This window comes from Lissotriton helveticus, chromosome 6 (assembly GCF_964261635.1).
Source record: "Lissotriton helveticus chromosome 6, aLisHel1.1, whole genome shotgun sequence".
In the NCBI taxonomy this organism is placed as follows: Eukaryota; Metazoa; Chordata; class Amphibia; order Caudata; family Salamandridae; genus Lissotriton; species Lissotriton helveticus.
In genome coordinates, this window is record NC_136067.1 from 786,460,379 (window position 1) to 786,748,736 (window position 288,358).

The window sequence follows — 288,358 nt, forward strand, 5'->3', positions numbered from 1 at the left end:
TAGTAGTAAATATCTTTATTCGATTTTGCATCAAAACAATTAAAGCACATCATATACAATTCATGAAAGAGAGGGGAAAAGCATTTTGAGAATAACAATTGGTTGAGGAAACCAAGACTATCTGTCTTAAAGGTCTGGGTTAAATTGCTGAAATGCATATGGTGACTATCAGCTAAGTCATGGCAGTAAATCATGGGGGGCATCGCCAAGCATCTATTTTTTAAGATAAACCAGGACCAAATCATTTCACTACAATGACAACCATAAATATATTGAACTTTGGTAAAATTCATAAAAATGATACCATTTAAAATCAGGGATAACATTTATGCTTAAGATATTTACAAGTATAAAAACAAGTTAATTTGTAGCATATTGCAATGACAGCTTGACCTTTACATGCCATACGCTTATAAGCAGTTTGTGTTACACCTCTAGCCCATTTAGTCAAGTTAATGATTCCATCAAGTATAAAACATGTAAGATGTCTTCTACATATTGTCTTCATCTTCCTTTCGCTATAGATCCTGTAGCCTGGCCTAATTGGTTTTATTCGTGATTTTTACTGTCCTGCTTCTTATGGTCCATACAAGGAGCAGGTATCTAGATAGGGTGAAGACCAAGCATTCAGAAGTATCACTTTTCAGGATTCTAGTAATCTCATTTAAGCGGGTTGCTGCTAGAATCCGGCAAATCGGGATTAGCCGTGTTATTCTTCTCTCTTGGTACATGGGACCGAATTACAAAAAATCTATTTCTGACTCGAGTGCTGAATCACACACAGGGCAACTGGGTGAAATATCAACCCCATTCCAGTTGCTAACAAAACAATTAATTAGTAGAATACCATACCTAAATTTTAGGTATAATATTTTAGCAAGCGACGGCTCTATTCGATTAAAAAATTCCTCTTGTTGCATATTATCTTTGAAATTGAGGAACCTATCTGTCAATTTACCAGCAGAACTCTTATTGGCCAGCTATCCATGATGTGATCCCAATCATTGTTTTTAAGGTGATTTACGGATCTTTTTTCAATTTTGCTGGGTGTAAGCCACAGATCAAACATGCAAAGTTTATTCAACCATGTCTTGATGTGGTTGAACCACTTGATACTCCATTGACTTGGCTTGACTTTTTAAACTCTTTTGCATAGGGCCGATCCCACATGTTGTAGTGAGAATTGCCTTTTTGGTATTTGGGGTGACCATGATAGTGTGTTAAAAAACCTCACCCCCAGATAGTCGAATCGTTTAACTTCCTCTAGCACACTCGAGCCCAGTTTTATACTTCGGTTAACAGATTCATGATGATTAACAACCATGAATTTTATTTTTAGGTGATTGATTTACAGCCCCTGTTCTTCACAGCCCCTCCCAAATTGGTCCACTAAGTTTTGGAACCCCATTGGGGACCTCGAAATAAGCAGGGTGTCGTCTGCAAAGAGTAGTGCAGGCACCTCACTTCCTGCAAGCTTGAGGGGATTGCCACTGCAATCCCGTTGCTGATCAATCAGGCCATTTATATAAAGCGTAAATAGTGTTGGTGCCAAAACGCATCCTTCCCTTACTCCTCGGCTCACCCCTAACTGGTTAGTTAATCCTCTGTTGTTACCCTATCTTATTTGGGCATAGTTGATTGTGCGGAGACCAATAAGGATCTGAAAGAGGTTTGAAGGCATCCCAAGGTTAGTCAAAGCTGTCCAGAGTTTTCCCCGTGTTACTAAATCAAACGCGGCCCTAAGATCCTCAAACACCACGTATAGAGAGCCTTTACCTATTTTTGAATATTTCCACAGGATCAAGAGGAAGTGAAGCAACTGATCAACAGTGCTTGTCTTCTCTCGAAATCCTGCCTGCAGGGGTGATAATAAATCCCCCTCACTGATCCATTCATTAATTCTCTTCAGCAATTGCAGACAGAATATTTTCTGTGCTATATCGGTAAGACTAATCGGCCTGTAATGTATCTCCTTTTTGTGGATGGGGTTGACTTCCACACCCAGCCATGTATCTGGTAACTCTGCTCCTCTCAGTATGGCATTGAAAGTGTAATTTAAGATCATACTCCATATTTGGGGTTCAGAGAGATAAAGGTCGCCCGGTATTAGATCCAGGCCTGGGGCTTTCCCCCACTTCATAGTCATGATTGCCTCATGTGTTTCATCTACTGAAAATGAAAAACAGGTAGAGTCAGCTGCCTGAATAAAAGATTCCCTGGGGTGCTGCCTCACTTTTCTCTGGTCCTGCATATAGTCTCCAAAAGTGGTCCTCCCAAACCTGTGGTAGGATGTAAAAACTGTCTTCCACAACTAAGCTTTTTGTCCCTTTTGCAATTAGGTGCCAGAAATCTGAATAATTTCTAGTTTGACCAGAAGCAAGTAGGTCTTCCCACTGCCCTTTATGGCAATTCCTGTGTGCCTCGTGTTGGGCCTTTTTGTAGGCTCGTCTATAAGTAATAACGGGTTCTCTTTGGCCAGGCTTTATTGCATCCATCAAGTAACTGGCATGCTGATTTACAATCACCATTAAACCACACATTTGATTTAGACCTTGTGGTTTTAATATTACTAAAGGTCTTTATAAAAAAATATACTGATGTTTTCAATAAAATCCTGAAAGCATCTACAGTCACTAGCAACTCCATGTTATAAGGCCCTAAGGACAACAAGAAGTTTGCAACAATGGTGTACATTTTTGACAGGGACTCAGCATTGTTCTTTATTTGTGGCCTTTTATTCCTTTTTTTGTTGTTCCTAGTAATAATATAATTCGGGGGATTTGGCTCCCCTGATGGACAATGGGAGCAAAATACCTTTTTAATTCTAGAGAGAGGGCATTGTGATTACTATCATCCCTCTCTAGAACCCGCATATCAACAAGACTTGGCCATAGTTATATGTCCATCAGGAAGTAATCTATTCCTGTGTTAGAATTCACCCGCTTGTAAATATGGTGTAGTTCACTATTTCCTCCGCCATATTCTTGGGAGGAGCGGCAGATGGAGACTGTGTCACTCGACTTACTTCCTGGTGCTCTTGGATGTTTGTGTCACTGGTAGGTGCTTGGCATGTTACAATATCCTTTGGTAATGGACCAGATTGTGTGACCATCCTCTTAGAATTCTTATGTGAAAAGGAAGATGCCATTTGGTTTGTTTTGGCCACTTAACAGGCTCTCTACTTCCTCAATTAAAGAGTCTATACCGTCTACTACACAGTTAGCAGCATCGCTTTCTGGTAGTCTCCTAGCCTGCTTTATTGCTCCTTTTGGACTTCCTTTGTCCTTGCATTTCACCATACTGCCATGCTCTCCCCACTTATCGGTGCATACACTTCCAGTTCATTGACAGAAAGAATAATAACACAGAGTACCTGGATGGTGTCACAGTGCTCATTTTCCTTGTTACAACTCATGAACGACAGCTCAGAGGGGTTGCCCACCCCTGCCTCTTCCTAGCTTTGACGGGCGTGGACGGGCCCGCCCTTGCGCTGCGAGACTCCTGGCAATTATTTTTGCGCCTCCTGGGTGCTGTGTTGGTGTTTGGCAGCGCAACTGCCGCGATGGACCCTGGGGCCTGTGGTTCCCCCTGCAGCAGACGCAGTAAGGTTCTCCCCTATAGGTATACACCTATGAGAGGTCAGTCAGTATTCAGGAATTACCATACACCTTGAGAGTCGCTTAACTTATGCTTCAGTTACTACTTTCCCCCATTATATTGTACTTAGGTACTTATGTTTGTCACAGTGGGCCAAAACAAAAAATTGCGGGAATTTAGAAGAGGCAGTAATAAGTAGTAGTAAAAGTAGTACAATGCTATCTGGCGTGTGGCCCTCTGGCCCAACAATCACAGCTCATAGAACATTTGTTTTCCTTCAAAATGCTCCTTTTTCTTTTCCGGCGATTCAGGGTTTCTTGTAAACAATTTAACAGGCAGTCTAGTCAGTTTAGCCCAGCAGTTATGACACTTATTTGGCTTATTTGTTCCGAGAAGCACCTCTCTTCTGTAGCTTCCAGCCATATACAAGCATATACTCTCCTTATGGAAAGTGGCTTGAGATCAATTACACAACTATCTCTCACTTAGTTGTCAGAGCTGGCATTATTCAGTACCGTCTGCCACGTCTATATCTTTCCTGCCCTCACCTTGCCTCTGGACCACAGTGGAGAAAGTGCAGAGAAAAGAGCACAGTGCTATCCGCCTCGGCCTCAGAACAGGCCCCAAACAGGAACGGAAATGCAGATCTGAGCTGGAGTCACCCTCACCATCAGAGGCAGCGCTGCAAGGATTCCACATAGCTGACTCGATGTGCCCAAACAGCCATGTAGGGGGAAAACTGCAACACGCCCAGTCAACGTGAGGCCAGTGTAACCATCACTCACCTGCCGTCTGCCGTCCCAATCAGCTGTATGACGGTAGCAGTATTTCAATAGCTTTCCTTCCAGGCCGGAGCCGGTGCCGGTGCCATGCAGGGGCAGTAATCGTCCATCGTCGGCGTTTGGCGTTAGAGAAGCCGGAAGCAGGAATCTGGTGATGTGCTGTTTTAAGGAAGCCTCTATCCAGGGCCAGTTGCAACGTGCCAGTAGAGTAGAGGAATGTTGTCTTTATATTTGGATTTAACTCTAACTTAGGCTCTTCCATCACCCCTGTTTCAAGTGGAGAATGGACGATCAACATGCATGATCTGGACATAAAACAGGTTTTGTTGCATAGCCCTTTAGAGCTCTATTTTTTCCTATTCCTTCTCTGGTATGTTTTAAAATTCCTTGAATATATCTATAGATAACCGAGGCGCCTCAAGGATTTGTATGAAAAACAAGGTATCCAAATGGTATGTACAGAGACTGAGGTGCAGAATGCTTTCCATTGATGCTAAACCTACAAGAGTATGTTAAACCTATCATCCTTACTGTGTTCTTTCCCACAAACTTTATGCCTACTTACCTCCTATTTTTTCTTAAATTAATTTTTGGTGACTTTTAGGACTCTGGGCACTTTATCACTGTTAACCAGTCCTAAAGTGCATGTGCTCCCTCCTCTAAACATGGTAAAATTGGTTTACACCAAATTGGCATATTTAATTTACTAATAAGTCCCTAGTCAAATGGTACTACATGTACCCAGGGCCTGTAAATTAAATGCCACTACTGGGCCTGCAGAACTTATTGTGCTACCCACTTTAGCCCATTTTAAACATGTCTCAGGCCTGCCATTGTAGCCAGGCTGTGCAGACAAGCTGCCATTTTGACCCAGCAAAATAAACCTTTTGCAAGGCCTAAACTGCCTTTTTAATACAGATAAGGCACCTCTAGGGTAGGCCTTCAACATCCAATGGGACCAGGTGCAGTGTACTTAAAATGTTGGATATATACTTTTGAGTTTTACATGTCCTGGCAGTGCATACCCACACATTTGTCTTTTACTGCTGTGAGGCCTACCTGTCCCAAAGGATAGCGTTGGCAACCTTATTATATTTAATCAGTATACAGTTTGCTTTGGATCAGGTAGGAATATCATGCCTGGTTTCCAAAGAATTGTACTTTAAAATCTTCTTTAATGATAAAGATGGATTCTCAATTCTGAAAACACCATTTTTTATAAAGTTGACATTATCATGACCTAACCATCTGGTGCCTGCAGCCTTTTCCTGGGTCACATGACTAGGTGTGAGTGTCAGTAGGTCTTTGTGTGTTCCTCCCCAACAGGCACACAATAGAGGGGAATATGGGTGGGGGCAGTATGGGCCACTCTTGCAGGATGGGGCTGGGTGGATCTGTGCACAGTCCTAATTGCACTTCAAAGACAGTGCCTAGGCACATACACAATGAACTTCACACTAGGTCTTTGTGTCTCTGGACAACCTGAGACCAGGTCAAGGAGGAAGGCCATTTGATACACTTCTGAAAGGGGAAACCTCCAGAAGCTTCTCCTAATCCAAAGGGGGCACCAGGAATTAAAATAGGACCATCAGACCCACTCTGCAGTTCACTTCTAGACCTAGGGAGGATTCTCTGAGGTCTGCCCTGTTGCCTGTTTTCTGTAGCCTATTGTGTACTTCAAAGGACTGTCTGGCTGCACCCAGAGGACTGCCTGGCTGTCTTAAGCCTGTCCCTTTATCTCAGAGGACTGCCCTGCTGCTGGAGATCTGCATTTCTTCTTGAACCCAGGCCTTCCAGAGTGACTCCAAGAGCTAGTTGACTGGCCTCATGATCAGGACCTCAGGGACATAAAAGGCTCCCACCATCCTGAACCACAGCTAGACCAGTCTTAGGGAGTCCTGATCCTCCAAATGGTGCCTTTATAGTCCAGAATGCCTGGTTGGCATAAGGGGGCACTTTTCCTAGACAGAGCAACAACTTATTTGATGTTGACCAACACCGACATCAGTCCCGCTCAATGCTCCCCAACGCCAAACCTTGCATTACAGTTCCTGTTCAATGGCTTTGACAGCACCGACTCAGCTTGATGCACCTCGGTGTCAACCAATCTTGATGCAAGTCCTTGAATTGACAGCCCCTGACTGGTGGCTCCAGCAGCCTTAATGCAGTATGATGCCTCCTGTCAACCACAATCACAGCTCCTGATTTGGAAGCCTCAACGCCACTGGCCCAGCACGTTGCATCTGTTCGAAGGCTCCTCAGTGCAGCATGATGCAAGCTAGCGCTGATTTCACCCCACCACCCCAAGGACACAAATTACTCTAAAAAGCAGATTGAACTAAGTCCTGTACCCTGCCTGGGCTCCATCGTAGTCAGCCAGAACTTGTGACTTTGTCCCGGTTTAGCACAACAAGATAACCACAGGTGGTGCTTTGTATTTTTTGGTTCCTGTTTTCGCTTTCAACTTTAGAAATTCATAACTCCGGTTCTATGGATTTTTGTTGTTTTGGTGTCAGATAATTTAATATAATTTACTCTATTTTTCTAAATTGGTGTGAGATTTTTCTTGAGTTGGGTTTTCACTTTATTGCTGTTTGAGTATTGCATAAATACTTTACTCATTGCCTCGAAGTTGAGTCGGACTTCTTTTATGCAAAAAGGTTAAGCACAGGTTAATTTAGTGAATTGTGTAGTTCACCCTGACAGGCATTATGGCTGTTGCTTGAGAAGTGCCCACACCCTATTACCCAACAACTCAATTTTCCACAATGGAAATCAGAGCTTCCAAATTGTTAGTTTGGAAAGAAAACACCTAAAAATGTTTTGAGTAGAGAAACAGGCCATCTGATTGCTCTTTATTAGACAAGCCCGTTAAGAGCCCGTATTTAGGGACTGTCTATGACATGTTGAGCCAGGAGAAATTAAGCTTTATGAGTGAAGAGTAGAACAGAAGGTCTCCATTGGTACTGTGCTGTGTGCCCACAAAAGCTTCAGCAACCCACTGGATGTGGAGAAAATGTGCACACTGTGCCAGTGGTTTTACCACAATCAATGGCATGACTACAGCCTGGCAAGGACATCGAAGCAGAGCGACCACGATCCTTTTTCTATGCCATTTCCTCTAGCTGCCATAGCAGAAAATGATGTCCTCAAAATCGCCACTGCGGGCGTGAAGTGCTGGCATCTCTAGGTTAATTCACAACCATTTGGTGTTTGAATGAAAACATGCATGCATGGGCTTCAGGTATTTCCTTTTGTTGACCTGAACCCTGATCATCACCGTAATTTATAATCCAAACAATTGCAGGGGGGAGGAGGGTGAATGGGGGAAGTCGTTTCCTTCCTTGCACCAGAGCCCATGACTGACAACACTAATGAAAGGCAGAAGCCATCAGCTGTGAACTCCGATGCCCTGGTGCCCTCGGATCCCTTGTAACGGTCTGGGATCCCATTACATGCTGCATGCTAATATTTGCTTAAAGCATCCAATCATATAGGTAGCCATCCAGTAAATGATGGCTCAGTACATACATCTCACACCCCCAGAAGATGTCATCCAAGCAAATCAACCTACCTAAATGCCTATTGTTTCTGATTGTTAGAGATGAAGGACGGGGTAAAGTGAGCTGCTTCATTCTCCACCCTGCATTACCCTTTGAAACCAGATTCGGGTGAAATCAGACTGGCTGGCACTGCAGTTCTCACATGCAAGAGTTAATATATATATCTTGCTGAAAGAAATCACATTTCATTAATATCTTGTGGTAAGAACCGTCTAAGCTGCTGGAAGTTAGTGCTATATTTTAATTACTTTAATTCACTTCATGAATGGGTCGTCAAGTGATGACTTATTGTTCGCACGTTTGATTTCAAATCGGTGATTTTTCATTAGTTTGAAGATGATTAATCATTAGGGGATGAATAGAAATGGGATACCGTCTTGGTGGATGACAAAGAATTCGGAAAAGTCCTGAAAATAATTATCTTCAGTCCTCGTGTCATTGTTCGTGGTTGCTATACTTTTGTGAAAGGGGCTATCTATATATGTAAAAAATATTTGATTTCCATGCACAGTTATTTATATATGAATGAGCCCGATGCAGCACACTGCACATGTAAGGGTTTAGCAATAATATCATTATGGTACCTTACCAGCTGGTATACCTTTGGAAACAATTCGCTAGTCCTTCCAGACAACTAGGTGACATATTTATTAAGGGTTTGCATTGCATTTGCACTATGCAACGTGATACATGCACAACGCAAAACCTAAAATGTGATTTATCAAGCCCACTTTGCATGGTCCTGAATGGCTGGATAAATCAGGAATAACGCAACACAGCACAAATTCTGCGGTGTGTTACTCTGCCACATGGAGGCAATGCATAGGTGTTGCATGTTTGTTCCCACGCAACTCCCATGGATTTTAACAAATTCCAAGATTTACCATTAATAGTAGATCTGGGAATGCCCCAAAATGCAATGACTTCTCAGGGGGGCATAACAAGGAGAAATATGTTTATTTCTCCTCATTATTTCCTCTTTTTATGTGTGCTGCATTCTGCCTCGGGGATTGTTTTTGTGAAAGAAGATGCCCCTTCCTGCATAAAAATAATCCTGCATGCAACGTCGGCACTGTTACACCATGGTGCAAGGGTGCCTCCTTTGGGTCCAGGCAGCCCATTGTGCACCACCACTGGCCAAAAGGCAGGAATATGCCGAATTGTGTTAAATACGGCACATTCCTTCCCTTTCTCTGTAACGCATAGTAGTGCAGCAAGGTGACTTGCAGCCTTACTTTCTGATAAATAGGCCCCTGGATGTTTTGCTAGACTGGCACTGTGAATTATTTCAACAAGGACATGCTAAACCTAGTCACACTTCTCTAGATGCATTGAAATGAAAATGTCCATGCAACCTGTACTTTTTCACTTTATTTTTGAGTCTCTCTGAAGAATGTGGAAGTCAAAGTGCATTACATTATGTATTTGGATGAGAAGAAAGGTGCATACACTCTGTATCTGATTCAGGTGGAAGTATTTAACATAATGTACAAAGTAAAGTAAAGGTAGGAAGTGGATGAAGAAGTAAACATGTGAGGGGTGAAATCCCAAGTACCTTTCAAACTAAGCATTAAAAAAAAAATCCAGTAGTAGATTAGAATGATACCATCAGAAAGTAGAAAAACACATGGACCTCATTGCATAACAAACACAACCTGTGGTATTTTATCTGGTCTAAAGACAGCTTTACCTGTCTTGCTTGCAAGTCTCATGTGATCAAACAATCAATTACAAAATACATGCAAATATAAATGTTCTCATAAAAAAAAGTTGACGCACCCCTCTTCATCCATTGATCTTGTCAATTCGCATCATATTTTGCTCTCGGCCACCATAGTATACATAATGGGCAATGGGTCACAACCTTTTTCATCCACTGGCTATATTGCATTGTGAGTGTCGACGTTTTGCCTGATGACAAGTGCACATCGGCTTAGAAGAAGTGTAAGTGCGTCGATAGTATAGTTGGCAGAGTTTTTTTCTTTACATTTTTTTATACCCTTGGGTGTTTAAACTATTCATTCAGGTTACAGCAATTCAAAGCTAATATTATCTTTCGTTTTCTTTGGAGAAATTGGATTCACACTTACCAGTAATTCACATTAAAATTAAAAGTGGTTCTGCACCTGCCTATTGGGAAGCACCCATTGAGTTCTTTTTAACTTACATACAATTACTGTTTTCTCTTTAAATTGTAACTTTGTATTGCAAACATGTGGCCAACTATCGCTCCCGCTTTCCCAAGCAAGACTTTTTGGCCAGTGATGCCCAGAAAGTAAGGACAGTCTGATCAGCCAGGCAGAAAAAAGGGCAGAGTGGGCAATTTCCCCACAGACTCGTCTAGTTCTCTCTGCTGGCCAATCAGTTCCATTTTTGAAGATGACAACGAACTCTGGAATGCCCCCACATTACCGTGAGCCTATGCTAGTGCTACTGCGCGCACCACTCAAATTTGGGAAAGCAAAATGCAAGGGACGAAAGTGGACTTGAATTGATTGGCTAGAGAAAACATGAAACTGTGCCTGCACTCTTCTGCCCACCAGCAGTGTTGCGACATTTATTAGGAGTAGATTTATTATTTATTACCGTGCCAGCTGCATAGACAAGTGCGACCCAACAAAGTGCTCAACATATGGAAACATTTTTATTTTGTTAGAAATATTTAATTGACCATCAATATGAATACCGAGGGTTGGTTCTGGAAAGCCATATGTATTCTTTTCAAGAGTCTATGTGTTCATTGCCTAGTACTGGAAATTGTGTTCATCTAAAAACTACAGGCGTTAATGTTGAATACAATGAAGTTAGACTTAGGACGAGGAGCTGTCTCATTGGCAAGAAAGGGATAATTTTCTTAATTAATCTAACATCCAAAATGAACAAGGTATTTCACTATGGATTAGCTAGCAATAATCTAGCCAAAATCCCTTCTTTCAATGGACTTTGGGGTGAAAGACGTTTTGTTTTGTTGTCTCAGTACAGAAAAACTCAGCTGTCACAGAAAAACAATATTACATAGTTTTGGCTTTGGGTCAGTCCCCTTGCTCAAAATGAGATGCTTTCTTGTCTGCATCATTACCCTGCTCGTTATTGTATGGCTTTCCTCACTAATCGTTTGTTTGTCACAGTTTTGGGGCATTTACCTTTACCCTCACCTTTGATTTGCTTACTGGTATCCTTCCACTCTTGAGTCATGGAGAATTTTGTTATTTTTTTATTTCTCAATAAGGTTTCCATAGGAGTGCATGTGCTGCTTGCTCTTCTAACTCTTTCTGGACACGAAGTGTGCTCTTTTTCTTTTTCTGGCTTTCCAGGCACCTGCATCACATTCTTCTTGCCTTCTGGCCCTCAAAGTGACTGACATCACTACTTTGGCTCAGAACCGCCACAGTGTGATGCATCTCCATGTAGCAATATTGGAACCGCCGTAGCGCGATGCATCCCTGATGCCGGACTTCATATTGCGAGAAAACAGCACTGGGTGTGGGCTTCCCACAGTAAGGCCAAGCCTCCTTATCGATAAGCAACAACACAAAAGCCATTTAATTTAAGAAAGGAATTACTCTACACAAAGAACTAAACTGAGTGCGAGTGTGGACAGGTTTGACAGGATTAAATCTTATTTATTATTCACCAATTTTTTCAACGTATTTGTTGGTTAGGGTTCACCAAACAATTGACAACAATTTATCAAAAGACAGACACTACAACATACAAATTGTATAAAAAATGACATTTACAAAAACAAGTGCACATTAGTGAGAAATTAGCAAACAACCATAGTTGATCAACTGTATCGGTGATCAATAGCTCGAATATCCTGGATATGTCTCCGTCGGTGTCTGGTTTGTATCGGCGATCAATAGCTCGAATATCCTGGATCGCCGATACAAACCAGACACCGACGGAGTCAGGACGCCCTGGAGCGCAAGATCCCAGATTGATTTGCGCCTAATCTAAAGTGTTCTTCCTGCCTGAACCTTATTCAAAATTCTAGTTCAGAGACCACGCTCAAGTAAATTGTGTCATCGTCCGGTTTTCTCCTTTCCAAATCTCAATGGTGCACACTCATACCATAGTTATGAGGTCCTGATGAGAACCCCCGCATTCAATAGGGGTTCGAAACGCGTAGACCGCCTATGCACACCATAAGGATGCTATTCATCAGATAGCTTATCTTGAATAGATAAAATATTACAAATTGACCAAACAGATCACTTTGGTGTTTCTGAAAAATTATTTTGTGACATTTTTGAAATTGTAAATATTTCTTCACGTATGTATGGTTTGTGAAAGAGAGTGAGATTCGAATGTGGAAGTTGGTCAACTATGGTTGTTTGCTAATTTCTCACTAATGTGCACTTGTTTTTGTAAATGTAATTTTTTATACAATTTGTATTTTGTAGTGTCTGTCTTTTGATAAATTGTTGTCAATTGTTTGGTGAACCCTAACCAACAAATACGTTGAAAAACTTGGTGAATAATAAATAAGATTTATTCCTGACAAACCTGTCCACACTCGCACTCAGTTTTAATTCTTTGTGTAGAGTAATTCCTTTCTTAAATTAGAAGTTGCAGTATTGGCTTTTGAGTTGTTGCTTAAGGACTTCATATTGCAGCCCACAGTCTCTCAGTACCACCACTGCATGATGCACCCTCGATGCAGGCTTTCGCATCACAAGTCTCTTGTCGACAGCATCCTAGATGATGATGCAATACTTCACATCGCAGCCTTGCTGCTTTTCAGAACTGTCACTGCACGACGCATCCTCAATGCGGGCTCTTGCAATGTTCTTCAACCAGGATTTAACATACTCTTGTTCAGTGGGTATAACATGGTCCCTGTATCTGGCCCATGCTCCAGTGTGGTCTGCCTGAACTTGTGACTTTGTCTTGGTCCAGCGCAACCAGTCAACCACAGTTACCAATTGAGCTTCTATGGACAATTTTTAATTAAAACTTTGAAATTGCATATCTCAGGTCCTACTGATTGGATTTGTGTTGTATTGCTATCAAATAATTTATTCAATTGTAATTTACGTTTCTAAATTGGTTTGGGAATTTCCTTCTGTTGTAATTTCACATTACTACTATTTGAACTGCTGCATAAATTCTTTACACATTGCTTCTACGTTAAGTCTGACAGCTGTTGTGCCAAGCTACTAGAAAGTTCAAGCACAGGTTCCTTTGGGGTTATCTTGTGACTTCACCCTGACAAGAACAGTGGTTACTGCTTGGGAAGGGTTTCACACCCCTCAAGTGATAACCTAATTTCCAACCTTTGGGGTTCAGCTGTGAGATTTAGATTTGAGTTTGTGCAGTGCCATACTGTGATTTAGTGTTACACTAAAACTTCATATAAATGATTTAATTCCAATTCAAGTTTTTAAATTCTTCTTGATTGGAAATGAGGAGAATTATCTAGGTGAGCAAAGCAGGGCCTGGATGACAGCCCAAAGATGCTGCACGCAGCGTAAGGGGATGACTCATCTCCTGAGCTGGAACTCCTTGCCAGAGCTGGAAGCAGTGTATCTTTGCATGGCCTGTCCACAGAGGAGCTGGTGGACAAGAAATCAGAAAAGGCTGAGACTGATGGAGCCTTGGAGGAACAGAGACTAACCATGGAGGACAGGAGAATAACCCACGAGCTAAGTCTCAGAGAGCTGAACCAGCAGCATAGCCACATTGTCTGAGGGGGACACAAACGTTCACATGCCTTAAGTTATGGTGCCCGAATATGTGATAGGGGATGGCATAGACAAGTTGTTTTCTTCTTATGAGGTGGCCCTTAAGATGCACAGGGTCCCAGAAGAGTTTTGGTGGGCATTATTCTGGAAACGCATGCCTACAGTGGGGAGGGACATCTTGCTTACTCTGTTGGTAAGGGACTAGATGAAGTGCATAAAAAATGAAAAACATCCTTGTCATCAAGTTTGGACTCACACCAAGAAGTACTACATTAACTTTAGTGATAAAGAAAAGATGCATAACCTGTCTCGAGTGGATTTAATTAATTACGCCAACAAAACACTGAACCGTTGGGTATGGGGCAGCAAAGTTGATGATTTTACTGGGTTGTTTAATCTAATACTAAGAGAGCACATATTCAATATCTGTTTTACAGAGATGTACCAGCACCTTGTTGATAGAAAGCTCACTGTCCCTAGGGAGCTTGCTAAAGGGGCCGGCCTCTTGTCATCACCACAGTGTTCAAAAAGGCATCTGAAGGTGGAGTGGTCACCAGAAGGGTGGTTAGTGTTCCCATCAGCAGAAAGAGGGAGGAGGAAAACGTAATAATAAGTTCTATAAAGGGCCACCAAATAATTTCCAAGGGAACCATAGTAGCCAGTCCCAATCTGATCCAAAGAAAAAGGGGTTCTTTGCCTAGCAGACAGAGAGGTTCATCCCCCAGTGTACTGAGTGGTACAAGTATGGGCACTTCACGGGAGACACCAGATGTCCTACACGGGGGTAGCCACCCATGGGTGGACAGATACCTGGTCTGATGAGTGCAGAGCTTGGGGAGGAGGAGGCCCTAGTTATCTAGGTGGAGAGGATAGATAATACCTTAGTGTTCCTAGGGGATGGAAAGATGGTGCCCATATGCCTTCAAATAGTACTAAGTATAAGCAATGGGTCACCTTTAATGGGCAAAGGGGGAGGCCCTGAGAGACACAGGAGCCAGTATGACTAATATGAAGTTTTATCTGGTCGCCTTAGAGCAGTTCATCTCTAATACATTCCACCAGGTCATAGTCGCGGACAACTATGAGAGCCACTACCAAGGGGTTAGGGTTCCATTTGAGTGGGGGCGATTTCAGGTTCTCCCTATGTAGCTGTGTGCCATGCCTGTAGACAACGACTACTGTGTTGAAGGAAGTGGAGCTGAGTTCACACTTGGAGATGTTAGGCTTGCCTGGATTGGTCTGTATGACCACAAGGCCATGACTGCCAAGAGGGGAATCAAGGGAGCCTGTAGCCTGGAAAAATGGCCCAGGCGGCTGCAAAAAAGAGAAGATGGGCAAGGGGCATGGGAAACCAGCCCCTGAAGTTCCCACGGTCCAGATGATGGAGCGCCTGAGAAAGCTGCCCCTAAGCATCCTCAGAGTACATCACTGCCCTGGGAGACCTGCCTGAGCGTACTAACAGCCAGATTCATGAAAGCCAAATCAGCTCACAAAGGGCCAGATTCTGAGAATCTGGCCCTTTGCGAGCGTTATTTTTGCATTTGGGATTCATCATCCCAAATGCAAAAATCGCAATTCTAGAAATCGCAAAATTGCGATTAGTTGCATTTAAGGAATCTCAATTTGAGATTCCTTAAATGCAATTCATGAACCATTTTAAAATTGCGAATTCGCAATCTGGGGCCGCTATTTACCGCGAAGTCTAACTACCTAGTAAATAGCAAAAACTTAGAAAAATGCACTTTAGTGCATTTTTCTAAGTTGTATGTTACACACACACATGTCCTTTGGACATGTGTGTGCGCAACACCAGTGTACATTACCATTTCAGGGGTGCAACAGGGTGTCCTTTGGACACCCTGGCACCCTTGAAATTGCTTCCTTATTTGCTATTCGCTAATTGCTTATCGCAAAGGAATGAATGGGAAAGCCAATCCTTATTTGCGATTAGCAATTAGCGAATCGCAAATAAGGAAGCAGTAGAAATCGCTAAAAATATTGCGATTTCTACATGAATCCCGTTTTGCGAGTCTTTAATAGCGATTCCTTAAAAATCGCTATTAAGGGGTCGCAAAAAATGACCATGATGAATCTGGGGGTACGTGGCAAGTTGAGGGTGCACCTAGCAGGGAGGAATTTTGTAAGGCACAGAAAGAGTGCACCACTCTAGAGGGATTGAGGCCACAAGCTGAGGCCCAGGCAGTAGGTAATATCTGTGGAGATCACCATGGTGACGGAGCACTTTGTTACAGGTTAGGACTCTCTAGAGCTGCGCCATCATTCCAGCCCAGGAGTTGGATCTCTGCGGTCTGTGTAGCCTCTGCTGGGTATTAAGGTAATATTCTTAATATTCTTTTACCTTCTTGCCTATGATAACATTTCATGTACTGACCTGATTTAGTGAACCTTGGGCTACTGGAGAAGCACAGATTTGGAGTTGGCTCTTTCATGCAGAGTAGCATGAAGTCATCAGAGAGGCCATAACGAAGCAAGAAAGACTCCAATCGCCTAGCATGCATGCATGGGCCTACTGTGATTGCTAAATAAGGAAGTGCTTGATAGACTTAGAATGGACTGCTACAGATACAGCGCAAACTGCCCTTGTGATACTGTTGCATTCTTAATAACTCCTGTTATTTAGTGAGGTAACTAAGATTAACACCAACAATATAATCATACGTCATAGCTGTTTACAGTCATAGATAACTGGAGAAGATACATCCTTCTTGAAAGTGAATTCTGAAGTGAGTGTTTATATTTTGTTGTATTTATGGTGTTTCTGTTTGTAATAACATGGCACTAATTGTGTGATGATTATGTTGGCAAGTCGGGGGCTTTAGGTGTCTCTTTTTTTGCAGCAGGCATCAGTATAGATACGTTCCAGTGAGGGAGGAGGCAGACCTAGGCCTAAAGCCATCCTCTAGAAGAGAACGCAGAATGCATTATAGTTAGATACAGACAATATATATACCTGCACTGTTTAATCATACCTCCCCACTCTACACAGATAATTAATTCAGAATAGTTTATTTCCAAGTCTCTATCCCCGCTGTTCCTTCCCCCACAACCCATTCCCTCATTTGATCACCTCAAACGTCTGTGCGTTCATGGTATTCGGAATTGAGGATATCCAAAGGTGCACCCTTTTGAGCATCGCACTGATCCTGAGGAGCAACACCTACATGGTGATGGTGACACAGGAGCCACGCTCAGCTTTTGCTTCAACCTCAGCCTCTCCTCTTTTCAACTCGACTTGGAGTCCACAACTGGGGAGGCTTTGAGAAGTTGCAATGCACCCTCAATGCTCACCCCAGCACTACCTGCGCTCACCAGTTGTGTGCTGTATGCTGGTAGGCAATCCAGTCACTTCAACTCCTTTTTCGACACCCTCTTTCAGCCGAGTCCCCACAGTGGTGATCGGCATCCTCGTCTCTGTGCCCTTGCCTCTGCACCCTAGCATTGCCTCATGGAATCTCTGCGTCCCATCAACACGTTATGCAACGCAAGTGCTCCTAGGTGCTGTGGAAATCTCAGCTACAACCAGAGACTTCATATTCCAGATATTCCAAAAGCATGGTTGCAGTTAATGCATACCATTGCTTATGTCATATATGCAGAATGATAAGTAATGTACACATACACAGCCAACCATTTTGTATTTGGAATAGAAAAGTATTCACACTGATCATGATGATGGGGATTTATACCGCGCAACTTAGCCCAAGGGCATCAGGGCAGACAAACTAAACAGATCGTCTCAAATTCACCGAGTACATATCTAAGAATACGCCTGACAGAAAAACCAAGTTTTCAATTCTTTGCGAAAACGCGCCAGAGAGGGTAATCCCACCAATTCAGGTGGGAGAGAGTTCCAAAGCTTAGGAACTATGGTGACAAAGGCTTTCCCTCTCCATCTTGCTTTGGTAAATCTAGGGACTAATAGGAGATTTTTAGAAGATGACCGGAGGGTCCTGCAGGGAGAATAGGGATGAAGGAGGGACCTAATACTCTCTGAACCAGAGCCATAAACAGCCCCATGAGCAAGGCAAAGAAGCTTAAATGTGATCCTGGACTCGACAGGGAGCCAATGAAGAGATTTTCCTGGCCAGAGTTGCAGAAGAGAGCCTAGGAAGATTGAGCACCATCCTGGCCGCAACATTCTGCACCATCTGTAAGCGATGGACAAGGCTCTTATTCATGCCCACATACAGAGCATTACAGTAGTCCAGTCTCGAGGAGACCAGAGCCCCTGTAGCCTGTTTTCGGGCATCCGGAGAGAGGTAGGATGCGATCTTTCTGAGGATCCTGATGATACCACAACAGGTGGAGACCGTCCTGCTGACCTGACGGTCAAAGGAGAGAGATGTATCAATCAGGACCCCCAGATTCTTGGCGGAATCACAATCACACACACCAGGCAACAATAACAATATGAAGCAGATATATACAACCTAACCCAGTGCCCTACCCGTTTACCCATGTGCTGCACATTGCAGATATACAAGGCAGTTTGCTTCAATACCACTGAAGAGGCATATCATCCTGCTCAAGAGCAAAAGTAACATTTCTTAGAAGGAGGTGGACATTGTGGTCAACATGTAGTTGACCACTATGGTGAACTTCATGTTTGGTCCCCACGCACCTTCACTGGATCTGAGACGAAGGTCACATGGTAGGACATCACCAATAGGGTAAATGCATTAGGAATCAAGATGTGCACAGTGAGGAGAGAAAGAAAAAGTGTCAGACTAGTTTGGGTTGCGTGTGTTTCTGTTCAGAAGGGACCTGGACTGGCAGTTCATACTGAAATGTTCATAATGGAGCAGAACCAAAGCTGATTTGCCTCTGGTTTGTTCCTGCCAAAGGTGGCATGGTGGGCAAAAACAATGGAATGGGATCAGGACCGGACTGGTGATTCCGGGCACTGGGCAATCCCCCGGTAAGCCGGATGGTGTGGGGGCTGGTTTTATCAGAGGGGGCTGGTTTTGCTGGGGCCGATTTTCGGGCCTTGACTCCATGAGTCAGTGGCCTTACTGCGGGGTAAAAAGCACAATTGGCAGCATTTCTTTGACCAAGCCCAGGCCCGATCATTGATCAGGCCTGTGATCCTGGCATTATATGGCAGGTCAGGTCACTCAGTGATATATTAATGTGCTGGTGCGCAGCGTGCAGATGCCTCCGCGTCAGCGTCTGCGTGCGCGGTCTTTAGGGTGGGGCTGGAGCTGCATGGTGACCCTGTGTGTCATGCACATTGAGGGCGATCCTGAGGGCTAGGCTCGCCCAATTTTTAGTTTGCTTTTGGCTTGCCCACCACGCACACCACGCAGGCTAGTTCTGCTCTCCTCTGCCGGCTGCCCGCAGGTGAGTGTCTGGTCACTCAGTCCTGGTGTCTCGTTCGTGTAGTGCCGTCAATCACGAACAGTGACGGTCCACTCGGGTGGTTGGTGGTCATTATGGGCTGCGGCTGGGGCTCGGCACAGTCAGGTTGGGGCAGGCTGCAAATATAACTATTATAGGACCCGGCCCAGTTCTGCCTGGATGGGATTGCATACATTTATTTGCTCCTCCAGTTTGTGAGAGGCTGTTCCCACTTCTGAGTGTCCTCAGCTCAGCGGAGCCAGGTGGCTTGCGCACCGCATGGGCCAAGGTGGTGGATGATATTCAAAAATTGTAATCATGATGATTGTCACTGTGATCGTGACAATCATGATTAAAATGTTTAATTTATTGCAGCAACGCGACCGCGATGGTGCGAGCAGTGCAACAGTTACAGCCGCGGCCCGCAAGTGCATGATGACATGGGGCAGGCCTGATGATGGGGCTGGCTGCTGCCGCGTCGGGGGCCGGTAGAAGACGGTCGTCTACTCTCCACTGCTGCACAGCAGTGCGCACTGTTCTGTGCTGTGCACAGCGCAGAACCGGGCCCTGGGCTTGTATTCATTTATAAATTACTTTTTGGGGCCTAGACAGTACTTTGTAAATTTATACAGGCCAGAGCCTGGTTATGCAACCATGATTGCCACTCCAGGCCAGTTTGTGAATGTGAGAGCCTGAGGAGCGCTTAGCAAGGGGGCAGACTGAAGTTTTGTTACACTGTCCTGTCCACTGGCACATGCCCCGCCTCCTCACCACCATGATCAACCCCTACCTAGGGCGCAGCCACAGTCACCCTACCTGGAGTCCCTGCTGACTGTGCACTCACTATTAAATTACTGGGCAGGGCAGGCAGGCATGTTCACTTGTGGCACCACCTGGCCACAACAACAACGCATGACCCACTGACCCCACCAGGCCCGATCGATGAGTCGTGTCACCCGAGAGACCCTGTGATGATCATGGGGGTACAATGATGCAGGCAAATCACTATAAATACATTTTTATGTCTGGGCGGGAAAGGCTGGTATTACCGTTTAAAAAAAAACTATTATTTCATACCACTGCCGGAAAGAGACCCAAAGGAGTAAGCGTGATTGGGTGACAGTTGACAGAACTGTTAAAACTGATAGACAAACATAAAATAATCACACCCTGCAGGGAAATATCACATCCTGGGATCTTTTCAATGTGAAAACATCCCTAAAAGGCTTTGCACGATGTATCTCTCTCAAACAGAATAACGAATAACTCCTTCACTTTACAAAACTTTAGAAAATGAAAGTATTTACCCTTACACATATAACTGACCGAATCTGATATTACGATCTGAAGTGTTAAAGATGTCAAACCATCCCTCTCATACCGGGCATCAGATTGTTGTCCGCGCACTCGCATATTTAATGCAGCATAACAATGAAATTGATGTGCACCGCAAGAACCTGTTGTTCACATCAATTGCATTGTTATGCTGCATTAAATATATGAGTGCGACCGGCTATGCTCATCATCTGGGGATTCATTTGCTTTCCCTTTCTGCTGTTAGGTGCAATTACCAGACAATCAGGTAGGTACCAACCTCTTGGGGGAGGACTGACTGGTGCAGCCGCACCTGATGCTGACCTGGGGGGAGCAGCGCTATGTAAAGAAATATCCTATGGGTTTAATAGCACCTGCTGAAAAGTACCTTGTGTGTAGTGTGTCCAGCAGTTTTCAGGCAACAATCAAAATGGCAAGTTAACTCCTGTGGTTAATGTTCCTGCTGGAGAGAAATCAGAGTTTGGGCTAGTAACAGTTTTGACTCATCATAAAGTAGCACAAAGGGTTAATATGTCTGCTGGAAACAACATATACCGTGCAAATCACATAACTGTATTTTATGTGCATAGCTCATTGGGTTACTGCTTTTGCCACAGAGATGTTTTTGTAACCAGCAGTTCCTAAATTACAATCGTAATATAGCGCAATGACCAATAAACTGTCATCAAAGAGCTGCAGGCAAACTGCATGCTATAGGTTAGAACATTATTTTTCCCCAGTTTTTCATTATCCAAATGCTGGTTTGTTTGGGTTGAAATATATTCTTAAGAGTAAAGCCAACCCCAACCACTGAGGTACATTTTTAATCCTGAGTTTGTGCTTCTCCAGAACACACATTCTTAAAAGGTACTGCCTACCAGTATGGATGATATGTGATTCCTACACCCTGCAATTCACATTGTCTTATGTGTTATTTCCTATAGACTGATTTTACACATGTATAATTCATTGTCTCCATGTATAATGATTGTGTTGTAAAGTGTTCACACAACCTACACTGCCTGGTATGAGTAGCGCTATAAAACAAATTAAATACATGTGAGAGGGGCTATTTAGAGAAGAAGGGCACTGTTGGAGGGTGTTGGCAAGGGATTCTATGGAGAAGGAGATGATGGGGTGTGCCAAAAAAGACTGTTGCCCCTGGCGCCACCAGCGCTAAAGCCGGCTCTGCCTTCTTCAGTCAGAGTTTGCTATTGGTGCTCCTTTTCAAAGGGATTAAGTACTGAGCCCCTGGAATTCAAACCCTTGACCCACTTAGGTGCTTATTTACAGGTCACCACTAGCGCATGTACTGTCCATAAGGCAGGGTGCAGTATGCAGAGTGCAGTGTATTTAAATGGTTTGACATATACTTTTAGGTTTTCTATCTATGTCCCGGAATAGGCGAGACTCAATTGCTACCCTTGTTCTTTGTGTGATTCTTGAATTTTTCACAATCCCATGACTTCAGTGATGTACAGGCTACATTGATGGCAGCACCCACACTCTGAAAAGTGTCCTAGTGCCACTCGCCTGGGTGCCTTTGTGTGAATTGTTCATGCTTTCGGGCCTGGGTGCTTATGTCTAATATTTCCATGCTTTCTGGCCTGGGTGCTTATGTGTGCTCTTTCCATAGTTTCCTCAGTGACCTGGAGGCTCATGTGTGACATTCCCATGCTTACTGGCCTGGGTGCTTATGTGTAAAGTTTCCATGCTTTCTGGCCTGGTGTGACCAGACCTCAGTGTGACGTTTTCATAGTTTCTGGCCTCTGTCCCCAAGGCGTTAGTTATCAGATGCTTATGTGTGACACTTCCACAGTTTCTGCCGTCAGTGGCCTGGGTGCTTATGTGTGGCATTTCCACAGTTTCTGGCCTCAGTGGCCTGTGTGCTCATGTGTGACATCACATCACACAGTCTTAAAAAAAAGCCTAGAACGCATAGCACTTCAGTTGAAAAGACAAGAGTGGCCCGAAGGGTGTTGTGATCATCACTGTATGGCCCCTTAAGGAGTCCTGGGCAGAAATGTATGCCAATTCACTCTCTCTTACACCTACCGTACCTAAAGAGTAATCTCTAGGTTATGAGGATTTCACTCAGTGCTGTGCTATCTCTGAGCATGTCCTAGGGAGTGGTCTCTTCAGTTGTGATCTTATTCTGTTTCACACCATGCCTCAGTCTGACTCTGGCCAATGAAGCAGTTTCTCCTTCTGTTGCGATTTTAGCTTCTATAGAGTTTCTCTGAGTCTGTACTGGGAAACACTGTCTTGAAGAGTTATGATCACTCAACATTGTGCAGTCTGTTTGTGAACATGATCACACACTGTAGTATGCTATTTCTTAAACTGCACTGGAGAGAAGCCTCTTACTCTCTCTTGGACACCACGTCTCCCTTGCGATCTCACATGACCATGTGCAGTCTCCCAACAAATTCTGAGAAGAACTGAGAAAAATATTTTCAGGCTATGTTGACACTTTTGGGGACCACGGGCATTTGCAGATAGACTGATAGAAATAAGAAAACCAAAGGCACTGACATCATTATTAATGATGACACGCAAAAAAAGTAATCATAGTGTTAATGGGAATAATTCCCAATGAATACGTGCATGACTGAAAGGGAGCCAATTATTGAGAATTCTTGAGTTGGAATTATTTACATGTTTGAAATTCATAACATGTGTCTGCAAGAGAATGGGTGATCCTATATTTACCACGTTATAGCTACCTGAATCTGTGGGATTCCCTGTTTAGGAAATGAAAATGTGCAAAGCATGCTCTACGCACACCTGGTGACACAACAGCTTCTGTATACCATATGGCCAAGCCCCATGCATTAGGTGTGGGATGTCTTGTTTGAAATTTGTTAACAGTTTGCATCAGCTTTGAAAACCCTCATGTCTATCACTAGATTTTCACAATGGATATTAAAGGTGCTGGGAAGAGAAAATCACACAAGAAAGGAGGAGCTGAGAAAGAATGTGAAAAAAAAGAAAACAAATGCAAGAGAAAGAAGCAAGCCAGTACCAAAAAAGTGTCTGATATTTTTACTGCCAAAAAAGATTTGATTTCTTTTGAAGGTGGCAGCACATCCACCAGCCTCAGTACTGAAGGTGCTGAACAAACTGCAGAAGGCCACAGAATTGAAATAGGCAGTGAAGGTACTGTAACTGAGGCAGCTCCCAAGTATATAGAAGTTTACATTGAATGAGAAAGTGATGTAGATTCCGAAGAGAAGTGTCAAGAGGACCCTGTAGTTGAGAAATCAGCATGTGCTGATGTGACTTTAGCTTATGGAGCTTTTGGAAAGAGGTAGGTGCACAAGAAAGGAGGAGCTGAGAAAGAACGTGAAAAGAAGAAATAAATACAAGAGAAAGAAGAAAGCCGTTACCAAAAATTCAGTGATATTTTTAGAGCCAAAAAAGATTTGTTTTCTCTCGAAGGTAACATCACGTCTACCAGCTTCAGAAGTGAAGCTATTGAACAAACAGCTGAAGGCCAGAGGACTGAAATGAGTAGTGATTCCACAGTAAAGGAGGCAGCTCCCAAGTGTTTACAAGGTTACATTGAAATAGAAAGTGGGGAAGATTCCAAATAGAAGTGTCAAGAAGACACCTTAGTTGAGAAATCAGCATATGCTGATGTAACTTCGATTGATCCTGCGGAGGACCAATGGTTTTTGAGAACAACATCGGAAAATTTTAATGCCTTCTTTAAGTTTCATCCCTGTCAACCTGATGGTCTAACCGAAACCTTTTGTGCGGTATGTCTAGCTTTTAGCAAACAGACAGATAAAAGTGCTTTCATTAATAGCTGCTCTGATGAAAGGCATATGTATCAAAGAATCGATGAGCACTAAGACAGCATCTTTCATCACTGTACTTCAGAATCCTTCATGATGCGATCACGAAACATAGATATATTTAGCCATCTTTTCAAAAAGCACACAACTGCAAAACATGAAGAAGTCAAGTGACAACGTTCCATTTTAGAAAGAGTAGTGGAAACAATAAAACTGATTGGCAAAAGAGGTCTGAGCTATCGAGCAACTACAGAAGCTACCTACACCTTAGAAGATGAAACATTTAATCATGGACATTTTTTGGAACTTCTTCAGTATCTTAAAAAATGTGATCCGTTATTGAAAAAACATCTTGAGGATGTCATTAAAAAGAGTAGAAACATCATGAGGTACAGAGACTGGTAAAGGGCGTGGCAATCTGGTTACCCTGATTTAAAAAACAACAATAAACTCTATCAAAGATATTATTTCCTCATTACTAAAAGAAGGTATTGCTGGAGAAATCAGGGAAGCCGAAATGTTCTCAATACAGCTGGATACAACACAGGACATAAATGTTGCAGACCAGTGCTCTATTATAGTGAGGTTACGTAGTTTCTGGCCCCGCTTCGCTACAGCCGCCATTTTGTGTTTAGCCGCCATTTTATGTTGCCTCACTCAGGCAGCACGGCTAACGCAGTGAAATGGTCTTTTCTGTCTTTTCAGCTGCTCCATGTCTTTCCCGTTAAAGAATAACCCTTGTCCTTGTGTGCGGCACTGATGTCAGGGTCTGGCCGAGTTCGCAAATCCATGTCTAGACTGATTAATCCATGTCTTACTCCACTGTTTGGGTCCCACCATTATTCTCATCTTCTATCTTGTTTAACTGGCCTTCACTATTCTCTCCGTGTGTTCTCTTGTTACATAGCCCTTCTTTTGAAGCATTCTACACGTGTTTGCCACCTGCAAATTGAATTACGGGCACTAGTGTTGATTAACCTGAGGGGAGGAGAGCACACGGGGTCTGAAAGGAGGGTGTGTTTTAGACATCCGATAGCTTGTTTTCGAACTATTCCTATTTGTCAGTTTTGTGTATATTGGGAGTTGTCATTGTAAACTTGTTCTGTATAATAGACTGTGCGCCACGGATTGAAGTGTCAGTCTCTTGAGAACCTACCTGTGTGGTACTTCTTAGATAACTGTACTTAGCTGCAGCTAATAAATCTACTTTTCTACACCTAACAGAGTGTCGCGTGTCTCTGTCGGTCGAGGCAGGTGAACCTGGAGATCTTAGGCGTGCCCTGCGCCGCCTGGCCCATAAGGTCAGGTTCTCCAATAGTCAGATATGTGACCGAAGTTTTCCACAAATGTCTCGTGTCTGTTGTTAATTGTACAATGACAACTGGAAAGACATTGTGTGAGCTAGTTTACACTGCACTTGAATCCATGAACATTAACGTTGGAAATTGAGTTGGTAACTCAACAGATAGAGCCTCCAATATGCAGGGACAGTATAACGGGTTCACAGCATGGCTGAGTAAAAACACACCTGATCAGATTCATGTGTGGGGCTTCGCACATGTACTTAACCTTGTTATAACTCATTGTCAATAAAATCTCTGTATCTGCAGTATCACTGATTGGGCTGTTAAATTCTTGTTCCATATTTCTCAGAGATTCATACCTTCGAATGAACGTGTGGCAAAACAAAAGTATTGGAGCATGTTTTCGGTCCATCTCTATAATTGGAGAAAAAATATGGTGGGCCAAAGATGTAGCACTGAAAAAAATCTTTGGTCTTTACAATGACCAAAGCAAATCTGTGTACATTGAGGTTCTTCAAACTATGGCAGAGATATCCACATAACATAACTTTAATGATGAGATCAGATACAAAGCCACTGCATTTCTAAAGTCACTAATTACATTTGACACCATTTTAAATGCACAGATGTAGCCATTTATTTTTCAAAATACCACTCCTTTATCTCTGTATTTGCAAACACAAGGTATTGACGTACTGCAGGCATTTCGAATGGTAGCTAAAAACATTGACTCCCTACAGTAACAGGGTCAGGATTTCAGTTCCATAATGGATGCTACAAATAAATCCCTTAATTGGGCAAAAGAAAACATGTGATCAGTGTGATAGCAAAATTTTGATCCAAGGTGAATTCCCAGAGGTTCGAGTACGCAGAAGGATGATGCCTGGCAAAACTGAGACTGATGAACCCATCAGGTCAGCTACTGATAGATACATGATAGAAGTTTATAATGCTGCAATGGAAAAAGTGGTTACCAGCATGCAAAGTCGATTCACAGCTCATGGCCAGTTGTTTGCAGATTTGGCATGCCTGGACCCCAGAAACTTTGAAGACATCCTCCAGAACTTTCCCCAAAATGCTCTTCAATGACAAAGTGGGTTGTTAACTAGAATTGATCCGAAAGCATCTGTTGAAAAACTGCAGTATGAGTTGTTTGATTTTGCATCTAAGTGGAGCAGACTAAGTATTGAGGAAGAGTACAGTATCATCCAAGAAGTTCAAGATGAGCACTACGTAGACACCCGTTATCTCAACTTTGAGGATGAGATGGTACAGAACGCCAAAGGTGGGCAAAAAAAATCTAAGTGTAAGACTTGCAAGGACTGTATTGCTTGCTGCTATAGTTTATAGTTGTATTATAACCTGTACAGTACAGCCTACTCTTCTCTCTTTAATGCCTATAAGTTGGCAATTACTCTTTCCTCCTCTCAGGTGGCTTGTGAAAGAGCTTTTTCTAAGCTCAAGTACATCTTGAACAGGCTGCGTAATTCTCTCTCTCAGTCACGTTTGGAAGACTTTATGCTTATGTCTGTGGAAAAAGATGCTTTAATGTGAGTAAGCAATGAGAAAATCATTAATCTTTTTGCCTCCAAAAGCAAATTGATGCAAGGGATGTCAACACTTTAAAATGTGAGCTCAAGTTGCCACATTTCTAAGCTGAGCACTTCTAATAAAATATTTTATTTGAAAGTTGTATTCTGGACATGAAAATTCGTTACTGTCAACATTTTGAGGGCCATTTACAAATAACAAACACCGCAGTGCAATATCCAGAGTTGATCTCCTTGTGTTGGCTCTCTTTGAGCCTGCTTTGCACCATGCACACACCTTTTTACCATATTAAAGGCTATGAGCATTATGTCTAGCATAGGTTTCGCACTGAAACAACAGGTAATATCCATCCACTACAAAATCCTATGCTTAGGCGAACTTCAAAATGTTTACTGTACTGTATTTATGCTGTACTGTAGAGCATACATGCATTCTTGGACAACCTCAAGAAGGTGTCAGCTTTTGTCTGAAATCTAGGTCTACCTTTTGCAAAGAAGTGTGAAGTAGGATTGAATATAACACTTGTTTGAGATGAAGTACGTTATTATGTTTTTACAGTATTTCATATGAAGGATTTGCTGCAGGCAGGCAGGTCATGTTAACTGTTTAAAATGTCAAAATGCCCACAATCATAATGTTGTGCACTGTTGCACTTTGCTTAAGATGCTTTATTTTAGTACTGTTTACAAAACTGCGGATATAAAAATCATGTAATGTTTGCACATTGCACAATTGTTTGAAGTTAAGTGCGTTTTTAAACGTCTTTATACTTTTTTATATTAAGAATAAATTGGTTATATTGAAATTCATGTTTCGTGCTCGATATTTCATTTTTTAGTGTTCTCTGTAGGAATGTATTTGATTTATGACTGGGTATCCTGGTGCTCCATCATTTACTATGCTTTAAAAGTTAATACAATCTAATATGTAATAAAAAATGTGTTGAAAAATGCACTGTTTTGGCCTTTCTGTCTCCAAAATGTTCTTGGGGTGAAAACCCCCCAAAGTCCCCCTAGTAGTAGTTGCTCACTGCGCTTGCCCGCTACACACCATATGGGGGCTGGTGTCACTTTTAATTTGTTCTCTCTGATTCACTACTCGTGTCTATTTGTGGTGCTTTCTGTAAGAATGTCTGTGGGTACACATATGACTGGGTGGGTTACCTGGTGCTCTTTAAGGTCATCATCTACTTTTTATAATTAAATATGTAATGAAAAATGTACTGTAAAATGCACCATTTTGGTCTGTCTGTTTCCAAAATGTTCTTAGGGGGAGAACCCCTCAAAACCCCCTGAGTAGTGGTCGGGCTCGCTCGCTCGCAACGTGCCGGACGGGGGCTGGTCTGGCAAAATTTGCCAGGGCTGCTTTCAGTTTCCAGTCCGGCCCTGAATGGGATGCAGCCCCAAGTAATTACTGATGGCTAAAATTAATTCAAGCATTCCACAGATAAATTGTATGTTTTCCTCAGTCTCTTAAAAGTCATAATTGCTAATATCACATTATATACTGTAAATATCTGGTGAATATATGCAAATAACAAGCGTATAACCATCATGGCTTGAGGTGTGATTGTACTTGCAAGCTTCATAGCAGCAAATGTGGCACTATGTCCTACCATATCCCGTTAAGTAAGAAACTGTCACAGGCAGGACAGAACATTATATAGGCACATGGCCTATCTCCTTGCATAATAACACTTCCATCTTCAGTATTTGCCATTTACCATTTATTTGTAGCAAAATGTGTTTCTTCAGAACTGTAGTTTCTCAACATTCCCTGGACACGTCATTGCCACATATTGGCAAGCAGCACATCAGCCTTTTGTTATCTGTCAGTCATATAAGTCGGTAGCCCCAGGGCCTCAATAGCACTGTGTGACCTAATTCAGGACAATGTGAACTCACACAAAATAACACATGTATGTTGCTGTTATGTGTTGAACAAAGCTTTGGTATTAACATTGTCTATGTGCCAGGACCCATGTCTCATATCACTCCCACAAATGACAAGGTGAAAGCTTGTTCTGTGGCTTTTAACTTTCATGTTTATCTCTTTCAACAGCAGCTGCCTCTTCCAAGTTCATATTCCTCCAACCCTATTCTTGCGCTGTGGTAGAGCAGCAGACATTACAGGGTTTATCTACACACAGTCCACCCATGCCACTGGCAGGCAAGACTTGTTAATCTAAAAAAAAAACAAGGCGCCATTACAAATGAATATGTCAATCTAGCTGGGAATTTTCTATGTCACTACCTCATAAGAACTATCGAAGTCACATGATATTGATTTTGTCTGTATGACTTAGTTCACCCTGCATGAATCCATTAACTAACAAATTACCTAAGGGGGAAGAGCTTGAGGATGATGCTCCATCTACTACCAGGGACCAACCAGCAGTCCTGGCAAGAGCCTCAAACTTGCGAAGGCCTCTATCTTGGCTGCACACAACATCAGAGAGGACGAGGAGATTGTTGGGCCAGCACAGGATGACACGCTTACCACCACATCACTGCGGATTGAAAATGGTCCCACTAGCATTGGTATCTTTCAGATTGCAACTCCATATATAAACCACAGCCTTGGGGCAATCGCCCACCATGATGTCCAGAGGTATCACAGAAATCCCCCAGTGTCTCAGAGACTGGAATTCCAAAGTGAACAATGGGCTTCTCACATCCCACATCACCCACAACACACTCCCTGAAGCTACCCCTCCACCTTTTACCTAACCTGCTAGCCAAGTGAGATGATCGCACATCCATGGTGATATGGAAAGAATGAGGAGGCTAGACTCTGAGAAAGGTTTTTGTTGATTAATATAAAAATGTTGTAAACATTCATAATAATTCACAATAATTCAGTAGAGATGTGAAATGATGATATGGGCTGTAGGTTCATGGTGGTCTTCTTTTATTTCAATCTTTTATTGGTAGTACATAGAGGTAACAGCCAACATGTGTTTTGCCCTCTTGTGTCAAGCAGGCCTGGGCTTTTTCAAGGCTGTAATATAGTGTTTACTGTTAGGTATTAGGAAAGTACAAAATAACAACATGTAAAAGTTGAAAAAATATGAAGAAGTGTATATATAGAGCATGTTTAGCAAGGTGTAAATGAGCATGCTTTGATGAGAAGGAAAATACCATAAGGCGGTCATCATAATCGTCTAAAGGGGGAGAGTCTAATGCACAACAAATGATGACAACCATGGCAAACTATGAAGAATACTGCAACGTGATTATTCACTCAAACAATGTTGTAATAAGCAACTGTGTGAGAGTCCTTTCTGGTTGCAAGGTCAGTGCCTCCTATGGCTTTGTTGGTCAACTTTCAGAACTTGGTGCATTGTCAAACTAGCGAGGTCAAAAGTGTCAGAAACACATTGTAAAAGGTTATTGAAGGCAGTGTTGGTTGTATGAGTTTTACCTTTCACAGTAGGAGAAGGTGAAATATTCAGAAATATGTAGTTCTTTCTGAGGGTGTAAAGGAAGAAGGAAACATTCCTAATTTAGGACGACTCCTGTTGTTTTTGGAGGAACATGGTTTTCCAAAGAAAAATGGTGTTTCCAAAGGGGGAAAATGTTTTTTAAGAAGTGGGAGCGACCAACACGTATTCACGGATCTATAGCTCATATCATTATTTCTCATTGCTACTGAATTATTGAAAATTATTGTGAGTATTTACAACACTTTGATATTAATCGGCAAAAACGTTTCTCAAGCGCTAACACCCCCATTCTTTCCTTATATTGAACTGTGGGTTGGGGGCCATACCCATGGGTAGCCTAAGGGCACCTAACACTTTGATTTTCCTACTTAAGGCAATTCCTAGAATCCCTGAGCTCAGAGACCCCAATCTGCACCACACACATGCACTGTGAGTTGGCTTGTTGAAGGATCAGCTCTGTGGGACAAGCACTTCTTTGCCCAATATGACTCCATGTTTTGTCTTTAATCCAACATACAGGGTTCATGTGCTCTATGACGAACTAATGGGGGACCAGGAAAGAGCAGTCAAAATTAACTTATGGGGAGCTACTGGACCCTTTGTGCTTATGTTGTTGAGGTCAAAACATTGCCTAGTTTTGGGCTGTATGTGGATCAGTCCATAAGTGGGATGGGAGGGGCAAGAATTGGCATCCGTTTGATTCTTTAAATTTTTGACAGGTGATGTACATTGTTTCAGATGTGCTAGATCTGTTGCTGCTCATTTCAGTCACCTGAGCACTGTGTTGTCACTTGTCCTCATTTATAGCACCCTACTATATCATTCTTCTTTAATTGCCTAATAATAAACATAACAATTGACTTAATATACATTTATGAATTGATTGTTTGCTACCACTGTGTCCTTTATAGTTGAAAGTGTTGACTATTCACAAACATCTTCTAAAGAGTGCAGTTGTATTGGGTATAATTAATGTATTCCCTAAAAATTGAGGTTGTGAATTAATTACCTCAAAAGAACAATTATATATCAGTGTACCCACTAAGGAGGAATGTGCATATGTGGAAGATCACATGGCATTGCAGACAAATGGAACATTGATGTAGTGTGAGCAGGGTAAATTTCAATAATGATGTGCCGTCTTTTGGGCAGGTTGAAATGCCAAATGTGCGCAGATGACGGTTCCTAGGACAAACCGGAAAATAGCAATGGCATAGAATTTCCATTCCCACATGCCCTGTATTGCTCCTTGGCCTAGATTGCAGGAACCTAGATTAAAATGCCTAAAGGACTGTAGTCATGGCCACAATGTATATATATAAAGAACCAGTGGCCAGAAACTCGGGTGCTGTTAGTATCATGATATCAGCAGAAGTGGTGTCATTGCAGCAGTTGGTGATGTTAGATATGGTGGCAGACTGGGGATAGCAGCTAAGATAACATCTGAAGGAAAGTGCTATCTAACCAATACCTCTTCCTCAAACACACCAAACAGAGTGAATCTATGACTATCATCTCTCTTTTCCCAATAACTGTTCATGGCATGAGAAGAAGTACAATAAATACTGAATCCTATGTTGTAAAAAGTTGTTGTGGCTGGCTTATTTATCACGCTAGCATGTATGTGATTTGTTGGTGGGTTGATGAGAAACATCTGAATAGGGGTGTTGTGCAATGTGTGTATATGAGCCTACTAACCTTTGATTGTGAAATCTTCATATACATTTAGCAGTATTTTGCATGTGGGTTCCTGTAAGTTTTTAGTTTTGCGCATTTGGAAAGTCAGCCACCTTTGTATCATTTTGTTATTTATGAACATTATATTTTTGTTGTTGATGTGTTATTCCATAGCAGTTTTTGATATTACATTTTTTGTCCTACATTGACCTACTGTTGTTTGTATGCTCTATTTGTGCTGAATGTGGGTGTGTGCATATTATTGTATTGTATTGTATTGTAATTGCATTTATATAGCGCTTACTACCCTTGACGAGGCGTCGAAGCGCTTTTTCGGCGAGTAGCACGCTACTCCGGGACCCATAGAGGATTAGTGTTGAATTAGTATAGTGAAACATGCAAGTACATTTTAAGTGGTGGATAGGTTAGTCAGTTATTTGGATTTGGAATGATAGCAGCAGGATAGAGGAGGACAAAGGTTTGTATTTATATAGCGCTTGTTGATGCACGCTATTCAGGAAGCCTACAAAGAATTAGTGGTGAATTAATATGGTGAAATATGAAGTAATTTCAGTAGTGGATATTAGTCAGTTACTTGGAGTGAGAAGGATAGCGGAGGGATAAAAGGGAAAGAAAGATTTGCATTCATATAGCACTTGTTAACCCTGATGGGTGTTGAATCGCTTTTCTGGCGAGTAGCACGCTACTCCGGAACCCATAAAGGATTACTGTTGAAAATTAGTATTGTAAAAAAAATATGAAGTAATTTGAGTTGTGGATATGTTATTCAGTTATTTGGGTACTATATTAGTGAAGTTTAATATGGAATTTGAGAAGTGAACATGTTAGAGTGAAAGATTTAAAACATTTTTTTTTTTAGGTCTTAACAATAGGAGGAGGCTTTTGGATGAGTAAAAAGGAGTTTTGGAGGGGTTGATTGGCGTTGTGTTAGTGATGAGTGTATTGGTTAGTGGTATAGGATAGAGTTGTGTACTGTTTGTAGGTGATGGTGGATATGTGTGGTAGTTAGGATAATAGGATGTGTAGATGTGGTTTGTTTGGGTTTGTAGTGCAGGCTGGTACACTAATCTGTGCATATTGTTGTGCGTGGTGTACATTTGGTGTGAGTGTGTTGCTCTGTTTGTGGATGTGTTTGTGTTTCTTGCACCTGTCATTATTCCCTGCCTCGATTGGTATCTCTGTGATTTCATTGCAGTTCCAAAGAGTGGCAAACATATGAGTTGAGACTATATTCAAGATTCAGGCGATTAGCTTTGAGCTTAGTTGGCCTTTTGTACTTGTTGAATAATTTTAGATTTTATTTCTATAATTTTCTGATCTGAAGTAAGGCGCAATTGTAAAAGGAGACAATTTCTTAAGAAGGAGACTCATAAGAGAATGATCGTCTTGATTTATTTATTTTTATTTTCCTAAAGTTTTCTATAGCACTGGCCAGACGCGAGGGTATCGGAGCGCTTTACAGCAGGATGTGGAGAAGTCAAATACAGAGTAAGAGAGCAAAATACATGCAATCATAAGTGTTCAGAGAGCACACATGAGTTGAGCGGCTGAGGTGTGACGTTGAGGTAGAGGGATCAAGGGATCAGAAGTCACCATTGAGGTAGAGCGGTCAGGGTGTATTCTTGCTGACGCGCCAAAGTTTTATCCTGAGAATTTCTCCTAGTGGTGATGACCCCATGGGATAGGATGGGGAAAGGGAATGAGGTAGGGTGAGGGTGCGTGAAGTCCGGTGACTGTCAGGTGAGAGCTTGTGAGTCACGTAATTGAGTTCGGGAAGGAACAGTTGAGGTAGAGGACTTTTAGGTGGCTTTTGAACTTTAGAAAGGTGGGGGTAGTTCTGATGTCCACGGGGATGGCGTTCCAGATTTTAGGAGCGTTGCCTGCAAAAGAGCGGGCTGCGGTTTCTTGTTTGTGTGTTTTCAGGGGGATGAGTAGGAGGGAGTTGAAACTCCTGAGACTTCTAGACTGACCGGGTTTCTTGAGTTTAGAAGCTCAGTTTCCCTGTGTGCATGGCTTTGTGTGTCAGGCAGGCAGTTCTGAAGCTGGCCCGCATTTCCACTGGGAGCCATTTTAGATCTCTGAGTGCGGGAGATAAGTGGTCGAATTTATTTACTTCGGAGACCATTCTGGCAGCTGCATTGAGGGTGGTTTTTAGGGGTGCTAGGTGGGAGAGAGCTGTACCGGAGAGGATTGTGTTCCCATAGTCCAGTCCTGAAAACACCAGAGATTGGGTGGCTTGTTTGAGGTCCGTAGGTGGAATGTGGGGTTTGATTTTATTGAGGAGCTTCCGATTGAGGAAGGCGCTCTTAGCGAAGTTCTTGATGTGGTTAGTCATGGATAATTTGTGGTCAAGGGTGATTCCCAGTGATTTTACAGAGTTTGTCAGGATGAGATTCCCGTTGAGTGCATCGATAGCTTTCAGCCAATCTGTCATGTGCGGGTTTTCTTCCTTGTTGGAGATGAGGAGGATCTTGGTTTTTCCTTGATTGAGTTTAAGGTGGTTTCATGATAGCCACTCTTGGACTTCTTTCAGAGTATTGTTGAGTCTAAGAATGTCGTTGAGGGAGGAGGATTCCAGGTATATCTGGGTGTCATCTGCGTATAGATGGAAAGGGATGTTGGCTTTTTTCAGAATGGTGGTGAGGGGTACCATGTATATGTTGAACAGATGAGGGGAGAGAACGGATCCTTGGGGGACACCTCTGTTCACGGGAAGAAGGTCAGATGTAAAGGATTTAATTTTGACTCCCTGGGAGCAATTTTGGAAGAAGGAGGAGAACCATTGAAGAACCAGTTCGTCTGCACCTACCCGCTCTTTGAGAACCTTGATGAAAAGACTATGATCTACCGTGTAGAAGGCTGCTGACAAGTCAAGGAGGATGAGCAGACAGCAATGGTCTGAATCAAGGGAGTTGCAGATGTCATCCATGAAGTTGCGGTTTCAGTGCTGCAACCTTTTCTAAATCCTGATTGGTGCTGGTCTAGTAAATTGTTAGTGTCAATATGTTTGTTCAGTTGCCGGAGAACGCATTTTTACAGAATTTTGGCCAGGAAGTGAAGATTGGAGACCGGTCTGAAGTTATTCATGTAGTTAGTGTCTAGGCCTGGTTTCTTCAGGAGAGGTGTGACTTGTCCGACCTTGAGGCAATCGGGTATGGTGCCTGTTTTTAGTGAACTGTTTATGATTTCGCACCAGAGTGGTGCAAGGGTGAGTTTCAGATCTTTGGCCATTTGGCAGGGTATGGGATCCAAGTTGGTGGATGAGGGCCTGGAGGAGGAGATTAAACTGAGGATCTCAGCTTCCGGGATGGGGTCGATGGAGGACCAGGTAATTGCGGGTCACCTACTAGAGATGGTTTCGATTGCTGGAGTGTAGGTATTGCCAGGAGGATGGGGGTTGATATCGAGGGAAAGTTCGATCCTGGAGATTTTTTCGTTGAAGAAGTTGGCTAAGTTGTTGCATAAGGCTTTAGAGGGCTGGACACGGGTAGTCGACAGCTTGGATGTTTGTTTTTTGATGATGTCAAAGAGTTCTCTTGGTCTGTTTTTTGCCTTAACCAGCGCAATACAGAAGAAATAGTTTTTTTCGTCATTGATATGTTTTTTGTACTTTCTTCTTGCTGATTTGAGCTCTTTGCAATGGCTGGAGGAGGGGTTCTTTCTCTAGAGACGTTCTGTGGCTCTGAGTTGCCTTCTTTCCTCGTTGATGTCCTTGTTGAACCAGGTTCGGGAGGGGATGCTCCTGTTTTTTTTCAGTTTCACGGGAGCAAGTTGGTCTAAAATGGAGGACATCGTTGTGTTGTAGTGTGATGTGGGTTCTGCAGTTGAAAGGCTTTTTGGGGAGATGGGCAGGAGGGAGGATACTCTTTCTTCTAAGTGAGCAGTGTTGATCTGCATTAGGTTCCTAGACCAAGTAGGGGGGTCCTTGATGGAGGGTAGACACATGATCGGTTGAGAGAGGTGGATTAGGATTAGGTCTGACCAGTCGACTGGAAGGATGTGGTCTATAGTAATTGCGTCCTGTTGGGCGATGATGGTGTCCAGGATTGCCCCTTTGTTGTGGGTTTCTTTTGAGCAGTGCTGGGTAAGGTTGTTGGAGTGTAATAGTTCGTTCAGGACTTGTACTGGAGCACTCTTCTCATGATTCCAGTGGAGGTTGAGGTCACCTAAAATGAGGTTGTTGGTGCTTTGGAGAGAGCAGTGAGCAATCAGGTCTGACAGGTGCTCCGTGAACGTGACGGTGTTGCCATTGATGTTGGCGGTTCTGATGTTGGCGGTTAGGCATTCAAAGGAGTTGTGGTTAAAGTTATCGATTTCTGAAACTGATAAGTTGTCGTTGTGGATAATTGGCAAGCCTCCGCCTTTTTGGTCTTTCCTATCTTGGTTAATGATAGAGAAGCCCGGGGGTATGAGCATATCCAGGATAGGAGGCGCGGAGTCATTTAGCCAAGTCTCGGTGATGAAGGCTATTTCTATGACATGTGTGAGTATGGTTTCTGCCAGCTCTGTGGCATGTTTTGTGGCGGATCTGCAGTTTATAAGCATGCTGTTAGTGTGGGATCTTTCTTTTTTTGGTTCAATAGGGATGTTGATGAGAAGGCTGGGGGTGTAGGGGTTTTCAGGAAGGGCTTGATCACTTCTGAAACCGGTGATTGTGAATTACCTGAATTGTGGATTGCACGACGCGAGGGATGGTGTATGAGGAGGCCAACTCGAGCGCTTCCTCCGAGGACATGGTTCCCGCGGTTCTACTTGTTCTCGTGGCATGGGACGTAGAGGGGCAGGGTGCCTGGCTAGGGGGCAGGGGCTTGGTAGGCCTAGGGTTTGTGGGGGGGGGAGGTGGGGGTGGTAGGGTTTGTGGGGGCGGAGAGGTGGGGGTGGAGTGGGTGTTTAGGGGGTGTTGTGTAGCGTCGAGAGGTTAGATAGGATGCGATTCAATCCCTGTATTATAATAGCAACTTGGCTTTCGATATGGGTGAGGCGGCAATCCATCTATTCTTGAGTGGGGGAGGGTTGCTTCTGAATGGGGTCACTTCGGCCGGTTGGGGCGTTAATGGAGTTGTGTTGTCTTTTGGTGTTAATTATGTTATCTGTTAGGGTACTGTCGGGATGTGGCGGTCGTTTAGTTTTAGAGGAGGGTAGAAGCCGGGGGTTGGGAGCCATGTGGGGTATATTGCAGTCGTCTGGAGCTGATTAGGGGATGTTAAACAAAGGGGGTAGTTCTGGAGGATGGAGTAGATCAGGGGGCAGAGCCGTGTCCTTGGAGCTGCAGGGAGTGGGGAGGGTAGCCAGTGTAAATGGTTTAGGTGTTAAAAGTCCAGCTCCCCATGCACCCCAACAAAACCTGTACAGCTATTATTCTTAGAAAAGCTGAAGCTTTTGAATCTTTTTATTTTGGAAGAAAAATAAAAAGAGAATTGCTGTAGTCCAGTAGTGATCTGATGAAGGTTCGATTGAATGTGAACCTTTGATCAACAGAAACCAAGCCATCTCATTTATAATCAACTATGAAGCCCAGATTAAGCTGTGAGTTTGATGGGGTAAGACATTTCCCTAATGATGAAAGCTACAAAGAATGGGACTAAAGGGAAGACGATTCTCACAGATTCAAGACCTCAGAATGTTCTGAATTAAGTTTCAAGAAACTGATACTCATCCAAGAGGCTACCGATTTAAGACAGTCATGAAAACTGGACTGAGGAGTGACAGTATCTCCATGCATTCAGATAATGTTCTGAGTATCATCGTCATATGTCATTGCGTCTAGGATGTATGTTCTTACATGACAAGCCATGGGAGCCACCTATATATTAAACAGTATTCTGATTAAAATTAGTCTATAGGTAATCCACAATCTAAATTCTGATAAGGTGAAATATGAGGAGTAATCAATATGCTCTGAAAATGCATTTTAGCCAAGCAAGTGCTAATTTCTTACACTGATTTCCAGAAGTCAGGTAAATAAAATGGAATGTGACACTGCAACAAACACTGTGGAAAAATCCAGGAGAATAAGTGACACCACTCCTCCTTCATCCTGGATCATCTGCAATTTATCTTTGTCAAACACAGGTTGGCTTACTATTCATAGGTATGTCAGTGAATTAGCATTGGTTGTTGTGTTTCTCAATGAATTGCCTCTTTCCACATTCACTTTAGAGGAGATATCCCCATTTTTCAGTACATCACATGTTCACTCACATATTTATACCTTGGTAATGCAGTTATTTGTTGTAGTTTTCCTCACAAGTGACAGACTTTTATGAGCATGTATCTCAGGCAAATACTGTGGGTACGTATGCAAGATATCTCCATTTTTCAGTCCATCACATGTTCACTCACATATTTATACCTTGGTGATGCAGGTTTTTGGTGTAGTTTTCCTCACAAGTGACAGACTTTTACGAGCATGTATCTCAGGCAAATACTGTGGGTACATATGCAAACTGGTTTCTATGAATAACCAATGGACATACAGTGGACATGCGCACCAGGCATACTATTCTTCATGGTCACAAATAGATTTGTGAATTGGGTTCTAACTGTTTTCTGCAAAATAAATGTCATTTATATCATACTATTAGCATTAAATAATGATAAGTGAAAAATAAATGAGTGCAAAACTAATGATTTTCAAATTGAAGTGGAATAGGCCAAAACTGTGTAGCCAGTTCGAAGATTTAAAGGTTTTATAGACTTCTATAATAAAGTTTACAAAAAGAATGCAAAAATCGCTTACTCATAGAACACTGACCAGGGCTCCACAAGACCTGCAGACAGTAAGAAAATTGGCACTTACATACTCGAGACCTATATGGGATATGGGTTATGTGCGAAGCTGAGCATGCACTCTCCTCTGACACCCTTGAATCAAGTGCCTTTGTGTGCACGTGTGTGTGCTATGTTCATCTGTGAGAGAGTACGTGGATTCTCATTTTTGTATTTTAATTTGAGTGCATTTTCTGTGTGTGGGAGTAAAGAGTTTAGAGAGTGTGATTTTTTAAAAATTGTTCAAAAATTGAAAAGGTGATGTTTGATATACTACATTTCTTTTTTTATTAATGTGACTTTAATGCCAGATTAACCTTGTCTTTATAGAACAGTTACACATTGACTGAGAACAACACATTGGGGTCGATTCCGATCCTGGAAAAAAACTGCCCGTACGAATCGTACACATCCCATACGACCTGGTGAGTACGATCCAGACCGGGCTACCAGGACGCGATTTGTATGGAAAAGCGCACAATCACATATGAACCGTACGGTGCGTACACCCCAAGATCGCATGGGTTCACACCGTACCCCTGCGATCATGCGGTGTACGCACCGTACACCGCGATCGCAGGGTGTACGCACCGTACACCCAGCGAACATGGGGTACGGTGCGTACACCCCAAGATCGCGGGGTACGGTGCGTACACTGCATGATCGTAGGGGTACGGTGCGTACCCCTGCAATCATGGGGTGTACGTACCGTTCTCAGGGGGGCGTTCCGTACCTGCTTCGAGGCGAACTCTGCTTTTACGGATGTTTTTGGCCCCCTTAAAAAAAGCGTTTTACGGTGCATACCCGACACGAATCGTACTTGCCGGGTCGGGAATACCAGCCACGAAGCATCCGGATGTCGCGTCCGTGGGAGAATCGTAAGGGGATTCCAGTCGTACGGTCTCTGTACGATTCGAACGGAGTTCAGCTCCTGGTACGAATTGTACTTCATCATTCGTACGGGGACGTTGAAGGTGTACAATTCGTACGGGAAAAAGGCTCCGTACGGCTATACGGAGCGGTTTTTCCCGAATCGGAATCGGCCCCTTAGGGTTATACGACTCTGCTCATCCCGTCCAAATAGAAGATCCGATAAAAGGGGATGCTGGTTGCTGGAATTTTTTGCCAAAACTAATTTGACAAATGTTAATCAATGATATAATGAATTAAGGAAATTACCAACTTGGAAATGTGGCATTTGGTCTGTAAAAATCGATATTATTTTGCATCCTTTTCTTATGCTATATCTCTAGATGTTAGTAATTAAGGTTTTAGAGGTAACCATTTCTGTTACAAATATAATTAAAGTGTAAATTTAATTTTGACTAAAATATCAAATTATAGTCATTTGGAAACAACATTAAATTTGACTTTTAATAGCCATCTTAAGCACTATTTTAACTCTTTGTAATTTTTATTAGGATCTCTTACTTCAATAAGAATCCAAATTGGTTTTGTAAATTCTTAGGGGCACATTAGGATGGTGGGCGGACCTGTCGTAACAAGGGACCGCCTGCCATAAGGGCGGAGGTCCCGTATGTGCCATTAGGATGCGTCCACCACAGTGGCGGGTGCATCCTGCATCCCTAACATTGTGGCGGGCGGTGCACTCAGCACCGCCCGCCACAATGCCAGGGAGGCATGCTGTGCACTTCCATGCACAACATGGCAGGCACCGCGCGGTGCCTGTCATGTTGTGCATGGAACTTCAGGGGGGTACCCCCCATGTGCACTCCCCACCCCCCCGGAGTCCCTGGGGGCCCGCAATGGGCTCCCCAAGCAGAATACGCATGCCTGTCTGTGGCGACAAAGGCATCTTTTAAGACACATTCTAAGATGGCTGGCGGTGTCTATCAGACACCGCCACCATATAGAACCCTTTTCCGCCCAGTCGACATGTCGACCGGGCGGAAAAACGGAGGATGGTCTTTCCATCCGCCGTGGACCCCCCAGCCATAATATTATGGCGGGGGTATTTTTTACAGGGATGGCGGGTTGATTGCCCCCGCTGGGCTGGCGGCGGTGGCAATCTGACCGCCATCCTAATGGGGCCCTTAGAGTGGGCAACAGTATTGATCAGTAAACCCCATGTATTGCAGGCTTTCATCTATCCTACCATTAGCAGATTATTTTTTAATCTATAAATGGAAAGCACCAGAATAATCTTGTTATTAAAAGTGTCATTTTTTAAGAAATTCGATTAACATGATGCTAATTATGCTTCTCAAAGTGTTAAAATTCAACATTGAAAGACTTTCAAATTTGCCCAGTAAAACAAAATATTAAGAATAGTCTCTGGTGTATGGTTACCTTGCTTCGAATAAGAAAAATTAGACAACGTTTTGGGTCATTTTTTCAGGTTTGGTGAGCTATACAGCAATGAATACATCACTTATGATCAAGTTTAAAGAATAGGAATCTCATTTGAAGTATCTTTATCAACCACGTAATTATAATTGTATAGAGGGTATTATTACAATTATTATCGAAAATGCACTTGAAGAACATAGAATGCGCATTTTCCAAACTGAAGAAATAGCAACAGTTATAAAAACAATGTAATTCATTTTGACCGCAAAGTCCAGATGGTCTGATTGTCACCAATATTAAATCTAGTCTGGAAGCATATGCAAACCTATTTCAGCAATGGTTTCATACTCCCCGACCAGCTATGTTAGCCTGGAAAGGTGACAGGCATGTTTTTTTTCAACTTGTGCATGCCTGCACTGCTGTACTGCTTCTGCAAGACGTTCACAAAATTATTGTTAGAGAACTTGTACCTATTACTGTCTGAACCCAGTAGAGCAGATATGTTTTAGGACGTTAGCAAGCACAACTGACAACTGTAGGGTACTCAATCTCATATTATATATGGGCTAAAGCACCTACTGCCATATATATATATAGATATAGCAAGTCACTGAGAAGTTCCTTGAATAATTAAAGGACCAAGGTCAAAGGCTAAGTTGCTTTATAAGGTCATGGAACTCTGAGGTGACTTGCAAATATCCCTATCATGTACAGCAGAGGTTACTTTATTCCTTGTGAGTCATGGTCACAACATGTTAAATACTTGGTGGGTAATCTTTCATATGAAAGAAATTCGATATTTGCAGACTCAGCTTAATAGTGGTTGGATTAAAACATGCTGTGTCTCTGAATATAGAAACAGGCAGAGATTCTATCTTTCCAGTGAAGCCCTATAGCTTGTAAAAAAATAAATATAAGGCCATATGTCTCCCCTTTCTTTAGATCACTGTTCACACAGAAAAACAGGTATGAAGATGGAAAAGTTGGGTTTCGTTTTCGTTGTTTAAGCTGCGGTTCCAATTATGCTTTGGGGCCTGTCTTTCACTTTGGCTCCTGACTCTGGCAGCAGGATTCATAACTCCATAACGTATTACAGTTCGGCAGCTATGACCTTTCATTATCACAGGTGATTAGAGATGTCACAGCTCAACTGAAATAAGGAAATTAGAGATGGATTTTTATACAGTAATTGCAGGCTCCGATGTTCTGTATAACTACTTGTTAGTAGGTGTCAGAAATTGTATGGCACATTTACAGATCAAAGTGGGGCCTTTGAGAAGGTGGACAAGGTTATTTTGTAGATTTAACTGAATAATTGGGTTCTAGAGACCAAGGGGCATATGAACAAGAAATTGCGATAATGCTCGCAAAGCGCGCCTATCGGCGTTTTTCCTATCGCTGGATTTCATCACCGAGTCAGTGCGGTATTAACAACACGTTTCCCAAAGGTGATAAGAAATCCAGCTATAGCGGTGATAAGCACCAGTATTGCGAGAAATACAGTGATAATTCGTGAGCGCAAGAAAAAAGCTTGTTAATATGGGAGTGTGGACTTAACATGTCAATTCACCTCCCAAATTAAACATTCTTAAGTCATGTTTGGAGCAGACGTTAGGATCCAGCGAAAAGGGCGGTTAGCAGGAGTTTTGATATCGCTCCTCAAGTACAGGGCCGCCTTGAAAATACAGCGCTGTTGTGGTAGCGCCCTCTTCCATGTTGTATTTTCCTAGGAACGCCTACTTTGCCACTGAGAACGCCTACTTTGCATGTCATTGGAGATGCGAGGCGAGGCGTTAGGAATTTGGCTGCTAACATGGGCTAATGCATGTTAGCACCGCCTAGTAAATAGGGCGATGTCATTTTCGCAGATTTTTTGGCTTTTAAAGCCAAAAAAGCGGCAAATTGGCCCTTGATAATTTGCCCCCAAAATGTTTAATATTCTTATAGAACTCCAAAATGAGACATCTACTTAATTCGCAGGATTTAATTCAAAACATGTTTATATCGCTAACAGCATAAAACAACTATGCATCCTCTCACTGCAGCTTTACTCATTATATTCAGCAAAGCTCTCCCAAGTTCTTGGCAGTGTAATTTCTTGTCCCCTAACTTTAGTAAGTTTTAGGGCATATGTACAAGCCCCTATCGCCACGGAAACATAACTTTTTGTGATGTTCCCGTGGCAATAGGGGCCTTGCCTTATGTACAAGGATGCATTAAACCACTTAACATGGCTTAATGTTGCCTTGTACATAAGTCACCCTTTCACACTATGTTTAGCGTGAAAAGGGCATGCAGTGGGCGTTCCACGGCAACACCCATTGTATTTGACGCTGCCCCTATATACAAGGGCGGCGTACATAGTAGGCAGCACCAAAAGTAAGGGTGAAACAAGGAGAAATGCATTATTTCTCCTTGTTTTTGCTTTTTCCATAGCTGCTGCCTTGTGCAGCACACGTGGAAAAAGCAAAATGCCATGGTTTGTTTATATACATGAAAGTGTCCTTCCTGTACATAAACAAACCTTTTAAAAATGCCATTTTATAACTTTCATGTGTGCGTAATAAAGCAGCACACATGAAAGTTACAAAATGGCATTTTAGGATTGTGTATGTGCAGGAAGGGACCACTTCCTACAAATAACCAATCCTCCCTGCACACAGACACCCATGCACTCCGGTGCAAGGGTGCCTGCGTTGGCACTAAGTTGTGAAACTTAGCGCCATCACACGGGGAAATGCAAGGCTGCACCACATTCTTGTAAATATGGTGCAGCCTTGCGTTTCCGAACTGGCGGAGCATGTCGTTAAGCCCAGGAGGCTAACAACACACTCCGCCACTTCATCGAACATATGGCCCTTTGTTTTTCATTTCTCCTTTATGCTGACTGCTTCATGCTTTTGGAATGACCCTAACTGGTCTCCAATGAAGACTGGAGATTGGAACCCACAAACAAAACCTTACAGTAAATTAATTAAAGTATATTCAAGAGTAAACTCGTGTTATATTTTCAAACCTAAGAAACAGTGATATTTAGCAGGGAACATGCTTGAAAATTTTAAATGAGATTGTTTTTTAGCTGTCCTAGGTTCGTGCAATTTATTTTGGAACCCGAATGTAAAAAAATCTGAAAAATAAGGGCACCTTATAATTCATGGGATGGTATATAGACACTTACATTTATGGATCAGCAGAGAATTGCTTGTGTCAAAAAAGTTTAGGGAGTAAACATGTATCTGCTCCATCTGTGCGGGGTGGAATGCAACTATTTAAAGTTCTTAATATATTAATATGATTAAAGGAGTTTTCTAAAGACATCTTTAAGTATGATTCAGTGCCTGTCGACTGAAGTGATTATATTCGAACTTGGAATCGCCGTGCTCAAATTTATAATTATAAGACTTTTAGGGATCACTGACAGAATATTGAGGAGAAGAATATCAAGTTACCACAATATCGAGGTGAAAATATCGAGTGACAGAATATTGACTTCCTATCTACAAACAGGTAAGTACAAAAATATTGAATCCTAAATATCGTTGTTAATATTATAGTTTGCTAAAATATCAACTTTTTTAAATGTATTAAAAGTAATATAAAATGATTGAAATAATAAATATAATTAAGTAAATATACTTAAAAATAATGTAAAAAGATTGAAATTACTAAATAATGAATGTAATGTACAACGAAAAAGTAAACATGCATATATTTTTTAATATATATTAACCTACTAATACTAAAGAATAATCAATATGTTCAATTAAAAAACTATTAAAAACATAATGTAATATATAATAACATATTTATCTATATATATATAATTGAACCTGTAATATAAATATACAAATAAATTATATATTATAAGTTAAAACATTAACATAAATATATATTTTTTAAATAATATTTTACACTACATTAAATATAACAATAGTGCAAAGGTTGCATAGCGTAGGGGATACAATTACTATTCCCACTCCAGCGAGTGGTAAAGTAGGAAAAGTGTTGGATAGTGGGTGGATAAAAATTACTATTCCCACTCCAGCGAGTGCAACAGTAGGGAAAGTGCTAGATAGCGGGAGGGTACAAATTACTATTCCCACTCCAGTTAGTGCATCAGTAGAAAAAGTGATGGATAGCGGGAGGGTAAAAATTGCTATTCCCACTCCAGGGAGTGCAACAGTAGGAAAAGTGTTGGATAGCGGGAGGGAAAAATTACTATTCCCACTCCAGAGAGTGCAACAGTAGGGAACGTGTTGGATAGCAGGTGGGTAAAAATTACTATGTTCACTCCAGGGAGTGCAACAGTAGGGAAAGTGTTGGATAACGGGAGGGTAAAAATTACTATTCCCACTCCAGTGAGTGCAACAGTAGGCAAAGTGTTGGATAGTGGGTGGGTACAAATTACTATTCCCACTCCTTTGAGTGCAACAGTAGGGAAAGTGTTGGAGAGCGGGTGGGTTAAAATAACTATTCCCACTCCAGAGAGTGCAACAGTAGGGAACGTGTTGGACAGCGAAATGGTAAAAATGACTATTCCCTCTCCAGCAAGTCCAACAGTAGGGAAAGTGTTGGATAGCAGGTGGGTAAAAATTACTATTCCCACTCCTGTGAGTGCAACAGTAGAAAAAGTGTTGGATAGCGGGAGGGAAAAATTACTATTCCCACTCCAGAGAGTGGAACAGTAGGGAACGTGTTGGATAGCGGGAGGGTAAAAATTACAATTCCCACCTCTGTGAGTGCAACAGTAGTTAAAGTGTTGGATAGCGGGAGGGTAAAAATTACTTTTCCCACTCCAGAGAGTGCAACAGTAGGGAAAGTGTTGGATAGCTGGAGGGTAAAAATTCCTATTACGACTACAGCGAGTGCAACAGTAGGAAAAAGTGTTGGATAGTGGGTGGGTAAAAATTACTATTCCCACTCCAGGGAGTGCAACAGTAAGGAAAGTGTTGGATAGCGGGAGGGTAAAAATTACTATTCCCACTACAGCGATTGCAACAGTAGCGAAAGTGTTGGATAGCGGGTGGGTAAAAATTACTATTCCCACTCCAGGGAGTGGAGCAGTAGGGAAAGAGTTGGATAGCGGGAGGGTAAAAATTACTATTACCACTCCAGTGAGTACAACAGTAGGGAAAGTGTTGGATACCGGGTGGGTAAAAATTACTATTCCCACTCCAGCGAGTGCAACAGTAGGGAAAGTGTTGGATAGAGGGTGGGTAAAAATTACTATTCTCACTCCAGTGAGTGCAAAAGTAGGGAAAGTGTTGGCTAGTGGGTGGGAATTTTTCCACATTCATTTACCTCCCACCATTTTCCCCGATAAACGTCACTTACAATATTGTAAAATATTAGTAAATTAACATATTTATTTAACAATTAATAATTAACTTATACTAATTAACAATAAAATTAGTATCCATCAAATCTAAATTAATTCACACAATTAACACTTTAAAATTACTTTTAATAAATATTATTTAAAAAATATAAACAATTACAGTAAAATGTAATTACTTCCCACCCTACTCCCCTATCAACCCAAACCCACTCATAAAAAGTACACAATTAACTTATTTACACAATAATTGATATTTAACATCTAATTCATTACTAATTAATCAAAATAAATTATCACAATTAACATAATTAACCAATTAATTATTAATTGTTATTGATAAATTTATAATTAATTAATGATAACTTATTAACAATATACATTATTAAATACTAAATTATTTATTAATAATGTAATTAATAATTAATTTCGATTTAATTACTATTCCTATATAAACTGACAACCCGCTAGAGAATTAAATTACGCGAAAAGTAATTAACATATAATTAATTAATTCTAAATAGTTCTTGAAAAGTATACTATAATTAAATTACTTTCCACCCTGTTCTCCTATAAACCCACAACCCGCTACGGAATTAAATTACGCAAAAATTAATTAACAAAAATGTCATTACTTACAAAATATATAGATACTTTTAACACAAGTACTAACATACAATCACTAAAACAAATAGATATTATTAACAATATTTTGACATTCCATATTTCTTACCTGCATGTCGATATCCTTAACCATTTTATTTTTGCAAGTCAATATCTTGTTCACTCGATATTGAAAACTCGATATTTTTCTCTATTCAATATTTTTTCTCTCGATATTATGACTAGTTACCACTGTCACCACTGTGGAGTACTTTACTCCCTCGATGGCGAGTGTAATCTGCCTGTTAAAATGAAAGATGTCTGCTGGCCCGGCCGACATATTTTTAAATTACAGAAACTGCTGTCATGGCGTTCCTGTAAATGCATTGAAAGTTTGACATATGCTTCCGTCAGCATCATGGAGCAGGACGTCAAGCTTTCAATATTTTATTTATTTTAAAAAGGAAAATCCAAAAGCAGGATTTTTTTTTCAATAAGGAAAAACAGTGATCAGCCTCACCTTGGGAGATTTCTCACAGGCGTAGGGGTCATTTTGTTGTTTTCACTGCCCCTTACTGCCAGGTTTTACCTGCCAGTGAAGTACAGTGATGCTTGCCATGTGTTTGCGCACCCTAAATAAGACGGATGAAAATATGGCCAAACCGCTGACGACACTTACTCCGTTGGGCCACCCAAGTGCATGTAGATGCCATACACTGACTAGTCGATGCCATCTAGATATTGAACACCCAACTATGAATGAGACGGGCTGAACTTTGCTTTTGCAGAGAGGGTACTCTGCCTCCATTGGTAAGGAGTACCCTCACTGCCTTTGTCTCAATAAGGCCCTTATATATTATCAGAAAGAAAAAGTGATCATAAGTCCTGAAAATAGATCACAGAAGAAGGGTTTTTGAATTAAATGGTTAAACTTCTTAGATTTACTGAAGACACTCTCTTGTGCTGCTAATCAACAAACATTATGAAAGCCTATGCACGAAATCATTCGATCTGTAAACTTTCATAATGATCAAAGTAATTGTTTACTTTAAAAAATCCTAAATAGATAATCTAAAGTTATTCACATTATTTATGGTGTGTGCTGGATCCATCACCATGCGGATTTTCTTAATTTTTAAAAAGTGAATTTACTCATTCAAGATGATAGGATCTATCCACCTTATGAACACAACTGTTCTTTATGTTATAAGCAGCTGACTAAAATTAACATATTTTGTTTGATTGTCCAGCTTTAAAAACCCCGGAGAGAAATCCAGTAAAGACAGGGGCAAAGCTTTCGTTGGGCAGCAAGTGCAGTGGCACCAGGGCCAAGGGGCCAGAGTGTCCAACTGAACCGGGATTATTTCTGTATATTATAATTCAAACAGCAGCCAAGAGGCCAGTTTCCTTTCTTTTACCAAGGGCCTTGACACCCAGCTATGCCAATGGGTAAAAGACGTAATGATGTGATTGTGCAATGCTTTGATGAATCTTTGGTAACTTTTACTTTATTTTTAATATATCTTTAGCTAAATAACAGTGATGTATTTAGTGTAAATTTTTTGGGGAAGGCTGCTATTACTTTATCACTAAAATGCAATAGTATTGGCAATACAGTGAAGAACAAAATCACATGCAGGGCTGGATCGAAAAATAGTTTCTTCTCTTTGTATTACGTGTCATTAGCAGTCGATGGCACAGTGTCTTAACACTGTATAGGCCTGTATCATGTAAATTTAGTTTCTGGTAAGCACTGTCGGGCTTGGATTATGCACAACCACTCGTTGGAGACTGTTTGAAATGCAAAACAGGCACCTTTTTAAAACCTTTGGAATGAAATGCAGAATGGTCCCTGCAGAAATTCGAACTCGTGACCTGCAGGTCACAGCAAAAGTCAATGGGGAGCCATTTAAGTGGCTGAGCCATGTAAGCACTGTTCTGTATAAAACTTGCAATTATCATAATCATTGTTTCTTACTTTTCACTTGCTTCTGGAAAAAGGAATAACACCCATTATTGAATATTGCAAATGGCTATGGTTATGCAATTATGTACTGCCAGCTTTAGAAAGAATGTTTTTTAAAAAGGCTTTGATAGTCTCATCTTGCTCACAAATCTATGAAGAAAGGTGACGAGCAAATGAAATGCATGTGTACACCTGTGGCATTTGTTTTAACTGGGTATTTTTATATTCACAAATTAATGCAATACATTTGGAACAATTAATGGAAAGTATGGGCCAGATTGGATAACATTTCACGCAGCAAAGTAAGGCAACGTTTCTATAGGTGAAAGGGAGGCAGCAGAAATGCAACATATTTACAGATATGGTACATTTCTGCTGTCTCCTTGCACTGGTGCAAGGGTGCCTGCGTTACAGACTGTTTTTGTGCTGAAAGGGACACCTTCCTGAACAAAAACAATCCATAAAGGCTGCATCACACATAGAAAAAGGAAGTAACAAGGAGAAATAAAGATACTTCTTGTTACGCCAGGGTCTGGGCAGTGTATCATTTTGATGCTTTCCCAGGTTTGCTAATGTTTGTGTATCTAGGAATGCACCAAAATCCATGGGTGGATATGTGGGAAGACTCATACTCCACAGATGGAGCGCCTTCCTGCCACAAGGTAAGGCAATGCCATGCCTTGCGTTATTTTGGATTTACTAACCCAAGCAGAGCCATGCAAGGTGGCTTTCCCCTGCTTAGTAAATCCCACTAAAGGGCTTGCATTGCCTTGTGACCACTTGCGTCACTCAAGGGCAACGCAAGTCGTTTGTAAATCTGCCCCAAAACGTTTAATAAGATCAGTGGGCATATTTAACAATATTATATTTTTAATTAGCATCTATTGATGCAGTGCTGCTGTGTACCAGTTATGTAAAGATGAGGCTCTCAGTTTTTTATGAAGTAATGGCTCTCAACATTGACCGGAGAAAAATAAAAAGCTCAGTCAACCGTTCTATGCTTCCAAATAGATATCTTCAGGACAGTCCTTATTTCAAAGGATAGCACGTAAATGATGTAACTGTTGGAGGGTGATGTGTGACATCTCCAGCCCGTTATGACTTTTTTGTCCAGCTTCACTTTTCAAAAACAATGTTTCTTTAATTATACATTGATTGTTACAGGTGAGACTGTCCCAGAATGGAACATGCTGCTGGTGACTAAAGAGCTGTTGGCTTAAGGTGTCACACATTACATAAGGCCCCCTAGCAGCTATAGAGGCAGTCTTTTGCTGAGCACTAATTAACAGTACATTGCAACACATCTATGCACTGTATCTAAGTATAATGATTAAATAACGTCCACCAAGATGTCTTTAAAGGCTACTGGTGCTGGCCACTGAGAGAATTGGCTGCTTCAGACTGAGCTCCCTTTATCGATCTGTTTCACTTTAGTGTCTGCGGTTGGAGGGCACTATACAAGTGATGTGAGCTTGGAGGCAGTTGTGGAACATTTGAAATGAGATTCAGAAATGTCTTCCTCACAAATGAGTCCCAGAGCAGAGCTGGCACAACCCCAGAAAATCCATTGCCTCTACCACTGTTACATATGTTTTATATGTGTGAGCGTGGTTTCCACGAGCACTATTCTGTATGTGCTCGTGGAGATCACGCTCTCTTCACAATAATCTGTTGAGCGGTCTCGCTCTATTATGGTTTTTGATTTTCTAATGTGGGGTTCTGGGGAATAGTGAGGGTTGATCTGTTGGGCATTATTGAATTGCTGACGGACTGAAGAAGACTGATTAAAATGACTTCCTTCCGAAAACGTTTTTTTCTCTTTATTTACTGGAATATATACTTTTCCTACTACCACCTTTTGTGAACCCAAAACACAGTCTCCATAAATCAAAAAGCAACACACAAAACCAAGACCTGGAAAAGTCTGACATCCCGAGTAAGGTTAACACAGCTTGTTTTCTCCCAGCACCTAATCCACGAGTTCTCACAGAGACTTCTGATCCAACTTGCAGTACAGCTCATGTTCTCGTGGGAGCAGTGGCCATCTAGATGGGTCGGATTATAAAGGCCCTGCTTTCCAACAATTCTGAAAGAACTAAGAACTCTTACCTTGTTCCTTTTTAGAATACTATCAATGCTGTTTAGCAGAACTAGTTGGGAGATCCTGCAGAATTCAACAGCAGCAGTCATGAGTCTACTGGTGATCAGGTAATTCTATTTTAATTTCAGAGCACCAAACAGAAAGACACCCAATGGCCTCAAGAAGAGACCAGAATTTTGGGTAGTCTGTAAAGCATCACTCTAGCAGCTGAGACATAATTTCTTTAATATAGTAGATCCAAGTAGAAGACCATCACAGTAATCAGAGTAACCATACTTATGCTGTTTATTGTTAATAGGTGTTGAATATTGCATTCATGTACTTGCTCTAATATTTTGAAGAGAAAATAAAGGAACAGTATCAGAAAGAATATTTTGAAGTAACAACCACTCTATTCTGAAGAAACAACACAAGAGACATAAGGCAAATATGGATGGAAGTTATCTGTTGGTAAACGACTTGGTATGCCTATGCTTAGTTTAAGGGCTTTCAAGCTCCATTGTTTTTTACAGGTACCCACCTTCTAATCATCATCCTAAAGAGATTTGCGGGCATATGTATGAACAAACCGTTTTGCGGGTCCTTAATAGTGATTTTTAGTGAATCACTATTAAGGACTCGCAAAATGGAATGTATGTAGGAATTGCAGTTATAATTGTTATTCCTTAATATTCCTTAATTGCAAATTGTGATTCGCAATTAAGGAATAACTTCCCATCCATTCAATGGGCCCATAGGAATGAATTGGAAAACATTCGCAATTTGCGAGTACCCATTAGGTACTCGCAAATTGCGAATGCAATGTCAAGGGTGCAAGGGTGACCAAAGGATACCCTGTTGCACCTCTGAAATATGTTTGTGTGCATATGTGGTGCACATACATGCTACTTTGAAAAATGCAAAATAGTGCATTTCTCAAAGACATCACAAATTAACACCAAATTGAAGTTGCTGGTAATTTGCTATTACTTAGGGCAAAATTGCACAACTTGGGTGCTTCCTGCATTGCATTTAGGAAATCGCAATTTGCAATTCCTTTAAATGCATTCGCAAAATAGGGAACTGCAAATTTTGCAATTCCCTATATTGCGAGGGCCTTTTGGGATGGTACAGGCATTTTCCCGTTCGCAATCGGGCCGATTCTGAGAATCGGCCCATTTGCGAACGAGAAAAAGGCTTCATACATAAGCCCCATAGGCCCTTATTTAGAATTTTGTGGATGGGATAAACTGTCAAAACATGATGGCTATCAGGTTTGCCATGCTACAAGTGCCATTGACTAGAATTCACTTGGAATACGGCAGATGGGACAGCCACCACATTTGTGATGGAATAGCCTGCCATCCAAACTTCAAAAAAGGCCCATAGTCTGAGTTAAGATTAAGTAAGGTCACAGTAAGTTTAAGAAGATAGAATATGAAAACCAATATTGTGTGTTGCTATTAAAACTCTTGTTTGCTTCTCTTTCAGGGTCTATCCAGCAGGGTGTAGCTAAAACAAATACTTCCCTGACTTTAACGGGGTGCCTGGCGAAAGTACCTTGTTGGCCAGTTATGAACAGCAGCAGGAGTTATGATGCCCCTACTGTGGGCAGCAGGTACACAATCATTTCCATGACAGGGCTTGAAACCAAGCACTGGGGGTTGCAGGGCTCTCCCAACAGAGATGAACCAATGGTGTAAGGCTGGATACCTTTGGGAATATAGCAGGCAAATTTAGCAGTGACCTATTGGTGGACATGTTTGGAAAGTGTATCACTTCTGCTGAAGCCTAGAGATTGGAGGTGATGGCCTTTGCATAGACAACATTGCAGGTGCTAGATGGAGAAAATTTGTTAGACCAGGCCACTCTAGATAGGAGAGGCATCTGGAGTACTCCAAGAGGTTTTCAACCCTGCAGTAGCTCGTAACTAAGCACCCTGAAACTCTGGTATACTTCATATGCTTTTGATAGTATTACATTAACTTGGGACCATGAGCATGCATTACCACCGTGGATCAGTTGGTAATTGAGGGTGAGGAAGAGGGAATGCATTCTTTGATGGAACACTCCATTACATATGGTCCCTGCAAGAGACTTGTTATTAAGTGACAGCAGTGTGGTGAGCAGTGGACTAATACAGGCATTTAAAACAGGATTTCTTCCTGCCACATATGAGGAAATGGCAAAGGACATATGAAGGGGAGAATATAGTTTTGCAATTGCTCTATTTCAGAGACAAAACAAAATGATGGGAGCTTGGGACACAATTCCAAGAAAAAAACTGTACAAAGGGAAGGAATCTTGGAGTGGAGAAAGGTATAATAGCGGTTGAGATAGGAATCAAACAAATGGAAGGAAGGGTTGAAAGGAATGGAGACTACAATCTCCACAGTGATGTTAAAACTGGTGAGAGAAGAGGAACACCTAGTGGAAGTTCAATGAGATACACACGATTTGTTGGCATTCTAGCAGCGAGCAACTTATGCCATGATGATGGTAGAGCTAAAGCTTGAACTGGTTCTCAATAAGACCTTTATGCAATAACAAGTATACACAGTCCAGCAGCTCCAGCATGCCAAAAGATCAGAAAGACTTGTTAAAGACAAAGCTGCAAAGACAATCATGGGTAACGAAGACCAACAACGAAGATTGGTGTAGCACTTTGAAGAACCGGTGAAGCAGCCTGTGCTGCAGTCTCCACCAGACATTCAGCCAGCTGACAAGGACTTGCTAATCAACTGCAGCAGACCAACCAAATGAGAAATACGACAAGCCATCAAACATCTGAGATATGGGAAGGTAGCAGGACCTAACAACATTCATGCAGAGGCAATGAAGGCAGACATTGAAACATCAGTAGACATGATCTATGCCATGTTTGGATGGATATGGGAAGAGGAAAAGGTGCCATCTGACTGAAAGAAGGGATATCTCATCAAGATCCACAAGGAAGGAAACCTGTGTAATTGCACAAACTACAGAGGAAAAACTCTTCTATTAACCCCAGCCAAAGTGTTCAGCAGAGTCATCCTGACCAGAATAAAGGAACACATTGATCTTCAGTTGTGAGACCAGCAAGCTGGCTTATGAAAAGATAGATCCTGCACAGACCAGATTGCAACACAGCGTTATCATTGAGCAGTTGATGGAATGAACACTCCACTCTATGTCAACTTCATCGACTATGAGAAGGCATTCGACAGCATGGACAGAGAGGCCCTTTGGAAGCTCCTCTGCCACTATGGTGTGCCAGGTAAATTCATAAGAATCATAAGGAACTCTTACCAGGGAATCACCTGCAAGATAGTCCATGGAGGACAACTCATGGAAGCCTGCCAAGTAAGGACTTGAGTTCACCAGGGTTGTTTGCTCTTGCCTTTTCTCTTCCTTCTGGCCATAGACTGGATCATGAAGATCATGAAGGCATCCACAGCAAGTAGAAGAAATGGAATCCCGTGGACACCTTGGACACAGCTTGACAACCTGGACTTTGTATATGACCTGACCTAACTCCCCCATTCCCATCAGCAGATGCAAGAGAAGACTGACAGTGTAGCATCTGCAAAACATGGCCTCAACATCAACAGGGAAAAAATCAAGATCCTGAAGGCTAACACAACCAGCACAAATGCTGTTACTCTTGCAGGTGATGCACCAGAGGAGGATGAGGGCTTCAACTACCTTAGCAGTGTCTTAGACAAGCAGGGCGGTACAGACACCATTGTCAAGTCAAGAATAGGCAAAACAAGGGCTTCCTTAATACAGCTAAAGAAGATCTGGAGCTCCAAGGACCTAACGTTGCAAATCAAGATCAGGTTTTTTAACTCCAACGTAAAATCGGTCCTTCATATATGTAGCAGAATCTTGGAAGACACCAGTGACCACCACCAACAAAATACAGACCTTCATCAACATCTGTCTGAGGAAAATCCTCCAAATATGGTGGCCAAACACAAATCAGCAACAACGACCTATCTTACTGCTTATGAAGAAATCATTTTAAAGACTCTGGGGCTGGATAAGTCACACCCTCTGCAAGGCCACATCAAACACCACCAGGTGAGCTCTGACCTGGAACCCTCAAGGGAAAAGGAAAATAGGAAGGCCAAGAAACACCTGGCACCAAGGCCTCAAGGCTGGCTGCAAGGTAATGGGTTAAACTGGAGTCAAATGGAAAGATATTCGAAGAGTCCTGGTTGATGGCCTATAACCCAGAAGGGCTAGTAAACATAAGTAAGTAAGTACTGGTTCCCGATAATTTTGGTTTCAATGTAGAATTAGCTAAGGTGATACATGTGTTTCTATTTAAGTTTTCTCTTTGTCTACAGCTCCATTGCAACTGTAAATTGTTGACTGATAGTGTGTGTTTTTTTGTAAAAATGTAACTATTCCTATGCGGAATTGTTTTTTTTCCTTATTTTTTCTTGATGTTCTCACTTCTGTCTCTTAGTTTCACCTCCTTTCCTTCTTTCGTCCTTTCACTCTCCTTGCCCTGAGTTTCCTGCACCTGCAATATGACAGAGTTTAGTCCGAATGGGTTAATGTCTATTTTAAAAAAAACTGGATCACAACAAATAAGGGATACTGTACTGAGAAGATGTTTACATGAGGTAGTTTTGTTCTTGGTTGTGGCCCAAATGCGTTCTGATTCAGGGTTGGTGCATCATTTGATTTTTGATAATATTAATACTAACATTTACACCATATGATACTGTTGCATTTCAATTGCATTTCCAGCAGGACCCACAGCCAGGTGTCTGGGTGCATGCACATTATCACATTATTACCTTTGGGCTAATTAGCAGTAACTTTGCAACTTTTACAAACAAGACATTTGAAAATAAGAGGTGAGGAGCCTAGAGGCCAGTGATTAGAGTGAAAGTGAATATATATCCATGGCAATTGTGTTTAAATGCTGGTGTTCCAGCGCTTGAAGTAGTTAAGACACCTAGTGCCAGATTAGCAGTTTGATGTTCTGTCGACCCCCAAACTCAAGGTGGCACAGCAGTGGCAGTCTGGCCACCACTGCACTGGACGGTCTGACTGCCGGACTACATCTTGGGCGCTCTGACCACCATAGCACTGCCACAGCCACCAGGGATCAGACAGGGCTGCAATATGCTTGGTGGTGCACTGCGGCACCGCCAAGCATATTACGACTGCCATCAGTCTCATGAAGGTTCTTACTCCATGAAACTACTGGCAGTGAGGAAGGAAATGGGGCCCCCTGTTGCCTCTGTGCACTGGTCTGCGTGCAGGGGGCCCCAAGTTGGGCCCCCCTGTGTAAATTCACCCCATTCCTGCACAGCATGGACATGAGCTAATAAACTGCACGGCCATTGGACCACCGAGCCGCCTGCCTGATCAGTATTTTACTTATAATCTGGAGGGCGGGCGACAGTGAGGATGTCAGAGCTGTGTACCTGTACCTAGCTTCCACAGGATCAGAAGAACGTTTCCCAACTCCCCAACTCCACTGCAAACCGATAATGGAATCTGCTCAAAGTAAAGAGGGGGAAAGGGGAATGGGAGAAAAAAGAGAGTCTGCCACTGCGGTGTCTCTTCCAACGAGATTCCCTGACTTGGGTCCTGTTAACACGTTTAAACATAAAGCACAAAATTACTACTTAACACTGCCCCTCCCTCTCCTGTTATCTTCCTTTTATACTTTCTACACCTCTGTGATTCTAAACCAATCTATTACCTGAATTAACTATTGAATTTGCTTCTCTCTATATAGTTCAACATAAGTAACCTCTTTACACATTCCTGTATCTTTGTTCATGTTGGTTCTTCCTGTCTTCATAATCTCTTTTTCTTTCTAATAGATGCTGCTGCAATTTTCATGAAGAGAATTCGAGATTAGAGATGGGAAGTACAAATCCATACATTTATATTTACTTATTAAAATTGCAGAGAAGACTAGTACTGGTAGTAGTATGCAGAATATTAGTTGTGCAGTTAGATGCAGAAGTTCAGTACTGAGTGCAAATAAATCTTTATATGATTGCACCTTACACTCATCGTTATTTTCAGAAAAGTGGTTCTTTCGCTACTACTTCTCTGAAGAACTATGGAAGGTTTAGACTGCAACACTTAGTCTTGAACGCCTGGGTTAAGCGCCTGTTTCAACTCAAAGTTCAAGCTCCTGCACATGGACTGAGGGTTGACAAGGGCTACTCGAAATTTCTCCTTACTGAAGAGAAATACTTAGTTTCCAAGAAATACCTGAAGTTTCCTGAGAGGCTTCAAAGTTCAAATTCATCAGGATACCGACCTCAGTATCAGCAACTAAGACAGGGAGAGAAAATCTGAACAAAAGCAAAACCTCACAGAATGTCCTGTCTTAATGAAGTGCTGAAGGCTGACACTGCTTCTCCTTATAAAAAGACATTTGAAGTGTGCAGCGCGCTGGAGGCGCAAGCGCGATAACGGCAACACTTCCACCTTTCTAAAAAACAACTCGAACGTTAACTACAGTGCAATATGGCAGCCGCCATATTGGAATTACGCCGGTGGTAGTAAAAAGTAAATCAATGAATCTACCGCTGAAAACTCTGTGCCACTAGTTGATTCCAGGTGAGCGATGATTTGTTCAAACATCTCTGATAACTAACCTTGGAACAAGGCTAAACTTGAAACAGCATTGTCCAATCCTGACAGAGGTTTGGCGGTGCAGGAGCGGGGCGGTGGCATGACACCCACTACCGTACCAATGCAAAAACAACAATTGATTGACAGAATGCAGAACAATGTCATACATTCACCCCAGTACAGAGATCTGGCCCTAAATCCATCTTTTTTTGCACTCCACACCACCCCAGGTCAGACATGGCCATATGCAAATCAGCCTTGACCCTGTGCCTCATGGGAACAGTCCAGCCCGAACTGTCAAGCCATGTCTTTCCTGGACCGGAATCAAGCATCCAAGGACCGGTTTCTGGCTATCAGCCTTCATCAGCCTGGATAGCTTGACTCCAGTGGTGTGGAGAGCATGGGACTCACGCCTGAGCATACCCATCCCACTTGGGGTGACAAATGTAAAAACAACAGTTGATGGACAGAATGCAGAACAATGTCATACATTCACCCCAGTACAGAGATCTGGGCCTAAATCCATCGTTTTTTTGCACTCCACACCACCCCAGGTCAGACATGGCCATATGCAAATCAGCCTTGACCCTGTGCCTCATGGGAACAGTCCAGCCCGAACTGCCAAGCCATGTCTTTCCTGGACCGGAATCAAGCATCCAAGGACCGGTTTCTGGCTATCAGCCTTCATCAGCCTGGATAGCTTGACTCCAGTGGTGTGGAGAGCATAGGACTCACGTCTGAGCATACCCATCCCACTCGGGGTGACAAATGCAAAAACAACAATTGATGGACAGAATGCAGAACAATGTCATACATTCACCCCAGTACAGAGATCTGGGCCTAAATCCATCTTTTTTTTGCACTCCACACCACCCCAGGTAAGACATGGCCATATTCAAATCAGCCTTGACCCTGTGCCTCATGGGAACAGTCCAGCCCGAACTGCCAAGCCATGTCTTTCCTGGACCGGAATCAAGCATCCAAGGACCGGTTTCTGGCTATCAGCCTTCATCAGCCTGGATAGCTTGACCACAGTGGTGTGGAGAGCATGGGACTCACGTCTGAGCATACCCCTCCCACTCGGGTTGACAAATGCAAAAACAACAATTGATGGACAGAATGCAGAACAATGTCATACATTCACCCCAGTACAGAAATCTGGGCCTAAATTCATCGTTTTTTTGCACTCCACACCACCCCAGGTCAGACATGGCCAAATGCAAATCAGCCTTGACCCTGTGCCTCATGGCAACAGTCCAGCCCGAACTGCCGAGCCATGTCTTTCCTGGACTGGAATCAAGCAACCAAGGACCGGTTTCTGGCTATCAGCCTTCATCAGCCTGGATAGCTTGACTCCAGTGGTGTGGAGAGCATGGGACTCACGTCTAAGCATACCCATTCTACTCAGGGTGACAAATGCAAAAACAACAATTGATGCACAGAATGCAGAACAATGTCATACATTCACCCCAGTACAGAGATCTGGGCCTAAATCCATCGTTTTTTTGCACTCCACACCACCCCAGGTCAGACATGGCTATATGCAAATCAGCCTTGACCCTGTGCCTCATGGGAACAGTCCAGCCCGAACTGCCAAACCATGTCTTTCCTGGACCGGAATCAAGCATCCAAGGACCGGTTTCTGGCTATCAGCCTTCATCAGCCTGGATAGCTTGACTCCAGTGGTGTGGAGAGCATGGGACTCATGTCTGAGCATACCCATCCCACTCGGGGTGACAAATGCAAAAACAACAATTGATGGACAGAATGCAGAATAATGTCATTCATTCACCCCAGTACAGAGATCTGGGCCTAAATCCATCGTTTTATTGCACTCCACACCACCCCAGGTCAGACATGGCCATATGCAAATCAGCCTTGACCCTGTGCCTCATGGGAACAGTCCAGCCCGAACTGCCAAGCCATGTCTTTCCTGGACCGGAATCAAGCATCCAAGGACCGGTTTCTGGCTATCAGCCTTCATCAGCCTGGATAGCTTGACTCCAGTGGTGTGGAGAGCATGGGACTCACGTCTGAGCATACCCAACCCACTTCCCTACCACCATAACTCGTAATCAGGCCTTAATTAGCTTAATTCTGTGGCAGAAATGAAACCTTCGATTATGAACTTTCCACACTCACTTTATGTGATCTATTCGGAAATTGACCAAACTAAGTTAATTAAAAAGAAAAAAGTTACAAAGTGAAGAAATTCAGATATAAGTTTTGTGGGAAATGCAGCGTCAAGTTGATCCAGGCAGTGAAGGCGATGCACCAAAGTGGTCATGCAAGAGGGCCGATGTACTGGCTCTAAACCACGTAACTGCACTGATGCACCGGTTCAAGCGAGGATACATTCGCTTGGCTGAAGCAAGCTCCTTAGGTCCACTTCCAAGGGTCCAAGGACTAGGGTGGTACCACTTGTTAAGGCAGACTCACGGATGGCAGAATCCAGGGGCAGAAGCAGGATAGCTGGAGGTCTTTTATGTTCCTGGGTCTTCAAATATGGAGGCAATACACTAACCCTTGGAGAAACTCTGAGTTCTAGGTGTCAAATGATGTAGGTCCAGTCCTCACCCAGACCAGGATGGCAGCAGGTCAGCACAGCAAGAAAGCAATTCTTCCAGAGCAGCATTCCAGCAGAGTGGCAGTCCATCAGCAGCACAGCAATAGTTTTTCCTAGCAGAGTATCAACAGGCCAAGAAGTGTACTGAAGATGTAGTGTCTGAGGTCTAGTTGTTATGCACACAATGGTGCCTTTGAAGTGGGGGAGACTTCAAATAAGTGCCTTAGAAGTGCACAGAGGTGTTCCCTTCCTGTCTTAGCTCCATATTCTCTACAGGGTGGTATGCAGCCCTATGTGTGGGGACAGGACAAAGCCTATTCAGGTGTAAGTGTGAGGCTGTGCCCAGCTCCTCCATCCCATCTCCCCAGGATGGCCTATCAAGTAACATGTAAACTCCCATTGTGTGTGGCTATATAGGGGGAATACACAAAATCCAGCTGTCATCTTACCCAGGCATGTATCGGAAACAGCCTGCAAATAAACATGGCTAAGGGCAGAAAAATGCCAACTTTCTAGAATTGTCATTTTCAAAATTGTAATGATAAATTTGACTTTGTCATTAAAGAGGATTTATCATTACAATTCTATAGGTACTAAACATGATAGATCTACCTCCTCTCAATTCGGAATTACAGCTTAATAAATGAAATAAGGAATCCCCAATGTTATCCTATGAGAGAGGTAAACATCACAGTAACAAAAAACTAATTTGGGAGTTTTTCACTACCAGCACATGTAAAACTTAAAAGTACATGTCGTAGCTTTTACTTACACAACACCCTGCATTATTAGCTATCTAGGGTCTACGTTAGGGGTGATTATATGTAACAAAAAGGGAGTTTAATTTTTGACAATGGGTTTTAAATGCCAAGTCGACATGGCTGTGGTACACTGACTTAAGGCTGCAATGCCTGGCCTGTGACAAGTTTTAGAGAGCTACTTAGGTGGATGGCACAACAAGTGCTGTGGGCCCACTGGTAGGATTTCATTTACAGGCCCTGGGTATATGGTAAACCACTCCATAAGTATAAGTAAATATGTCAATTAGGCATATGTCAATCAATTATGTTTAGGTTAGTAAGACAAAGTACCTTATCACTGGTTAGCAGTGGTTCAGCAAAATTTGAAGCAAGTAGGCAAAAGGTTTTGATGAAGACGACACTACTGCTGACAGGTTTAACAGGTATCAGCATTAAGAAAGAAAACATAAAATACCCCACAGAAAACCCTTAGACAAATGTGTGGAATGTTATTCCAGAGGAACTGTATGCGAAAAATGTAGAATAAATGACAGGGTCCTAGGTACCTTATATGACCACCATGTGAAAATATGCAGTTGGGTGAAGGAAGTTAATGATATTTCCCACTTAAAGTCTCAGAGTGAAATTAAAGAGGCATATTTTCAAGGAACTATCGCCGAGTTAAAGGCACTTTATGGCAGCCAAAGTCGCGATACATCTATCGCCCCATTCACAAGCTGGTGCAAACAGCCCATATCACCAGTTTACCGGCAATAGCAGCCGCACAAAACATCGCCACAGATGACCCCCACAACTATGGCTAATGAGATGCAGAGTGGGCGTTCCTGTGCCAAAAGCCGCACAACACCACTCTGAACATTCCCAACGGCCAGCCAGATAGGCGATAAGATTTCAAAAAATGCGGTAAGGTACGTTAACAGCAGGAAATTAACACCTGCTCTGAACTGATGTAAAGTCAGATGACAGCCTGCACCACAAAAGGGAGCCCACCCCAAAGCCACACCTGAAGGGCAACAGATGCTTAATTTGTAAAATATGAAGTCCAGGTGCTCAAATGTTTGTCCGAGGGCACACCCACTTTTCTCAGCTCCACCCACTTCCTCCACTGGCTCCAACCACTATTCTATTGACTCTACCTACATTCTCAACTGGTCCTGCTGAAAAGCCAGATGTAATACCCGATCTGAATTTCATCATGGGAGCCTTCCTCAAGTAAGGTTTTTATATGAAGTCCCCATGCCCCGCAAACATTTTGAAAAAGATGAAATCAAAAGTGCATTTAAAGCACAACTTTGGAATAAATTAGCTAAAATGACTATAGCATTGAAAAGGGACATTTGAAATATTCCAGTGCTCAATGTGCCGATGTAGGGAAAGGACAATACTGAGGTATGTGCCAAGATGCTTTGTGGTGTCATTTTTAGCAGATTATAATTTTGCGTCACGAGTTCAAAGACACAACTTTTATATAGGATGTTTGCAAATAGGAGTCTGGCCAAGTGTCTGGATGGTTTGTGAAAGGAGATGCTGCTATTCACCTAGGAAGGGCCAATTATGTGTGATGCTCTCTGGCACAACCTATCGTCTTGAAGCCCCCGGCAAGCTTCCAGTCTTCAGAACTAGGCACCAAATGTATTATTAGTAGGCAGCATTGTAGTAGCACTGTATTGTGACCGGTCTGGTTCTTTGTGCTATCCTCGGAGCAGGGTGCAAAGAGACTGGTCCCTAGGACTTTGAAAATCCCTTATCCTCAGTGTTAATGAGAGAATCCTTGCAAATGACCTTGAATTCAGAGACACAGACATACCTGTAATTTTAATTCAGAAAGTCTGATAAATGCAACTTCCCTGCAGGAACTTGTTCTCATTTACCTTATCCTGACTGGTTTTTTCACAAAGTAATAGCTGCTCTCCACAGCCAGTGTCCTCTGCAGTGCACAAGCCGTTGCTTCCATAGGTGCAGCAGGAGCAGGGTCCACTGGACCCAGAGACCTGATTGCAATATTGCAGCCATTGGCCCATTTCCTTCTTTGCATGGAGCCCATGGCACACTAGCTGTGCTACTACTTCTCTGTCAGAATTTTTTACAATGGACAAGGCCATCCAGTGACCTTTCAGGGCTCTGCACCCCACCACATAAGCGCCCTGCAAGCAATGATTAGTTTCCTTGCAAAAATAGAAGGATGAAGTAAACATCTTTTTTCTCAACCCTTTTTCCCAATGCAATGTTATGTTATGTTATGTTGTCATGTAAAGCGCATGGCTACCCCAGCAATGGGGCGTCCCAGCGCTGTAGACCACTGGGGAACCCGTCCTGGCTTTCCCTGTGAGATGATCCCTGCTGGGTATCTCCAAGGTGAAACCAGGCATCCCCGGTGTATGTGGGGGGCCGTTGTGGAGATGAGGCAAGCTAATGCCCAGAGTTGCCGAGTGTGATTCCTGGTTAGAGTAGGCACCAAAGTGGGAATTATCATGTCCGCTGACCCTGGTCCACGACCCTGCCGCGTTGGGAATTGAACCCTGGTCCCGGGCCGTCCTCTGCTTCCGGGTCTGCCGCCTCTAACCAGTGAGCCACACCACTCCAATCACAAATAATTGTGGCATTGCAAGTCTCAAACGCTTGCGCATCTCTCAGTGCCATTTTAACACATTGTGACTTGGATTTTCACCCTCACCAGACACAAACTTTGCACTTCATTTTATCCCCATCAGGAGACATCAGTGGGAAGAAAGGTCGGTAGTGAAGTAGATTCCTGAGTCACTCTGCACACAGCAGTAGGGAAGAGGTGTGGTGCAGCAGCCAGGGCGGCTGACTCCGGAACACGGGGGCTCACGGTTCGATCACTGGTACCAGCGGCAGGTTAGCCCAGCACCATGTGACTCTGGGCAATAGCTCGCTTAATCTTCCCGATGCCCCGAGCACTGGGACACCTCTCCTGAGGTAGCTGCAAACTTTACAAATGCTGGTTATTATTAATATTATTATCACTGTGTCCATTTTTACTGGGTATTTAAAAAAAAGCCAGACTGTCTAGGCAGTGCCGAAATATGCAGTGATTGCACCAAAGGCAGGAGATAAATTGCTTTTTCTCTAAAGGACAGCCCCAAAAAAGGGAAATCACCTTTGTTACAAACAACACAGCTCAAATAGGCCAGGACTCCCAGGACTGCCCTCCTCAACAAACATGCACCACACAAACTTCCAACCAACAGAACCCTCCATGGACATCCAACAGCAGATACTCGATTCTGACTTCATGCCATTCCCAATCAGATCTACCACAAATATGGCACAGAACCAAAGACTGCTTACTACTTTAGCCTCTCAGAGACATCCCCCCAAAATTACACAGAACATCACTCATGCAAACATTCAGTAGACACTGACACCAACTGCATGATGGAGCCATCGCAATCATGATCCATAACGCACAGCATAGAACAAATTAAAATGTGGGCATGGATTTTGTACTGATGCATATTCGGTCAAAGAGCCATTTAACCATATTATCTGGCTTGATTTATATATTTAAGATGTGTGGGATAGCACCTCTCTCCATTCAAGATTTACACAAAAGATTAATTAAATTCTAATGTAGTTTAGTGTGCTGCGCCCTCCTGTGTCTGCCTGACACGTATTATAAGCTAAACTGAGGGCCTAGCTGATGGGTATAGCTGGGACAAGGCGTACACAGCTGTACAAATTATTATATGTGCCTAATATCACTCTATATACAAATGGATTCATCAACAGACAACCATTGATAGTTCAAAATCTTATATCTATTTGCAAAAACGAATTTTCCAATTCAATATTATCATCCAAAAATGAACAAAAGTAAATAGACATTACAGCACAAATACTATTTTTAATCATTCTTCTTAACAATACAGATTATGATGTCCCATGAATTATCATGTCAAATAATATTCGTTTTGCCCAATGCATTTCGGGACATAAGTCCCTTCCTCAAGGGCAGATCTAAAAAAGCAGAAGAAGAAAGATAGTGGTAATCCAGCTTTGAACAATTGTGTCCGAGTGGTTCGATCGACCCTGAGATTAACCATAGTGAGGTCAGGCTGCAAATCATGCAAGTGTTCCACAATCTTTACGTTGTGAACGTAATTGTTACCCTTTTTGAATACAGATCATGCATGATAATCTAAATAAATATATCATTATCGTTAGTGACCGTGAAATGTGTCATGCAAGAATTGGGAAAGTGCTTCAAATCAATGTGCTATTCCCTATAAACAGGAAACTTCCGAAGACCACAAATGCACCAAAAGCACCTCGTGATGTAAACAAATGATACCTTAATAAATGACGTGAATACACAGGTATCAAAAGAATATCTGTAACTTGAAGTGCACATTTATAATCAATAAATTAGATGGTAACCGACCAACCCATTATTTTGAATTCAGTCTCTAATTGATATGATATGATCTAAAGGCTTTTATAACGCGCTCTATTACTAAGAAAGAATCCTGGCGCGAAAGGTGAGGTTGTACAGAAAGCGAGAAAGTGTTAACAGTTATAGGGTAATACTAAACAGATGAGTTTTCAGCCCTTTCTTAAAAGCCATGATGGTCGGGGCAGCCCTAAGATGGAAAGGGAGAGCATTCCAAGCCATAGAGGCCCTAACCGAAATAGACTGGCCTCCTAGTCGGGAGTACTTAAATCTAGGCACAATCATTTGACGCTGGTTAGCCGAGGCAGCGATTCGGAATATACAAAGCAAACCTTTTCCTCAAGTACACAGGACCAATCTGATGGAGCGCACGGAACGAGAGAACAAGTGTTTTAAACATAATCCGGTGGGCGACCGGAAGCCAATGGAGGCTGCGTAGGAAGGGGGGGACGCTAGATCTCCTGGGCAATTTGAACAGAAGTCTTGCGGCCGCGTTTTGGATGACCAGAAGAAATTGGATCAGATAAGCCGGTAGGCCACTAAACAGACCGTTAGCGTAGTCAAGTCTGGAGAGTATTAGAGCACGCTACACCGTCTCTTTAGCCTCTCTCAGAAGGAAGGGGAAAAAACTATGTAAGGCTTTGGGAGTGGCAAAACATACTCCCGTAAGTTTTTTAATATGGTCCTCAAACTTAAGGTCATTCCCAAACCAAACCCCAAGGTTCTTTGCTGGGCCACCCATGGATTTAGGACTTGGCAGATCACGTGGCCATAAGAGGTTGCTGAATTTATCAGGAAAGGAGCCATAGAAAAGAACCTCGGACTTGTCTTCATTACACTTAAGCTGGGCAAGTGCTAGCCAGCGAAAGACCGATGAGAGGCAGAGTTGGACCGCCGACGTGTCCAAATTGTCCTTTGGCCAGGTGAACAAAAGTTGGGTATCGTCGGCATAGGCCATTATTTTGGCCCCCAGATGTTCCGCCTAATAAATTAAAGGAGTTAAATAAACATTAAAAAGCAGGGGTCTCAAAGTAGACCCCTGTGGAACTCCTGTGGTGAGTTTCTCAGGTAGAGAGGCGTGTGGAGGCATCCAGACCTGTTGCGTCCTGTTGTCCAGAAATGACGTCAGCCAGTCTAGTGCTAGTCCAGAGATGCCAACAGCAGCTAGTCTAGTGAGAAGTAGGGTATGGGGCACCGTATCGAAGGCGGCAGAGAGGTCTAGTAAAATCAGAACCGCTCTGCCACCTCGATCAAGGCACTCCCGGATTGCCTCCGACATCTCGACTAGCGCCGTTTCGGTGCTGTAAGCAGCCCGGAACCCTGACTGAGCTGGGTGCAGAGCCTGGGATGATTCGATAAAATTATCCAACTGTCTAAAAGCAATCTTCTCACAGACTTTTGCCAAGGCTGGCAGCAGTGAAATGGGCCGGTAGTTGGAAGGAACAGCCGGATCCAGCCCGGTCTTTTTTAGAAGCGGCAGCAATTTGGCTTGCTTCCAACAAAGCGGGACAGTTGCAGAGGAAAAGGAAAGATTAACAATCTGGGTAACCTCTTTGCCTACTGTATCAGCCACCCCCCCACCCCCGAGAACCCTGGCTGGGCAAGGGTCAGAGGGAGACCCGACTTCAAGGCCTCAAGTACTGCAAGAATGTCAGACTCAGAAGATGGAGAAAGAATAACAAACTGCTCAGCTGACTTAGGCACAGGGAAGGGGGGTAGTGCTGAGGAGGGCATGAAACCGTCACAGACGGCGCGCAAGTCCTCTCGGATCTTGGCAATTTTGTCTACAGAGAAAGAGGAGAGCTCTTCGCACCAATGATCGGATGAGGGCAACATAGGTTGCGCAGCACATGGTGATAGAAAGCTCTTAACAATTGAAAAGATTTCCTTGCTGTTATTGTTTGCTTTTTCAATTCTCCCTGCATAGTAACTGCTCTTGGCAGTTCTGATAGCAGCATAGTAGTCTTTTTGAGCCGCACGTAGATCACTCTTTGCTTCGGGCAGGTAGGCTTGTCTCAGCACCCGTTTGAGTTTCTTGCATCCCAGTTTCAATTCCCGTAGGGTGTGGGAAAACCATGGTTTGGAGGGGGTAGACCACATCCTACGGATACAACCTTTATTAATGGAGGCAGCAGACCCAAGTTCTACCCATGTGTTAAAAGTACTAACCGCCACTTCCACCTTCGAGGTCAATATTGGACGGGTTCGAGACAAAGATTCAGTCAGGGTGACTAAGTTGATCCTCTGTGAATGAGCAAGTGGGGGGGTACTCTCAGTCTCCGTAGCTCTATCTAGAGACCAGTAGAACCTGATCAACTCATGGTCCGACCATGTCACGCTCCGAGAGCGGGCCATGGCAATATCGAAATTAGAGCAGACCAGGTCTAGAAGGTGGCCCCCCACGTGGGTTGGAGTGTCAACTCATTGTTTGAGGTGGGCCATAGATAAGGCTTCACCTAGGCGAGTGGCCTCAATGGAGTCTAAGACATCAACATGGATGTTAAAATCCCCCAGAAGGAGATACCTTGAAAATCTTAAGGCACGCGGTATTATAACCTCTTCCAGTGCCCCCACAAAATTCCCAACATATCGCGGAGGCCTATGCACCAGTGTACCTCCTAAGGTGAAATGTGAGTTAAGCACCAGGGAGAAATGGAGCACCTCCGCATCCCCCAGCTCGTCTTGGGGCTCACAGGAGAAGACCCAATGGTCCCTATAGATCACGGCGACGCCGCCCCCTCTACCGAGTGGGCGGTCCACCCTCGTGATTTTAAAGCCCCGTGGAATAGCTAACTCCACCACCGGGGCACACGAGTGGTTTAACCAGGTCTCAGTGATAAAAAAGAGATCAAATTGCTTCTCCGCCAAAAGTTCAAAGATGTTGGCAGCATGCTTGACGAGAGACCTGGCATTAATTAACCCCGCTCTAATCAGCAAGGGGTCTGTGCTTACTCGAACAGGGCAGCTCAATGTGGGATGGAAATGAAAGTTACATACAGGGCACACCGGAGATGAACTGTCAGCCACCCCCCAAGGATTTCCTTCCCCAAAACTCATGACATTCAACGCAATGGGATCTTCGTGTGAATACCTTAAAGTGGTAGGCTGTAGTTTCCTATGTAAACAGGCAGGGGGTCTGGCACTAAGCACATCCGGAGCACGGAGGGGCACAGACAGGCCCTCCTTTGGTGCTCCTTCGGCGCGCAGACGGCGCGCCCGCTGCGCGTGGCCGCTGCGCGTTCTAAAGTGCATCGCTGTTTATGACCCAAGCCCCTCCCTCAGCTGGACCGCTAACTCGGGTCCCACAGGGGTCCGGGCCTCACACAAGATGGTGCCCGACCTAGCCCTCCACAACAATCGGCACCAAGAAGCCGCGGTGGAACGGGGCACAGGGAGACCGGGTAACAGTGCTCAGGAGGATTAAAAAGGTACAATTAATAACATGAACACACAACACAATTTTTAAAATCAATTGTTTTTTTTTTTAAAAGGTAACTGCGAAATATAGCGGGGTACAAGTTAGAGCAGAGGAGAGTCCCTCGCAATCTGCTCGCCTTCGAAAACGAAATATCAAGGTGCTGCCACCACCCTGAGCAATCGCCCAGGCCCCCGGACACGGGATCTATTTATGACCCAAGCCCTTCCCTCAGCTGGACCGCTAACTCGGGTCCCGCAGGGGTCCGGTCCTCACACAAGATGGCGCCGACCTAGCCCTCCACAATAATCGGCACCAAGAAGCCGCGGTGGAACGGGGCACAGGGAGACCTGGTAACAGTGTTCAGGAGATTTAAAAAGGTACAATTAATAACATGAACACACAACACAATTTTTAAAATCAATTGTTTGTTTTTTTAAAAGGTAACTGCGAAATACAGCAGGGTACAAGTTAGAGCAGAGGAGAGTCCCTCGCAATCGGCTCGACTTCGAAAACGAAATATCAAGGTGCTGCCACCACCCTGAGCAATCGCCCAGGCCCCCGGACACGGGATCTATTTATGACCCATGCCCCTCCCTCAGCTGGACCGCTAACTCGGGTACCGCAGGGGTCCGGGCCTCACACAAGATGGAGCCCGACCTAGCCCTCCACAACAATCGGCACCAAGAAGCCGCGGTGGAACGGGGCACAGGGAGACCGGGTAACAGTGCTGAGGAGATTTAAAAAGGTACAATTAATAACATGAACACACAACACAATTTTTAAAATCAATTGTTTGTTTTTTAAAAGGTAACTGCGAAATACAGCGGGGTACAAGTTAGAGCAGAGGAGAGTCCCTCGCAATCTGCTCGCCTTCGAAAACGAAATATCAAGGTGCTGCCACCACCCTGAGCAATCGCCCAGGCCCCCGGACATGGGATCTATTTATGACCCAAACCCCTCCCTCAGCAGGACCGCTATCTTGTTGTGAAGAGTCGTACTTATTATTTTTTTGTCACGAACGCTGTGCGGTCCAGACCTGGCCCTGATAAAGATGTTCCAGTGTTAAGCACCGGCACAAATTGAGCACTGAAGCCACTGATCATGCATGCCGGATACCCAAGACGGCCACAACACCCACCGCCACCACCCCCAGGACCCCGCCCTCCCGGCACCCTCCCCTCCGGGCAAAGACAGGTCACAGCTCCACAAAATCATTGACCAAAAAATCAGAATGATATCGCACAATCACATGCAACATGCATGTGTCGTCACAAAAAGGAGCATCACACATTCACCTTCGAAATAACTGAAAAAAATGTATTCAAGATAACACAAAAGAACAGCAATGAAAACTTATGGCGGCTCTCCTCAGGACAATCTGTAGGAAACAGCCTGCAAGAAAAAAATCCAGTTGAGAAGGTGTGTCATGCGGCCATTAAAGGACAGAGAGAGAGTGAAGGAGAGAGAGAGATACAGAGAGAGAGAGGAAAATGGAAAGAGAGGGTGAGAACGAGGAAGACGGAAAGAGAGCGAGAGAGAGGAAGACGGAAAGAGAGGGTGAGAGAGAGGAAAATGGAAGGAGAGGGAGAGAGAGAGGAAGACGGAAAGAGAGGGTGAGAGAAAGGAAGACAGAAGGAGAGGGAGAGAGAGAGGAAGACGATAAGAGAGGGAGAGAGAGTAATACGGAAAGAGAGGGTGAGAAAGAGGAAGACAGAAAGAGAGCGAGAGAGAGACACAGAGAAAAGAATAGAGGGACAGGGAGAGAGAGTGCAGACACTGCGCACCCAGGCCTCACTGCTCACCTGCTGCCACCTGAGGGTCTCCAACCACATGCCGGTATGTTGTGCAGTTCACCAATTCCCTCATCTGTAACAGATCCCTCATTTGAAACAGAGTCCAGATACAAGAATGGCAAAGTACATACAATTGAACATCTCCTGTCTGCCCCAGTGCACCCAGGCAGCTGCACCTCAGCCCCTCCCGCCGCACAGTGGTGCATGCCCGCCCCTGCATACCCAGGCAGCTGCACCCCAGCCCCTCCCACCGTACTGCGGTGTATGCCCACCCCTGCACACACAGGCCTTACTGTTCACCTTCCACCACGGTCATTGGGCAATGAGGAGCCACCATGTGCCGGTGCAAGCCCCAAGCCTGGGGCCCGCGGACATGGCATCCTCCACATCATACAGCCCTGGTCCTTGGCCGCCAGGTCTCACATATGATTCTGGGTCTTGATTTCGCCATGGCAGAGGACATACCAGTGTACCCCGCATCATCACAGGCTGCACACCTTCTCAGTCCTTGAGGTGCCACTAACTCTGTGAACCGGAAGGCGATGCCATGTGGTGGCAGGCCCGCGCTGCCCCCTGGTTCTGCCCTTCATGGCGTCCCAGCAGGGCACACAAATCCTGAGCAGTCCAGACCACCAGGACGGGGCATCATTGCAGGCTGCACACCCGCACAGCACTTAAGGTGCCCCTACCTCAGTGCACCGAAAGTCACTGTCCCTTGGCGGTGTGCCTGTGCTGGCTGCAGTGTTATCCAGTGCCACCAAGTCTGTGCCCCGCAAGTCATAGACCCTGTATGATTGAGTATTGTGGTGCCGACGACAGCATGTCACCTCGGGCTGGGGATGTGATGTAGCAGGGCCCTGGACCCTCCTGCCTACATGAACACCACATGGATACACCCAGATAGAGAATGGATGTGGCGTGGAGCACGTGCGCCCGGATCTCTTTATTGGCAGGGTAACATGTCCTGTGACGTGTGTGCTGGATGGGTGTGGTGTGGGTGTACACCAGCCATGAGGGAGTGGCTGTGGCATGCTCAAAACTAGACCTGTGACCAGCAGATCACTACAGGGAAGACCTGGGACATGTAGCATTGTTGTCCCCCTTTGAGCATTAGCAGAGTAGTCTGGCTTGGCTTATGCGAGTCCAGCGTAAGGGTGTGAACAATGAACCTGGGGCTCTAGGCGTGGTTCGGTACTGGAGTGGACAAGGAAATAACTAATGCGTGCGTCCCTGTTGTAGTGTGGGCGCACCCGGACCACAATTGGCAATGTGTCACCCTGTGACCCAAGTCCCACAATATGAGCAACATGGACGTAAGGGGGAATCACTGGGCCTACATACATCCATACTTCCACACTTGAAAGACCATAGACATGACACATCTGTGTGATTAGGAATGTTTAATGCACATTCAGCGGAATGTTGCATCTGGAGCAGTACAGGGCCATGCAAAACCCACATTACAATGTTGGCCCGTGGAGTGCCAGCCAGAGTCCTTCAGGGAATGACAAGTCCAAAGGAAGAGGAAGTGTTCAGTCCGCAGTCTGATTGCTGTGTCATTGGCGAACAAACAGTATATGGCAGTCCATGTCGAGGTCCACGGTGAGAGCCGCAGAGTGTATCAGGGGACAGTAGAATGTGATGATGCAAGGCCAGGACCAAGCAGAAACAGGCCATATGGAGGAGGTGAATGCTACTGCGTCCTTCTTATCACGAAGGCAGGTTCCACTGCTGTTTCATGTGCCTCACGTGTGGGTGGTGTTGGCCTTTCTCCAGCACTGTGTCACAGTGACAACTCAGGGGCCAGAGGTGGAATGTCTGCTGCACTGTGTGGCACTAACACTTCAGGAGCCGGAGATGTGGATGTAGTGGTAGCAGCAACATGCATCAGCGCCAGGCCTTGTGGCAGCAGTGCCATGAGGATGGTCTTGAGGTAATTGAGGGACCCAGCTACAACTCGCTGGTGTGCAGCCGTGGCAGTCACTCTTCCTGCCTGTGTCCGCTCCATGGTCTCTATTAACCTCCACATGTGTCCCAAATTCCGTATGACATCGGTGGAGTCACTCTGACTGGACAGTTGTTCTAGTCTCTGAGTCAGGGCTCCAGCGATGTCAGCCCTGGTCCATTGGAGAGCATGGAGCGGACTGTGGGTGTCCGTTAGGCACAGTGAGTGGTCCCTGATGGGGCTTAGACACCCATGTATGGCATCTAGTTTTTGCTGCCATGCGGTCGAAGCCCACCCGCACCTGTTCAGCCAGCTTCTCATGGCACCCAACACACGGTGTTGGAAGGCCATGTGTTCTTCGTGGGGGTCCTGGGAGGCAGCCGTGGTGGTTGGTGCTGCCTGCTGTATGGTCTGTGCAGGGGGTGAGGTCTCATTGATGCAGCTGGGCTGCCCTGCTCCTGGAGGTGGGGTGCGGAGGCTGTCAATGAACTCTTGGAGGACATCGGAGTCGAAGCTGTGGTGGTCCTCTTCGTCATCAGAGAAGAGAGGTTCGGGTTGCTATGCAAGAGGTGCTGATTATCCCTCTGCAAAGTGAAGGGGAGATGCAGTTTAACAATGTTATGTTATTTACTTTTATAAGGCGCACAGCTACCCAAGGGTTTCCCGGCGCATTGTGTTCACATGTATGTTGTCGCATTGTGCATGTTTTCATACATAATAGATGGGTATGATTATGACTTAGTAAATAGGGAAGACACAAACCTTCGCCAAGATGGTTGCCAAGGTCGATATTAAAATAAAGGAATCTGCGCAGGCGCGGGAGCAAAATATGCGGGCGAGGCAGGTAAAGCAGTTAAAAATTATTATTAAACAAGCAGTCATGAGCGTATATTATATATCAAAGAACCCATAAGTGAGAGAGAGCAACCGGGAATGAAAGAACGGCAAATTTGAAAACAAAAAAGAAACACTCGGCAATATTGGAGATCTTATACTGCTGGGTACAACTAAATAGAAAGGATATAACCCCTCTCATAAATGGCCGCTAAGATCGAAACTAAAGTGAATACAACACGCATGCGCAAGAATATAGCGTGCAGTAAAGACAAGAAGGCACAGCGGATTCATATGAAGCTGGAACCGTTTAAATAGACCCGAGATGGAGGCACGGTTAACATTGCATTAACGGCTAACACAAGGCAGAGACGAACGCACTTCGGCGGAAGGTAAGAGAGGGAAATGGAGATTAGAAAGTATCAAGGCGGGGGTGTGGTTTGAGACAGAGTTGTACAAAAAGCCAGTGAAAAAGGTTACGCTGCTCTTAAATAATAATGGGTGATAGTCGGGAAGGACCCCAGTAGAGAAATGGGCAGAGTAAGCTAGAAATGTTTTGTGGATAAAAACTATCGTATATAAAACGGACTACTATAGTGAGTGAAACCACTGTGATTGACAAGTAGTATCTACATGGCATTGAAGATAATGCAATGCTAAGGGGGCTTACCGCAGAACAAATCCTTGAACGCGAGATTATATGATATTTTTGTTCCCCAAATAAATGAGGGCGAGAGATAGTTACCTGGGTAAATCTTGAGATAGTAAAGCATAAGAAACAAAACCTCCCAATAAGACCAATGAATGAGTAAATAAAGGAATGTTATTTTCAATTATAGAACATATCCAGTTCTGCAACGCTGGGAATGCGTAAAACAGTCATCCTCTGTAGCCAGTGAAAAGTGTGGGAAAAACACCCCGTGTTTTATAGAAGGTAAGGTGACTAATTAAACTGGAGAGACATTGGGGCATCAAAACACAGGAAGAATGAAAACTAAGATAAATGTGTATTCCTTTAGTGACAGATACCCGCACAGATAACATTCGTGGACACCAGTGGGAGAAAAGGGCACCACTAATATAACGATAAAATGAAGAGAAGAATTGATATGCTTAAACTATAATAAAAGGTAAGAAAAAATTAGGTTTAAAACTTGATAATAAGTAGGGAAACACCAAGGAAATGGAGGATAGGTCCCTAATAGACGTGTTTAATAAATATCTTTAATAGAGTGGAAAAAGAAGACTATCAAAACTTCGACGCAAAGGCGCTACTTCCCGAAATCTGAGAACCTGGTTGCTGAGGACATTCAGAACTCATGACCACATCATATTGACAAGATCTCTTAAGGTCAGTAGTATATAAAATAGATTAGAACTGAAAGACGAGTTAAAAAAAACTTCCCTAGAAAATAGCCATCTATGAAGGTACTGATGAAATCTTTGGCTATAATTTCCCTAGATTACTGAATTTGAACTCTATGGAGAGGCACTATATGACTGCCTGCGACACTGATATAACACCATCAAGTTTTTAGTATTTAGGTGGGTAGTCTTCTAAATAATGAGATACGGTCCAGGTGATATGCACGCTGATGTCTATGAGGCCAACGATTAAAGTGTAATGGAGGGCCCGGGGCTAGTTTAAAGAGGAATGACCCTGAGTATATTTTAAAAGGAGGAATAAAATACATGGACAATTGCAGAAGTGAAAGATATGAAATTGGATTTTATTGACTTTCTAGAATGATCATGATATCAAACAAATGAATGACTGAGGCCCAAGAAAGGGATTATAGGGGGTGAAATATTTAGTTCGCCTCAAAGTGAGATGCTAACATGATAAATGTAGTTGCCAATGAGACTGTAAAATTGTCAGAAACTGTGTGATATATAAATACAGTGCTCTGTACTGATAGATGTCTTTCTAATATACAGAAGCATACCACTCACATGAAAGTGAGGACCCCGCTATTAATTGTCCTGATGAAGGTGTGACCATATCTAAGGTACTAACACCGAAACGCGTCGACGCACAGAAAGAATTGAGAATCCAAGCAAAGCCTAGAAGATACCAACCATATGTACATTTAACACCTGTGGTATGAATACATGAAGTGTGTAAGGCTATTGGATCCCACTTAATTGGTAGAAACATCATTTGAGCCATTCGAGTTCTAGGGGTGTCTTTTATGTTCTGTACACTTAGCATTATTGGTTATTTCTGGATTGTCTGATATATGTACTGTAGTAGGTTTTCCATGTAACATTTTTTAGAATAGAAAATGTTATTCTTTGCATTTCAATTTTTAAATATATGAGTTGTTCTTTTATATTGTATGCTTTCGGAATAATTGATTGTTCTGAAATTTTAACTCTGTGATAACTTGTATTTATTTTTAATTAAAAGATTGTGAACGTTACACTTTGGTCCTTGGCCTTCCCTTGACAAAACGTATTTTGGTTGAGGGGGTCTTTTTCATTATACATATTGTTGTGTTTATAATTACTCCAGGGATATTCTATAGACTTGCATGTTTTCATACAGACTGCATGACTGTGTACATTGTGGCTGTTTGGGAGGAGCTTCTTATTTGATGGGGGACAGTGGACTTTTCAACAACATAACAGATGTTTATTTGTACTTGTACGTTATCAAATCACATTTCTCTACTATGCCAAATGTGAATTGCCAGTTTCTACACACAGTATTAAAAAACAGTGGTCCACGACCTCTATACTTTGAAAGGCTGAATTAATCAGTAAACAATCATCACTTATACAAATTTAAGAGCATGTACACATCAGTCAGCTCTATCCAATATATGCATATATTCATAAAGAAACATAAAAAGGCAACAGCATCAACATAGGACCAAGAGCAATATTTTTAATCCATTGTCCTAGGGTCAAACAAGCCACACAATTCCTGGCTATAGATCAATACGAGTCATATTGGTTGCCCCTAACGGAGCGTGCAACATAGCAAAGGGGTGCAGTAAGACGTGTGTAGTGATTAGAGAGAAAAAAGAAATTCAAAAAGTAGTGACATAAAATATTCACAATAGCTATACAAGGCAGTCACGGATCCGCATTCATCCGTCCTGTACAACCTGGCCGCTGGATTAATTAATAAAACAAACTTTCTCATAAATTTCACAAGAAAAATATGTATCATTAATATTTTCACATCAATATAGAAAGCAGGGGGGTCCAGGTTTTTTATATACAGAGCGTCGACGTTTCGACTCGTCTTAGGGCCTTGCGGTCATTTATGCCTGGGCCATGCGAGTCTTCATCAGGACAATAGAACCGGGGCAACCAGGGATTATAGATGACCCCTCTGGGGAGTAGAGGTGGTAATAGTTCCCACGTAAACCGAATAATTTCCAATCCTTGCGTTCTCATATAGGAGTAAGGGCATCAATGTCCTGTTGTTAAAGAGTATATATCTGTTTTTTCAGTCCAAAAATTAAGGAAGTATCCTCTTCTTCAATACAAGTGGCTCATCATACTGAGTATTGGTGAATCCATGTTCCAAGACTCAAGCAGTGTTTTCGTCCCCTTGCATTCAGTCCACAGTAATCCAGATTAAAGACCTTAAACTGGTCTTTAAATGGAAGCTGTTAATCCAATCAACCAGGTTTCCAATGAGGCACAGAATAAAAATATAAAATTGCGACCCAACCAACTGCAGAGGGTAAGTAGGAGGTGCAGAAAAAATTGATGGTGCCTCCTTGTTGTATCATGCCGGCAACTGACCCAATACTAAACAGTTTGTGAGCTGTGCTGTGGCTTCAAACAGCAGCCATTCTCCTTACCTTTGCTGTGACTGTGTCACATCTGCTTGCTGACCTAAATCCCATTAGAGTCTGAGCTGCACTTTGAATCCATTGCATGACGTGACCATCCCCAATGCAGTGAGGCACCAGACCAAACAACAACCACTCACTCTCTTAAGACTTCTGTCCCAGGCCACCAAAACAACGACCCAACCTCAATCAGACCTGAGAAAGTTTAACCCCTTGCATGCTGATGACGGCCCCCGTCCGTCATGCATCACAGTGCTCGTGTGCTGATGACGGCTGGGGGCCGTCATGAACCCGCTCACTCTTCATAACGGCAGCACAGGCGCAGAATCGTGGCCGCGCCCAAGGGGTTAAGAAAGAAAAACAAAAACAACAAAATAAATAAATACAAACATATATTTATTAGATTATGCCATGGTAGTGCAATGTCCGCCGAAACAGACACAAAAATAAGCTGTTTAGAGGATTATGGGATCTTTAAGGCCAAGAATGGGTGGGTCAAGGGATAGAGAGGGAGGAGTCAACTGTTTTGCCTAAGTCAAGTGATGTCTGAGGAAGGTGTGACACGCTACATTTTGTAAGAAATGTGGCGTGGTAGGGTTGAGGATATAATGATAAGAATATCATAAATAGCAACTTACTATTTGTATATAGTTATTTGTAAATTCTGCATACTCAGGACTGTGTACAGGAATGGCCCGTCATGAGTAGATAAAGTAGTTAGAAAAAGGAGGGTCAATTTTTAAATGTCATTTGTTGATGAAGAAGATAAATTACCAGGATGAATGGGGCAATATATTTATAATGGCTTTATCATTTCACAGAAACCGATTTAAGTGTTAATCTCTGCATTAATTTATAAATAATAACCTAATACATTTATAAAGAATGCTCCACATTAAAGATTCTTCTGACTACATAAAGATTGATGTCCTAGTTTAGTAAACAAATTCTCTATGCCTCTGTTAACTAATATGCAATGATTCTGGAGGGAAAAACATCTGTTTGGCATGCAATTAAAGAGTGAGCAAAGAACATAAAACTGTAATTGCAAAGTATAAAACCCGGACGAAATAATGAATGCATGCTAGCGAGTGAAAACAACAAAGGCTGCTTCTTAAATATCTAAAGCAATTACTATCAGCCAATAGTGGCGTTTCAGAAATGCACAAACAATAAAATTGATCTTATTTTTCAAATATATTAGCCCATCAGTCAACGTAATTCGTACACTAATGAGTTACATTGTTTCACACTTTTTGAAATGATCTATTAGAACCGTGTATGTTTAAACATGAGCCAGTGGACAGCAACAGTAAATGAAAATATAGTGAAAGAGACATGCAGATTATATTTCCTGCAGACTGAATTTAATGATTGTTTTCGCAGTTAGGAACACAATGTTCTCGAGACATCCTGCCATTCTTTGTTAATAAGTTCAATCCTTTCAACACTTTTTTCAAAGTCTATGTGCTCAACTTGATGAGAATTTCCAGAGATAAGATTAAATCTAATCATTATTAAACATAGCAGACTTAAATGTGAGGGCCAATTCATTTATCCGACTTCCGCCTCAGCTCCACAACCAGTACCTGATTGCATATTAATATGGTACATTAATTTACAAAGAGCTGTCAAAATTAATTTTTAGATTATACCTCTGTGGGCTGCACAGGAAACCAAGTTTAATCTGTCCAGTAAGCAGGTCTTCACACATTTTGAGCGCCATGAAGCAGAATTCTCAGATTCAGAAATTCCAACTGTTGAATACATTGCTTCCTGGCATATCTGTTCTATTAGGGATGTACGGGTACTTATAAAGTAAACTGCAGGGGTGCATTCACTTCATGGCTTGACCAATAGAGCAAATGGAGTTGGTAGGATCCATGTCCTCTGGAGGTGAGGCAGCCAGAGTTTCATTTAAAGAGTAGAGCCAGAGTCAAGCCAGCGGTCTAGTTAAGCTCTAAAGGCCAGATATACAAAGGTGTTTTTCATTTGCAAATGGTCAGATTCAAAGAATCGAGCTGATTGAGAACATAAAAAGGTATTTTCCAATGTACAAAGGCCCAATTTGTGCTTCGGTGACATGTAACCGAATCACAAATGGGGTTTGCAATTCGGTAATAAGGAGCGCGTTTAGGGCGTTCCTAATACCAAATCGCAGTGGTATGTGTGAATGTTTTGTGACTGAAATGCGGTTGAAAAATGTTATGGGCCTCATTTATGAGGTTTTGGCGTAAGGCAGTGCCACATGGAATCTTGCTGTGCTGCCCTACGTCAAAACAGAAGGGTAGGAATGTGCCATATACGGCGCATTCCTGTCCTTTTCCCCTGCACTGGGGTTCAATTGGTTGCCATGCGCCAATGCAGTCACCTTTGCACCATGGTGCAAGGGTGCCTGAATTATAGGGATGATTGATTTTGTACAGGAAGGGACACCTTCCTGCACAAAATCAATCTCAAGAGGCGATTTCCTGTTTCTATGTATGTTGCAGAATTCAGCACACATAGAAAAGGTAAAATGAGGAGAAATGAAAACATTTCTCCACGCTGCACCTCCCAAACGCCACCCCTGGGGTGGCGTTAGGTTCTAACGCATTCCCAAGTTTACGATGCCTCTGGGAATGCTTCAAGTTCCATGGGTGTTGCGTGGAAACACCCACAGAAACACCCAAGGAATGCCCCTTTCACTCAGTTTTTTGCATGAAACAGGCACATATTTATAAGGCCATGAAAATCCACGTAAAGTGGCTTTACGTGGCCTTGTAAATATACCAGGGCACATTGCGTCACCAGGATGTCAAAAAAGTGTTTTTTGTGGCGGCGCAAACATGCTGGTAGGGCCTCATAAATGAGGCCCTCAAATTTTACTACCGACTCCAAGTCTGTGTTCACCCATTTGCAAATTCACAAAGGTGTCCTCAAGGAATCCCTTTGTGAACGTTTGTAAAAACATTTTTTTCAGAGCAGGCAGTTGTTCCAGGGACCACTGCCTACTCTCGAAAAATTAAAAGAAAACTTTTCATTTTTCTTTTTGAAAAACATCCCATTTTCCTATAAGGAAAATGGGCTGCATTTCTTTTTAAAAAGTGCTTTATTGAAAAGCATTCAGACATGGTGTTCTGGTGACCCCAGTATGCCACCATCCCTGTGATTTTTGTGATTCCCAATGAGTTGCAAATTAAAAAATATATCATTAATATGAATAGAGTACATCTAGTTGCAACCCAATGGGAATCCCAAAATGTGTTAAACTCACATTGGTACATGGGTGTTTGTGGTTACCAAATAGTGAATGGCCAAAAATTAGCTTTTTGGTAATTGCAAACGATTCACTGCATACGTCTGGCCCTAGGAGGAGTGACCACTAAGTGCCTTCTGATGAGTTTCTGAAAACACTTGCAAAATCTTTTTGTAAGGTCACTTTTTCTGAATCACAAAATATCAACAGCCAAATAAAGAACAATAAATACGATGCTGCACAGACCAGAGTGGCTCAGTTATGTGGAGCTTTTTATGACAACCTGTCCTCTCAATTTTAAATAGTTTGCATTAGGAGGGAATACAGACATTAGTGTTCCTTTTCGAAGCCTAGGATTTAAACCATAGTTATGCAATTTATCTTCAGTACTGGATACAACACCATTTCTATACTATTCTGTTATTTCCCTTCCAGTGATGTTTTATTCAAGGGAAATATATGGTAGACATCGAGGATCCAATGTTTTTGTCTCATCTTCTCCATTTCTTCTCCGATGACTGTGAAGGAATGTATGACATTTGTGACCATAGGCTCCGTAAGAAGGGGTGCTGCAGAAGGTCACAGATGCCTTTAACTTCTGTCTTTATCTTGCCAATTTTGCTGTGCATTCTAAAAGAGAATTTGAAAGCCTTGCTACTGATGCCTTTAATATGGAGATTGGTGTTTACTTTTCATTCTCTGAACACAAAGTGAAAGAATTTTGTAAAATTAATTATGTGACTATCTTGCTGGAGAAAAATGAGCGTGAAAGGAAAGGCAGTAGGATGTTTGCAATTTGTTTCTAAAACAGCAACATTTAAAAACCTTCAAATGGAGAACGCCAATGTTTCAAAATATATCAGCAGTTAAGAAAGCACAAATGGAGAATATTTTGTTAATTCTGAAGTGTGATAGCAACAAACAACTTTAATAGGCTCAAAACAATACAAGACACTTTACTTAGTGATGTGCAAATGATTATTCACTGAGACCTGAATTCCACACATTGTTGTTTGTGTGCTAAATCATTTTACTAGCAAATTTAGTAGTAATTTCAAAGAAAAATGTGTTTCCCATAAATTACATCACACTACAACTCCATGCTTTAGGATAGATTATGTTTATTATATTTAGTATCTAATATTATATATAATATTTAGTATATTTATTATATTTAGTTTATTATATTTAGTATAGATTTATGGCAGTGTGCTCCAAAATTCACACCAGCTGGCTACATACCACACCTTCGCCTCTCACCTGCTTAGGTGACTTGGTTGATGTTACATTGATGGCAGCACTCACACTCTGAAAATTGTTCCATCAACATTGATTATGACTTCCTTGTTAGAAGTCGCAGATGCATGTTTCAGTGTCCTGAAGATACCTGTTGTGCTCCTACTCTGACAGTAGTGAGGACATGAGTTGTCTGCTCCACCTGCAACCACATAAACTGTCATACCTTTGTGAGATGGCAGCCATATTGGGGCTTAGACCATGGACACTATGAAGGTATTGTGAAAGCAGAAACCCTATGGGACATTCAGTCAAGAGTACAGACACTGTCATGTCCTTGTGAGATTATGAATAACCTGCGGGAAGGCAGTCAGGGACCACATAGATTGGAATACCTTTGTGATGGCACATGCCATATGGGGCATGCTTTCAGGGTCCACAGAGATGTGGTATATACTGTGGGTCAGATTAAGGTATGGGCGACCTGGCAACAGGCCTAAAACACTTAAAGCTCTATTTATGGGGAAGTCATGCTGCACTATATGTCAGGGAAAGGGCAGGAATGTGCCATATTTAAGGCAGTGTGGTGCATTCCTATCCTTTCCTCAGCACCTTGAGACCCTCACGGGTGAGTAGCGTGCTTACAATTACCGTGATTGATTGATTGCCCTTGCGCTGGTGCTCTTTTGGCTGCCTAGCGCCAATCCAGAGTTCATTGCACTATGGTGAAAGGGTGCCTACGTTGAATGCAGTTTTGTTTTTGTGCAGGAAGGGTCACCTTTCTGCACAAAATCAATCCTGGGAGGCAAATTCCTCTTTCTATGTGTGCTGCAGGATGCTGCACACATAGAAAGAGGAAGAAAGGAAGAGAAATGTCCCCACATTACGCCACCCCTGGGAAGGTGTAAGATGTTGCAGCATTGCCAGGTTTACTAGTTGTTGTAAATCTGGATATGTGGCAAAAAACATGGGAGTAGCCTGGGAACACCGAGTAGCGCCCATGGAACACTTTTCTAGGAAAGAGTAACGCAAAGAAGCAATTTTCACTGTGTTTAATCCCAGCCCCCTGATAAACCTCCATAAAAAAACTGCTGTTTGGAGATTTTAATTTTTGATTTGAGTTTTTGGATCATAAGAGAAGTAATTTAGCTTGCGTAGACATTGCTGATTCAGACCGAATTTTTCTGGACAATATTTTTAAAGATGGCGGGTGTGTGGCAATGATGATGTAATCTTTCAGGAACCATGAGACTTATATACCTCATTTTGGTGCAAAAAAATAGGATTTAGGTGTCAAGTAGTCTAATTGCGACAGAAAATAACTCCCTCAGTGCAACCCTTTAGCCATTTTCCAAAATGACGACCAAATTAAATGAAAAAGAAGCATATAAAGAATGAAACAAATAATAATGTTTTTTTTATCATTTTATGTATACAGCAAGCAAAGTTTTTGATCTGAATATGAAAAAAATAATGTTTACCACTCCACTTTTAGACAAATTTTCATAGTTCACTTTGTTTATTTGTTTTGGCAATCGCTCATAGTACATGTGTAGAATGTTGAACATTTGAGATGAGCATATTGACAAGGACATCTTTTTGTAGCACAGGTTTTGAAAGTACATGTACATGTAAGTTCTGTGGGTAGAGGCTTTAGAAATTTCAAAGGTTTTAGCACCCCATCAATATCTTCCCAACTAAATTCACACAGATCTTTCTCTCCATATGCATGATCCAAAACATTTTACACATCTTCTGATCAAGTAGAACGCTCTTTAAATGTGTCCACTCACAAAGATAATGTAGGGCACTTAGTGGGACAGATCTCTTGAACTCACTGTACCAAAGATCATCAGATGTGTGATAGCAAGAACTCCTTTTCCACACACGCACAAGTTATTTTTCTACGTCTTAAAGTCTCATTCTTCTGTTTTAGCAAATCTTTTTAAAAACTTCACAAGTTTAGCAGTTAAAGCTCCAAGCTTTGTTCAAATTTTGCTCAGAGTCAACACTAGTAAGAAGATGTGCCTTGATAAGAACGGTGCAGAGCAGGAATATCGACGAATAAATATTGTGGGACATTAATATCACCGCAAAAATATCGTGGTGAAGAAATATCGGCAACAAAAATATAGTTGACAAGAATATCAACTGACAGGTAAGTAATATCGATTACAAAAATATTGTTGTAATAAATATCATTTACAAAAATATAGTTGACAAAAATATCTATTTATTAATAATGTTATATTTTTTAGTGTTTTTAATGAGGATTGTCTGTCATTTTATTTATTTATTTATTTTTTAGTCCTCATCAAGCAACATTTTTTAGATTATGGAGGAGTCAGAGGCCCCGTTGTTTGGATTGAACCTATTCCACTATGACCACTTTTGTCCTTCTAGAGGTGCCGTTTGCCTTGTCCTCTGGGGCCTCTTTTTGTCCATATCTAGGTACACGATTTTCGGAGGAGGGGGAGCTAGTCATGTTGACTACTCAGTTCAAGACCGGGCTTGAAATCGTTGTTACCATTGCCTTAAACATTGGACACCCTAGATGTTGTAGTGTTGTATTTTTCCCAGATACTCCAGAACCTATTTTTCTTTCTTTACCTCCCCTGTTTATCCAGCTTACATACCCTTAATACTGAGTTAAGCCAGTCTGGGTATTGTGGTGGTGTTTGATTTATCCAATTTACACAGATTTCCCTCCTGGCTAATAGAATTAGTAGGAAAAGAATGCTTTCTTGGCCCTTAGACAGTGCAGTGGCGTGTGTGTTATAGCCAACCCCAAAGATAATCAATTCAATGCTTACCTCTATGTGTTGTTCTAATACCTCGGATAATGTCTTACCAATCTGGTCCCAGTATTCCTCGAGTATCACGCTCTCTCGAAACATGTGGAGGTTGTCCGCTCTTTCTGTCCCACATTTGGGGCACTTTTTTGCTGTATTATTTTTGATCTTTGACAGCTTTTTAGGGGTCCAGTATGCTCTGTGTATCGTAAATAGGTGTTTTTTTTTCAGTGGAGCCGATTTTAATACCCGGCCAGCTATATTATTGGAGGCTTTACAGTATTTTTTAATATCGAGGTCTGGCATTGTTTTCCCCCAGATGTCATGGGGGGTTTTGTATTCCTCCTCACCAGCTCTTATAAATGCCCAGTACGAGTACGATATTTCTTTTTTAAATGGCTCTGGGTTTAAAAGTATTTGTTCGATGGTACAGTCCCCTTGTAGGTTTTCTTTTACTCCTTTAATCCAGCTATTTAATTGATAATATTTGAATCTGGATATTGGCCCCTGGGTTTCTCCATACAGGATCTCCCAGTCTGTGATCTTGTTGTTTTTAATTAACTGGCCCCAGTAGTTTATATTGGCTTCCCTTAAAGGGGTTACTAAACCGTCTTTTAAACAATCCGGGGTATCGGGGGATTCCAAAATTGGTGAAAATGTACTGTAGTAAGTTATTGCCAGGGTAGATCTTATATCATACCAGGTTCTTGCCGCTGATTTTACCATCTTTAGTTTGATCTTCTTGAAAAACATGGGGTGTCCGAATTTATATAAATAATGATCTCCTCCAGGGCCGATTAGTGCTTTCCAGTGCATAGGCCACACTTCCCTTATGCTTAACAGTATTCTTATATTCTTGAACTGAAAAGCCCTGTAGTACTCCAATAAGTCTGGACTAGCAATGCCGCCTTGTGCCTTGCTTCTTCTTAATTTCTTCCAACCTATCCTTATTCCCTTGGAAGCCCAAATAAAGCTAGATATCTCTACTTGCAGCTTTTTAATCTGCCCTTTATCGAAGTCCAGGGGGAGGGAATTAAATAGATATGTGCATTTTGGTAGTACTGTCATTTTTATTAAGTTTGACTTCCATAAGAACGAAAGGTGCAGACCAGACCAGGACTTTAGAAGTATTCTTATATCTTTGTATACTCTCTTGAAATTTAGACTGGCTATCCCTTCAATATTTTTGATGTATTCTATACCTAGATATTTAATTTTATCTTTCACTAGTGAATTTTCGGACAAGTCGTTCCATTCCATTATTTCTGATTTCAGTTGGTTCACCTGGTAGCCTGAAAATGCCCCATACTGGCCTATAATTTCTTCTATCTTTGGAAGTGAGCTGTTTAGATTTGCTGTGAATATCATCAAGTCATCTGCATCTCGTCCTTATCAAAAATGAGTGTTCCCACTATCAAACGGGCAAGAGTAGGAGGACGGTCTTTTCGGCACTTAGCCCCTCATGCATGGAATGATCTTCCAATCTCTTTAAGACAGACTTCCAGTCTTCTGTCTTTCCGCAAGGCCCTTAAGACTTGGCTCTTCCCGTAATCTTTGAGGCTGTTTTTATGTCTGTACGCTCTTTTGGTGTTATGTTTTTTTTTTTCTCCCCATCTTCGGTTGGGAGTCTTCGTCAAAGCGCCGGGATACTCCAGTGGAGTGGCCGTGCACTATAGAAGTGTACAAATAACATAACATAACATAACAAATAAGGAGACTTTCTTCTCCCAGCCTTGGTAGGTGAGAGGTATAATCCCCTCTTCTTTTCTTAATAGGCATGCTAAGGGCTCTATATAAAAATTAAAAAATAGGGGAGACAGGGGACATCCCTGTCTAGTCCCTCTTTCTATCTGTACACTATCCGTAAGTTCCTCATTGACCAATACCTTAGCTGTGGGGCTTTTGTATATGTTTTTTAGTTTTTTATAGCATCCTCGAACTTCTTTCCAAGATTAAATTTAGCCAGAGCTGTGCTCGGGAAGGGCCAACTGACCCTGTCAAAAGCTTTAGCAGCATCAAATGTTATGACTGCCAAAGGTTTATGGTATTGGGTCGCGATGCCAATAGTGGAAATAAATTTGTGCGATAGTTCAGATATCTGCCTCTCTTTGATGAATCCCTTTTGATTTGGATGGATCAGGGACCCAGCCACTGCCCCTAATCTTTTTGCCAGGATCTGTGTGTATATTTTGTAATCACAGTTTAGAAGGGAGATGGGCCTGTATGACTCGCATTTAGATGGGCCCTTGCCTGGCTTTAGCAGAATACTTACTATTGCTTCTTTCCATTAATTAGGGAGTTTACCGTTGTTTAGGAATATTTCGTTGAAAAGCTCAGTAAGTGGAGCTAGAACAGTTTCCTGAAGCACCAAGTATGTTTCATTTGGTAGGGAATCTGGGCCTGCCCCCTTTTAAAGGTCTTTATTGCATCTAGAACCTCTTTCTTAGATATTTCCCGGTTAAGGTCTGCCTTCTGTTCCGAGGAGGCCATAGGCATTTCTATCTTGTCCAGAAAGCCTTGCATTTGGTTACTGGAGCATGCCGATTCTTCTATGTTCAGTTTCGTGAAGAACTCTGCAAATTCTTGTCTAATTTCATGACTTTCTGAGCATTGCCCAAGTTGGCCATCTTTCTGTATTTTCGTGACCCTATTCCGGGTTCTTTCAGTTCTTGCTTTCCATGCTAGTATCCTTCCGCATCCTTCTCCATATTCATATTGTGAGAGATTGCTGGTTTCCCATCTTTCCCTAACTGTTGTTTCCAAGTAATCACTCATTTCCGTTTTCTTATTTTTAAATGTTTCCCTCTATTCCTTGCTTTACTGAGTAGTCTTTGCTCTTTTTAATTCCATATTTAGACCCATAAGATCTTTTTCAATATTTTCTATAAAGATTCTTTTCTCTCTATTTTTGTGAGCCATTATGCTCATGATTTTCCCCCCCGTGCAGGCTTTATAAGCATCCCAAGCTATTTGCTTTGTCGTTACTGTTGTGTCTCATCTGCTAATTTGTCAATGCATGATTGATCCAGGAAAATCTTTTTATCCACTGTCCTTCTTTGAGAGATGGGGGAATTTGTTAACACCAAATTGAGTTTTACTGCAGAGTGATCTGAGATGTGTTCTGGGATGTGTTCAACTTTTCTTGTACGCTCAGCTAAGCTCCTACTAATTAGAAAGAAATCGATTCTGGAGTCATGCCCTAGTCTTTTGTTTTTAAAAGTGAATTTGTGTTGTTTGTTCCCTTTTTCTTTCCAGATATCCACTATCTCAAGGTCCTTTATACAGATTCTAACCCACTCTCTCATTCTCGGCGTTGTGAATTATTTTCCTGTCGGGTATCGATCTTCTTTGGGATTTAATAGAATATTGAAATCTCCTCCCATTATTATGGGTGAATCGGTTGCCAGGAGATGCGAGTATAAGTTTTGAAGTGGTTCAGGGTCCTCTACGTTTGGGCCATAGTAGCCCACCACTGTGTATAAGTTGTTATATATTCTTGCTGTCACACTGACCCATCTTCCCTTCTTATCTGTTACTGATGTCTCGATTACTGCTTTTAGAGACTTCTTGAATATGACCGCCACTCCTTTTACATTACAATTTTGACTGGTGCAGATGCAATGCTCTATCCAGCTTTGGCTTTTGCATATAGGCTCCCATTCTTCCTTGGTTAAGTGAAATTCTTGGATTATTATTATTTCACAGTCCCTATTTTTTAGATATTACAGAATTTTTCATCTACGTTTTCTTATTCAGAGCCCATTTACGTTCATTGTTAAGACATTGAGCTTCTTTTCTTTCCCTCTTATGTCTGTGTTAGTCATCCTTGATTGGTTTCCAACATTTTGCTTGTCGGCCACCAAACTCCTCTTGGCTTGCTTTTAGGACTTTCTTATTTTTTTTATTTTTTCCCCATTTTTCTCCCCACCCTGTGACATAAATTTTTTCTTTTTACAAAAAAATTTTTAGTGAGCAATTTTGTAGCCTATGTCCCCCCCCCCCTTTTCTTCATTCTTTTGGGTATGAATGTGCCCATTTTTGAGCTCCCTGCCTTTTGGTTTAATTTATTTTTCTTTTTCTTTCCCACCTTTATGATTCCGTTATGGAATAGCGGGTTTTATTAGGTTACTAGGAGTGGGAGTGAGAGTGGGAGCGATCTTCCTGTTGTGTCTTAATTTGCTCCATGAGCTTTTCCACTTCCTCTGGATGTCTTATATTGAACATTTTGTTGTTCCACATGCTCCTTAGTGAGGCAGGAAATCGCATCTGGACATTTGCCCCAAGTGCCCTCAGCTGTGGCATTTGTTGACCCAACTCCCACTGCCTATCCTGGGTAGTTTTGGATATATCCGATCTGATCCTGCATGTCCACCCATCTTTCAAGAATGACACTGCTTTTAGTCCCTCGCTCAGAATCCTCTCCTTTAAAGAGTACATCATAAAGTTGGTTAGTATTTTTCTGGGATTATTCCTTTGTTTGCCTTTCCTGAAGGGATCACGGTGTATCCTTTGGATGTCCTCAGCAGGGTTGATTGATTTGGTCCAGGGGATTAGTTCTTCCAAGAGCTGGATTGTAAAACTCTTTATGACTTCCCCCTCCAATCCTTCCGGTATGTTTAAAATTTTGAGGTTGTTCCTCCTAGCATGGTTTTCTAGAGACTCCATTCTCTCGCTGATCTCAGATTCTCTAGTTTTGAGTTTGTCAATTTCTCTGTGGTTTGCTTCTGTTTTTTTGTTCAGGATTTCTATTTCACCTTCCACATGTGTGACCCTGTCTATAAGAGTGTTTATTTTTTGATCAAGTGTCTCACAGGTTTCTTGAATCTTAATCTGGTTCCTTTCAGAGATTGCAAACTTATCTCTTAGTTCTTTCATCATCTCTCCCATCTCTCCCAGGATTTTTTCTGCCTGTGACCCACTAGAGCTGACAGAGTTAATACTAGTACTAGTATTGTTGCTGTTACTGTAAGTTGTTTCTAGACAGGAGTCTGTTCTGTCTGTTCTGAGGGATGGTGCCTTTCATGAAGGGATCACGGTGTATCCTTTGGATGTCTTCAGCAGGGTTGATTGATTTGGTCCAGGGGATTAGTTCTTCCAAGAGCTGGATTGTAAAACTCTTTATGACTTCCCCCTCCAATCCTTCCGGTATGTTTACAATTTTGAGGTTGTTCCTCCTTCTATTGCTGACAGAGTTAATACTAGTACTAGTATTGTTGCTGTTACTGTAAGTTGTTTCTAGACAGGAGTCTGTTCTGTCTGTTCTGTCTGTTCTGAGGGATGGTGCTGGGTCCTGCGTATTTTCTGGTTGACTTGCGTTTGCTGCGGCCTCGCCACCGCTCTCTATTTCTTGGGTTGCGAGAACCTGGTATTTATTGCTTGTTGGTACTCCAAAACCTCCTTCTTTTAATTTGTCTGCCATGTTTATGCCCTTTGATGTGGTAGATGTAGATGTTGATGTAGTAGATGTAGTAGATAAGCATGGGCGTAAAATCCGTTCCGCTCGCGGATTTTGCGGATTTTTGGTAAATTCGCAATCCGCGAACTCTCGCGAACTTGCTGAAAATTCGTAAAATCCGTGCGAAGCGGATTTTTTGCTTGGTCGCACTTGCCAACTAGAATACTATACAATTTCGCGGGAGTAAATACTTGCGAACACGTAGATGCGGCGGGCAGCGACAATCTCGCAATTGCGAGATTGCAAAATTTGCAATTTCGCACGAGAAATCCACCAGCAGGCAGCATAAACCTTGAAAATTATGATTTTTATCAGAATAACTCCTCAGGTTGACATTTGCCTGCACTTTTTCTTTGCAAGGAGTCCATTTTGGGGGGTGGGGGTGGGAGGAAGGAAGTGCCCCACAGTCTCCAACTTCCTGTTCCTGTCCACCAGGCTCCTCCCAGTGCTTTCTTCATGTGCTGGTCACTTTGATTTGGATCTTGACCTGGAAGGATTACTTTTGTGGATGCTGCTGGATATTTGGATTTTTGCAAAACTGAAAGCACTCAGCAGGTGCAAAAGTTCAATCTTATCATTAGTAACCATTCCCTGTAGTGCTTCCTGAGGGATTCCTACTTGCAACTATTCTATGACCCTGCTCTGACCCTCACAGCAGGCTCAGAGAATAGCTACAAGTATACAACAAAGGTCCTGTTAAAAAAAATTACACTGCAACAGAAAGCAATTACAGACAAAACTGAAAGCACTCAGCAGGTGCAAAAGTTCAATCTTATCATTAGTAACCATTCCCTGTAGTGCTTCCTGAGGGACCCCTTCAGAGTTCAGCAAATTACAGATAAGGAAGCAGGTGCCAGCCAGACTGGAAGTTTAAATTCAGTGACACATTAATCAACCCCAAATTAATTCATGTCAGTTGAAGCAGGGCAGGTGTGCTTGCTTTTTTTCACCCCCATAATCTACAGTGATAAACCAGCCAGAGGGTGGCAGTGATGTACCAGAGGGTGGCATGGGTGTACCAGAGGGTGGCAGTGGTGAAACAGAGGGTGCTGTGAACCTGTGATGATGAACCAGATGTAGAAACAACATAGTCGTGGCCGTTGCGAGCCGACAAGTAAGTTCGCAATTGCGAACTGGTACAGAACCCTCGCGAACTGGCAGAAATCCTTGCGAACACAAAAAAAATTTAAAAATCCGCAAATTCGCGAGAGTTTGCGGATTTTGCAGATTGCGAATCCGTAAATACGCAAGTTCGCGGATTGCCAATTCGCAAAATCCGCCCATGCTTAGTAGTAGATGGTTTTGGCGGAAAAGGGAGTGGGGTTGGGTTGGTTCCCACAACAGCGTAGCTACTTGATCCTAAATCCCCCGGCTCGCTGTTTCTTTCTTCACTGGAATTACTCTTTTCCTGGACTTTAAAGAAGGATCTGAGTGATGGAGTGATTTTTTGGCTACTACTAAGCCTAGGCTTTGCTAGACTAAGCCAGGTCACTCGTGATAAGGGTGCTGTTTTTTTTACCTGTGAAGAGCTTTTTGTTCCTCCTTTTTGCCCCTCTGGCGGTGAGTTGGACTTCTTCAATGAAGCCACATCATTCCTAGTGCACACATCTATCGGAACGCCTCAACCTCTGCCTTGTGCCTAAAATCCACCTACACCCTGCATCACCGGAATTCCTTGTTGATATACTCCCGGCATCAGAGTTTTTTTTCCAGAACACTGTACATTTTGTATTCCCCCAGTACAGCCTTCATCTGTGCTACCATCAATTTCTCCTTCAGTTTTAAATGTCCATCTCAATTTCATCATTGCAATATTTTGCAGATAGCAGCATTTAGTCGCCAGATTTATTTTGACAGCATATCAAATGCTGCTGTATCAATCATGCTATTCTTTGGTCACAATCCTGTCACGAACCTGGACATAAAACGTCCCATATCTTTAGCCTTCAAAGTATCCATCTCACTATACTGTTTAAAAATTCACTTTCAATGTGGACTGTAGAGTTCCCTGACTCACTTCTGTACTCCCATTTGATGTGGCATTAAACATTTTCTAAAGATCTTCCAATTCCCGTACTTTAGGACCACAACGTTCTTCCGGGGGTTAAGATACCACCTTAGGCATGCTATTCTGTTGGTTTAACCCCTTCGGTGCTGATGACAGCCCCCAGCCATCATGCACTACGGTGTTCGTGTGCTGATGACGGCTGGGGGCCGTAATGAACCCGCCCACTTGCGATTTTGCCCCACAGGCGCAGAATCGCGGCCGCATGCTAGGGGTTAATAGCAGTTCCCAAGTAAGTATACTCCAGTCTGGTAACCCAGAGAGGGACTTCAAAGGTCCAAATCCACCCTGAACAATCAATCAATCAAAACATTTATAGAGGGCGCTACTCACCCATAAGGGCTCAAGGCGCTGAAGGGAGGGGGGTTGCTGCTACTGCTCGAATAGCCAGGTTTTGAGGTGTTTCCTGCTAGGGCTAGGCTAGCGGAGCGCAGCTGGCGGGTTGAAGTGTAGAACGTGAGGCGGTTGTTGAGGTATTCGGGGCCCATGTCGTGGAGCACTTTGTGTGCGTGGGTGAGGAGCCTGAACGTGATCCTTTTGCTGACGGGGAGCCAGTGTAGGTCTCTCAGGTGGGCAGATATGTGGCAGTGGCGAGGGATGTCGAGTATGAGTCGTGCGGATGTGTTCTGTATGCGCTGGTGTCTTTTCTGGAGTTTGGCTGTGGTTCCTGCGTATAGGGCGTTCCCGTAGTCCAGTCGGCTGGTGACGAGGGCCTGGGTGATCATCTTTCTAGTTCTGGTCGGGATCCACCGGAAGATCTTTCGGAACATGCACAGGGTGTTGAAGCATGAGGATGAGATGGCGTTGACTTGCTTGGTCATCGTGAGAGAGGAGTCCAGGATGAATCCCAGTTTGCGAGCGTGGTCCGTGGGTGTCCGTGCGGTGGCCAGCGCTGTGGGCCACCAGAAGTTGTCCCAGGCAGTTGGGGATGGTCCAAGGATGAGGACCTCCGTCTTGTCTGAGTTCAGTTTCAGACGGCTGAGCTTCATCCATTCCGCGACGTCTTTCATTCCTTCCTGGAGGTTGATCTTGGCGGTGGCTGGGTCTTTGGTGAGGGAGAGTAACAGCTGGGTGTCATCGGTGTAGGAAGGTTCAGGTCCCCTAGGAGGATGTAGTCTGATGAGGCGAGGGCATGCGGGTTGCTGAAGTCGGTGATGGCTTCACTGAATTGTGTGCAGGGGTCCGGGGGTCTGTAGATGATGGTTCCTCTGAGGGTGGTCTTTGGGTCGGTGTGGATCTGGAAATGTAGGTGTTCCGCGGCATGGAGGGTGTTTTCGGAGTTGGTCATGACGCTGATGGTGTTCCTGTAGATGATGGCGATTTCTCCTCCGGTTTGGTTGACGCGGTCCTCCCGGATGATCTTGTAGCCGTCCAGGATGGCTATGGCGATGTCGAGGGCTGAGGAGGCGTTCATCCAGGTTTCCATGAGTAAGGCGACGTCCGGCGCTGTTGTATCGAGGAGGTCCCAGAGTTCGATGGCGTGCTTGTGGACGGAGCGGGTGTTGAGTAGGATGCACTTGAGATGGTTGTTGTTGTTGCCTGGTCCGGAGGGTCGGGTGCAGGTTCAGAGGCAGGTGAATTTGCAGGCTTGGCAGGTGAAGGATCCGTGGGTGCACTTCGGGGTGGCTCAGTAGCAGGCGGATGGTCGGCAGGTGTTGAGTGCGTGGAGGGTGGGCGGTGTCGTATCTCAGTCGGGTTTCTTGGTTTTGGCGGGGGCCATGGGATCTGGCATTGGGTACGGTCCAGGCGCAGACGGGCGTAGACGGGAGGGAGGAGCAGCTGGGAGGCGGGAGTGGGGCGGTGAATGGGGCACCAGGGGGGGGCGGGGCTGAAATGGACGCAGCGACAGGAAAGCGCGAGGGAGTGGAGCGGGTGGGGGGGTGACACTGAAGGCAAAGGGGGGCAGGGGTGGAAAGGGCATGAGGGCAGAAGGGGCGAGATAAACAAATAGGCAGCAACAAGAGGGCACAAGGGGCAAAATAAACAAATAGGAGGCTCCAGGAGGCAAAAATAAACAAACACAGGCAAATCAGGCAGGCCGGACCGTGGAGCTGTAGAAGCGCTTTGGACACAGGCGCAGTGTGTAGCGGCAGCGGGACAGCGGCACAGGAGGACCGTGTGGTGGCTGAGGGGGGCGACCTACCTGGTGACAGGGTCAAGTGTCGCTCTAGCTAGCGGCATAAAGAGAACTCGCATCAATTGGGTCTAATGGGACAAATTCTCAGGAGTTTGTTGTTGAGTAGAGATAACTGAATTCTGCATCTCATTTCCTCCTGTACCATATTTATATATAGGAACCACACATCCAATCATAAAAGGAACTGTGTGTGCGTCTGGAATAACACAGCCTGTGGAGATCTTGGGAGCGCAGGTCCCTGAGTTTCCTCCCACCCATCTTAGAGTTCACCTCACACTCAGTTCTTTCTTCTCAGGAGACACGCCCATGACATTAGAACTTGTACTCACTGGTGCAGTGGACAATCACACATTTCCTCTGACAACATCTCCCTCACAATCTCAAGTTCGAGTTTCATAATACAGAGGTGATTTTTAAGACAACAATACATCTAAAAGACTATCACTAGTGTCACTATCAATATCTTCAACTTTCCCCCCGCTTCATTAGTATTGTTTTTCTTTTTCTTTCCAGTCCCTTCTCCACTGTCTAATAATGGATATAATTTCACTTCTTCTTTCATGTCCGTTCTCCAGTATGTTACATCAACATTACCATTTTAGCAGGAGCAAGGAAACATTACAGTAAATGGAAGAAATGGTTCAGGGTATTCAACTTTTATGTGGCAGCAATGATGGGTTTAGTTTACAGCTTGTAAGAAGGTAATGATTGTTTAAACATTCTTTCAGATTGGAAGGTGAGAATATTTATGAACACCTACTACCATGTGCAGTGACTATAGGATAACACTTAATTTGTTTACCATCCGTCATTCAGAAATCACTATCCAGATAATATCCTGTTGCTTGACAGCACTCGAGTAGAACTTTGCTCCAAGTTGTAGTAAGTGTTAAACGTTGTAGAGTTCAATGGTGTTTGAGTGAAATATGTCTCTATCAAGTTTTGAGTTGGGATGTTTAGGGCCCTTTATCTTGTAAGAGGGTATCAAACTTAAACTGTGTGTGATGAAATTCATTGCTGATGCTCCAACATCTAGGGAAAAGCAACAGTTAGTGTAATTTCAAATTTTATTACAAACTTTTCCCAGGATTGCAACTAAAATGGATGAGTCTAATTAGGAAATGTTTAAGATTTGTATGGGAGAAAAAGTAAAACAAGTATTTCAAAAGTATCAACATAGAAATGCATTGTCACCAGTTTTACATGAATTCACACCAAGAAAGATGCTCTGTTTGTTGGTAAATGCCAGTAAGGGCAGGATCAGTGTAGTGCTTTAACTAATACACGAGCATTTAAACTCTTGCATGACAGCATTCAGTTACTGGGAAATATACTTGTTTTTATCAGGGCAGTGCTGGGTACAAGACATACATTTATGGTATGCAGTGTATATCCACACTGATTAGAAGCCTCTATTTTACATTCTCAAAGGGTGAATGTTAGCAGGAGCAGGGTTTCCAAAGCTTGATACCAAACTATATATGACTTCTTCCTTGGACATATATCTGAGGATGAGACTAGTAAAGAAAATCGCCACAATTCTGCTGCACAGAGTGGCCAGTGGAATGTTGAATTCTGAGGAGGATTGAGAAAGTTTGCTTGCCTCAATGAATACTAAACACAGAACAAAGTCAAGAAATGTTTTAATAAATAATTCAGTGCTAAGTAAGGTTATCGATTTGCGTGAGGAATCGTTTGACCAGGCAAAGGTCTTAAGTGAGTGTTTTGCAACCGTTTACCAAAGTGGCGTCAGCATTGTCATTAAAGAGTGTGTAGAAGGGAGAAGCTTGTCGCACCTATTGCTATCGGGGGTGCAACTATTTCACTACAAGCCAATTAGGGTACAATATTAAATGTGAGTAGAAAAGCTGAATATGAATGGGGTTGTACAGATTCAGGTGAAATGATGCATACGAATTGATACAAATTTAGTGTGGGAACATTCCTATTTTGGCTGTGCGGTTTTCAGCAAAGCTTTAAAGCAAACTGGAAATTGATTTTCTTCAATTGTTGTATTCTTTGTTCACGTGGACTAGATATGGAATGGTTCTGGTTGATTATTGTTCTAAATAGGGTAAGGGATATCTTTTACAGCAACCTGATGCAAAGACTGTTCTCAGCTTCCTGACAAAAGTTTTTTTCTTATGAGGGACTTCCGAAGGTGTTTGTCAGACAATGAAATCCAATTTGCATCAAAACATGTGTAGAGTTTCTTATAGTAGTCCCATTTAAAACATTAAGAAACACTTTATATCACGCAGAAGGGACAAGACTAGTTAAGAAGGAATTACAGGCTAACAATTTATTGTATTAGATGGTGGGTGGCTAGGAGAATTGCATTGTTGGGTGCTGCGAGATCTGAGTTGTGGTCCTATCGGACTGGCAAGTCTCCATTTGAGCTTCCGAAGGGCCATTGACCATTACGTTTTTTGTCACTAGGAAGTTGAGGAAATGAGTTGGAGGAGAGAATGATATCGAAGATAGAGATACAGAGGTCAGAAAAAGAGTTCCTGAGGTGCATTACGGAAAAGGAAAGAATGTTCAATTGTTTACTTGTGTTAAGAACGTTATAATAAGAAGGAAGATGCTGGCAGGCGAAAGGTGTATTACCCAAAAAGTGAGGGAGAGGAAGATATTTGAGTTCTGCTTTTCACCTTACCTAATCAAGCAACTCTACAACAAGCAAGAAAAGGTCAGACCAGCAATATTACTGCATGTTGCTGCTAGTTCCAGAGAGTTGACGGAAGGAGAACACAGAGACGGACGCTGATGGAAAGCGTGCAAGGAAAGCAGTGGCTGTCCTGCACTAACTGCCTGATTGACCAATTGAGTGATTGACCGTAGGGAGCTCTAAGCGGCTGCTAGAGCCGCGGGTCTCATCTCAGCACAGTCCGGGCCTCAGTTTGTGTCATGGAATCAAGACTCACTGCTGCTGGAGCCGCCAGAGCCCGCCAATGTTCCCACCTACACCCACCGACTGGCCTGGAAGGAGAAGAGGAGGAGCAGGGTCGAGTTATATTGCAGCTTTAGTGGCGGGGGCCAGAGGACACGGTTTAGCAGTTGGTGGTCTGGAGAGGGCGGTATCGCTTCCCAAAAACTGTTGCTGCATTGCCTGTTTACAGGGGGTTCTTGACCCTTAGTCTGGCAACCAGCCCTTCTATGCCCTTTTTTGCCTACACTGCCTTCATTGCCTCAAAGGTCTGTTCTCCTTCCCTGACAGCAGATCAACAGCTGATGGCATGAAGTGGCACAAGTGGAGAGAAAGGAGAAAACATACCTACTGTAAGTACTACCATAGAGATATTGTAGGGTGGTTGATTGGCTGCACCATATTGGGTAGAGCCCGGTTATGCAGAAGCGACCCCGCTAGGATGGGGTGCAGGCTGTGGGATCAGTGACAGCTCCCTCCTACCTTCTGTAACACTCTACTTGCCTCCAAATATCCACAATTCACGTCTTTTTCTGTTGCTGCCTGTGACTTTATGATCTTACCTGCTTGCAAGTCCGACTAAATCTGCCTGCTAGTTTTAAAAAAGGGTTGGAGAAGATCCAAGGAGGGGGTCCCTCCTCCTCCCCTTTCCTTCTCCTGTGTGCCCAGGATTGTGGCCGGCTCTTGTGTGACAGTGGAAAGCACTAAGGCCCACATGCATCAAGCATTTTTGTAGTCGCAAACGGTGCGATTCCTTAAAATCGGCCGTTTGCGAATGCAAAAGTGCTTTTTGGGATGCATGAAGCAATTTTAGAATTCGTAACATTTTTGCGAGTTCTAAAATTGCGGGTGCTTTTAAGAAGTCGCAGATGTGCGATTTCTTAAAAGCAATGCATCATTACTTTTCAAAGTGTAAATTCGCAATTAGGGTGCCAAATTTACCGAGTGGTTGAACCACTCGGTAAATTTGGAAAAAGTGTTTTAAATGCTGAAAATGTTTTTTTTTCAACATTCATGTTTCACACACACATGTCCTTAGGACATGTGTGTGTGAAACATGATGCGAAAAATACATTTCAGGGGTGCATGGGGGGGTCCTTTGGACCCCCCCCTGCACCCATGAAATTTTCTAAGTGCCACTCGCAATTTGCTAATGCCTTCCCATTGACTCCTATGGGCCTTTTGGCCCATAGGAATCAATGGGAATTGCGACAATTAACTTAAGAATTCGGTATTCATTTGGGATTCGGTAAAAATTGCGATTTTTACCGAATCACAAATGAATACCGAAAATAATGATGCATAGCATTTTGCACTTCTTAATTTGCGATTCCTTATTTTTCGCAAATTAGGAAGTGCAAAATGTCACAATGATGCATATGGGCCAAAGCCCTGGATAAGCTCTTACAACAGGAGACAGAGAGGATCAGCCACAGAAAGGAACAGTAACGGAAAGGAACAGTGGGGGCACGAGTGCCAATTCATGCATTAAGCTGCAACATTGAACACTACACACGAATGGGGGTTCAAGTCGTGGCGACTTATGCACGTATCTGAGTTCACCCGAACCGAGGCTACTTTGGATATTGAAGACATCTCTGATAGAGGGATTATTTTGTCTCTACATATACAGTAAAGTCTCTCCTCATGATGGCATTTAAAAAACGGAGAAACTGCACAATATTTATGAAGAGACTGGGAACAGCACAATCCCTGAGGAAGAGTAAATTGAGATCACCGCACACAGGCACCCACCCAAGATCACATATACTCCCTGAGTTTTTCCCACCTTCTTCGACAACAGGTATCAAAGATAAAAAGAAAAAAAGAAGACCTGAACCAATTGAAACAAATTACACAGGAGAAATCAACGTCTCAAGGCAGGAGAAATAAATGGAAGCAAGTGCTGGATGCAACCAGCTGGTACCATCAACAGTGATGGACCAAAATCAGCAGTTTTCCCAGGTTCCCGCAGAAGGAAACACTTTCTTGGATTACACACTACCTGATTTAAATATGAGTCCGTTCCCATAATCAAGTGAAACAAAATTACCGAAAGAGAAACTTGAGCTGTTTAATAGCACTCAAAGTAATCCATCCGACATAGAAGAAAATCTCTCTCACTCATCATATTTACCATAACTTTCATCTGCTCACTCCAGTAATAAGCAAGCAATTTTTTTCTCTGAATCATTATTTACCTTGCAAAAAATATTAGAATCAATCCTCACACTGCTTGAAAAAACTACAATTGATACCGACCATCTTCTGGAATATAAACAGCCACACTGCAGTAACTTGTGGATCATCACAAAAATGTTAACATTAAAGGCATCAGTTCAGAACTGAAAAAAGCGAGGTACCAGATCAAATAACAATACAAGATAATAATTAGAGGATTGATGTCCAGTACCAAAAAATAACAAGTGCTACCCAAACAATAAAAAAAACAATAGGAGGAGGAAAAAAGAAAAATGAAAAATGGAAATGTATGTACAGTTTATTCGCCCTGAATACAATTTAAGGATCCAATTAGAGAAGAAGAGTGAAATACAGATACAAAAGTATATACCTTGCTATCCAATGTTCAATTGCAAAAAGAAATCTGAATTAGAACAACCTACACCAGTCCTCTTTTAACTCCGAATGAGCAAGGAGGGGAGTCTATCCAGAGTGCAAAACTTTTAAAGGGATCCAGTACAAATATAAAAACAAAAATTATAAAGAGGAAGAGCAGAGTTAACCAAAGAATCGCAGAGCAAAAAGCTTGCAAAATAAGATTTGCACAATACGATCCCTCTTATAAAGATGCATTAAAAGACAACAATGTAGCTCATGAAGTACTCAATATAGAAACCCTACAAGATCTAATACTACGCCCTCCCCTGTTCAGTGTGGAATCTCTAATGTAACTAAGTCCTTTAGCACCAGGTTTCAACAGCACAAAACCAATCAAGGGTCATCATCCTTTATTTCAATAATCAATGGAAAATTATTCATGTGCCGAGGTAAAAGACTTAAACGGCATCCAAAAATCTCATTGCATCCTCGAGTTAATTGATCTCTTTGCCTCAGGACAAGATCCCAAAAACCGACAAAGGATCCTAAATCTCCTTCATAACTTTCATTCCTTACAGTCACTTACTTCCTCAGAAACAAAGCATCTCACATTTCCTGATAAGCTAGGTACAACCTCTGCATGAGTGAAATTCAGGTCTAATCCTCCAAGAAAGTGAAAAGTTACATAAAAATGGGTTTGACATAGTAGGTATAAGCAATAAACCTCCAACAGCTTCACCTAGAGCTTATATGGGATTACTTAGGGTACATCATTACATCTCTCAAGTAACAGGTTCCAAAAGTGAGAGAAATTATGTTCCAGATGACAAATTACCAGTATGCCTCGATGATGGCGGTCGACAGATATGGAACCGTGGAGCAGATAAAAAAGACAACAAACAAAAAGACAACTCTTGGTCCTTACTCTCAAGCAATCTGAACGGCAATAAACAAGGTAGGGGAGCAAAGCTTTTTTTTTAGCAAAAGTTTATCTATTATCTTGTGGAACACTGCAGGAATGGAACCGGCAATAGTATGCCTCCAAGAGACCTTGTCACTAGGAAAATTTGACCAAAAATACCATTTTGTCTTCGAAATCCTGGCCAAAAGTTTGAGACGAGGCCACGCAAAGGGAGGCTTGTCTATTTTACTCCTGGAGGAGTTGAAGTGGGACTTTGAAATAATCCATCTTCCCAGTAACAATGCACAATGCCTCAAGTTAAAATTCTTGAACGAAAGAGCTTGCATAGTCAAGTCACTTCTACTGTTTAATATCTATGTACCACCCAGCCCAAACACAATCCATTGCTGATAAAAAATATTTGAACAAATAGAAACTATCTTGGAAGCAAGTGGTATGTGCCAGTACTAATAAGGGGTGATGTTAACTAAAAAATCTCCAATGACTGGTTGAAATTATTTCGGAATATAGACCTCAAAGAATTCAAGCCTGTTCCAACTTCCGTTCTGCCAGTCTCTATCTAAGCCGATAAACACGGGCAGATGCTGCTGGAACTATCAAATGGATTTAACAGAATAATCTTGAATGGGAGAGCGAAATGAGGTATTCCTGCTTCTTACACAAGGAAAGGACTTACTGGATATTCCATACTAGACTACGTCATCCGCAGCTATGACTTGTTCCATAAATGTCGTTATTTTAGCACACAATTCATACGAAGTAGCAAACATGCAATTCTTCTCTTAGAGCTAAAACTAAGTCTACAAGACATATCCTCATGGTCTCGATCAAGTGGGAATGGAAAAGCACTAATACAACAAAAACAAGGTAGAATCTTTTGGAATTTTGACAATCTGAATAAAATCAACAAAAAAAAACAACACAACCATAGAGTCTCAATTATTTAAGCAAGTCAACAAAGGAAGCAACCCAGTTCTTCACTTTGAAAGCACCCTCAGCTCTCTAGTTCATACCATGCAGACAAAGTCAGTCTCCTTCAAAAAGAGCCCTTTAAGGAAGAAGGATGTCTCAGCGGGCCCTCTTTAGAATAAACTGAATAAATCTCCAGTTCATCGAAGTCTCACTTATCAGTATGAAAGAAATTTCTATTCTCAAGAAAAAAAGGAAGGGAATCAGTTTAAAAAATAGCTAGTTATAATGGACAAAAACTGGGTTGACCTACATGAGGCAGTTTTGCAAAAAAAATAGTGGGGCTTTCTGAGGTCTAATTGCAAAAGTGAGCGGAAGCAAAATACCACTGATTGCGTCACCAGTCCCACAAAAGGAATGGGTAGACTACCTCTCTGAACTGCATGAAACTAGCTTGGTTACTCCCGGTAATATAAAAGCTTACATCTTCAGGACATGGTATGAGTCTGACCTGCAAATAATGGCGCCAACTCAAAAACAGTATATAAGGAAATCGAGAGTGACTGCAGCAATGGACCAGGACAGGATTCCCATAAAAGTATTAAAGAGATATGTGGAAGGATGGAGTACATTTCTCGCCTCTCTCTTCGGCTACTGCTATGAAACCGGCCATATTCCAAGGTCTTTGTTGGGAAGCATTGTTGTCCCACTTCTAAAAAAAGGCCCCCACCTCTCTCCAAGTAATTATCGCCAAATTTCGCTCCTGGACACAACGGGGAAGATCTTTGCAGCCAGAATCTTAGACCATATAAATGACCGGGCCTCATCCACGAGAGCAATCCCCATGAACCAATCAGGTTTTCGGCGAAATCACTCTGTGACTGATAACTTTGCAATTTTGCAAACTATAATTGAGAAATACGTGACTAGTAAATCTCAGGTGGCACGTAGTTTATTCATTGATTTTTCTACAGCATTCGCCAGGGTGGATAGTCTCACCTTGTGGAAGAAGTTTGCGTATAAAGGAGTCACTGCAAATCTGTTAAGGTTCATTCATCTACATGGTGTAGAGTACAGATGGGAGGGGGTGAGGGACTCACACAGAAGATTCCCACTCAGAATAGTCTTAAGCGGGGATGTCTTCTTGCTTCACTTCTGTTTTAATTATTTCTTACTGACTTACCTGATTGCTTTCTAGAAGTAAACAATTACCTGCCAAAGATAGCATCACAAAACATTCACATATTAATGTACGCTGATGACGTCATTATTGAACTCACACCAATTGGCCTTATGCGTAACATGGATGCTCTCTCGAGATAAGCAGATATTAACTTTTTAAAAATAAACATCTCAAAAACTAAAATGGTTCCATTAAGGAAAAGGAGAAATTCCAGCCACTTTGCCTGGAAGCTCAGAGGTAGACCAGATGAGGCAGTAACAACGTACACCTACCTGGGGAGAGTCTTTTCTCAGACACTTGGAACTACTCCCCACTTTCAGCAAACTGAACTGAAGGCAGAAGCCCATCTAAGTGTAATAAAGAGATTTTATTCATCCTCGGAGAGCCTGCAATTTTTTCCCCTTTCGCAAATCTATTGTGCTAAGATCCCCCCTATTCTAACTTATACATTAGTGGGCATCCCTATAAAGAAATGGTATACCTTAAATCTTAATGAAGGGAAGCTACTGCGTAAGATCACTTTCACGGGCCAAGCTATTCTGGTTCAAGTATTATGACTAGAATTAACAGTAGTCAGTGCATGCACAGGAGCCTTGGCAAACCTAATCAGGTGGGAAAATAATTTGCTTCACGCATCTGAAGGCTCCTTGAGAGCACTTTTTAAATCGAGAAACTTTTAAGGTTGGTTCAAGAAAAAACACTTTTGAGGAAAATCTCAAGATTGCCCTGGAGTATTTCCAATGCTCCATTAAACCCTTACAGTCTAGGTCACCTGTACATTTGAAGTTTTTTCTGAATAAATCAACTCTGAGACTAAATTTTGAACTCGATAAGGCACATCACACTCAGTTATCCCACTATAGGCCCTATATAGCCAATATAGAATACAAAATGAGTCCAAAATACCTTAGATTCACATTAATTCGTAGAGTTAGAAGTTGCGTATTGATGCTTCGATTAGGGACCCTGATGCTGAAAGCCTTTACTAAAAACTGGGGAGGCCCAACTGATAAATCAGTTTCTTGTGATCTGTGTGGAAGAGGTGTTCAAGACATTGCACATGTTTTATACATCTGCCCAAATAAACTCTTGTTTGAAGCACACCACCGTTTTATAAAACCTAATTTTCTAGATACAATATTTCTAGAATCAATGATCTGACCGACATAATAAAAATAGCACCAAATTAATTTGTATGTTATCGGTTCACATTTTGTAAAACATTTTTTACCATTGTTTTAAAGATTTCAAATTTATGAATAACCTTATCAATTGTACATACTGTAATTTTTTAATTGTTGATCTCAAAAGAGGTCTAAAACAATAAAATATATCTGAAATATCGTATACACCAGGTGGCTAGAACTTGGACTAGTCGCCCATCTATAGGATACATGCGGAACTTGCTTATTGAAGACACTGGGCCCTCACCCATATTAGGTGGCATGCTTTATCATTGGACCCATTCCTTATATCTCCAGTAGTCAGCTTGTTTTGTATGGGCTTTGCTCACACACAGTGGGAAGCTCTTGAAGTTGGTAGTGGGTTTGATTTGTTGTGCACCGCCCCAACTAGCATTCACTGATTTAATTTATTACCAGCAGAGCCTCCTGGTTTTACCTGGAACCCCTTGACATGCATAATTGTTTAAAGTTGACTTAACATCAGTTTAACTCACAAGAGTTTGTGATAACAAATAAAAGTTACAACCCTCTCTATGTATCAGCCTCTTCATGTTTCATGTTGCTTAATCAAATTATCAGTGACATTTCACCAGGGTAAGAGGTCTCCCTATACACCTACTAGGACTAACCCCCTGTAAATGTGTCAGCGTGTGTGTAAAACACAGTGTACAGTGCCTAAACTATATTCTAGTAATGCTATACTGACTCACTGTTGTCAGGCATCCTATGATGAGCCCTTAAAAAGATTCAAAGGAGTCATGATAAGAACACACTTGATCATATGTAATAGTCAACAATGTCTATCAATTAAATAAGCTGTGGTCTGTAGTATGTGAGAGTATTCTTTCCACACCACACACAATTTTTGCCTTGTAATAGAAGCAACTTGGGGTTCTAGTTAACACTATCTTAGAATTAATCATAAAGATAAAACCAGAAAAAAACAAAGTAATAATTCCGCACCACACAAGCTATGCATGTATGTGCTGTATGTTTGTCAGGGCCCTTACCCTAGTTACCCTATACAAAGTTTACCAAGAGGTGTGGTTTCTAAGGCATGATGTTACTAAGGAAAGATTTAGGTCAAACTAAGCAAGGAGTCTTGGTTTTGTAGAGGATAAAGGAGCACAGTGCACCTTACCTCAGTTGGCTGTAGAAGGAGTAGACAAATCTACTCACATTACCCACATCATCTGCTTTGTTAAGGGTGAGCTTAGCTCGTGATCCTTAACTATGTTCAATATACTGTGCATCCAAAGAGGCATTGAAGTGTATAACCCAGTCAAGCAGGTCACGTTTTATTGCATAAAACTCGGTAGCCATGGTGGAATACAGTTTTAGTAGAAGAACAGTTATGTTAATCTCGATGTTGAAATGAAAACTTGTCACTTTAATATTACTCCAATTGATTTAGATACTTAGAGCTATTTTATTCTGTCAATTGGATTTTGTTGTGTTAACATAACAGCTTCTAATGGAAGGCTCCTATGGCGCAGACTCTTCTTGGAGCAGGTTAGGTCTAAATATACACATGTGTGTCCCTCCTGGAGTTCCCTAAGGTGTCAGTCAAGTCTTGTGTAAGTGTGTGAAAACACAGTCGCTATCGTACACTCATACTTTACTAGAAAAATATACATTTTAATTGCATTGATCTTGCACCTATGGAATGATGTGCCCCTTTATTTCTTTTATTACCATTTATACTGATTATGAACAGAGCTATTCTGCTATCAGAATATGACAACTGTACGGGAGTCTTATAAAGCAGCCTCCATCTTAGAGCAGAATATACCTGTGTGGCCTTCTCGTGACCCACCAAGACAACCGGAAATTATTGGAATCTGGATCTGGCTCTTTTTTCCTCCACAGTTATAAATTCACATCCTTTTGGATCTAATACCATAGGATGTCATCATTCAGACCACTAATGTGGGATCTAGAGGGAAAGATCCACCGTCGCTCCATCCTCAAAAGAATTACAGAAATATACACATCTCTGTATCCTGCACCCAGCCGCCTCCCATCGCAAACTTTGGAAGTATGGCTGTTAACTAACGTGCTACCCTTCCTTTCTTCTCTTTTCTTTCACTTTCTATTTTCATTTCCCATTCTCCTTTTAAAGCCTTCCCTCAAAAGTAATACACAAGATCATCAACGTCAGCAAACGCCATGGGCCACACCTCCAGGCTACACACTTAAGCGCCTCGACCGCCAATCGGGGAGAGGCGGAGGCCTAGCAATTATATACAGGGACAGCTTTAAGTGTTGGGTCACTCCTAATTCCCTGCTGACTTGCGAGAGCTTACACTTTGCACTTGATCTCTCCCCTACCACCACTTTTTCTGGTATTTTACTCTACCGCCCACCGGGTTCCCTGAATAATTTTATCACTCAAATTACTGATCTCACTGCCAACGCAGTCTTGACCTCATCTAACCTCACCCTGCTTGGGGATTTTAACATCCATTCAGATGACCCCCAGGATATGGCAGCTAATAACTTGCGTGCCAACATGCAAGCGTTAGACCTCTGCCAGAGAGGCCATCAGGCGACCCACAAGAAGGGACATCTCCTTGATCACATATACAGTAATACCAACCTTAATGTAGAGTCCCCTGTTCCACTGCCTTGGACTGATCATTTTTTGATACCGTTCACCTGGCTTTCTAACTCCTGTTCCCCCCGTGAGGCCTCTACCAAGTACATGGGCAGGAAATGGTCCTCACTTCCCCTCACCGACTGGACATTGGCTCTCACTCAAGACCCCCCGAGAAGGGCCTTGACCCCTGCCTCTGCTTCTAGCAACTTTGATCACTGGATCTCCAGCACCCTAGACCGAGTTCTTCCCAAACGCCCCTGTAAACTCATCAGAAGACCTAAAGTTGCACCCTGGTACACTCCTGCTCTGAGGTTATTAAAGCTTGACTGCCGCAAACTAGAGAGAGCGTGGAGGAAGGACCATTCTCTGTCTAGGAAAGATGATTATAGGTCCGCAATAAGGCTCTATAAATCAGAGATTAAATTGGCGCAAACCTCCTTCTACGAAGGGAAAATTAGTGCTGCAGCCAACGCGCCTAGGGAAATCTTTAGGATAGCCAAGTCCCTTATTTCACCCCCGGCTGAGCGTCCTACTGCTGAAGGGGCACAAGACCGCTGTAATGAGCTAGCTGCCTTCTTCTCCAAGAAAATTTCGACCATATACTCTTCTTTTAGTAATCCTACGGTCAACGCCCCCTCCGTCCCATCTAAGCCAGCTGATTCTCCGGCTCTCTGCAAACTGGATATAATTCCGCTTCTTGATGCCGGCAGCCTGGATAGATTAATTTCTAAAGTTTCTTCCGGGTCTCCCAATGACCCGGCACCCCCCCGGATCCTTGTCAAGGCACTGGACGTTATTCGTCCTGTCATCCTGGAAGCCTTAAACACCTCCATCGTGGCCAGGTCGGTCCCACTCCCCTGGAAGTGCGCCATGGTGAGGGCGCTTCTCAAGAAGCCCTCCCTGGACCAGAGCAACTTGTCCAACTATCGCCCCATTTCGTTGCTCCCCTGGCTGAGTAAACTGCTGGAGAGGCACGCCAACAATATCTTAACAGACTATTTGGAGTCCAACTGTCTGTTGCGTGCCTCCCAGACAGGTTTTCGCCCTCAACATGGCACAGAAACCGCTATGTTAGCGGTTACAGAGGAAGCAAGAACGACTTTGGATCGGGGAGGAAAGGTGGCCATTATCCTGTTAGACCTTAGCGCCGCGTTCGACACGGTGAACCATGCCACGCTATTACACCGACTGGCGGGCATGGGCGTGTCGGGCGCGGCTCTAGACTGGCTTACCTCCTTTCTGAGTGAGCGCTTTTTCCAGGTCTTCGAGGGTGAGATAGTCTCTCCCAAACACCCTCTCAGGTGTGGGGTCCCTCAGGGCTCCTCCCTGAGCCCGACCCTCTTTAACGCCTACATGGAACCTCTGGACAGGATAGTCCATCCCTTTGGTGTGCGTATAGTCACCTACGCGGATGACACGCAGCTTGTGGTCTCGTTAGACCACGCAGATGGATCATCCGACACCTTAGGCCCCTGTCTAGAGGCTGTTGCCAGATGGATGCAAGCCTCCTGTTTGAAGCTTAACGGGGAGAAGACAGACATCATTCTACTCGGAAATCCCTCCCCGTCTGCTCTTGCACCCGTCTGGCCACCATGTCTTGGCGCTCCTCCTGCCCCCAAGTCCCAGATAAAGAGCCTCGGGATCTGGCTTGACACCGCCCTTGATTTCTCGGTCCAGGCTACTAAGACTGCCGCCACTTGCTTTGGACTAATGAGGATGCTCCGGCAGGTGCTCCCTTTGCTCCCTTTCCAGGCGAGGAGGACCATGGTCCAGGCCCTGATTCTCTCTCGCCTGGATTATGGGAATGCTCTCTACCTAGGAGCACCGGCTTCGGTACTGCAGAGGCTTCAGGTCACACAAAACAGTGCGGCCCGCCTACTGTTCAATCTCTCCCGTCGGCAGTCGGCGAGGAAGGCTCTGAAAGACCTCCACTGGCTCCCAATGGCTGCCAGAGTGCAGTTTAAAGCTTTGTGCATTATGCACAAATCCTTTCACCGTGTAGGCCCAGCGATTCTGCACCCTTTGGTCACGCCTTATGTCCCAGCACGCCCCCTTCGGTCTGGTACCTTGCAGCTGGCCACCTCCTCTAAAATTAACAAAGCCCGTTGGGGTGGCCGCTCTTTTTCCCATTCGGCGACCAGACTTTGGAATGCCCTCCCCTTTGCCATCCGAGGAAATAGCAACCTCCTCTCATTCAGAAAGGCCTTGAAAACGCATTTGTTTGCTAAATCCTGCTGATCTGCCCCGAGCCTGCGCTAAACCATTTTATCTTCAAGCGCTGCGAGGCCCTAGGGCAGTTATGCGCTATACAAATGCAATTTTTCATTTCATTTCATTTCATTTCATTTCATTTCATTTCCATGGGTCGTAATTGCCTTCCTAACGTATAAATGTCCCACCATATCTATTGTACGCCAACTGTAACCGCTACGGCGTTATAACGAGACCAGTATTGCTTTCACTGTCTCTGTACTGTATATGTAACATTTTTCTAATAAAATATTTTGAAATTAAAAAATAAAATAGGTGCCTACAGCAGACCTTTTCATATCATTTAGAGAGTGATTTAATCCAACACCTGATTAGTCATTTTTGTGTCATTGAGTCTCCATTGAATGGTACTTCTTTGTCCAAGGATAAGAGTCTTAAAGTTCCTGGTTGGCATACCATTGTAATAGTTTGTGTTACAGGGCATGTCGATCATATACATGTTGTTTTTGCTGTGCATGTCCTACAGGTCCTTTTTCCCAAGGTGTTTTGTCCCCCAGTCCTAAGTAATAGGTTGATTTTGTAAGTTTACAGACATTGCAATGACCGCATGCAAAATAATCTCTTTCTAGGGGTAGGCTTTGAATGAAGATGTCCTGTACAATAAAGAATGGATTGCTTACGGTTGGTGCAGTAACGGTTGCACAAGAAATGGCAAGATATGCAGCCTGACTTATTCTATGCATTGATAAGGTCAGGCTGATTTGGGAGGGTCAGTGCGTAGTTGAGACTGTGCACCTCTATTTCCAGAACAACACAAAGATTATGTGAGATCGTTTTCTTGAGAGCTGTTCTGATATTTGCTTTCTTTCATTTCTAATGATGGGGGATTTTGTGGAGGTTTTGCATCTGTGTTACTGTTTTCGGTATGGAGTTCATGATAAAAATGAAGATGAGTTAAGCTTTTCCTGGTATTATTTCTGGTTACGTCACTACTTAGGTGTATTATGTTGACCTACTTGACAGATTGGACACAGAGTATAGAATATTATGGGAAATGTATTTTGGGAACCTGCCTTTCGTACAAAAAGTGTGTTAATTGAGCACCACTGTGTGGGTGAAATGGAGTGCAGTTTGTTTCGCCCATCATTCAGAGTACTTATTGCAAGGTCTTTTTAATGTGTGGTGTTCACTATAACCTGCATCTTAGAATCATACGTACTTTTTTTAATGTAAGAGACCAACCATAGTTCCCACTCCCAAATGGATGCAAGTAGGATTGTCATTTGACCAGTAACCACCTCTCTTCAATCAGCATAAAAATATGATCAAGTCATCTTGCATGGAAGCACCTGCTATATTGAACAAACTGTAGGAATAAAGCTTGATTGAGATGCATCATTCACATTTTTAAGGAGCAAAGAAACACCCATTTGCTAATCTTTTTCCCCTACAATCCATCTGCAAGTACTGGCTGGAGAAGCATTTCATACTATCGAGAAATAATGTTAAGTAATGTCCAAAGCAAAGGAGACTTAAAATATGAATGTACTGCAAAGTTGCACTAGGTAATCATACTTAAAAGATGCTAGGCTTGATATGGTGAGATGCTGCCATATTAGAGTTAACAGAGGAAAATAAATTGTAAATTCAGCATTTGAACTTGATCTTCACCTTTTTAGAGGGACTTGATTTTCAATGAATGGTTGAGTGCAAAATGTTTTCTTTCGTTTATAAAGATGTCTCAACTTCCAAAAAGACTATTGTTAGCTAATGAATAAACCTGTTATTTAGAAGGTTAGGAATGAAGATTTACATGTTGGAATGTAGACTCAAATGAAAAAATGGGTTATGAGACGTTTTGGGATGATGAGACATAGCTGCAGTATTAGAAGTTGCTGCTTAAAGAATATTGTGTTCCTGTGAGAAAACAGGGAGTGAACATATTCCCTTGGTTGAATCAGAAGCCTATCGGTTGACAGAAGAGAGATAGTAGTGTGTGTTCCTAGACCAGACAAGCCCAAGCCTTTTCCATTGCTCATATCCCTTCACAGTTTGTTTACGAGGCTCTGCTGAGTTTCTCGAACCTCTCTACATAGGAAATTCTGTTTTGAATGATTTTTTGAGCTGACTTTTAGTGCTGAAGCTATATGCTATATGATTTCTCTCGATATCAGAGCTCCTTATAGGTCTCTGAGACAGACACCTTTTCCTTCTCATTCTCCAGTTTTGAATTTTCTCTCCTTTATGAAGCGCACTTAATACACTTTATTGCGATTTATTGATTACATACTGATTATTCGTTTCTAATGAGATTCTATCCACTGATATTGATGAATTTAACGTGTAGCTGAAATAAAGACAACTTACTAAGACTTTGAATAATAAAAGCCTATATCTCATAACAAACTCTCTTTATTGTCTGAAATAGGTAGAAATTGTGATAATTGAGTTTAACGCACAGCTCTTAATCTTCTCTAAAACAACACAAATATTTATCGAACTGTGTAGAAAATAAGTAAGCTGGGTTTAGCCGACGACAGAAAAACAGGCCTTTATCCAGCTCGTATATAAAGATTCGACATCTAGTCCTACAAATTTCAATCCAGATACCATGCTGCTTGTAGGACTAGATGTTGAATCTTTATATACGAGCTTACCTCAAGAAGAAACCCTCCAGATGTTGGAAGACACACTATTTATGGAGGATTGGAATTATAACACCCCCAGAAATTTTGTGTTAGAGTGCTGTCGCCTAGCATTATAAGAATTTTTTTGGGCGTACAATGGAGACCTTTTTTTGCAATGTCATGGCACGTCCATGGGAAGTGCATTTGCCCCTTCAGTAGCGGGCCTCTATGTAAGCCACTTTGAGAGTCATTTTGTACTAAATGACATCAACCCGTTCGTTTCCAGTATTTTATACTGGAAACGTTACATTGACGACATTTTGTTAATCTGGAACATAGACAACGATCTGAACTTATTTATAGAGTGGCTGAACGAGAGGGGCCAGTGGCTCAAATTTACGTTCACCTCAAGCAACAAACAATTGGATTTCCTAGATTTAACAATTTTCATCAAAGGAGGCAAGATGGAATCAAAAACATACACAAAGCCCACTGCAAAAAACAGCCTTTTGTCCTATAAAAGTTATCATCCTAAACCCCTACGGGATAATCTCCCTTACAGTCAGTTTCTTAGGTTGAAAAGAAATTGCAGTAAGGACAGTGACTATAGACTGCAAGCACAAGAATTGAGTCAGAAATTGAGAGCTAGAGACTACACATCGTCAACAATATCTAAGTGCCAAAAACGAGCAAGACATCAGCTGAGAGAGTGCCTCTTACAACTCAATGTCAAGGAACCCATTCCAGATCTAGTCACGTGTGTACCAACTTATTGCCCAGCAACTTATGAGGTTCAAAAACTGATCAATAAAAACTGGCGGATACTTACAACTGGCAAATACAATTGGCCCAAACCAAGGTTCGCAAATAGATGGATAAGGAACCTTAAAAGATGTACTGGTACATACTCGTCCAGTAAAGAAAAAGAAGTTCTCACAACCTAGAGATACCAACATGATGCCTGTCACGGGTCACTACACGTGCGGTACGTGCCTAGTATGCAAACTTACCACCACATCAAAAGCACTACAACTCACTGAAACTTTAAACTGGACTCAACGACAACATGCCCATGTCAGAAGAAGTACATCGGCATGACCTGCAGAAAAGTAAAAACAAGGATAGGAGAACACAAGAGCAATATAAGACTAAAAAAGAACACTATGCTCTCATTTTATCGAGGTTGGCCATGACTGCGAAGAATTACGATGGACAGTCCTCGAGATGTTGACGGACAACACCAGAAATGCAGAAAAGAGACTGTTCGAGAAAGAACAGAGATGGGTGAACCATCTACAAACCCACCTAACAGGACTGAACGAAAATATACCTTGGCACCAATTTACCTAGGTTTCCAATGCTGCTGTTTTTACCTTGATTCGTGCAATGGAGACCACAAAAATTCATGGCACCATAGGTTCAACACCTTTCCTTCAATAGGACGTTAAGATTACCATACTGACAAATAGGCTTACCTACATTTAGAATCAAATATCCACCAGACAATATGATAAACTATACATATTGCTGAGAATCGTTCAATACAGTAGATAAACTAATGTCATGAATATCTTTAAAGGAGGAACTATATACTTTTTTGAAACTGATCACTACTAACACTATCAACTTAACATGCCCACAAGTTCCTTCCTTTTAGAAGTTGTTACCATACATCACATTGAGTATAAGGCTTATCCTTGCGTAGAAATTAAATTAACAATATGTGTAGACTACACAACAGGATAAATTAATAATCTTGTTTCACTCCTCCAATCATACTTTTAATATCCAGTTTTCGTAAATAATTACACGATGTATATTCTAAGGTAAAAAACACAATTCATTTAATCAGCACCAATACAATGTCAAAAAACGATTCGTTTCGATAAAGTTTTCAATTAGTTAATCTAGTCCTCTCTCTACTGTGACGATCATACAAATAGGAAATGAGAACGTCCCCTCGACGTCCAGGGGCAGAGTCAGCACTAGTCCGGCAATCCTCTCCACACGCGGGTAGGAATGGCGTCCTGCACACTATCTTTTATGAAACATTACGGTAAGACAACAGCCTCGCAATTATTCTGTTGTACATTTGTCTTTTAGCTCCGGTTTATAAAGAAGCCTTGCTCCCTGTTGAAGCACGAGTTTTTCTCAATACAGGTAAAACATTTGCGCTGCGAAAATCGGCCAAGATACCGGCACTTTACATGTAATGAATCTGGCTATTTAACATGAACAAGTGTTCTGTGAACGTAATTCCTTGTTCCCAGATAAATGTGGGTGACTTATCATGCTTTAATATTACTGCTCTGCTACCCAATAGAAATTAGAATGAGACCAATTCTCATTATTACGCTTACCTCAACAAAAATAGTCTATCCTTTACTAACACTAGTGAGATTTTTTACCATTCATAAATCTCGATATTAAATAACGTTAAGAGAACCATTACTAACTACTTTGAATTTTACCTTATGCAATTGTCTCTCATTAGTAGTGAAGCTCGCCCATGTAGGTCCTTAGTAGAACCCCCTTTTGAATTTAGTGCTCACAATTGGCCCCTTATATTACTTCTCGAAAGGAGATTCAAAAACAGTGCTATAACTTGCACCCCCTCATTGTGTACACATTGCTGTCTGTTTGTCTCTTTTCTTTCTTTCTATTTTAGGAATTGAGAGAGAGCTAGAAATTAAGTGTTTTGAATAAGACACTCATGAATACTGCCCAAGTAGTGTAAGTAATTCTGTGTTTGTTTGTCCTGACGAATGCTCTACAGACCCGGCTGGGCAATAAGGAGCAGAAACATGTTGACAGTATTTATTAAGTTGCAAAAAACACAGTTGATGGACAGAATGTAGAACAATGTCGTACATTCACCCCAGTACAAGGATCTGGGCCTAAATCCATCGTTTTTTTGCACTCCACACCACCCTGGGTTAGACACTGGCTATATGCAAATCAGCTCTGACCCTGTGCCTCATGGGAACAGTCCAGTCCGAACTACCAAGCCATGTCTTTCCCAGACCGGAATCAAGCATCCAAGGACCGGTTTCTGGCTATCAGCCTTCATCAGCCTGGATAGCTTGACTCCAGTGGTGTGGAGAGCCTGGGACTCACGTCTGAGCATACCCAGCCCACTCGGGGTGAAAATTGTAAAAAACACAGTTGATGGACAGAATGTAGAACAATGTCGTACATTCACCCCAGTACAAGGATCTGGGCCTAAATCCATCGTTTTTTTGCACTCCACACCAGCCTGGGTTAGACACTGGCTATATGCAAATCAGCTCTGACCCTGTGCCTCATGGGAACAGTCCAGTCCGAACTACCAAGCCATGTCTTTCCCAGACCGGAATCAAGCATCCAAGGACCGGTTTCTGGCTATCAGCCTTCATCAGCCTGGATAGCTTGACTCCAGTGGTGTGGAGAGCCTGGGACTCACGTCTGAGCATACCCAGCCCACTCGGGGTGAAAATTGCAAAAAACACAGTTGATGGACAGAATGTAGAACAATGTCGTACATTCACCCCAGTACAAGGATCTGGGCCTAAATCCATCGTTTTTTTGCACTCCACACCACCCTGGGTTAGACACTGGCTATATGCAAATCAGCTCTGACCCTGTGCCTCATGGGAACAGTCCAGTCCGAACTACCAAGCCATGTCTTTCCCAGACCGGAATCAAGCATCCAAGGACCGGTTTCTGGTTATCAGCCTTCATCAGCCTGGATAGCTTGACTCCAGTGGTGTGGAGAGCCTGGGACTCACGTCTGAGCATACCCAGCCCACTCGGGGTGAAAATTGCAAAAAACACAGTTGATGGACAGAATGTAGAACAATGTCGTACATTCACCCCAGTACAAGGATCTGGGCCTAAATCCATCTTTTTTTGCACTCCACACCACCCTGGGTTAGACACTGGCTATATGCAAATCAGCTCTGACCCTGTGCCTCATGGGAACAGTCCAGTCCGAACTACCAAGCCATGTCTTTCCCAGACCGGAATCAAGCATCCAAGGACCGGTTTCTGGCTATCAGCCTTCATCAGCCTGGATAGCTTGACTCCAGTGGTGTGGAGAGCCTGGGACTCACGTCTGAGCATACCCAGCCCACTCGGGGTGAAAATTGCAAAAAACACAGTTGATGGACAGAATGTAGAACAATGTCGTACATTCACCCCAGTACAAGGATCTGGGCCTAAATCCATGGTTTTTTTGCATTCCACACCACCCTGGGTTAGACACTGGCTATATGCAAATCAGCTCTGACCCTGTGCCTCATGGGAACAGTCCAGTCCGAACTACCAAGCCATGTCTTTCCCAGACCGGAATCAAGCATCCAAGGACCGGTTTCTGGCTATCAGCCTTCATCAGCCTGGATAGCTTGACTCCAGTGGTGTGGAGAGCCTGGGACTCACGTCTGAGCATACCCAGCCCACTCGGGGTGAAAATTGCAAAAAACACAGTTGATGGACAGAATGTAGAACAATGTCGTACATTCACCCCAGTACAAGGATCTGGGCCTAAATCCATCGTTTTTTTGCACTCCACACCACCCTGGGTTAGACACTGGCTATATGCAAATCATCTCTGACCCTGTGCCTCATGGGAACAGTCCAGTCCGAAGTACCAAGCCATGTCTTTCCCAGACCGGAATCAAGCATCCAAGGACCGGTTTCTGGCTATCAGCCTTCTTCAGCCTGGATAGCTTGACTCCAGTGGTGTGGAGAGCCTGGGACTCACGTCTGAGCATACCCAGCGCACTCGGGGTGAAAATTGCAAAAAACACAGTTGATGGACAGAATGTAGAACAATGTCGTACATTCACCCCAGTACAAGGATCTGGGCCTAAATCCATCGTTTTTTTGCACTCCACACCACCCTGGGTTAGACACTGGCTATATGCAAATCAGCTCTGACCCTGTGCCTCATGGGAACAGTCCAGTACGAACTACCAAGCCATGTCTTTCCCAGACCGGAATCAAGCATCCAAGGACCGGTTTCTGGCTATCAGCCTTCATCAGCCTGGATAGCTTGACTCCAGTGGTGTGGAGAGCCTGGGACTCACGTCTGAGCATACCCAGCCCACTCGGGGTGAAAATTGCAAAAAACACAGTTGATGGACAGAATGTAGAACAATGTCGTACATTCACCCCAGTACAAGTATCTGGGCCTAAATCCATCGTTTTTTTGCACTCCACACCACCCTGGGTTAGACACTGGCTATATGCAAATCAGCTCTGACCCTGTGCCTCATGGGAACAGTCCAGTCCGAACTACCAAGCCATGTCTTTCCCAGACCGGAATCAAGCATCCAAGGACCGGTTTCTGGCTATCAGCCTTCACCAGCCTGGATAGCTTGACTCCAGTGGTGTGGAGAGCCTGGGACTCACGTCTGAGCATACCCAGCCCACTCGGGGTGAAAATTGCAAAAAACACAGTTGATGGACAGAATGTAGAACAATGTCGTACATTCACCCCAGTACAAGGATCTGGGCCTAAATCCATCGTTTTTTTGCACTCCACACCACCCTGGGTTAGACACTGGCTATATGCAAATCAGCTCTGACCCTGTTTCTCATGGGAACAGTCCAGTCCGAACTACCAAGCCATGTCTTTCCCAGACCGGAATCAAGCATCCAAGGACCGGTTTCTGGCTATCAGCCTTCTTCAGCCTGGATAGCTTGACTCCAGTGGTGTGGAGAGCCTGGGACTCACGTCTGAGCATACCCAGCGCACTCGGGTGAAAATTGCAAAAAACACAGTTGATGGACAGAATGTAGAACAATGTCGTACATTCACCCCAGTACAAGGATCTGGGCCTAAATCCATCGTTTTTTTGCACTCCACACCACCCTGGGTTAGACACTGGCTATATGCAAATCAGCTCTGACCCTGTGCCTCATGGGAACAGTCCAGTCCGAACTACCAAGCCATGTCTTTGCCAGACCGGAATCAAGCATCCAAGGACCGGTTTCTGGCTATCAGCCTTCATCAGCCTGGATAGCTTGACTCCAGTGGTGTGGAGAGCCTGGGACTCACGTCTGAGCATACCCAGCCCACTCGGGGTGAAAATTGCAAAAAACACAGTTGATGGACAGAATGTAGAACAATGTCGTACATTCACCCCAGTACAAGGATCTGGGCCTAAATCCATCGTTTTTTGCACTCCACACCACCCTGGGTTAGACACTGGCTATATGCAAATCAGCTCTGACCCTGTGCCTCATGGGAACAGATGCTTGATTCCGGTCTGGGAAAGACATGGCTCGGTAGTTCGGACTGGACTGTTCCCATGAGGCACAGGGTCAGAGCTGATTTGCATATAGCCAGTGTCTAACCCAGGGTGGTGTGGAGTGCAAAAAAACGATGGATTTAGGCCCAGATCCTAGTACTGGGATGAATGTATGACATTGTTCTACATTCTGTCCATCAACTGTGTTTTTTGCAATTTTCACCCCGAGTGGGCTGGGTATGCTCAGACGTGAGTCCCAGGCTCTCCACACCACTGGAGTCAAGCTATCCAGGCTGATGAAGGCTGATAGCCAGAAACCGGTCCTTGGATGCTTGATTCCGGTCTGGGAAAGACATGGCTTGGTAGTTCGGACTGGACTGTTCCCATGAGGCACAGGGTCAGAGCTGATTTGCATATAGCCAGTGTCTAACCCAGGGTGGTGTGGAGTGCCAAAAAACGATGGATTTAGGCCCAGATCCTTGTACTGGGATGAATGTATGACATTGTTCTACATTCTGTCCATCAACTGTGTTTTTTGCAATTTTCACCCCGAGTGGGCTGGGTATGCTCAGACGTGAGTCCCAGGCTCTCCACACCACTGGAGTCAAGCTATCCAGGCTGATGAAGGCTGATAGCCAGAAACCGGTCCTTGGATGCTTGATTCCGGTCTGGGAAAGACATGGCTTGGTAGTTCGGACTGGACTGTTCCCATGAGGCACAGGGTCAGAGCAGATTTGCATATAGCCAGTGTCTAACCCAGGGTGGTGTGGAGTGCAAAAAAACGATGGATTTAGGCCCAGATCCTTGTACTGGGATGAATGTATGACATTGTTCTACATTCTGTCCATCAACTGTGTTTTTTGCAATTTTCACCCCGAGTGGGCTGTGTATGCTCAGACGTGAGTCCCAGGCTCTCCACACCACTGGAGTCAAGCTATCCAGGCTGATGAAGGCTGATAGCCAGAAACCGGTCCTTGGATGCTTGATTCCGGTCTGGGAAAGACATGGCTTGGTAGTTCGGACTGGACTGTTCCCATGAGGCACAGGGTCAGAGCTGATTTGCATATAGCCAGTGTCTAACCCAGGGTGGTGTGGAGTGCAAAAAAACGATGGATTTTGGCCCAGATCCTTCTACTGGGATGAATGTATGACATTGTTCTACATTCTGTCCATCAACTGTGTTTTTTGCAATTTTCACCCCGAGTGGGCTGGGTATGCTCAGACGTGAGTCCCAGGCTCTCCACACCACTGGAGTCAAGCTATCCAGGCTGATGAAGGCTGATAGCCAGAAACCGGTCCTTGGATGCTTGATTCCGGTCTGGGAAAGACATGGCTTGGTAGTTCGGACTGGACTGTTCCCATGAGGCACAGGGTCAGAGCTGATTTGCATATAGCCAGTGTCTAACCCAGGGTGGTGTGGAGTGCAAAAAAACGATGGATTTAGGCCCAGATCCTTGTACTGGGATGAATGTATGACATTGTGCTACATTCTGTCCATCACCTGTGTTTTTTGCAATTTTCACCCCGAGTGGGCTGGGTATGCTCAGACGTGAGTCCCAGGCTCTCCACACCACTGGAGTCAAGCTATCCAGGCTGATGAAGGCTGATAGCCAGAAACCGGTCCTTGGATGCTTGATTCCGGTCTGGGAAAGACATGGCTTGGTAGTTCGGACTGGACTGTTCCCATGAGGCACAGGGTCAGAGCTGATTTGCATATAGCCAGTGTCTAACCCAGGGTGGTGTGGAGTGCAAAAAAACGATGGATTTAGGCCTAGATCCTTGTACTGGGATGAATGTATGACATTGTTCTACATTCTGTCCATCAACTGTGTTTTTTGCAATTTTCACCCCGAGTGGGCTGGGTATGCTCAGACGTGAGTCCCAGGCTCTCCACACCACTGGAGTCAAGCTATCCAGGCTGATGAAGGCTGATAGCCAGAAACCGGTCCTTGGATGCTTGATTCCGGTCTGGGAAAGACATGGCTTGGTAGTTCGGACTGGACTGTTCCCATGAGGCACAGGGTCAGAGCTGATTTGCATATAGCCAGTGTCTAACCCAGGGTGGTGTGGAGTGCAAAAAACGATGGATTTAGGCCCAGATCCTTGTACTGGGATGAATGTATGACATCGTTCTACATTCTGTCCATCAACTGTGTTTTTTGCAATTTTCACCCCGAGTGGGCTGGGTATGCTCAGACGTGAGTCCCAGGCTCTCCACACCACTGGAGTCAAGCTATCCAGGCTGATGAAGACTGATAGCCAGAGACCGGTCCTTGGATGCTTGATTCCGGTCTGGGAAAGACATGGCTTGGTAGTTCGGACTGGACTGTTCCCATGAGGCACAGGGTCAGAGCTGATTTGCATATAGCCAGTGTCTAACCCAGGGTGGTGTGGAGTGCAAAAAAACGATGGATTTAGGCCCAGATCCTTGTACTGGGATGAATGTATGACATTGTTCTACATTCTGTCCATCAACTGTGTTTTTTGCAGTATTTATTTAGTGGCATAATAGGATCCAGTAACCTGATCTACAATTATACCCACCAACAAGTCTTTTAACAACAGAGCCCCATCCTTTTTTATATTAAAGTTTAGCTTGGAGAGACTCTGTTTATTAAGTTTTCTTAAATGTTCCACCTCTTTCTCTGGGGGTGCCCCTCCTTCTCTGGACACTGCTATCAAAACCAGAGGTTGCCTCTGGATGAGGCTGGCATATAGCACGACTGGACATCCAATGATAATGCTGTATGCTAATGTGGGGCGGAGAATAGATATACATCGCAATCTAAAAACATAGCGTTCATGAGGGTGATCCATTCTAACCAATGGTTATGAAGCTACAAGTGTCCATTCATCTATATGGTTATTTGAATATTGAAACGGGGAACTGAATGGACAGTAATCCTTCCTCCCCACCAGTTGATTATTCAGCATACAAATTAGTCTGCTCAAAAATCTCACCCAAAAATACATCGTCCATAAACAACTGAAAAAATGTATAGGCAAAATGTTTTCTGTATTCAATCTATACCCAGTGACACCAATAAAGGCACGCAACGCTGGTTACAACATGTCAGGGGCAACCCAGAGTTCAGCTCTTTCAATGGGAAGCATTACAGCCCCAGGCTGCAATCCAGATGCCTTATGCTGCACTATCAACACATCAATGTCCTCCTTTAAAATAGGCACTTAATCTGCACTTGGAGTGGCTTCATCATCAGATGATTCCTCTTGGACAGAACATTCACTACCAGAATCTTCCACTCCCTCCTCTGCCTCAGCTGCAAGTCAATCTCTGAATTATGGCCAGAGGAAGACTTGAAAAGTATACAAAGAACCTGCTGCAGCAGTCTTTCAGTAAATTACTAGCAACTGGGAAAACCTCAAGATCATCGGCTTCTGAGCCAGGTGGTATGGTTTATGCTACAGTCACAAACTGGGAGGGTATAGCTGAACCTTGTTTCTCTTGCCATCAAAAGGGAACAACTATGGTCACCTGTAACAGATTTTCTTAATACATAGGGGCCGACTATGATGACGTTCAGAAACTCTTCTGACCAAATCACACTGTTGTACATCAAGTTTTGCGACTTGCTTAGCGACGCGATTTGTGAGTTGCAAAATTGCTGGTCATACATCTGGCCCTAAATATTTGATATATTTAAAACATAATTAACATTTCTGTTTACATTCTGTACACTTCTATGAGCTCATTATTCATGAGGATATTGTATACAATTTACTGTGTCCTGTTATTTTCACACATTTCTTACTTGGGGGCCCATTAGGATGGCGGGTGGATTGCCCCCGCCGGGCCGGCGGTAGCTAGCGCTGGCCTGGCTGGGGCAATCCACCCGACATCCTCAACAAAATGACCCCCCTACATTAGGATGGCTAGTGGCTCTGCGGCGGACGGAAAGTCCATCCGCCCCATTTCCGTAAGTCGCGAAGTCGACCGGCGGAAAAAGTGCTTTTCTATGGTGACGGTGTCTTGGAGACACCGCCAACCATATTAGGATGAGGGTGGTCCGATGCTTCTCCACAGCGGCGTTGGCGCCATGGAGAAGCATGCGGTCTTTACTTTGGGGGCCCATTGCAGGCCCTCATGGTGAAGGCGAGGTGGGGGGTGCACATGGGGGGTACCTGTGCTACCCCCCTGCATTTGCATACACAATACGTCAGGCACCGCGTGGTGCCTGCTGCTTTGTGTATGCAAATGCACAACATGCATTTGTAACATTGCGGCGGATGCTGGTGTAACCACTGCCTGCCGCAATGTTACAAATGCATGATGTGCCCGCCAGTGTGGCGAGCGCATCATAATTTGCATGGCGGGACCGCCACTCAGGTCCCGTTTTCCATGAGGATGGCGGGTGGACAAAGTCCGCCCGCCATCCTAATGTGCCCCTATGTATTGGATTTTACCCGACAATATATAAATACTATCTTTTTGCCCTTATCATTTCTCTCTCTGCTCTGCCTTCTTTCCCTTTTTTCTCTTTTCTTTTCTTTTCATATTATTGTCAGTTGATGCATCTTAGTATGTGTATGTATTTATTGATTTCCAAGAGTAATGATTCTCAATTTTCTAATAATTGTAAAACTTTTTGTACACTTTTATATAATCCGATTTGTGAAAAGAACAGAAAAGAATTCCATAAACTTTAAAAAAATAACTCCAGGAATCAAACAACTCAATTATCATCCATCCCGTAAGCAAAATAGAGGTTCTTATTATGAGCTCTAGAGAACATAGGATACCTGTCCATATGGGTTTCCAGGCAGTCTGTTTAAAAATGGCAAAATGTTTCGGACCTAATGTCTTTACTCAGTTATTAAGAACTCTCGTTCCTGACTCAGAGAAGGGTTGGTCTTACATATGCTATGCAAAAAAGGGGCCCAAATTGATCAGGCTAGCTTGTTCTTATCTGTAATAGATATGGGCCAGGTGTATCAAGATAGCATTTTGCCATTGCAAATGGCTGCAATATAGAACCCCACATTTCCTATGCTAGGTTTATCCTAATCAATCTAGTCAGTGTTTTGGATGTTCAAATCAGACGACAGACAACTGGACACATATTATTGCACAGTGCCCTTTACTTCAGAGGTTTTGGAATTATATTTTCTGACATTTGGAGGCTGAATGTCTAATTAAATTGGATTCTAACATTTGGCAGACATTTTTTGGTTAAGGTCCTTCCCTGTGTCTATTTGAAAAATTAGTTAAATTAATATATATCACAATTGCAGTCGTCAGGTCGCTGCTGCTTCAAAAATTGATATGATGTCAGGTACCAACAAAGTGCCAGTGGGTTAGGAAAATGAAGCAGGAAATAGCTAATGGCTATTTGCTATACAATACGGGGGGATTAAGAAATCTGAAAAAAATTGGGAATCATATATAGACTAAATAATAAAGACAGCTTAAAATGTCAATGTTCTATTAATAAGATGAAATATTTTTAGAAGCTTCTTATGTTGTTATATTTGTATACTTTATTCCACTTTAATGCACTCACTATAAGATATTTTAGTAACTATAAAACAAAAAAAAAGTTGGTACTGTATTTGGTTGGTGAGGATGATATACTATCAGAAGGTCTTTTTGCTGATATATTTATATACTCTATTTCGATTTGTACTTTAATGCACTATAGACACTTTAACTGTTCTTAAAATGAAAAGCTGGCGATGTTTCAGGTCTCTTGCGATTTTTAGTTCAAAGTTATTTGGGCTTTTATTCGGATCAAGTACTCTTTTTTTTTCACTCCAGAATGTCTGCTGCATTTGTTGTTCAGAAGTCCATTACTTGTTATTGATACTGTGACATACAGATGAATTTGTAAATTTGAGTGGATCTGAATGAAACAAAAAAAATTGCATTACGCAAATCCCTAATTGTGAATCACAAGGATTTGCAATTAAGGAATCGCAAAATGCAATGCATGAAGCTGTATAGTACACCTTTTGCAATTCCTAGGGGGTTGCAAATGACCTACCTCATGAATATTAATGAGGTATGTTGCAATTTGCGACCCCCTATGAATTGTAAAAATCACAGAGATGGTGGCCTGCTTAGATCATCAGATCACCATGCTCCTGATTGCTTTTAAATAAAGCAATTGTTTGTTTGTAAAGCAGCCCGTTTTCCTTAAAGGAAAACAAGATGCTTTACAGAAAGAAAAGTGAAAAGTTTTCTTTTCATTTTTTAAGAGCAGGCACTGGTCCGTGGGATCACTGCCTGCTCTTAAAAATATTTTTACAAACATTCACAAAGGGGAAGGGGTCCCTTGGGGACCCCTTCACATTTGCAAATGGGTTACCACCTACTTGAAGTAGGGGGTAAAAACCAAATGCTTTGCGATCGCAATTTTGCCAAAGCGTCGGGACACCCCTCGGGGTAGCCGTGCGCTATAAAAGAGACATAAACATAACATAACATAACAATTGCGGTCACAAAACATTCATACATCCCGTTGCGATTCGGTATTAGGAAGGGACGCCCTAAACATGCCCCTTACTAATACCAAATTGCAAACCTATTTCGCGAGTCAGTAACCGAATCGCAAAATTAGGTTTGCTACATCGGAAAAGCAATTTTTGCGTTCGCAAACGGGCAGATTCTGCGGCTTGATACATCTGGCCCATTGACTCCAATCTGTATGCCAAGATCATTTTTAAAGAATTAGTAACTGAGCCTCTGAAAAACACTAGATTCCATATTATCAAACAGGATTCAAGCCCACTAGTACAACACACAATACCATTTTAGCTTTATTTTTTTTAATTCAATGTTAATTGTTTTAGGTTACTGTTTATGCATCTTTTATTAACACAAAAACAGTATTAGACATTGTAGATAGAGGATAGATATGGTGCAATTAATCATCCCATGGGATCTCAAGGGATGTACTGAAGGCAATCGGGTCCTTTTTGGTGATTTAGTGGGTAACACTAAAGCTTGAGTCTATTGGAACACTCTCCCCCAAATCAACGAGTATCATAGGAACAAAACAGGAGAATCTCTGCTTTTTGTTCTCTATGCTGTCTTATGAAACTTGGCTCATGTTGAGCCCCAATCCTCCAGTACATTATTTATTCTGTTCTTTTTAGTTAGCACCTCAGTTGGACTGCAACACTCCCTGGCAGCTCTGAAGGAATGCTGAATTTATTGTTTGGACAAAATATATCATTAGTACAGAAATATTGTGTTACAGAATATCTCTGTCAAGAATGTTATTTTTTGCATATATAACTTTGTTTTATTTAATATTGTTTACATTAATATTGCTGTAAAAATATTTTTGTTTATTTTCATGCACATTAGTTAAAATATTAATTGTAGGTGTTAGTATTGTTAGTATAACAGTTAATACATTTTTGTAAAATGGTTTTTGTTTAAAATGTTTAATTTATTTTTTATTTAACTGAGCAATTTATATGTGGGTTATTTGGTTTGTACAGTAATATGGTTGTAAGTAATTCAAACTATAATTATTAAATGTTATTGTTGTATATATTTGGTATTGTAAATTAAATATTTAATAGACTAATAGAATAATTATTTGAAGTGTTAAATATTTTATGAATTTGAGTTTAATTTCGTATTTTTATATATATTTCAATTTTTTGATTTTGAATAATAATTTTTATTGTAGTAGCGAGTTGGTTTTGTTCAGGATAAGGAAGGAAGTTTTTAAAATTAGTACTCATTTTATATTAATGGCAATTCATTTGTAGTTGTTTAATAAATATTTAATTCATGTAATAGTGATTTACAGCTTTTTAGTTTTTCATTTTTGGATTCATTTCTTTTTTTAAATACTACAGCATATTTAAATGTTTTTGTTTGTATTTATATTTTAGTAGTGTGTTCTTGTTTTGAAAGGGAACAGGGTAGGACGTCTATTCAAGTACCAAGGTTTTTTTTAATACTAATTAATTTTTTATTGTTATATATTTATGCAATTGTTCATTATTATGCTTCATGTTTTAATTGTTCTATTTTTTTATTTGAACAGTATATTTAATTGTCCACATCTTTGTTAGCAATGTATTGTTCAGTAGTGGGTTGTTGATTGTGTATGGAAATATGGTGGGAAAATATTGAAATCATAGTTTTTTTAATTCAATTTTAATAATATTTAAGTGATAACTATGTATCTTTTTTATTTTTGAATAATTTCTTACATTATTTGTTTTATTTAATAATTTGGTGTTCTGTTTTAAATATTATTGTTTTTAAATGTTATTTTGTATTTATGTATTTTTTTTGTTAAAGAAATATTTTAAAATACATTTTGCTATATTCATTATGTAAGATTAGTTTTTTGTTGTTTGCTAATATTTTTGTGTATGGAAATAAATTGTATTCATATGTGTTTACTTGTTGAAATATTTTGTTATATATCGTTTAAACAATTTTTTACTAATATATGATATGTATTTATTTATTGTAGAAACTTTTTTTCCGGAGTTTAGGAATTTATGTTATGTATAAAATGATTACGGGTGGAATGTTATTTGCAGTACCGCCAAAGTCCTGCAGTTTTAGTGCTGTTGTTTAGACTGCAGTGCAAATAGCAAATCTTTCCTCTCCCACTTTCCCTGCTGTTGCTTAGACTGGAATGTGACTAGTAAATATAATCCCTCCAAAGTCCAACACTTTCCATACTGTTGCAGAGAATAGTTAGCAAATAGTAAATCTAATACCTCCAGTGTCCAACACTTTTCCTACTGTTTCGTACTCTGGAGTGGGAATAGAGTTGGGCTTGGCATCTTTGGCGTGGTTTCCTCTGAGTTTTTGCCTCTACCTCCGGAATTTTGGTGCCGTTCAGGATTTCGTTTTTGCTGGCTTAAAAGATCTGGGCACTTTGCCACGGCTGATCAGTGTAAAGTGCAAGTGCTCCTTGTGTAAATTTTTATTATGATTGGTTGTCCCTGATTGGCATATTTAAATTACTGGTACGCCCCTAGTAATGTCCACTGAGTGTGCCAGGGGCTTTAATCACATGCAACTAGTGGGCCTACAGCACTGATTGTGCCACCCACATGAGTAGCCCTGTCAATGTTTCTCAGGCCTGCCACTGCAGTGTCTGCACACAATTTTGAACTGCCATGTTGACCTGGCAATTGCACCCACTTGCTAGGTCCTAGCCTTCCCTTTTCTTACATGTAAGAAACTCCTCAAGTAGGCCCAAGGTACCCCCATGGTCAGGGTGCAGTGAATGTGAAATGTAGGACATGTACTGGTGTGTGTGTCATGTCCTGATAGTGAAATACGGTCAGTTTTGTTTTTCACTATTGAAAGGCTATCTTCCCCATAGGATAGCATGGGAGATAGTTTGTAACATCTTACAAGTAAATCGTCTCATTGGGACAGGATAGAGGTATAAAGTCTAGGCTTTCTGAACTCAGAATTTAATAACACATATTTTAGTAAAGATGGTTTTTAAATTTTGTGTTTGAAAATGCCACTTTTAGAAAGTAGATATTTTCTTGTTTAACCCTTTCCGTGCTGATGACGGAACCGCTCCGTCATCAGCAGCGGTGCCGCGGGGCTGATGACGGAGCGGTTCCGTCATGGCCCGCCCGACGCGCCTGCGCGGCGCTGATTTCGCGCCTGAGCGGCGCATTCTATTAAGCGGGCGGGGCCATGACAGAACCGCTCCTTTATGAGCACAGCTCAACTGCGGCTGGCGACGGAGCGGTTCCGTCACCAGCATGGGCGTGCCGAGCGCCCCCCCGCCCCCTTAGTGCTGGGCCTCTGAAGATTGTTCCTGCAGTTGGGATCTGGAAGAAACCTGCAAGAAGCAAGAAAAACTATCTCTGATGCCCTAAGCGCTGTCAATACCACCCCTGTGTGACACCGCAACCTGCACTGGGGCCAGGGGCACTGCTCGTGAACTGCACGATGCACCGCCCGGCCTGCACCGCAGCTCTGGCACCCTTCGATGCCTGTCAATGTCTGCAGTTATTGGCCTTCCTGATGCCAGTGCTTGCACCGACTCCGTCACCACCAGCATCCAGTTACCGCAGCCGAGGGTGACTCCACGAACTCGCCAACTTCGCATCGCTTCACCGTAACCAATGCCTCATTACAGACACAACTGACTTCCCCTGTCCTGGAATCAACACGTCGCCTCCTCATGGACATGACACCTTCCCTTTCCCGTGGCAGCCAGGGTACTGCTCTCGACCTCGGCACAACACTTCACCTCCACAATGGCGTGCATCGTCATAGACTTCATTTTCAAAGGTACTGTTTGTTTGAGGATCCATGTGACTCCATGCCCAATGCCGCGTTAATACATGTATGGTGGATTTTTGTTGTTTGATCTTTTTGGGTTTAGATAAAGATACTTTATTTTTCTAAACTGGTGTGGTGTCCATTTGTGGTGTTATCACTGTGTTACTGTGTGTTTTGAGTACAAATACTTTACACATTGCCTCTGGGATAAGCCTGACTGCTCTGCCAAGCTACCAAGATGTTGTGCATGGGTTATCTAGAGTGTGTTACCCCTTACTCGGACTAGAAACAAGGGTCCCTACTTGGACAAAGGTACCTACCTCTGCCAACCCCTAGTTCTAACAAATAGTATCTATACCCTTCAGACTTCAACACTTTCCCTAATGTTGCTTAAATTGGAGTGCAAATGGTAATTGTAACATGCCCAGAGTCCAACACTTTCCCTACTTTTCCATAGACTGTAGTGGGAATAGCATATCTAACCCCGCCAGTGTCTAACCCTTTCCCTGCTGTTGCTCAGACATTTTTGTAACTTAATTTTTATTGTATTAGTTTAATTAATTGTTATATTTTGTTACATATATTTTTCTAATTGAATTTGCTAATTTTAATTTTGGATTTTAAATATGTTGATAATATTTGTAGATGTAAATATATTTTTCTGTGCTTTAAGTAGCCAAAAATATTTTATGAAGCTTGCAAATTGACCCACAGAAATGACTAATGTCCATCATGTCTATAAGACTCTACCAAATGACCATTGTAAAGATTGTAATGGAGGATGGGCATGGGCCATTGTTGAAATTAGTCGTAACATTGTAGTTAGTGTTGTAATCAAGGGTAGAACTATAGCACTATGCCACTTTAAATAGAGTGTTGGAAGCCAATGACTCCATGGTCCAGATGAAGCCAAATCGCCAAAAAGCATTGCCCATTCTTTTTTGCACATTTGCACTTCGTTTGATGGCGCTTTTAATATAACACCAATAGTTGACACTATCTCTCCTTATGTCTTTGGGAGTAATGAGGCAACGAAAGGAATGGAGAAGATATATGTATATATATATATATATATATATATATATATATATATATATATATATCCAGCTACAAAACATCCCAGGATCATAAATCCGTAAAGAAAGTAGCACTCACAGGGGGTCGTTCCTCACAGCAATTTATTCGGGGAACACACAGCAACGACGCGTTTCGCCTTAGGGCTTTTTCAAATTGTACAGAGAGCCGAGGCGCGCGTCTATTTAAAAGGACGTCATTCAATATAACCAAAACCAAGGTAGGACTATAATACACGCATGGTCGCCATCTTAAGACGGTACAAGATATATAGCGTGAAGTTCATATACACAGCTGAAATCAGAACCTGAACAAGATACAATAATCAGAACAGGTCTTAAATCAAAATTTTCACAATCAATAATTGAAAATGAATAATTATAAAGCTTGAATTGAGCTATTATAGTTATGACCTTGGTACAAAAAGCTGATAATGCCCTGAATGGGCATTTAAATACCAAAACAAAGTGTGGCAACAATTCAAATAGTGGCACAAGTGCATGTAAAGCCCTAAACGATATGCTGCTTAGAGACATTCAATATTATTATTATACTCTTGCACAGATGTGCAATGAGAAATCCATATATTGGAAAGCTATAATACTTGTGCTTCTGAAATGACAAACCACACACAAACATTATCTCACCCTGGATGGGCAAATGCATAATAACAGCTTTACATATGTGAGAATGGCATCCACCCCTACCAAATATATATTAAAATCTTTACGTTCATGGTAATTCAACAGAAAATCATCAGATGATCAGGACAGTGATCCTAAATTTCATAAGTTTCTTAGGGAAAAGATAATTATACAGTCAGCATGCATACAATGGCTATCATAACCAATTAATGTAGACATTCATCAACCCAAGTGTACTGATAGTTCTTCATGCATATTCAGGCCATTAGGATTTTTACTCTGCATATTGATTATGTACCTGGATTCAAGCCGTCTGAGTTTTTGAAGGCGATCACCCCCTCTGATATTGGCTGGTACACTGTCAAGACACACATAAGATAACAGGTCCCTGTTATTGTTATGCATTTTGTCAAAGTGCCTGGCTACAGGATAGGTTTCGTCTTTTTTGGCAATGGCACGCATGTGCTCCAAAATTCTGAGCTTGACAGCATTGGTGGTGCTGCCAATGTAATTTAAACCACAAGGGCATGTGAGGCAGTAAACGGCATAGGACGTAGAACATGTCATAAATTTCATTATACGTCTTGGAGTCACTATGCCAGGTATCTTATAAGTAAGCGTCCGCTTACTGTTTTTACAGGCCTTACAACGCCCACAGGGGTAAAATCCATTGAGTGCAGGTAATCCAGCGGTTCTTTCTGGGGCAGAGAAATGGCTAGAAACCAATTGGTCCTTGAGAGATCTCGCCTTTCTAAAGGTGACTAAAGGGTTGGAAGGCAAATCTGCCTTGATAATGTTGTCAGATAATAAAATATTCCAGTTCTTTCTGAGTATTTTCTTAATTTGACCAGCATTGTGGGAGAAAGTGGTAATCAGACGAAAAGTACCGTTGTTAGGTTTCGCTGTCTTAATAGATTTAGGCAGCTCATGTCTTCTCATCTTTTTGGCTCTTTCATAGGCACGTTTTAAAACGCCATCACTGTAACCTCTCCTCTTAAACCGCTGCATGCTGGCATCGGCTGCTTTTTGAAATTCACCCTCATTAGAGATATTTCTTCTTAGCCTTAATAGCTCTCCATAGGGGATACTATCTATCAAAGGCCGCGGATGACTGCTGGTTGCAAATAGAGTGGAATGTCCGCAGTTTCTTTTCTAAACAACTTAGTCTGTATATTGCCATCAATATCAATGTACACTGTAAGGTCAAGATAATTGACTGAGGTCTTGCTGATATGGCCAGAAAATCTGAGGTTAACGTCATTGCAACTGAGAGCTTCCACAAAAGTGCTAGCTGTTTCTACAGGACTTTCTAGAATGACAAAAAGGTCATCGATATATCGATACCACCTTATAATTCGACTGTCCCTTCTTGATGTGTGTCATTCCAGGGTGCCCGCTCCTCCCACCACCCCACGAAAAGATTCGCAAAGCTGGGGGCGGAGCAAGCACCCATGGCCACCCTGGACATCTGCCTGTACAACTGCTTTCCAAACAAAAATATGTTATTATTTAGACTGAACATCATAAATTCCATTAACATTTTATTATGCTCATAGAATTGCATGGGACGTCTATCCAAAATGCTGGCCATGGCTTTAAGACCATCACCATGTGCTATACATGTGTATAGACTGGTGATGTCCAACACCATCATGCAATATGTATCCTTCCACACCACCTCATTTATACAGTTCAAAAAGTTCTTCGTGTCTTTTAAATAAGATTTCAAGCACATAACCAAAGGAGAAAGAAAAGAGTCCACATAAATTGAAAGATTTTCCGTGAGACTACCATTGGACGCTACAATGGGTCTCCCCGGAGGATTCAGTATGTTTTTATGGACCTTGGGAAGGTAGTAGAAAGTAGGAATCACAGGACTTAGACAACGTAGAAATAAATATTCATCGGTGTTTAACATCTTAACATTGTACCACTTTGATAGCATGTCGTGGTAGTCCCCCACACTCTGATTGTACACTCTTTCACTCACAGTCATGTAAGTGTTGATGTCACCCAACAGACGTAAAGCCTCCGTTTCATATTGGGCAGATGTGAGGAGAACAATGTTGCCCCCCTTATCAGAGGGTTTACATACCAACATCTTGTCTTCACAAAGATTTTTCAATGCTGTCTGTTATTGTTTCGTGAAATTGTTTTTATAAGGTGCATATTTTCTGGTATTTCTCAGTTTGGCGAGATCCCTCACCACAGTATCAGAAAAGTTGTCAATAGCATCAGCACCCATGATTGGCATAAAAGTGGAAGCCGGTTTAAAAGCACTGGCCCCACTTTTTTGTTGCACCTCCAAATTATCCAATATTTGAGTATTGGTTAAGTCGTCATTGCCTCCTATGTTTATTTCTTGATTCAATCCCTCAATTGCTCTGAGACCCCCAAGGTCCCCACACCTCAATTCTGTGCCTCCGGTGTCTTTGTTAGTCACTGTATTGATACTACGTGGTTTTAGTTTGAAAAATGTATGCAATTTAAGTTTTCTAATGAATTTGAAAACGTCAATACGAGTCTGCGCAAATTCAAAGCAGCATATAGTTTAGGGCTTTACATGCACTTGTGCCACTATTTGAATTGTTGCCACACTTTGTTTTGGTATTTAAATGCCCATTCAGGGCATTATCAGCTTTTTGTACCAAGGTCATAACTATAATAGCTCAATTCGAGCTTTATAATTATTCATTTTCAATTATTGATTGTGAAAATTTTGATTTAAGACCTGTTCTGATTATTGTATCTTGTTCAGGTTCTGATTTCAGCTGTGTATATGAACTTCATGCTATATATCTTGTACCGTCTTAAGATGGCGACCATGCGTGTATTATAGTCCTACCTTGGTTTTGGTTATATTGAATGACGTCCTTTTAAATAGACGCGCGCCTCGGCTCTCTGTACAATTTGAAAAAGCCCTAAGGCGAAACGCGTCGTTGCTGTGTGTTCCCCGAATAAATTGCTGTGAGGAACGACCCCCTGTGAGTGCTACTTTCTTTACGGATTTATGATCCTGGGATGTTTTGTAGCTGGATTTAAATTACGGGCACACCCCCGTTGCGTGTGCACCCGCTCACGAGTGCAGTTGGATGGTGTTTGGAGGCTGTGAGATATATATATATATATATATATATATATATATATATATTACCTACTGGCGGTCGCCAGTAGGTATATATAGTTAGGATTTTTTCTCTATGGGATTTTTGAAAATTCTATGTCTAATAACTTTGGCGTTTGTGGACGGAATTGGCTGACATTTTCAGGAAAATGGCACATTTTGTTTCTGAGCAGCCCCTGAAAATTGGGGGGGGGGTTCGTCCAGGGGGGGTCGAGAAAAAAGGGGGGTCCCAAAACGTGTTTTTAACATTGAGTTTTCCATAGGGCGGTTGGCCTCACTTTTAGCCCGAACGGCTGAATGGATTTGCACGAAACTTGGCAAAATTGTAGGGACTGGTAGCCCGATGTGCCTTTTGTAGGTCTCAATATATGTGCTTCAGTGGATTTTGAGAAATTAACGTTTAAAAAAAGATATATATCTGTAACAGCGGACCGGGCAGCGCTCCGGTTCGCGGACTTTTCGCGCAACGGAGCTTTGTGAAGCGAAGCTGATTGGTTCTCCGGCGTCTGTCAACATTCCAAACAGTCCATAGCGGCCGCCATCTTGTCTCTCGGTAGGATCGAGAGACAAGAGGAGGCGAAAGCGAAGGGGCAAATGACCATAAGGGGGCATAGTAGATCCTCCCTGACCTCTTAGGTTTGATGTACCATTTTGCCAAGTTTGGTGTAATTCCGTTCAGCCATTCAGGCTATAGACGTATCTAAATGTCAATAATCGAACGGCTGAATGGATTTGCACGAAACTTGGCAAAATATTAGGGACTGGTAGCCCGATGTGCCTTTGCTAGGTCTCAATATATGTGCTCCAGTGGATTTTGAGAAATTAACGTTCAAAAAAAGATATATATCTGTAACAGCGCTCCGCTTCGCGTACTTTTCGCGTTACGGAGCTTTGCGAAGCTGATTGGTTCTCCGGCGTCTGTCAACATTCCAAACAGTCCGTAGCGGCCGCCATCTTGTCTCTCGGTAGGATCGAGAGACAAGAGGAGGCCAAAGCGAAGGGGCAAATGACCATAAGGGGGCATAGTAGATCCTTCCTGACCTCTTAGGTTTGATGTACCATTTTGCCAAGTTTGGTGTAATTCCGTTCAGCCATTCAGGCTGTAGACGTATGTAAATGTCCTATGGAAAATTGCATGGGGAAAACACATTTGAAAGTGTTGAAATTTAGAACCAATTAAAATGTTACTTTGGTTTTGTATTTGTGTGTGATGAAAGTTAATTGGTTATGTATATATGTCAAATGAGAGGAAACCACAGCCATTTTGTGATACTACTGTCTGAGGTACATTTGTGAGGAATTTTTGGTGGTGAATTTCTGGTGTTTGATTTACACAGTACTAACACTTCTCCTACTTTTAAAAAGGTGAGTTGTTAATTTGTAAGGGGAACTATGTTGTACACTTGAAGATAATTTGAAAAATGTTTTCTGTTATTTATTTGCAGTCCTTCTGTTATACTAAATACTTGATAAAGTTAGTTTTATATTATGTATTACTAAAAACGATAAATGAAAGTGATTATTTTTTTCTGCAATTTACAGCAAGCAATTTCAAAATAAAATGGCTCACAATGAAGAGACCGTGGCAATTTCTTTTGAATTGTCCACTACATTGATTGAAATTGAGAGCACCAATAATGAAATATTGTCACAAGGAGGAGATGACGTGTATGATTTCATTAGATTGATTGAAATTGACAGCACCAATAATGAAATATTGTCACAAGGAGGAGATGACTTGAATGATTCCACTACATTGATTGAAATTGAGAGCACCAATAATGAAATATTGTCACGAGGAGATGACTTGAATGATTTTTTTGATCAATCTGTTGATGGCGAATTTATCGAATGTTTGGAGACCATAGAGTTACAAGAATCATCATTGCAGACTTTTCATGAGGAAATTGCTGATGAGGACATGTTACTAGTTCTTTCAAATTTAGAAAATTCTGAAGAATAAATTTATATTTAGAAATCAAAAATTGTTTGAGACATTATTCATTTTTATTTTTAATTTATGAGGTTGTAGCGAAGTGATTGTAGTATAAAATGAGACTTATAGTATAGAGTGCAACATTTTTATGTTACATGGTAAGTTTACTCATATTTACTTCCCTTCTGCCACTATATTATCTCCAATGTGTATTTGACATCTCTTCTTCATCTCCGGCCTCCTTTCTCTCACTGTGTGTCTCCGATGCATCTTATCGCTGCTATTTTGTGTAATTACAGAAGAGAGTAAAATAAAATAGTTCGGAACGTGAAAAGGGGGCAAAGTAGAGTACCCCTCACCCCCTAGGCCTTTTCAGGCGGTCCCAAAAGGATCAGTTTCTGCTTTCCTGAGAGATTATGGTATGAGTTCTATATACCACAATAATTTGCATTACAACATGCAAGATATCTATCTCCTATTACCAACTTTTGGAGATATTCACGCTAAGCGCGAATATCTCCAAAAAGTAACACCTGCCCTGAGCAGTTCTTAGCCATGTTATCCAATGGGAGGTGGATAACATGGCTAAGAGCATTAGCTCGGTAATGCATGAATATCGCTGACTTTTTAGCGATATTCATGCATTGCGGCCGTTTATTATCGCATTTGCGATAAACCTTGATAATAGCAAGGTTTATCTTCGATAATTTCTGATGATGCTTAGCGGTAAAAAATTCGTTGGTAAGCATCGTTAGCGATAAATATCGCTTAACTTTGGTAATATGCACCAACGTCTGTTAACGTTCGATTCGAAGGAAATGAGGAAGTGTTGAAAAACATTGTTTGCGCCATCTTGCCTTTTTTGAAATGCCACACTTTTGTCGTGCACGGCAGCCATTTTAGATGCCTTGACCAGACCCACTCTCTGTATGCTGTCGATCCGTAGCATGGCTCCCCACCCTCGGAAGCATCTTCCCCAGGCACTGGTCACCCCCGCTCTCTGTCTTATGCATGGGCAATAAACCTCCCCCCATCTGCGCTGCTCTTCCCTGAGAATCACACTCTGTGCCCGCCCGACACCTCCCTTTCGCCCTATTCACTACCGCACCCTCTGACACTCCTCTTCCTCTGTGTCCGATTGTCCAGGCTATCAGCTAGCCCTGCAGATGTAGTTCATGGCTCCAGCTGTAAAGAATCACCCCTCTTCAAAGGAGTTATAGTAGATCAAGGCCCACACCCGATGAGATCCGTCACACCACACGTGTTCCTACTATCTGAAAACCATCCTGTATTGTGATTGGGGAGGGGACCGAGCCTGAAGCGGAAGATTCCAGGAATGACTCTTTGTACATCAAAGTTTTTACAATTATGTGTCACATTAAAAATATATAGCACTCCAACAAAGTAGTAGGAATATAAAACTTTAATAACATATAAATATATACAACAAAACAAAAACAGTAAAAACATTTAAACAACGAAGAGACCGTGGCAATTTCTTTTGAATTCCTGATGAGGACATGTTACTAGTTCTTTCAAATTATGAAAATTCAGAAGATGTTGCCTGGGGGTGGGTCGTCAGTAGCAGTCTGTTGTGCGAATAGTTCCAAGGCAGCAGAACGCGCTGAAATCTAGATGGCACGAAAGTGATGTCTAGTAAGTTGCCGCCCAGCAAATAACGGCGTGGGGCGCCGCGGGGGTGAGTGAGTCCAGTAGGCACCACAGCTATTCTTACCGGCATTGCAGAATTACTGCTGGGGACAATGCCTGTGCTGTAGCAGGGTCACAGCAGAAACAAAAAGGATTCTGTTGAAGATGTTGTTGGTTTTCAATTTGAAAACAGTTCTGGTGTCAACTGCTATGCTAATGTAGTGGTTAATGTTTTGTTTTCTCTAGAAAATGTAAAAGAGGGGGAGGCAGTCCAAAGTTCCGTTAAAAGGGCAAAGGAAAGGATCGGTGGTTTGAACTATCAGTCAAAAAGGGGAGGGGGTGCAACAATTTTTCCTACCGGGTCACACTGTGCTTTCACCGGAACTGAGGTCTGCAGGATTCTAGTAATTCAAAGTGAGGCTGGCGCCAGCATGGGAGCGCCGACGTCCCGTGGATACAGTTTGGTCACTCCACGGGCGATCATGGCAGTCATTCCCCATCGGGGGTCGGAGACTCCCGCGGCTCCTCTAGAATCTTCAAGGTCGTGGAGGACTACGGTGGTGGAGTCAACCAGTGACCGGGCCATTTCTTTACGCTGGGCCCGCTCTTGCCAGGTCGACCGCCATTTTGAGAGTTCGGTAGCTACTGGCGATCGCGGGGTCAAATGAGCGGACGGGCTCCACCCTGCCGGGCGAGACGTTGCAGCATGGCCACAGTGGAAGAACCCTTTTCCGGGCGCCTGGAGCGCTGAGGGTGCAGCTGGGAAGCCTCCACCTGGGGAGGCGGGAGAGGCCTGTTCGCACCATCTCTCCCTCCCAGTGCACCCCACGGCGTCTCGCTTGAGATTTGTTATGGCCGGACCAGGCGATGAGGACGAGGGGGGGGGGGGTCGGAGGCATGTGCAAGACATCCCCCCCCAGTGTTGTCGCAGCCATTATTCAAGAAAGAAGAAGTGTCCCGTCCGTCTTCGGGCCGGGCTTCCGGTGGATGTCGGCCGGACGCCCCTGGCTCTGGCCCCATGAACGGGTTCCTTGGTTTATCGGCTGCAGCCGGATCCCGTCGGCCTCGGCCCCCCGACCGTTGGTGGCCAGACCGGAAGAGCATGTGGCGGGACTACCTGAAACTGTCAAGGGCCGACGCGGCCGGACTGGGAGAGAGAGGGGAGGGTCGAGGAGATATTCCCCCCCCTGCAACTCTTCAGCGTTGTAAAGGCAATCCCCTGGCCGGGTCCCGCTGGCCTCGGCCTCTCCTCCGGCTACACCCTACGTTAGGATCTCCTGGCCGAGGCGTGGCAGCAGGACCCGCCTTATATGGTCTGCTCCCGGCTGGGCGTAGCTGCAACCCTGCCCCACCTTGGAAGTTTCCAGAGTGGGGGCGGATGTTCTACTGACTTGCATTTTCCCTAGTCTATCGATTTTTTTGGCGTGGCAGGCGGTGGGACAGCGAGGGGTGATTTGGTTTCTCTTACTGTTTTTCTGGTCTCTCACCACTGGCATATTTTAACGTTTTCTTGTTTCTAGGACATTAATAGGTTTTATCATTACGTTATGTTATCGTTTCTTTGTTCGTTGTTTAATAAAAGTTCATGTTCATCAGTGGCCTACTGATTTTCGTTTTCCTATTCTTTTCTTTCCAGGTTGTTTCATGCTAAAGTTTCTGTTAACAGGATACAGTGATCACTTTGTTATTATTGCATATGTCCTTTTCACTAGGGGTGCTCTCTGGTCGGGCCAGATGACGTATCTCTAGTAAATGGTCCGGGTGAAACAGGTGCATCAATCAGTGGGGAGTAGATAGGCATGACAGATTACAACGGGGGAGAAAGGTCCGCATTACGTACCCTTTCACTATTTGCAAAGATTTTCCTACGTATATTTGCAAACAGGGAATACCTCCAAAAAGAACCAATTCCCAAACAGTCAATGTTTGGGGAAACAATCAATCAATGAGGAACGAAATAGGCACGACGTGTTAAAGGTTTGCGTTACCTACCCTTCACTATCTGCAAAGGGAGAGAGAATATTCCTATTCTTCCTCGTTTGCAGGCAGAGAAGATTCTTAAGAGAACCAACTTCGAACAATTCAATGCTCGATTCAAACAATCAACAAGGGGTACTGTGAACACAAATGAACGCCGCTTATGTACATACACATTGGTATTATCAACAGGTTGTTCCTAATGTTTCTATTTTAGGGAGGTCAAAAAGAGATCCCATTAGTGGCCTCCTGATTTTGCTCGATTCCTTTTGTTTTTTTACACGATTTTTCGCTATCTGCAAAGACTAAACAGAGTATTGCGACTCTGTGCTTGTTTGTAAATAGAGAATGAACCAAAGAGAACAATCAATGAAATGGAGAGAGAAGCAGGCACGACGGATTACAACGGGGGCAAAGGCCTGCGTTAACTACCCTTCACTATCTGCAAAGAGAGAGTACTCCTAATAGAAATGAGGGGTGGGGGGCAGCATTCAAAGCAGATCAGTGTGCATAAACACGAAAATGTTTTTACTTACCACGTACTTGACATTCGACAGCTTATGATATTTGCTATTAAAAAACCATTGAAATTCACTGAAAAAACCATAGGTTATAGACCATATATAGTTAGGAATTAGCATTTAAAAAACCTTATTTTACTCACACAAAACCATTGAAATTCCATATATAGTTAGTTGCACTAACTATATATCGCGCACCCGCAATCCACTGCTGATCATGTCACATATTACATCATTCATGACATGGTCAGTGACATCACTGATGACATCACTGATGACATCTCAAATGACATCACTGATGACATCACTGATGACATCTCATTTGACATCATTCTTGTGCTAATACGATAAACCTCTTCAGACTCTAATATAACCTTAGATACACTCAGTGTATACAGACACTCACACACTGCCACTCATCCATGGAGTTACTCACACACCCAGTCAGTCATGCAAAGAAACAATCTCACCTCCATTTCTTCAACTATACAGTTAAACACACCTTACTTATTGAAACATATACTAACACATATTTACTCTCTTATACAATCCCTGATACAAGTTCACAATGATCGATACAACCACTCACTCATTCAGTGGCTCTCATGCACAGTTATTTATATATGCCAACTCTCACATGTACTGTGTTTTACATATGTACTTACTATGACATGTAGCATTGAGATATCCATTCACTCATCAATACACTCATGCACACAGTCAACTGCCCATGTAGCTGTTTCCACATGCACTCTTGAACTCATACACCTAGTGAATAAACTGCTCACACATCTATGCATAGAGTCACACACCTTCCAGCCACCCCCACACAAACTCAATCTCCCATAGAAATACTTGGGCAACCAATTAATAACACATATAGCCTCTCGTATAGCTAATGATCAACACATGCAGCAGTTTACATCACAACAGACATAATGATGCACAAATTAAGACAGTTTAGTCACTAACCCATGCATTCAGTGAGACACATTTAATCACTCACTCATACAGTCAGTCACGCACCTACTAAATACTTCATCCAGACACTTATACATCCACTCATTCTTCAATATGTAAGACATATTTTAACTTTACAGAAACATACAGTCACTGGATGTTGTCATCAGTGATGTCATCAGTGATGTCATTTGAGATGTCATCAGTGATGTCATCAGTGATGTCACTGACCATGTCATGAATGATGTAATATGTGACATGATCAGCAGTGGATTGCGGGTGCGCGATATATAGTTAGTGCAACTAACTATATATGGAATTTCAATGGTTTTGTGTGAGTAAAATAAGGTTTTTTAAATGCTAATTCCTAACTATATATGGTCTATAACCTATGGTTTTTTCAGTGAATATATATATATATATATATATATATATATATATATATATATATATATATATATATATATATACATTCACTGAAAAAATCCTAGGTTAGAAGGGCATTATAGTTAGGCTCAGGTTTCACTCGTAAAAAACCAGGGAAATTCAGCAGTTATAGTTACCCGAGCTAACTATAACTAATTCCACCTGCAATGCACTGCTTATGGCCTCACAAATTGCATCACTCATTACATGGTCAGTGACGGTAAAAATATCGAGTTTTTTTTTAATCGACTAGACATAATATTGAGTCAAAAATATAGAATAGACATAATATCAACTAGACATAATATAGACTAGGAAAATATTGACCAGAAAATTATAATATCGAATAGAATGGACATAATATCGAATCAAAAATATAGAATGGACATAATATCAACTAGACATAATATAGACAACAAAAATATCGAATTTTAGGTAAGTTAATATTAATTTTTATTTTTTGTGTAATATAATTCTGTAGCGGGTTGTGGGTTTATAGGGAAATAGGGTGGGAAGTAATTTAATTATAATTAATTAAATATGTTAATTTATTTATTGTTATTTGTTTAGAAGTAATTGTTAATTAATTAATAATTGGTAATTAATTAAAATATAATTTGTAATTAATTTTAATTGATTAATTGATAAATATTTTAATTTTAGTAGTTTATTTTATGTAGCGGGTTGTGGGTTTATAGGGGAATAGGGTGGGAAGTAATTTAATTATAATTAATTAAATATGTTAATTAATTATTTGGTAATTATATTGAATTAATTGGTAATTAATTTTTAATTGATAATTAATTTATTGTTAATTGATATTTTAATTTTAATTAATTGTATAATTGACAATTATGTGAATATACTTTTTTTTCTGTAGCGGGTTGTGGGTTTATAGGGGAATAGGGTGGGAAGTAATTTAATTTTAATTAATTAAATATGTTAATTAATTAATTGATTGGTATTTATTTAGAATAAATTGTCAAATACTTTTTAATTGGTAAATAAATAATTTTTAATTGATAATACATTTTAATTAATTGATTACTTGATAATTATGTGAATAATATTATTTAATTTTTAGTAGCGGGTTGTTAGTTTATAGGCGGAATAGAGTGGGAAGTAATTTAATATAATTAATTAAACATGATAATTAATTGTTATTTTTTTTAAATAAATAGGTTATTAATTTTTAATTGGTGAATAATTAATTCTTAATTGGTAATTAAAATGTAATAATTGATTAATTTATAATTATGTGATTTATATCAATTTATTTTCACTACAGTGGGGATATTAAAATGTACCCCTACGCTATCCAATGCTTTCCCTACTGTAGCATTTGCTGGAGTTTGAATAGTAAATTTTACCCCTACGCCATCCAACGCTTTCCCTACTGTTGCACTCGCTGGAGTGGGAATAGTCATTTTTACCCCTACGCTATCCAACGCTTTCCCTACTGTTGCACTCCCTGGAGTGGGAATAGTAATTTTTACCCCTACGCTATCCAACGCTTACCCTACTGATGCACTTGCTGGAGTGGGAATAGTAATTTTTACCCCTATGCTATCCAACGCTTTCTCTACTGTTGCACTCGCTGGAGTTGGAATAGTAAATTTTACCCCTACGCTATCCAATGCTTTCCCTACTGTTGCACTCGCTGGAGTGGGAATAGTAATGTTTACCCCTACGCTATCCAACGCTTTCCCTACTGTTGCACTCGCTGGAGTTGGAATAGTAATTTTTACCCCTACGCTATCCAACGCTTTCCCTACTGTTGCACTCTTTGGAGTGGGAATAGTAATTTTTACCCCTATGCTATCCAAAGCCTTCCCTACTGTTGCACTCGCTGGAGTGGGAATAGTAATTTTTACCCCTACGCTATCCAACGCTTTCCCTACTGTTTCACTCTCTGTAGTGGGAATAGTAATTTTTACCCCTACGCTATCCAACGCTTTCCCTACTGTTGCGCTTGCTGGTGTTGGAATAGTAATTTTTACCCCTACGCTATCCAACGCTTTCCTTACTGTTGCACTCTTTGGAGTGGGAATTGTAATTTTTACCCCTATGCTATCCAAAGCCTTCCCTACTGTTGCACTTGCTGGAGTGGGAATAGTAATTTTTACCCCTACGCTATCCAACGCTTTCCCTACTGTTGCACTCACTGGAGTTGGAATAGTAATTTTTACCCCTACGCTATCCAACATTTTCCCTACTGTTGCACTCTCTGGAGTGGGAATAGTAATTTTTACCCCTACGCTATCCAATGTTTTCCCTACTGTTGCACTCGCTGGAGTTGGAATAGTAATTTTTACCCCTACGCTATCCAAAGCTTTTCCTACTGTTGCACTTGCTGGAGTTGGAATAGTAATTTTTACCCCTACGCTATCCAACACTTTCCCTACTATTGCACTCTTTGGAGTGGGAATCGTAATTTTTACCCCTACGCTATCCAACGCTTTCCCTACTGTTGCACCTGCTGGAGTTGGAATAGTAATTTTTACCCCTACGCTAGCCAACACTTTCCCTACTGTTGCACTCGCTGGAGTTGGAATAGTAATTTTTACCCCTACGCTATCCAACGCTTTCCTTACTGTTGCACTCGCTGGAGTGGGAATAGTAATTTTTACCCCTATGCTATCTAAAGCCTTCCCTACTGTTGCACTCGCTGGAGTGGGAATAGTAATTTTTACCCCTAAGCTATCCAACGCTTTCCCTACTGTTGCACTCGCTGGAGTTGGAATAGTAATTTTTACCCCTACGCTATCCAACGTTTTCCCTACTGTTGCACTCGCTGGAGTTGGAATAGTAATTGTTACCCCTACGCTATCCAAAGCTTTTCCTACTGTTGCACTTGCTGGAGTTGGAATAGTAATTTTTACCCCTACGCTATCCAACACTTTCCCCACTATTGCCCTCTTTGGGGTGGGAATAGTAATTTTTACCCCTACGCTATCCAACGCTTTCCCTACTGTTGCACCTGCTGGAGTTGGAATAGTAATTTTTACCCCTACGCTATCCAACACTTTCCCTACTGTTGCACTCGCTGGAGTTGGAATAGTAATTTTTACCCCTACGCTATCCAACGCTTTCCTTACTGTTGCATTCTTTGGAGTGGGAATAGTAATTTTTACCCATACGCTATCCGACGCTTTCCCTACTGTTGCAATCTTTGGAGTGGGAATAGTAATTTTAACCCCTACACTATCCAACGCTTTCCCTACTGGTGCACTATTTGGAGTGGGAATAGTAATTTTTATCCCTACGCTATCCAACGCTTTCCCAACTATTGCTCTCACTGGAGTGGGAATAGTAAATTTAAACCTCTCGCTATCCAACGGAAAAAAATATTGTATATGTTTTGTTAATAATATGTATATATATATGTATATATATATATATATATATATATATATATATATATATATATATATATATGAATGAAAGAACAACAAACAGCTTCTTCTGGAGTGCTGGAACCCAGCGGAAGTTGGCGCAGATGCCGGCGAAGCAGTCCGGTTGCATTAATGTATTCAAAATATCCACAGAATACGTGTCTTTGCGCTCTCAGGCAAAAAGGCAAAAGGGATCCCAAATGTCAATAAAGCAGTTTATTACACAACGCGTTTCAGCAAAGAAGCCTTGTTCACGTGTAAACTCACAAGGTGAACACCAGTGTTAAATAAAGTTTTACGTGCTACAGACCAATAGTCAACACAAAGGTAGGACTAACAGAAAGTAATAGTAATGGCAGACATGTTGGAATGGTCAGTAAAAAAGGTTATTGGCATCATGCCACAGGGAAGATTGCCTCTCTTGTTCATAATATAGTTGCCACAATTAATTCAATGAAAAATGCATAAATTTCAATATGTGAAGAATAGAAGACAAATCCCTGTAAAATACAGAAGCATTGCGCATGTTTCAAATTTCCGTGAAATACAGAAGCAATCGGCATGCATCATTTTCAATGGTGAGATATTAAAGTAACATTAGTATTACAAATTCTTAGAAGTAGAAATTGGCAGCACTTGTTCGAGGCAAAACACGGAGGGCCATCTGTTGGAACTGATAAGTCATTGGAATTTCCAATCTGCAAACAGGTATATATCTGTTTCAGTATATGTGGTATTAAATTACTGTGTGAGTACACCAGTAGAGAATATCAGTATACTCTAGGTCGTATATAACAAGTGAAATACAATGTAGTTGATCACATGAATCTGTTCACGAAATTTTAAGTATATATATATCGAACATGCTTGGACTCAGATTCAGTTGGAAAGGATATATATCAACAAAGTGCGGCATGGTGGAGTGCCTAAACTGAAAATAGCAATAAAATAGCCACAGAGTCCCGGCTGGTACCCTTGGAAATTTCTCATCGTGCTGCCCGATGAGAAATTTCCAAGCCGCACTTTGTTGATATATATCCTTTCCAACTGAATCTGAGTCCAAGCATGTTCGATATATATATACTTAAAATTTTGTGAACAGATTCATGTGATCAACTACATTGTATTTCACTTGTTATATACGACCTAGAGTAACACTGCAATTCAGTCTTTCACGTCTTAAGTGCTCCTGCGTAGTTCGCTAGTCGCAGCACGCCCCTTTTCGTAGAGAAATGGGATGGCCCCAATGATGAAGCATGTCACCGTGGGGAAACCCCGGTGAGTGAGGGGACACTAAAAAGAAATTTTTCTTTTTCAACTGGTCTACACTGGAATAGTCTATTCAGTGACCAACATACGAACTAGGTCTCTGAATCCTATATTTTGGATTCTCATTTTTCTGAAACTGTGAATAGGAGGCTGACCTGGTTTTGTCTATCCTCCTGCTCCCCCCACCCTTTTTCTTAGTGATCCGTCAGTGACATCACTGATGCCATCTCAAATGACATTTCTGATTACATCACTGATGACAATATCCAGTGGTTATGAGTGTTTTCTAAACGTTTCTGAGTGTTAAACATATCTACTAAGGTACCACAAAAGTTACATTAGTTTACTATGAACACTACTAATGAGTGATTCCATTTTTTAGCATTTGTTATGTCAGTGGCTATGTGACTGTATCAGTGTGTGAGAGGCTGTGTCAGTGACTATTTGGGTGTGATAGTGTCTGTGTGAGTGGCTGTATCATAAATAAGTGGGTGTGTGAGCAGCTGTATTGGTCTGTGAGTGAGTGTGTGAGTAGCTGTATGGGTTAATGAGTGGCTGTGTGAGTGGCTGTATGGATGGATGAGGTCAGCAGGTGTGTGAGTGGCTGTATGTGTGAGTGATTGACCGTGTGATTGGCTATATGGGTGAGTGAGTGGATCTTGAAGTGGGTGTTTGGCTAATTGAGTAGGCATGTGAGTGGCTGTATTAGAGACTGAGAGCTCATTAGGAGTTTAGTGGTCTTCGTGTAGGACTACCACCGCTGCAATCTCAAAAGGACCGCCAAGCCCATGGTACATCCGCCCACTAGATTCCTAGTTGAATCTACGGCAGTGTGACGGCAGTGTCACTTTGGAGGTTTGTTAGACTATAGGAGAGCCTAACAAGTAGGCTGCCACTATGACAGTGCCTACTGCACATTCCTGCACAGTGTGACATGCACTATGCCATGCACGCCACACAGTGCAGGAACAAAGGTGAGAATATAGAGGGGCCCAACATGTGTCCCCCACTCCCATCCCCATGGGAAAATTCACCAGGGGCCCTGTTTTGGCCCCTTTACTTGCATGTCTGCCACCCTTTTCATGACAGGCTCACTGCCATGAAATGGGTAGTGGAAAGGCAACTTGGAATATGCTCGGCAGGTCACTGCCAGCATATTCCTATCCCTTTCCACACCACCACCACCGTAGGTTCCTAGATCCCGGCAGAGGCTGTGGTCCTGTGGTGGTCTGACCACCACACTCATAATGCAGTGAGTGGACCTGAAGGGGTGGCAGTGGTCAGACTACCATCGGGAGTACAGCGGTCCCAGGTCCACTGTACTCATAATAACCCCTGAGGGGCTGTATGGGTGAGTGAGTAGATGTGGGAGTGCTTGTATGGATGTGTGAATAGTTTGTAAATAGTTGTGAGGGTATGGGAGTGGCTCAGTTGAGAGGCTGTATGGGTGAGTGACTGTATGTGTCAGTAGGTCTATGGGTATGTGAGTGGTTGTGTGGGTGTGAGATTGGGTGCATGATTGGTTGTATGAGTGTGTGAATAGCTGTTTGGGTGATGGTGTGACTAGTTCTGTGAATGATGTCATCAGTGATGACACTGACCATGTCATTAGTGATGTAATATGTGAGGTCATCAACAGTGATTTGCGGGGGGCATTAGTTATAGTTAGCTTAGGTAACCATAGCTGCTGAAATTTACTGGTGTGGTACAAGTGAAACCTTAGCCTAACTGTAACATCCCTGTAACCTTTGGTTTTTTGTTGAATTTGTAAGGATGTTTAAATGTTATTTCCTAGCTGTACCCTGTAACCTTTGACAGTGAGTGTGTGAGTGGCTGTGTAGGTTGTGAGTTGGTGTGTGAGTGGCTGTATGGTCATTGAGCGGGTGTGTGAGAGTGTCTGTGTGGGTCTGTGACTGGTGTGTAAGTTTCTGTGTGGGTCTGTGACTGGGTGTGTGAGTGTCTGACTACGTATGTTAGTGAGTGTGCATCTCAGTGGGTATGTGAGTGGGTGCATCAGTGTCTCAGTAGGTGGGTTAGTGAGTGCATGACTTTCTTAGAGGGTGTGCATGCATATCTCAATGAATGTCTGAGTGTCTATATGGGGTTGAAGGTAGATGCATAGTTGTATTATTGGATGTGTGAGTGGGTGCATGAGTATCTGAGTAGGTATCTGAGTGGGTCTGTGAGTGGGTGTTAGAGTATCTGAGTGGGTATGGGAGTACCTGAATGAGTGTGTAAATCAGTCTATAAGTGAGTGTATAAGTGAATGAGTCAGTGACTGGGTGCTTGAGTCTCTAGGTGGGTGTGTGAGTCTCAAAGTGGGTCTGTGAGTCAGTGCATGAATCTATGAGTAGGTCTGGGAGTGGTTCTGTAAGTGGGTGCATGAGAGTCTGAGTGGGTCTGTGAGTGGGTGAGCATGTTTGAATGGGTCTGTGAGTAGCTGTGAGAGCGTATGAGTAGTTCTGTGACTGGGTGCATGAGTGTCTGAGTGGGTCTATAAATGCCTGAGAAAGTGTCTGAATAGGTCTGTGAGTGTGTCTGTGAGTGGGTGGGTGTGTAATTGGATGGATCTGTGAGTGGGTTTATCAGTGTTTGAGTTGGTCTGTCAGTGGGCATGTAAGTGCCTGAGTGTGTGAATGCGTGTCTAAGTGTCTGTGTGGGTGTGTCAGCATCTGTGTGAGTGACTGGCCCACAACGGAACTACGCCTGCCCCTTTATCCAACATGATTCCACAGTTTTGCACAAAATTTCCAAGTGGAGTACTTTCTACTGGTTAATTACTAAGTGCTACTTCCTTGGGTAAATGTCCAGTACGTATTCTACACTACAGGTCCATAATGGACCACAAGGAAATGTCACCAGTGACCTAGTGCGTGCTTTGGGAATGCGATCGCTCCTTGTGCGTCTTTAGCCAGAAATCTGTGATAACAAGTATCTTCCTATAGACACGACAACGAGACTACAAAGAGGTAAATCTCTACCAAACAAGAGTTCTTCTTAATAATATTAATAATATTATAGTATTGGAGATGTCCTCATATTTCTCTGATTCAAGAATGGCTCAACAAAATCAGTGGAAAACATGCTAGGGGGCCTCTTGTTAAGCAGTCGATCATCCTGTCAAAAGTTGGGAAGACCTTTGCATACTACTAAGGTGGGCGGGCCAACCCAGCGAAGCTTCCAAGTGACTTGTGCATTTGCATACTTGTACCAATTTAAAGGGAGACACATGGACTCTATTCTCACCAGGAGAGACCAAGAAAGAACCTACTGGTCATAATCACTACAGGTTGCGCTCCAATAGATCAACAATGCATTCAACTTCACCAAGAATGTCAGATCATTTTTCAGTGTGGAATTGCCAAGAAAATGCACTTGCTTTGCCTTCTCCAATCCCAGGAAGTTAGGACCCTTTGTCTTTTATAGAAGGAAGGGCCATGCGGCCTCCCTCCTCGGGGTGATTTTGGCCCCAGGGACTCCATCCCCCACTGCCCGGCCAAGAAGTAATGGGGAGGGGGGCCACGTAGCTCCCCTCCCTGCGCTGATTTTGTCCCCCGGGACCCCATCCCATGGGGCTCAGCCTCGTGTTTCTGAGTGTACTGAAGCACACCCAGGGCACACAGTGTGCTACGTTGGGGACCGTGGGTGGAGCTTCAAGACCTTCCCAGTCCCTGCCGCCTTCCCGCCTCCAGTGGGAGCCGGCATTGCTCCTGCAAGTAGGGAGCTGCCAAGAATGCTGCTGCCTGTGTGCAAGAGCAATCCTTTCACCTGCATTTTTGCCTGCTTGACAGCGGGCAGGAAACCAGATGCAAAGTCCACACCCAGCAAGCAGAAGTTATTTTTCTGTACCTGCCCGCTTGGAGCGGACTTACTGTTTTCTCTTGCTTGGTGGGAGCTGTCAAAGCTCCCCCCAAGCGAGAGCAAACAGCTATATCCCATGGGTGGTCCCCCACTGGAGATAGGATGCCAGTCCCTGGGGGGGACTCTAGGGCCATTAATGGCTTCAGGAGAGGGGGCTCCTTTGTACTTGTAGAGCCTGCCCATGGGAGGTGATAGTCCATGGAGCTGAATATGGCTAGGAAGCGAGCTGCGTGGCCTCCCCTCCCCCTTTATTTGGATTTCTAGCCCCAGGTTGGTGGTGGTCCCCAGGGCCCTACAAGGACAAGTAGTGGGGCCCACGCTGCCACCTCCAATTAACTAATAAAGTCCCAGCAGGTGGTGGTCTCCAGGGCTCTTAATAACAAGCAGGAGGGGATCAACATGACCCCTCTCCAATTTACCATTAAAGCCCTGATCCCCGGGGCTCTTAAGAACCAGCAGAATGGGGGTTGTGTGTGCCCATCTCTATTTCTAGGCATGCCCCCAGGACTGGGCCCACCCAGGAGCTAAAGTGTAAGCAAGCACAGGAGACTGTGCTTATTTATAATTTTTTCTTTTTTCAGTGAATTCATGGATACTCACAATTTCATGGCAAAAATAAAAACAATAAAATCCTTTTTTGACTCGGTGGAGTCCATGGGGGGGCGCAGCATCAAGGTTAGGGGGTCAGCATATTACTACCATGCTTTCTCTTCTTTAATTTTGGGAGGACTCAACTGAGGCAGGATCCAAAAATGCCTGCTAACACTTCCTGGTAGAAGTGTTGACAGCCAATCAGACCTCTTCATGAGATCAGAAACATTTACAAACTCATTGCGACCCTAGAAATACAAATTAGGATTTCTTTGAATATCTCGAAAACTACTAAAAGGATTTACACCAATTAACACAAAGGACTCTCTCTGGACCAAGAGCTATCTTTCTTCCAAATTTGGTGTAATTCAGTGACGCGGTTCGGGCTGTAGTCATGTGCAAAATTGTTTGAGATCTAGTGTGTTGCTCTACCCCTGAGGCTGATGCCGGGGGCTATTAGGATTGCAGAAAATACTTTTTAAAATTTTTGTACACTCTCTGTGAAATTAGCGATTTTGCACGATACTCATTTTAAAATAATTGTATGTATCTGGTTGCTTGATTTTAGCTATTTGTACCTTGCAAGTAGTCCCTACCTCGCTAAATTCCGCTCCTGATCCCTACTCTCTGCACGGCCGATTAGGTGCCGGTGCGAGAGAGGGGAGGACGCCATTTTGGAGGGGGACGGTAGGGTTAGCGCTCCAGTCGCTGGCTGACTCCCACCCTCCTCTTTCCCTTTTCTTTTCTATTAATGCTCACTACTCCCCGACGGTGCAGTGGGCGGGCGCAGCGGGCGCGCTGGCGGCACGCCAAAGGCGCGCCAAAGGCAAGCCCGTCTGCGCCCGTCCGCAACCAGTCGGGACCTAGAGCCATAACCCCTGTATCCCCACCTGCACAGATAAGATATTACAGTGCGGAATCCCTCCTCAGTATGAGGACTACCGGGGAAAAAGATTGTCTGCACTCACTTTCAGTTATGGATCTGGCTGCGGTCTGCCCAGTGTGCAAACAGAACCTAAATATTAATCAGCCTTATGACGGGATTCAGGACTACAGCATGCTGCTCTTAAACTGTAGATCTCTAGTAAAACACAGTACGGAAGTCGCCCTTATGTTGGAAGAGCGCTTGCCAGATGTAGTCTATTTCACAGAAACCTGGCTGACGCCAGATTCTGATCCTGTCATAGTGACTGCCCTGCCCCCGGGCTTCCAAATTATACGGAAGGACCGGGCTGCAGGGAGAGGAGGAGGCCTGGCAATAATGTATAAAGAGCAGTATCGGTGCCGAGCCATTTCTGAATCAATCCCAGATTGCGAGAGTGTCGCATTTAGTATTGAATTCTCTCCTAACAACTGTTTCTCAGGCACCCTTGTATACCGGTTGCCGGGCCCCCCAAAGCAGTTCCATAAATCCCTCCCAGCTATTTTGGCCGAACGGGTTACAACCGCTTCCAACTATACACTACTAGGTGACCTCAATTTTCACTTTGACGTCACCCTCGATCACAGTGCCACGGAACTGGCAGATGATTTAGCGGCTCTGCAGCTAGATCAATGGGTCGATTCCTCCACCCATATCAAAGGTCACCTCTTGGACCCAGTGTTTAGCAACTGCACAGAGCTCAGGGTCGGGCGACCAATCCGTCTTCCGTGGACTGACCACTCGCTTGTTCCCCTCACCTGGACCACGCGTAACTCACCTTTTCCCACCCCCACTGTAAGGAACTCCAGAAACTGGGCCAGACTCCCAGTAGACTCTTGGTCTGACAGCCTTGTGGCCTCCCGTCTCCCCCATAATGAGGACCCATGCGCAGCCAATCGAGAATATGAAGATTGGATTGCGAAGTCTATTGAGGCCATTCTCCCCCTTCGCAAAGTCGCGATGAGGCAGGCACGAAAAACTGCCCCCTGGTTCTCTGAGATCCTCAGGGAAAAGAAACGTCACTGCAGGAAATTAGAAAGACGGTGGAGTCTGGATTACTCTTCGGATGAGAAGACCCAATATAGAGACGCAATCAGAGCCTACAAGGATGAGGTAAAAACCGCCCAATCACTTTACTTCTCTGAAAAAATTATGCGAGCTAAATCTAAACCAAAGGAAATCTTCCAGGTAGTGAAAAGCCTTACCAAACCTCCCCCCTATTACGTATTACGGTAAAACCATAGCCCACTGCAATGATCTGGTAGAATTCTTCCATCAAAAAGTTCACCAAATATACTCCTCCTTCCCCACTATGGAACCGGTCTCCATGGTTCAGGGTCAGGTGAACGCAATGGAAGTTTCACCCCAACCCCGGGCAACTCTGGAATACTTTCCATTACTAAATCACGAGTCTCTGGATACTTTAGCCCGCCAAGTAAAATCGGGGTCACCATGTGACCCAGCCCCAACAGAGGTAATGATGTCGGTAATTCAGGTCGTTCTCCCTACCGTCATGAACCTCCTGAACGCCTCGATCACCTCTTGTACCGTCCCGCTTGCCTGGAAGCAGGCTATGGTCCGTGCTCTGCTAAAAAAAACTAACCTAGATCCCGGTGATTTTAGCAGTTATCGCCCGATCTCCATGCTCCCCTGGGTGAGCAAAATTCTCGAAAAGCACATCAATATCCATCTGATGGACCTTCTCGAGAACAATCAGCTGTTGGATGCCACCAAGGCGGGCTTCCGACCAGGACACGGGACGGAGACCGCCCTGCTAGCAGTCACCAAGGAAACCAGAAGGATTTTAGATCAAGGGGGATCAGTGGCAGTGGTCCTCCTTGATCTGAGCACAGCATTCGATATGGTCAGCCACGACACCTTGCTGAGCCGCCTCTCGGATGTTGGAATATCAAGCAGGGCACTGCTTTGGCTCAAATCATTTTAAAAACGATAGGATTTAAACAATAGATGTATGTTTAGTTTAAGAATTGGTTATAGGCTTTGCTTGTGAATGTTTTGATTCCGGCACTCATTTAATTATTGATGTGTTTTTGTTTTGTCTGTAATTTTTTGTGATTTGTTGTATTTGGTATGATTGATGGTTGACTGATGGTTCGAATGATGAAACTCTTTTGATTGTATTATTGTAAATAGGAATGTCTTTTTTGAAATAGGAATGTGATTTCTGTTGTGTACATAAGGTTTTTTAAAAAAGAAATGCAAAATTTGATAAAATAAAAAAATCAAACATAAGAGCTTTAAAATAATAAGAAGCAAATAAAAATGAAAAAATGGAATTCAATCCAGTAAAACATAGCGTTTTTGTCGTAAGTTTTGACTAAAAATTGTCAAGATAATTCGGTAGCGGCACGTGCACTTTTTCTGTTCACTACAAGCTTGTGGCAAGCTGTGCCATTGGGAGCCCAGACCCAGTGGTGTTTTTTTTGGTTGTAATTGCAGGCACCAGCCCGTGTGGTCCTTATCCCAGTCAAAATAGTTGAGTAGGGAATGTTTTGGATTTTTGTTTCGTGTGTCCCACACCAGGCAGAGGAACAGAGGTTCTGCGTCGGTGTTTCTATTTTTGTAGAGAGAAACCTTGTGCCAAAAGTGAGTGACAGTTTGATGTACTAGTATGTCTGAGAATGAAGCATTCGCTTACAGTGAGGAACATATAAAGAATCTGCTTGCTGCCCCCCACTATTCGCTTCTGCATCTTTAAGTGTCTCAGCTCAAAATCAGAACGAAATCGACAAACTAACTAGGCTGAAGAAAAAGCAAATTCGCACGGACCTTCATGGTCATTTTTTACTCCAACATTTGAGAAGTGGAACTATTCCAGGTGGATTACAGATTAAAAATGTCCCGGTGATATTCACAGAGGACCCTATATATAAAAAAGGTTACAGCTACATAGAGACCAAATGTAGCCGTGATTTAATGGTATTAACAATCGAAACTGCGCAAAGACTATCTAAAGTACAGTTGGAAGAAATCACAGCTTTGGAAATTGCAATCTCCACTAATCAACTGATAACAGATGCGAAAACATTACTTGAAAAAGTACAAAAAGATATTGGAGAGTTCAAAGATTATACAATTATTCAAAAAACAGCGCAATTTGACAAAGACAAAAAGAATTTCAACTTAGAGAAAGTGTATCCTTTTCTCCAATCAGACTTCTATACTAGACCAGAGTCAAGAAAACATTTGCAAGAATACCAGGGGAGATCTCTTAACAAATTCATAACCTTTTCCAATACATCATCATCTGGAAGTTCCAGTGAGGGTGAAAATTCAACCCCTCGGAGAAACAACAACAGACGAGGAGGATTTCAACAACAACACAAAGGATTTCAACAGCAACATCAAGGCCTTTTTTTAGCCAGAGGCCAAACAAACCCTTGTGGAAAAACAAGGTACAATCAGCAACCATGGGAGATGTCAACAAGAAGGCAAAATTACAAGAACTAACTCCCTTGCCGATATTCAACCTGTCAAACTAAATTCTCACAAACGATGAGGAAAGAATTTTGAGAAAAGGACTTTCTTTTGTCCCAACAAAACATACCGATTTCGTTAAACTCAAAACAGAAGTGATTGAATTCTGCCGAAAAGTGAGGCTAAAATCATTCTTTGCAGAGAATATCTACCAACCTGTAATAGAAACAACAGGATTGCGTAATAAATCATCGTTTTGTCCACCGACCAATAAAGTACCTAAAGAGGTCATTGCTTTTGAACGATCTATACTATCTGCTGTGACTGAAATGGAAAATAAAAGAAAATGGATTAAATACAACATATCTCAGGCGGAGTCAAAAGCTTTAACCAACCTAAAAGCAGACACCTCGGTCATTATAAAACAGGCCGATAAAGGCGGTTCAATTGTCATCTGGGACAAAGATTTATACATCAATGAAGTACGGAAACAACTGAACGATGAAACATGCTATCGTAAAATTAACAAAGATCCCACATCTGATCTAAAGAATGAATTGCACACAATAATTGATGAAGGTTTCAATCAAGGTTTTCTGGGAAAAAAAGAGATGGAATACCTTAAAATCAAACATCCAAGGATTCCTCTACTTTACGTATTGCCAAAAATACACAAAAATGAAAAAACACCACCTGGCCGTCCAATAGTTTCTGGCTGCGAATCTGTATTAGAACCAATTTCAAAATTTGTTGACTTCTTTCTAAAACCCTTCTTACCACAGGTCAAATCATTTTTGCAGGACACAACTGATTTAATCAATAAACTGACTACAATTAAATTTGACAAAAGTATTCATCTGATGGTGACAATGGATATCACGTCATTATACACTAAAATACCGCAGGACGAGGGAGTTTCTGTCCTTGAAATATATTTGGAAGAAAGAGACAGACCTCATAAAGTGCCAACTAGCTTCATTGTAAAACTCACAGAAATTGCATTAAAAAAGAATTATTTTCATTTTAATGGAGAATTCTTCTTCCAGGTAGGAGGTGTGGCGATGGGATGCCCATTCGCCCCGGAATTGGCTGTGTTATTCATGTCCAAATATGAGGAGACTTTCGTCTATTAGAACAACCCTTTTTCACAATGGATATCGCATTGGTATCGATATATAGATATCTTTTTCATCTGGACAGGCCCGGAGGAGGATCTTAACCGATTCCACGATTGGATTAACAATAGGGTGCCTACAATTAAGTTCAGCATGAAACATTCTAAAGAGAAAATGCCATTCCTAGACGTCGAGGTATACCCCTCAGAAGGAGGTCTGGTGACAACATTATACAAAAAATCGACAGACCATAATAAGGCACTCCATTTTGGAAGCAACCACCCACGAAGCCTCAAAGATAATCTCCCGTACGGGCAATATCTTAGAATTCGACGCAACTGCAAAGAAAAGGAGGAATATCTGAGACATGCAGAAAATCTCACAGCCAACCTACAACAACGTGGATATCCAAAAAAGTTACTCAAAAAATCCCTTAAGAGAGCCTGGTGGACACCTAGAGACAGCATACTAGAGAGAAGAACTAAAAAAGAGACTGAAAGGATGGTATTTGTATCTACATTCTGCCCAAATTCAAATGCTGTAAAGAAAGTGGTCAAACAAAATTGGCATCTATTAAAGAATCTAGACCAATCCTTCAAAAATGAACCGCTCTTTGCATTTAAAAAGAACCACAGCATTTCTAATCAATTGGTGAGAGCGGCTGTACCACAAGAAAAGAATCCCAACTTACGCACCATGTTAGGTTTGCCACCGGTTCAAGGCCACCATAAATGTGGTTCTTGTTCATGTTGCGAAACAACTAAGGAAGGCACAGTATTCACACACAATCAGATTAGTTGGAAACATGAGGCATTTTCCAACTGTAGAACCCGATATGTAATCCATGGAATTACATGTCCGTGTAACTTAGTATACATTGGAAAAACTAACCAAGAGGTACGTTCAAAAATACAGCAACATAAATCAAGAATAAAAAACAACGTAACAACAGCACCCTTGGTCAACGACTGGCGAGAAAAAAATCACAAAGATACTGACCTAATGTGGACAGTTATCTCGAAAGTGGAGAATGATGCACGGGGTGGCGACCTGGACGAAAAGCTGACAAAAAGAGAAGCCATGCTAATCGTGAAGTTCAACACGGCAATATTGGGACTAAATGAATTGTCCGAAATGTTTAAATTGTAATACTGACAATTTTTCAATTCGCCCATTTTCAGCTTGCCCGCCAAAAATTATACATCTTAGAACTCTATACATGGACACCTCTATTTCTAACGCAGACTGAGCTGATGGACCAGCCAGCACCTTAACCAACAAAGTATGTGACACATTAACATCAATGCTTCCTACTATGGATGTCACATTGAGGAATTACATTATTGAGTAGCGAATTTGTAATGTGCAAACAGCGTCTGGATCGGCAAAAACCTACATTTCCAATCTTCCATTGGCAAGAAATCGTGTCATCACCCTAATGTCTGCTAATAATTGAAAATCCAACAAAGCACAGGACATACAAACCTGCCATGTAACATCACTGCTTTTCGTTATAGATGCCACATTGAAGGAATTAGACATTGTAATATGCAGCAGCAAATTTATAATTTATATATAGCGTCTGGATCGGCAAAAAACTACAATTCCCATCCTCCATTGCCAATAAATCGCGTCCTCACCCGAATGTTCACCAATAAAAAATCAAATCGTCTCAGCCCCAAAAATCATTGTCAGCTCATGAACCACATTTTAAGGATTTCGCCGCAACAAGAGATTCAAATCGATCCTTTTAACATAATTATTGGGTAATATGTCCGACAACACTCATGGAGCAATATAAACAGAACGAGCTGTGATCGCACTACACTCCCCATGATCCTTTGCGGACCCGCAAGTGCACGCGACTGAGAAGCGCCGCTCGAGCCAGGAAGAAAGTGATCCGGTTTACCGCTGTGCCCCGTCCTGTGAAAGTAAGCAGTTAAGATCCAATAAGGACCCTCTCTCTTCTTGCCAATAGCCTGGTGGTTACTTTGCCTAAATCCAACACTAATTCTTTTAGATACCGCCGGCGGGGCCACAGAAACAAGTTCTCCAAACAGCCTGAACCTCTGTTTAAGGTATGCAACGCGTCGTAATTATTGTGTAAAGTTGACACAATGCCACTCAAAACATCAGTCAGACTTTACTGACTGGGTCCCTCTTTCTCTCTTCAGAATATTGAGAGCCAGGCAGCACATACAGAAATTAGGACATTAAGACCCACTAATAAGTAAGTGATGGCATGTGGTGATGGCGTTTGAGACTTGTGTTTGCTCCTTTTGTTGGGTTATGACTGTGATTTTTCTACATTACATTGTAGTTTGAAGACGCAAACAACAATATCTTCCTCGACACTCTCAAGAGCGAGAGGTAAGGTTTGGAACCTAGTAGGAGTGGGTAGGGTAGCAGTCGGATAGCACTAATTCATGTTTTAAAGAAAGGTTTTCTTCTTTCTTACAGATTATGGTCCTGATGAGAACTCACAATTGATGTGAGTTCGAAACGCGTAGACTGCCAAAAAGCCTAAAAATTAAAAATGATAGGATTTAAACAATAGATTTATGTTTAGTTTAAGAATTGGTTATAGGTTTGGCCTGTGAATATTTTGTTTCCGGCACTCATTTAATTATTGATGTGTTTTTGTTTTGTCTGTAATTTTTTGTGATTTGTTGTATTTGGTATGATTGATGGTTGACTGATGGTTCGAATGATGAAACTCTTTTGATTGTATTATTGTAAATAGGAATGTCTTTTTTGAAATAGGAATGTGATTTCGGTTGTGTACATAAGGCTTTTTAAAAAACAAATGCAAAATTTGAAAAAATAAATAAATCAAACATAAGAGCTTTAAAATAATAAGAAGCAAATAAAAATGAAAAAATGGAATTCAATCCAGTAAAACATAGCGTTTTTGTCATATGTTTTGACTAAAAATTGTCAAGATAATTCGGTAGCGGCACGTGCACTTTTTCTGTTCATTTCAAATCATTTCTGAGCAATAGGTCTTTCCAGATCTTCGAGGGAGATACGGTCTCCGCGAGCAGACCCTTGAGCTGGGGGGTCCCACAGGGCTCCTCCTTAAGCCCTCCGCTATTTAACAGCTACATGAGACCACTGGCTGAGGTTGTCCGTCCGTATGGAATTAAAATCATCTCATATGCGGATGACACGCTGCTAGCCGTCTCTCTGGCGCAGGAGAATGGCCTATCAACGACATCGGGGCTAATGAAATGCCTGGAGAAAGTAAAAAGATGGATGACGATATCCTCCCTTAAACTTAACAGGGATAAAACGAAGCTGATGCTCCTGGGCCCCCCAACCCCTACACACTTTGACTCCATCCGGCCCTCATGCCTAGGTACCGCCCCAGCACCCAAGGACAACATAAAAAGCTTAGGGGTCTGGCTGGACAAAGACCTGTCCTTTAACACCCAGGCCACTAAACTCTCCTTCACTATTGAGCAAAATATTCCTCTAAAATCAGCCGAACTACGAATTCCGATTTACTCACCTGTTATCAAGAGAGACCTCAGTGCTACATCTTTCAGCCCAGTACTGATCCTGAAAAGTAATTTTAACCGTACTTACCAGTAACTTGAATTTCCTTCCATAGGATATCATTGCCTGCTATATAAAATATATATAACTTTATAAAGATATAAAATAAAACAAAAAAAATTACAATTTCAATATTTTTTAAAACATTTTTTTCAATTTATATTAAAAATATGTTATGTAATTTAAAAAATAAAATATCTAAAAATAAATACTTTAAAACAATGTAGTAAATCAGTATAAAAAATATAACAATTAATACATTTAAAAATGATCATTTACTAAACCTTTGTAAATGAGTTATAGTTAGCTGAACTAACTATAATATGGTTTTGTATGAGTGAAATGTCCAGCTAACTATAACATGTGTGAAACCTATGTTTTTTCAGTGAATTTCTAAGGTTTTTTTAAATGCAAATTTCTAACTATAACGTGGCTGAAACCTATGGTTTTGTCAGTGAATTTCTAAGGTTTTTTAAATGCTAATTCCTAACTATAACGTGGCTGAAACCTATGTTTTTTTCTGTGAATATATATATTTGAAGCCGAAACGCGTCTCTCTAGTCGCAGGGTCGAGGGAGACCCAAGAAAATAAATAATGCTGTATCTTTACAGCCTGTGTGCGTGCCTTCTTCAATTGGAGTAGGACTGGGTGTTAATTTAATTTCAGCGTTAGTGGTCCAAACGCTGTCCACGCAACACCAGTTGAATGTGGCTCTCCCCTTTGACCGCATTTCTTTGGAGGAGCATGGTAGTGCTAGAGGGAGAGCCCCCAAGGAGTGTGCTGGGAAGAGAACGAGGATGACAGCAGTGGGAGTCATGGATAACGGAGCGAGGCGGTTTTGCCGACTGCCAGCACGGAGTCTGGGGGTCCCTAGTCTAGAAAAGTCTTGCTCAGGAAACTGGCGCCTTTTGGTGATTGGGCACCGCAGATGTCAATGCAGATGCGGTGAGAACTGTCTGGCATACTTCAATTTTTTGTTTATAGGTCTCCTCCGACCCTGCGTTGTGTGCCCATTTCAAATCAATTTCCAGTGCTGTGCTTTATGAGTGACATTGAGACTGTTTCCCGGTTTGCGCATTTACCATGTGTTTGAAAGTGACTTTTGGCTATCAACATAATGAGCCTATGATTTCGTCTTGGACTTGGCTGTATGCTTATGAACTCCAGACATTGTTGCAAACGCAGAGAGGCATTGTGGGACTAGTAGTCTGGTTGGAAATTTAAGCATTCACCAGGTGGCTGGCATTCATGCTGAAATTATACATATTGTAATGTAATGTTTAGCCCCGTGATGTTTTACTAACCTGCGCATTTCCATGCCTCTCACACTGTTCAGTTTAGTTTTGTCTTAAAGGCAGCATACTATTTTTTGAGCCCGTAATTCAATGCACAGGGCACTTACTGACATATTCTATAAGCATCAGGGGCAACATTACGGGGTCAAAAGGTCTCACCTCAATGCGAATTTGATCTGCACAGCACAATTTTTAACTAACACGTTTACATGTTCTGTTTTATATATTGTGGGCTTTATTTTTCTGAGGGATTGGCGCTGTTTGAATCAATATAAAGCTTGTGATTTATTCTTCCCATGTGCACGCATTATGTTTATCCCTGGAGCAGTGCAGGTGGAGGAAGCATGATGTCAAGACATGCTAGGTTGCACTTTGCAGTTTATTCACAACGTTAAATCTAATAACGTATGACCATCTGTACCAGCCGCAATGTTGAGTTATTTTGTCAGGGTAATGTTTAAACAACTTTATTGGTCTGTCTGAGGGCATAACCTCAAATGTAAAGTATTTCCTTTATGTTTATGTGTGCCTCAAGTGGGAAGGGCTATATATACATATGTGTATTTTGGCGCCAATTTGATTGACAAAGGCTTCCTTGAAGCCGAAACGCGTCTCTCTAGTCGCAGGGTCGAGGGAGACCCAAGAAAATAAATAATGCCGTATCTTTACAGCCTGTGTGCGTGCCTTCTTCAATTGGAGTAGGACTGGGTGTTAATATATATATATCGATGACCTTTTCCTAGTGTGGAAAGGTGACCAAGCAACAGCTTATTAATACATCAATGTCCTAAATAGGAATAAAATCAATCTACATTTCTCGGGAACAGTAAGTCCGGTGGCAGCGTACTATCTGGATCTCAGGATCTATGTAGAAGAAGGACATCTCCACACAAGTCTTTTCAGAAAAGAAACTGCTGGCAACTCAACACTCTTTGCCAGCAGCAGCCACCCTCCCCAACTGATCAACAGTATCCCCTACGGGGAACTGTTGAGGCTTCGTAGGAACTGTTCAAAAACATCTGATTTCGAAGCGGCTGCTTCGGAATGTATATCCCGGTTCAGGGTCAGGGGCTATGGGGAGAAACTACTAAACAACACACTAAGTAGAGTCAGAGGAATAGAGAGACAGACCCTCCTGACTAATAATCCTGACCATGGGAACCGTAGGAGAACACCAGGCGATGACAAGGGCAAATTCAGAGTCATAACCCCCTATTCATTAGGAGCTGAAACACTAAGAGCAATGCTAAGGAAGAATTGGCATATTCTCCTAACAGACATTGTACTTAAAGATGATCTATCAAGTCAGTCAATCCTAACTTTCAGCAAGGCCAGATCATTAGGCGATATGTTGGTGACCAGCCATCTCGAAAAAGTGCCCCCGAGAAGCAATACCTTAAAGGAGCAAAGAGGCTTTTACCCCTGCGGCCGCTGCAAAGCGTGCGCAGGAAGTAAAAGAGTCCTCTCTTATACTATAACTGAGACTGGCAAGAAAATATATATCAACAAATTTATCACCTGCAGCACACAATATGCTGTTTATTGCCTTCAGTGTCCGTGTGGCCTGCGCTACATTGGGAGCACTATTAAGGAGATCAAGCTCCGAATACTCGAACATATGAGAGCCATCGACAAAGTGGACCAGGCATATCCAGTGGCTCGCCACTTTGCGGAGGCCCACAATCGAGATCGGAGCAAGCTCCAATACTTTGGCCTAGATGTTGTACCCCCTAATATACGTGGTGGTGATCGCCTACGTAGATTGAGGAGACTTGAATCCCGTTATATCATAGACCTCACAACTAAACACCCTAAAGGTCTGAATAGTGGGGAGGAGATGGCCTTCCATCTGGGGAAATAGGTCTATAAGATCTGACAACAACATTAGGCACACATGGTTGCATGACGATAGCTCACTGAAATAACTGTAATTAGAACTACTCGAGTGTCATTCTCCATGTATTGTCTGTATGAAATATATGCACAAGCTCTTTAAAATGATCTAATTTAAGTCATATGATGATATATATGTACGAAAGACCTCTTTATGCCACATGATCCATAGTGTTTGATCTACTCCAGAATTCCTCAATATGACTTTATAATATGGTTAGAGTTCTGAAGTTGTGGAATAACCTTTTTGGATCAGTACATGTACTCACTGTAAGGGACTCTCGTTATTTATATTTGCAACTTTATTGTACCTTTGATTTGATTTCATGCGTTGTCTGCTGCGATGCGCGAGGCATCTTACTATAGGAACCCCACACTCTAGCTATGAGTAACTTCTATTGCAATGTTGTAGAATTAGAAGTCTCATATTTGGATCTAATGCATGTGACTACTCAATTTATAAGAGGACATTAGCCGATCCACGGCTGGATGTTTTTAGTGTCCAATTTGAGACGATTATATGATATATACCATGCATATAATATGGCTGTTGCCCATCTGTGGGCTTTTACTCGCACATCAACTTTTGTTTCTTGTGGATCAATGTTATTTACAACAGACACTGTAAGATGGCCGCCGCCATTTAATGTATGGTGTGAATCCCCTTTCTATGTCCATGCTTATGTGAATGTGGGAGTGATGTTGAAAGTTTAAAAACATGCCGGGAGTAAACACAGTGCATCACACACTGACGAAGGCAGAACGCCGAAACGCGTCTGTGTGCACCCCCTTGCTAAATAAAATCTAGCGTGTTGAAACCCTCCACCTTCGAGTGCTGTGATATTTTTCCACGAGTCTGGGAGGATTTGGAGCGTCATATATATATATATATATATATATATATATATATATATATATATATATATATATATATATATATATATATATATATTTTTTTTTTTTTTTTTGAAAAAACTAAGAACCTTAGAATCAAGATTTATCATCCAGTTACAGACCAAGACCCCGGGAGGGATGAATAATGAGGAAGAGATGTGGACTCACATCTAAACAATCCCTTCCAGTCTCTAACTCTGTCTTCCTGTGAACCTGGAAAAATAGACATGTATACTGTTTTCCTCTAGTCAGACATGTCTGTTCCGCTACCCTGTATACCTATTTAAAAAAAAAAAAATAAAGAATTCATTTTGCTCATGGCGAATCACACTGACAATTCTAAATAATGGTGTCTGAATGCATCAATGTATAACGCTATGCCCATTCAGGGCCTGATTGTACTTGATTTCAATAATTATGATTTGTCATTTAATGTGCCATGAAACTGTGAACCTCTCGTGATGTTCACTGAGAAATCATAAGTGTACACCACGATTCTAAGGCACAACTAACATAGGCGCCACGGAATTCAAATAAGCAGCATAGGATGCTGTCAGCTGGTAAAAAACGTAATTTCAGATGTGATTGTGTTGTGATTTACACTGAACTAACATTCTGATATATATGAGAGCTCCCAATGCATTGCATTTGATGATTTGTCATTAGTATATTAGCTGTTACAAGATGGCCGCCGTGGAAGTAATGAATTAATTATAATGATGTGCCTTCTTTTATGTTGATTTTCGTTTTTGTTTGAAACACGTGACATATGGTAACCACGGTTTCATTTAAGTAATGGTGGAAACAAACTGACGAAGGCGGCAACGCCGAAACGTGTTTGTAAACTGAGTTTGCGGGGGTTCTGTGAATAAACTATCTGGCGAACCTACGCCATACTGGCTTTGAGTGCTCTCATTTTTGAATCCAGAGGATTGGGGGTTTCTTTGCGTTGCTGAAATATATATATATATATATATATATTACCTACTGGCGGTCGCCAGTAGGTATATATAGTTAGGATTTTTTCTCTATGGGTTTTTTGAAAATTCTATGTCTAATAACTTTGGCGTTTGTGGACGGAATTGGCTGAAATTTTCAGGAAAATGGCACATTTTGTTTCTGAGCAGCCCTTGAAAATTTGGGGGGGGTTCGTCCAGTGGGGGCCGAGAAAAAAGGGGGGTCCCAAAACGTGTTTTTAACATTGAGTTTTCCATAGGGCGGTTGGCCTCACTTTTAGCCCGAACGGCTGAATGGATTTGCACGAAACTTGGCAAAATTGTAGGGACTGGTAGCCCGATGTGCCTTTTGTAGGTCTCAATATATGTGCTCCAGTGGATTTTGAGAAATTAACGTTTAAAAAAAGATATATATCTGTAACAGCGGACCGGGCAGCGGCCCAGGACGCGTACTTTTCGCGCAACGGAGCTTTGTGAAGCGAAGCTGATTGGTTCTCTGGCGTCTGTCAACATTCCAAACAGTCCGTAGCGGCCGCCATCTTGTCTCTCGGTAGGATCGAGAGACAAGAGGAGGCCAAAGCGAAGGGGCAAATGACCATAAGGGGGAATAGTAGATCCTCGCTGACCCCCTAGGTTTGATGTGGAGGTTTTAAAAGGGCCCCGCGGGGCAAAAAAAAAAAATAATAATAATAATCGAAGGGCTGAATGGATTTGCACGAAACTTGGCAAAATTGTAGGGACTGGTAGCCCGATGTGCCTTTGCTAGGTCTCAATATATGTGCTCCAGTGGATTTTGAGAAATTAACGTTCAAAAAAAGATATATATCTGTAACAGCGCTCCGCTTCGCGTAACGGAGGTTTGCGAAGCTGATTGGTCATTCTGTCACTGGGCTATAGTTGGGCTACATCTGGCTGATATTTGGGCTACATTTGTTTTTTTGTGTGTCTGGCGGCCATCTTTGGGCTACATTGGGCTACATTGGGCTTCATTGGGCTACATTCGGCTAATTAGCAAATAGCTCATCGCAAACTAGGAATGGTAAAGAATCGCTATTTATTCCTTAAAGTTCGCTATTTAGGAAATGCAAAAAACTTTGATGATATATATGGCGGTTCATCTCTAACAAGATAAGAAGCATAGGGATACATTTATGATGACTGGCGCATCACCAGGGATGTGTTAGTCATTCTGTGCCGCTGTTCCGTCACCTATGGTGTGCTGCATTTACAATGCGGCGCATCATGGGGCAAAAACAGCACAGATGCGTGATGTATCTGTGCCGTAAAGGTGGCGCATTGCTGGAGTTGTATCGCAAGTGTGATGAAGCTCCAGCAAGGGTCGGGGGTGCCCCTGTCGCAGGGTTTCTGTTCTCACACAGAACTGTGGACAGAGGATTGGAACCTCGGCGAATGCATTGCTGGAGTTGTATCGCAAGTGTGATGAAGCTCCAGCAAGGGTCGGGGGTGCCCCTGTCGCAGGGTTTCTGTTCTCACACAGAACTGTGGACAGAGGATTGGAACCTCGGCGAATTAGGGTGTCCCAAAACTCACGTTAGTAATCAAAAACTCCTTAGCAAGCTAGGTACAGTGTCACATTGGATATAACAAACTCTCAATGTTTAGACAATCCAGAATATGAACTTATAGTACCTCAGGATACGTGGAACTCATGAACAGTCGGTCGTTATAGATTTCTTAGAAACCAGAAAATGGAGTTAAGAAGAACAGATGTGTATTTGAAATGTTTATTTACTAATGCCGTCTTCTCAGGCGTAGTACCTTAGATAATAAAAGTACACATATTATCAGTAGCAAAATTACCAGCATAGTTACTAGTACATAAAAAGTGAATGGTGATAGTATGTTAACATGCTGTAAATGAATAAGAGTTAGCAACACTTATAAGCAGCCGCGGGCCGTGGAGGGAGTTACGGTGGGGCAGGGAGGCGGGGAGGGGGAGGGGCAAGGTAGAGAGGGCTCCACCCTGCTTCTCCCCCTCCCCGCCTCCCTGCCTCACCGTAACTCCCTCCACGGCCCGCGGCTGCTTATATCTCACCCTCCCTAATACACATATTATATTATTTGCTAAGAAGGTCTCTTTGTGTTGGTTTAGGGCGTGCCCATACTTTAGTGTCTTAGATTTGAAGGAATCACATCAGCATACACCAGCTCTCTCTTCATGTGAACCGCATCAACTGTTGTGTATGTGTGTTCGGCAAAGCAATATAAAACCCGCCTCATGCCCAGAATTGGCAGAAGTTGCACTTATGTTATGAGTATGAAGTCGTGGAGATCAGACCTCATAACAATTCTGTATCGTGTTGTTCTTGAAACTTTAGCACTCGCTGTACAGATATAGTTTAACAAGTAAAGCAGATAGTAGACCAATAACATATTATTCTCATGTAAACCACGATGAACTACTAGGTGGAAAGCTAAAGCAACAACTAAGTGTCGTGTGCAGAAGTTGCAAAAAAGGAAAAATGGCGTTTAAACCGGTAATGAGCCCATGCTAACTTAACACGGTGTAAAGATATCCAGGACCTAGATGACACCTCCTCATGATCCGGAAACGAACTGAATAAGATAATAGAAGTGCCATCTCATGAGAGCAGATTGCAAGTTTATATGTGGAGGGTCCGCAAGGTAAAGCATTAAAAACTAGGAAAATTTAATGCTAAAGAAAAATAAAACAGCCAAGTACTTTATCGAGTCTTAAGCCAATAGGCAAGGTAAATAATAAAAACTTGACAAATAAGTTAATGAATTGTCAATGAAATGCTAGTACTCAGCATATCAAACATGAAAAAGGTCTATGACATAACTGTGTATGCAAAATAAGCTGCAACAGCCTCCAATAGGAAGTCACCGTCTTCATCCGAAAACAGTTCAGCCATCCAATTTAAAAGCGGAAAAGAACATACGTGCTCTCCCAGCACCGGATCCTCTATCACCATCAGAGGACAGCTCGGTGGGTTTTCAAGAAAGCTCTGTTCCAAGAAAAACTGTGCTGCCGCCAGTAAATTCCAGGGACCAAGTAGTCCATGCATCAATGCCACAGCCATAATCCTTTCGCCAGGACAAACCAACTCGTGAGTAATGATAGGAGTCATCAGCTGATTAAAGTCGACGTCAGGAGAAACCGGTCCGCAGAGACACAAATCAATGGCCCAATCGAAATCACAGGTCAGGCAGTGAAATACAGGCTGGATACAGGTGAAGTAGGAGAACCGAAAAGATAATCCATATGCCGTGCTTAATATCGCCAACGGCATTGTGCCATAATATTCTAGCATGCGATTGCGGAACAGTGTCAGCAGCTGCAGGGTCGGAGGTTGCATAGGAGGGACATCCATATTTAAAAATGTAAAAAAGCACAAGAGCGTCCGCTGGTAATGCAAGTAAAAATGCCAATCCACGAACCAGAGTGCAGAAAATACAATGAAAGGAAGCAGGGATGACTCCAAAGATTTTCTCAAATGAAGTCACGAGGCCACTGGTAACAACTTTAAAAAAGTGTGTCAGGGACTTTGTGGAGGATGCGTTAAAGATAGTCGGAAACATGTTGCTGAAATTGAAAGGCAAATCTTAATTGAAAAGGGTGTGCACCTCTGTACGGGTGTTCGCTATGTGAAGTACGAAAGTTTCACGGGCCGAACTCAAGGCCACCTCTCTCTGAGACAAAAGAGCTCTTATTCTTGCCATGCCGTTGAAACGTGTCCCAAGGTTGGTATTTGTGGCCAGATTGAAAACTCCCTATGTTCATGTGTGGGAGGAAATAGAACATTTCTGCAGCAAATAACCCGTTCACTTACTGTTACGATAAAAGGAATACTTTTAATTAACTCAGAACAATCTTCATTATTGAGCATCAAATAACTACCATTTTCCAACAACTTGAACGTGGGGATGATAGCAGGAACTGGCGTGCCTTGCAACACGCAAGCCATATTTGGTCGGTGTTTGTTGCATGAACCGTGTAACTGTATGTGCCTACACATTAGTGAATGATCTGGCGTCTCAGTGCATTCCTCTCCATTCAGATAAACTTCTTGATCATCTTTGAAACATCTGTATGTGTATGGAAGCGACCAGACCTCATGAAGAAAAGCACTACCTAAAGGTTCATAACGACCTATTGGTATATATTTCATACAATTTGAAAACTTATATAAAGCAAAAGGCAGCGTTATTAAACCGTGGATAAGGCATGTTGTCAAAAAACCCGCAATCCTCTGCTGATGATGTCACTGAGCATGTCATGAATGATGTAATATGTGACATCATCAGCAGTGGATTACGGGTAATAGTATCTCTAGTTTACTCCCCTATAGCTGTCTTTATTTTAACATAAGTGTGTGTTTCCCTCCCTTATACTTACTGTTTTTGGTTCGCTTCCAGTTCGCGTACCGGCGAGCGAACTAGGAAGCGAACTAAGAGAAATAGAGGTTGGCACAGTTCCAAATATTGTACCAATTTTTTAATAACGGGGAGGTAGTTCTGAAAAGAACTTTTTTTTTTATTTTTCTGAACATTTTTTTACTGTTTTTGAATTTTTCGTAACAGTTTTATATTTTTTGGGGTTTTCTTGGAGGGGGCAATGAAAACGATTCATTGTAAAGGGCTCAACAGGAGCAACAAAACAAAAAAAAGAAGTATTTATTATTTTGGGCGTTTCGGACAAACTTGCATATGATAGTCAATAGCTTTGCAAAAATTGCATTTTTTGTTTCCCTCTGAGGCGGAAAGCCGGAGGTTCTTGTGTTCTCTTACACTCTGTCACAATTAAAAATACCTGAAAACGATTGAGATACAAATTGTTTTAGGAACTGTATATATTTTAAATTGGTGCGTTTTTATAGTAGTATCTCCTCTGAGGCGAGATTACTTCGCCGAGGTTTGAACTCCCTTTCACAGCGCCGCTTTGCACTTTACTCGGCCGCCATCTTCCATTGGGAAGGCTGGCCGAGAGCTCTGCGCCCCTCCCGCCCTCCGAGGGTATTTAACAGGCGTCCCTAGTAAGTGGCAGTAATTTGCATTTTTTGTTTCCCTCTGAGGCGGAAAGCCGGAGGTTCTTGTGTTCTCTTACACTCTGTCACAATTAAAAATACCTGAAAACGATTGAGATACAAATTGTTTTAGGAACTGTATATATTTTAAATTGGTGCGTTTTTATAGTAGTATCTCCTCTGAGGCGAGATTACTTCGCCGAGGTTTGAACTCCCTTTCACAGCGCCGCTTTGCACTTTACTCGGCCGCCATCTTCCATTGGGAAGGCTGGCCGAGAGCTCTGCGCCCCTCCCACCCTGCTCTCGCCCTGCCCAAAGTATGAATGAAAGCAACACCATCGCCCGTCCGCGCAGCGGGCGGGCGCAGCGGGCGCGCCGGCGGCGCGCCGAAGGCGCGCCAAAGGCAAGCCCGTCTGCGCCCGTCCGCGCCGGGACCGGGCCCAGGGCCATACCCCCTGCCCCCGGTCCCTTCTATTCCCGGAACGCGCTCTTGGCGATGTGTCCGTCTCACGCCCTGTCGTGTAATAAACTCGATATTTGCCTTATGCAGCCGGCAGCCCGTGCACACTGCTCACACTGCAACGTCCCGCTAGCATTCCTTAACCCAACTTTGGATGTTAAGTCATCTACTACCGAGGTGGATATGTTTTACTCTATGGCACTTATTAATGCTCGCTCGTTGGGTAAACACTGCCAAGATATAGCTGACCTCATTAGCGACTTTAGCCTGGATGTACTCTATATCACAGAGACATGGTCTGATGAGGCATCCGCCCCTGACTATGTCACAGCAGTCCCCCCCGGTTATAATGCCTACCGACAAGACAGACCTATAGGAAAAGGAGGAGGGATAGCTATAATAGCCAGAGAACATTTTAAAGTCCGTTGCTCGCCAATTCCCACCAATTCTTGCGAAGCTATGCTCTTTGACATAAAACTATCACCCACTTACAATTTTAAGGGAACATTGATTTACAGACCTCCGGGGACAAGATCTGCGTTTCTGGCAAATCTTAGCAATATCACTGAGTCTATTGCTTCAGAAGACTCTACCACGATGATGGGAGATTTCAATTTTTATCTAGAGCTTCTTAATGATAGGGATACGACAACCTTTGTATCTGACCTACATATAATGGGCCTTAAACAACTGGTAACAACACCCACCCATCAGGCAGGCCATACGCTGGATGGTATTTTTACAAATGTAGAAGGACTATGTGTTACCTCAGTCCTTCCTATGACATGGACAGACCATTCAGTAATCTTCAGTAGATTAACCATCAAAAGTCCACACAGACCTAGAGTGGCCCCTGGGAAAAAGGGTACGTTTAAAGCATGGAAGGACATTAACTCCAATGACCTAACATTGCTTCTCAACACCACAATTCCAGAACTATCCGCTGATCCTACCATCGCAACCAACCAATTTCAAAAATGGTTGGGTGAAGCTACGAATCAGCTGGCTCCTACCAAAACAATATCTAAAAATAGAAATATGCCCACTGCTCAGTGGTATACGGCAGAACTAAAAATTCAAAAACAATTAACTAGAAACAGGGAAAGACACTGGCGAAGAACTTACAATAGTGAAAATAAGGAAAAATATAAGAAAGCCTTGGCTACTTATAAAACTATGATAATAGCTGCAAAAAAAGATTTTTTCACACGCCATATAGAAACTGCGAGAAATTCTAGCAAACAGTTATATCACATTGCTAAAACTCTTGCTGGCAGCGTCCCGGATCTTAATCCACCCCCATCGCAAAAACTATGTGACGCCCTCTCAGAGTTCTTTTTTGCAAAAGTCAACGACATTTACCAAGTCTTTAATTTAGATCAGGCTGGTAGCAGTGTCTCCACCCCCATGACTATTCTTAAAACTTCAATGACCTGTTTCAGCCCTCTTACTACTGACCAAATTAAGGGCATAATAACAACGATTAAAGCTGGATCAGCCCTGGACCCATGCCCAACCTCCGTACTTGCCATGGCATCAGATACAGTAATTCCCATTATTACCATGGTATGTAACATAATTCTAGCATCTGGAACCTACCCTAATTCACTAAAAAACACTCTGATCAAACCTCTGCTTAAGAAGCCTGGTTTAGATAAAGGGGATCTAAAAAACTATCGCCCTATAGCACATCTCCCTTTCTTAGCCAAGGTCATAGAAAAGGCTATGAATCAGCAGCTGTCAGCCTACATTGAAAATAACAACCTGCTAGATGACACGCAGTTCGGGTTCCGTAAACATCATGGAACGGAAACTGCTCTCATCAAAGCAGCCGATGACATAAGAGTCATTCGTGATCAGGGAGGAACTGCTTTACTGGTTCTCCTAGACTTGTCAGCTGCTTTCGACACGGTTGACCATAAGATTCTAGTCAACCGTGTCGAAAAGATGGGCATCACGCTCACGGCTAGGGATTTGATCGCCTCCTTTCTGACTAACAGAACTCAGGCGGTCACAGTGGGCCCTTTCCAGTCGGCTGACGTGTCGCTACCGTGTGGGGTACCTCAAGGCTCATCCCTTAGTCCGACACTGTTTAATATATATGTGTTGGACCTTGCTAGTGTCATCAAAGCACATGGGATGGGCCTAACCTCATACGCTGACGACACTCAGCTGGTGCTGGCTATAAAGGGCGATGGACAGAAGGTGGCAGAGAGATTCCAAAGAGGGATGATGGCTATTGGTGAGTGGATGGCAAAGAATTGCCTGAAGCTTAACTCCAATAAAACGGAGGTGGTCATCTTTGGTAATCTCTCTCCAGCTTGGTCGGCAACCTGGTGGCCAACAGCCTTGGGCACGCCTCCCAGTCCTACGGTCAAAGTCAGAAACTTAGGGGTCACTTTTGACGACCAGCTTAATTTTATGGCCCACGCAAACAAGGTAGCAGCTAACGCCCATTTTAAACTGAGAATGGTTAGAAAAATTACACCTTATCTACCAGACTCAGCAGCAAAAACTTTGGTCACCTCTTTAGTGCTCCCAGCGTTAGACTATTGTAACGGTCTGCTGCTCAATGCCCAGAGCAGAGTTACCAAGAAATTGCAGACCGTGCAGAATGCGGCCGCTCGCGTTCTGTCAAAAAAACCCAAGTTTGCACCTATCTCAGACACGCTTAAAAGATATCATTGGCTGTCTATTCAAAATAGGGTTAAATTTAAAGCTTTATGCACAGTCTATAGGTCCCTACAGAATCAAGGACCTCGTTTCCTCAAAAACCAATTGATTCCTTATAATCCATCCAGAACCCTCAGATCCACATCTCTCAATCAATTAGTGGTTCAGCGAAGTCGTACGGTATCCTGGGGTGACCGCTGTTTTTCTATCGCGGCCCCTAGACTCTGGAATACCCTACCTAATCATATAAAAACAAGTCCCACACTTCTTCAGTTTAGAAAAAACCTGAAGACATGGTTATTTAATCAGTGACTCTTTTTTTCCGTACTTCTGTTCATGGTGAGACATTGATGCACTTTTAGCGCCGAGACGCCCAAGGGTAATTGTGTGCGCTCTATAAATGCCATTAATAAATAATAAATAAATAAATAATAAATAAATAGCTCTGTTGATCAGAGTGATGCTTCTTTCTCCGTAGGAAATGAATCCATCGCAAAATACGCAGGTGTGTTTTACTTCACCAAATCTCATTTGTATATTTGGCACCATCTCCCTGCCCTCTGGTCCCGTTACTTCCGGTACAACAGATCTTCTGGCCATAATAGGGAGATTATCTAGGTCGTTCCGAAACTGTGCAGCACTGTAGTTGTTAGGATGCCACCTAGTCATATGGCGATGCATTGTGTAGTTTCCGAAACTGTATTTTTTGTCGGTCCCTCTGGACAGTCTATCTTGACATATAAGGCAAGTTACGTATCTTGCATTTACTTTTTTCTGACCTTTGGGAATTTTAAAAAATTGCCAAATGAAGTTTTCTTTCCGGTGAGACGTCCTGGGCTGCTCAGGCAAAAACTGCCTCTCTTCGTGCTCGTCCTCCTGTTCCTCTTCTTCTTCTTCTTGTTGAATTATAACTTGAGCAGGTGGTCCACTCTTCCTTGGATGTGGTGGAGGTGGTGGGGAAGCACCAGCTGAAGCTACTAAAGAAGCCATTGCTCAGTGATCACAAAGGGTCTTTCTCTCACAATGATGAAAGTCAGAGTGAGGAAAGAAGGAGGGATTTTCATCATTTGGGAAAAACAAGAGTTCTCAACCAATCAAAAGTGTTCATTTTAGATTATATGACCTAGTCTTACATCATTAGGAAACCAAAAGTGAAATGAACCAATGAAAAGTGTTATTACCAAGTCACATGACTTGCTGTGTTTACGTTAAGCGCTTTGCAGGGCCTCCCGGTTTGCTTCCAGAAACCTGCGCTTTGCGACTCGCTTCGCGTACCAGTTCGCTAACGTAGTACGTCATATGACGTATCACGCGACAACGTGAAACGTCATGCGGACGGGAGGCGTCACGATGTTGTTTTGTAACGCGGCACTTGCGGTAAAGAAACGTTTACCGGCTCGCGGTCTATTTCGCGGCATCAAGGTCAGCTAACGGGAAGCTTCCCGATTTGCGAAGCGGGAACGAAGAAAAAAAAATATTTAAAAAAAAAATTATTCATAAACATATAAAATATATTTTTGGATTTAAAGAAGAATACATTTTACAGCTACAGATATTAGCTGTTAAAAAACCAATGAAATTCACAGAAAAAACCATAGGTTATGGACCATATATAGTTAGGAATTAGCATTTACAAAACCTTGAAAATTCACTGAAAAAACCATAGGTTATAGACCATATATAGTTAGGATTTAGCATTTACAAAACCTTGAAAATTCACTGAAAAAAACATAGGTTATAGACCATATATAGTTAGGAATTAGCATTTAAAAAACCTTATTTTACTCACACAAAACCATTGAAATTCCATATATAGTTAGTTGCACTAACTATATATCGTGCACCCGCAATCCACTGCTGATCATGTCACATATTACATCATTCATGACATGGTCAGTGACATCACTGATGACATCACTGATGACATCTCAAATGACATCACTGATGACATCACTGATGACATCTCATTTGACATCATTCTTGTGCTAATACGATAAACCTCTTCAGACTCTAATATAACCTTAGATACACTCAGTGTATACAGACACTCACACACTGCCACTCATCCATGGAGTTACTCACACACCCAGTCAGTCATGCAAAGAAACAATCTCACCTCCATTTCTTCAACTATACAGTTAAACACACCTTACTTATTGAAACATATACTAACACATATTTACTCTCTTATACAATCCCTGATACAAGTTCACAATGATCGATACAACCACTCACTCATTCAGTGGCTCTCATGCACAGTTATTTATATATGCCAACTCTCACATGTACTGTGTTTTACATATGTACTTACTATGACATGTAGCATTGAGATATCCATTCACTCATCAATACACTCATGCACACAGTCAACTGCCCATGTAGCTGTTTCCACATGCACTCTTGAACTCATACACCTAGTGAATAAACTGCTCACACATCTATGCATAGAGTCTCACACCTTCCAGCCACCCCCACACAAACTCAATCTCCCATAGAAATACTTGGGCAACCAATTAATAACACATATAGCCTCTCGTATAGCTAATGATCAACACATGCAGCAGTTTACAGAACAACAGACATAATGATGCACAAATTAAGACAGTTTAGTCACTAACCCATGCATTCAGTGAGACACATTTAATCACTCACTCATACAGTCAGTCATGCACCTACTAAATCCTTCATCCAGACACTTATACATCCACTCAAGACATATTTTAACTTTACAGAAAAATACAGTCACTGGATGTTGTCATCAGTGATGTCATTTGAGATGTCATCAGTGATGTCATCAGTGATGTCACTGACCATGTCATGAATGATGTAATATGTGACATGATCAGCAGTGGATTGCGGGTGCACGATATATAGTTAGTGCAACTAACTATATATGGAATTTCAATGGTTTTGTGTGAGTAAAATAAGGTTTTTTAAATGCTAATTCCTAACTATATATGGTCTATAACCTATGGTTTTTTCAGTGAATATATATATATATATATTCACTGAAAAAACCATAGGTTATAGACCATATATAGTTAGGAATTAGCATTTAAAAAACCTTATTTTACTCACACAAAACCATTGAAATTCCATATATAGTTAGTTGCACTAACTATATATCGTGCACCCGCAATCCACTGCTGATCATGTCACATATTACATCATTCATGACATGGTCAGTGACATCACTGATGACATCACTGATGACATCTCAAATGACATCACTGATGACATCACTGATGACATCTCAAATGACATCACTGATGACATCACTGATGACATCTCAAATGACATCACTGATGACATCTCAAATGACATCACTGATGACAGCACTGATGACATCTCATTTGACATTACTGATCACATCACTGATGACATCATTCATGTGATAATACGATGAACCTCTTCAGACTCTAATATAACCTTAGATACAATCAGTGTAAACAGACACTCATAGACTGTCACTCATCCATGGAGTTACTCAGACACTTAGTCAGTCATACAAAGAATCAATCACACCTCCATTTCCTCAACTATACAGTTATACACACCTTACTTATTCAAACATATACTAAAACATATTTACTCACTTATACAATCCTGGATACAAGTTCACAATGATCCATACAGCCACTCACACATTCACTGGCTCTTATGCACAGTTATTTATATATGTCAACTCTCACATGTACTGTATTGTCAACTGCCCATACAGCTGTTTCCACATGCACTTTTGAACCCATACATCTAGTCAATCAACTGCTCACACATCTATGCAGAGAGTCATACACCTCCCAGCCACCCACACACACACTCAGTCTCCCATACAAATGCTTGGGCAACCAATCAATAACCCATACAGTTAATCATATAGCTACTGATCAACACATGCAGCAGTTTACAGAACAACAGACATAATGATGCACAAATTAAGACAGTTTAGTCACTAACCCATGCACTCAGTGAGACACATTTAATCAGTCACTCATACAGTCAGTCATGCCCCTACTAAATCCTTCATCCAGACACTTATACATCCACTCAAGACATATTTTAACTTTACAGAAAAATACAGTCACTGGATGTTGTCATCAGTGATGTTATCAGTGATGTCATTTGAGATGTCATCAGTGATGTCATCAGTGATGTCATTTGAGATGTCATCAGTGATGTCATCAGTGATGTCATTTGAGATGTCATCAGTGATGTCATCAGTGATGTCACTGACCATGTCATGAATGATGTAATATGTGACATGATCAGCAGTGGATTGCGGGTGCGCGATATATAGTTAGTACAACTAACTATATATGGAATTTCAATGGTTTTGTGTGAGTAAAATAAGGTTTTTTAAATGCTAATTCCTAACTATATATGGTCTATAACCTATGGTTTTTTCAGTGAATTTCATTGGTTTTTTAAAAGCTAATATCTATAGCTGTAAAATGTATTCTTCTTTAAATCCAAAAATATATTTTATATGTTTATTAATAATTTTTTTTAAATATTTTTTTTGTTTCGCTCCCGGTCCGCGAACCGGGAAGCTTCCCGTTAGCTCAATTTAATGCCGCGACCCGGTCCGCGAACCGGTAAGAAATCAACATAGTGACGGTATCGCGTTGCCGCGTAATGCGTCTTATGACGTACTGCGTTAGCGCACCCGGAAGTGCCCCGGGGCGCGGACCGAGGCGCGAAATGCAGCTCCCCGGAAGCGATCCGCGGCGCGTCGCGAAAGCGCGACGTATCGCGTTGCCGCGTAATGCGTCTTGTGACGTACCGCGTTAGCGCACCCGGAAGTGCCCCGGGGCGCGGACCGAGGCGCGAAGCGCAGCGACCCGGAAGCTATCCGGGGCGTGGACCGGAGCGCGTAACGTAAGCATAACAGGTCATGTGACTTGTTAATAACACTTTTCATTGGTTCATTTCACTTTTGGTTTCATAATGATGTAAGGCTAGGTCAGGTGACCTAAAAATAACACTTTTCATTGGTTGAGAAGTATTGTTTTTCCCAAATGATGAAAACCCCTCCTTCTTTCCTCACTCTGACTTTCATCATTGTGAGAGGAAGACCTTTACTACTATATGAGAAATGGCTTCATTGGTAGCTTCAGCTGGTGCACCCCCACCACCACCTCCACCTCCTCATGGGAAGAGAGGACCACCTCCCCAGGTCATTACCAACACTGAGGAGGAAGATGAAGAAATGGATGAGGAGGGAGAAGAACCACAGTTCTTAGAAGAGGTGCCCCGGGTTTCCAGAAAGAAAGCCAGTTTCATCTGGCAGTTTTATTCGATCCCTCGTGGCCAAAAAAAAGTCAATGCGAGGTATGTCACCTGCCGCATATGCAAAGAACAATTATCAAGAGGGACGGACAAGAAATATAGTTATGGAAATCACACAATGCACAGGCACATGACAAGGAAGCATCCACTAAATTACAGCCGGGCGGAAATAAGGGATATGCAGGACAATCCAAGACCAACTCCTGTGGCCAGACCAAGATTACCAATTTCATTAACACCAGAAGAGGCACGGGAAACAGTGCCAAATATACAAGAAAATTTTGGCCACATGATACACTCTTGTATGCACTGTCGGGCGTTGTTAGCATGTGGCAACATGAGCATAAACGCTATAAACCTGGCATATGAACACCATGATTGCCCTAACCGCCCCCAGTAATTTTTTTTTTGCTCCTGTTGAGCCCTTTTCAACGCCTGTTTTTTGTTGTTTCCCCCCCCCCAAAAAAAAAACAAAAAAAATATAAAATGGTTCAAAAAATACAAAAAAAACAACAACAACAAAAAAAAAAAAAAAAAATATAAAACAACAAAAATATTTTAAAAAAAAGTTCTTTTCAGAACTACCTTCCCTTTCAAAAAAAATTGCTAGAATGTTTAGCACTCTGGCAAGCTCTATTTCTTTTGGTTCGCTCCCGGGTTAGCTTCCCGGTACGCGGACCGGGAGCTAACCCAAAAATAAAAAAAAATAAAAAAAGAGTAAGTATAAGGAAAGTAAACAGAGAGTGATGTTAAAAGAAAGACAGCTATAGGGAGTAAAGAAGAGATACTGTTTAATAGATCTATTTACCAAAGAAAAGACGGAAGAGGGTATAATTGTGAAAAACAAAATAGATAACGAAGTGAAAGAAAAAAAAGAGAGTATAACATTAACAAAGAAGAGTTTCTTGGAGAATGTGAGTGAATATTCAAAATAAGATTAAAACATGAGGAATAACAGAGAGAAAAAATAGAAAACAGAAAACAAAAAATAACAGAAAAAGATTAATTGAAACAGCAAAGAAATGTAAGTAACATAGAGCCATATCATCAACATAGGCAATAAAAGTTTTGCAGCTTTTATTGGCAGAAATGTGTCGCTAAAGCTGCTTTTGCGGCAGAAAACTGCCGCTAAAACCACTTTTGCACCAGTTTTCTGCCAATAAAAAGAGCAATAATTTTATTGGCTGTATTCATAATATGCCCCTTAGTGTGCTTCAACTACACAGAGAAAGCATTATGAACAAGTAGTGATAGAGTGATCAGTCAAAGACACTAAGAGTAATAGAGACGGAGTGCGTGAACAAGAGTGAGGAACTATGAGAAGAGAGGGACTGAGAAAAAGAGTGGAAGGAGTTGAGTAAGTAGGTAATAGAGAAAGGAATGAGGGAAGTAGCAAAGGCAGGAAACTGAGGGTTAAAGAAATGAAGCAGTGGAACTAATAGTAGGTGAATGTGATAGAAATGTAACGAAAAGAGTACAAAGCATTTACCTTATAATTGTCGTTAAATTACTCACTTTTTGTTTTTATACTTTCAATCTGTGAAAGAGAGAACAAACATTTCAAAAATATTAAAACATGTATTTAAAAATTACAAAAGACAAGGGAAAAGATTGAAGGACAAACAGTTTTTCAACAACTTTGACACTTACAGAAGCTTCTGCTTCTCCAGGCCCCCTACACAGTCCTAAAGATATACATTTTAAACTAACAGTATCTTGATGCAGATGAAGTGAGGCCTATCTTAAAACATGGTGCATCTTTTGCATTGCTGTTGTCTCAGAAAAGTGTCGCAAGACACTAAAATTTTAAATAATTGCTTCAGGATGCCAATAAGATGTGTCCTATCCAGAGGTTTGTTTGAGGTGAGGCCTACTCAGGGTTGCAGATGAAATTTCGAGTTGTTGAAGAGAATAGAGGACATAATACATGTGAAGGTCTACCAATGAAGTGAGTCATGTCCACTGCACTCTTGAACAAAGTCCAAACCTCCTATGTTTCCCTGGACAGACCTAAACTTGATCTGCACAATGTGATTCGTAATGATAGGAAACACAGGTGATGTAATTGAAATACGTGCAATTTATTTTGCTCATTTCACAATCACATCACTTGTGTTTCCTTTGCTTAGGTATCTCATTGTGCAGATGTAGTCTAGCATATGAAAGAATACGCAGAAGTGCAGCACTGCATGCAACAACTTTAACACTTACAGAAGCCTCACCTTCTCCATGCCTCCTACACAGTTCTACATATACATCATAAATGCAAACAGTACAGAATTAATTATACATGTTAAATGGTTTATTTTTGCTGTTCTCAGAATGTATCAAAATTCACTAAAAACAGTGACTTGAAGGTATTCATCATATAACAGCGGGGAAAAAAAAACACAATCAAAATGATTGTGTTTAAAAAACCCATACAACATAAGAAATCAGAATTCAGAACTCCTTAAAGTTAACTTACTTTCCATGACGTCAAAGGATGTCCTATGAACAGCTTACACTCTTTTGTGCTGTTATTACTTTCAGCCCGCCACTTTCTGAAAGAAAATCTCCATCGTTTTTAAAAACATGTTACATGCAATAAATGACTTCTTGCTCTCTACCACAAGTTTCCACAAGGCCAAATCTTGTCAGACCCATTTATAACTCTTGGATTTCTTGTAAGCCAATCCCGTCATTTGGCATTTCCGCAACTTTCAGAATTAAAATGTTGAAGATCATTTTCACAATCCTGGAATAGTAATATCTTCCCCTTCTTGCTCAGTCATGTTCTACATTTCCTATGACACTGATACTGCTTACTATGAAGCAGACTTACACTAACTCTATGACTACTACAATTATTTAATTCTCTACATCACTTTCAATCACAAAGCAATGTAAAACAGTAGACAGCGTTGCAGACTTACATTCCCTCTACTCTATGTTTTGATTGGCTGCTTCAATTAGCTTATAAAAAGAAATAGTTTTTCTGAACTCATTCAAAGTGCACTTATTTCTCCATGACGTCCAGTCTTATGGTTAGAACTTATGTCTCTGAACTACACTTATCCTCAAGGCCAAATTGTGTAGGAGCCATTAGAACTTCTTGAAATTCCACAGAGCACATCCCAAGATTATTTCCCTAAAATTTTGGTTTTAAAAACACCAGGTAAGAGTTTTTAAGGTCATACGGCAATTTTTTTTTGAAAATTAAAACAGAATCGTTGCAGAATGACCAGCCATTTCTAGACTTTAAATAAGCTGTGTAATGTCCTGATGTTATTGAAGGGCCGTCATGATATATAATTGCTGCAGTTACAAAAGACCTTCCTGATATTGACAACTGCGAAGCTACAAAATTTTTAATTAAAGTTGTCAATTTTGTTCCATCAGGCCTACATCGTTGGAACATTAAAATGACATACTGGCCATATGTTCGTATAAATAATGTGGACATCATTTCAGATTTACATTGGCTACACTCCATGTTGTGATCAGCTGCTTTTACTAGCTTATTAAAGGAGACTGATTTACTGTCTGGCAAAGTTAAATATATAAATCTTTCTGAGTCTACACTAGTAGTACTTGATACCATACAGTTCTCGCAGTCATGCTGCCATTGATAAGAAAGCCCAAACAGCTGATCTACATCTACACCTTCAGCATGCAATACATCAAGCATATACATTAAAAACTCCTGACAATCTTGCTGAATATTTTGAGAGAATTGTGTTTGGCCTGAACATCTGTCTAACAGATTTCGAATTTCAGACACACTTTCTATGTTTCTTCTATCAGTGCTACATTTCTCTAACACAGAATTTAACAAACTGCAAAATCTTTGATCAGAATTGACCACAATCTCTTCTTTTACATTTTCTAGAGAAAACAAAACATTAACCACTACATTAGCATAGCAGTTGACACCAGAACTGTTTTCAAATTGAAAACCAACAACATCTTCAACAGAATCCTTTTTGTTTCTGCTTGTAATTTTAGGTTCATCAACTTTTCGTCTTTTTGCTACAACCTCCCCAGTATTGGTCACATTTCTTCGTTTCCGGCCTACCACACGTTTCTCAAACAAAGGATACTGAGGCAAATGTGACGCATACTCTCTTCTTAACCTATTGTATTCCTTAACACAATCTAGATCCGCACAAATGTTTGTGACATCACACTCAATCAAGTACAATCCCGATAAAGTTCTAACTCGTGACAATGCCACATATGCCATACCCTCCTTGAACACAGAACTGCCAATATTCACCAATGCACAGTCTACACTTAAACCTTGCGATTTATGGATTGTCACCGCATATGCCAAGCAAACAGGAAACTGCTTACGGCGAACATATAAGTCTTTTACAAGCAAAAATCTAGCAGAGCAACGACCAATTAGCTGTACTTCCTCAATGCCATCAAATTTAATTTTTAAAAATTCAATTCCATCTCTATTTCTGTATTTTACAAAATCAACAACATTACCCATTGATCCATTTACCAGACCTCTTTCAACATGTAAATTCCTTCTTAAAATTATACGGCAGTTCAAGCACACATTCAGAGTCTTTTCAAAACCTGCAGTTTTAGATATACTCTTCTCTAATGAATCCAATTTTGTTTTCAGATTCTCAGACAAAATAATTGTTGATCCCATATGCTCTACTCTGTCAATAGCTTCCAGTTTCACAATCTCTTGCTTTTCTAAATGCAACATTTTGTTGTTGAATTTGGCACATTCTGCAAGAGTTGGCATCAAACATATTCCAGATTTGTTATCAGTAATTTTCTGAAAAATATTCTCAGGCACAACATCTTGTTCTGGATATAAATTTGAAAGTAATCGTGCATGTAAAGCTTCTTTCCCATGCTCGGTCACTTTTCCAATTCTAACATCTTGTAGAATAGTCTTGTAAACTTCATCCTTCGCCTGACGCATATTTTCATGCAGTTCAGCATAATTGAAGTTTAACCATATATTGACGTTGCCAATGCTGCCTAGGCACTTCCTGGTATCTTCATGCGTGAGCATTTTGAACAGAGGTTGCCCTTTCACTGGTGTCAGCTGCAGAAGATCTCCGAAAACAATGATGTGTTTGCCACCAAATAACACATCATACTCTGTTTTGAGAACTTCTTGCATTCTCAAATGCACAAAGGCAAGCATGACATTGGAAACCATGCTTACTTCGTCAATGATAAGAAGTTTCATTTTCCTCAAGATTCTTGAAACTTCAAAACAAGCATCTCCAGATAGCTTGTGATATTGTAATTTGTTGTCATGCTCCACTGGCAGCATCAGTAAACGATGTAAAGTAATCCCTTTAATGTTATGTGCTGCCAGTCCAGTTGGAGCGGTGACAACACAAGACAGCGATGACTCTGTCCTTTCCTGCAAATAGCATGAAATTGCTTTAATGAGGAAACTTTTTCCAGTTCCCGCTTCTCCACTCACGTACAGTCGGACAGGCTTCAACGACGTACATGAGCACTCTTTCTTGTCATGACTTAATCCATGATCAATTTGCATGGTAACTTCGTCATATATTTTCCTCTGCTCAACGTTGAGTTGTCTTTCCAACTCTTCTACGTTAACCGCATCCTCCTGAGCATGTGCCATGGCTCTTTCCACTTCATTCATGGCAGTGGCAGCTTCATTTTCGATAACAGGTCCTCCTAGTGGATCCTGACTCAATGAAGCAGAACTCTGACTGTCCTGAGAACTGTCTCTGGCAATCTCGGCTGCAATCGTTGCTTCCTGCTCAATTTCCGCATTCAACATTTCTACATATTTGGGAAAAGCAGGACATTCTATGGTCTCCTTGGCGGCATTGAAAGAGTCTTCGTAACAGAGGAAATCTCCAAGCAGTTCCTCTTCTGCACGCCAAGGCTTGAAAAGTTGCAAAAGTGATAAATAGAAAAACTCCTTTTTTTCAGGAGATTCGCCACTCAATTTTCGATGGTTTACCAAGTGGCATTTTCTTTGCTTGACCAGACATCCCTCACTTCCTATTACAGCATACACTCCTTTCTCAGTATCTTCTTTGATGTTCCTCTTGAATATGTAATTTTGAAGAACCTCATACAGACAAACATTGTCGAGGTGACTGCTTCTATTTGGATAATATGTATCCAACATGTTGGTCTTCAAAATGTCGGTACTGTTTGGCTCCTTTTCCGCCAAATACTCAATTTCCCGCACAGGTTTCAGAACTCGATTACGCGTTGCAGCAAGACCAAGACTCGCCCAAACGATACTCCTGGACTTGGCATAGAGACTTGCTGAAGACAACCGGTCAGAGCATTCGTAAGCTCCAATTTCTCGATGCGACAACATCTTCAGACTGAAACTGTACAACTTCTTGCTGAGGCTCTTTTCATGGGAAATGTCCTCCCACATATCCTTCAATTCTGTCTTCTCTTTTTTGGTGATGTAAGACGTCACATACCGAGCCACAGCCATACAGTTATCAGCCACAAACTGTATATCCATGTTAGCATTCCACATGGACAAAATCACCGGGTTGTAGTCGTTGATGTACTTGGACTCTTCGTTCCTCTTCAAATTGTATGTGTTTTTAGGTGATTTCTTCATGACATTATGTTGCAGCGAAGACATCAAACTGTTTACTCTTCCTTTAGAAATCACCGGTCGTGGAAAGCCGAAACGACATTTGGTGTAGAACTTGTCCTTGTTTCGGAATTTACGACGGCAGTACTTTCCACATCGATGGCTTTGGAAACGCAGAACTTTTTCTCTTAGGCTTTTCTTCTCCTTTGCGTTTGGAACAGCACACGTAGAATACTGTTGGATGAAACTCATCACTGAGTCTTCTGGATCCGTTCCAAATTTAGGTGCATCCTTGATCCACAGCAACATATGTATATGAGGAGCACCTCTTGCTTGGTACTCCTTTCTCCAGAAGAAATCCAACACCTCTCCAAGAGGTGGATTCTTCTTATTCATGATGAAAGACATCATAGCTTCAAATCTATGATTGAAGTACCTACATACATTGACTGGATCCAAAGAGCACAGTTCTCCGGGTGTCTTGAATTCGATGTTATCTACGTTAGCATTTGCCTCTCGTAGAAATTCAAGTAAGTCTTCCCAGCCATACTCGGCACAGCTCAGAGTGAGGAACCATGTGGGAGTACCTAAGTTCCTCAGCATACATTTTAAATCACCATGACGACGGTACCAGTACTCATTAGTACCACGCTGACACGCCATGAGATTAATCAGGTGAGAATCCAAAATACTGTCTTGGACATTGACTTTATCCATAAAGTCACTTGCCGAGATGTTTTGCATGTGTATACCACTTTTCAAGATGTGGTTCACTGCATATGACAGTCCAGACAGATCGCTTTCAAACAGGAGATGAAACAAATAGGGAATGCATTGTCGAAACCTAGCATCTCCTGCATACAATCGCAAAGTCCGGTATTCAGAAGCAGGAATTTGATGAGGTCGCTCATCATATCTTCCTCCCTGACCTGTTGGAAAAAGCTGTGGGAAACACCGAGCTTCCAAACTTTCCTCCCAAACACTAATGGGACTCCCTTTGGCTTGTTTCATTTGAAACAACTCAATAGCATTCCCCATGACTTCCTTGGAATGCAAAGGATGAACACTATAATGTTCATATATTTCTTCACTAGTAGAGGGTTCTACTTTCTCAATTTGACCAGCACACAAATCGCTATCCTCTTCCTCACTTACTTCCTCTTCTGCAACATATACATTCTTATAGTATTTATTATTTTTTTTCAAATACAATGTTGCCTTTTTAACTTTCCTAACATCTACTAAATCTTGCCATATTTTCTTATTCTTTGTCGGAACCCCATTAACTAAGATAACCAGAGGTTCTTCTACCACTTTTTCTACTCCAATTGTGTTAATGTTTTTCTTCAAATCTAGAGGCAAATAAACAACTCTTCCCTTTAATCCTCTCTGTAAATCTGATGGAGGCAATTTCCCTGTCTTTGGCTCCATTCTTACAATAGCCTGAAAGGGATGGATACTTTGAATCAAAATAGATTCATAAGTATTTAAATCCTTCAATTCAGAAGGAATCTCAACCAATTCCAGATTATTATGAACTGCTCTAGCAGGCATCTGGTTTTGATTTAATTTGCAACAACAATAAGTACACACACGTTGATCGAATCCCAAATCAAAACAATTTTCTACCATCAAGTATGTTGCAAAATCCTTCCATTCACTATTATTTTCCCTTTCACTTTTTGCATATAAATCCACTAACTTAGTCTGATTCTTATAATAAGTGCGTCGACAACACACACAAGTGAAATTAGGCCTCTCACTTGATTTCCCTCTGGAAATTATCTGTACTGGAAACCTGTACACTATCTTCCACATTACCCGCTTCTTCTTGGTCAATTTCAACATTCTCCTCTTTACTTCCAAAGTAACAAAACTCAATTTCTTCACATATGTTCTTCACATCTATTTCAGAACCATGCAAAAGAGCAGCGCATAATTGTTTAAGCATAATTGCTGGACTCTTAGCATAATACAACATTCTAACTAATTTCCTCACTTTATTATGATGCACTGCTAGCATCCTGAAATGATGAAAAACACTCTGGCATACTCTCCTGGAAAGACAAGCCAGTGGATGACCATGCAAACCTGTCACTTCTCTCACTCTGCAAGGATCTAATTCTTGCAACAACCTCATTTTCGGCTTCAAACTTTTCTTATTAAATGACCGTACAAAATCACAAAGCAAATTGATGGAATCCTGTCGCACACTGCAAATACTACTACACTTCCAGGTGTACACAGGACCCTTAGCACGTCTTCCTAAAACCTCATTACCTAACACCTCTTCTGTCTCTGTTGTCACAAGTTTTTCTTTTTCAACTGGACAACCATCTTTCACTTCATAAGCACGACCACTGGTGTCAACTGCATGCACCAAATCATTATCCTGGAAATAACTCTCCTCATTAAAAAATGCCTCACAGCTTGAACTATGCATCCATTCTCCAGAAAAAACTTCACAAAAATTACTACGATTAACTATTCTCTTCCATCTACTATTTCTTTTGAAATCATAAATTGCCTTGTTTAGCTTCCTAATTCTATTGATTATCAAAATAAATAACTTACGTTTAATTTCAAATGCCTGATCAATAACTTTCTCAACTTTTTTTTTTCTCTTATAAAAAACCAGTTTCTGTTGACCTTTCTTAATATTTTTTAACAAATTGCCAATTATCCTGTTGCGGAACATTCGTTTACGAATGTCCCTAAACTGTTGTTTCCTTCTACTATCATGCACAGAGTTATCTCTTGCTCTAGCAGTAACATTTTTGATTGGCCTTTCCTTTCCATTTGATTTGCTTCTCTTTTTATGGACTGAAACATTTTCTGTAGTAATATTTTTTTTACTACACATATTTCTTATGAAATATTTTGTGCTCTTACCCGGTGCTTTCTTCGTGACTTGACAAATCTTTTTGTTAGAGGACTGCTGCTTATTTTGTTTCACCTGCTGTCTTTGACGTTTTGCAGCCTTTCTCTGTCTTTCTATTGTTGGCATGATGAAATCTTGAAATGATCTGCAGTTGAATCTGTGGTAAAATATAATAAAAAATGTTATTAACCATTATTACCAAACAGTAAATCAATAACAATGATCAAAAACGTAACACACTACTTGACATTTTAAATAGAAGATTTTTTAGTCCTTGGCAAATTTACAATACAGAAATAGCAGAAAAGAAATGACATTTATATTTATGTTACCTGTGCTATTTTATATGTGAATCTGATCTAATTTTATGAGCATATTTTAATATTTTATTGAAGACACTACACATAACCTGTTTTTGAAGGTGTCTTTATTTTTAAATTAAACAGTTTACATTTTTACTTTTTATTAATTATACATTTTAAAAATAAATGTTTATATTTCCATAGGCTCAAGCAGGTCAGCTTCCCACCCTATGTCATATAATTCGGACAAATCTGCATCCTCATCACGCTCTTCTTCATCCTCAGGATTTAAATCATCCAATGGATCAACATCCACTGATGTTTCAATTACAAGTTCAATGATGAGGTCAAAATCAACTGATTGCAGATTGTCACTCATGTTGATGTTGTCTTTATCTTTAAAGAAAGATAACAACAATGAGATGTTGCAGAGTAAGAGACAAATCTCAGAGATTATAATAGTAAAATTGTTTAACAAGAGTAAAATTTTGCAGCTATTATTTAGCCATGTCCAGCAATGCTGATCAGGTGAAGACTATGTCTAATTTTTCAGTGAACAGGACTCATCTCTTCTTAACCTTGGATAAGCCTCACCGACTCTGTGTGTCCTGCACATACTTAAATGTAAAGGGGCAGATTTATGTTAAATGGCACATCCCCAGGCATGCACCAGTTAACGTGCACCGCTGCTCTGCCACCCATGGTGTGCCGTATTTACAATCAGATAGGAGAAAGCTGCGTCAAAACCCTGCACCTGCTTTAAGCAGGCATAGGTCTTGACGCAACATTGTGGAGATGGGGCACCCCTGAGCCTTGCTTGAGCTGCATCGCACTTGCGATACAACTCCAGCAATCACTACCTTTACAGCACAGATACATCACGCATCTGTGCCATTTTTGCCCCATGATGCCCCGCATTGTAAATGCAGCACACCATGGGTGGCGGAACAGCGGCGCAGGATGACTGACACATCTCTGGTGATGCACCAGTCATCATAAATCTATGCCTAAGCTTCTTATCTTGTTACAGATGAACCGCCATATGTACCATCAAACTATTTTGCATTTCCTAAATAGCGAATTTTAAGGAATAAATAGCAATTCTTTACCATTCCTAATTTGCAATGAGCAAATTGCTAATTGCAAGTTACCCATTCATTTCCATGGGCTAGGAGCCTCATAGGAATGAAGGTTTAATTTGCGATTAGCAATTTGCTCATCACAAATTAGGAATTTTTCCAAGGGTGCAGGGGTGTCTCAAGAACACCCTGCTGCACCCCTGAAAAAGAAATTTGGGGGCATATGGCACACATACATGCCCTAAGGGCATGTGTTGGCGTCATATGGGACCTTTTGTTTTTTTGAAAAAAAGCTTTTTGAAAAGAATTCACAAATTACCACCAATTTACCACAATAGTTTCCAAATCCTTAATGTCATTTTTTACATATTTTTTGTTTGATACATTGCATTTAAGTAATCGCAAAATTTGCAAATCCTTCAGTGCAATCGCAAAATAAGGAATAGCAAATTTTGCTACTCCTTATTTTGCATCAAACTTGTTTGATACATACCATTTGTCTAATTAACATTCGCAAAGGCCGAAATTCGCAGAATTTTGATCTTTGCGAATGCTAATTAGCTTGATACATATGGCCCCAAGTGAGGCCTGTCTTGCAACATGGTGCATCTTTTGCATCACTGCTGCATCGGTTTCATGTGGTACGTTTTTTTTACACCATGACATATCTGCCTAAATGCATCAATTTGTAATTTTGTCGCCTCATAGCAAATCTTTTGCACCGCCGCTGCATCATAAAAGTGACGCACAGTGGCGCAAAAGAGGCATACACCTATCATAAATCTGTCCCTAGCATTTTAAATGATTAATCCAGGATGACGATAAGGTGTGGCCTACCCAAAGGTTTGTTTAAGGTGAGGCCTACTCAGGATTGCAGATTAAAGTTACGCTTGATGAAGAATACAGAGGAGATAATACATGTAAAGGCCTACCAATGAAGTAAGTGATTTGCACTTTATTTCGCCAGTCATCATAAATATATCCCTAAGCTTCTTATCTTGTTACAGATGAACCACCATATGTACCATCAAACTATTTTGCATTTCCTAAATAGCGAATTTTAAGGAATAAATAGCAATTCTTTACCATTCCTAATTTGCAATGAGCAATTTGCTAATTGCAAATTACCCATTCATTTCCATGGGCTAGGAGGCTCATAGGAATGAAGGTGCAATTTGCGATTAGCAATTAGCTCATCACAAAATAGGAATTTTTCCAAGGGTGCAGGGGTGTCTCAAGAACACCCTGCTGCACCCCCTGAAAAAGAAATTTGGGGGCATATGGCGCACATACATGCCCTAAGGGCATGAATGGGCGTCATATGGCACCTTTTGTTTTTTGGAAAAAAAGCTTTTTGAAAAGAATTCACAAATTACCACCAACTAGAAGTTGGTGGTAGTTTCCAAATCCTTAATGTCATTTTTTTACATATTTTTTGTTTGATACATTGCATTTAAGTAATCGCAAAATTTGCAAATCCTTCAGTGCAATCGCAAAATAAGGAATAGCAAATTTTGCTATTCCTTATTTTGCATCAAACTTGTTTGATACATACCATTTGTCTAATTAGCATTCGCAAAGGCCAAAATTCGCAGAATTTTGATCTTTGCGAATGCTAATTAGCTTGATACATATGGCCCCAAGTGAGGCCTGTCTTGCAACATGGTGCATCTTTTGCATCACTGCTGCATCGGTTTCATGTGGTACGTTTTTTTTACACCATGACATATCTGCCTAAAAGCATCAATTTGTAATTTTGTCGCCTCATAGCAAATCTTTTGCACCGCCGCTGCATCATAAAAGTGACGCACAGTGGCGCAAAAGAGGCATACACCTATCATAAATCTGTCCCTAGCATTTTAAATGATTAATCCAGGATGACGATAAGGTGTGGCCTATCCAGAGGTTTGTTTAAGGTGAGGCCTACTCAGGATTGCAGATTAAAGTTACGCTTGATGAAGAATACAGAGGAGATAATACATGTAAAGGCCTACCAATGAAGTAAGTGATTTGCACTTTATTTTGCCAGTCATCATAAATGTATCCCTAAGCTTCTTATCTTGTTACAGATGAACCACCATATGTACCATCAAACTATTTTGCATTTCCTAAATAGCGAATTTTAAGGAATAAATAGCAATTCTTTACCATTCCTAATTTGCAATGAGCAAATTGCTAATTGCAAATTACCCATTCATTTCCATGGGCTAGGAGGCTCATAGGAATGAAGGTTGCAATTTGCGATTAGCAATTACCTCATCACAAAATAGGAATTTTTTCAAGGGTGCAGGGGTATCTCAAGAACACCCTGCTGCACCCCTGAAAAAGAAATTTGGGGGCATATGGCACACATACATGCCCTAAGGACATGTATTGGCGTCATATGGCACCTTTTGTTTTTTGGAAAAAAATGCTTTTTGAAAAGAATTCGCAAATTACCACAAACTAGAAGTTGGTGGTAGTTTCCAAATCCTTAATGTCATTTTTTACATATTTTTTGTTTGATACATTGCATTTAAGGAATCGCAAAATTTGCAAATCCTTCAGTGCAATCGCAAAATAAGGAATAGCAAATTTTGAATTAAGGACATTTTAAGTCATTTCCACATGTGCAGTGTTTTCAAATTATGATTTGAAAATCGTTTTTGGGGAAAAGTAATGGTTTGCAAATTTATGACAAGGACATAATGGTGTATGCTTCTCTATAAGGCATTTCAGTGTCTCTGATGTCATTTTTCCCATATTACATTATAAGACCTTTCCCCATGGAGCACATTCCTTGTAAATATGCTCCCACCTGTGCATGGTGAATTTAGATTTTGACTGTTTGAGTCACATAGCCATGTTAAAAGTGACCCAAAAAAATTGCAAACGCTTTAAAAAAACACATTCATGTGTCTTAAGGACATTTTAAGTCATTTCCCCATGGACAGTGTTTTGTAAGTGGCGCAAAAGAGGCATACACCTATCATAAATCTGTCCCTAGCATTTTAAATGATTAATTCAGGATGACGATAAGATGTGGCCTATCCAGAGGTTTGTTTAAGGTGAGGCCTACTCAGGATTGCAGATTAAAGTTACACTTGATGAAGAATACAGAGGACATAATACATGTAAAGCTCTACCAATGAAGTAAGTGATGTCCACTTCATTGCGCCAGTGTCAGATTTCATCGCGCCTCAAGGAACCAACGGGTACCGCGGGGAACAGACTACAAGTCCCAGAAGGCATAGCGGCCGAAAGGCGGAGTATAAATAGACGCCACTTCCTGGAGCCGGTGTCGGATATTCCGGTTCGTGTTTCTTTGGCGTTCCTGTCGACCGTGCGGTGAGGTTTTGTCTGAGCTGTTGTTGTCCCTCGACACCCAAAGTGAGTGCTTTTCCAGCGCTGTTTCTTCAGTCCTGTCCTCTGTTGGAGAGCCTTGTCTTCGGCTATTGCAGAGGACAGACAGTGTGATTTCCTGGTTTTGTATGCGTGTCTCCGTTGGCGAGCCTTCTTGCTACGGCTATTGCGGAAGACACGCTGTGACTTTTCCCGTTTCCTCCGTTGGCGAGCCTCCTTGCTATGGCTATTGCGGAGGAAACAGTTGTATTGCTTTGTGTTGCAAAGACCCTCTGTTGGACAGCCTTCTTGCACCGGCTATTGCAGAGGGTCGGCGTTATTTAGTTTCTTGCTGGGACGAAGAGAGTACTACACCTGAAAACCACTTGGCTTCAGGTAACCTTTGTCTCCATTGTTTGTGGGTGACGTAACCCGTATTATCCCGTATTATATTTTGAGGGAGTTACTGTATGCGTATTACGCAATCCTTAGCACCTGGTCTGCGTTTCTTCAGGGCTCTGAAGTTCAAGGATTAAGGGGAAGGCAAGTACATGCTGATTTACGTAACCTCAGTATAGAGAGGCATCTTCTGAGTTCAGGCGTTCAGCATTCTCCATACAGGTATGGCATAGCATAGCCTGATTGGTAGCTTGCATCGCAGAGTACTGTTATGAGACTTGACACCAATCCCTTGTTTGTTTCTGTCTTCACAGCTCTCCCTCCCTGCAGTCCCCTTCCTTTCCTTCCTGTTTATTATTTTGCCCTCACCTGATCCTTCTCTAGCCCACGGCTATTACAGCATTCTGGGCTTGGATAGATCTGGAGGTGGCCTACTTGTACCACAAGCTGATCCTGAGGACGTAGAGGATAACAGAATATCCGACCCACGTAATTTAGTCCTCCCGATCAGTTTGGGGTGATGGCTACTCTAGACGAGGTGATGGCAGCGTTAGTCGTGGTGCAATCGGAATTGATAGCATCCAGACAAGAAAGCACTGACTTACGGAACCGGTTGGATAACATCCAGAAAAACCCCTTTAGTGCTGGGGCTTCAGGGTCTGGTACAGCCAGTTCAGTAGTGGTGGAGATACCCCCTAACGTTCCGTTAGCACCTCCGGAACGATTCAATGGCGATGCAGGATCAGTGCAAGTGTTTTTGACGCAAGTCATGATGCATTTCTCATGCAAACCCCGGTCCTTCCCTACCAATCAGTCAAAGGTGGCGTTTGTCATCTCGTATTTAGCAGGAGACGCAGCTCAATGGGCGGTTCCCATGGTTCAGAGAAATGACCCTATGTTACATGACTGGGACGCATTTCAAGCAGAATTCACCAAGGTATTCGATAGGAGAGCAGACACATATACGGCAGATAAAGAACTATTAGGCCTACGGCAAGGGAACCAAGACCTGGTAACATATTTAAATAAATTCAGACGTTTAGTTGCTGAAACTAAGTGGCCAGAAGCCAAACAAGCGTCACTCTTTCATCAGGGTTTAACTGAAGAAATGCAAGACATAATCGCTCAAATCGACCCCCAACCGGCGTCATGTGAGGATTTGATTAATTTGGTCTTAAGACTAGACCATAGGATGAAGAACCGTAAAGGGGGGGGAGCAAAGAACCGACTTGTACCCTCATCCGTGGCGTTAAAGACCCCGGATAGTACGGTATCGCATGCCGCTGAACCTATGGATATAGGAGCAGTTCGTGCCGCCCTGACCGCCACAGAAAAGGAACAGAGGCGCAAGCTTGGCCTTTGTCTTTATTGTGGCAAAAAGGGCCATTATGTTAGAGAATGCCCTGTCAAACCCAAGTTTTCCAAATTCCGCGTAAATAGGGGGGTGTCAGCGGCCACTGAGAAACCGGCGGAAAACTGAAGAGCTCTGGGGGTGTTGAAGGGGTTCCCTGGAGTCAGATTATGATCCCTTCCATGTTGAGTATGGTTGTAGGAGCACAACACTTATTCATTAAGATAGTCTTGATGATAGGCATGATTGAGGTACATACACAGGCCATGGTGGATTCCGGGGCTACGGGTTTCTTCATGGATGTGAAAGAAGCAGAAAGGTTAGGCATTCCTCTAATCCCCAAGGAAGACGGGACGGATGTATTTGCGGTAGATGGGAGGAAACTGAACACAGGACCCATAAGTTATCAAACGGCCTTAACCGAGATGAGATTCGGTCGTCATAGAGAACAAGTGTCTTTCAGCATCATAGAGGCACCGCAGTATGGTGTGATATTAGGCATTCCCTGGCTGAAAAGACACAATCCTGACATCAATTGGGAAACCGGCAGTGTGTCGATGAATTCGGCATATTGTGAAGAGCAGTGTTTTCAATATGCACATTGTCCTTCGTTCGCTTTGGCAAGTGGGGGTGTAATAGCCACGGCCGCAGAAAAGGCAGTATCTCTCCCAATGGCATATCAGGACTTTGAAGGGGTGTTTAACGAAGTAAGAGCTGAAGAATTGCCCCCACACAGGCCATATGATTGCCAAATCGAGTTAGTTCCAGGGGCGGTGATTCCTAAGGGACGGCTGTATGCCCTGACAGAGCCAGAGAACGCTTATTTGAGAACTTACTTAGATAAACTGTTAGACTTAGGTTTCATACGTCCTTCAAGATCACCAGCAGCATCCCCTTTGTTTTTTATTCCTAAGGCTAACGGGGATCTGAGAGCCTGTGTAGACTTTCGAGCCCTCAACGCGGTAACAATCAAGAACAGATACCCGTTGCCATTAATCCACGTATTGCTGGAGCAGGTGAAGAAAGCCAAGATATTCACCAAATTAGACCTAAAGGGAGCATATCATCTGGTTAGAATGCGGGCAGGGGACAAATGGAAGACAGCATTCCAGACCAGGTATGGGTTGTTCGAATACCTGGTCATGCCCTTCGGGCTCTGTAATGCCCCTGCCGCATTCCAGTTTTTTCTAAACGACGTGTTAAGAGAAATACTGGACAGACATGTCATCGTATATATAGATGATATCCTCATCTATTCAGAATCAGAGGACATGCATATACAACATGTCAAGTCTGTTCTACGGATACTACAGAAAAATCATCTTTATTGCAAATTGTCCAAATGTGACTTTCACGTCACTACCGTTGAGTTTCTGGGGGTTATGCTTACCCCTCAGGGACAGGAAATGGCGGAGAGGAAGGTACAAGCAGTACGAGATTGGCCAAGTCCTCGAAACATCAAGGATGTCCAATGCTTCTTAGGATTTGCCAATTTCTACAGACGTTTTATTCACCAATTCTCGAAAGTGGTGGCTCCCATAACTAGACTATTGAAAAAAGACCAAGGGTTCCTGTGGGATATGAAGGCTCAGGAGGCGTTTACTGCTTTAAAGGAAGCGTTTGTCACTGCTCCGATATTGACACACCCCAATATCGATGCCCCTTTCATAGTCGAGGCAGACGCTTCGGAGGTAGCTACTGGAGCCGTTCTTTCACAAAGAAACGAAACCACAGGACAATTGCATCCGGTGGCGTTTATGTCACATACACTTACGGGGGCAGAACTGAACTATTGCATAGCCGAGAAAGAACTCTTAGCCATCAAGCAGGCGTTCACGGAATGGAGGCATTTCCTTATGGGGGCAAAGCACGTGGTGACGGTTTATACCGATCACCGCAATCTACAGTTTATGTCAGCAGCCAGACATTTGACCCCCAGACAGTTGAGGTGGATGCTTTTCTTTTCAGGATATAATTTCATTATCACATTCAGACCCGGAGCAGACAACCGAAAGGCGGACGCCTTGTCTCGTCAATCATCGACAAGGGTTTCGGAGGTCAGAGCAGAAACCTCGATAGTGGACCCTGTCAAGGTGGTTTGTGGTATCCAACCTGATGCCTTTCTGCAGGGTATAAGATATGGGATTAGAACTGCTCAGTGGAGGAGATGGCTGCAGTCACATCCTGAATGGCAACTACAACATGGCTTTCCAATCAACCAAGGACGGATGCTGATACCCTCTGAATCCTTGCGGAAACAAATGTTTGAGTGGTGTCACGCTTCCCCCAGTGCTGGACATGTTGGTTTGGATAAGACTGTGGATCTGATTCAGCGTAGGAGTTGGTGGCCTACGATTAAGGTCGATGTACGGAAATGGGTGAACGAGTGTGATATTTGTGCTCGCGCCAAGTCTGATCATCGTCGGCCTGCGGGACTATTGCAGCCCATGCCTACCCCTTCTACTCCCTGGGAACGTATTTCTTTGGATTTTGTGGTAGGACTTCCAAGGGATCAGGGTTGCACCACAGTGTTGGTGGTCATTGATTTTCTAACAAAGATGGGGCATTTCATTGCTTGTCCTCAGATACCAACAGCAGGTCAATTGGCACAGCTTCTTCTGAGACATATTGTTCGTCTGCACGGTTTACCATCGGTCATAGTGTCGGATAGAGGGTCTCAGTTCACCGCCCAGTTTTGGAAGGCATGGTGCTCCTCTCTCCACATCAAGACAGCATTGTCCACGAGCTTCCATCCCCAGACCGATGGACAGACTGAACGGCTCAATCAGACCTTGAAGCAGTTCTTGCGGTGCTATGTGTCTCAGGAGAAAAAAGATTGGGTGGAGCACCTTTGGCTTGCGGAGGTGGCGTACAACAATGCGACTCACTCTGCCACGAGAGTATCACCGTTTTACTGCACGTATGGCCATCATCCCCGATTCCTCCCTTTTGTGCAGCCGTACAGAGAGGAGACCGTGCCCGAGGCCGCCAGAAGGGTCTCTCGACTCAAAAGAATACTGGAGCAGGTGCAGGACTCCTTGAGAACGTCCAAGGCGGCTTATAAGAACACGGCTGACAAACGACGACGTCCTGGTCCTTGGTATTGTGTGGGGGATTGGGTGTGGCTGTCCACCCGGAACTTCAGGTTTCGACACTACAGTGTGTTTAACCCCCGATATATAGGTCCCTTTCGTGTGGTGCAGCGCATCAATCCTATGGCTGTGAAGTTGTTGCTACCAAGACATCTACGTCTTCATCCGGTTTTCCATGTGTCCCTTCTCAAGCCTGCTGCTGCGGTGGTTCGACGCCTCCCTCCCCCGTTTACGGTTTCGGATGGTCTGGAATACGAGGTGGAGGGGATTCTGGACTCCAAGTGGCGAGGTCGGGGCCTTCGGTATCTGGTGGCCTGGAAGGGCTACGGTCCCGAGGAAAACTCGTGGGAACCTGCTTCGGGGGTTCATGCTCCTCGTTTGGTGGCTGCTTATCATCGCCGTTTTCCTGAGCGCCCTGGTCCCTCTCGGCGCTCTAGGTGAGGGGGGGGATGTACTGTCAGATTTCATCGCGCCTCAAGGAACCAACGGGTACCGCGGGGAACAGACTACAAGTCCCAGAAGGCATAGCGGCCGAAAGGCGGAGTATAAATAGACGCCACTTCCTGGAGCCGGTGTCGGATATTCCGGTTCGTGTTTCTTTGGCGTTCCTGTCGACCGTGCGGTGAGGTTTTGTCTGAGCTGTTGTTGTCCCTCGACACCCAAAGTGAGTGCTTTTCCAGCGCTGTTTCTTCAGTCCTGTCCTCTGTTGGAGAGCCTTGTCTTCGGCTATTGCAGAGGACAGACAGTGTGATTTCCTGGTTTTGTATGCGTGTCTCCGTTGGCGAGCCTTCTTGCTACGGCTATTGCGGAAGACACGCTGTGACTTTTCCCGTTTCCTCCGTTGGCGAGCCTCCTTGCTACGGCTATTGCGGAGGAAACAGTTGTATTGCTTTGTGTTGCAAAGACCCTCTGTTGGACAGCCTTCTTGCACCGGCTATTGCAGAGGGTCGGCGTTATTTAGTTTCTTGCTGGGACGAAGAGAGTACTACACCTGAAAACCACTTGGCTTCAGGTAACCTTTGTCTCCATTGTTTGTGGGTGACGTAACCCGTATTATCCCGTATTATATTTTGAGGGAGTTACTGTATGCGTATTACGCAATCCTTAGCACCTGGTCTGCGTTTCTTCAGGGCTCTGAAGTTCAAGGATTAAGGGGAAGGCAAGTACATGCTGATTTACGTAACCTCAGTATAGAGAGGCATCTTCTGAGTTCAGGCGTTCAGCATTCTCCATACAGGTATGGCATAGCATAGCCTGATTGGTAGCTTGCATCGCAGAATACTGTTATGAGACTTGACACCAATCCCTTGTTTGTTTCTGTCTTCACAGCTCTCCCTCCCTGCAGTCCCCTTCCTTTCCTTCCTGTTTATTATTTTGCCCTCACCTGATCCTTCTCTAGCCCACGGCTATTACAGAATTCTGGGCTTGGATAGATCTGGAGGTGGCCTACTTGTACCACAAGCTGATCCTGAGGACGTAGAGGATAACAGCCAGTCATCATAAATGTATCCCTAAGCTTCTTATCTTGTTAGACATCAACCGCCATATGTATCATATAACTATTTTGCATTTCCAAAATAGCGAATTTTAAGGAATAAATAGCGATTCCTTACCATTCCAAATTTGCGATGAGCAAATTGCTAATTGCAAATTACCCATTCATTTCCATGCGCCAGGATGCCCATATGAAAGAAGGTGCAATTTGCAATTAGCAATTAGCTCATCGCAAATTAGGAATTTTTCCAAAGGTGTAGGGGTGTCTCCATAACACCCTGCTGCACCCCTGAAAAAGAAATTTGGGGGCATATGGCGCACATAAATTTTAACAACATTCCTTTACCTCAAAAACGATTTTCAATTCAAAATTTGAAAACACTGCCCACAGGGAAATTACTTAAAATGTCCTTAAGACACATGAAAGTGTTTTTTTATTGCCTTTACAGCATGGTTGGGTCACTTTTAACATGGCTATGTAACACAAACATTTAAAATCTAAATTTGCCATGCACAGGTGGGAGCATATTTACAAGCAATTTGCGCCACATAATTCATAATTTTCTCCTTAAAGCACACTATTCTCTATCTAAATTAAAGAAATATTTTCTCACCTTAGCAAATACTTTGAGTTTGAAAACAGTCTCAGAAACACACCAATTTGTCTTCAGCAGAGCAAAAGGTATGCACTCCAGAGTCTGCAGCTATCAAAAGCACAGAAATGCTGTAATTCTTCACACATATCTCTCATGTCACCCAATCAAAACTCTTCCCTCACTTTTTTTCAAATGAAAACCCTTCCCCCCTCTACCCTTTCTGCCTTTTCTGCATGGCAACCACCTCTTGGAAGACTTCTGGTGTTTGCAAGTTCACACAACAATGTTGCAATTGAACTCTGAACTCTCAGTGCACCTGCATATCCAGTGCATTCTTTCATTTAATGATGTTTTATTGACCATTCAAAATACATCTTTCAAATAACTCATCCGTGCACCCTAACTTTCTGTTTTCAGCAATCAAAATCCACCAATCACTGTTACTGCTTCATGAACACAGAAACTCCACAGTTTTTTTCATTTTAAACTCTCATTTTTTCAACTGCCATTTTCATTGCCACACTTCATCTGACTGCAGGAGAACCTTCTCTCACCATGTTTTCTGTCTGGATTGTTGGACATAGTTATATTCACTGGGCTCAAAGGTACACTGAAAACAGGAATTTACCTAACCTCAATTTACAAGATGTGGAAATTAAGTGGTTTAGCCACAGAGGATTAAAATGTCACCAATTGATACCATTGGTGAAAACCTTTATGCATTTGCCCAAACCTGACCTGTTAATTGTGCACTGTGGAGGTAATGACTTGGGCACTTTGACTGGTGTAGGTCTGGAAATGCTTTTAAAGGACACCTTTGAGCAATTAATGGCACTTTTTCCTCAGACTGCCTTGGTATATTCAAATATATGCCAAAGACAGAAATGGAGGTGGTCAAACCAATTTTGTCCACAAATTGAGAAGTCGAGGAAGCATGTAAACAAATCTGTTTCAGCTTACATGAGAGACCATGGAATGGGCTCCCTGTACAACAATAACTTGCGTTACTACATGCAAGATATCTACAGAGGAGATGGAGTTCACTTCTCAGATGAGGGCAACAGAATTTTCACTCTGAATTTAAGAATGTGCATTGGTACCTACTTATAAGTACCTAAATGTACCATAAACCCAAAAGCTCTTCTCAGAGCTACCCTACATCTGATCACTCACAATTATTATTTTACTCTAACATTTTTCACTAATTTTCAACAAAGTACGCTCCCTGGGGCGCTACCCGGTACGCGAACCGGGAGCTAACCTCGCGAAATTTTTTAAAAAAATGTTTTTTTTTCGCACATATGGGCCTCCTCAGCCACCCTCACAAAACCTAGGGGGTCAAGATAAGTCTACCGTGCCCCCTTCTACCCATTCTGAACATTATTTGCCCTCCATCTTGTATCTTAATTCGACCGAAACACAAAATGGTGGACTCCCGTTACGCTTAAGGTTCGCGTACCGGGTCGCTCCCTGGGAAGCGCACCATCAAAAAAGGTGGGAAAGTAGTTCACAGAAAAGCCACTGGAGACAATTTCACCAAATATAGACTAGCTCATACTACATACCAATCCCTACCATTTTCACAAATTTGATTGGAATTCCATTTAGCCATTTAGCCTGTAGACCTCTCTAAATACCGTGAGGTAAATTACTTCACAAAACACATCTGAAGTGTTGGAATTGACAACCAATTAAAATGTTACTTTCATTTTCTACTTTTTTTACCTGACATTTGATTGGTTATATACCTGAATATATATAAAGGAAGAGAAGAAAACACAGCCATTTTGACTACTACTTCTTGGTGTACATTTCAATAGGATTTTCACTAATTCCTTCAACTTCTTTCTAAAGGTAAGTTTTTATTTTTAAAACTGAAGTATATTGTGCACTATAAGTTAATATGGTAAACTTTTTCTGATAGTTATATACTATCCCTCTGTAGTAGTTATAGATTTAGATAGACTTCTCTGTTATAGTTATGGATGGAGTTAGGCTTCTCTTGTATAATTATGAATTTACTTACGTTAAATCACATACACTTTTTTATATTCCTACTTCCACTCTGATACTATACACTGCCCAAAATTAATCCCAACAGTGCCCTATCTCTACTAATATATATTTTTTTAATCTAAATTTCAGGCAAAATGGAAGGCGAACAGAAAGTTGAATTTCAAATTGTCCTGCAAGAGAGCAGCCAAGAAATCAATGATGAAAATGATATTGAATTTTTCGATGAAACTTTAGACAAAGAACTACTGCAATGTGTACAAGCAGTAGATAACCTCCTTGAAAATGAGGACATTTTACACCCTCAGAGACTACAATGTATATTCAATGATAATTATGACATTTCTGACAATGAAATGTTAGAAAGTTTAATAAATTATGAAACACAATCACAATAAAAAAAAATGCTTAAAAAATAAAGAAAATAAAAAATAATCAACAAAACCAACAATCAATTAACATACAGCATTTGAAAAGTCTATCATTCATTTTTCATTGCAGTACGCTGCCCAGAACGCTTCCCGGTTTGCGGACCGGGCGCTCCCCACGCAAAAAAAACAAAAAATTTTTTTTGTTTTTTTTGCCCCGCGGGGCCCTTTTAAAACCTCCACATTAAACCTAGGGGGTCAGGGAGGATCTAGTATGCCCCCTTATGGTTATTTCCCCCTTTGTTTTGGCCTCCTCTTGTCTCTCAATCCTACCGAGAGACAAGATGGCGGCCGCTCCGGACTGTTTAGAATGTTGACAGACACCGGAGAGCCAATCAGCTTAGCTACGCGAAGTTCCGGTACGCTTAAGGTCCGCGGACCGGAGCGCTGCCCAGAGCGCGCTTACAGATATATATCTTTTTTTAAACGTTAATTTCTCAAAATCCACTGGAGCACATATATTGAGACCTACAAAAGGCACATCGGGCTACCAGTCCCTACAATTTTGCCAAGTTTCATGCAAATCCATTCAGCCGTTCGGGCTAAAAGTGAGGCCAACCGCCCTATGGAAAACTCAATGTTAAAAACACGTTTTGGGACCCCCCTTTTTTCTTGACCCCCCCTGAACGAACCCCCCCCAAATTTCCAGGGGCTGCTCAGAAACAAAATGTTCCATTTTCCAGAAAATTTCAGCCAATTCCGTCCACAAACGCCAAAGTTATTAGACATAGAATTTTCAAAAATCCCATAGAGAAAAAATCCTAACTATATATACCTACTGGCGACCGCCAGTAGGTAATATATATATATATATATATATATATATATATATATATATATATATATATATATATATATATATATATATATATATATATATATATATAATTTGTCGTATTTTATTTAGAGTGTTAAATACAACTATTTTATATGTTTTGGTTTGGAGAAGTGTGGCTCAGGGGTTAGAGGCAGCAGACCCGGAAGCTGAGATCGGTCCTGGACCAGGGTTCAATTCCCCGCCTCGGTGGGTCTTGGGCTAAAAATTCCACGGACTCGATAATTCTCGCCCCGGTGCCTCCTCGACTCACGGGTTCACACTCTGCGACTCTGGGCAATAGCTTGCTTAATCTCCACAACGGCCACTCGCGGCGGGATGCCTGACTTTCACCTTGTGGATACCCTGCTATCTCACAGGGGAATACCAGGAAGGGTTCCCATCATTCATGTGATAATACGATGAACCTCTTCAGACTCTAATATAACCTTAGATACACTCAGTGTAAACAGACACTCACAGACTGTCACTCATCCATGGAGTTACTCACACACCTAGTCAGTCATGCAAAGAATCAATCACACCTCCATTTCCTCAACTATACAGTTATACACACCTTACTTATTCAAACATATACTAACACATATTTACTCTCTTATACAATCCCTGATACAAGTTCACAATGATCCATACAGCCACTCACACATTCACTGGCTCTTATGCACAGTTATTTATATATGTCAACTCTCACATGTACTGTGTTGTACATATGTACTTACTTTGACATGTAGCACTGAGATATCCATTCACTCACCAATACACTCATGCACACAGTCAACCGCCCATACAGCTGTTTCCATATGCACTTTTGAACCCATACATCTAGTGAATCAACTGCTCACACATCTATGCACAGAGTCATACACCTCCCAGCCACCCACACACACACACTCAGTCTCCCATACAAATACTTGGGCAACCAATCAATAACCCATATAGTTACTCATATAGCTACTGATCAACACATGCAGCAGTTTACAGAACAACAGACATAATGATGCACAAATTAAGACAGTTTAGTCACTAACCCATGCACTCAGTGAGACACATTTAATCACTCACTCATACAGTCAGTCATGCACCTACTAAATCCTTCATCCAGACACTTATACATCCGCTCATTCTTCAATATGTAAGACATATTTTAACTTTACAGAAACATACAGTCACTGGATGTTGTCATCAGCGATATCATCAGTGATGTCATTTGAGATGTCATCAGTGATGTCATCAGTGATGTCACTGACCATGTCATGAATGATGTAATATGTGACATGATCAGCAGTGGATTGCGGGTGCGCGATATATAGTTAGTGCAGCTAACTATATATGCGAATTTCAATGGTTTTGTGTGAGTAAAATAAGGTTTTGTAAATGCTAATTCCTAACTATATATGGTCTATAACCTATGGTTTTTTCAGTGAATTTTCAAGGTTTTGTAAATGCTAATTCCTAACTATATATGGTCTATAACCTATGGTTTTTTCAGTGAATTTCAATGGTTTTTTAATAGCAAATAGCAAAAGCTGTAAAATGTATTCTTCTTTTAAAGGAAAAATATATTTTATATGTATTTAATATAATTTTTTTATGTATATAAATTTTTTGAGGGAACGAATTTATCAACTATCATGCTGAAGAAGAGTGTGGGGAAAAAAAACAAAGAGGAGGACTAAGAGGAAAGAACAATCAGTTCAAAAAAACAATTGCTTTAAAGCATGAAGTGCTTTTCCACACATTTACATTTAAATAACCCATATTAGAACATACAAAATATCTACAGAGGAGACGGTGTACATTGAATTTTAGACTCTTCTTTGGTACCTACATGTTGGTACTTACATCACCCACACAACAAACAGCTCTATTCAGAGCTACCCTACCTCAAAGCACTCTAAAATATTATTTTAATATTTCCCTTGGTTTTCCCCTTGTTACGCTTTCCGGAACGCTACCCGGTGCGCGGACCGGGCGCTAACCGTGCGAAAATTTTAACAAAAAAGATTTTTTTTTTTACATATATGGGCCTCCTCAGCCACCCTCAGAAAACCTAGGGGGTCAGGATATGTCTCCCGTGCCCCCTTATACCCATTCCCAACATTGTTTATCCTCCATCTTGTGACTAAATTCGTCCGAAACACAAGATGGCGGACTCCTGTTACGCTACCGGTGAGCTACCCGGTTCGCGTACCGGGTAGCGCTTCCACCGCGAAAAATCGAAAAAAAATGTATTTTATTTTTTTGCCCCGCGGGGCCCTTTAATAGCCCCCACATCAATCCTAGGGGGTCAGGAGGGGTCTACCTTGCCCCCTTTCATTCATTTCCCCCTTCGTTTATTTCCACCTCTTGTCTCTCGATCCGACCGAGAGACAAGATGTCGGCCGCTCCGGACTGTTTAGAATGTTGACAGTCACCGGAGAGCAAATCCGCTTCTCCTCGCGAAGTTCCGTTACGCGTCTGGTACGCGAACCGGGGCACTAACCGGAATGCTGTCACAGATATATATATTTTTTTTAACGTTAATTTCTCAAAATCCACTGGAGCACATATCTTGAGACCTAGCAAAGGCACATCGGGCAAACAGTCTCTACAATTTTGCCAAGTTTCATAGAAATCCATTCAGCCGTTCGAGCTAAAAGTGAGTCCAACTGCCCTATGGAAAACTCAATGTTAAAAACACGTTTTGGGACCCCCCTTTTTTCTCGGCCCCCGCTTGACGAAACCCCCCAAACTTTAAGGGGACGCTCAGAAACAAAACGTGCCATTGTCCTGAAAATTTCAGCCAATTCCGTCCATCAACGCCAAAGTTATTCAACATAGAATTTTCAGAAATCCCTATTCAAAAAAATCCTAACTATATATACCTACTGGCGACTGCCAGTAGGTAATATATATATATATATATATATATATATATATATATATATATATATATATATATATATATATATATATATATATATATATATATATATATATATATATATATGCACATAAGTATACATTACACATTAATAGTTGCCACTGTGTAGCTGTAGTTATGACATAGGTACCAGAGGGAATTTATTTTTGAACTATCGTGTTACAAAATGCTAACGCAAATGTACCTCCTGTTTAAAGCGCAGTGCAAATCAACCTGACAGAGCCTAACCTGTTAGCTATATTCATCAAATTAAGTGAAATTGCCATCATTGTCATTCTTTAATAGAGATTTTCTTAGATTAAATATGTGTTTGGTCTAATCATAGCATGGAGTCCATTCAAGTCGCCGCTGCTAATCTAACCTTCACAGCTGATAATTTCTTGTAATGTTTTTTCAAGGCACAGCATTAAAAGAGCTGCTTGCAGCCATTGTGAGCAGGTTGAATTAAGCAGAAAAGTATAATTTGCAAATTCAGAGGCACAAGCAAAGTAAGCCATTTTCCTGCTCATAGTACTGAAATCTATTGCATTTTTAAGTGGTAATGCTAATATTATTTTGCCACCGCTGTTAACAAAACTCCCAACAAAGTCGAATTTCATGTTTAGGTTCCATTAATGTTTTCACCTTTTAAATATGAGTCCATTTCCACTCCTTCCTCTTTTAATTGCCTACTGTGAAGCAAAGATATGCACGGACCAGGATGCTGGCATACGGATGGGATGCTGTGAAATGACCAACCAATCCAATCTTGAAACAGTCCTGGACAAGCCCTGCACTATTTTTTCATAGGTATATATATATATATATATATTCACTGAAAAAACCATAGGTTATAGACCATATATAGTTAGGAATTAGCATTTACAAAACCTTGAAAATTCACTGAAAAAACCATAGGTTATAGACCATATATAGTTAGGGATTAGCATTTACAAAACCTTATTTTACTCACACAAAACCATTGAAATTCCATATATAGTTAGTTGTACTAACTATATATCGCGCACCCGCAATCCACTGCTGATCATGTCACATATTACATCATTCATGACATGGTCAGTGACATCACTGATGACATCACTGATGACATCTCAAATGACATCACTGATGACATCACTGATGACATCTCAATGACATGACTGATGACATCACTGATGACATCTCAATGACATGACTGATGACATCACTTATGACATCATTCATGTGATAATACGATGAACTTCTTCAGACTCTAAAATAACCTTAGATACACTCAGTGTAAACAGACACTCACAGACTGTCACTCATCCATGACCCTTTATTTACATTGTGACATGGCTTCATTAGTAGCTTCAGCTGGTTCTAACCCACCACCTCCACCAAATCCAAAGAAGAGAGGACCACCTGCTGAAGTAATTTTACAACAAGAAGAGGAAGAACAGGAAGAGGAGGAAGAGGAGGAAGAGCCAAGGTTTTTGCCAGAGGAGCCCAGGAGGTATAATCGAAAAGAGAACTACATTTGGCAATTCTATAAATTTCCTGAGGGGCAAAAAAAAGTAAATGCACGCTACGTGTTTTGCCGTATATGCGGTGATAGACTGTCAAGGGGAACTGAAAAAAAGTACAGTTACGGCAATCACACTATGCATCGGCATATGAGTAGGTGGCATCCTAATAATTATAGTGCTGCCCAGCTACGTGATGAGCAACAAAATCCCCTTCCGATGGCAAGAAGATCGGTTGTTCCAGAGGTGTCGGGACCAGAGGCGAGGGAGATGATCCCAAACATTCAAATGTTGTTTGGGCACGTGAAGCAAGTGTGCGTGCACTGCGGCGATTTCATTTGCTACAGGGAAAGTAGCATCATTTTGATTATGAGAGCTATTCAGAATCATGTTAATGTTTGTCCGAAACGCCCCAAAAAATAAATTCTTTTTTTTTTGTTGCTCCTGTTGAGCCCTTTACAATGGATCGTTTTTGTTTCCCCCCCCCCCAAAAAAACCAAAAAAAATATAAAAACGTTCAGAAAATACAAAAAAAGTAAAAAAATGTTCAAAAAATACTAAAAAAAATATAAAACAACAAAAACATTAAAAAAAAAGTTCTTTTCAGAACTACCTCCCCGTTATAAAAAAATTGGTAGAATATTTGGAACTCTGCCAACCTCTATTTCTCTTAGTTCGCTCCCCGGAGCGCTACCCGGTACGCGAACCGGAAGCTAACCAAAAAAATTATTTTAAAAAAAAAAGAACAGTAAGTATAAGGGAAGGAAACAGACAGTTATGTGAAAAGAAAGACAGCTCTAGGGAGTAAACAAGAGATACTGTTACCCACAATCCACTGCTGATGATGTCACATATTACATCATTCATGACATGGTCAGTAACATCATCAGCAGTGGATTGCGGGTAACAGTATCCTTAGTTTACTCCCTATAGCTGTCTTTCTTTTAACATAACTGTCTGTTTCCTTCCCTTATAGTTACTGTTCTTTTTTTAAAAAATTTTTTTTGATCAGTCAGAAACAGTGACATTAATAGAAACAGAGAGAGTGAACAAGAGTGAAGAACTATGGTCCTCCTCAGCCACCCTCAGAAAACCAAGGGGGTCAAGATACATCTACCGTGCCCCCTTCTACCCATTCTGAACATTATTTGCCCTCCATCTTGTATCTTGATTCGACCGAAACACAAAATGGTGGACTCCCGTAACGCTGCTGGTTTGCGAACCGGGCCACTTCCCGGGAAGCGGTCCAAAAAAAAAGGTGGGAAAGTAATTCACAGACACTAAGAGTAATAGAGACGGAGTGAGTGAACAAGACTGAGGAACTATGAGAAGAGAGGGACTGAGAAAAAGAGTGGAAGGAGTTGAGTAAGTAGGTAATAGAGAAAGGAATGAGGAAAGTAGCAAAGGCAGGAAACTGAGGGTTAAAGAAGTGAAGCAGTGGAACTAATAGTAGGTGAATGTGATAGAAATGTAACGAAAAGAGTACAAAATATTTACCTTATAATTGCCGTTAAATTACTCACTTTTTGTTTTTATACTTTCAATCTGTGAAAGAGAGAACCAACATTTGAAAAATATTAAAACATGTATTTAAAAATTACAAAAGACAAGGGAAAAGATTGAAGGACAAATAGTTTTTCAACAACTTTGACACTGACAGAAGCTTCTGCTTCTCCAGGCCCCCTACACAGTCCTAAAGATATACATTTTAAACTAACAGTATCTTGATGCAGATGAAGTGAGGCCTATCTTAAAACATGGTGCATCTTTTGCATTGCTCTTGTTTCAGAAAAGTGTCGCTTCAGGATGCCAATAACATGTCTCATATCCAGAGGTTTGTTTGAGGTGAGGCCTACTCAGAGTTCAAGATGAGATTTACACTTGTTGAAGTGTACAGAGGAGATAATATCTGTGAAAGTCTACCAATGAAGTGAGTCATGTCCACTGCACTCTTCAACAAAGTACAAACCTCCTATGTTTCCCTGGACAGACCTAAACTTGATCTGCACAATGTGATTCGTAATGATAGGAAACACAGGTGATGTAATTGAAATACGTGCAATTTATTTTGCTCATTTCTCAATCACATCACTTGCGTTTCCTTTGCTTAGGTATCTCATTGTGCAGATGTAGTCTAGCATATGAAAGAATACGCAGAAGTGCAGCACTGTATGCAACACCTTTGACACTTACAGAAGCCTCACCTTCTCCATGCCTCCTACACAGTTCTACATGTACATCATAAATGCAAACAGTACAGAATTAATTATACATGTTAAATGGTTTATTTTTGCTGTTCTCAGAATGTATCAAAATTCACTAAAAACAGTGACTTAAAGGTATTCATCATATAACAGCGGGGAAAAAAAAACACAATCAAAATGATTGTGTTTAAAAAACCCATACAACATCAGAAATCAGAATTCAGAACTCCTTAAAGTTAACTTACTTTCCATGACTTCCAAGGATGTCCTATGAACAGCTTACACTCTTTTGTGCTGTTATTACTTTCAGCCCGCCACTTTCTGAAAGAAAATCTCCATCGTTTTTAAAAACACGTTACATCGAATAAATGACTTCTTGCTCTCTACCACAAGTTTCCTCAAGGCCAAATCTGGTCAGAGCCATTTATAACTCTTGGATTTCTTGTAAGCCAATCCCGTCATTTGGAATTTCCGCAACTTTCAGAATTAAAATGTTGAAGATCATTTTCACAATCCTGGAATAGTAATATCTTCCCCTTCTTGCTCAGTCATGTTCTACATTTCCTATGACACTGATACTGCTTACTATGAAGCAGACTTACACTACCTCTATGACTACTACAATTATTTAATTCTCTACATCACTTTTAATCACAAAGCAATGTAAAACAGTAGACAGCATTGCAGACTTACATTCCCTCTACTCCATGTTTTGATTGGCTGCTTCAATTAGCTTATAAAAAGAAACAGTTTTTCTGAACTCATTCAAAGTGCACATATTTCTCCATGACGTCCAGTCCTATGGTTAGAAGTTATGTCTCTGAACTACACTTATCCTCAAGGCCAAATTGTGTAGGAGCCATTAGAACTTCTTGAAATTCCACAGAGCACATCCCGAGATTATTTCCCTAAAATTTTGGTTTTAAAAACACCAGGTAAGAGTTTTTAAGGTCATACGGCAATTTTTTTTTGAAAATTAAAACAGAATCATTGCAGAATGACCAGCCATTTCTAGACTTTAAATAAGCTGTGTAATGTCCTGATGTTATTGAAGGGCCGTCATGATATATAATTGCTGCAGTTACAAAAGTCCTTCCTGATATTGACAACTGCGAATCTACAAAATTTTTAATTAAAGTTGTCAATTTTGTTCCATCAGGCCTACATCGTTGGAACATTAAAATGACGTACTGGCCATATGTTCGTATAAATAATGTGGACATCATTTCAGATTTACATTGGCTACACTCCATGTTGTGATCAGCTGCTTTTACTAGCTTATTAAAGGAGACTGATTTACTGTCTGGCAAAGTTAAATATATAAATCTTTCTGAGTCTACACTAGTAGTACTTGATACCATACAGTTCTCACAGTCATGCTGCCATTGATAAGAAAGCCCAAACAGCTGATCTACATCTACACCTTCAGCATGTAATACATCAAGCATGTACATTAAAAACTCCTGACAATCTTGCTGAATATTTTGAGAGAATTGTGTTTGGCCTGAACATCTGTCTAACAGATTTCGAATTTCAGACACACTTTCTATGTTTCTTCTATCAGTGCTACATTTCTCTAACACAGAATTTAACAAACTGCAAAATATTTGATCAGAATTGACCACAATCTCTTCTTTTACATTTTCTAGAGAAAACAAAACATTAACCACTACATTAGCATAGCAGTTGACACCAGAACTGTTTTCAAACTGAAAACCAACAACATCTTCAACAGAATCCTTTTTGTTTCTGCTTGTAATTTTAGGTTCATTGACTTTTTGTCTTTTTGCTACAACCTCCCCAGTATTGTTCTCATTTCTTCGTTTCCGGCCTACCACACGTTTCTCAAACAAAGGATACTGAGGCAAATGTGGCGCATACTCTCTTCTTAACCTATTGTATTCCTTAACACAATCTAGATCCGCACAAATGTTTGTGACATCACACTCAATCAAGTACAATCCCGATAAAGTTCTAACTCGTGACAATGCCACATATGCCATACCCTCCTTGAACACAGAACTGCCAATATTCACCAATGCACTGTCTACACTTAAACCTTGCGATTTATGGATTGTCACCGCATATGCCAAGCAAACAGGAAACTGCTTACGGCGAACATATAAGTCTTTTACAAGCAAAAATCTAGCAGAACAACGACCAATTAGCTGTACTTCCTCAATGCCATCAAATTTAATTTTTAAAAATTCAATTCCATCTCTATTTCTGTATTTCACAAAATCAACAACATTACTCATTGATCCATTTACCAGACCTCTTTCTACATGTAAATTCCTTCTTAAAATTATACGGCAGTTCAAGCACACATTCAGAGTCTTTTCAAAACCTGCAGTTTTAGATATACTCTTCTCTAATGAATCCAATTTTGTTTTCAAATTCTCGACAAAATAATTGTTGATCCCATATGCTCTACTCTATCAATAGCTTCCAGTTTCACAATCTCTTGCTTTTCTAAATGCAACATTTTGTTGTTAAATTTGGCACATTCTGCAAGAGTTGGCATCAAACATATTCCAGATTTCTTCTCAGTAATTTTCTGAAAAATATTCTCAGGCACAACATCTTGTTCTGGATATAAATTTGACAGTAATCGTGCATGTAAAGCTTCTTTCCCATGCTCGGTCACTTTTCCAATTCTAACATCTTGTAGAATAGTCTTGTAAACTTCATCCTTCGCCTGACGCATATTTTCATGCAGTTCAGCATAATTGAAGTTTAACCATATATTGACGTTGCCAATGCTGCCTAGGCACTTCCTGGTATCTTCATGCGTGAGCATTTTGAACACAGGTTGCCCTTTCACTGGTGTCAGCTGCAAAAGATCTCCGAAAACAATGATGTGTTTGCCACCAAATAACACATCATACTCTGTTTTGAGAACTTCTTGCATCCTCAAATGCACAAAGGCAAGCATGACATTGGAAACCATGCTTACTTCGTCAATGATAAGAAGTTTCATTTTCCTCAAGATTCTTGAAACTTCAAAACAAGCATCTCCAGATAGCTTGTGATATTGTAATTTGTTGTCATGCTCCACTGGCAGCATCAGTAAACGATGTAAAGTAATCCCTTCAATATTATGTGCTGCCAGTCCAGTTGGAGCAGTGACAACACAAAACAGCGATGACTCTGTCCTTTCCTGCAAATAGCATGAAATTGCTTTAATGAGGAAACTTTTTCCAGTTCCCGCTTCTCCACTCACGTACAGTCGGACAGGCTTCAACGACGTACATGAGCACTCTTTATTATCATGACTTAATCCATGATCAATTTGCATGGTAACTTCGTCATATATTTTCCTCTGCTCAACGTTGAGTTGTCTTTCCAACTCTTCTAAGTTAACCACATCCTCCTGAGCATGTGCCATGGCTCTTTCCACTTCATTCATAGCAGTGGCAGCTTCATTTTCGATAACAGGTCCTCCTAGTGGATCCTGACTCAATGAAGCAGAACTCTGACTGTCCTGAGAACTGTCTCTGGCAATCTCGGCTGCAATTGTTGCTTCCTGCTCAATTTCCGCAGTCAACATTTCTACATATTTGGGAAAAGCAGGACATTCTATGGTCTCCTTGGCGGCATTGAAAGAGTCTTCGTAACAGAGGAAATCTCCAAGCAGTTCTGCACGCCAAGGCTTGAAAAGTTGCAAAAGTGCTAAATAGAAAAACTCCTTTTTTTCAGGATATTCGCCACTCAATTTTCGATGGTTTACCAAGTGGCATTTTCTTTGCTTGACCAGACATCCCTCACTTCCTATTACAGCATACACTCCTTTCTCAGTATCTTCTTTGATGTTCCTCTTGAATATGTAATTTTGCAGAACCTCATACAGACAAACATTCTCGAGGTGACTGCTTCGATTTGGATAATATGTATCCAACATGTTTGTCCTCAAAATGTCGGTACTGTTTGGCTCCTTTTCCGCCAAATACTCAATTTCCCGCACAGGTTTGAGAACTCGATTACGCGTTGCAGCAAGACCAAGACTCGCCCAAACGATACTCCTGGACTTGGCATAGAGACTTGCTGAAGACAACCGGTCAGAACATTCGTACGCTCCGATTTCTCGATGCGACAACATCTTCAGACTGAAACTGTACAACTTCTTGCTGAGGCTCTTTTCATGGGAAATGTCCTCCCACATATCCTTCAATTCTGTCTTCTCTTTTTTGGTGATGTAAGACGTCACATACCGAGCCACAGCCATACAGTTATCAGCCACAAACTGTATATCCATGTTAGCATTCCACATGGACAAAATCACCGGGTTGTAGTCGTTGATGTACTTGGACTCTTCGTTCCTCTTCAAATTGTAAGTGTTTTTAGGTGATTTCTTCATGACATTGTGTCGCAGCGAAGACATCAAACTGTTTACTCTTCCTTTAGAAATCACCGGTCGTGGAAAGCCGAAACGACATTTATATTAGTAGAGATAGGGCACTGTTGGGATTAATTTTAGATAGGCAGTTTTTAACAGTGAATTTATCTTTGGGCAGTGTATAGTATCAGAGTGGAAGTAGGAATATAAAAAAGTGTATGTGATTTAACGTAAGTAAATTCATAATTATAAAAGAGAAGCGTAACTCCATCCATAACTATAACAGAGAAGTCTATCTAAATCTATAACTACTACAGAGGGATAGTATATAACTATCAGAAAAAGTTTACCATATTAACTTAAAGTGCACAATATACTTCAGTTTTTAAAATAACAACTTACCTTTACAAAGAAGTTGAAGTTATTAGTGAAAATCCTATTGAAATGTACACCAGGAAGTAGTAGTCAAAATGGCTGTGTTTCCTTCTCTTCCTTTATATATATTCAGGTACATAACCAATCAAATGTCAGGTAAAAAAAAATAGAAAATGAAAGTAACATTTTAATTGGTTGTGAATTCCAACACTTCAGATGTGTTTTGTGAAGTAATTTACCTCAGGGTATTTAGAGAGGTCTACAGGCTAAATGGCTAAATGGAATTCCAACCAAATTTGTGAAAATGGTAGGGATTGGTATGTAGTATGAGCAAATCTATATTTGGTGAAAGTGTCTCCAGGGTTTCTTCTGTAAATTACTTTCCCACCTTTTTTGATGGAGCGCTTCCCGGTGAGCGCCCCGGTACGCGAACCTGCAGCGTTACGGGAGTCCACCATTTTGTGTTTCGGTCGAATTAAAATACAAGATGGAGGGCAAATAATGTTCAGAATGGGTAGAAGGGGGCACGGTAGACGTATCTTGACCCCCTAGGTTTTCTGAGGGTGGCTGAGGAGGCCCATATGTGCGGAAAAAAAACATTTTTTTTTAAAATTTCGCGCGGTTAGCTTCCGGTTCGCGTACCGGGTAGCGCTCCGAGGAGCGTACTTTGTTGAAAATTTGTGAAAAAAGTTAGAGTAAAATAATAATTGTGAGTGATCAGATGTAGGGTAGCTCTGAGAAGAGCTTTTGGGTTTATGGTACATTTAGGTACTTATAAGTAGGTACCAATGCACAGTCTTAAATTCAAAATGAAAACTCTGTTGCCCTCATCTGAGAAGTGAACTCCATCTCCTCTGTAGATATCTTGCATGTAGTAACGCAAGTTATTGTTGTACATGGAGCCCATTCCATGGTCTCTCATGTAAGCTGAAACAGATTTGTTTACATGCTTCCTCGACTTCTCAATTTGTGGACAAAATTGGTTCGACCACCTCCATTTCTGTCTTTGGCATATATTTGAATATACCAAGGCAGTTTGAGGAAAAAGTGCCATCAATTGCTCAAAGGTGTCCTTTAAAAGCATTTGCAGACCTACACCAGTCAAAGTGCCCAAGTCATTACCTCCACAGTGCACAATTAACAGGTCAGGTTTTGGCAAATGCATAAAGGTTTTCACCAATGGTATCAATTGGTGACATTTTAACCCTCTGTGGCCAAACCACTTAATTTCCACATCTTGTAAATTGAGGTTAGGTAAATTTCTGTTCTCAGAATACCTTTGAGCCCAGTAGATGTAACTATGTCCAACAATCCAGACAGAAAACATGGTGAGAGAAGGTTCTGCTGCAGTCAGATGAAGTGTGGCAATGAAATGGCAGTTGGAAAAATAAGAGTTTAAAATGAAAAAAACGGTGGAGTTTCTGTGTTAAGGAAGCAGTAGCAGTGATTGGTGGATTTTGATTGCTGAAAACAGAAAGTTAGGGTGCATGGATGTGTTGTTTGAAAGATGTAATTTGAATGGTCAAGAAAAAATCATTTAATGAAAGATTGCACTGGATACGCAGGTGCACTGAGAGTTCAGAGTTCAATTGAAACATTGTTGTGTGAACTTGCAAACATGAGAGGTCTTTCAGGAGGTGGTTGCTATGCAAAAAAGGCAGAAAGGCCAGAGGGGGGAAGGGTGTTGATTTGAAAAAAGTGAGGGAAGAGTTTTGATTGGGTGACATGAGAGATATGTGTGATGAGTTACAGCATTTCTGTGCTTTTCATAGCTGCAGACTCTGGAGTGCATACCTTTTGCTCTGCTAAAGACAATTTGGTGTGTTTCTGAGACTGTTTTGAAACTCATAAAGTATTTGCTAAGGTGAGAAAAGATTCATTTAATTTAGGTAGAGAATAGTATGGTTTAGGGAGAAAATTATGAAGAAAGTTGTGTATTTAAAATGTTGCTTTGTGTCAAGTGTTTTACAAATAGATTTTGTTTCTTTGTGTTACATAGCCATGTTAAAAGTGATGCAAAAAAAGTGCAAGGGTCTTACAAAAATGCTTTCATGTGTCTTAGGGTATTTTAACTCACTTCCCCATGTATGTATGAATATAATTGATTTACAAGATGTGTTTAAAAACGTTTTTTGAAATCAATTAGGTTTCTTGATATGTACTGCTAGAGTTTCATAGGTTGCTTGGGGCATATTTTCAAGGCTTTTGACTTCCTTTGATGTAATTTTTCCCATTTTAATTTAAGACCTTTCCCCGTGGTGCAAGGTCCTTGTAAATATGCCCCCATCTGTGCTTGGCAAATTTAGATTTTAATTCTTTGACTAACATAGCCATGTTAAAAGTGACCCAAAAATGTTGCAAGGGACTTAAAAAAAACGCTTTCATGTGTCTTAGGCCATTTTAAGTCATTTCCCCTTGAATGTAGGTATCTAATTGATTTAGTTGATGTGTTTAAAAACGATTTATGAAAAAAATTAGGTTTCTTGATATGTACTGCTAGAGCTTCATAGGTTGCTTGGGGCATATTTATAAGGCCTTTGTGTCTCTCTGATGTTATTTTTCCCATTTTAATTTAAGACCTTTCCCTGTGGTGCAAGGTCCTTGTAAATATGCCCCCATCTGTGCTTGGCAAATTTAGATCTTGATTATTTGACTTACATAGCCATGTTAAAAGTGATCTAAAAATGGAGCAAGGGCTTAAAAAAAACGGTTTCATGTGTCTTAGGGTATTTTAAGTAACTTCCCCATGAATGTATGAATATAATTGCTTTTCAAGTTGTGTTTAAAAACGTTTTTTGAAATCAATTAGGTTTGTTGATATGTAATGCTAGAGGTTCATAGGTTGCTTGGGGCATATTTATAAGGCCTTTGAGTCTCTCTGATGTTATTTTTCCCATTTTAATTTAAGACCTTTCCCTGTGGTGCAAGGTCCTTGTAAATACGCCCCCATCTGTGCTTGGCAAATTTAGATCTTGATTATTTGACTTACATAGCCATGTTAAAAGTGATCTAAAAATGGAGCAAGGGCTTAAAAAAAAACGATTTATGATAGGTGTATGCCTCTTTTGCGTCACTGTGCGTCACTTTTGTGACGCAGCGGCGGTGCAAAAGATTTGCTATGTGGTGACATATTTACAACTTGATGCATTTAGGCAGATGTGTCATGCTGTAAAGTCCCGTGGCACATGAAACCGATGCAGCAGTGATGCAAAAGATGCACCATGTTGCAAGACAGGCCTCATTTCATCTCCAACAAGATAAGAAGCTGAATCTTCTGTAAATGTCAAAATTGTTGTATACACTGCTCAACTTATGTGTACTCTTTGATATGCTAGAGTCCATCTGCACTATGAGATACCTAAGCAAAGGAAACACAGGTGATGTGATTGTGAAATGAGGAAAAGAAACTCCACATTTTTCAATTACATCACCTGTGTTTCCTAAGTTTACGAATGACATTGTGCAGATGAGGTTTAGGTCTGTCCACGGACACAGAAGAGGTCTGGCCTTTGTTCAAGAGTGAAGTGGACATGATTTACTTCATTGGTAGGCCTTCACATGTATTATCTCCTCTGTACTCTTCAACAAGCGTAAATTTCATCTGCAACCCTGAGTAGGCCTCACCTCAAACAAACCTCTGGATAGGCCACACTTTATCGTCATCCTGAATCAATCATTTAAAATGTTAGGGACAGATTTATGATAGGTGTAAGCTTATTTTGCGTCACTGTGTGTGACTTTTATGACGCAGCGGCGGTGCAAAATATTTGCTATGTGGCGACATATTTACAACTTGATGCATCTAGGCAGATGTGTCATGCTGTAAAGTCCCGTGCCACATGAAACCGATACAGCAGTGATGCAAAACATGCACCATGTTGCAAGACAGGCCTCATTTCATCTCCAACAAGATAAGAAGCTGAATCTTCTGTAAATGTCAAAATTGTTGTATACACTGCTCAACTTATGTGTACTCTTTGATATGCTAGAGTCCATCTGCACTATGAGATACCTAAGCAAAGGAAACACAGGTGATGTGATTGTGAAATGAGGAAAAGAAACTCCACATTTTTCAATTACATCACCTGTGTTTCCTAAGTTTACGAATGACATTGTGCAGATGAGGTTTAGGTCTGTCCACGGACACAGAAAAGGTCTGGCCTTTGTTCAAGAGTGAAGTGGACATGACTTACTTCATTGGTAGGCCTTCACATGTATTATCTCCTCTGTACTCTTCAACAAGCGTAAATTTCATCTGAAACCCTGAGTAGGCCTCACCTCAAACAAACCTCTGGATAGGCCACACTTTATCGTCATCCTAAATCAATCATTTAAAATGTTAGGGACAGATTTATGATAGGTGTAAGCTTATTTTGCGTCACTGTGTGTGACTTTTATGACGCAGCGGCGGTGCAAAATATTTGCTATGTGGCGACATATTTACAACTTGATGCATCTAGGCAGATGTGTCATGCTGTAAAGTCCCGTGCCACATGAAACCGATGCAGCAGTGATGCAAAACATGCACCATGTTGCAAGACAGGCCTCATTTCATCTCCAACAAGATAAGAAGCTGAATCTTCTGTAAATGTCAAAATTGTTGTATACACTGCTCAACTTATGTGTACTCTTTGATATGCTAGAGTCCATCTGCACTATGAGATACCTAAGCAAAGGAAACACAGGTGATGTGATTGTGAAATGAGGAAAAGAAACTCCACATTTTTCAATTACATCACCTGTGTTTCCTAAGTTTACGAATGACATTGTGCAGATGAGGTTTAGGTCTGTCCACGGACACAGAAAAGGTCTGGCCTTTGTTCAAGAGTGAAGTGGACATGACTTACTTCATTGGTAGGCCTTCACATATATTATCTCCTCTGTACTCTTCAACAAGCGTAAATTTCATCTGAAACCCTGAGTAGGCCTCACCTCAAACAAACCTCTGGATAGGCCACACTTTATCGTCATCCTGAATCAATCATTTAAAATGTTAGGGACAGATTTATGATAGGTGTAAGCTTATTTTGCGTCACTGTGTGTGACTTTTATGACGCAGCGGCGGTGCAAAATATTTGCTATGTGGCGACATATTTACAACTTGATGCATCTAGGCAGATGTGTCATGCTGTAAAGTCCCGTGCCACATGAAACCGATGCAGCAGTGATGCAAAACATGCACCATGTTGCAAGACAGGCCTCACTTCATCTCCAACAAGATAAGAATCTGAATCTTCTGTAAATGTCAAAATTGTTGTATACACTGCTCAACTTATGTGTACTCTTTGATATGCTAGAGTCCATCTGCACTATGAGATACCTAAGCAAAGGAAACACAGGTGATGTGATTGTGAAATGAGGAAAAGAAACTCCACATTTTTCAATTACATCACCTGTGTTTCCTAAGTTTACGAATGACATTGTGCAGATGAGGTTTAGGTCTGTCCACGGACACAGAAAAGGTCTGGCCTTTGTTCAAGAGTGAAGTGGACATGACTTACTTCATTGGTAGGCCTTTACATGTATTATCTCCTCTGTTCTCTTCAACAAGCGTAAATTTCATCTGCAACCCTGAGTAGGCCTCACCTTATACAAACCTCTGGATAGGCCACACCTTATCGTCATCCTGAATCAATCATTTAAAATGTTAGGGACAGATTTATGATAGGTGTATGCCTCTTTTGCGTCTCTGTGCGTCACTTTTGTGACACAGCGGCGGTGCAAAATATTTGCTATGTGGCGACATATTTACAACTTGATGCATCTAGGCAGATGTGTCATGCTGTAAAGTCCCGTGCCACATGAAACCGATGCAGCAGTGATGCAAAACATGCACCATGTTGCAAGACAGGCCTCATTTCATCTCCAACAAGATAAGAAGCTGAATCTTCTGTAAATGTCAAAATTGTTGTATACACTGCTCAACTTATGTGTACTCTTTGAAATGCTAGAGTCCATCTGCACTATGAGATACCTAAGCAAAGGAAACACAGGTGATGTGATTGTGAAATGAGGAAAAGAAACTCCACATTTTTCAATTACATCACCTGTGTTTCCTAAGTTTACGAATGACATTGTGCAGATGAGGTTTAGGTCTGTCCACGGACACAGAAAAGGTCTGGCCTTTGTTCAAGAGTGAAGTGGACATGACTTACTTCATTGGTAGGCCTTCACATGTATTATCTCCTCTGTACTCTTCAACAAGCGTAAATTTCATCTGAAACCCTGAGTAGGCCTCACCTCAAACAAACCTCTGGATAGGCCACACTTTATCGTCATCCTAAATCAATCATTTAAAATGTTAGGGACAGATTTATGATAGGTGTAAGCTTATTTTGCGTCACTGTGTGTGACTTTTATGACGCAGCGGCGGTGCAAAATATTTGCTATGTGGCGACATATTTACAACTTGATGCATCTAGGCAGATGTGTCATGCTGTAAAGTCCCGTGCCACATGAAACCGATGCAGCAGTGATGCAAAACATGCACCATGTTGCAAGACAGGCCTCATTTCATCTCCAACAAGATAAGAAGATGAATCTTCTGTAAATGTCAAAATTGTTGTATACACTGCTCAACTTATGTGTACTCTTTGATATGCTAGAGTCCATCTGCACTATGAGATACCTAAGCAAAGGAAACACAGGTGATGTGATTGTGAAATGAGGAAAAGAAACTCCACATTTTTCAATTACATCACCTGTGTTTCCTAAGTTTACGAATGACATTGTGCAGATGAGGTTTAGGTCTGTCCACGGACACAGAGAAGGTCTGGCCTTTGTTCAAGAGTGAAGTGGACATGACTTACTTCATTGGTAGGCCTTCACATATATTATCTCCTCTGTACTCTTCAACAAGCGTAAATTTCATCTGAAACCCTGAGTAGGCCTCACCTCAAACAAACCTCTGGATAGGCCACACTTTATCGTCATCCTGAATCAATCATTTAAAATGTTAGGGACAGATTTATGATAGGTGTAAGCTTATTTTGCGTCACTGTGTGTGACTTTTATGACGCAGCGGCGGTGCAAAATATTTGCTATGTGGCGACATATTTACAACTTGATGCATCTAGGCAGATGTGTCATGCTGTAAAGTCCCGTGCCACATGAAACCGATGCAGCAGTGATGCAAAACATGCACCATGTTGCAAGACAGGCCTCACTTCATCTCCAACAAGATAAGAATCTGAATCTTCTGTAAATGTCAAAATTGTTGTATACACTGCTCAACTTATGTGTACTCTTTGATATGCTAGAGTCCATCTGCACTATGAGATACCTAAGCAAAGGAAACACAGGTGATGTGATTGTGAAATGAGGAAAAGAAACTCCACATTTTTCAATTACATCACCTGTGTTTCCTAAGTTTACGAATGACATTGTGCAGATGAGGTTTAGGTCTGTCCACGGACACAGAAAAGGTCTGGCCTTTGTTCAAGAGTGAAGTGGACATGACTTACTTCATTGGAAGGCCTTTACATGTATTATCTCCTCTGTACTCTTCAACAAGCGTAAATTTCATCTGCAACCCTGAGTAGGCCTCACCTTATACAAACCTCTGGATAGGCCACACCTTATCGTCATCCTGAATCAATCATTTAAAATGTTAAGGACAGATTTATGATAGGTGTATGCCTCTTTTGCGTCTCTGTGCGTCACTTTTGTGACGCAGCGGCGGTGCAAAATATTTGCTATGTGGCGACATATTTACAACTTGATGCATCTAGGCAGATGTGTCATGCTGTAAAGTCCCGTGCCACATGAAACCGATGCAGCAGTGATGCAAAAGATGCACCATGTTGCAAGACAGGCCTCATTTCATCTCCAACAAGATAAGAAGCTGAATCTTCTGTAAATGTCAAAATTGTTGTATACACTGCTGAACTTCTGTGTACTCTTTGATATGCTAGACTCCATCTGCACTATGAGATACCTAAGCAAAGGAAACACAGGTGATGTGATTGTGAAATGAGGAAAAGAAACTCCACATTTTTCAATTACATCACCTGTGTTTCCTAAGTTTACGAATGACATTGTGCAGATGAGGGTTAGGTCTGTCCACAGACACAGAAAAGGTCTGGCCTTTGTTCAAGAGTGAAGTGGACATGACTTACTTCATTGGTAGGCCTTCACATGTATTATCTCCTCTGTACTCTTCAACAAGCGTAAATTTCATCTGAAACCCTGAGTAGGCCTCACCTCAAACAAACCTCTGGATAGGCCACACTTTATCGTCATCCTGAATCAATCATTTAAAATGTTAGGGACAGATTTATGATAGGTGTAAGCTTATTTTGCGTCACTGTGTGTGACTTTTATGACGCAGCGGCGGTGCAAAATATTTGCTATGTGGCGACATATTTACAACTTGATGCATCTAGGCAGATGTGTCATGCTGTAAAGTCCCATGCCACATGAAACCGATGCAGCAGTGATGCAAAACATGCACCATGTTGCAAGACAGGCCTCACTTCATCTCCAACAAGATAAGAAGCTGAATCTTCTGTAAATGTCAAAATTGTTGTATACACTGCTCAACTTGTGTGTACCCTTTGATATGCTAGAGTCCATCTGCACTATGAGATACCTAAGCAAAGGAAACACAGGTGATGTGATTGTGAAATGAGGAAAAGAAACTCCACATTTTTCAATTACATCACCTGTGTTTCCTAAGTTTACCAATGACATTGTGCAGATGAGGTTTAGGTCTGTCCACGGACACAGAAAAGGTCTGGCCTTTGTTCAAGAGTGAAGTGGACATGACTTACTTCATTGGTAGGCCTTTACATGTATTATCTCCTCTGTACTCTTCAACAAGCGTAAATTTCATCTGCAACCCTGAGTAGGCCTCACCTTAAACAAACCTCTGGATAGGCCACACCTTATCGTCATCCTGAATCAATCATTTAAAATGTTAGGGACAGATTTATGATAGGTGTATGCCTCTTTTGCGTCTCTGTGCGTCACTTTTGTGACGCAGCGGCGGTGCAAAATATTTGCTATGTGGCGACATATTTACAACTTGATGCATCTAGGCAGATGTGTCATGCTGTAAAGTCCCGTGCCACATGAAACCGATGCAGCAGTGATGCAAAAGATGCACCATGTTGCAAGACAGGCCTCATTTCATCTCCAACAAGATAAGAAGCTGAATCTTCTGTAAATGTCAAAATTGTTGTATACACTGCTGAACTTCTGTGTACTCTTTGATATGCTAGACTCCATCTGCACTATGAGATACCTAAGCAAAGGAAACACAGGTGATGTGATTGTGAAATGAGGAAAAGAAACTCCACATTTTTCAATTACATCACCTGTGTTTCCTAAGTTTATGAATGCAATTGTGCAGATGAGGTTTAGGCCTGTCCACGGACACAGAAGAGATCTGGCCTTTGTTCAAGAGTGAAGTGGATATGACTTACTTCATTGGTAGGCCTTCACATGTATTATCTCCTCTGTACTCTTCAACAAGCGTAAATTTCATCTGCAACCCTGAGTAGGCCTCACCTCAAACAAATCTCTGGATAGGCCACACTTTATCGTAATCTTGAATCAATCATTTAAAATGTTAGGGACAGATTTATGATAGGTGTATGTCTCTTTTGCGTCACTTTTGTGACGCAGCGGCGGTGCAAAAGATTTGCTATGTGGCGACATATTTATAACTTGATGCATCTAGGCAGATGTGTCATGCTGTAAAGTCCTGTGCCACATGAAACCTGCGTCAGTTTTCATATAGGTGTTTTGTTGCAAGGTATGCATTAATTTGCATGAAAGCCCTGTAAAACTAACACAGTGAAATTTAGAAGATTTCACTGACTCAGCTTTATAGCATTGCTGAATCAAATCCTTACGCCTGTTTGAAACAGGCATAAGAAGTGATGCACCATGCAATGTGAGGCTTCCTCCTGTGCATTGCAGTAGACATGTCTCGCTTATGCAAGATTCCTGCAATGTGCTGCTTTTGCGGCACAGATGTGTGACGCATCTGTGCTGTTTTTGCTCAATGGTGCTCCACATTGTAAATGCGGCACACTATGCGTGGCGTGCACATTAACTGGTGCATCCGTGGGGATGCGCCACTTAGCATAAATCTGCCCCTGTACATTTAAGTATGAGCAGGGGACACAGAGTCGGTGAGGCTTATCCAAGGTTAAGAAGAGATGAGTCCTGTTCATTGAAAAGTAGGACATAGGCCTCACCTCCTCAGCATCGCTGGACATGGCTAAATAATAGCTGCAAAATGTTACTTTTGTTAAACAATTTTACTATTATAATCTCTGAGATTTGTCTCTTACTCTGCAACATCTCATTGTTGTTCTCTTTCTTTAAAGATAATGACAGCATCAACCATGAGTGACAATCAGCAATCAGTTGATCTCGACCTCATCATTGAACTTGTAATTGAAACGTCAGTGGAAGTAGATCCCTTGGATGATTTAAATCCTGAGGATGATGAAGAACATGATGAGGATGCCGATTTGTCAGAATTGTATGACATAGGGTGGGAAGCTGACCTGCTTGAGCCTATGGAACTATAAACATTTATTTTTAAAATTTACAATAAATGAAAAGTAAAAATGTAAACCGTTTCGTTTAAAATTAAACACACCTTCAAAAACAGGTTATGTGTAGTGTCTTCAATAAAATATTAAAATATGCTCATAAAATTAGATCAGATTCACATATAAAACAGGACAGGTAAAATGAATAAGAATTTCATTTCTTTTCTGATATTTGTGTATTCTAAATTTGCCAAAGCACTACAAAATATTCTATGTAAAAATGTCAAGTAGTGTGTTAAGTTTTTGATGACTGTTATTGATTTACTGTTTGGTAATAGTGGTTAATAACATTTTTTATTATATTTTACCACAGATTCAACTGCAGATCATTTCAAATTTTGAGAATGCCAACTAAGGATAGAATGAGAAAGGCTACAAAACGTCAAAGACAGCAGGTCCATCATTTACTGCAGCAGTCCTCTACAATAAAAAATCGTCAAGTCACCAAGAAAGCACCGGGTAAGACCACGAAAACATTCATAAGAAACATTTCTAGAAAAAAAAGTAGTACTACAGAAAATGTTTTTGTCCAGAAAAAGAGAAGCAATTTAAACGGAAAGGAAAGGCCAGTCAAAAATGTTACTGCTAGAGCAAGAGATAACTCTGTGCATGATAGTAGAAGGAAACAACAGTTTAGGGACATTCGTAAACGAATGTTCCGCAACAGGATAATTGGCAATTTGTTAAAAACTATTAAGAAAGGTCAACAGAAAGTTGTTTTTTATAAGAGAAAAAAAAAGTTGAGAAAGTTATTGATCAGGCATTTGAAATTAAACGAAAGTTATTTATTTTGATAATCAATAGAATTAGGAAGCTAAACAAGGCAATTTTTGATTTCAAGTTTTTTCCGGAGAATGGATGCATAGTTCAAGTTGTGAGGCATTTTTCAATGAGGAGAGTTATTTCCAGGATAATGATTTGGTGCATGCAGTTGACACCAGCGGTCGAGCTTATGAGGTGAAAGATGGTTGTCCAGTTGAAAAAGAAAAACTTGTGACAACAGAGGCAGAAGAGATGTTAGGTAATGAGGTTTTAGGAAGACGTCCTAAGGGACCTGTGTACACCTGGAAGTGTAGTAGTATTTGCAGTGTGCGACAGGATTCCATCAATTTGCTTTGTGATTTTGTACGGACATTTAATAAGAAAAGTTTGAAGCAGAAAATGAAGTTGTTGCAAGAATTAGATCCTTGCAGAGTGAGAGAAGTGACAGGTTTGCATGGTCATTCACTGGCTTGTCTTTCCAGGAGAGTATGCCAGAGTGTTTTTCATCATTTCAGGATGCTAGCAGTGCATCATAATAAAGTGAGGAAATTAGTTAGAATGTTGTATTATGCTAAGAGTCCAGCAGTTATGCTTAAACAATTATGCGCTGCTCTTTTGCATGGTTCTGAAATAGATGTGAAGAATATGTGTGAAGAAATTGAGTTCTGTTACTTTGGAAGTAAAGAGGAGAATGTTGAAATTGACCCAGAAGAAGAGGGTAATGTGGAAGATAGTGTACAGGTTTCCAGTACAGATAATTTTCAGAAGGAAATTGCCACGTTTCAGGTGAAATCAAGTGAGAGGCCTAATTTCACTTGTGTGTGTTGTCGACGCACTTATTATAAGAATCAGACTAAGTTAGTGGATTTATATGCAAAAAGTGAAAGGGAAAATAATAGTGAATGGAAGGATTTCGCAACATACTTGATGGTAGAAAATTGTTTTGATTTGGGATCGGATCAACGTGTGTGTACTTATTGTTGTAATAAATTAAATCAAAACCAGATGCCTGCTAGAGCGGTTCATAATAATCTGGAATTGGTTGAGATTCCTTCTGAATTGAAGGATTTAAATACTTATGAATCTATTTTGATTCAAAGTATCCATCCCTTTCAGGCTATTGTAAGAATGGAGCCAAAGACAGGGAAATTGCCTCCATCAGATTTACAGAGAGGATTAAAGGGAAGAGTTGTTTATTTGCCTCTAGATTTGAAGAAAAACATTAACACAATTGGAGTAGAAAAAGTGGAAGAGGAACCTCTGGTTATCTTAGTTAATGGGGTTCCGACAAAGAATAAGAAAATATGGCAAGATTTAGTAGATGTTAGGAAAGTGAAAAATAATAAGTACTATAAGAATGTATATGTTGCAGAAGAGGAAGTAAGTGAGGAAGAGGATAGCGATTTGTGTGCTGGTCAAATTGAGAAAGTAGAACCCTCTAAAAGTGAAGAAATATATGAACATTATAGTGTTCATCCTTTGCATTCCAAGGAAGTCATGGGGAATCCTATTGAGTTGTTTCAAATGAAACAAGCCAAAGGGAGTCCCATTAGTGTCTGGGAGGAAAGTTTGGAAGCTCGGTGTTTCCCACAGCTATTTCCAACAGGTCAAGGAGGAAGATATGATGAGCGACCTCATCAAATTCCTGCTTCTGAATACCGGACTTTACGATTGTATGCAGAAGATGCTAGGTTTCGACAATGCATTCCCTATTTGTTTCATCTCCTGTTTGAAAGCGATCTGTCTGGACTGTCATATGCAGTGAACCACATCTTGAAAAGTGGTATACAGATGCAAAACATCTCGGCAAGTGACTTTATGGATAAAGTCAATGTCCAAGACAGTATTTTGGATTGTCACCTGATTAATCTCATGGCGTGTCAGCGTGGTACTAATGAGTACTGGTACCGTCGTCATGGTGATTTAAAATGTATGCTGAGGAACTTAGGAACTCCCACATGGTTCCTCACTCTGAGCTGTGCCGAGTATGGCTGGGAAGACTTACTTGAATTTCTACGAGAGGCAAATGGAAACATCGAAAACATCGAATTCAAGACACCCAGAGAACTGTGCTCTTTGGATCCAGTGAATGTATGCAGGTACTTTAATCATAGATTTGAAGTTATGATGTCTTTCATCATGAATAAGAAGAATCCACCTCTTGGAGAGGTGTTGGATTTCTTCTGGAGAAAGGAGTACCAAGCAAGAGGTGTTCCTCATATACATATGCTGCTGTGGATCAAGGATGCACCTAAATTTGGAACAGATCCAGAAGACTCAGTGATGAGTTTCATAGAACAGTATTCTACATGTGCTGTTCCAAACGCAAAGGAGGACAAAAGCCTAAGAGAACAAGTTCTACGCTTCCAAAGCCATCGTTGCGGAAAGTACTGTCGTCGTAAATTCAGAAACAAGGACAAGTTCTACACCAAATGTCGTTTCGCCTTTCCACGACCGGTGATTTCTAAAGGAAGAGTGAACAGTTTGATGTCTTCGCTGCGACATAATGTGATGAAGAAATCACCTAAAAACACATACAATTTGAAGAGGAATGAAGAGTCCAAGTACATCAACGACTACAACCCAGTGATTTTGTCCATGTGGAATGCTAACATGGATATACAGTTTGTGGCTGATAACTGTATGGCTGTGGCTCGGTATGTGACATCTTACATCACCAAAAAAGAAAAGACAGAATTGAAGGATATGTGGGAGGACATTTCCCATGAAAAGAGCCTCAGTAAGAAGTTGTACAGTTTCAGTCTGAAGATGTTGTCGCATCGAGAAATCGGAGCTTACGAATGTTCTGACCGGTTGTCTTCAGCAAGTCTCTATGCCAAATCTAGGAGTATCGTTTGGGCGAGTCTTGGTCTTGCTGCAACGCGTAATCGAGTTCTGAAACCTGTGCGGGAAATTGAGTATTTGGCGGAAAAGGAGCCAAACAGTACTGACATTTTGAAGACCAACATGTTGGATACATATTATCCAAATCAAAGCAGTCACCTTGAGAATGTTTGTCTGTATGAGGTTCTACAAAATTACATATTCAAGAGGAACATCAAAGAAGATATTCATAAAGGAGTGTATGCTGTAATTGGAAGTGAGGGATGTCTGGTCAAGCAAAGAAAATGCCACTTGGTAAACCATCGAAAATTGAGTGGCGAATCTCCTGAAAAAAAGGAGTTTTTCTATTTAGCACTTTTGCAACTTTTCAAGCCTTGGCGTGCAGAAGAGGAACTGCTTGGAGATTTCCTCTGTTACGAAGACTCTTTCACTGCCGCCAAGGAGACCATAGAATGTCCTGCTTTTCCCAAATATGTAGAAATGTTGAATGCGGAAATCGAGCAGGAAGCAGCGATTGCAGCCGAGATTGCCAGAGACAGTTCTCAGGACAGTCAGAGTTCTGTTTCATTGAGTCAGGATCCACTAGGAGGACCTGTTATCGAAAATGAAGCTGCCACTGCCATGAATGAAGTGGAAAGAGCCATGGCACATGCTCAGGAGGATGCGGTTAACTTAGAAGACTTGGAAAGACAACTCAACGTTGAGCAGAGGAAAATATATGACGAAGTTACCAAGCAAATTGATCATGGATTAAGTCATGAGAAGAAAGAGTGCTCATGTACGTCGTTGAAGCCTGTCCGACTGTACGTGAGTGGAGAAGCGGGAACTGGAAAGAGTTTCCTCATTAAAGCAATTTCATGTTATTTGAAGGAAAGGACTGAGTCATCGCTGTCTTGTGTTGTCACCGCTCCAACTGGACTGGCAGCACATAACATTAAAGGTATTACTTTGCATCGTCTACTGATGCTGCCAGTGGAGCATGATAACAAATTACAATACCACAAGTTATCTGGAGATGCTTGTTGTGAAGTTTCAAGAGTCTTGAGGAAAATGAAACTTCTTATCATTGACGAAGTAAGCATGGTTTCCAATGTCATGCTTGCCTTTGTGCATTTGAGAATGATAGAAGTTCTTAAAACAGAGTATGATGTGTTATTTGGTGGCAAACACATCATTGTTTTCAGAGATCTTCTGCAGCTGACACCAGTGAAAGGACAACCTGTGTTCAAAATGCTCACGCATGAAGATACCAGGAAGTGCCTAGGGAGCATTGGCAACGTCAATATATGGTTAAACTTCAATTATGCTGAACTGCATGAAAATATGCGTCAGGCGAAGGATGAAGTTTACAAGAATATTCTACAAGATGTTAGAATTGGAAAAGTGACCGAGCATGGGAAAGAAGCTTTACATGCACGATTATTGTCAAATATATATCCAGAACAAGACGTTGTGCCTGAGAATATTTTTCAGAAAATTACTGAGAAGAAATCTGGAATATGTTTGATGCCAACTCTTGCAGAATGTGCCATCTTCAACAACAAAATGTTGCATTTAGAAAACCAAGAGATTGTGAAACTGGAAGCTATTGACAGAGTAGAGCATATGGGATCAACAATTATTTTGTCTGAGAATTTGAAAACAAAATTGGATTCATTAGAGAAGACTATATCTAAAACTGCAGGTTTTGAAAAGACTCTGAATGTGTGCTTAAATTGCCGTATAATTTTAAGAAGGAATTTACATGTTGAAAGAGGTCTGGTAAATGGATCAATGGGTAATGTTGTTGATTTTGTGAAATACAGAAATAGAGATGGAATTGAATTTTTAAAAATTAAATTTGATGGCATTGAGGAAGTACAGCTAATTGGTCGTTGCTCTGCTAGATTTTTGCTTGTAAAAGACTTATATGTTCGCCGTAAGCAGTTTCCTGTTTGCTTGGTATATGCGGTGACAATCCATAAATCACAAGGTTTAAGTGTAGACAGTGCATTGGTAAATATTGGCAGTTCTGTGTTCAAGGAGGGTATGGCATATGTGGCATTGTCACGAGTTAGAACTTTATCGGGATTGTACTTGATTGAGTGTGATGTCACAAACATTTATGCGGATCTAGATTGTGTTAAGGAATACAATAGGTTAAGAAGAGAGTATGCGCCACATTTGCCTCAATATCCTTTGTTTGAGAAACGTGTGGTAGGCCGGAAACGAAGAAATGTGACCAATACTAGGGAGGTTGCAGCAAAAAGACGAAAAGTTGATGAACCTGAAATTATAAGCAGAAAGAAAAAGGATTCTGTTGAAGATGTTGTTGGTTTTCAATTTGAAAACAGTTCTGGTGTCAACTGCTATGCTAATGTAGTGGTTAATGTTTTGTTTTCTCTAGAAAATGTAAAAGAAGAGATTGTGGTCAATTCGGATCACAGATTTTGCAGTTTGTTAAATTCTGTGTTAGAGAAATGTAGCACTGATAGAACAAAAATAGAAAGTGTGTCTGAAATTCGAAATCTGTTAGACAGATGTTCAGGTCAAACACAATTCTCTCAAAATATTCAGCAAGATTGTCAGGAGTTTTTAATGTATATGCTTGATGTATTGCATGCTGAAGGTGTAGATGTAGATCACCTGTTTGGGCTTTCTTATCAATGGCAGCATGACTGCGAGAACTGTAGGGAATCAAGTACTACTAGTGTAGACTCAGAAAGATTTATATATTTAACTTTGCCAGACAGTAAATCAGTGTCCTTTAATAAGCTAGTAAAAGCAGCTGATCACAACATGGAGTGTAGCCAATGTAAATCTGAAATGATGTCAACATTATTTATACGAACATATGGCCAGTATGTCATTTTAATGTTCCAACGATGTAGGCCTGATGGAACAAAATTGACAACTTTAATTAAAAATTTTGTGGCTTCACAGTTGTCAATATCAGGAAGGACTTTTGTAACTGCAGCAATTATATATCATGACGGTCCTTCAATAACATCAGGACATTACACAGCTTATTTAAAGTCTAGAAACGGCTGGTCATTCTGCAACGATTCTGTTTTAACTTTAAAAAAAAAATTGCCGTATGACCTTAAAAATTCTTACCTGGTGTTTTTTAAAACCAACATTTTAGGGAAAGAATCTCGGGATGTGCTCTGAGGAATTTCAAGACGTTCTAATGGCTCCTACACGATTTGGCCTTGAGGATAAGTGTAGTACAGAGACATAAGTTATTTTTGAGTATTAAATAGTTCCCGGAAAAAAAGAAGATTTTCTTACAGAAAGTGGTGGGCACAGATTAGTTGAGGGACAACAGAGTATTTCCCAAAGCAAACGGTCTTCTTACCATAACACTTGACGTCATGGAAAAATAACTGCACTTTGAATGAGTTCAGAAAAACTGTTTCTTTTTTATAAGCTAATTCAAGCTGCAAATCAAAACATGGAGTAGAGGGAATGTAAGTCTGCAATGCTGTCTAGATTATTGGTCCAAACTTTTGATTATAATGTCATTTTAAAAATCCAAGTATATAAACCTGATGAAAGTAAGTCTTCAACTTTAATTACAAATGTTGTGGCTACACAGTCGTTGATTTTAGGAAGAACATTTGTAACTGCAGCTATTATATGGCATGATGGACATTTGACAAGATCCGCTTATTACACAGCTTATATAAAATGTAAAAAAAATTGCTGTTTCGGAAATTATTGCAATTTGACTACGATACAATGTTGCCTTTTTACTTAAAAATATTGTTACTTTCTGTTTTCAGAAAAGAGAATTTAGGGTAGGTAACTGGCGTATAATGATTCTAGGGGTTGATATAATTTTATCTACTGTTTTATATTGCTTTGTGATTAAAAGTGATGTAGAGAATTAAATAATTGTAGTAGTCATAGAGGTAGTGTAAGTCTGCTTCATAGTAAGCAGTATCAGTGTCATAGGAAATGTAGAACATGACTGAGCAAGAAGGGTAAGATATTACTAGTCTAGGATTGTGAAAGTGATCTTGAACGTTTTCTTTCTGAAAGTTGCGGAAATAGAAAATGACGGGATTTGCTTACAAGAATTCCAAGAGTTATAAATGGCTCTTACATGATTTGGCCTTGTGGAAACGTGTGGTAGAGAGCGAGAAGTCATTTATTGTATGTAACATATTTCTCAAAACGATGGAGGTTTTCTTTCAGAAAGTGGCGGGCTGAAAATAAAAACAGCACAACCGAGTGTAAGCTGTTCATAGGACATCCTTCGATGTCATGGAAAGTAAGTTACTTTTGAGGAGTTCTGATTTCTGATTGGTTATGTTATATGGGTTTTTTAAACACAATCATTTTGATTGTGTTTTTTTTCCCCGCTGTTATATGATGAATACCTTCAAGTCACTGTTTTTAGTGAAATTTGATACATTCTGAGAACAGCAAAAATAAACCATTTAACATGTATAATTAATTCTGTACTGTTTGTATTTATGATGTACATTTAGAACTGTGTAGGAGGCATGGAGAAGGTGAGGCTTCTGTAAGTGTCAAAGTTGTTGCATACAGTGCTCACATTTTACGTAGTCTTTCATATGATAGACTACATTTCCACAATGAGATACCTAAGCAAAGGAAACACAGGTGATGTGATTGTGGAATGAGCAAAAAAAATTGCACGTTTTTCTATTATATTACCTGTGTTTCCTAACATTACACATCACATTGTGTAGATGAGGTTTAGGCCTGTTCCAGGAGACAGAGGAGGTCTGACATTTGTTCAAGAGTGCAGTGGGCATGACTCACTTCATTAGTAGGCCTGCACATGTATTATGTCCTCTATACTCTTCAACAAGCCTACATTTCATCTGCAACCCTGAGTTGGACTTACCTGAAACAAATCTGTGGATAGGTTACACCTTATCAGCATCTAGAAACAATCATTTAAAATGTTAAGGGCAGTTTTATGAAGGCTGTGTGCCTCTTTTACGCCGCTGTTCCGTCACTTTTGTTTAATGTTATGTTATGTTATGTTAATTGTATTTTTATCGCGCACAGCTGCCCCAGCAAAGGGGCGTCCTGGCGCTTGGACAGACACTACAACATAACACACAATAAAAGAAAGGGGCAACTATTCAGAGACGGGAAACAAGATGCACCATGTTGTAAGATACGCCTCAGTTCTTTTCCAGCAAGATACCGTCAGTTTAAAATGTATATAATTAGGACTGTGTAGGAGGTATGGAGAAGCTGAGGCTTCAGTAAGTGTCAAAGTTTTGCATGCAGTGCGTACTCTTTCATATGCTGGACTACATCTGCACAATGAGATACCTAAGCAAAGGAAACACAGGTGATGTGATTGTGAAATGAGGAAAAGAAACTCCACATTTTTCAATTACATCACCTGTGTTTTCTAAGTTTACGAATGACATTGTGCAGATGAGGTTTAGGTCTGTCCACAAACATAGAAGAGGTCTGGCCTTTGTTCAAGAGTGAAGTGGACATGACTTACTTCATTGGTAGGCCTTCACATATATTATCTCCTCTGTACTCTTCAACAAGGCTAAATTTGATCTGCAACCCTGAGTAGGCCTCACCTGAAACAAACGTCTGGATAGGACACACCTTATTGCCATCCTGAAACAATCATTTAAAATGTTAGGAACAGTTTTATGATGATTGTGCACCTCTTTTGCGCTGCCATTGCATCACTTTTGTGAGACAACAGCAGTGCAAAAGATGCACCATGTTCCAAGATAGGCCTCACTTCATCTGCATCAAGATACTGTTAGTTTAAAATGTATATCTTTAGGACTGTGTAGGGGGCCTGGAGAAGCAGAAGCTTCTATAAGTGTCAAAGTTGTTGAAAAACTGTTTGTCCTTCAATCTTTTCCCTTGTCTTTTCTAATTTTTAAATACATGTTTTAATATTTTTCAAATGTTTGTTCTCTCTTTCACAGATTGAAAGTATAAAAATAACAAGTGACTAAGTTAACGACAATTATAAGGTAAATGTTTTGTACTCTTTTCATTACATTTCTATCACATGTAACTACTATTAGTTCCACTGCTTCATTTCTTTAACCCTCACTTTCCCGCCTTTGCTACTTCCCTCATTCCTTTCTCTATTACTTACTTACTCTACTCCTTCCACTCCTTTTCTCAGTCCCTCTCTTCTCATAGTTCCTCACTCTTGTTCACTCACTCCGTCTCTATTACTCTTAGTGTCTTTGACTGATCACTCTTTCACTACTTGTTCATTATGCTTTCTCTGTGTAGTTGAAGCACACTAAGGGGCATATTATGAACACAGCCAATAAAATTATTGCTGTTTTTATCGGCAGAAAACTGCTGCAAAAGCGGTTTTAGCGGCAGTTTTCTGCCGCAAAAGCGGCTTTAGCGACACATTTCTGCCGATAAAAGCTGCAAAACTTTTATCACCTATGTTGATAATATGCCCCTATGTTATTTACATTTCTTTGCTGTTTCAATTATTCTTTTTCTGTTACTTCTTCTTTTCTGCTTTCTGTTTTTTCTCTCTGTTATTCCACATGTTTTAATCTTATTTTGAACATTCACTCACATTCTCTAACAAACTCTTCTTTGTTATTCTTCTACTCTCCTTTTTTTCTTTCACTTCCTTATCTATTTTGTTTTTCAGAATTATATCCTCTTCCCTCTTTTCTTCGGTAAATAAATCTATTAAACAGTATCTCTGGTTTAGTCCCTATAGCTGTCTTTCTTTTAACATTACTCTCTGTTTACTTCCCTTATACTTACTCTTCTTTTTTAAATTTTGGGTTCGCTCCCGGTTCGCGTACCGGCGAGCGAACCGGGAAGCGAACCAAAAGAAATAGAGCTTGCAGAGTGCTAAACATCCTAGCAATTTTTTTATAAAGGGGAGGTAGTTCTGAAAAGAACTTTTTTTTTTAATGTTTTTGTTGTTTTATATATTTTTTTTATTTTTCTGAAATTTTTTTGTTTTTTTTGTATTTTTTGAACAGTTTTATGTTTTTTTTGTTTTTTTTGGAGGGGAAACAACAAAAAACAGGCATTGGAAAGGGCTCAACAGGAGCAAATTTTTATTTTATTTTCTGGGGCGTTTAGAGCACTTCTGGTTTTCAAATGCTCTGTTTATTAAGTTAATGCTCATATTGCCACATGAGAGTAATGTACCGCAATATAAACAGACCATCTTTATGTGGACAAAGTTTTCCTGAATGTTTGGCACTGTTTCCCGTGCCTCTGGCCCCGACAGAGATATCTGTGCCGATGTCCTGGCCACAGGAGTTGGTGGGTTATCCTGAAGGTCACGCATCTCTGCCCGGCTGTAATTTAGTGGATGCCACCTCACCATGTGACGGTGCATAGTATAGTTGCCGTAACTATACTTCTTTTCTGTGCCTCTAGATAAGTCCTCTTTACATATCAGGCACGTCACATATCGAGCATTAACTTTTTTCTGTCCTTCAGGAAAAGAAAAAAACTGCCAAATGAAACTAGTTTTATGATGAGATACCCGGGGCTCCTCTTGTAAAAACTGTGTTCCCTGTATCTCCTCTTCCTCTTCTTCATCCTCTTCCTCCTCTGTGTTGGTAATGAACTGTGGAGGTGGTCCTCTCTTCCTATGAGGAGGTGGTGGTGGTGGTGGGGGTGCACCAGCTGAAGCTACTAATGAAGCCATTGCTCAGTGATCACAAAGGGTCTCCCTCTCACAAAGATGAAAGTCAGAGTGAGGAAAGAAGGAGGGGTTTTCATCATTTTGGAAAAAAAATAGGTCTAAACCAATGAAAAGTGTTATTTTTAGGTCACATGGTCTAGCCTTACATCATTAGGAAACCAAAAGTGAAATGAACCAATGAAAAGTTTTATTAACAAGTCACATGACCTGTTACACTTATGTTACGCGCTGCGGAACGCGCCCCGGATCGCTTCCGGGGAGCTGCGCTTCGCGCCTCGGTTCGCGCTCCGGAGCACTTCCGGGTGCGCTAACGCGGCGCGTCATAAGACGCATTACGCGGCAACGCGATACGTCGCGCTTTCGCGACGCGCCCCGGATCGCTTCCGGGGAGCTGCGCTTCGTGTCTCAGTTCGCGTACCGGAGCACTTCCGGGTGCGCTAACGCGGCGCGTCATAAGACGCATTACGCAACAACGTGATACGTCGCGCTTCCGCGACGCGTCACGATGTTGATTTCTAACGCGGCAGTTGCGCAAACGGAACGTTTACTGGTTCGCGGACCGGGTCGCGGCACCAAATTGAGCTAACGGGAAGCTTCCCGGTTCGCGAACCGGGAGCGAACAAAAAAAAATAATAATAAAAAAAATTATTAATAAACATATAAAATATATTTTTTGATTTAAAGAAGAATACATTTTACAGCTATAGATATTAGCTTTTAAAAAACCAATGAAATTCACTGAAAAAACCATAGGTTATAGACCATATATAGTTAGGAATTAGCATTTACAAAACCTTGAAAATTCACTGAAAAACCATAGGTTATAGACCATATATAGTTAGGAATTAGCATTTAAGAAACCTTTTTTTTACTCACACAAAACCATTGAAATTCCATATATAGTTAGTTGTACTAACTATATATCGCGCACCCGCAATCCACTGCTGATCATGTCACATATTACATCATTCATGACATGGTCAGTGACATCACTGATGACATCTCAAATGACATCACTGATGACATCACTGATTACATCTCAAATGACATCACTGATGACATCACTGATGACATCTCAAATGACATCATTGATGATATATCTGATGACATCACTGATGACATCATTGATGACATCTCAAATGACATCACCGATGACATCACTGATGACATCACTGATCACATCTCAAAAGACATCACTGATTACATCACTGATGACATCACTGATGACATCACTGATGACATCTCAAATGACATCACTGATGACATCACTGATGACATCTCATTTGACATTACTGATCACATCACTGATGACATCATTCATGTGATAATACGATGAACCTCTTCAGACTCTAATATAACCTTAGATACACTCAGTGCAAACAGACACTCACAGACTGTCACTCATCCATGGAGTTACTCACACACCTAGTCAGTCATGCAAAGAATCAATCACACCTCCATTTCCTCAACTATACAGTTATACACACCTTACTTATTCAAACATATACTAACACATATTTACTCTCTTATACCATCCCTGATACAAGTTCACAATGATCCATACAGCCACTCACACATTTACTGGCTCTTTTGCACAGGTATTTATATATGTCAACTCTCACATGTACTGTGTTTTACATATGTACTTACTTTGAAATGTAGCACTGAGATATCCATTCACTCACCAATACACTCATGCACACAGTCAACCGCCCATACAGCTGTTTCCACATGCACTTTTGAACCCATACATCTAGTGAATCAACTGCTCACACATCTATGCACAGAGTCATACACCTCCCAGCCACCCACACACACACTCAGTCTCCAATACAAATACTTGGGCAACCAATCAATAACCCATATAGTTACTCATATAGCTACTGATCAACACATGCATCAGTTTACAGAACAACAGACATAATGATGCACAAATTAAGACAGTTTAGTCACTAACCCATGCACTCAGTGAGACACATTTAATCACTCACTCATACAGTCAGTCATGCACCTACTAAATCCTTCATCCAGACACTTATACATCCACTCATTCTTCAATATGTAAGACATATTTTAACTTTACAGAAACATACAGTCACTGGATGTTGTCATCAGTGATGTCATCAGTGATGTCATTTGAGATGTCATCAGTGATGTCATCAGTGATGTCACTGACCATGTCATGAATGATGTAATATGTGACATGATCAGCAGTGGATTGCGAGTGCGCGATATATAGTTAGTACAACTAACTATATATGGAATTTCAATGGTTTTGTGTGAGTAAAAAAAAGGTTTCTTAAATGCTAATTCCTAACTATATATGGTCTATAACCTATGGTTTTTTCAGTGAATATATATATATATATATATATATATATATATATATATATATATATTCACTGAAAAAACCATAGGTTTCAGGCGTTATATAGTTAGGAATTAACTTTTTAAAAACCTTTGAAATTCACTCAAAAAACTATAAGTTTTAGGGGTGTTATAGTTAGCTGGACATTTCACTCATACAAAACCATTGAAATTGCTCCTATATAGTTAGTTGTACTAACTATTTTTCGCGCACCCGCAATCCACTGCTGATGATGTCACATATTAGATCATTCATGACATGGTCACTGACATCACTGATGACATCACAAGAAACAAGAAAGCAGTGAAATAAAGGTGTGACACTCGCAAAGGGGCCAGAGTAGAAGCACCCTAGGCCTGCTCAGGGGGTCCCACAAGGACCCCCAAGGCAATTTTTTTTTTTTTTTTTTTAAAGTCGCGGGGTGCCTTGGGGGTCCTTGTGGGACCCCTTGAGCAGGCCTAGGGGGTCAGGGTGTTTCTACCCTGCCCCCTTTTTGAGTTCTACACATTTGTTTTTCTGCTTTCCAGTACCTCACTCTACCGAGGCACACGATAGCTGCCCACAATTTCTGTTTTAGAGTGTTGACAGACAGTAGCAGCCAATCAGCATGCAGCTCGTGCACGTAGGGGTACGCGCACGTACGCGTACGGTACGCGTACGGGTAAGCTTAGGGGTAAGCTTAGGGTGAGCTGCTATAGATATATATGTGGTTTTGAAGTTAATTTTCATAAAAACCACTGGAGCAATTTTCACCAAACATAGCAAAGGCACATCGGCGTACCAGTCCCTACAATTTTGCCAAGTTTGGCGTAATTCCGTTCAGCGGTTCGGGCTGTAGACTTGTCAGACCGTCCTATGGAAATTAACATGGGAAAAACACGTTTTGGGACCCCCCTTTGTTCTCGGCCCCCACTTCACGAATCCCCCCAAAACTTTCAGGGAAGGAGCGCAGCGGAGCTGGCCAACATTTTGGAAAATTACACGCAAATTCCTCAACCGGCGCCAAAGTTATTCCCAATAGAATGTTGCGGATTTCCTATGGTAGCCAATCCTAACTATATAAACCTACTGGCTACCGCCAGTAGGTAATATATATATATATATATATATATATATATATATATATATATATATATATATATATATATACATATATATATATATATATATATATATATATATATATATATGTATATATGTATATATATATGTATATATATATTTTTTGAAGAACCCACTAAAGGTCATAACTATAAGCAGACAGAAACTACAAGTCCCAAAATACCCGAAAAGAAACGGGATTCGTTCGTTACAAAACGCAATGAATCATGGGAAAAAACTGAGAACTGCTAATCAGCTTTGCATCGTAAGCCCAAGAAGAAGAAGCGGACAGCTTTGAAACGCGTTGGCAGAAGGGATGCAATTACGGATGAAATATATTCCTCATATTGGCAATAAAGTGTTCTGACACTTACCTGGTTGTCCGTGTGCTCTTTCAAGCTGCAGGAGACTCGTTGGAGGGAAAAAATGTGCACGGCTGCTCCTGGCCGTGGAGAGAAGCACCACCTGCGAGGCGAACGCCAAGAAAGCGGGGGCTGTGGAGGCATGGAACTATCTGCCTTAACCGGCGCAGCAGGGGCCTATCAATCATGAGGAATCCGTCTCATCTGGGGCGCAATGGAGTGCCTTTTATGTAGAGGTTTCAGACAGAGCCTCCGAACCCCTTAATAATGTTTGGTGCATTGAAGAACCCACTAAAGGTCATAACTATAAGCAGACAGAAACTACAAGTCCCAAAATACCCGAAAAGAAACGGGATTCGTTCGTTACAAAACGCAATGAATCATGGGAAAAAACTGAGAACTGCTAATCAGCTTTGCATCGTAAGCCCAAGAAGAAGAAGCGGACAGCTTTGAAACGCGTTGGCAGAAGGGATGCAATTACGGATGAAATATATTCCTCATATTGGCAATAAAGTGTTCTGACACTTACCTGGTTGTCCGTGTGCTCTTTCAAGCTGCAGGAGACTCGTTGGAGGGAAAAAATATATATATATATATATATATATATATATATATGTATATGAAGTCCAAACTTTCATTAATATCCCACGAAAAAGACGCTGACACCATGGGATTCAACAAAGAGGGATTTTATTAGCCTCTACGACGACTGTAAACGCGTTTCGACGGGACAACCGCCTTGCTCACAACAGTTTGAAAAGTGCAAATGAAAACACATATAAACACCACTCCCATTGCTTTCTCCCGTGAGTTCGTTACCACCTACTACTGACGTCATTCAGTTACTATAGTTACCTTCCCACCTCTCATAGAAATGGAAAAGATACATAACGAAGTTGAAACATTTTTGAAACATTTGTATCAGTGACAGTTCCGGGCATTATGCTTTTCTATTTGCAACCTTTGCATGATTGTAAAATACAACGTTGCTACTTACTATTTTCTTAGAAATATTTACACTTTTAATAAATCATTATATTCTAACGCCTGCGGCTATAACGAAGCAAAAAATTTAATTAATTTAGCAAAACCCATGTTATAAAAAACATGCTACACATTTCATACCAAATAAAATACATTAATCTTAACCAATTTTAAACCGATGTGATTAACACAGTATCTTTGCCTATCTATAGCAGATAATATATTTTAAAGTACATGGTTCCACTTTTTGCCCAAATAACCATAGTGTGCAACAATTTTGCACTAAATGTCATGCCCCAGTGGGCCTAAGTTGATATACGGGCTGTCACGTGAATCCCACCAATTACTTAAAACAATTGGCCTCCAATAGCACTCATTTGTCGTAAAATGCCGGGTTGGCTCAGTACTGTGATTTGTAACTTAACATGTGCAAAAAATGTGGGGGGGAAGGGGGGGTTTGAAAGGGAGGAAAAAACAACAACTTTTGTGCCTGAAAACATACCCAAAAGTATACAATTGTGGAAATTATTACAATCCAAAGTATTAATACTGTGTAATACAAATCTTTGCAAATTTTCAGAAGAGCAGAGTATGTGAAAACTGCATGGAATTTAAGATATAAATTAACTCCATTTTCATGTAGGGCTGAACTGTTCTTAATTACTATTTACAAGTGCACACTTAGTGCTTCATCGGAGTTTAAGCCGTAAGGGGCCTTGGTGTCGAGAAGAATAATATACCTCGACTCCAATCTCCTAAGAGCTAGGAGTCTATTGCCTCCTCTTGCATTTTTGTTGACACAATCAATAACAAAATACTGTAAATCTTCGACTCTCCCTCCATGAAAACCATTAATGTGGCGTGCCACTGGGTAACTTTGGTCATTATTGACCACTGCTCGTAAATGTTGCAAGATCCTTACCTGTACTGGATGCAAGGTGCTTCCAACATACTGCTTTTTACATGTGCATTGCAAAACATAGACAGCATAGTCTGTTTTGCAATTGTAGTTCCCTCTTATTGTCAAAGGCGTTTTCCTAAGTGGAAGATGTACTTTACTCAGGTTAACGCCGTGCTGGCACGCCTTGCACTTTGTGCACTTGAAAAATCCATTTTTCTTTTGAAGCCAATTGGGTTTACTTATTTGGCTCGGAATGTTGGATACCAATTCCTGCTTCATAGATTTAGCCCTTCTGTATGTAATCTGCGGCAATCTAGCACATGATGAACCTAATACGGGGTCACTGCGTACTACAGGCCAATGCCTGTATAAGATTTTTCGTACATTTGTATGGTACGCATTGTACCCAGTGATGATTCGTGGTGTCTCAATTTCTTTTTTACCCGTTGCCTCCATAGGGGTGTCCCTCAGTACAAGATTTTCTCTGCTTTTACTGCTGGATTTCCTCTCAGCTATGTCCAGAATTTTTTCGGAGTAGCCTCTGGAGCGCAATCTTTTGAACAGCTGATTTTTAGATGTTTCAAAGCTGTCCTGTGTACTGCAATTCCGCTTCATTCTGAGGCACTCGGCATAGGGGATGCTGGCTATGAGGCTGCGTGGATGAAAACTTCCGGCATGCAAGATAGTATTGCCGGAAGTTGGTTTCCTGTGGGTCCTCGTTTGTATCTTGTTTTCTGAAACAAAAAGTTCCAAATCCAAGAAAACAATTGAGGTCTTGCTAGTATTACATGTAAACCTTAGATTCAATGTGTTCTCATTTAGCTCTTCCACAAACTCCCTCACGCTTTCCTCACTTCCCTTCCAGACTAGGAAGATGTCGTCTATGTAACGACTGTAATGTGTCTCATTGTCTGACATCAATGCACTGTATTTCGTCATGAGCACTTGCTCCTCCCACCAGCCCATATGCAAATTAGCATAGGTGGGGGCGAAGCAAGTGCCCATGGCGGTCCCCTGGATTTGCCGGTAAAGCAGCTTGTTATACATAAATGTATTATTTTTGAGACACCATTCAACCATCTGTAGCAACATGGCAGTGTGCTGGTGTAATGTAATATCTCTGGAGTTCAAATAATATTTGATGGCATGTAATCCATCACTATGTTTGATACTGGTGTACAAACTTTGCACATCCAAAGTGACCAAGACAAAATCTGAAGCCCAATCCACATTAAACATTTTTGCTAAAAAATCCCCACTGTCCTTGATGTAAGACGACAATTTGTGTACATAGGGTTGCAATATATATATATATATATATATATATATATATATTATTGCTCCACTGCCAAACGGACTTGACACACCAGCGCTCGTAGTAGGTTAAACCTAATCAGGTTTATTGCACAGAAAAAACAATGAAACAGACGTGTTTCAGCACTTGCCTTCGTCAGTGTACTGCAGAGCATATCTAATTTTCTTGGGTCTGTGCCAGATCCAGTACTGGCCTATTTTATGAATTTGTCTTCACACCATGTTGGTCCACAGTGATCCTGCTCATATCTCAGCCAGGAAAGGTATTGACTTCCACAGAGATCTCCCTTCTCAACAAAGGACTCTCCTTTGTACTGACAGAGAAACCCAACTGGTTTGACTTAACTACAGAAATTTTTCAATTTTTCTGCAAAGTGAGATTCAAATAATTTTTTCTCGACAAAGATTTCTCTCCCAAAATTGACGCAACAGGCCTACACCCCAAATCTACCTTAAGACCAGCGACAGGCTCTCTTCCACCAGAGGTTCTCAGTTTTGAAAACCTGGTCCTCAAGGACCTCCAAAAACTTAGAGACCAAAAAGACTTAATTCCCTATAACATTAGCCAGGAAGAAAGAAGCAGTCTCCTTAAACTCAAAAATATGGCCAGCATCATCAAGCCATGTGACAAAGGTGGCGGAATTGGCATTCAAGACAAATCCGCTTATGACAAAGAGATCCTAAGACAAATTAATAACCCCATTCATTATGAACCACTGAGACAAAACCCTCTCTTAGAGATAAAGAACCTGATCCTCAACGTTACCAAAGAGTCAGAAGAAGTAGGCTACATCAGCCATAAAGAATTCCTCTTCCTCAATAATAAAAACCCTTGCACACCGGTGATACATACATGACCAAAGGTGCACAAAAATCTAACCAACCCACCAGGAAGACCTATCCTCTCTGTCTGTGACTCCATTTTGCAACCCCTTGGTCGTTACATTGACTTTTTCATCCACGACCTGGTTATTGACACCATGGCCTATGTCAAAGATACCACCCACTTTATCAGCCTCATCGAGTGTGAACACTTTGATCTGATGACTGAACTTCTGTTCGCACTCGACATAGAATCCCTGTACACAAATATCCCGCAGGACAGGGGCACTGAAGTTATCGCTACTCACCTCAATGATAGGCCACGTCCCCACAAGGTTCCATCACACTGTTGGAGATTACACTAGGGCATAACTATTTCATGTTCCAGGATAAGTTCTACAAACAATGCAAAGGAACTTCCATGGGGCAGTTTTTGCCCTCAACTTTGCCATATTATTTGTGGACAACATAGAAAAAACTCTTATCCTCACCAAGCCAATGCCCATCACGAAAAAATTAGCAATTGGCATAGATACATCGAAATGTTTTCCATGATTTGGCATGGGTCCTCCACTGATCTTGTTTCTTACGGCAACTGGCTTAATAACTGCCAACCTGACCTCAGATTCACCTTTAACTCCAGCAGCACCAAAATCAATTACCTGGATGTCTCTGTAATACCAAACGAAGGGGGTCCCTACACGACTCTGTATAAAAAACCCACGGAACGCAACACTCTCCTACATTACAAAAGCGCACACCCCCGGCTCTCAGGGATGGCCTTCCATTTGGACAATTTCTTTGAATCCATAGCAACTGTCAAATGAAAGAGGACTACTTCAAGGAAGCTGACCTCCTTTCCGACAAACTCACCAACAGGGGCTACCCAAGAAAACATGTCAAAAGAGCAATGAAGCGAGCTTGGTACTCACCTCCTAGAGTCCAGGCCCAAAAAAACGATTTCACGCATCCCATGCATTACCACTTTTTGCCCATCAAGTAACAAGATCACTAAAATAATTAAAAAGCACTGGTCCCTGATCACATCAATCAACACATCGAATGAGGTCCCTCTTTTCTCTTTCAAGCGTGGCAGGAATATCAGGGACCACCTGGTGCGAGCCTACACACCAGAAAAAAAGACAACACAGTTCAAGCATGCTTTAGTCTACCACCTATTCTTGGTCACTTTAAATGCAAAAACTGCGTTGCATGCCCTCTGACCACTAACACCAAGGCCTTTGAATATGGCACCAATGTTCACAATTTAAGGTTTTTCTCTAATTGCAACTCTGCAAATGTGATCTATTGTATCAAATGTCCATGCGACCCCATTTATGTCGGCCAGACTTAACAAAAAGTGAAGACAAGAATTGGCCAACACAGAAGCAGAATCAGATGCCAAGTCACCACCGCACCTCTGGCAGAACACTTCATGGAAAAGGGCCACTCAGACCAAGATCTACGATGGCAAGTCATTGACACTCTATGCTCCACTATCAGAGGAGGCGATGCTCAAACCATCCTGAACAGAATGGAATGCAAGTGGATGTATTACTTTCGCTCAATTGAAATAGGACTGAATACCCTGGAAGAGTGGAATACTATCCTATGACCATAAACACATTATGAGACTTTTGTTGCGTCTGTTCACCCAAAAAACTGGAAAATCTGACCTCTCAATCAGTCAGAATACTCTGAAATTGTATTTCTTATTTTACTTTTAATTTTCTCTTATTCTAAATGCTCTCTCATTAGACATGGGCTTTCACTATATCCTATTCATTAATGGTATTCTAATTTATTGCTCCTAATGTGCAATTCTGAATGTATATGTGGGATGTCATTTGCCGCCTGTCTGTAGTGAAGATGCGGCCCAGGTTACATAGTACACATTATTCATCAGTAATAATTTGATTTATAATTTTAAATGTATAATTTTAAGCTATATGCAGGGTGACATATACAATCTGTGTCTCACGCAATTACCAATATACTGCAAATACCTATACAGTATACATATGCTCTGATACCAGTTGTCACCGAACATGAGCTTCATTCACAGTAGCGTCAGACCTCTGACCATTACTTCACATTCACAACAGCGCTATTGCAATAGGTAAGCCCGACCATACCAGGCGTTCCTGGCTCCGCTGACGTCACCACGCTAGTTGACGGCTTGCGCATGCTCTCTTCCCTCCCAGTCGGCCATAACCACTACGCCGACATCGACCAGGTTAGGATTCCTTCCCTGATGGACACGGATTACGCCGGTCCTTACCCGCAGTCATTCTCTCAAAATCCACAGGTAAGTAGTACCGCGTTCAGGCCACTCCCCGCCCAACCTCCGGTTGACAAGCACTAATCAGGTGTCCTTTTATTCCTAATAGGTTACCTCACCGGACCTTCACTTCCAGATCCCTAGTCGGCCTCCTCACCCTCACCCCTGGGGTCCCCCAAGTAAGTTCTGTAGCCTTCTGACTAAGCAAGCCCGTGACACGACCACTACCGGTCATTAACCCGTCCCTCTTTTCAGTACAACTACATAGGGATCACACGCCCAAGTGACAGTGCATTGCAAAATAAGCCCGCCCACCGGCTACTTCAATTGGAAAATCGGCACCACCTCAGCCTCTACTACTGACGGGGTAAGCCATTCCCCTCTACATCACCATGCGCTATCCACCACCACTAGCGCCCATCTAATTAACTGGCAGGCGTATACAATCACTATCACATACTGATTACAGGGAAGCACGTCCCCGACTCCTGCCCCACTCCATGTACCTAACATTGCATTAATTTGCGAGACTGATCATTTAAAACAGAACAATCAATCTTGAAGTAAGGTCACTTGAATAGTCTAGCCCTGAACTTGTTCCTAGCCACTACCTTGCTGTACCACGGTCTCTATGATCAGCCCAGGTAATACGTGGTAACTAACCCAAACACTAACCACGCATGAATTACGGGCTAAAAGGCACCTCCTGTTACACAACTAGGCACGATTGATACTTTAACAGAGCCCTATTAATCCTGCAGTGAGATGGCATGCCTACCTACCCTGTACCTGCTCCGAGGTACTGCTGATACAGGTCAGTATTGATCAGGCCAGTCAGAACGTAGAAACACGCCCGTAATGATCAGACCAGTCAGAATGTAGAAGCACACCTCTCCCAGCTTCTCATTCCTACACCCTACTAATTCCCCCTAGGGGCGCAAGTGACTGCCGCCCCATGCTCCTAAATTAACCATCACTTTACACTAGTGACCTTTTATATATATGTCTTCTGTCCTGCACAGACCAAGTATATTAATACACTTTCTTGTCGCCCATTTAGATTGTTAGTGCTCATAGGCTCAAGTCCTGATGATGATCTCAATAATCTGAGATCCAAACGCCGTCGACCTTCCCAACAAAAACTCCAGCATTTCTTTCATTTAACTGTGGAGTTTTATAAAACAAGATTGCTGTACAATGCAATGTAATTTTAATATGTCACCCACACACCCTCACTTCACACACTTGTAAATGTTTCGGTGAGCACAAAATATCACAAAGCAAATATATGATAAAGCGAATTTATGGAGATAATACATTTGTTGTCATAACCACCCCCAATCCTGTGTCCGTGCAACCTAAGTAACTGAGTCCTCCGAGGACCCTTGTTGATAAATGTTTAAACTGATTTAACTTCCTTTAAAATAACTTACTCAGCCTAGGCTGCCAGAGGACCCAATAGGCCTCTCCCTACACCACTGTTCCCAGAAGTATCATACTTTACCCCAGGTCTCACCATGGGGTTGACCTTTTTTTGTTAATCGTCCTTTTCTCTATGTAGGCAGCCTACATAGAGAAAATGCAGAGTGTTCGTGACTGGTTTGGTTGGCCCTGGGGCCGATCAAACAGTCAGCGCCCACAGCAGTGGGCACTCCACTCCTCCTCTGTCTGGAACAGGAACGCCCACCGCCCGCCACCAACCAAACCCTGCTTTCTGCTTTTCACAGTGCGGGAAGCAGAAACATAAAATGGTATTTAAAATACAAATTTATGTTTATGCTCCTCACACTGCAAGAAAGCAGTGGGACGATGCTGCTCCGCCAATGTGGAGGAGCGTCCCTGTTTAGCTTTGCTGGAGTACACTGGTCACAGGAGTGTGGGTACAAATAGGGCCACAGGACGCAATGGCACCAGAGCCCCGGAGAGTAACAGACCTTCTGGACTCCCATCAATTCTGTCTATTACTGCCAAACCATCAGAGGGGCAATTTTCTATGATTGAGTGAAGGCCCATAGAGCACTTGATGTGCCACTGGCCTGGTGGTTTGGGAGGAGCCCAGGTGAGATAGAGTGACGAAGAGACTTGCACCGTATTGTCTTCCTTGGTCATGGCTTACTGCAATGACCATAAGAGATAGAGTGACCAGACTTTGCATTGAGTTATCAACAGAAAGTTAACCACTACATGTAGAATTTTGACTGGTTTACAATGCAGGAATGCATGTAAAAATGACAAATGTTGCAAAATGTGTATAATTTTAAATATGTTATTGAATGTTTTCAGATATTGATAATTTAAAAACCTAACAACATGGACTAAAAAGAAAAAGCAATGAAATAGAGGTATCCACATGATAAATAACCATTGCTGCACAGGGTATTAGGTCTTGCCTCTGACAACAGGCACAGACCTATTGCCATTGACAATGCTCTTCTTGGTTTGCCATCGTTCATGCAAAAAACGTTGCAAGACATGCCCTGGCAAGCTTGGCAGCAATAATGGAACGTCTTTTATTGAATCAAAAGAAAAAGCTTTTCGAGATGGTCACCATGTGTCTGCACATGTCCACGAATATGCACACAGGTGTCCATCTTACAATGGTATACAAACGATTCAAAGATGTCCATCTGACAATACAGCTACGAGCAACAGACACAGCTCTGAGGGCAGGCAGGCACTGAGGGACAACAAGCAATTTAAATAAAAAGAGAGGGAGAAGGAAAGGAAGGGAGGCAGCGGAGAGATCAGGTGTGGCATTCCCATGGCGGTGTCTTTTTCAAAGGCACCGTTGCATGTGAAAGAGGGCAGCACTGCATGCCAGACCACAAAAAACTTGTGATCTGGCTGGTGGTGGCATCGACTTTTGGTGGTCTAGAGGTGCTACGGTGGCGGCCATCTGCTCCTGCACAAAAGTCGTGATCGGGCCCGAAGTCTATATTGGTAAAGAGTGATTCACACCTTACTGTCTTTCTTTAAATAAAGAGGGAAAGAGAAAGGGGATGACACAGCGAAGAAAGAAAGGACAGGATGAGGTAGAGAAAATATTCCTCATTCACTACAATGCAAGGCAAGATATGAGCAGCATCCTTCTTGGATGGACAAACAGGAGAATAGGGAGAAATGCCATTAAATCAGAACCACGGAACCGAGATAATAAAGCCATCGAACCATGAGAAACGGTCGGACCCAATGCCTACTTTAAGTCAATATTTAGATACAATAGGTTTGTTTCACAACTATCTAATACCTCAATATAAACATGATACATTTACAATAATCATAAGAAGAAACACAAAATAATGCAACACTAATCCAATGCCCTGATGCACTTGAAAACATTTCTTGTGTGACAGAGGAAAGAAGTCAAATTGGCAAGTTTGTTTTGGCACATTTTTCACTGTAATTGCAGCCGTTATACAATACATTCATATCTGTATTGTGTAATGTGCTCTGGTCTGCATATTGTGCAGCATTGTTGATAACATTCAGCACCAATTACCTCCTGTAATGGAAAAGCTGGATTTTTGTGAGGAAGCAATGAACATAGGTGTTGATCTTTCCTTAATATGAAGTGACCGCTCTTTAAAATATCCTCAAATAAGATGACATCTCTTAGTATTTCATTTTCTATAATGAGATTTGAGTTTCAAATTGATTTTATCACATTTCATTTTTAAACCTCAGAGGGCCCACAATTAAGGGCCAAAATATGAATTGGATGGGAGATATCACCCTTGGGCAATATCACTGAAGCACACGTGGCATAGTATTCCTGCATCCAAAATTATTAAAACAGTACACTGGGCCTCATTGTATCACATGTAGAAATGCACATTGTGAGGATTGTTTTGTATTATATGGTACTGTTGTGCAACCTTTGCGTGTATACACTTAGGAAAATGTATTGGGTCCAGTCAGGCTCATTTGTAAATCCTCTTGCTCAACCCTGGATGTCTGTGGCTCCGAGCAGCAAGTCTTAAACAAAGAAACTGGTGTGAAGCATTTAGAAACACCAAACAATGAAATAAAAAAGTCACTCAACATGAAAGAGATCCAGCACCAATGTATATATTTTTATGAATTTTTGGACACCAAGATGAGCAATGCTTTCCATACTCTCCCTTTGTTTCCTCCTTTTGTTGGAAATGAAGCAATTTGCATAAGCAAAAGGCACCACCTTGCCAGCTGAAGACCTAAAGTTATTGCTCTAAGCTGATGAAATCCTGTTAATAATACCTGACCCGGGTGTTTTCAAGTTTCTTGGTGTACAACAATTAATTGAGCTAAGTGTAGCAATGCTCCTGGCATCTCAGACTACAAAGTATTTCCTTAATGGCATGTCATTCCGGGAACATGGAGACGAGGGTAGGTGTGACTACGAGTCTGCACTCTCTTAACCTCCAGCATGACTGAGCATGGTACCTCTGCTTCACCCAAGGAGCCACTTAGAACTCTTTGGTTAGGTTGGATAGTGAACCACAGTAAAGTAGGTAGCACACTAGGGGCACCACTTTGATATATTTGTGGGGTAGATTAATCACTTCTTCTGTCCTGACAAAGCGCCACGGATCCTCATGACCACCAAAGCATGGTGACCTATTATTCAGAGTGAGACCTTAGAGAGGATAATCACAGCCAACTACTAGCATACTTTTTGACCCAACTGTAGTGTACTGACAACCAGGGTTCCTTATGACCCTCTTGGTAACATTTCCTTGTAATAGGCTTTTAGTCTGAGAGGGGGGTCCAGTTATTAAAGAATAGTTTGTGACCTCCCTATCAGTTTTAATTCACATCTTCACACTTATCACACCACCCCACTTACAATTTTTCTTGCACTCATCAAATGGCTTTTCTCAACAAAAGATCTCCGCTAAAGTGGCCCAACGAGTAGCAAACGCCCTATGATGAAGCATGACATCCCCTTGGGGATAAGTGAGGGCAACATGAGACAGTCATGTTGACTTCCCCTGTGCCCTTGCTCTAGTTTCACACAACCTTCTTACATATATTTTCTTCTCCTCTAGGAACAGTAGCCCTAATTTTGTAAATTTGTGATTCATACTGAACAGCGGGGGCTCTGGACCTTCCACACCAGCTCCCAGTCTCCCCCCCCCACTTTTCCTTCATTTAGGAAACCTTCTTTTAGGTTTGAAAGCTTTATTGGAATAAAAAGATATACAACAACAAGGCGGCACCAGCAGAAAATAGGAACAAAATGCACGAGGAAATATAATTGTAGACTACTGATGTCAACATTAAAAATCAAAGCATTTTCTAATTTTAAGGGGGGGTAAGGGGAGGGAGGAAAGGGAAAGGAATCATGTTAAACAAGTCATATTAATATATGAGTATAGAAATATATAAGAACAATTGTTGGCAGATCGACAAATGCACAAGACCGAAAAGAGATACATCATAGATAAAGGTGTATAACGGAACCAAACCCCAAAAACTATAACTGTGAATACTAAGAAGTAAAACTAAAGGCAAGAGTACCAGCATTCAGGGGGGTTTAAAGTTGTCAGAGGAAAGGGGGGTGTAGCTTCTTTTGGCAGATTGATCTAAAAACAAGGTACGGGGTAACCAATAAAGTTCAACATTGCGAGAAGGCTTACAGGAGGACGCAAAGGCCACATCAAGTCTATGGAAGTTACACAGTAAGTTCCACCAACATCGACTGGAAAGTTTAGTAAGACACTTCCAATTAGAGGCAATGTGCTGAAACGCAAGGGCCAACATAAGGTCAAATAGACCAAGTGAGTGTGGGGGGAGATTCAAAGACTCCGACAGACTCCCCAAAAACACAAGGGAGTTGGAGTAAGGTACAGAGAGTGCAAAAATAAGTGAAATGTAAGACCAAACCTGCTTCCAAAAAGTGGCTACAGAAGGACAGAGAAAAAGAAGATGAAGGAGATCAGCATCAGGTGCGCTACATGTCCAGCAGTTAGAGTTGGAAGAAGAAAGAAAGCGAGAGAGAGAAAGGGGAGAGAGATAAAGTTTATGATAGAGGAAAAATAAGGATTGAGTGAGGGAAGCAGAGCGAGAAGTCTTCAGGGATTTAGACCATAATTTGTCCCAGAGAAGAACAGGCCAGGAACAACCAAGATCTGCTCCCAAGAGAGCTCCAATTTAGTCTTGGATCGTGCCGGATCGGGGGCTGAAAAGAAGCGATAAATGAGAGAAGCTTTAGGAAGAGTGGTAAGGATGGCGAGGAGAGGTGAAGAGGTAAGAGGCGATTCAGAAGATGGGAGAGAGTAATAACGGTCGAGGACAATTTCCATAAGCATATAATACTTCTGCGCAAACGAACGAGGGCAATGAAATTGTGTCTGAAATTGAGGGAAAGAGCAAGGTGATGAACCATCAAAAAGCTGCTGGACCCAGTTAATGCCTTTCGACCGCCATGAAGACCAAGTGATTGGCCTATTCTTTATTAAAATAAGGGAGTTATACCAAATGGGCAAGAGTAGGAAGGATCCCAGGAGACAGTAGATGGGGAAAGCAAGGGTTTCAAAAGAAGTATGCTTAAATAGTGGAGGAACAGTATAAGGGGATTTAGAAGTAAAGCGGAGTACATCTTGAAATGAAAAAGGTAATAATAATGAACGTTCAATATGGAGCCAAAGGGGGGAAAAGGGCGACAACTCTGGCGATAACCAGCGAGTGGCTTGACGCAAAGAAAAGAATTTATGATAGAGATGAAAGTCAGGAAAATTGACCCCTCCATTTGATTTGGCCCTGCGAAGGGCTGAGAGGGATATCCGAGCTTTTTTCTGTTTCCAAAGAAATTTGGATAAAACAGAGTCAATACGATTAAAATAAAGAGCTGGAATATGAACGGGGAGCATGGAGAGTAAATAAATCAAAATAGGAGCAATCATCATCTAGACAGAATCAAGACGACCCCACCAAGAAAAGAATAGAGGATTCCAGGAAGAACACAAATGTTCAATTCTAGAAATAACTGCATTCATGTTAAGTCTGATAGAAGACGAAATAGAGTTAGAGAATAGAACACCAAGATATTTTATTTTAGTGTTATTCCAAGTAAAACCAGTGGACGTGAAAAAGTGCGGGAGACAAAACTTAGTTAACGGGAGAATCTCTGTTTTATCAGAATTAATCTTATAACCTGAGACAAGAGAAAACTTCTTGAATTCTGCTAACAATGCGGGAACAGAAGAGACTGGATCTGAGATAAATAAAAGAATATCGTCAGCATAAGCAGATAGTTTGAGTTGCTGTTCTCCGTATGGAAAACCAGAAATAGAGGAATTATTGCGAATAGAGGAAAGGAAAGGTTCAAGAGCTAATACGAAAAGAAGAGGGGAGAGGGGACATCCCTGACGAACTCCACGCTGGAGCGTGAAAGAGGAGGTGAGTTGACCAACGACAAGAACTGAAGCTTTGGGCATGGTATATATCAAAGAAATAAAGGAAATAAACTTAGGGCCAAAACCATGCCATTTCAGGGAGGCAAGCAAAAAAGACCAATCCACCCGATCAAAAGCTTTTTCAGCGTCTACTGAAATAGCCGCTAGGGGAATAGAAAGAGAAGCGGCTTTGTTTAGAACATTGAGGAACAGTCTAGAATTGTCTGAGGTAAGGCGACCCTTAACAAAACCACATTGCTCTTTCCCAATAAGATGTGACATGAAAGGATCGAGACGTAGTGCGAGCAATTTAGCAAAGAGTTTATAGTCGACATTAACTAAGGATATTGGTCGGTAATTTTTACAATACTTGGGGTCGCAACCTTCTTTGGGAATTAGGCAAATGGTAGCGTCTTGAAAAGAACCCTTAGCAAGACCAGAAGAACAAAATGATTGGAAAAGACAAAGAAGTTTAGGTAAAAGGAGGTCAGAGAAATGCAAATAAAATTCTACCGGAAATCCATCAGGACCTGGTGTTTTGCCTTTTGTAAGGGAGGACAAAGCAGTGGAAAGTTCATGAAGGGAAAAATCTGTTACGATGTCTGAAAAATGAAGTTGAGATGTATCAGGCTTTGGTAAACTATCAAGGTAGGACTGGAGAAGAGCAGGAGTAGGGGGTGCTTCTGGAGTGTATAAAGAATGATAAAAGGCTTGAAATTGATCTAGAATATCTTTATCTGTATGTAGGAGAGTATTCGTGGGGGAATAGATAGATTCGATAAAGGTACGTTCTTTACGAGATTTAAGGTAATTAGCAAGTAGTTTGCCCGATCTGTTACGACCACCGTAGTAGCGCGCACTACTTCGAAGGAGAAAGGAGGAGGCCGAGTCAGTGGAAAGTTTGTTGAAGGCAAGTTTGGCTTGAAGAAGCTCCGGGGACATGTGATTGGAGGAAGAGGTATAGAAGCGATGTTCCAAGATTTTGATATGGGATAAGGTAACCTTCCGCTTTTGAAGAAACTGTTTCTTCTTCTTAGAAACAAAATCTATAATGAAACCTCGAGCTGTGGTCTTGAAAGAATCCCAAAGGATATGGGGGGAAATGTGAGGATCAGAGTTGAGATGGAAGAACTCATTAGTGAAAGAACGGAAGGAAGAGGAAAAATTGGGATCAGTAAGCAGGGAGAAATTGAATCGCCAACGAGAGGATTTAGGGAGAGGAGGAAGCAAGTCAAAATTTGTAATAATAGGAGCATGGTCTGAAATTACAATAGGTTCAATAGAGGAGGACAAAAGATTTTGAGATAAGGAAGAGGATAGAAAGATGTAATCTAGACGAGAAAAAGAAGCATGGGGAGGAGAGAAGAAAGAAAAGTCTAAAGTGTCTGGGTGAGTGAGTCTCCAAGAATCTACAAGGTGTGTTTGGGAGATAGTGTCCAAAAACTGCTTATGGGGTTCATGGGGAACAAAGCGGGCAGAGGACTTGTGATCTAAAAAAGGGTCAACTATCTGATTACAGTCTCCGCCTAGAAGAAAACAGTCATCTTTATATTGAATGCATTTGGAAGTGATTGACGGCCAAAAGGAAGGATCAAAATTGGTGGGACCATAAACATTAAACACAGTGATTGAACGACCTTCGGTATCTTTTTCTTCTAATACAATCTTACATTTAAGTCTTTTATGAATTAAAACAGCAACCCCATTCTTTTTATGAGGCGCCGGAGAAAATAAAACAGTACCAACCCAATTCCTTTTCAACTTTAGGGATTCAAGTTCAGAGAGGTGGGTTTCTTGGAGAAGGGCAACATCGGGATTATAAGAAGACAGATGGGAAAGTACTCTCTGCCGCTTAATGGGGTTATTAAAACCTTTCACATTCCATGAAACAACTCTAAATATTAAAACTGGGTATACATGTTAAATTCAGAAAGTGCAAACAATACTTTAATAATAACGAACACAGCATTAAAAGGCTAGAAAAGAAGAAAGATGGAAGATGAATGAAAAAGGGGAAAGGGGAGAGACGGGATAAAGGAAAGGAAATAGAACTAGCGAGGGAAATGAGAGGAAAAAGCCAAAGAAGACAGTACAAATCCATCAGGACGACTGCAAGGAACATACCTGAAAGGGGAGTACACAAGGAAGATGGGGAAGTGGTGACGCGTAACAAGACGAGTCAGGCCAGGAGCAGAGACACAACCGCACCGGGCTCCCACAGAACCACAGACAGGAATGGTACAGGATGATGGGAACAAGGAATACATACCTACAAGAGGGAATAAAGAGGATGGTTAGGTACAATAAAACGATACATTATACAGCGTACGAACTAAAAACACACAATAACAAAATATTAAAGAAAGGTGAGTAGAAATGCAACAACAGGAGCTATTGAAAAAAATAAAATATTGCAACAGGAACTAATGAAAGATAATGGGAGCATATAAAGATAAAACAAACACAAGGATTAAAGAGCATCCAAAACTGAAATCAAGATTTCTTCAAGTTCGGTCAGCACTAGTAGAAGGGGAAGTTTCCATTTCTCAGTTATTTTGCAAGAGGATGAAGTTTCGTAGTTCATCAGGATTGTGAAATGTCCAAGTCTTGTTCTGGTGGGTGACTCTAAAAGTACAGGGGTGGAACAAGCCATAATGTGCTCCAAGGGAGTGCAAGGAGGGACGAAGAGGTAGGAATTCCTTTCGTCTAGAGGCAGTAGCATTAGAGACATCCTGGGTCAGGAATACACGTTGACCAAGCCAGGAAAGCTGACGCTTGGCTCTAGCTGCAGTAAGTATGGAGAGAAGGTCCGTGAATTTCAAAAAGAGGATGATGACACCACGAGGTTTCGTCGAGGTAGTTGTGCGTGGACCCAATTTGTGGGCTCTTTGGATGCTGATGGACGTAGATGGCGGCATGTCCAAAAGTTTGGGGAGAAATGATGTGAAGAAGGTGACTGGATCTTCGCCCTCAAGTGATTCAGGAAGGCCATAAATACGGAGGTTGTTCCTCCTGTTGCGATTTTCCAAGTCCTCCGTATGTTGTTGAAGAGATAGAACAGTTTTTTCCAAAGAAGCAATACGTTGTGAATTGGCTTGTATGTCAGGAATTTGCTGTTCGAGTGAGGAGATTCGGACGTCCATGGTCGACCATTTGTCCTTTAGGAGTTGCATGTCTTTACTCGTTTCCTCAATAAACGGCCGCAATGCTCGGATTTCTTCCAAAATCAAGTCAATGGAGGTTGGAGAAGGAGACTTATCTGGTGAAAGAGGATCCTGCTTTAGTCGCTTGGAAGAGGACGCAGGAGGTGAAGATTTGCTTGAAGTGGACTGCACAGTAGAGGAACGATGGGGAGCAGAGGTCGCCATTGTGACAACTTGTGAGGGTGCGTCCAGCCTGGTAGAAGGACTTTGAAGAACACTCGTAGAGGGAGTAAAAACAAATTTTGGTTTGCGGAGTCTGACCATGAGTGAGAAACCAATTCAGTGATGGAACAAGAATTAGAAGTGTGGAAGTGACACTTTGCCCAGAAAAAAACAGTCCAAATTAGCCGCTATAAGCTCAAACCACCACAGAAGAGACAGCTGTCCGAGGATGATGATGGGGCCCTTAAGAAAGTCCAGCCAGAAACAGAGCACAACATATGACGTTGAGGTGTAGAAGAGAGCAGCAGTGCGAAGCGTAAAGAAGAGTCATAAAATGGGGGAGGCACGGACCCCCATGAGAGGAACAAAACGCCAACACTGTAGAGCTCCGTCACTCTGAGAGGCTGGGGGCCACCACACAAAGCAACAGCCCTCACAAATGAAAAAATGCTGCCATTCCACCATGCGCTGTGACAATATTGAGGATGCGTCATGAACTCATTGAAAAATATAATTGAGGGTTATAGAAGGGCCCAACAAACCATCACAAGGTAAGTAAATGGAAGTCTCTGGAATTACTGTTGAAGAAACATACTGTAGGATGGCAGAAGAGGTATTTGTTAAAATACTGCGCAGTTTGTGAAGAAAGAAAGGCTCACCATAATAGGGTGCAATGGGGATAGGTGTTGCAGGTCATATTCACCTCATAGGTCGAGGTATTACCTTGGGAGAGCCACAGGGAGCACCATTGGTGCGGAGGATCAACCTTTGAGGAGGCGCCGATATGCCTGTGAGGAAGGTACGTCATGAAATGGCGGCCGTCCGATGCGCGACGTTCGCGTCACGAATTCCTGCACAGGGAGACTTGAGAAGGGCTGCAAAGATCACCCCTCGGCTCTCCGTGATGTCCGACGCCTAAAAACGGCAAACCGCATGAGAAACGGTTCCCGTTACATGCGGGAATCTGTGAGGAGGTCCGATGGTGCGGCGGAGCTCTGCAGCTTGCTCGGCGTCCAGACCACGCCCCCCGTTTAGGTAACCTTCTGAGACATGTAAGATTAAGTACCTTGCGCTCCTAATAGTCTGGCATATTTTGAGACAATACAAGAAATCGTAACATTCCTGTTTCAAAAGACAATTCATGATTTTGCCAAATTAGGAGAGAGTGCAGCTTACTCTGGAATAGGATCCCGTCCATCAAATGGCAGTGTCTCCCCGGTTCAATTATGTTTTCAGCATGCTGCCTATCCATGTAGGGAAAGCATTTAAGTGGGATAGAAAACATCTGAGACTTACAATACCTAAACTTTATGCTACAATGTCATCAGGACTATCAGTGCCTCATATGGCCTTTTATTCAAAGTACCACAATCTATCCTTCTAATGTATCTCTCTTCCTCTAACCTGGAAACCCCTGACTAGGTTGGCATAGAGCGACATTCAATGAATTATCTAACTAGTTGCACTATGTTGAGAAATAAAAAATCTCAAGATCTGGATAACCATGTCCTAAGGGAATTAGAGCATATGCAGGACTCAACTCATAGATCCCTGAAGATATTTTTTTTTCTTCACCTCCACTATTTAGAATAATGCTGATTGGTGGCTGGTACTTTCACTGGTCGGCAGTGTCTGTGAGAGGTATCCTATCCATGATTCTGCTCTTGATGGATGGCACCTAAAAATCTGTGATAAGTTGACAGATGAATTTAGCATCTACCAAAACATAAAATAGAGAAACTTATCATTGAGGCATTGTATCCGAGACAGACTGGGGACAATACTCTTCAGTCAGAATGCTTGAACCTGAATTCTGCATCCAACCTGAGGGACAAGCTTTTCTACACTTACCTCGCTATAAGGCCAACTTTTACAAATGTGTGTCTCTAGTTGGCAGTGGTGTTCACCCTGTCCAAGTAGGGATCTTTACTTCCAATCAGGGTAAGGGAGTTTCACACCCAAGATAAACTCTACTCACCCTCTTGGTAGTTTGGCATGAGCAGTCAGACTTATCTCAGAGGCAATGTGTAAAATATGTGTAGAGTATTTGTACATAACACACATAATAACACAGTGGAACCACTACAAAGGGACACCACACCAGTTTAGATAAATAAGTAATCTTTATCTAAACCAAACAAGAAAAAAAAATCCAACATACATAATTCAAAATATCATTTTGTAAAGGTTTAAGCAATTCTGTTCATAGAATTCTATGGATGCAGTGATTTTACACAAAGTACCTTTGGTGCATCAAAATCCACATGGAAAACCAGACACAGAGGAAGGAAGCGTCGTAAAACACAGTGATGCATCGGAACTTGAGTCCCTGGGGAAGCGGTGCATCAGTTCTGCTGCACGCAGGAGAAGTGTTGCGTTGGTTCCGGGTTTTAAAGGAGATGTGATTCGTCAAAATCCAAAGACGGTTCAAGTCTGTGGGTGGTGCGCTGGAAAACATAGTGCACAGGTGTGAAACGTGGAAATCTCGATGCGGTGGAGGTCAAGGCGGCGGCAAACAGGCATTGCGTTGATTCTTTCAGCTGCAGACCAGTGATGCGTTAAAAATGTGGGGTTACAGGTCCAATACATATACTCCTTTTGACCTTTGAAGTAGGCAAAAAATAAAAGTCTTTTTTGTCCACAAGATCCTGCCTTGCTCTGCCTAAGCACCAGCCACACAACAGGGGGTGGAGTTGTTAGAGCGCGCGAGGCCACCCGACCAATAATTTTCGCCGTTTTCCGGCTTCAGGGCCCATATACTTTCAAATCACCATATACATTGACCAGGTGACTTCACGAGCTCTACCAATTTGTGTGTGTGTGTTCCCTACTATTATTTCTCAGTGCACCCGACTTACCATCCACCGATGCGGGTACCTAATGACCACAATGAATCAGGGAGCTAGCTGTAAAAGGAAAGGCAGCAAAATACAAACCCAAACCAATAACATTCAAAATACTGATGAAATGACCACGGACAACGGGAAGTTTTAAAATGTTTATCTAAAGTTCATTTGCTTCATGCATAAGGTACATCAGAATAAGGCAATCAATAACCAAGATAATGTAAATAATGTAACTATAGAGAAATAACGACAAAGTAATCATTGAAATACTGATATAAAATGTAACGAGAAGATACTATGCTATTCAGAAATATTTAAGCATGGGCAGACTATGTATGTATAACTACAGGAGGGCCTATAAAGAGTAACACGCTTCACTTAAGGTGAACGGGCCTTTAAACAGTCTAGGCAATGAGGTTCTAGACCATATCAGAAAATGACAAACTGCAATGCAAAATATAATTTCTATCAAGTGAGAAGACATAAGAACAAACTTATGGAAAAATGCAAATGACTTTCAATAGTTGCGGAAAGACATGGAAAAATAACATATGCAATGGTAAACTTTATTGAAGCAAAAGTTAGAAATTCAGAAGGTGCAAGATTTTAAGAGGTTCAGAGCAATATTTACCTAGAATGGTGTGGAAACCAAACCCTGGCCACGGGTCAGTTAAGGACAGGAAACCCTCAAGGAAGGATACCCCTCAAAGGACAGCAGGTGCAGAATGGACACCCCGGACAGGACAGGATACCCTCAGATTAGGAGTCAGGACAGGACCTCAGGACAGGACAGCAAACCCTCAGACAGGACCGCTCAGGACAGGACCGGAACCCACAGTTCGGAAGCAACGCCTGCGCTCCACCCGCTCTGCAGCTATCGATCAAGACCCCGATTGGGTCAGCGAACTCCCAGCAAAGTGCTTCGCCAGCACTTTAAGGTTCAGTAGAACCTTAGTCTATGGTCAATTTCGGACAGAGTGCTCCGCAGCTCTCTGTATCTTCAGTCACCTATTGAGTACGATGGGTCAGTGACAGGTCAGCTAAACCAGACAAGTCGGACGGTTCCCTAGGTGAACCCAGGGTAGATATACAGTTTGGGGACAGTGTACCACCCCCCAATGTTGCAAAGTGTCAGAATCCCTCAATTTCGATTGGTCCTAAGGTAGGATTTGGGTAACACACCAATCACAATGCAATATTTCAAGCCTGTATTTGCATGTTTGGGCACCGCCTAGAAAGATTGGGGTTCCCATGAGAAGCTACACGGCAAGCAGTAGCACAATATTACATTGTAACATATAAGGAGACACATTCGCTGTTCTCGCAGGGCAGAGGTGACTTTCTCAGGAGCATCTTGCCCATCGCTGCCAACTGGCTATGTTCCATCAGTCAAGGTCCGCTGTGCCTCAGAGTTTGCGCAGGCGCAGAAGGGACCTCCAATATGGCTCTCCTCTCTCTCAGACCCCCATTCCCCGCGGTACATGAAAAGTAAGCGAAAACAAATTAATACATAATAATGTCATCATGAAAACACATCACAGGGTTTGTACTTTCTACTTATCATCATAAAATATCCTTATGCAGTTTAAATGTTAGCTACATGGATACAGGCACAAGAGCAGTTGCACGAGTAGTACCACATGATGGGCACAGCTATGCATTACGCATGCGCATACATTTCCCTCCACTTCTGCAGACGCGTCAGGACACGTGAGTGTGGCTGACGCATGCGCAGTAACTAAAATACAAGCGGCGGCCATATTAAAGGACACGGATTAAATGCATTAGAAATACACATAGGCAAGCTTCGTAAACTTTGCCCAAACAAAAATAAACGTTAGTAGAACATACATTTGTTACCTTATTACACATAAACGAGGTTCTTGACTTCGGCAAGCCGCAAAATATGCGAAGCTTTGCTTCATCAATCCCCTCTTTGATGATATTTACTATCATCACAAAAAATGGAACCAGATGCCAACTTTCTTTCACACTTTATATAGTTCTATCTCTTCCAGCAATCGTTCTAACTTTTCTCTCTCAGTTTTAGTAGGGTGAGAAGTCTTCACCTTTTTGTATATCTGATCATTCACTTCTTCCAATTCAATCTCATCCACACTCCGTTTCAACCCTCTTGCATTTACCTCGTGTTTCTTAGTGCGCTTGCGGCATTTACAACAGATAAAAATGAGAAATATGATAAGACCTATAATACCAATTGGCATCAGTATCTTGAACAATAAGCTTTTACCTACGCTAGCAAGCCAATGACCTACATTTGAGAGACCATCTACCAGTCTCTTCCAGGCACTATCAACCTCGAGTGGTTTGAGTTCCTTTGTCAAATTAGTAATGTTTTTCACATATCTTTTGATCTGTACACTTTTATCCGGAATATAAGTGCAACAATGTTGCGCCTTCAACATCCGGCAGACTCCGCCCTCTTTCGCTAATAAGGTGTCAAGAGCAAGTCGATTCTGCAAAACCATTGATCTGATCGCAACCATTTCGGTATTGACCAGCAGAAATCCATGAGCTGTCTCAGTAGACAATACATCCACTATAGTAGACAATTTGCAAATTCTGTGAGTGTTCAGAACCACTCCCACTCCAGGTATCAGTGCACTGAAAATACTACCCATAATTTCACCTATACTTTCTCTTTTACTACGCACTAAGCCATTAGTATTTTCACTGCTTCCAGCGCCTCCATTCACATGGTATATTTTCGGGAAGACAATGCCAAAATAGCAACTTCCATACCAGTGATCCGGCAATTTGAAATAAGCCTTGTCCCCACAAATATAATAAATTCCAGGAAACACAGGCTCTGACCCATTTTTGAAACCCCAACCTCCAATTACCTTGTAATTGTGTTCGCATTCACTGGAACCAATGAAAACATTATTATAATAGCTAGTCTTCTCGCGGTGAAGACATAGTTTGCCTTTCTTTTCAAAATCCAGCAACAGAGCAGGTCCCGCCCCACCATTTGAGGTGCCTTCCATGTTCTCTGCCCACTTTGGCTTTTTCTGACTTTCGTCATTAGCCTTCTTTTGTATTTTAATTCTTCTTTTCTCTGCCATGTTCAGGAACATCTTTTCCTGCTCACGCAAAGAACAAGTCAAGTTATCTCTGTGTGCATCAGCTATGTCAATGTTACCTATAGTCAAGAAGTAGTCTCCCATATATCTTATGGTGTCGCTTTTGGTATGTACAGGATTCAAGTTCCCACGTATAGGAAGTTCAGAAAAGATCACGTCATTATTAGAGTAATAGTACTGTAACGGTCCTCTTTTGTAAAATAAACTAGCTAAAATGCTACAGGAGATTCCATATGTCAATGGCAAGTGATGGTATGTCACGCCTTCAGCCACTGAGGTAGGTAGCTTCATGCAGACATAGCAATCTTCAATTTCCATAGTCTCTACATAGTGTATTAACAAGTTTGCAAAAACATTTAAGTGTGTCCTGTTCTTAATTCCATGATAATGTAGTCCTCCCTCATCTGATGCTTCTACGTCTTGTTTTGTTTGTCTCAGTGCTCTCTCATGTCTCGCTACACTCTGTGTTGTCAACTCCTCACTGTCAGTATTTACAATTTCAGTAGGGACAATGTTAGTATCTTTACTTACAGTGAAGGGTATAAAGATTGTTAGTCCTATCCAAATTACTATCAGTACTACTATACTACATATACACACCTTGCAGCACGTCTTGCAACGACTGCAACTAGGTCTACCATTCACAGTTGAATCAGACATTTCGGCTCAGAAGAAGTTTCTCGACCCCTCTTTGTGTCTTTACACAACTAGCTTACTTTGTGCAAATTCACGGTGGTTCGTCTTCTTCTTCAGCAGAGTACTCAGGGACGGGCTCTCCGTCGCTTACGTCAGTTATATCAAGATCTTCAAGTTCTTCCAAAACGAGTGTCCATTCAGGAGACTTGTACTTTTTGTTTTGTCTTTTTATTCGTTCACTCCTTCTTTTGGAAGAGTTTTCTTCTTGTTCTGCTATCCGCGCACTTCTCCTTGCTTCTGCACGTTTTTCTTCCACCGTCTTTATCCTTAGCCTTAATCTCTTTATGAACCTAGGCTCAAGGTTGTTTCTTTTCTTAAGTCTCTTAGTTGGTACTGGAACTTCACCTTCTTCTCTTATCCTCTTGTTCTCTTTCGCTTGTGGCAATTCTGCTTCACTTTCTTCTTCTTCTTCCCCTATCTGGCTAGTTCCAGGGCTAGCATCCAATTCTTCTGCCTGGTTACTAATCTGGCCTTGTTCAGGAATATTTTGTTTTTGGCTTTCGATTGTCTCTGTTTCTGTTTCTGTTTCTGTTTCTGTTTCCTGAACCCGTTCTTCTAATCCTATCTGATCCTGTTCAAGCACTTCGATCTCTTGATTTTCTTCTGCTCGAACTATCACTCTATGTCTAAACTGTCCCTTATCCACATCAGGAGTTAGCGGTGGTGTATCGAACACCTGTTCTGTCCCTGTCTGACCTTCTCCTTCCTCAGTTTTGATGTGAATCTCAAGCGGCTGAGGTTCTTCGCCTGTGCCTTGCTTTTCCTGACTAGTCCACTCTCTACCTTCACAAAGTCGCTCTTTTGTTCGGATGGGATCTTCGGTCAGATCAATCATCGGTATCCATTCTTCTGGCCATATGCTTGGCAGCTCGTCATCAGCTTCTCCTGGCTCAGCTTCCTGGACCTCTTCAGCAGGCTGGATTCTCGGCAGTTCGTAGTCAACTACTCCTGGGCCAACGTCTGCTGTTCCTGCAGCCTGACTGGTGCTGGGCTGTTCGTTGTCAGCTGCTTCTGGTCTGGCTCCTGCAGAGTCCTCTGCTGGATGCCCTTCTTCTTCAAGTTCTTTGTCTGGTAATACCTTCTGGGTGTGGCCAGCGTGGATCCACTGGGGAATACCTGCGACCTTCACTGCAGTGGTTGTTACCAGGATTACTTGGCGTTTCTTTCCCCACCTTGGTGCCAGACAGCTTGATCGAGTGTGCTTCTTTATTTTTACCCAGTCTCCTGGAACCAAGTTGTGGAGAGGAGTCGTTGGATTGAGGATGCCGTCGTCTCCAATCTGGCGAGAGATAGAACGCACTTGGTCACCCAATCTTCTGCAGTATTCAAGCACCAAATCATCAGTAATACTCAACAGTTTGCTTCCTGGCACCCATGCTTGTCTCATCACTCTTCCCATAATGATTTCATGGGGACTTAGACCTGTCTTGCGGTCAGGAACACTTCTCAGTCCCATCAGGACCAGGGGCAGGGCCTTCACCCAGGTCATGCCAGTTGCATCAGTCAGCTTTGCTAGTCTGTTTTTGATAGTTCCATTTACTTGTTCCACTACTCCAGAAGCCTCTGGATGATATGCACAGTGAAGTTTCTGCCTTATTCCAAAGGCCTTACAGAGTTCAGCCAGTATTTCATTCTGAAAATGTCCACCCTTATCTGATTCAATAATGAATGGCACCCCGAATCTAGGTATCAGTTCTTTTAGTAAACACTTCGCTACTGTCAGTGCGTCACTTTGGGGAGTAGGGTAAGCTTCTACCCATTTTGAAAATACGCAAACAACGACAAGGACATATCGCTTCCCTTCACAACGGGGCATGGTGATGAAATCAATCTGTATCCTTACAAAGGGACCCCCTGACCTCCCAATTTTGCTCAGTTCAACCATTGTCCTCTTGCCTGGGTTCATCTGTTGACATGACAGGCACCTCTGGCAGAGGGACTCTGCTACTTTCCTGAACTTCTTACTGTACCAAGTCTGTTGAAATACCAGAATCATGGCATCCCTACCAATGTGTGATCCTTCGTGTATTAATCTTGCCATTGTGCCAAGCAAGTGTCGGGGTAACACAGGCATACCAGTTGGGCCCAAAATGACACCATCCACACGTCTCGGTCTACACCCATCCTCCTTCCATTTCTCTCTTTCTTGCCAAGGGGCCGACTCCTGCCACTCTCTCACTTCATCCCAAGTAGGCACTTCCTCAAACACTTGAAGTTGGCAGCTGGCTCCGATCCCCCCTCGTTTAGGATTAACGATATAGTGATCTCTGGCGCACCATTGGGCCACTCGATCAGCATAATCGTTTCCCAGTGATACTTTGTCCATGCTCTTCTTATGAGCAACGCATTTTACCACTGCCAGTTCCTTGGGTAACTGGATGGCCTCTAAAAGGTCATGAACAACCTTTCCATTTCGAATGGGAGTACCTGAGGAAGTCAGGAATTCCCTTTGTAGCCACAATTGGCCAAAGTCATGCACAACTCCATAACAGTACTGACTGTCAGTATACACTGTTATGCGTAGGTTCTTCCCAATTTTGCAAGCTTTTATCATAGCAATCAATTCGGCTACTTGTGCAGACTTGATGTTATATAGGTAACCTGCTTCTTCAATTTTTGTTAAAGAGACTACTGCATAAGCAGCACTCAGGCCTCCTAGTTCATGTCTTAGACAGGAACCATCTACAAACAGTTCTTTATCATGCTCAGGCAATGGCGTTTCATTTATGTCTGGGCGTGGTTTGGTGCTGAACTCTGTCAGATCAATGCAGTCATGTTCATCATCATCCCCACCTTCCATTTCCAGGGGGTCGGGGAGTAAAGTGGCAGGGTTCAGAATACCACACCTAACAATGCTTACATTTGCTGCACCTACAAGGATCCTCTCGTATTTAGTCAGCCGACTAGGGGTGAGATACTGTGTTTTAGTTCTGGTCAATAGAATTACCACTCCATGTGAAACATACACAGTCACAGGATGTCCCATGACAATGGACTCACTTTGTTCTAAACTTGCGCAGGTAGCAGCTACTGCTTTCAGACAGCCTGGTAACCCAGCAGCTACTGGGTCCAAGGTGGCAGAGAAATAGGCCACAGGCCTTCTGGTCGTGCCATGTTCTTGAGTCAGGACTGACAATGCGCAATTATCGCGAGTGTCACAGAATAGGGCAAACTCTTTGGAATAATCTGGCATTCCCAACGCAGGGGCTGTACACAGACAGTTTTTCAGTCTCGTGAAGGCCATTAGGCTTTCATCGTCCCATTCTACAATGTCTGGCATTCCTCTCGTGGTCATTTTTATCAAAGGCCTGGCTAAGACTGCAAATCCCAGAATCCATTGCCTGCAGTACCCTAGTACACCCAGGAACATTCTGATTTCTTTTTGAGTACGGGGCAGCTGCATCTTTTGAATTATTCTCACTCTTTCTGATGTGACTTTTCTGACACCCTTTTCTATCTGGTGTCCTAGATATTTCACTGATTTGGCACAGAACTGTAGTTTGTCAGGGGCCACTTTATGCCCTTTCTCACACAGATGATTTAGTAGGGCAATGGTGTCAACTACACAGTCCCTATGACTTTTAGACGCCAATAGAAGGTCGTCTATGTACTGCACTAAGACAGAGTTCCCAGGTAAGGTCAAAGTCTCTAGACATTTTTTCAAGATCTGATTAAAGATAGAGGGGCTCTCTGTATACCCCTGAGGGACCCGGTTCCAGCAATACACGTGACCTTCGAAGGCAAATGAGAAAAGAAATTTGCTGTCGGGGTGCAGGGGTATCGAAAAGAATGCATGACACAAATCAATCACAGTGAACCACTCAGCATCCCAAGGAATCTGGTACAATATCACTGCTGGGTTCGGGACAATAGGGCAGCAAGGAACTACAATTTTGTTTACCTTTCTCAGGTCTTGCACTACCCTATACTTGCCACTAGGCTTTTTGATACCCATAATCGGTGAGTTGCATGGGCTACTCATCACTTCCTGTATGATGTTTCCTTCTAATAATTTTTGTATTTCCAGAGTGACACCGGCTTTCACTTCAGCATTCATTCGGTAGGGCTTAGTGTTAGGATATACTGCATTGTCCTTGATGGCTATCTGTATGGGGTCCACATCTTTCATTAATCCCACATCTTTTCCAGTAAAATCCCACACCTCTGGCTTTACTGCTTCCTGGAGTTCTTGGGGCAAGTCCTGCAGGGTCAATCTTTTAATTTCTGAGTCAGGTCTGAGTAACAATAGTTTATAAATGCCATCTTCATCTGGGGTCTGAATTTCAACACCCGTTGGTGTGCAAAAGATGGTACAGTTCATTTTGCACAGCAAATCACGACCCAGTAGATTCACTGGACTGGTGTCACAGACGACAAACCTATGCATTTGTTTAAAATTTCCAATTGAAATCTCCATTGGTTCGGTAACAGGAGTACTAATCAATTGATTAGATACACCCACTACTTGGATATTTTCTCCCGAGAGGGGTAGGTTTGGAACGTCCACTGTTCTTACAGTAGAACGGGTAGCGCCAGTGTCCAACAGAAAGGTGACATCATTTCCGTCAACCTTTCCTTCAATGTATGGTCCAGACTGGTCTACCGGCAAGGAAGCGCCAAGTACGCACTCCTCGTCCTCCCCTCTCAGGCCCCGTCAGTACTGATCATTACAAAGGAAGGTATCATTCAACAGATACTGCGAAGTTGCTGTATTTCTGTTCTCACCGCTTTCCCAAACTTCTATCTCTTCACCCTCTGCCTGTTTTCCCCTGTATACCTGCTTTGGCGCGCGAGGCACCTGAACTGTTTTTACCTGTGGTTGCGTTTTTCTTGGTCTTTCTTTCTGCATCTGTGGAGTTAAATCAGGTGTTTTGGGGTTATCATCGGTCAAATAGGGACACTCGTTTCGCCAGTGTCCAATTTCGCCGCACTGATGGCAGGGAAATTTCTTCATAGCCTCTTCCCTGCTAAATTTGGGCCGGGGCTTTCCTCCACCCCTCCCCCAGGACTTTTGTTCTCAGCATTTTTAACCATGTTACTCAACTGTTTTTCCTGCTGTTCTGCGAGCTTTACTTGAGCCCACATCACCTTTTCCTTAAGGGCCTTTTTCTTTTCTGCCATTTCGTCCTCGCAGTACTTAGCGTACCGCAGGACCTCATCCATTTTTTTTGTATGCCAACAGATTTTATTATCTTTTATCCACTGACAAATTTCAGGTCTTAAACCATTTACAAACCTGTAAATAAAGTGCGTCATGTCTTTCAAATCGATGTTATCAATACCACTGTATGTTTTGAATACCTGCAATAACCTCTCATAGAAGGAGTGCACTGTCTCGTCCCTTTCCTGTGTTGTTCTATCTATTTTTGTCCAATCAGTTTCCTTTGCGGGCACCTTTTCTTTCAAATGCTGAATTACCTGCTCATATTTTCGCATGACATCCTTTGATGGCTCCCCTGTTTCCTTATTTCTTGGGTACTCTTCACTAGGCCAGTCTATGGCTATTTTACACTGGGTCCATAAATCTACCGGAACCACAATGTCGAAAAACCCATCCAGGTCTTTCCACAGACACTTCTGTACCTTCACGAACCTTTCCACCTGCCTGTACCAGTCTACTGGTTTCTCTCGTAATTTTGGAAAATCGTTCGTAAAGGACACAATATCCTGTCTGGACCAGGGGACATGCACATATTTCCCTCCAGGTACTTCGCGCATGGGGCATAACTGCTCAGGTTTTTCTACCTCCCTTAAAGCAAACTCAGGAGTCACTTGTCGGGAGCGAGCCTCTTCCCTCTTTTTCGCCCACCTGCTTCTCCATTTTTCCACGTCTCCCCATTTTTGCAGTACCCCCAATAATTCTTTAATCTGCAACTTTTTCCCTGCCACATTCAGGTGCTCTATATCTTTGTCGGAGAAGTCTGCTCTGTACGGTTTCTGCAAGGGCTTGGATTTTGAGATATCTACCCCCATACTAGCTGCGGTGTCTGTCAGTTTTTCGTGGAGCACTCTGGTGTTCCTTGTAAAACTTTTACACATAAACGACAATTCTTCTTCAGAGTAGGTATTTAATCGATCCAACCCCACATTTTCTGCCATTAATTCTTCTATTTCTACCCTCAGCTTGTAAAGGTCTAAAGGTTTCGTTTGCGGAGTCTGTTTCTCTAATTCGCGACTCCAACTCTCAATTTCATCCGGAGTTACCAGAGAGACACTCCTAGTACCTGTTGCTGACTCTAATTTAATTTCTTTCGCATTAAAAGGGTTATGCCTCTGCTGCATTCCCCTCCCGGTCTGTTTGTTTGGTAAGTCCAAGAACGCAACTTCAGACTCACACTCACTGGACTGATCGTCTATGATTATCGGTTCCTGTCTCGGGGGTGCCATGACTGGGGTCATGACTGGAGTAATCGGATTTCCCTGACCATTTCCGTATAACGGAACCACTGGTCCAATAGTTACTGGAATAGTCAATGCCTCAGGACTGGTATTTAACTGGGAGATTTTCTGAATTATTTCTGTCCTTTGTCTAGCTAGAGCCTCTTGCTCCTTTTCCACTAGTATCCTTCTTAAAGTCGTATCATGTAATATCTGTGGGGTCAATGGAGGAGTAAAGCTCGGGGCAGTAGGATGCGTTTCACTTGGTCCCCCACCATAATTTGGTTTCGGGAATAAAGTTCCAGTGTTAAAGGACCTGCGCTCTTCCTCATATGGAGGTTGAACAAAAGGTCGTCCTGAATTCGATGGTTTCTCTTCGTTTTCATACAGGGGTCTGGGAAAGAAAACTTTCGTACGTGAATATTTTTCTTCCTGGCTTGCGGGCACTTTGGGATATATATCCCTTGTTTCCGCCGGTTCGGGTTTCTCAAAATAGGGCAATACTTGACCACCCCCTCCCAGTCCTAGGGATCTGTCTTCTTCCTTGAGGAAGTGGCGTCGGGGAGCATCTTCTACACTGGAAGGTCGGGTTCCCTCATTATAAGGTGGCGGACTTCTGGTACAGATGTCATCTATCAATTCATCATCTGACTCCCCAGGGGCCCCCCAATGCTTACACTTTTCGGTACTTTTCTCACCCGCTGCAGGGTTATGACATGCCGGCATCATGGGAAACAGACCCTCAACAATCATGCTCTGCCTCCACTGTTTCATCCTTTTATCCCTGGACTCCTGTTTCAGCCTGGGGTACCACTTGGTCAAACCCTTGTCCATTCGGGGTCTTTCTCTTTCAAAAGCCTCAATCTCCCATTCCTCTAATGCCTCATACTGCGTTAGTCTCGGTCTGGGATGCAATTCATTCATGCGGGTTCTCAAATTAAATAAAATCCTGCCATTGAAAGTGCCGTCTAACGGAAAAGCCAATACCCCGTCATCTCTTGTGTACTTCACCCAATTCTCCAACCACACACAGGTATTGTACCCTCGGTCAAACATCATGAATGAGGCAGGAGTATTGGGTGGTGGGACAAGAACACCTTCTCTAGATTTAATCGGTTTGTCCGTTTTGAAATAATTTTTCACCTTACTTACAACGGACATTTTTCTCTTAGTTCCGTACATAATATCGTATCTATTAGTCTTCCACTGATCCCTTTCAAACCCTAGGTGCCTTGGATCAGGTCGAGTTCCTGTAGTCTGCGAGTGCCACATACGACTTCTACGCTAAACTTTGTTTACCAACTACCTCCAATCAGAACGCGCTTCAGAAATCCGTGCAACCAATGGGTGCGCGACTCTGAATAATCTCCGCCAATGGGTGCGCGGCCCCTTCGTGAGACAGTTCCCACGCTCTGGCGCTCACCCCTCCTTTACAATCTCAGCTCCGCTACCCGCCCGCTGCTTCTACCAATCCCAGCGCGGCACAGAGTGACGTCAGAGGCGCTTCGCGACTGACTCCCTCCCTTCACAAGGTAACGGAAACTTTCTTTCTTTTAAAGTGCTCAGTGCTTGGTTATTTTACAACAAATACACATTCGCCACAGTGCTCAAGTGTCTAGATAGGAACGCTTTGTTTTACTGCAAGTAAACTACTTCCATTTACTTTTCACACACTGCGAGTAGATCTCTTCCGCCTACCCTTCACTTTAGCATCGGTGAACCTGTTATTCCCCAAAACTCATCCACTTCTCCGGGATATATCTGAGTCTAAGGTTTCTCAGCGGACCCCTTTGCTTTCATCCAAGCTCCGAGGAACCTGCTACTCTTCCGATGTGACCCTTACTAGGTTACCCCACTATGGGAATTTTGCCAATGAACCCCATTACTGACATTTATTCACACATGTATTCAGAAAACCCTAGTTAGTGCTTCCCGGTTATCTTAACCTGCACCTAACTTTCCTCGAGCCTGTGACCTCAGGACAATGGATTCTATTCACCACTTGCCCTTTCAATTCCCCGGGGAGTTCGGACAACACAAAACTAAACGGTTTACGAGCGCATGGATTAATACATATAACAATATAAGAACAAGAATAATAACAATACAGCAATTCATGAATTGTTTTACAAGATATTATTCGTGCGTATTCACAAGAGATTGATCAGGTCTCTTTAGAACAGCCGCTCTTCTAGCAGCATCAATATACTAGCAGCTTCCGACTTGACTAGACCAACTAGTCCCTGCCTTACTCTCAACTAGTCCCTAACCATCCTCTGGCTACCAGTAAAACTGTTAGAGCGCGCGAGGCCACCCGACCAATAATTTTCGCCGTTTTCCGGCTTCAGGGCCCATATACTTTCAAATCACCATATACATTGACCAGGTGACTTCACGAGCTCTACCAATTTGTGTGTGTGTGTTCCCTACTATTATTTCGCAGTGCACCCGACTTACCATCCACCGATGCGGGTACCTAATGACCACAATGAATCAGGGAGCTAGCTGTAAAAGGAAAGGCAGCAAAATACAAACCCAAACCAATAACATTCAAAATACTGATGAAATGACCACGGACAACGGGAAGTTTTAAAATGTTTATCTAAAGTTCATTTGCTTCATGCATAAGGTACATCAGAATAAGGCAATCAATAACCAAGATAATGTAAATAATGTAACTATAGAGAAATAACGACAAAGTAATCATTGAAATACTGATATAAAATGTAACGAGAAGATACTATGCTATTCAGAAATATTTAAGCATGGGCAGACTATGTATGTATAACTACAGGAGGGCCTATAAAGAGTAACACGCTTCACTTAAGGTGAACGGGCCTTTAAACAGTCTAGGCAATGAGGTTCTAGACCATATCAGAAAATGACAAACTGCAATGCAAAATATAATTTCTATCAAGTGAGAAGACATAAGAACAAACTTATGGAAAAATGCAAATGACTTTCAATAGTTGCGGAAAGACATGGAAAAATAACATATGCAATGGTAAACTTTATTGAAGCAAAAGTTAGAAATTCAGAAGGTGCAAGATTTTAAGAGGTTCAGAGCAATATTTACCTAGAATGGTGTGGAAACCAAACCCTGGCCACGGGTCAGTTAAGGACAGGAAACCCTCAAGGAAGGATACCCCTCAAAGGACAGCAGGTGCAGAATGGACACCCCGGACAGGACAGGATACCCTCAGATTAGGAGTCAGGACAGGACCTCAGGACAGGACAGCAAATCCTCAGACAGGACCGCTCAGGACAGGACCGGAACCCACAGTTCGGAAGCAACGCCTGCGCTCCACCCGCTCTGCAGCTATCGATCAAGACCCCGATTGGGTCAGCGAACTCCCAGCAAAGTGCTTCGCCAGCACTTTAAGGTTCAGTAGAACCTTAGTCTATGGTCAATTTCGGACAGAGTGCTCCGCAGCTCTCTGTATCTTCAGTCACCTATTGAGTACGATGGGTCAGTGACAGGTCAGCTAAACCAGACAAGTCGGACGGTTCCCTAGGTGAACCCAGGGTAGATATACAGTTTGGGGACAGTGTACCACCCCCCAATGTTGCAAAGTGTCAGAATCCCTCAATTTCGATTGGTCCTAAGGTAGGATTTGGGTAACACACCAATCACAATGCAATATTTCAAGCCTGTATTTGCATGTTTGGGCACCGCCTAGAAAGATTGGGGTTCCCATGAGAAGCTACACGGCAAGCAGTAGCACAATATTACATTGTAACATATAAGGAGACACATTCGCTGTTCTCGCAGGGCAGAGGTGACTTTCTCAGGAGCATCTTGCCCATCGCTGCCAACTGGCTATGTTCCATCAGTCAAGGTCCGCTGTGCCTCAGAGTTTGCGCAGGCGCAGAAGGGACCTCCAATATGGCTCTCCTCTCTCTCAGACCCCCATTCCCCGCGGTACATGAAAAGTAAGCGAAAACAAATTAATACATAATAATGTCATCATGAAAACACATCACAGGGTTTGTACTTTCTACTTATCATCATAAAATATCCTTATGCAGTTTAAATGTTAGCTACATGGATACAGGCACAAGAGCAGTTGCACGAGTAGTACCACATGATGGGCACAGCTATGCATTACGCATGCGCATACATTTCCCTCCACTTCTGCAGACGCGTCAGGACACGTGAGTGTGGCTGACGCATGCGCAGTAACTAAAATACAAGCGGCGGCCATATTAAAGGACACAGATTAAATGCATTAGAAATACACATAGGCAAGCTTCGTAAACTTTGCCCAAACAAAAATAAACGTTAGTAGAACATACATTTGTTACCTTATTACACATAAACGAGGTTCTTGACTTCGGCAAGCCGCAAAATATGCGAAGCTTTGCTTCATCAGAGTCAGCATTGTGAGAGGCCAGGTGCAGCCCTATTCACATGTCAGTGACTACTCCTCCCAGCACACGAGCTCAGGAAGGCCCATCAGCCTGGTAATGGGCCATCAGGATAAGCAGGGCACACCTCAGCTAACTTTGTGTGACTGTCTAGAGCAGATGTCTTCAAACTTTTTGATGCCGAGACCACCCCCTGTCAAAAACTTGTAGCCTTTAGGACCCCCTCCTGGCAAAAAGTTCTAGAACTTGGGCCTCCTCATCATTGCCAACTATCAACAACAATAAATGCCCTCTATTCAAACAGCAAATCATGTATACATTGGGGAAATAAATTAAACTGTGTTTAGCAAAACAAAGACGACTGGTTGAGGCATGATCAAAGGTGTGGCTAAAAACAAAGGGCCTCATTTATGAGGCATTGGCGTAGGGCAGACCCACAAGTCTTCTTGCTGCTCTGCCCTACACCAATGTGAAAGGGCAGGAATGGACCTTATTTATGAAATATGGTGCATTCCTGTTCTTTTCCCCATTTGTTGGCACACAAATGCTGCCTAGCTCCAACATAGGCAGGGTGGTTTTTGTGCAGGAAGGGGCACCTTCCTGCACAAAAACAATCCTGAGAGGCGTTTTCCTCTTTCCATGTGTGCTGCAGAATGCAGCACACATGGAAAGAGGAAAAAACAAGGAGAAATTAAAACATTTCTCCTCGTTATGCCTGCAGTGGAGAGGTGTAAGGTTTTGGCTCTGCCCCAGGTTTCCATGGTTTTGCCAATCTGGGGCATCGTCAAAATCCATGGGCGTTGTCTGGGAACACCCACCGCAACGCCTATTGAACGCCTGCTTGACAAAGAGTAAGGCAACGCAGCGATTTGCGCTGCTTTGTCTTACTCCATATCTATGAGGCCATGCAAAGCCACGCAGGTTGACTTTGCCTCGCCTCATAGATATGACTGAGATGCTTGTGCCGGCAAAGCTTAAAAAAACTGGCGTTTCAGTGGCACAAGCCTCTAATAAATCAGCCCAAAAATATTTTGTTCGTTTTTGAGGTCTTTCACCATCAGGGAGCTACATATAAAATAATGGGTAGCTTAAATGAAAAATACATGTAAACAGTTACTCAGTTGAAAATGCACTATATAGTACATTATGAAACCTCTTTTATTTGGTGTGCAGTGCAGTCTCTCTGTAACCAGAGAGCGACAGAATTAAATTTAGTTGGTGCAGTGAAAAATAGTGACTTGTGTATTTTTAGTGCTATGAGGTCACAGCCTGAGGCAGAAATGTGAATGTATAAGTCAATATTTTATACTTACATTACACACATTATAAGATAGACTGCTACAAAATGTGCAAAGAGTTTTAGGGTAAAATGGAGCTTTTAAAGTGTAGATTTGTGCAATAACAGACCATATACAGGGCCTTTTTTTCATAACTGTTCCTTCTACACATCCTCAGGGGTACTAAGTTCTGTGTAAATACAGTTATCATTAAAAGCACACACTTCACAGTCCAGTTGCTAATCACAACACTAAAAAAACACATCATTGCCATCACAATGCTTGAAGTGATTCTAGCAATTAAAGAAAGAACCACTCCCAAGAATCCTTTACATTTGCAGATTACCTCCAAAGTTCATGTGCATTTCATTCAGGCAAGCAGTCACCCTGGCATGATGGCTTATTTGAAGGATTGTTTTACCTATCTGCTGGGCCTCTTCTTTTTACAGCACAGGACAATCAATTAACTTCAGCTAAAGCATTTTAACTATCACGGTTGACATTTTGTATTCCAGGCAGAAGTTAAGCCTGGAAATGCATGACCCACTTCCCAGGACTTCAGGGCCGGCTTGGGGGTCACGCTCCATTGATTGAAGACCTCTGGTCTAGACTAAATGGACAAACAACCCAGATGGTGGTGTAAACCAGACATTGATTCCACTGGTAAGCAGAGGCACAGGATGGTAAAGCAAGTAACTGCCCAATATCTAAAAGTGGCATTTCAAACACACAATTTAAAAAACACCTTTCCTAAAATATGTGTTTTTAAATCCTGAGCTCTGAGAGTCCAATATCCAAATCTCTAGCTCTTCTTCAATGAAAGTTACAACTGAAAAATGTTACAAGGCAATTCAAAAGGTAACCTATGGCAGAGCTAGAAAAATAAAATTGGCATTATTTCACTATTAGCACGTATAAAACACCCCAGTACATGTCCTACCTTTCAGATACACTACACCCTGCCCACGAGGGTACCTTAGATGTACATTAGACATGCCTGATATGTAGCAAAAGGGAACGGTTGAGCCTGGCAAGTGGTTGCACTTGCCAGGGCGATATGAGAGTTTAAAAGAGCACTCACAGACACTGCAATGGCAGGCCAGAGGCAAGTTTACAGGGCTACTAATGTGGGTGGCACCACAAATGCTGTAGGCCCAGTAGTTCTATTTGATTTACAGACTCTGGGCACACACAGTGCACTTTACTAGGGACTTACCAGTAAATCAAATAGGCAAATCATGGATAGCCAATCATAATCACAAATTACACAGTCAGCACCTGCACTTTAGCCCTCATCAGCAGTGGTAAAGTTCCCAGAGTACACAAACCAGCAAAAACGAAGTCCAGCACTCAGTCAGAAATACAGGAGGTAGAGGCCAAAAGACAGGGAAACCATCACTAAGGATGCAGGTCTAACATCATCCGTACATAATATGAACATGTTGGTTTGCAGCTGATATGTTTGCAGGGGTAACAGGACATCCAAGTAAACAGAGGCACTGGGTATCACCACTCTGACTCATCACGTTGCTGGGTCCTGACATCCACTCGGTCATACTGGATTTCTAAATACAGAATTGATAAATTGAATACTTATCTTTAAACATAATATTCTAACATTTGCTATAACAAATCACATGCCTCCAGAATGTCTCTACACCTCAGACTCTCGGATTTGATGGAAATCTTACATTCCTAAAACTGAAACACAAATAATATCCAGGTAACTGATATTATTTAGGTTTTGCCTCAAGCTCACTCCTTTCTCTAGTCTAACTAATGAGTTCTGTTTTTTTCCTAAGCACATACCACTACCTTAAAAGCACTAAATGTTCATCAAGAAAGTATCAACATCCTTTCAAGAAGATAAGAATTCTTCCTTTTTTCTGCGTACCTTAGTATCCAAATGAGCAACAGGGAATATAGTTTTAACTCCTTCAATGTTATCTCTATAACATTATTTTAAACTTTTTAAATTGGTCTTGAAAATACAATTAAATTCCATAAAATACTTTTTTCTATTAAGCTTTGACCTAAAACTTCGTTTGGAATGAAAAAAAGCAATGTCTAAGGTTGCCAGGATGCATGGCAACAAAGTCCATCTGAAGTAACAAAGCAACTTGACTGCCTAGAGCAAGAACATTCAGTACCAAGAGAAAATATGTATTCAATATTTTATTTTCAAAACAGCTGGCATTGTTTCCGAACATCACAAGAGTTCTGTGAATTCATGTAAAATAAAGCATTCTAAATTTCATTCAGGCATCTAGAGATAGTGCATCCACACAGAAGCAAAGTTGTTCGCCAGCTAAGGACAGCTTTCAAGTGCACTTACACTTGTCGGCTGAGAGTTTTGCTTCTGCATGCCCGCCAAGGGCAGAAATGTAAGTTTAAACCACAGATCATGACATGTCCCAAATTGCATGGGTTTCTGAAGGGAATTGGGATTTCAGGGGTATGGTTTCAAGCATCTATGGATTCCTAATTGAAAAAGTGCACTCCAACCCGGTAAGTCTCGTCCTGTAAGACAGGTGGAAGATCAGGTTATTTAATGATTACATGGAAGGAAAGTGGACCCAAATCTCACGACAGAAGCCAGCAGGAAACTCAAATCAAGCTTAGATTGTTCGACTGCCTACAATATTCACAGAAGATGTAACACAACTCCTTAGAGGAGGTTGGAACTTGGGCTCTTATTGCTGGAGATGCAGCCTATCAGTTGGAGATATTGTGCATATTTAAATGGTCTTGCCCAATCTTTGATACCCCATGGCAAGACATTTAGTCCATGATGCAGGAGGTGAGCAATTGGGTTTATTTCCCTTTGCTCTCTTTGGCATTACTACACAAGAAATCATTGGAGGAGATGTATCTATAAAGAGCCAGAAGTGGTGGAAGTGTGCATACAATAAAATGGAAAATCGAGCACTCCACCCATGTGTGAATAATAGCGTATATACCTGACGCTCACGGCATCATATCAATGAATTATATGTGAAGTGAATGGCTAATTCCATGCGTTTAACATGATCTGGGTTCACTTTGTCTCGACCCATAGTTCTGTGTAGGATATACATTTTTCTTACTGAATGGCTGGCATTGCACTGCTAGTGAACGATTTCTGCACACAGAAATAACCTACTTTTATACGTGGGCTACATTTCTACATTTGTTTTGGAGCCTCGTTGGCTTCTTCTCTGAGTCCCTCGTTCTCGTCCTCGCCTTCTGCTCTCATTGTTTTACCTTTCTATGTCACTACGCACCTTTCTGTTCCACTATTTCTTCTCTCCTTGCTCCCTGCTATGTGTTTCTGCCTGAGATAAAGTTTATTCGATTCGATTCCTTATTTTGTGGCCCTTTTGATTCTGATATTTTGTTGAATGTCTATCCAAAAACTTTTATAAAGAATTACTGCAAAAACAATTGCTGAATATTAATTGATACCTCCACAAAAGAGCATTTAGTAATGCACGAACATATTTTGTCCTGATTTATAAAGTGCTTGGTGAGTATTTGTGAGGACGCAGGAGGAACTGGAATGTTGGAGGTGTTTGTTTCACTGATTTTCGTTGCATTAGAAAGTTTTTGTTCTGCAGAATTGGAAACCCTGGCATCCCTTGGTGTAAATGCTGATATGGTTTGGTTTCGAATTTTACAATACATAACAGTAAAATGAAAGTGCGATATTAGAGCAATCTGAAAGACAAGTGGCTATAATCCACTTTTCCGTAAGAACGGCCTGCCCTATGATCAGGGAATATTTAATGGTACGCTCTGATCCAAGGACAGCATCGTTTGGGGAAGATGAAGGCTGCATACCAATCGAGGACTTATGAAGATAATGAACAGAATCTGTTCAGCAAACTCGTGTAACAGGAGCCAGAGAGAATCCAATCTCGATAGTTTACGTGCTTTGCAGAACTAATTAAGGAAGACATGTGCAAAATTCACTGACCTAGTGCTAGGGAGTAAATTATATAAATCAGTAAGAGACATGATGGAGAGACACCAGTGAGCAAATGAGGGATACAAAGTCAGCATGTGCAGCAACAGGGTGGGATTCTGAGTTGGACAGTCAAACACCTCAAAAGAACTGTATGTATATTTTCTACAGACTAAAAAATACTTAAGAATATTTGGTATGAATAAATGCAATAGAAGCATCAATACCTAGTATCGCAAGTATTATTTGTAATTATATAAAGTCCGATACTGACCGTTTTTGGCCTATAATCAAAAGGGATTCGAAGAGTTGCTGCACATTGTATCCTGTTAAAGGCAATTGAAATATTTCTGGCTAGTATAATGTCGCATCAATCAATCAATCAATAAATAAATCAGAGTTTGTATACTGCAGGTACTCACCCGCAAGGGTCGCAAGGCCCTGGGGGGTGGGGGGCAGCTGCTTTAAGTCCTGGGGTCATCCGAAGAGCCAGGTCTTGAGGTCCTTCCTGAACTGGGGCCGTGTGGGGGTTTGCCGGAGGTGGAGGTATGATAAGCATTTTTTTGCCTGCTCTGGGCTTGTAGATGCGTGGAATGGAGGCCAGAGAGAGGTTAGCTGATCGGAGGTGTCACATGGGTACATGAAAGGAGAGGCAGTGGTTTAGGTATGCTGGTCCGATGCCTTGTAAGCGTGAGTGAGGAGCTTGGAGGTTATTCTTTTTTGATGGGAGACCAGAGGAGATCACAGAGGTGTTGGGTGATGTAGAGTTGGTGGGGGATGTCTTGGACCAGTCTGGCTGCTGATGGTCTAAAGCTTGCAAAGTTGTTTCTTGTTGGCTCAGCGTAGAGAGCATTGCCACAGTACAGTCTGCTACTAATGAGGGTGTGTGTGACAGTTTTTCTGGATTCAGGTGGGATCCATCTGAATGTTTTTCAGACTGTGCATAGGGTGGTGAAGCAAGCTGGGGATATGGCGTTATTCTGGCAGTTCATCGTGAGCGATGAGTCTAGTATGATGCTAAGGTTTTGTGCGTGGTCCGTCGGGGTGGGGGGTTTCCAAGGGTGGGGGCCACCAGGTGTTGTCCCAGGCAGATGAGGTGGAGCCAAGGAGGAGGACTTCTGTTTTCCCAGATTTGACTTTCAAGCAGCTCTTCTTCATCCAGGTGGTGACGGGTTTAATCCCTTCTAGGAAATTGTGCCTGGTGATGTTGAGCTCTTTGGTGAGGGAGGGGATGAGCTGGATGTCGTTGGCATAGTAGATGATGTTGAGCATGTGGTTTCTGACAATGGTTGCGAGGGCGGCCACGTAGATGTTGAAGAAGGTGGGGCTGAGGGAGGAACCCTGAGGCACACCACATCAGGTCTCTGTTAGGGCAGAGAGGAAGGACGGGAGTCTGACTCGCTGAGTTCGGCCTGTGAGAAATTAGCATATCCAGTCAAGGGCCTTTCTACAGATGACGTGTATTCTGGTGGCTAGTGTATAGTGGGAGACGGTGCCGAAGGCCGCTGCGAGATCCAGGTGGATGAGGGCTGCCGGTTGGCCCTGGTTGAGGAAAGAGGGGATGTCGTCGGTGGTGGAGAGTAGTGTGGTCTCGGTGCTGTAGTTGCTGCAGAATCTGGATTGGGAGATGTCTAGAATGTTGTTGGCTTCGATGAAGTTTGCTAGCTGGGTGTTAACGCCTTTTTCGATGACTTTTAATGCGAATGGAAGCAGGGAGATAGGCCCAAAGTTCTTGAGATCCTTCAGGTCTGCAGAGGGTGTTATTCAGGAGGGGGTTGTCTTCAGTGTGTTTCCAGTCGTCGGGGAATGTGTCAGTTTTGAGGGAGCAGTTGATTGTCGAGCATAGTTCTGGTGCAATGGCCGTGGTGGCGGTGTGGAAGACGTGGAGTCGGCAGGGGTCTCAGGGTGCCCCAGAGTGGATGCTTTTCATGGTCTTTAAGGTGTCTTCTGTCATGAGTTGGCTCCATATGAGCAGGGTCAGTTGGGTGGCGTCCTGGTGGTGGGAGCTGGGCGTGGTGCAGAGGTCTTGGTTCTCTAAGTTGTTGTAGATCATCTTAATCTTGAGGTAAAAAAGGGTGCTGAGTCAGTTGCAGAGGTCTTTGGAGGGTGGGACTTCAGTTGTTTTGCTGCCTGAGATGGCCAATTCCTTGATGATGGAGAAAAGTTCCTTGGGGTTGTGGGCATGGGTGAGGATTCTGTCTTGGAAGAAGTTCTTTCTTGTGGATTCGATGAGGTGGTGATGTGCTGTGGTGGCTGCTCTGTAGGTGGTGTATGTTTCTGGGGATTTGTTGCTCCTCCATTTCTTTTCAAGCCGTTGGCAGGAGTGCTTGGATTCTTGGAGTGCAGGGGTAAACCAGCTTGTTTTATTGATGTGTCGCCCTGTGGCTATCTTGAGGGGGGTGAGAGCATTGGCGCAGTTCATGATCGAGCTGTTGAGGCTGAGTGCCGCGTTGTTGGAGTCTCTTGTCGAACGCAGTGGGTTGCTAATGAGGACAGATGCAAGCTATTCTTCAGTGACTTTGTTCTAATGGGGAGGTGGTGGGTGTGCTTGTGTGTGGTGGGTTTTCTGAAGGAAAAGTGGATGCAGTGGTGGTCTGTCCAGAGGAAGTCCCTCGTGTGGTTGTAGGAGATGCTGTTTCCTTCTGCAAAGATGGGGTCCAGTGTGTGTCCCACTGTGTGCATGGGAGCACGGACAAGTTGCTTCAGTCCTATGTTGGCAAAGTTTTCTAAAGGGCGGTGGTGTTGGGGTGGTCTTGGTTGCCCAAATGGAAGTTTGGGACTCTGAGTAGGATGTAGTCTGTGGAGGCGAGGGAATGGGTTGCAATGAGCTTGGCAATGATGTTGGTGGCTTGTAGATGAGGGTTCGGCAGAGAGTCATTTTAGAGGTCATCTGGATAGGAAACTGGAGCTGCTCCATGAGGGTCGTAGTGTTGTTCAGGCTGGTGGTTCCATGTAGAGGGATTTTTGTGGATGATGGTGATGCCTCCTGGGTGGATGTTCTTTCAGGATCATGTATCTGTCAGGAATGGCGGTGGCGGTGTCAGGTGCTGAGTTGGCATTGGTCCAGGTTTCTGTGAGGAAGACGATGTCTGGTGCAATGGTGATGAGGAGGTCCCAGAATTCTATGTTGTGCTTCTGGTGGGAGTGCATGTTGAGACATATGCAGTTAAGTGGTTTTTGAACAGTGGTGTCCAGTAGGCTGGGGGCTGCTGCTGGGGTCCAGAGGTGGGTGAACGTGTAGCGGCAGTGTCGATAGGAGTTAGGGAATTGGGTGTTGCTCAGCATCAAAATCTGGCAGTTGTTTCTGCATCCGGGGTTGACCCCGTGGAGAGTGCTGGATTCATAGTGGAACAACACACAAATGATGGACGGAATGTTAACAATTCAACCATTCACTGCCAGTCAAAAGATCTGGAATAAATCCATTGTCCTTTAGCCCACTAAGCCACCCCAGTTTGGACCCAGTCATATGTAAATCAGTCTTGACCCTGTGCCTCATGGGAACAGTCCAGACCGAACTGCCAGGCCAGGTCCACCCTGGACCAGAAACAAGCATCCTGGGACCGGTGTCAGGGTATGTCACCCTTCTTCAGCCAGGCTAGCTTGAATCCAGTAGCACAGTAAGCAAGGGACCCATGTCTGGGCATTCCCATTCCACTTAGGGCGAAATGTGTTCCAGTAAACAAATGATGGACAGAATGCTTACAATGCAAACATTCTCCCCCAGTCAAAAGATCTGGGCTAAATCCATCTCTCGTTTGCCCCCTACGCCACCCCAGTATGGACCCAGCCATATGCAAATCAGACTTGACCCTGTGCCTCATGGGAACAGTCCATCAACTGTTGATTTTGTATTTGTCACCCTAGTGGTACGGATATGCCCAGACATGGGTCCCTGCTCTCCATGCCACTGGAATCAAGATATCCTGGCTGAAGAGGGGTGAAATCCAGAAACCGGTCGTAGGATTCTTGTTTCCAGTCCAGGGAGGACCTGGCTTGGCAGTTCGGGGTGGACTGTTCCCATAAGGCACAGGCTCAAGACTGATTTCATATGGCTGGGTTCAAACTGGAATGGCATGGTGAGCAAACAAAAGATGGATTTAGGCTCAGATCTCTGTACTGAAGTGAATGTATGAGATTGTTCTGTATTCTGTCCATCAAGTGTTGTTTTTGCAGGAATCATGGTGGAGGCAAGTTGGAGGACCAGGGTCCCTGGTGCTGGTCACGTTTGGGTAAAAGACTGGTGTAGACCAGCTTGCCTTTGGCATGCCAACCATGCTCCCACTGCACGCAGCCGCTCTCCGGCTGCACATCAGCTGCAATTAAGTAGGGGTCTAGGGGAGGGTGGTCAGCTGGGAGATGGGAGCACAAAGAACAACGCTGGAGTAGGGAGGGGCCATGGGGGAAGCAGCGGCAGGGGAGTGCGAGGGGTGAGAGAAAGAATGAAGAGAAAAATGTAAACAGACATAAAAGGAAAAAGAAAAAGAGGGAACAGAGAGCAGAGAAAACAGGGCACAGAAAACCAGAGAGAAAATCAGGGCACAGAAAAAGCCAATAGAGGCAGAACAGCAGAAGAGCAGAGTGCTCTACGATTGGGCCACCAGGGATGAGGCATAGGCAGGTCTCTGCAGGTGGAGAAGGGCCTTGAATACACCTACCCGGCATGGTGGCTCCGGACTCAGAGGGCAGTACCACAACAGTAGAGCTGCATGGGGGAGAGCAGTCACACTGACCAGGTCAGTGGTTTTGCTCGTCTTGCTGTGTTTTCGGCCGCCATTAAGTGGAGTCAGGAAAGGGCGGTCAGCTGAGAGGCAGGAAGGACAAAGCTGGAGGGGGAGGGACCACATGGTAGCAGCGGCGGGGGAGTGTGATGGATGAGAGAAAGAATCAAGAGAAAGAGGCAAACGTGTAAAAACCGAAAAAGAGGGAAAAGAGAGCAGAGAGAAAACAGGGCACAGAAAAACAGAGTCAAAACAGGACAAAGAAAAAGCCAAGAGAGGCGGAACAGCAGAAGAGCAGAGTGCTCTCCCACTGGACCATCAGGGATGAGGCACAGACAGGAGCCTGGGGGTGGAGGAGGTCCTTGTACACCTACCTGGCATGAAGGCTCCAGGCTCAGAGGGCAGCACTACAATGGTGGAGCTGCATGGAGGAGAGCAGTCACACTGACCAGGTCAGTGGCCTAGCTCTTCTTTCTGTGCAGCGGCTGCCATTAAATAGAAGTCAAGGAGAGGGCAGGGAGCTGGGAGGTGGGAGCGGGAAGGACAACACTGGAGGGTGGAGGGACCACGGGGGCAGCAGTTGCAGAGGAGCCTTTGGGATGAGAGAGAGGATCAAGAAAAAGAGACAAATGGACAAAAAAGGTAAAAGAGAGCAGAGAGAAAACAGGGCATATAAAAGCAGAGAAGAACACAGGGCACAGAAAAAGTCAAGAGAGTCGGAACAGCAGAAGAGCAGAGTACTCTCCCACTGGACCACCAGGGGTTGAGGAGCATTCAGGAGCCTGCAGGTTGAGGAGGGCCTAGAACACCTACCTGGAACGGAGGTTCTGGGCGCAGAGGGCACTACTACAAAGGTTTTGCTGCACAATGGAACAGCAGGCACATTGACCACTTCAGTGGTCTTGCTCTTCTTGCCATGCAGCGGCTGTCATTAAGTAGGGGTCGGGTCGAGGGCGGTCCGTTGGAAGGCGGGAGCGAGAAGGACAACGTTGGAGGGGGACGGGCCATGAGGGCCACAGAGGCAGTGGAGCCTGAGGGGTGAGAGAAAGAATCAAGAATAAGATGCAAACGGACAAAAATAGGAAAAAGAGAGCAGAGAGAAAACAGGGCGCAAAAAAGCAGAAAGAATAAAAGGGCACAGAAAAAGTCAACATAGGGGAAACAGCAGAAGAACATAGTGCTCTCTCACTGAACCACCAGAAAGGAGGTGCAGGCAGGAGCCTGTGGGTAGAGGAGGGCCTCGAACACCTACCTTGCACGTAGGCTCCAGGCTCAGAGGAAAGTACTACAATGGTGGAGCTGCGCAACGGGAGAGCAGTCACAATGACCAGGTCATAAAAGCAATGGATCACAAGAGGCGTTATCATTGGAAAGGAAAAGTGAAAGAGCAAATCATGGAGTTGGATTTAATACTGACCAATAGGCTGATTGCTTACAACTGAAAAGTTGTATCATTGTAACATGGACAAGAGAAACTCTACAATGGTTCATAATGGTAAAATATTTGAAATGTGAAAATCACACAGGAGAATATTGGATTCAGGTTTAATTACAATGGAACGGTTTACAGATGAAATGCCGTATCCTGCTGCAGCAGTAACCCCTTCCACACCTTTGGCATTTGTATGGCAGTAGTGGAGGCTCTATTAGGCTTTCTTATCTTAGGCTCAGATTTTTTTACTTACAGCAGCAACAAAACCCAATGAAATGAAAAGCAATTAATTGACGAATCAAACAAGGACTGTGGATGAGGGAGAACAGAACACCAGTTAGCCCCAATTCCAGTCCACACGTATGAGGTAATCACTTGTCTGAAGCCTCTATCCTTACAGTTGCACCAGCGGCAGAAAAGTTAACTCCTGTTGTCATTTGTTTGTTGTCTGATTTGGTTACGTTGTGTTGCATGGGCAGCGAAGCACAAGCAATATTGAGTGCAGGGCTGTTGAGTGTTTCGTTGTGCTGTTTGGTTTGCTTGTCCTGCCTCACACTTTTACCCAGGGCTCAAGTCGGGGTACCACGCGGGTGGACGGCGTCCCCCCACTTATTTTACTGTGGGGACACCGTCCCCCCTGCCAAACAGCTGGACTTCACTTTTTGGCCTCTCTGGGACGAGGAGCTCGGCACCTTTCGTGACGTCACTTCCTTTTGTGACGTCACTTCCGGTGACAGCACCCCCCCACTTCTTTTTTTTAGGACTTGTGCCCTGCTTTTACCTAATTGGATACAGTTTTCCAAGCGTGAGCTTCATATGCGCTGCATGCTGCGTATGCGAGCGCCATCTTGTGAAAGCAAGGACTATTTTAAAACTTTGGGTAATCCAAATCAGGTATGTTGCTGCTATTTTGGAGTTTGGCTGCTTATTTGTGATAAATTGAGCAAATGGAGAGTACTGAAAGTACCGATAATGTAAATGCTCAGGATTATGGCTTTGAGGAGTGGCAACAGTGCTACTAGAGGTGGTACTATTATCTGAATCTGTTGCTGGAGCAACATAAGGCAATGGATGCAAGGACAACAGAGCATCTTAGAGGTCATCACCAGAATCCCTATTGTTACCAGATTTCTCTGCAATTTCGCCATTTTCATTTTCCTATTTTTGATTCCTTTTAGGTGTCTCTGTGGTCAATGAAGGTAACATTCTAGCCTCCTCAACTACACATTTACTCCATCTATACTGTTTTCATTCCATTCAGCATCAGCATAGTTACACACCACTCTCTTTGTTCAATTTGGATATTTTTCTTTCTCTTTTACATGTACTGCAAGCTCCCAATTATTAAATGCTTCATATTGTGCAGGACTATAGCAGGTGGTTTCATGTCACGTAATATTCCCCTCAAATTCTCAATAACCTTTTGATCAAATATTGTGGAATTCTTAATGCTCCCTCCTTTTCGGTGATCTTGTGCCATTGATGTAGCCACAAACACGTATGAAGCCTTTTGCTTGTCCCCATATAATGAACTGCCATATCGTTCAGTGGAGCTTCCTCACCCTTGTGGACAGGACCTCGGACATCACCCCTTATTAAAACTCTGAGAGCTCTGAAACATTTAATGATTGCAACAAATCAGAAGAAACATAAGCAAATTTCAAAGTAGAAAATATGTAGCGTTTTAATCCGAATCACAATTCAATACAAACAGCACTTTTATCCAAACCCAACATAGTTCGTTTCTCGGCTTAGTTATCACAGTACGAAACCTGATGGCACAACAAACAATCTGTGAGAAAGTGCCTATTTTTGCATGGCTAGCCCCCATCTTTTGCCTGGTATTGATGTGGTTTTGATTGCAAAGCACAGCGTCCCTGCCAACCAGCTCCCCTGTGCCAGTGCTTTTTCACAAACAACAAATCCCTAATTGGTGCTTCTACCCCCGTAAGTCCCTAGTATGTAGTATCATGGGAACATAGGGCCTGGGGGATTAAAAGAATCCCCAGGGAACCCCCTCACTGGAACCATATAACTGCCCCTGAAGCTTGCATGCCTCTCTAAGGGAGAAAATGACAAAATCAACATGGCACCCTGCCTAAGTGCCATGCCAGCCAGCACTGCCTGGAGGAATAGGTAAGTCACCCCTCTAGCAGGCCTCACAGCCCTGAGGCAAGGTGCATTATATCACAGGTGGAGAGCATATCTGCATGAGCAGGTATACCCCTATAATATTGGGGTCATTTCCCTAATATTGCAAGCGCAGGTGAAACCATAGAAAGCACATGGGCTGGAAACTCAAAAAACAAGAGAACCACAGCACCATGATGGATTGAATGATCACATGAGTGTTTGGTACCAAACCACTCCTCTCAATAAATCCACACTGATGCCAGTGTGCGATTTATCGTACCATGTATCCAGATGGCACCTCAGAGGTGCCCCCTGAAAACCTGCCAACCCTTGTGTGGTCTCTGTGACAGGCATTAGGCAGCCAGCCTCCCGCAAACATGTTTCTGGACCCCTGGGTCTCTACCCCTGCTCTCTAGGACAAGAAACAATGCACACCTTGGCAGATGTGTCACACTACCTCCTCCAGGATGGGCCAGTGCTTGAAGACGGAAGTCTTTTTAATGCAACCCCCAACCTCTGCTGCTAGAAGCAGATGGCAGCCCCTGGTTTACACCGTGACTTTGGGCATGAAAACCATCAGGAAAACTCAAGAGAATGGAAGGTCGGCCCACCTATACCAACTCCAATCTTAAGATGGGGGAGGCGAGGTAAAGCCCATCTTTCAGTCCTGCCACATTGAAGATGAGGGGACCCATCCAATCAGGGCTAGGCCTTTGCCCCACCAGGAGGGTGGCATGCTAGAGGGTGTAGTCACCCCAGGTAGGGTGCCCATTGGCCTTACCTGCTATTCCCCTAAAATGCCTCTTGAATTTGGAATTTAGGTGGCTTCCCCAGACCAGGAAATTAGATCTGCAATGACCTAAGAAGAAAGAAGACAGCCCTGCAGTGAAGACGAGAACTGCCTTGGCCCCAACCTGACTGACCAGTCTCTAGCTTCTGCAAACATGTAACCTGTCTTGCAGCCAGTGACCTCTGAAAATCCTGGGATTACTGCTGCCTTCAAAATAGACTCTAATCTCCCATGGACAGTGGACCTGTTCTAAAGAAACTGACTCTAAGGGCTCTGGATCCAGCTGAAACTGTGATCTCTGCCCATGCTGCACCCGATGTTGACGGCCCAAGTCTAAGTGGCTCACCTGTGCCATGAAGTCTCCCCAGCAATTCTGACCTCATGTCCAGCATTAGCTGACCTCTCCTGATCTCCACAACTGCATCTGCAACATGAATCCAGAGGCTTCTCTTGACCGCAATTGGCTCCAATAAGAAGTGTCCGAGGTTGAAAGGGACCCTTGCACCCGAAGCCCCTTGACCTTGGTGAGCTGAACCAATGGTGACCCTACGACCCCCTACATCACTACTTACATTTGCTTTCATTGGTCTCCCTTCTGCATCCTGTGGTGCCACACCTGTAGCCTATTCACCAAAAGAAGAATCCCAATTGAAAAGCATTAGACGCCCGACATCAAAACGGCACCCTGTACCCAGCTGCCCATGTGTCGCTGGTGGTGCAGGTTTGGTGCGGCTTTGTGCCCCCCATGCTGGTGCTAATCTCCAAAGCTTGGCCCCTGCAACTGATTTACCTACTTGCAAGCAGTGTGGCTCCAGGCACCCTAGTCTCCTTTGAAAAACAAGGGGTCAAACTCCGGTTTTGACCTCTGCAGCCAGCCGCCCTTGTGCCGCTGGTGGTGCATTTTTGGTACTCACTGACCCTTTTTGGTTCTAAAAACTGAATTTGTAAGTGCATTACTTACCTGTTTAACTGTATTATTGTTTTCCCAAAAGAATAACATCAAACTATGCTAAGTGTTGCTTTTTCAAAGTGAAAAGTAGTTTTCTTTAAAAATGTACTTACCTTATTGCAAAGATCTTGGTCTTAAAATGAAGTAAAAAGTGTATTTTTATAAATTGGTCTGGATCCTCTTCTTGAGTTGTGTATCCAGTATTGATCACTGCTGTGCAACAATTGTCTTACACTCCTCTGTGATAGGCCTAAGACTGCTCGCCCACACTGCCACTAATAGAGCCCTTTGGGATTTATATTGAGCCCTGTACATTTGTTGGGGAACCCCTGGACTCTGCAAGGTATTACTACCTAGTGGTAATATCATATATAGAGCCAACTTCCTACACAATCCCAGTGTGATACTGCACCAATTGACCTAATCCAGCGCAGTACTCTTTGACACAATTCTCACTCCTTGCAGCAGTTCACGGTCCTTTACAATTATCTCATGTCGCATTCCACAAACTCTAAGCAAGCACAATAAACAAATAACTCTTGTCTGCTGCGCTAAAGAATTCAGAGTAATCACTCATACAAGAAGTA